This window comes from Motacilla alba, chromosome 11 (assembly GCF_015832195.1).
Source record: "Motacilla alba alba isolate MOTALB_02 chromosome 11, Motacilla_alba_V1.0_pri, whole genome shotgun sequence".
Classification (NCBI taxonomy): Eukaryota; Metazoa; Chordata; class Aves; order Passeriformes; family Motacillidae; genus Motacilla; species Motacilla alba.
The window spans coordinates 14,534,490-14,761,466 of NC_052026.1; the positions used below are offsets into that span (position 1 = coordinate 14,534,490).

Sequence of the window (226,977 nt, forward strand, 5' to 3'; positions counted from 1 at the left end):
CAATTTTGCTGTCACTGTCTCAACAACATGGCCATTATCAGTTTGGAGCTTGCTACTGAACCATCAGGGTGTGTAAAGAAATTTTTCTGGGCACAAGATCTCTGTTATTGCTCTGCACTGCAAATTCACATCCCATTTACCTTTTCAGCCATATCCAGGACTTTTAGCATTACTGGTTCTAAGCTTGCTTGGAGTTTGGTAATATTTGACTTGCTGGATTCTGTCAAAATCAGGAGGCTCTTGGTGGAAGTAAAACCCAGGATGAGAATGAAAGTTGCTGTATTTCCAAAATGTAACAACAGAGATGCCAGAAGGTGGCAAAACCTATTTCTGCTGCCTCCTGAGACTGCTAACCAAAGCCTGTGCACTTCAAGAGCCCAGCCCTGACTCCTAAGAACACAAGTCCTTTAAAGACCCTGAAAAAATAGTGAGGATTGAGGAGCAGACTTCAAAATCTTAGCAGAAGAAAGGCTGCATGGAAGCACAGTTGCACAGAGCCTAGAGCATTTCTCAGGAAAAGGAAATAAAATTCAACCAAAACTGATTTAAAGCAGCTCATCTTTTAATTGGTCCAGACACAATTTTTCTGGTTGTACACAAGTTCCTGTGCTCCTCTATGAAGGGATGAGCTCTACAAACTTTTCTCAAGAAAATTAAGAAGCAAATGACTCGGGAAGCCAAAGTCAAGCTGTACAATTACATATCCCTAAAAAGTGGGGAGAGAACAGAAAATATTATTTTAGTTCTTGCCACAATCCCAAAAGGGCTTTGAGAGCTGGGTAGTTCTCAACGCTGCTTACCTTTCTGGTAATGATCTCAGGATTTATGATATCAAAGAGATGGAGCCTTCTGCTGTTCATCAGGGAAGTCAGAGCTGATCCAATACCTGTGGAATCAGCAAACCCATCCAGTTACAGGGATGTCCATCCCGACTTGCTGCCTGTTGCCAAAAGCTAATTGTGCCTCGATGTCCCGTGGCCTTCAGCCTGACAGAAAACTCACTTTTCCTTTCCCCCAGCCATTTACATGGGGCTCCTCATTCCCCAGGTGTATCCAGCAGAAATTTCAAACGGATTTCAACAGAATTTCAAACCACAAATGTGGTTCCCCCCACTTCCCAGTTATCAGTGTCATTGATGTATTGTTTTTCAGTGCTCAGGTTTAGGAGTTCTGATGTTAGACAATTTATGGAGCAGGCTGGCACTTCCCCAAATGAAAACTTACTTGAAGTTACTTCTGGAATGCCAGCAACTAAGATCATGTTCTGCAGGAAGCTTTGTATGGATGGGTCCTCCTGAAAACCAGAAAATTCATACAAAAATGCTTTAAAAGACATTGTTTAGCCTCAAATGGCTTAGAGAATACTTTTTTTAGGACTTACCCCACTTGGATCAGCTGTGCATTTAAACACTTTAATCTCTACACTGAAAGGAAGGGGGAAAAGGGGGAAGAAAGGTCACCAGGTGCTGCAGAGCTTTTCTTTTTGTGCTATTTTTAAACACAGGCCAAAAAAGGCAACTCTCAAGTGACCATAGTACCAACCTGGAGTCCACAGGCTGCAGAATGAGCTTCTTCTCTGCATAGGTAGCTTGGATGGTGGCTGTGATTTCCTGCAGAGAAGAACAGCAGGGTTTAGGCACAGCCTTATAGCAAGGAGCTGCACTGGGATATTTTTGGGTTGTTTTCTAGGAGCCAGAGTTCAACATCCTTTTGGCTTTACCTCCAGGTATTGCTGGAGAAGGGCAGCACTTTCCTTCTCCACTTGCATGCAATAAACTCCCCCCTCATGCCCCCAGCCTCAGTCTCTGGAGCTGCAGGCTGGCTCCTCCACTGGAATTTGCTACTGTGCAAATCCTGCACAAGGATGGAAATGGCTTTGTAGGGTGTTTGTTTCCCAGTGACATCCATCTCAACATCTGACTGGATGTAGAGAGAAACAGCCTCAGGGTAGCCAGGGCTGCCACAGGTAGTCAATGCAATGTGAACAAAATTCAAAAAGGAAAGCAATCTCTGAATTCTGGCCACTTAGGCTCATTGTCTTGCTGTTGTCTGCATGTAAACATTCATTTAAGAGGAACATTTTGTGATGTTGATGAACCAGGCTTTCAGCAGTCCAGGAGCTCATCCTAGGAGCCACAATTTTGGGGTCACCTCTAGTCCAGTGCTTCTGCAATCCTTGAAATGTATTTCAAGATACCATTTGGGGCATAAGAAACAGCCATGCATATTTCCTCTAACACCTTGCTAACATGGGATACTTGCTGAGAGAATTATTCTCAGCTGTGCTTTAACCTTTAAAATTGAGTGTGCCCAACCTCAGGCAAGGATTTGGGCTGGTTTTGTGTCTGTCTCAGCCCACAGCTACAAGACTGGACAAACACATTGCTTTCCTGTGATGTTAACCATGACAGGGAAGCTGTTGGCATTTCTTTTCTCTGCTTCCTTAGATTCACTATGAAGCAGTTTGGGGTGAAACAAAGTGTAATCAGGACCCTTTTCATAGAGAAAAAGGTTCTGTTTTGAGCTTCACATTCTTGAGAGCTTCATGTCCATTTCTGACACAGCTATACTCTTAGTGGGGGCCTGAGCTAGAATTTGGGTACGAGGAGAGTTCAAAATAAATACATTCCCACGGTGCCTTCATTATCTCCTAAAATATCTCAGTGACATTATCCTGTGTCAGATAAATATTGATGGGGGCTCCTCAGAGCTTCCTGCTGCTTTGACCACCTTGCACACTGAGAGCGGGCTGGCCTAGCTGAGGAGGCATTGAGCCAACATGGTCACTGTCATCATTTCCAGCCTCAGAGGTCTAAGGAACACATGGGAGTGTTAAAAGAAACTGATTTGCCTTCTCCACCTGCCGTGGGTTAGCCACCCGCCCTTCCCAAAGGGCTCCCTGCCACTGCTGTCCCTGCACACCAGGGATGGTCCTGACTTGGGATAGAGCCTGTCCCGAGGGCTTCACAGCCAGGAGGTGCCAGAACTGACCTTCTCCATGTACAGGGCCACCAGGGGTTCTTCTCCTGCCAGAAGGATGCTGACCTCCACTGCTACCAAGGACCTCACCACTGCTCCTTCAGGCTGAAAGGAAATCTGGGGCTGGGTGAGACTCCACACCTTGGCCACTGAGTCATTGTAGGAGGTGCCTTGAAAAATCTGGTCAAGTAAGGAGCAAAAGATGGTCAAGTAAGGAGCAGGCTTTTTCCATACCAATTTCATGCCAACTTGTCACACAGCTGCATTCCTTTTACTGTCCCCAGTTCTTCCTTCTGTTCACCCAATCCCAGTAACTCAGCCAGGTTTCAGGGAAACTGTGCCAGCATGGAAGAGAAATGGAGAAGCCAGCATGGAGAAATCCTCCTTGCAAAGCACAGCTGCTTCTCCCTCAGCCCCTCTTTTTCTCCATCTGGCCCACCCAAGACTCAGATTGCCAAGGGAAGGACCCAAGTTGTTACAATGCAACAGAATCCGTTTGAAATTTCCTCATTTGGCATGCAATGCTCTGAATAGGACGATCAGTTACCCTCTGCACTGCCTTCCTCTGCACTTCTGAGTCTTCCATCTCAAACAGCTCCTTCAGAAACAAACCAGAAACAGATTGTGAACAAACAAAAGGTTGTGGTTGCTCCTGGTGCAGGCTGGACAGGCCAGAGCACTGAGGTGGGGGCTGTGCCCAGGGCAGGACATGGCTGAGCTCCCCCAGCTCCCACCCTTTTTTCCATCCCAGTGATCCCCCAGAAAATCACATCCCTCTACAATTCAGCAGGCAAGTTTCCTATCAGCTGCTGTTACCCCTCCAAGGAATAACTCTGCCCTCTTGATGAGAGGGCACCAATTCCAGGATCACACGAAGTGACTGGCTGTAGATTTCTGCCTTCTGCAGAAACCAGCTCTCACCAGAACACAGTATTTAGTGAATTTTTCACTTTCTCCCCAAAATATGGTGTATGGGGTAGGGAGGGTGCCCCTCTGGGAATGACCTGCAGTTTCTCCCCTCTGAGGTTCAGCACCAGCTGCCCATCCAGGAAGGCTGCAGCAGCCAGGGAGCTGAGGCTGTGCTCGGACAGCCAGAAGTAGAGCATTCGGGACTCGGTCAGCAGCGACGGCGAGAAAACCGAGTCACTGAGCATGCTGGAGTTGTTCTTGTACAGGACAGTGCCCTGGAAAGGAAAACAAGTGTGTGTGTTGGCCACGGCAAGCAGCAGGGAGACAGGAGAAAAGGCCAACACCTGCATTTCCATGGCAAGGCAAAGGCCCGGCTGGACACAGCAGGGAGCAGGTTGGCAGCAGCCCCAGCAGGGCACAGCCCCACAGAAGCAGCCCCTCTGAGCCCTCCAGAGCACACCATGGCCACAAAACCTTTGGAGTCTGAGCAGCCTGGGTTACTTCACCTTGTGGTGGGACTCGATGTATGTTGCTTTTATGACAGGATCTGATGCGAGGGAGATATCAACAGCGATGTCCTTGTCCCGGACAAAACTGGCTGCGGGAAAAACACAGGAACCTCACACCAGAAACAGGACCTTGAGCAGGGCTTGTGACAGTCACTTCTAGGGCTGGGAGCAGGTGGTGACAGGGATGTTATGAAAGAACACAGGGGTGGGACAAGGGTTCCCACTCCTTTGGATGCTAGTGCTGATCCTGCTACAGCTCCCTGACTCTGTTTCTTCCCTGGGAAACTGGGATAATTATGCTCAGTTTTACACTGCACTCCTTTTCCCTGATATTTGGGAGTGGGAAATCTCCAGATGGTGTACAGCCTCATGCTTAATACTGCAGTACATGCTCCTGTTCTAGCTAACATTGGTCCTGCAGCATCCTGCACAGATGACCATTACATACTGAAGAGAAAATTCTTTATCAATTGATATGTCTTTGAATCTATGTAATCATGCTAAAAGATCAACCTGATGCAGAAAAATACAAACATAACATTACTAAGGCTTATTTTGCTGCTATCTGAGGGCTTGGGATCCCATACACATTTTTGATGGATGTGGCTACCACTCAAACATTAAAAGCTGTGCATAAAAGAGAAAGCAGAAAAAACAAGAATATTTACCTGCTAAATCAATTATAAAATTTGTCAGTGTCTGAGCAACAGTATTTATTTCCTTGCACACCTGCACGAGGAAAAGAGGGGGGAAAAATTAGGATTTTCCATTATAGAGCAGAGCTGAGCCTCACTGATGTCTAGGGGCCGTTGGTCAGAGTCCCTAGACAGCCTCAGGGTCAGCAACAGCTCTCACTTTGCCCAAGCTGCTTTTTTATTGTGGATTCAATTTATTTGTCTTATTTTTCATGACCACTAACATGTCACTGCCACTGTCTTGTGGGCAAGAAAAGTGTGTGGCATACACAGAGCTTTCCTCAGTCCACAGGCTGACCTTACCTCCCTCTTGAGGACAAGCTTCAGAGTGAAGGAGATGAAATCCGTGAAGAGCTGCTTCAGCCAGCCAGGTCTGTGCAAGACAGGGAGCACAGTGAGGTCTGCACATTTGGGTGGGGGGCATTCGGGGACAGCAGGGGGACAATAAATCTCAATTTTGAAAGGGGTCGGACTCACTGCTTGTCTCCTTGGAGGTGAAGTGTGAGTTTGTGGAAAGTCAGGTAGCAGTCTGAAGCATCAGGAGCCACTTGGTCCTTTTGGCACACTGCATGGGATGAAAGGAAAAAGAAAAAAAACCCAAAAACTGATTATTTACTCAGAGGAGAAGGAAGAGTGTACTTTGCAGACACTGCAGGCCTGGAGCAGGGCATCACTGCAGAGGGCCAGCCAGGGCTCCCCACATCTCCCAGGGGATGCTTCCAAAAATTCCAGACCCTGCCAGGTTGGGGCAGGTGGGGCTACCTTGCACCTGGATGATTTCTGCTCACAGCTCCAGCTGAGCTGGTCTACCAGGCACCTTTCTTCATCTGGATACCTGCCAGCTGCCCTAGCTCCTGCCAGCAGAGACTCAGCTGTCCCTAACATGACCCAGGAGAACCTGGACAGTACATGCAACCCACAAACCAGAGTGGGGAGGGAATTCAGACATATTGCAAAATGTTTGGGTATTGCAGCATACTTACTCAGATTGATATTTAGCTGGAGATCAATGGAAGACTCAATTTCAAAATCAACTGAATGAAAAAGTTGCAGGCTGTAATGGCAGAAGAGGGGGTGTTTAGGAACCTGAGCCAGGAGCAGCTTCTCCCTGACAGATGTGGATTTTATAACACCTCTCACACCTGTCCTTGCACTGCAGTGGGCCAACCCCCAGCACACCCCAGCCCATCTCAGACACTCTGGCTTTAAATCATTGCAAATCAAGTGCCTTAGTGGCACTTTGGAGCCTTAACCCCCCCTTTTTATCCACTCAGAATTTACAGAGCAATGAAGCAGAGAGACTCAGTCAACTCCTGTGCTTTGGCCACCTGGTCTCGTCATGCAAGGCGAGACAGAAAAGTAGAAAGCAAGATGGGGCTGAGGAGCACTGCAGGAGTATAAAATCCTGTCTCAGGCACTCATCAATGCAGCCATGGCCACAGAGACTCAGGAGAGCAGCCCCGCTTGTGCTTTGCCACGGGCCAGTGCCAGGGGCTGCAGCGGGGCTGGGAGATCAGCAATGGGGCTGGGATTGGGGCTCAGCAATGGGGCTGGGAGGGGGCTCAGCAATGGGGCTGGGAGGGGAGATCAGCAATGGGGCTGGGATTGGGGCTCAGCAGCGGGGCTGGGAGGGGAGATCAGCAATGGGGCTGGGAGAGGTGGCTCAGCAGCGGGGCTGGGAGAGGGGCTCAGCAATGGGGCTGGGAGGGGAGATCAGCAATGGGGCTGGGAGGGGGGATCAGCAATGGGGCTGGGAGGGGGGCTCAGCAATGGGGCTGGGAGAGGGGCTCAGCAATGGGGCTGGGAGGGGAGATCAGCAATGGGGCTGGGAGAGGTGGCTCAGCAGTGGGACTGGGAGGGGGGCTCAGCAATGGGGCTGGGAGAGGGGCTCAGCAGCGGGGCTGGGAGGGGGGCTCAGCAATGGGGCTGGGAGAGGTGGCTCAGCAGTGGGGCTGGGAGGGGGGCTCAGCAGCGGGGCTGGGAGAGGGGCTCAGCAATGGGGCTGGGAGAGGGGCTCAGCAGCGGGGCTCAGGGGGGGGGAGAGGGGCTCAGCAGCGGGGCTGGGAAGGGGGAGATCAGCAATGGGGCTGGGAGGGGGGCTCAGCAGCGGGGCTGGGAGGGGGGATCAGCAATGGGACTGGGAGAGGTGGCTCAGCAGCGGGGCTGGGAGAGGGGCTCAGCAGCGAAGCCGGGAGAGGGGCTCAGCAGCGGGGCTGGGAGAGGGGCTCAGCAATGGGGCTGGGAGAGGGGCTCAGCAGCGGGGCTGGGAGAGGGGCTCAGCAGCGGGGCTGGGAGGGGAGATCAGCAGCGGGGCTGGGAGGGGAGATCAGCAGCGGGGCTGGGAAGGGGGAGATCAGCAATGGGGCTGGGAGGGGGGCTCAGCGGCTCCAGCCCCAGTACTCACAACCAGGCCCCGGCGTAGCCGTAGGTCAGGGTCCCTTTGAACAAGGCTGTCACGTTTCTAATGAAGATGTGGATGGCATTGTCCTCCTTGAGCTCCACCTCACTCCTCTCGATGGACAAATCATTGACCTGGATGCTACAAACAACAGAAACTGAGCTTGTCCCCAGGCCAAAACTGTTTGCTGGGATTGGGCAGGACAGGTTTGTTCCTGAGGAATGGGATCTCTGAGGGACCTGTGCCAGTGCCAGACTCTCAGATTTGCAAATCCCAGGGCCATGTACAAGGACAGTGACACTGATGCTTGTGCTTCAGCCTTGATGCACTGCGCAATATTTGGATACAAGGTTTTGGAATGATTTAAACAGGAAACATGGAACAATGCTGTTGTATTTTCTGGGACCCCCGTCAAAGGGAGGAAATGATGAATCTGACTCCATGTTCTTAGAAGGCTAATTTATTATTTTTTGATCTATATTATATTAAAGAATACTATACTAAACTATACTAAAGAATAGAGAAAGGATACAGACAGAAGGCCAAAAGATACTAATGAAAACTCATTACTCCTTCCAGATTCCTGACACAGCTTGGCCCTGATTGGCCATTAAGTAAAAACAATTCATGTGAAACCAATGAAAAAAGCACCAGGTGGATAAAAAATCTCCAAACACATTCCAAGGCAGCAAAACACAGGAGAAGCAAAACACATAATTATTGTTTTCATTTTTCTCTGAGGCTTCTCAGCTTCCCAGGAGAAAATCCTGGGCGAAGGGATTTTTCCAGAAAATATGACGGTGACACAATACAACCCTGTTTTGTTGCAGTGCTCTGTGCAGCCGTGGTCACGGCAGGAAGTCTGTTCTGTGAGTACACCACTGGATTTGTGGTCCCCAAATAAAAGTGAGTAACACAGCAACACCCAGCCTGGTTTGTCACAAAGCACAGCCAAGTGACATCCTGCTGATAGAGGTGGCTCTGGCAGCCCTGGATGGGTCCCCTCTGCCTCTCAGTGTGCCTTGGGCACCATCTCTCATCAGTGGCCACAGGTGCCCCAGCCGACAGGGACATGACTCCCCATCCCCATTGTCAGAAATGAGCTCTACACGCTGCCTTCCCACTCAACTGGAAAAATAAATAACTCTTAAATAACACATTAGCAGCCTAAACCTTAACATGCAAATTGTCTGCGAGGCTTAGATCCAAAACCGTGTCTGCCCCAGCCCACACCTTTGCTTTCACCAGGAACTGCTGGATCAAAGCTCCCACCAAGGCCAGTGCCTGGTGCCCCGTGTGCCCATCCCTCCCCTGGCACAGACACACAGATACTCACTCGCTGAGCCCATAGGCCACCCGGCCCAGGAGGCGCATGGACCTTTCCCCGGTGATGTTTGGGAACTGGGCGTTTCTGAAGGCGGCTTGGATGACCTGGGCTGTTTCCCGGTTCACTGTCGGTGGAGGAAAAGGGCAGAGACATCAAACTGCAAGCTGCAAAGCCAGATCCACACTCTGGATCAAAGCACTACAGAAGGCTTTTATCCGAGGCGTTTGCGTTGGATTCAGGAAGCGCTAGAAGTAGTTTCAGAGTAAATTTAAAAAATTAAAAATCCCAACAATTGATGGCAGCAGGGGACAACAGCGTGCGTGGCTTGACAGCCACCAGTGGGAGCTGTCCCAGGGAGTCATTTCCAGCTTTCACACACCGCAGGAGCAGATTTTGAAAAGGGCAAGGCTGTGCTTATCCTTGCACCACACAAGCTGTTGACTTTACCCCAGTGCTTTGCTTTGTTTCTGCTTACTTGTATTGCAGTCAGCTCTTCTTTCTACAGAGAAAAAATTCTGAAGAAGTTTCTGTGCCCATTTTCCTAATGTTACACAGCCCATTCCAGCCTCAGCCTCGGGCAGATGCTTTTACAGGACTTTTTCCTGCCAGAAATACCCTTTGTTGGTTCAGCCCAGCATGAATACATCTTTCTCTGCACGTGCCACTGTCATATGGGACAGGACAGAGATGTTCCCACCTTCCACAGAAGAGTTAAGTTCTTCCCCCGCCTGCAAAGCTCCCAAATCCTTCCAAATAAGCCCACAGCAGGCAAGAACCTGTTTCCCCCCTTCTGCATACCAACCCCAAGAGATGAGATTGCAATGAGAGAAATCAAGCACACGTTCGTTTAAGCTCTTTCCTCTTGCCAAGTCCCAACAGGAGCAGCGCTAAATCCTTGGGCTGAGGAGAGGGCATGAGAACAATTTTCAAGCTCCTTTGCCTGCTCATGCTTTAACCCGTGCTCCAGGCAGGTGTTTCACAAGAGACAGAGAAGCAAGAAACCCCCTCACTTGGCTGATCTGTCCCAGATTTCTGGCAGAGCTGGGGCAAGCCAGCCCCAAGGAGCAGGCACTTACACAGCAATGCCGCCGGCTTGGTCATCCTGCAGACGATCCCTGTGCCTCTGTAGGGAAAGGGCCCAAACTCGCAGGCTGCTGCTGCGTGGACAAGCCCTAGCAAGATGCTGAAGGTCCCCAGCATCATCCTGCCAGCCCAGCACATCCTCAGCCAGAGCAGAGAGAGCTGATGAGACCAAGTGATTCTTGACGGAGGCAGAGGCTGCTTTCATACCCCCAGCAGAGCCCACTCGAAGCAGGACATGACCTGCTTCCTCCACTTATCAAAACTCATCACACATTTCCTAATCTTCCTATAGTTTCCTTAACAGCAGTCATGTTGCACGCTGCCTTCCTCCCTCAGCAGGAGTTTGGGCTGCAGGGCTTGGCGCTCCTGCCAAGACTGCTTTAACTCAGGACATGGACACACCAGGGGGGTGGAAAAAGCTGGAGGGGGATGGAGAGTGGAGAAGGATAAAGTGAAGGGAGCAGCCTCACATGCTGCCTCAAGCCACTTCATCATTTTTTCTTCATGCAGAAATGTTCCTTATTTTATATTCCTGCAGTAATTCCCCAGCAAAGCCATGTTTGAAAGGTGCCTGCATCATTCACTGCTCCTCCTTCCACTGATTTTATACACACTGAGGGGAAACTGAGGCACACTCCTGGGATGGGGGTGTTTCCTGCTCCCACTGGGTGAACCCACAGCTCCTGGAAAGCTCCATGACCACAGGACTGGGATGCTTTTTGCCTCTTGTCTGGGTTTGTGAACAGCCTGATTTGCCCCCATCCCTCTAAGGCAGAGCTTTGCCCGCACCCAGACTCTCAGCTGCTCTTTGGGGAACATCAGAGAGCCAGGTTCACATCCACGCCTGCCCTGCGTGCCACTGTGCCCCTGCACCTCTGCTGTGCTGCTGGGGCCCCTCCCAACCCCAAAACAACCCCCAGGCACTAAAAAGAACAGGATTATTTCAGAAAGGAGGCTCACAGCAGCTCCCCTGAACCTTTTTGCCAGAAGAGGCTGAGGGAGAAGGGCAGGTGAGAAGCTGGCAGTGCCGCAGGGGCAGCCTCACTGCCCTGAGCGAGGCGAGGTGCCAGCCTCCCTCCTGTCCCTGGCAGATGCCTCATCCTCCCTGGGCAGGGTGAGCACATTTCCTGCGGGGTCCCTGCTGTCCAGCAGCCCCCACCCTGCCGTGCTGTTTTCTTCCTGAGTTGAGAAAGTGAACGGCCTCGGGTACCCCGCAGGAGGCACTCCCGGTCACTGACCCCGAGGCGAGCCGAGCATCTGCAGCTTCCTGCAGGCTTCTCCAGGAGAGCAGCGTGGTGGCCATGGACAGACTGCCTGCTGCCAGCCCAAAGGGCTTTGTAAATGAACAGCTACCTGTTGGAAACACAACGTGCAAAGGCAGCAGGTGCTCGAGCAGCAGAGCTCCCACATGGCATCATCTCAGCTGCCGCAGCATCCCCGCTGCCCTGGCCAGGAGAGCTCTTCCCAGGGCAGCTGCACAGAGCCTGGGCATGTTACAAAAAGATTGGAATTCAAGAGGATTTAACCATCTAACAGCTCTATTTTCTGTCGTCTCACCTCGTTTAAGGGGTTTAAGGGATGTGGGCACAGTGGCCAAGGCGCGGCATAAAGGGAATCCCGCAGGCCCCAGGAGGCCACAACCAGGCCTTTGCCCAGGGCAGCAACTCACATCAGCATGGAGGAAAGGGAAAACTGGCGCTTTGACACAGAGATATTTGTCACCAGGGTAGATAAAGGCACAAAGTTCAAGACCCCAGCCCCATTGTGCTGGTTGTGGTAGATCCAGTGCATTGCCAGCCCCCTCAGGGGCCAGCTCCCCTGCAGAGTCTGCTGTCAGCAGGCAAGCAGAGCTCAGAGAAAAGGTGAACAGGGAACTGCTGGGCATTGACCTCCTGTGGGAACAGGAAGGCTGGAGACTTTCTGCCTACAATAGCAAAAGCGTGTGGAACACAGAGATGCTGTGAGCATCCTTGTCCTGGAGTAACCAGGCAGAGGCCAGGGCAGCAGGGACACCGCAGCCCACCCTCCTCCCAGTGCAAGGTCAGGCTAGGACAAGTCAGGTCAGATTTAAAAGCCTAAGGAAAAGTTAATTTTGGCTAGCAGGAGGCAGGGCAGGCTTTAAACCCCAAAGAAAAGTTAAACATCCAAGCTGCAAAGGGGACGCTGGAAGATGTTTTGATAAATATTTGCTGTGTAAGGCTTTATCTGAAGGCCATGCACGCACACATGCACTCACCACCTTGCTGTGGACTGTCCTGTAACTGGGGTTGTTTTTCCCCACATTGTCCAGGGCAGAGGTACATCACAGTGCCATTAATCTTTGTGCTGCATTGACCAAAACAGTTGGTGTTACCCTGCAGATGCTTCCTGAGAGCCTTCCAGGTACACCGGCTGCACCAGTCAGCAGGATGGGCCCCAGCAGCACTGCCAGGACCCACACCACAGCTCAGCCCTGGGATGGCAGCAGGGTCAGCACAAAGACCACTGCTCCCATCTGTCCTAGGTGTTTATAAAATTGAGACAAATAACATTCAAATAAGATTTGTTTTATGAAATAGTTAAATCAATTAAAGGTACGCAATATTTGAATACAGATTTGGGATGCCAAATGAAATTGGTATTACCCGAGTTACTCTCAAAATTTTAGAAAGCAAGAGTAACCTGGAATCCACCATCACACAATAAAGTGAGGGCTCTCAGCCTCAAAGAGTGTCCACGGGTGATGTCCTGACCACAGGGAGGGTTCCCCCACTGCAACTCCAAATTCTCCTGAAGCCAACTCCATTCCTTCTCTTCTGTACCAGTATCATCCATAACAACCTCTAAAAAGGAAAAATAAGCTGGCACATACAGGTGATCCTAAGTCAGCCCAGGCTTTTCATAGCTGAGGGTGCCTAGGGCAGCTGCGTTGGAGCTGGAAGTGCAGCCAGCTGTATTTCTGTGGCACTGGCAACTCCAGGCTGAAAGAGCAGCAAATACAACTTTCAGTGCTGCTGTAAGAAACTGGGGAGGTTCTTCTGCAGCACAGGCCACTGAGCAGACATAAGACATGGGACCAGCATTTCCCAGGATTCGTCCAACCCTCCCAGGCAGGCAGCTGAACACGAGCTCACTGCAGGTTTGTGAGGAACTGTCACACCAGAATTGGCTCACCCCCATGATATCACTCCACTTGAAATTCCCACCTCACTGAACACCAGCAGGCATTTCAAGAGCTATTCTTGTGCGGCAGAAGGGCTGGAGGGAGGTGATGAAGATGCAGTTGGCAGGTTTGGTAGCACAGTGGGGGAGTGCTGGGATGGCCTCTGAGGAGACTCAGTTTGTGTGCACTGCTTTGCAAATGCCACCAGACCCACAGCTTGAAACGGATCACAGGACAAAGAGCAGAGGGAGGCTGTGACACTCAGCTGGGCACGTGCACAGCTGTTGGGATGCCCCTGGCTGCTGACAACAGGGACAGCAGGCAAGTCAGTGCATATATGAAACAGCTCTTCAGAGAAAAGGGGAACCACACAAACAAACACACCACCAGCACCAGCTTATCTGCCCAGCAGCAGCCTCATCCTGATGAGTTTTATGTTCCCAGAGCTGAGGACAGGATCACATCCAGAGTGACAAAGAGGACTTGAGTGGCTCCCCAAGTAAGCAGCCTGTTAGGAGTTCCCACAACAAGAACAAAGGTGTCTGAGAAAAACAGACGGGACATTTTTCTCCAACTCGTTTCTCAGTGGGGACAGAGAACTGCTCTCAGCTAGCAGCAGCTGCCAGAGCGTATCAGGGGACACAGCAGCAGAGGAACTGGCTTTATCCTGCTGCTCACTTTGCCACCCTGTGGACTTTCACTGCCAGAGCCTGCCTGCTCTCGGGAGCCCTACACAATGCTTGCTGAACAGGTCGGGTGCTGAAGCTCACATGCAGAGCAGCTAAACCAGCAGCAGAATCAGAGCTTGAAGTGTGAGCCAAGGCAAACCCAGCCTCCTAAACCCACAAGCCTCAAGGCCCCTTCTGGTCTCTCAGCTTCTGTCCCAGCAGAGGGGACAGCCTTGCTCTGGAAGATTCAAGGCTTGTGTTTGCCTCATGTCTAAGCTGGATTCCCTCATTTTCAGGGCCATGCCCACTGGCACCCAGAGCTGGCATCCAGGCTCCATGCCCTTCCTTGCCCTCCCTCCTCACATTCCTCAGTTTACACTGACATCTCTCCAAGCTGAGCTGCCTCAGGCCCTCTCATGCCTCAGTTGTCTCTGCTTGCTCCCAGGGTCTGAGGCAACCAGAGGCATCCACTGGTCAGGGCTCAGTGACAGGGTCAGGGCCACCCCGAACTCCCAACTCCACATAACACCAGTCTGGCTCAGTCAGAAGTGCTTGCAACCCTCAGCCAGGCACTGTTCCCCAGTGCTCCTGCCTGGGTGCACACCACTGACAGCTGCCTTTGCAGGATTACACAGGATTTACTTCCACATTTTGTGTCCTCTGCTGCAGTCACAGCCCCCCCTCCACCCCAATGCATTTCACAGAACCATTAAGGAAATCTCCTCTAAGGTCCAGGACTCTCACTGCATCTCTGCAGTGGCATTAGCTACATTTCATTCATTTTTCAACTAGGTTTAAATCCATCTGGCCTGCTCCTGGGAACAGCAAAAGCTGCAGGACAAAACAGATGTTTTGCTGTCTCAAATAAATTTTCAGACTAGAGATTTCACAAGTAATCCAGCATTATGTGCTCATTGTCTTACCCATACCAAACCAGTTTATTTCTGGCTGCCAGGAACTGCCCTCTCCTGCTCAAACTGAGCACAGGCACAGCTCAGTTAATTTAGGCACTTTGCCAAGACACCTGAGGGATGGTTTGCTACACCTTGAGGGAGAAAAACCCACGAACCACAAAGCACCCTTGATGTGGAGCACACCCAGTGCAGCAGCTCAGGTGAGAGCTGCAGTTGTGTCTAGGGTGGGGGAATGGCTGTCATCCACCCTGTGCCTACCACAGGGACAGGGACACAGACTGTGAGGGTGCAGAAGCCCGGGATGCCTTTTTTGGGGGGAGTGCAATTCCCAGAGCAGCACCAGACCACTATCCAGGGAAGAAAGAGAGAGCACCTCCTCCAGGAACATCCTCAAAGGCTTATGCAGGATATATCTGGGGCAACAAAACTGACTTCCTCTCAAATGATTTTGTTTTAAATACTTTAAAATTATTTTACCACTGTCCCACCCATCCTCCAAGTCTCCAGCAAACTGAAGATAATACGGCAGAAAAACAAGCCTGGAAAAGAATTTGTTCAAATCCAAACCAGCACCAGGATTAAGTGGCTACGACAGGGAACACCAGCAAACCATGTCTAACATTAGTCTGATCTGACATGGCAAGATCAAGCATTACCTGCTACAGCTGCTGGTCCCAACTGATGTGTGCTGGCCCTGCCAATGCTCCTCAAATTGTCCTGCCAAGTGCAGGCAGCAGAGGAGAAGAGTGACAAGTCCCAGGAGTGGCAGCTGTTCCTAGAGAGCACATTCCAAGCCAAGTTAAACCCTGAGCCAAGGCTGTGTTGCAACTCCACCGTCAGTCTCAGGCAGGGTTCAAGGAGCCCAGCTTCCCAAATACCAACAGAATTACCCATTCCAAGATGTCCATGGCCTTTTTGTTACCAGCTTTCCATAAGCAAACAAACTCCAAACTATTCAAGGCACTTTACCCGCTGAAGAACACAGCTGGGCAAGGAACTGAGTTAAGCACTTTTTCTCCTCATATCCCACTCCCTCATCATGACATTTCAATAAAAAACAGGCAAGAACACACCCTGTGCTTTAGAGGATATATACAAATGTGGATATAAATGCCTGCAAATTTTATTGCAATAACAGCCCTTAACCATATCAGAAATTAAAGGGAACACAATGAAATAATACAAGAGGAGTTGCACTGGAGTGAGAATGCAAAGTTGAATACAGCAATTAGACTGCTTTAACTCTGCATCCAAAAGCAGTGAAGAAGTTTACATTTTGCCTAAGTTTTTGCTAAATATATTTATACCTGAACACACTCACTCTTCCCCCATCATCTGGCAGCAGGGCAGAGGGGAAGGAGGAATTAAATCTTGAATTTAAACTGAATTCAGCAACATGAAATTTAGTCTGCAACTCCACTGAGGTAACTGCTCATCCACATGACCATTTTACAGTCCTCCACTTTGTCCAACAAGGAGATTGCACAATACATTCTTCACAGGGAAATATTTACAAAGAGAATTTAAAATATTGAAGCAATTTAACAATAGATCTTTCCTAAAAATCTGCTAATGCATATCTAGCAATTTTTGTTTGAGATCCTACACTCAGTGTAATTAAAACAGCATTTGAAACATTCCAACAGGAATCACATTGCACAGAAGAAGCAATTTGCTTCCCTAACATTTCTGCACACCCGCTCAGAGCCTGTGCCTTTAGTGCACAAGTCCACAATGCCAAGCCTCTACATAGGTACCTAATAAATGCTATGGAACAAAGTTCTTTGGAATGAGGACAAGCATCTCAGTCCCTGGGCTGTAATGATGTAAGGCTTCTTGCAGCTTTATTTGCTGGGTCAGTGAAAGCCAGAGGAAGTGCCATCCCTTTCCACGCCTGGTCTGGAGTTGGTGTCTGGCTCTCTCAGGTGTCCACTGCAGTTTCAGACAAGCAGATTGGTGACAAATCAGTTACGGGTCAGTCCAGGCCCTTCCGGAAGGAGGGAGGCAAAGAAAGTCTTGAAAAATACCCAGACCGTGCTCACGAGTGAAGGGCTGGCCTGCTGCAGCTCTTGGAAAGCCTGACCCTCGTCAGGAGGTGCCTCAGACTCATTTGTTCTGCCTCCACCTTCCCCCTGTCAAAAGAAAGGATGTTTGATAAAGAAGAATTTCAGAAACACATTAGAAAGATCTGACATCAAACTGTGTTTTTGTCACCAAAATGTCACTGTTTGAATATAAAATTTTTCAAGTAGCCCCAGATACAAAGTCAAAAGCCCAATCTGCACATGGACACTACTGGTTAACTCACACTGGTGTCCAGAAACACTGTCCAGGACAGCCATCAAGCACCAGATCAGGTGAATTATGTATTTACAGCTAATTAACTTTAACTGACATCAGAACTGTCAGCGTGAAATGAAAGACTCAAACTGCTTACAGACACAAATCCTACAGAGGTGTAGCCTGAACCCTGCCCTCAGTTACACCCTGTGACAGACCACTTCTCACTACAACTTCCTAAAGGACAGAAGCAGCTAAAAGATGACCAAAGTATTTCAGGGTGAAGGTTAACTAAGGAATTTACTACACCAATGGAGGACTCAGGTGGCAATTATTCTCCCACACTGTCTTACAGATGTTTCAAGAAAAGACTTTTTTCTACTACACAATTATTAAACCAAAAGCAAAACTTCCCAGGGTTTCATGGTTTAAAAATATAGCAAGGCAATACCTGAAAATTATTGTTCTGGTCCTGGTTTAGAGCAGCTTGAGGAGGAACGTTGCCTGGGAAGGGCTGAACTGGTCTTCGCCTAAATGGGAACCGTCCAGCATGGTGCCTGGGGAAGGCAACAAATTAATTAATTAATTAATGCTGTTTCAACATTACTCATCCTGTTACACAACAGCTGCACATCTGACTGCTCAGAGCTGCTGGCAACCACCAACAGTAGAATTTAAGGAACTTCAGTGGAACAATTAACCTTCAACTCTCCAAGTCTACATAGATGTTTGAAAAGCTGCTCCACTTTTAACTCCTAGACCTACAATTCAGACACCTACATCACTTGTTCCAGAGGTAATCAAAGAATTTAAGAGGACAGATTATTTTTCTCAGCTAAGACATCCCAGGCATAGCAGCTGAGGGTCCATTATCTCTGTGTTTTTATCCTAATTATATTCCCCCACACAGAGAGGTTTCAAAGGCAGTTCAGGACACTCCACTCAGTTCAGCTTGGTCTGCTCTCCAGAGGGGCAACACAGCAGAAGAACTGCATGGATGCATGACTGCACAGCAAGTGTGAGACCCTCTTCCCAGACTTTAACCACTAATTTCCCAACAATAAACTGTAATTTTCTACACTGAACCTAGAGGTTTGTCTGCTCTATGCTGCTGAGTTGCTGGAGCTTTACAACAGGGGCTACTTTGGTTTCAAGTAGTTTTCTAAAATAGAAAGACAGCCACACCAGAAACTGCAAAATCCAAGTGAGATCAGCCACATTCTTAATTTAATCCAGACATGAGCTTATCATTTTTCTAAATACTGTGTTATACCAGGATATAGAGGAGTGGTTTGCCCTTTCCAGATCCAAGAGTCCTATGAAGCCCAACCATCAGGAAGCTGAGCTTCCTGAGCACAGAACTCAGTACTTCAGTGGAACCCTTCTGAACAGCAAATACTAACACCACACACTTACAGATACATCAGAACAGTGCCACCCATGACGAGGAGGAGTCTGCTGATGCTGGAGTAGAAATAGACCATGTTGACAAAAACATATAACAGTGTTGCTGAGTAGAGCCAGTCCAACCAGTCTCGATTGCCACCCTCCTCATCTTCCTCCACGAGGGGCCCCCCTTGGGCATTCATCCTCAAGTTCTGGTCAGCCACTGCATTAACCTGAGCAGCAACATTCTGGTTTCCAGGCTGGTTTTGGGCAGGAAACGGGTCTGGGAGAGGAGCTGGAGGTGTCACTGGTATCTCCTGAGAATGCCGTGCATGGGATGGGTCAGCAGATGCAGCAGTAGAAGCCAAGCTGGAACCAGAGAACAAAGGCAGAATGAGGCTTAGCCAAATCCTCTCACTCCACACAGGCCCTGTGGGTGAAAATCTGTCCATCTTTAGCAACAGGGTCAGATCACATGCAAGTAGAAAGCATTAAGTTTGGAGGCTACAGAAGCATTATAAACTAGTTTTAGTTCTACCCATAACAATTGTATAGACTTCAACAAATCAAACCAGGCACCCTCCCCTTTATCAACAGTAATGGCAATACTTCACAAAAACAATTCAGAGCAATCTGCAGGTAGTCTAAAAGCCTTCTGCAAGCCTCAGCTTGCCTATCACTGATGTCCAGTCAATGCTGTGTGCACTTTGAGCAGTCAAAAAAAAAAAAGAACAAAGGCTCCTCAGCAGGATCAGATTTACTCCAGAAACACCTGCCCTCCCAGTGAAGAGTCAGACAATGGGCAAGATCCAGAACCACTGGCCAGAGCAGCAGCAGAGAAGCACAGCTAGGGGTACACTCCCACAACATTCAGCACAAGTTATGATGAAAAAGTCTCCAAGCACCATCAAAAGAGGAACAATTGCCAGGAGCTCTCAAACTTTCTTGCATTACAGTTTCTACTTCCTACTGGCAGCTTGAATAGTGCACTTACTATTGCATGTAATACTGTCTTGCATAAATCTGCTGGAACCAGGACATCTGAAGCATGCTGTAGGTTGTGTAAGCAGAGAAGCCAGGAGCCACACTCTGGAAGGGATGCTGAGCTGTTTCCAGCCTTGGTCAAAATTTGAACACATTCATTAGCAAACACTGGACTAACAGCAAAAGCAATTTATTACAGAACAATGTAAATAGCTTCTGCCATTTTGTGCACCCAAATACAGAATTTATTCCACCTTCTAGACACCTCTTTACCCATATGAACAAAAGAAAGACTTTTCATCCTAATTAACAGAGCAGTGCATTTTTCTTTAGATGCCACATCCTTGAAGTGCTCAAGGCCAGGTTGGACAGAGCAACCTGATCTAGTGGAAGGTGTCCCTCATGGCAGAGGGGTGGACTAGATGGCCTTTAAAGGTCCCTTCCAATCCAAATTTATTGCATGTCCACTAAAGCTTTTATATAAAGCCTCATCATATGTAGCCCATGTTCTATGGACTTATGGCAGGATATGTGGCAGCCAACACAAACATACCATCTTAAAAATGTACATAAAATTATATTTACCCATTTCTGGCTTCTGCTGAAGAGTGGACACCTGAAGAGCTCCTTGACCTTCCACCACTGGAGGAAGACACATTTGATTCCTGCCTGGCCTCTGATGGTAACTTGGGCTGATCAGCTTTAACCTACAGACAGCAGGGCAGCCCGTGAGGTTTACTCAGGACACCACACACATTTTGTGCAAAAAGGCTGCACCCCACAATGTATGCCCTCATTTTAACACCTATTCCTGCACAGCACCTCTCAGTGCTGCCCCTGCCCTTGGGCACCACACCACAAGCACCTCTATCAGTATTTTAAGACCTCCTGGAACCAAATGACTGGGATGCAAAACTGATTTGATGCTACTCTTTCCTTTCACAATATCTACACTGTATTTGTTACTTCTTATGCACACATTCAGTGTCCATCTGGCTATAAAAATATAAAATACAAAAAACACTTTGGCTTTTTCCTATGGAAAAATTTGTACTGCTTGCACCAACTGCTGTACACAATTCAAGAGCTATCCTGTGCTGATGTATCTGACACCCAGCCAAAGCTGGCTCCCATCTAGCAACCAGCAGACATGGGTAGGGTTAGCTCACAGTGCCTTTAATGGGCAGCTGGAACACACCTCTAGAAACCTTTGCCCAGCCACTTTAAAGAAAGCATGGGTTTTGGCCATTTGTACTTGAGACCAGTGCATACTGAGCTCAAGCACTAAGGCTGAGCCTGCAGAGAGGAAGCCAAAGATGAGTCATTAATGGGAGCAGTTAAAGTGTCTGCAGTTCTCAGCCTTCTTCCCTTCCCACACAGATCACAACCACTTCCCTCCACTTCTGACCACAAGCTCAGTTTGTCCAAGCATGCCCGGGACACAGCAAATCATAATCTAGTAAATAAAACTGAATCTACCAGAAGGCAGCACATCACAACTAGATCTTTCTTAACAGATACCATGAGAATCTTTACTGATGAACTGTAGAGGCAATTTTTTTACTCAGCTTAATCCAAATACATTCTCACATTCCCAAACAAATTATCACAAAGTAATACTGCTGTTGCACTAATAGGGAAAACCTGCAGTAAAAGGGAACTTTAAAATGGTCATCAAACACTTCTTATTTTCAGTTACAAGCCCAAGTTTCAGAGTTAAGTTTAATTACCTCTGATTTGGTTCCTTGCATATTTGCAGGAGTCTTGAAGTTGTATACCAAATGAAGAGCATGCAGCTCCCCATGCTGAAATATAAGGGACGATCCGTTAAAAAAATCCCTCCTCTGGATATATTTCAGCACATCATAAAAGATACTTCTTTATACCTTTGGCAACAATTCTCCCAGACAGTGGTGATCAAGCAGCAGCTTCCCAGAATAAATCAGCTTTTGGTCCTCTTCAGGCTTTGAAGAAAGAAAACAAGGAATAGGATTACTTGCTCTGCCAAGCATTAACCAGCACAGCTTACAGCTGGTGGAGAAAGGCAGGGAGCTTGGAGCATCCCACATACTATGGTGCACATCTAAATTCAGCTGAAGTTATGAGAACAACTGAATGCCCAAATGGGATATTATCGAGGGGTAAACCTGCATAAGAATCCAAAGTCCCTTGGGCAAAGAATTTGGTTATGTGTTGTACCTTTTACAGTCCAAACAAAAACATTTGTATTTCACAAAAACAGAAGTTTGGAGTTCCATTTAATCTGATCAGCACCGGAGGTGGTGTCACGTAAATCTGTTACACCCCATCCAATGGGACCCAGCTGCCCTTCACCAGGAGCGGTCCCAGAGCAGCTGGTGGAACACATGGAGCCTGTTTCTGGCTAATCACCACACTGCCAGGGAAAGCAGGGCAAAGGCACGGGAATCAGGCCTTCCCCCAGGCAGCTAGTGACAGCACAAGGGGAAACAGCCCTAAGTTTGCAGGGCAGTCTCCAGTTGGGTATTATGGAAAATTTCTTCACTGAAGGAACGGCTAAACATTGAAATGGGCTGCCCTGGGAAATGGAACCACTGTCCCTGGAACTCTTGAAAAAATGAGTATAGACGCGCCGTGTCACAGTGTGGCTTAGTAAGCACAGTGGCATTGGGTCGAAGGCTGAACTGGGAGGTGTTTCCCGAGTTCAAGGGCTCTGTGAAGGCCACGGAGCTGCTGCAGCAGCGCTCCCGCCCAGCTCCCGCGGCTCGGGGAGTCACAGTCCCGCACTCCGGCCCCACACGGCGCTGCGCCCCCCGCGCACCGGGAACGGCCCCGGCCACCCGCGGCCCGCCTGGGTGCGGCGCCCGGGCGCGGCTCCGGAGCCAGCGGGCTCTGACATGCCCGCACACCTGCGGGCCGCGCCGTGCCGGCAGGGCGGTTAATGATTAACCGCGGCCGGGCCACGAACGAGCACCAAAATAGCCCAAGCGCGGCTGACGCAACCGGGACCAGGACAGCCCGGGCGGGGGGGCAGGTACGGGTCCCGGAGCCCCGCGAGAGCCCCGCGGCAGCTGCCGCCGCTGCCCCGCGAAGAGCCAGCCAGCCCCCACCACCCACACACCACCCAGGGACCCCCGGCGGGCTGCGGGAAGAGCGGACCGCGCACTCACCGGCGCGTCGGGCAGGAGGCGGCGCAGCTCGGTCTTGAGGCGGCGCACGGTCCAGGCAGGCTGGGCGCTGAGGCGGAGGTCGCGGTGCCGCTGCGCGGGGCTCCGGACCAGCAGCGACAGCGGCTCCTCCATGGCGGGCGCGGGGCGGGCGGGGATTGCGAAAGCCGCTCCGTGACAGCTTTATAGGGGCCCGCCCCGCCGCAGGGCCGCGGTGGCTGCGTCTGATTGGTCGCGATGAGGGAAGGGGCGGGGTCTGACACGTGGGCCAATGGGATGAAGCCTCGCATGCAGGGCCGTGCGAAAACGGAGGCGCTGATTGGATGGTGCCGGGTTAGGGGCGGGGCTATGTCGTCACCACGGCGACCGTGACCCGCCCGCGCCCTGAGGGGCGGAGGCCATGGCCGGGCCGGTGCCGCTGTCCTCCGTCCCTCCCTCCTTCCCTCCACCGCATCACCTGCGGCACCAACGCCGCTCTTAGCGATCCCTTGCTTCGCCTTCCCTCTCCCCTCGCCCGCTGGAGCAGCACCGCCCTGTGGAGCCCCGCACGGACTGCATCCACAGCCTGATCCGGGTGGAACATCCCCTTTTTCCCTGTGGTTATTTCACCCGATAGCCGCTTTGCTGCGGGCTTTGTGGGTACAGGACAAAACCGTATTTCTGCTTGGAGCCAAAAGAAGTGTGAAGAGATGCTGGGGAAACTTAATGATTCATGACATTTTTACTAACAAAAAAAAAAAAAAGGCCATGAAAACGTGGACCCGCAGCTTCTGAGCGCTCCTCCTCTTGCCCATGTCCCTGTGAGAAGCGATCCAGCAATAAAAAGCCCGTGGTAATGATCCTGGCGCACCAGGAGGGGGTTTTCGCGTCCTTCCGAACAAAACTGTAGGAACGTGAGGCGTCGGGTTTATCTCTCGGCACCGGGTATTTACTGTGCGTGTTTCAGGAGCTGCTCAGTGCTCCTTGGCAGCCAGACCTGTTGCCCAAAGGCACGGATGAGTCCGCGGCCAAGACTAGATTTTGCAAGCAGGAAAGCCACCCTGCCGCGGGGATGCATCACCCCGCGGCTCCCCGGGAAGAGCCGAGCCAAAGGACGGCCGTGGGAGCCGAAAACGCAAAATCGAGAAGTGAGCCGCGCCTGGGTCTGGCCGGGTGAAGCCTCCGCAGCTGCCAGGGTACGTCCTTGTGAGGGTGGAGAGTTCCATCGGAGCCCTTTCCCCTCTCGCATCCACATGCCACAGCGAGCCCTGGGGCTGCGCTCCTGCCTGCTCTGTCCTTGCTGTCCCTGGGAGGGGACAAAGCTGGGCTTTGCCTCCCTGACTTCTGCTCCGTGTCCCACCAGCCCAAGGAGACGCTGCCAGAGCTATTTGCTGCTCTTGCTCCATCAGCACAGATCGTGATCCCTCAGCTCGTGCTGACAAGTGGGGAGGGAAAGACAAACAGTGTCCAGGGCCACACTTGCCACTACCAAAGTCAAGGTGACTTTGCTGCTCGCTTGGTTGCAGCCTTTGTTCAGAGCACCCGTGGGTGCAGGGACAGGGTAAGGCTGTGCAGGTGTTGGAATGAAACCAGGATCTGGGACTCTGTGTGTTTTATCTGGAACTCCCTGTGCTGTTGCTGCTCATGGACCAGCTGTGCTGCTGTAGCCACAGCACCAATCTGCCTCGAGCTCAGGCTCCTGTGCTTCTCCTTCATCACAGACAAGAGGCACAGAACTCAACTCAGCTGCTTTCTGCTCATTCCATGCCTGAGCCATTGCTGGGAAAAATGCCTGCTCACTGGACAAACTTACCTGAATCCAGCACTGACCTGGCTTGGAGCAGGGGCTGGAGGAGCAACCTCCTGAGGCACCTGAGTGCTGAACCTCAGCAGCCTCCCTCCGTGTCTGGTGCTGGACCCCTCAGCCACAGCAGCCAAGAACTGGTGGATCTGAAGTCAGTGGACCCATCTGGACATCAGGAAGCACATGCTCCAGTTCCAGAGGCTGATTCAGAGCTCCTGGGACTGAGGCAAAACAAACACTTGCCCCGATACTGTGTGCTTAGCTTAGCTTACTCTGTGGCAGCAGATAAGGGGCCACAGCACAAACCAGAAGGTGTGACCAGCACATCACCCTGCTGTCCTGCTGAACAATTAACTCCAATTTACCAAAATTGGAGATGAAGGGCTGCAAGCTGCTTTTGTTGCCTGCGTAAATGTTAACTACGGTGTAAATCAGGATTATCTCTGAACTCAACACAATTAACTCTGTTTAAAAAAAAAAACAAACTAAACTGGGGGGGCTGAGCGAGGTATTGCTGATGAGTTTACAGCTCTGTTTGTGGTCAGGCTGGTTTTCATGGCCTGGCAATCTCTTGGCACAGCAGGAACAGCCGGAGGAGAATTTGCCAGCACATGAGGAGATGCCCCACGGTCTCACAGCCTGGCGTGCTCCTTTGCTCGCCCAGGCACAGTGACACAAGGGACGAGCCTGCCAGGAGCCACAGAGCAGCTAACACAGGCCTGCTGCTGTGGGGATGCTGGGGTGTGATGTAATTTTGTCCTGACCAAAAGTTGCTCCCTGGGCCAGGATAGGGCAAGGATCAAAGGGCAGCAGAATGCAGCCAAGCCAAGCTGATTGTCTGGGCTTGGTTCGATATGTTTATTCTGTTGGAAGCACTGTGCTCATTGGGTGTCTGGCTTTAAAAACTGTTTCGTGGTGCTGCTGTCATGGCCCCTTTGGCTCCAAAATTCCTGAGAGTCCGTGAGCAAGAGTCTAGTTTTGTTCAGACTCTGGGCTGGAGACCCTGGTGCTGGAAGGAGGGAGCTCAGAGTGTGCTCTGGCATCGCTGGCAGAGCTGCACTGCACTGGGGTCTGCAGGGAAGGGGTTCTCTGGCTGTCCCTGAGTGTTTCTGTGCCCGAGCAGAGCCAGTTCTGCCAGACACATCCCACGGGCATCACCTGTGGACACAGCCTGGCAGCACCGAGAAGATGTGCTCTGGCTGCACATCCTGGCAGCCTGGTGCTGGCACGAGCATGGCGAGGCTTTGCCTCACACCCGGTGAACTTGATCAGCTTCCCTCCCCTCGCTCAGCTGTTCCACTGCTCAGTAAAGCAAATGATCCCCAAAACAATGAACCTTCCTGGCCCACGCTGCTCTGGGGCAGCATGAAACTTCCCTGCCAGACAAGGGAGAAAAGCCAGAATGAACCAGGAGGTGGGGAATGAGGGGCACAGCTGGAAAACGTCCCCTGCTACCAGGGTTGCCTCTGCCAAACCGGTGGCACGGGAGGCCCGCTGCCAGCATGGGGAAATGCTGGGATATTCCCGGGCGGGGCCGAGGCTTCCACCGGTGACACTCACGGGGATTCCGTGCGGATGCCGGCCTCGTGCCGGAGCTCGGTGTCCCCGGAGAGGGGCCGCTGTTGGGTTTGATGTGTCGCTGATGAGGTTGCCGACAGCGATGAGATGCCCGAGGTTACCGGCGCGGTGCCCGGTGCCGTGCCGGCGCGGCGGCGGCCCGACGGGGAGCGGAGCCGTGCTCGGGTAGACGGGGCCGACGTGGAGGGGGTTGGGATGGAGACGCGGTTGGGGACAGGGATGAGGACAGGGAAGAGGACAGGGATGAGGATGGGGGTCCTGCCGCCCTCCCGTCCCCACCCCCGTTTCCACGGCGACGTTGTCAGCCGCCGCCCGGCCACGCCCCGCGCCCCGCCTGGGCCAATGGCGCGGCGGCGCCCGGCCTGCCCGCCGGTGACGTCATGGCCGGTGAAAATCCCCCGTGGCCGCGGGAGCGGCGGTGGCGGCGCGGCCCCGCGGCCCGGCCCGGCCCGCACCATGGCCAAGCACCACCGCACGCCGGCGCGCTCCGCCGAGCCCGTCATCGAGGTCAAGAGCAAGGTAAGCGCCCGCCGGGGACGGGGCCGCCGATGCCGATGCCGATGCCCGTGCCGGTTCCGCCGGGTCACGACCGAGCGCGTCGCCCCCGCGTCGGGCAGCACACGTGGGGTGGCACCGCTCACCGGGGAGCGGCGCGGGAGCCGGGCCGGGCGGGCTGTCCGCTCCCCGCGCTGCGGCGGCGCTGCCCGCAGCCTCCCCGAGCGCAGCCCGGCCCGGCGGCCGCGGCGTCCCGCCACCGTGGGCTCTGCCGGGCCGCGGGCTCGCTCGGCGCGGCCGTGGGAACGCCGCGGCGGAGCGCTCGCCGGATGCGCAGGGCGCCGGTGCGCCGTTCCGGCAGCCCCGGTGTGCGGCGTGGCCCCGCCGGTGCGGGTGTGCGGGGCGTGCGGTCACCCCGGGGACACACCTCGCCCAGATGTGCACTGAGCCAGATGTGCGTGCTCGCCGAGGCACGCTCATCCCCGGCCGTGCCATCACCCAGATGTGCGCCCCCAGCAAGGGACGAGCCCCTGTCTCGCATCCAGATGTGCACATCTGCATGACTGTGCGCTCGCCCAGCTGTGGTCTCCCGCAGACGTGTCTGCTCATCCAGATATGTGCTCACCTGGCACACCCTTGCCCAGATGTGTGCGGTCACCCAGATATGCACCATTGTCCACCTGTGCCCATCCACCCGTCCCTGTGCTCACCCAGATGCGTGCACTCCCCTTCTGCACCCTTATCCAGCTGTGCACTCGCCCAGCTGTGTCACTGCCTTCTCGGGACCCCCGGCAGGGTGCGGGGTGCCCTCCTTCCCAGGACGTGGTGGCCACCGCCTGTCCCGACAGCTGGGGTGTGACCCCCGCGGGCAGCGCGATCCTCGCAGCGCTCCTCAGCCTGTTCTTAATTGGCTTCCCGTTCGTCGTGACGGAAGGAGGCATTAATTAGCGCTGTTGCTCACCAGGTGCTACGGCAGCGCCCGTGTCGCAGGGAAGGGCCTCCCGGCAGCAAGGAGTCTGCCACGGCTGGTGGTACGGCCAGAGGGTCCTTCCTCTGCCGCGGGGCCATCTTTTTGCCCCGTCACTTCAGTGTTCGGGCAGAAAAACAGGAGGCTTTCCTCCTTTTACTTTGTTTTTGGGACGGGCTCCTCCTGACTGGCTCTGCCTGCCCTGGGGCAGCTCTGTGTGGTGCCCTGCCTGCATCAGTCCTGCCGACCGGGCCAACCCTGCCCAGAGTCACCCTCTTCCTCCTCTTCCTCATCCTCCTCTGCAGTTCGACGCTGAATTTCGCCGCTTTGCCATGAAGCGCTCCGGCGCCGGCAGCTTCCAGGACTTCTACCAGCTGCTGCAGACAGTGCACCAGATCCCGCGGGTGGATGTGCTCCTGGGCTACACAGACATCCACGGCGACCTCCTGCCCATCAACAATGACGACAACTACCACAAAGCCCTGTCCTCTGCCAACCCCCTCCTCAGGGTCATCATCCAGAAGAAGGGTAAGAGGGGCACTGGATGTGTCCTCCTGTCAAGAGAGATGAGCCACAACCCGCAGTACTGCTGGTTCCACTGGACTGTGCCAGCAGGGCCTGGCTGGTCGCATACCCTCCAGCCACTGCTTTGGTGGATGGATGTGGAGATGGTGGCACTGGGAGGCTGCCAGAACCCTGCCAGGGCTGTGGCAACCACACGGGCTCTCCCTGGCAGCCAAGGGCACCTGCCTCAGCCCAGCCCCATGCGACCTGGTGAGCAAAGGCAGATCCTTGCAATTCCCCCCTTTGAAGTCGTGTTTTCCAGCCAAACTTGCGTGGGCTCCCAGATAACACCCGTGTTGCTCCCGTGAGTGCTGCGCCAGCAGCCCCATCCAGCTTCCTGCCCTGAGGAGGCAACAGACATCATTTTGGCAGAGCTGTCAGGGTGTCAGCTGCTGCTGGATTTCTGGTGCTGGGAAGAGGCTTGGTGCCTCCCTGGCAGACCAGGGGTTTGCTCTTACCTTAGTGGCATATTCCCAGGGAGCCACTTCTTTGACCAGGTACACCTGATAGCATCCTGATAGCAGCGTCCTGGTGAGGTGTTCTGCCTTGCAGGGAAAACAAAAGCCCATCCCCTTGCACTCAGTTTAGTAGCACCGAGGTTTTCTCTTTCACAGCACCATCAGTCAGCAGTTCACAGAGCCAGAGCCTGACCCAGAGCCACAGGGTCAGCACAGCATCCAGACTGAGTCTGTGTTTCCAGCTCATGTTAGCAGTATGAAGTCTCTGGGCGAGAGGTGATGCCGGTGGCCAGCCCTGGCTGCTGTGTCAGTTGTCCTGGGCTTTTGCATCAGGGTGCTGTGGGATGCCCTGGACATGTGTTTCCCCTGTGGCCACGTGGTGTGGAGGCTGGCAGCAGTGATCCCGGCTGCTGGAGCTCGTGGTGCACTCAGGAGCTGTCACTGCCAGTGCCAAACCATCCCCTGTTCCTGGCCCAATGCTTGGACCCAGGCTGTGACATGGAGAGCCAGTGCAGGGGTGGGTGTGCCAAGGCTGCAGTGGGACCATCACTCCTGCTCCCAGGAAACCATCCTCCAGCACCCTGTGGGCTGCTGGAAAAGCCTGTGAGGGCCCACTGCTGACTGTGCCAAGGCAGTGTGGAGAGGGAGCAGGCAGAGCCTGCCTCCATGGGCAGCATGATAAGGAAGATGAGCAGGCAGCACCAGGGAGCCCCAGCACCCAGCTGTGCCCGCGGGAGAGGGGCCGCAGGGCTGGCAGCACCACAGGGAGTTGAGCAGAGAGGCCAGGAGCAAGTCCTGGGTGAATCACAACTAATTTAAAATGGATCCAGGTCATCCCGAGGCTGGGCTGTCGTTGAACCGGTCTGGGTCGCTGAGGAATGTGGCTGCAGAGCCTCTCACCCGCCGGGTGCAGGGAGCTGTGCACACACACAGGTGTGCTCCTGTCAGTGGGCTCTGCAGCAGCCAGTCCTGCCACAGCAGGGCAAAAAGCAAAGGCTGCAGCTGGGCTCCCCTCTGTGCCGTCACCCCGTTGGGTGAAGCCATCATTGCAGGGCAGCCTGGCTGGGACAACGGTGCTGACCCTCCTTGGCTGGACCAAAGCTCATGGGAAGGGCAGGGGAAAGTGTGGGACATTGCCAGGGCCACCATGGGGCTCATCCTTGGCGTGCTGGACCTGCCTGGCCCAGCCACTCTGTGCCCCTTGGAGAGGAGCTGTGAGCTGAAATAGCTGTGGGAAAGCCTCCGCCACCCTTCCCCGAGCTAAAAATACGCCAAGGCTGTGTGTGCAGGGAGATATTTATAAATCAGGAGCCCTGGCAGGCTGGCTTGGCTAGGGAGAAATCCCATGTCCCCTGGGCTTGGGGACATCCCTAGCAGCCCTGCAGCTGGAGCAGGGTCCAGATGCTGGTGGGGGACACTGTGTGGAATGTGCTGACCATGGAGCATCCAGATCTGGGCTCCCCCATGGAAAGAGATGGGGAAAAACCAGAGACGAACCAGGGGCAACTCTTCAGCACCTGGTGGATGAGGCCAAGAGTGATGGGTTGGAGCGGGGCCCCACAGAGCAGCCCCAGGCCACGGTCCAGAAGGAGGGAGTCAAACCCTGTATGAAGGTGCCTGATGGTGCAATAAGAGACATGGGTACAGATCACAGTCTGGGATATTCAGGTGCTCTGAGGATGCTGCAGCCCTGGGATGAATTTCCAGGAGGCGGGGAGTCTCTGTCCTTGAGAATGGCAGAGTTCTGCAGGACACGGTGGTGGCTATCACCAACCCATGCCAGCGACAGCCCTGCTCTGGTGGGACAGAGGACTCTAGTGCTGTCTCCTGGGGTTGGACTCGCCCTAAGGGAGTTGGTTGCCACCACAGCACACTTACATGGGGGGATCCTCTCTCCCCAAACCCAAACTGGGGCATGGCTGCAGCTCCCAGGCCATCAGGGCTGGCAGCTCTAGTGTTAAACTGCAGAGTTTGGCTTAAAGTGTGATTAAGGCTGAATCACTGCCTCGATCCCACTAATCCTGGCCTGTGTGCCTGTGTACGCTGGGTAATCCCAGGAGATGGGCCCCAGCGGAGACAGGCTGCAGGGAAAGCCAGGCTGATGATCTGGGGAGGAAAAGCCGGTGAGACCTGTGAGCAGGGCCCTTCTGCTGACCGCTGCCCCAGCACCTGGGGCCAAGGCCACATGCTCACGTCCCCAGCAGCTGCAGTGCCTGACCCGTGTCCTCCCTCGCTCCCTACAGCAGAGTCTGACGCCAGCGTCTTCGCCTCCAACTCCTTGCAGCGGAAGAAGAAAGGGCTGCTGCGCCCAGCACACTACCGGGCCAAGCCTCACCTCCTCATCGGGATGCCCCAGGACTTCCGCCAGATCTCCTCCATCATCGACGTGGACATCCTGCCCGAGACGCACCGGCGCGTGCGGCTCCACAAGCACGGCTCCGACAAACCGCTGGGCTTCTACATCCGCGACGGCGTCAGCGTGCGCGTGGCCCCGCAGGGCGTCGAGAAGGTGCCCGGCATCTTCATCTCCCGCCTGGTGAAGGGCGGCTTGGCCGAGAGCACGGGGCTGCTGGCGGTGAGCGACGAGATCCTGGAGGTGAACGGCATCGACGTGGCCGGCAAGTCCCTGGACCAAGTGACGGACATGATGGTGGCCAACAGCCACAACCTGATCATCACTGTCAAGCCGGCCAACCAGCGCAACAACGTCATCCGCAGCAGCAAGGCCTCGGGCAGCTCCGGCATGTCCACGGACAGCACCCCCAGCCAGCAGACCCCCAGCCCGGCCTCGCAGTACCTGAGCAACTACAGCACGGCCGAGAGCGACGAGGAGGGCGACCTCGTCATCGAGAGCGACAGCGCCTCCCACTACATCCCCGGGGGCTGCCCCAACGGGGGCCCCGCCGACGGACCCCTCCGGCGGAGCCTGTCCCCGCACAGCTCGCGGGGCTCCCTGCAGTCCCTCGGCAGCCACGACGGCAGCCCTGGCAGGGGCAGCGGACGGGAGGATGGCACCCTCCTCACCCTATAGCCACGGGGGCCTGTGCCACTCGGTGGCCGGCCGGGTTTCCGCTGATCTGGGCTGGACGTGGACACCGGGGCGATGACGTAGCCAGCGGGCAGGGGTGGAGAGGGGCTGCCCACTGCCTTCTCCCACCCCCTGTGACCCCGGGAGCCCCACTGTGGGACCCACTCAATCTGGGCACTGCCCCTCTGAGCGCCCTTGCCTCCTCTTCCAAGCAAGCGGGGGTTTTTAATTGTTTTATTGAAATATGCATCATTAATATATTGCAATGGACAGTAAAACTTTTTCTAGAAAGCACCATGCTTGTCCCTGGTTCATGTCACTGCAGGGAGGAGGGGGACAGCGGGTGGGTACCCCAGCCCTGTGCACGGAAGGCAGTGCCTGGAGGCTGTGGCCTTGACCTTTGCTGCTGTGCTGGGTGACCCCACTGAGACTCATTGTGCCTGTTCCAGGACACATGTCCAGGCTGTTTTGGGCAGCCACCTGGCCTGATGCAGTCAGCCTTGCTTGGTCCCCCCATTCCCACCTTGTCCCCGCTGCAGGGCCCTCACTAATGCAGGGGACACCTGGTCTGGCAGCAGCACTTGGCTGTCACTCAGCCCTGCGAACGCTGCTGGGGATAGTGCAGCCCCATGCTCCTTCTTCAGCCCCAAGCTTAGGGCAGGGCGGGTCCACACCTGCCCCTGCTGCTCTGCTGGGGCTCCCAGCACCCTGAGTCTCTCTCCCAAGAGTGCCAAGCTAATGTGGGTCTCACTGCTGCCAAGGGCTTGTGGTGGGACTGGCAAAGAGGAAGACCCGCAGCTCTCAGGGTCTGAAAAGCCAGCACCAGCTCTTTGTTCAGAGCCTCAGGCCGGGCAGGCTGGGAGTGCAGCAAGGGCTGAGGACACTCATGGCACGCAGCCAGGGCCCAGACAGACCGGAGAGCAGATCTGGCAGCAGGGCTGGTTAGCCCAGGCTGGATTTGGGCAGGGAGGTGCCCAGGGGCTGTGCCCATGGCCCCCAGTCACTCTCATCCAGCCGGCTCAGCCTGGCTGTGGGGTTTGCCCTGAGGTGGCCCCAGGAGCACATGAGGTGATTTTCCAGTTGGCATCTCACCTCCTCCAGCCCTCCAGTGCCAAAATATTCCCCACTCCTTGGCAGCAGCGTCAGCCCTGACATCCCAGGGCACTGCAGTGTGCCAGGTGGCACAGGCAGGGCTAGGATACTCCACAATATCCCCACCCCACAAAATCTTGCCCAGGATGGAGCAACTCCTGCAAAAAGGCAGCTGCTTGGGAGATCCACACACAGTATCCCCACCCTGTGTAGCAAATGGAGACGGAGCAACGGCACAAGCTGCAAGAAGGGAAAACCTGATGTGATTTCAGGGAAAAATGTTCCCCTTGAGGCCAGCACTGTCTGGAGACAGAGCCCCAGCAAGGTGAGGGGGGCAAGCCCACAGGCAGGGCTAGGATACTCCACAATATCCCCACCCCACAAAATCCTGCCCAGGATGGAGCAACTCCTGCAAAAAGGCAGCTGCTTGGGAGATCCACACACAGTATCCCCACCCTGTGTAGCAAATGGAGATGGAGCAACGGCACAAGCTGCAAGAAGGGAAAACTTGATGTGATTTCAGGGAAAAATGTTCCCCTTGAGGCCAGCACTGTCTGGAGACAGAGCCCCAGCAAGGTGAGGGGGGCAAGCCCCTCCTTGGAGAGTCTCCTAATTCAGTTGGATATGGCTCCAAGCTGTGGCACCATGCCTCTGCTGAGCAGGAGATGCACCGAGCCCTCCAGCCAAGATCCCTGCAAAGGTCTGCACAGGCTCCTGCATGGCATCTGAAGGTAAGGCAGCAGTGAGCTCACCTACGTGACAGCACCTTCCAGCCCTGTCCTGCCAGCCTGTGGATGGAGACCCAGCAGGATTTTGCACATTCTCCAGTCCATGTCCCACCACCACATCCCAGCACCCAGCCCTGTGAAAGCCACGGCTCATCCCCTGCCTGCACTGAGGGTTTCTGCTGCCCACACCATTCCTCGGGCCCTGCTGGGCCCACTGGGAGCTGCAAACACACTGCAAGATGGAAACGATGATTTATTGGAGTATCTCCTGCCCCACAGACAATAAAGACTTCTCCAGACATCTGACCAGACCCTCCTGACAGCTCAGCCCTTCCCTGGGGAGAAAACACTGAAGCTCTGTGCCTCTTTCTTGTCCCCAAGCTGTCCCCTGAGCTCTCAGGTGCTCAGGATGAGCCATGACCATGGTCCAACTCAGGAGAAAGAGAATGACAAGGAATACCACAGGCTGCAGCACAAGAGACCTCCTACCAGTTTCTAGAAGTAGGAAAAAAAGGGAAAATAAGAGGTGATGCCACAGATCCAGAGCAGAGAGCTGATCTGTGAGAAGTCAAGCAGCAGAGACAACTGTTCTCCAGACCACTGAGCAGGGCCTTTATTAGGGCATCTCCCTCCCTTTTCTGTGGACAAGACACAGCACTGAAAGGTGAGCAAGAGATGCCAGCTGCATACTGGACACTGTTATCAGCACCTGCATGGGCCCAGGGTCCGGAATTTGGCTTCCTCTCCTTCCCTCCCAAAACGCGATGTCCATTCCTGCCCAGCAGCAAGGGATGTTCAGGCAGAGCAGCACAGCACACGTGGCCCCACCAGCTCAGGAGTCCAACTTGATGAAGACTTTCGGCCTTGAGAAAATTTTGATTGCCTCGTCTACCTGGGAGAGCTTCCTCTCGAGCTCTACCCGCCTCTTCTGCATCCTGAGGCTGTCTCCACGCATTGGCAGCAGAACCAGGTCCTTTATCAGCTGCTCCTGGCCTGTAAAAAGAGAAAAAAAAAAAGGTGTGTTAAGTTGAAAAGCAAAGAAATCCACCCTTTTTCTAGTGCTATGGACACAATGGCAGCACTGGAACAAGGACCTAGAATCCTTCTATTTAAACCTCAGCTGGATGAAGACCTGATGGACCTGCTCCAGCTTTGAGAACCAAGGATTGGACTAGAGACTTCTGAAGGTCCCTTCCAGCCAAAATATTTCTAAGATTTTAGGAGCAATAGCAACCTTGACATCAAGTCCACTGGACAAGTGTGCTCCAGAGAGCCAGCCCTGTAACCTGCAGGACACTGATTCCTCTTCCCATGCACACAGCTCACACCCTGCCTATATATGCCTTAATCCAGGCAACTCTCCAAGTGGCAGGAATGTGTCCCTGTGTCTCTTCTCCCTTATCCTGCCTAGGATTGTTTGTTTTTCTGAGCTGGATTCGCTGGTTTTTCCCCTCTTACTCTGTTTCAGGTTGCTGAGGGTCTCGAGGCGCTGGCCCTCGGGCATCATGGTGTGCCCGGGCGGCGTGTCGGGGTCCGGCAGGTTGCGCAGCCGCTCCTCCGTCTGCTTGCGCCACAGCTCCTTCCTCTCCAGCAGGCTGCAGGCAAAGGAGAGCAGGTGTCAGCACATCTGGCACAGGCACAGGCCAGGAATGTGCCCTTCAACCCCCCCCAGGTTCCATGTCACTGGCTGAGCACCCCAGGGAGCCACATGCTGGCACACACCCTCATGGTGGGGGATCCACCGTGTTTAAACCACATATGTGGACCAGCAAATGTGCTCCACAGGCACAAAGGACTGCTGGGAGAGAGGCACTCAGGCCAACACGTGCTCCTTGGAGACAAGGGCTGCTGCTCCTCGCTTCTGGCTCACTGAGTCCTTGCCAAACCATCTGTGGGTCAATGGCAGAATGAAGTCAGACAGCAGCTCACGGCCAGGGATGCTGGCAGAGGACAGCACAGCCAAAGGACTGGCACCACAGTCAGTCCTAGGACAGGGTCTGTTTTTCATGCAGAACCTCAAAATGCACAGCACTAGTTGGATGTTCCTCAGAACCCAGGCCCAAGGCAGGATGAACACTTGTGAGGCAGAGCGAGCTCTCTGCCTCTCCAAAACCAGACCTCTTCATGCCAAAGCTACATCATGGAACAAAGCTTACAAAGGAGCTGGAGCACATTTCTCCAGGCACACAGAGCTTCCCCACATCAGCATCACTGTACAACAGCAAGCAAGGGAGGATAAGACAAAACTCCCTCTGAGCCCTGCCCCACACTGGGTATGGGATGCTAGTTAAGCCAGGAAAGCAGGAGGGACAGCGTTTACTCCCCAGTCACAGAAAATGGCACTGCTGCACATTGCAAGAGCACCTCTGTGCCCAGCCCATCTCTCTAGGCACAAGCCAGGGGGTGCATTAAGGCTGTTACAGTCTCGTGGAGCAGAGAGGGGCACACATACTACTGGGGGACGTGTCCCTTCTGCTTGGCGTTGTACTCCTCCTGCTGCCGGTGCCTGTGCTGCAGCAGCTCGGCCAGCGCCTGCAGGGACTGCGAGCGGCGCAGCGGGGCCCGCTTGGCGCTGCAGGCGTTGTGCCTGATGAAGTCAACGCTCCTGCCCTCCACCTGCATCTGCAAAAAGAGACAGAGAGGCATCAGGGGCAGGGTAGGCACATGCACACAGCCAGCTGTCACTGTCCACACGAGGGAAAAAGCAAAAATGCGCCACGCGAGAGACTGGATTGTATGACAGCAGGACAGGCAGACCCTCGGCACAGCCCGTCTCCGGGTGCAGCCACACACAGGCAGGAGCTGTGGCCATGGTTTGGGAAGGCAGGCACCTAAAGCCAAGCCTAATCCTGGCCTCTTTAAGGTCCCCAAGATGACTGCATGCCTTAAAAGCCAGAAGGACAGAAAAACCCAGGCTTGACGTAGTCCCCATGGAGCCTACTGCTGCATTTTGAGGGCAGAGGAAAAACAGATTGGGAGCTCACCAGGCCAAGAAATGCAACAGAACCCCTGGCAGAGCAGGAACTTTGCTTATCCTTGGGGCACTTCCCCAGAGACAGCACCTCCACCACAGCTCCTCTGCTGGACAAAACAGTGGAGAAGGTGGCTGTGTTTGCATTTAAGATTTCCCTGGTCTTCCTCCTTTGTAGATCATGTCCTGTTTAATTAAGTCATTCATGGCATTTAGGAACCAACAAACTGACAATCTCACGATTGCCAAGGGAAAAGGACATGAGTCATGGAGCTGTTTAGGACCTCCCAAACAGACTACTTGAAAGGTTTAACTACAAATGCTGATTTAACTCTCCTTACTAAAACACACACTCATTTCCCAATTTTTTATCTAACATCCAGAAGCCACAGTTCCTTTGATTACAGTGGGAACAGCCTTCAAAACCCCATGACCTCCTGCAAAGCCCTTGGATTTGAGCAGATTTGGGATTGCTGGCACGAGGAGGTGGAATTTTCACAGGGAACTTCATGATCTCCTTGACTATGAGTGAGGATGAAGCTAGAATTAACAGTCCCTGAATATCCATCTCACCACCCCAGTAACCAGGACCCTGCTCCTTCCCTTCAGCCAGGAACAGTATTTACAGATCTCCCTACTCATGCAGCACATCTGACCCAACCCTTTAGAAGAATGGGTTTTCCATGCCAGAAATGCCTGGGATGGATGCAGTTAGTGTGTAACTCACCTTGCTTTCAGCACCCTGTGCCTCTGGAGCCTCTGTGTCTGCTCCTGCTTTTGCTCTGACAGGCCTTGGGGACAGTGGTCTGCAGGGCTTGATCCCAGAGCCACAGCGGGAATACGCCCTCAGGAAATTCACAGCCTCAGGATTGGGAGGTGGGGAGGTCTCCTGGGAAAGGCGAGAAAAGATCCACCAGTGGAGGGAGGCTGGGGCAAAGAAAAACCCTCTCAACCAAGTTTGGGTGGTGAACCACGAGCTCAGCCACAGGTTTCCAGCAGGCACACGGCAGCACGCGCTTTCTGCCGTGGCCTGGCAGAAGTTCTTGGGGGAAGATAATCTGCAATCAGCCAGCAAAGGCCGACAAACAGCAACAGATCCAGACCTGGCCACTGAATGAACGGCTAAGAAACAAGGGGGGAACTCTGCAGAAGCAAACTTGGATCAAGCAGGTAGGCACGAGGCTGCCTGCTGAGGTGCTGTTCTCAAGTGCTGCTCTGCTCAGCACCTCAAATCTGTGCTTCTATCACTCTAGAAAGAAAAAGGAGCAGAGAGTGAAGGAGTCTGGTGGAATTGCATCTGAGGGGCATCTTCAAAGGCTGTGGCACAGGCTGACAGGACTTGATGTCCAGCAGGTGGTCTAGGACTATCTCAGGCAGTCTTGTTGCAAACAAACCCTGAAAACTGAAAGTTGACACCGTGGCAAGTGGGTGACCTCATGAAAAATGCAGCTGGGGCACTGCTCTGCCTCTGGGAGTGATGGGAAGTGCACAGAGCCACCCCCAGATCTTCACAAATACCCAAGGTCTCAGCTGAACTGCAGCTCCCTGGGGAAGATTTCCTCTTGCCTGGCCCATTTAGCTGGGCAGAGCTGCAGACAGATGGGGGGACTGGGCAGCCACATTGCTGGGTTTGGTGTGAGGAGAAGGATGTGGGATGCCCTCAGCACTGCCCAGACTGTTCATGCTCCAAAGATGATCAGCCTTGTTCCAACAAGAGATCTGGATCTCTCTGGTAAGTTAATGAGAATTGCCTTCACCTAGCACAGCTGGCTCGAAGCTGATTGAGTCTGTGACCTCGGGAGCACAGAGCACAGCTTGCCCCATCTTCCTCCACGGGAGCACTGGGACTGCCAGAACCCTTTCCAGGACAACTGCTACAGCTAACAGCCTCAGGGACAGGTGACAGAGAAAAAACTCTGCATGAGTCATCAAGATCCAGCAGAATCAACTGAAACTCTGAGCAGCAGCACAGAAGATGGAGATCCTTCACAGGGAACACCTCAGCTCCAGGAGAGCCACAGCAACAGTTAAAGCACCATGAGTCAGTGCCAGGGCCTCTCTGGAGGAACACACAGAGCACAAGTAACACACCACGCAGAACCTGCCTGCGCAGAGACCACCCCCTTTCCCCAAAACAAAGGAAGAAATGAGCTCAATCTTCCTCTAACCCAGAGGATTTGTCAAACAAGAGTGTGGGCTTGTGTTCTTGAAGCACTCGTGGGTTTGCTCCCATGTATGGAAGGGTCACAGATACCAAAGAGGTTGGTGACACAGCAGGAAAAAGGGACAGAGCAGTTGGAACCACTGGCTTGGGAATCATCTTGCCAATTTTTACAGTTGTTACCAGTACACATAATTTTAAGCATCAAAAGCTGGCCACAGATGAAAAGGAAGCAATGTAGAGACGAGGAGGAAGTTAAAGGCTCCAACTCAGCACCCTCACAGGCTGTGCTGATCTATGAGGCCTCAACCCTGACTGCCTGGAGATGTCTGTGTGCCCCCCAGAGCAGTGGCTATTCACCAGGACAATCACTTGGGGAAGAATGCACGGAACACACTGCCCATTGTGTATCCACAGGGTGGGAATGGATGGACTGAGGCTCAGTGCAGCCTGCTGATCTTACCTCTGGGTAAAACATCACAGCCTTTTGGCACAAGCCCCAGAGAAGTGCTGCCCCAAATATGGGGAAGCTGAAAAGCCAGATGGGAGCATCCCCTGGCAGAAAATACAGCTATGAGGGGGAAGCAGGACAGGGATTATGGCAGCAGTCACTGTCTGGACCAAAACCACAGCCCCACTGCCACATCTGCCCATTGTGCTTCAGCAGTGAGATGCCTCCAGAACTCCCCTGTCTCCATCATCCCACTGCTCCCCAAGCCTGGAGAGTTCAAGAGCTCCTCCACAGATACCAACCTGCAGTTTGGCCTTCACCTTTGACTCCACATTTTCGTATTTCTGGGATTTCCAGAGAGCTTTCACAGGCTTGGGCTGGCTGCGCTCTTGGGCTCGCTCCTTCTCTTTGCACTTCCTCTGAATCTCCTTTATCCGCCTCACATTTTCCTTCTCGTAGTCCTTGGCCTCTTTCCCTGCTCAGCAAGGGGAGACAAACCTTCACCTCCCAGACACTGCCACAGGATGCAGCCACAGATCCCTCCCAAAGCTGGTCCAACAGCCAAGAGAACCAGCAAGTCCTTCCCTCTCCTGCCCCTGCCAGATGCACGCTCCCAGACTGACTCTTCTGCCAGAGGATGCCACCGTGCCCAGATGAGCATCAGAACAGGTCTGTGCACACTGCTGGTGTTCACAGACTCCCTTGTTCTCCTCTTGTCCCAGTGTGGATGATGCCAGACAAGCCATGCCAGCACCCTCTCAAGAGCAAGGTCAATTCCCAGCTCAGCTCACATGGTGTTTCTGAAGTAGACAGGGCTGCAGAGCCTTGAACCTGCCCTGTTCCTGGTTATAGGGTCAGCCATTGTCCCACATTGACACAACCAAGATTATGCATTAGGGGTTTGTTTTATTTTGTTTTTGAATCAAAACTTATCCTTCCTTGGGCTCCCCAAGGCAGGGAACATCTCAGCTGACATAACCAGATGCTCATCACCCTTGGGCATAGCAGTTGTGGCATCTACCACACTGGCACCAGCTCAGGGCAATGCCAGCACATGAAATAAATTAAAATGACACACAGGGCTCAACCTTATCTCCTTCCTGGACCTCTGAATGTATTCTGGGTGACATCCTTGCCCTGGAGAAGGGAACATCTTCTGCAAACATGTTCTCACATCCACATACACAGGCACCCTTCCCAAATCCTGCCTGGCCTCACCAACCAGGAACTCAGCATGTTAAACATCCTCAATCCATCAAGGTTTTGTTTGATTTGTATAGAAGTTTTACTACAAAGAAGTCCAAATTTTTGCATCTTTTTTCAAGTCCCTCTTCCCATTCTAAACCTGAGACTGGAGCCAAAACATCACTGGCTCCAGCACAGGTGACTCCACTGCCAGGCCAAAAGCTGCAGATGGGGTGACCAGCCCTGTGAAGCTCAAGCTCTCCTGGGAATCCACCCCAAATGCTTCATCCCTGGCCCCAAAGGCAGCTGAAGCCAGCAGTGATTTGGTTGTACTTACTCTTAGCTGGCATCCCCCCATCAAGGGAGATCCCCTCGAGCTGCAGCAGGAGGCTGAGTGTCCCTTGCTGTCCCCTCTCCAGGAAGTCCTTTCCACTGGGGCGGATGCGAGGGGCTGGCTGGGGCTGGCGGGCACTGCCCAAAGCCAGGTAGGGGTTGGCAACTGTGTCCAGAGGGCTGGAGGTTAAATACAGCTTCTGGGCATTTCCTTCCAGCCTCCCTCGAGCTGCAGGGAAAGAAAAAGGAGAACCTTGTCAGGAAATGATCTTACCTCAGCTTTCTGCACCCACAGCCCACAAACAATGTGATGACCCCCTCTTCACCTCTGCCTAAGCCTTTCCCATCTTTCAGCCAGCTGTACAGACTACTTTAGGATCACCATCAGAAGCACCTTCACCAGTGTGAATAGAGACTGTCGAGGACACCAAGGGATAAGGACAGCAGGCTGTGTCATGCCAAAGCACAAACTAAAACCTGTACCAAGCATCAAGGACTCACCTGAGAGGGGGCGTTTGTAATACTCTGGAAAGAGCCCTGGGTCTGGAGGAATGGGTCCGGAAATCCTGGATGGCCCTTCACACATCCTGCCACACGTTGCTCTGCCTCTGCCACAGAAACCAACCACCAGAACAGAAATGAACAGGGCTCACTGAGCCACTGAAAAGCTACACTTACATATATATATATATATATATATATGTATGTATAGTGGAATTTCTGACTTGCATTTGACACCTCACCACCAGCTCTAGAGATAGAGATGTCCTGCAGGTACAAACTACCCCAAATTAGACTCTATGCAGGTGAAGGGTCCAGCAGCCCTGTCCTTACTGTGGGTCAGTGTTTTAACCAGTGCTGAAAATGCCCACAGTTGCTGTAATATTGGTACCTTCAGGACAAAAAATCCTTTGTGGCTTTGATCTCCCATATGGAAACATTGAATGCAGACACAGAAGGAGTGAACAGGAAACCCGAGGTAGCTGGGCAACATCTGACAGCTTTTAGCCTGAGATTTGAATTATCCTGAACCCTGGGCTCCCTCTGAATGGCTCCTGTGGTCCAAACACAATTTGTCCAGAGGAAGCTGAAGCCCCTGCCCCACGTGGCCATATCCTCCCTGAGGTCACACCTGTGCTGTCACCACCCCTGAGCAGGCTGGGGCTGACCCGCAGAAGGACAAACACTTTACAAAATGACAAAACATTTCCCTCCAGGACCATGTGGGGCAGAGACTGGATTTCTGGGGAAGAGCCCAGATGGCTTCTCAGGTCTTGGGGAGAAGAGAAGAACATGTTTTTCATTTCTGAAGTACTTTCCAAAGCAGCACAGAGCCACAAGTCCCTGCCGTGGCCCAAACAGGTCCCTGTTGCTTCTCTTCCCTTCTCTCCAAGACAGAAGCACAGATCCTTCTACCAGGAAGGGACAGGAGCAGCCAGCATCAATTTCCCTGCACTGTTCACCAGGATCTCCTGGATAGCATTTTTGTGCCTACAACAAACCCGCTCAGAGCAGGAGCATGCAGGATGCCACACAGCAGGCACAGACTGCTGATGAGCTCTCAGCAGATGCCACAGGAGCCTGATCAGAGTCACACCACAATTTTGACAGGCGCCAGGGCAGCTTGGCTGGAGTCACTGCTGTAAGAGCTGGGGCTACAACCTGCACTCCCTGACTCCTGAGGCAGTAATTTAAACATTTCTGAGACAACTCCAAGGGAAGAACCCCTTTCAGGATCCTCAGCATGCCAGCACTGACGGGACGCAGCATCTGCAGTTTAATTTATAAACCAATAAAGGATCAGTGCAAGGCTGAGTGAATCTGACTCATAGCAACTAATGCACTGCAGTCTTCCTAGCTAAATCACCCCTGTTGACATGAGACCCATTAGCAAAATGCTGTTATTCATCTCCTGGACACAACAGCAGAGGCAATGCAAGCAGTGCTGACTGCTGCACACCAGCATGCATGTGCAGCCTCTACCCAGCTGCTCTGGAAAAGCTATTTCTGAAAAGCAGGCACAGACTCTCAGCCAGAGATAAAAGGATGCTGGCTTGGTATTATTTAATCTCCTTGATAATGGATCAACTAAGCCAGAACGGCCTCTATTATTCTAGAGGAAAAAATAAAAAAGAAAGCGTTCACCATGAGATCACTCCAGAACAGCTACTGGCTTTGAAATGCACATCTGATCTTGATCGGAACTCGAGCCCCAGCCCAGTGATTTACATGTAAAATGACAGGCTGAAATCAAGACCTGTAACAGAGCAGACAATTATTGCGGGGGACTGAGGAGGAAAGGCAAGCTGAGGGGAGGCGGGGGATGGAAGGCTCATTTTATACCTTCACATCCCAGCTGCACCCTGCCCTGCTGCAGGGAATTTGCAAATGACACCCACTCCCTGATTTGCAAGTGACATCACCTCTGGCATGGGATCTTGCAAGATCAGACAACCTCATTACAACAGGGAGCATCTTGCCTATGTAGGGACCTACAGGGACACAAGCCCCCAGCAGCAGTGCCCCAGCCAGACTTCCAGGAATACACCTCCCCAGCTGCTGCTCTGCTCCTGCTGACCACGGGCCCAGCTGGGGGACACGAGTGAGAGCCCCTCATGGCTCACTCCTGCCAAGAGGGACTGTATGACCTCTGCTGTCATTCCCACCTGCTTCATTTCTTGGGACAGCTTCGCAGCACCTCCAGTCCTGTGCTGAGCCAATTGCACTCACTGCCCCTGCACCAAACAAGTCACTTCTTTCACTGGGTTTGTTTTCTGCCCATGCAACCTTTTGTCCAAAAGGAACATGACTTTTACATCCACAGGGGGATCAGAGAAGCACTGGAGCAAGCACCAGGGAAACCCAGCAGGAGCACATAGTTATGAACACAGAGGAGAGGGATGAGGGGACAGGGTCAGCCCTCTTGGGGGCTTTCCTGCACCCAGGAGAGCATCTGCTTTACCACATCAGCAACCTAAACATCAACAGCGCAGTACCCGACCTGCTGCCACCAGACACACACCATTTATGCATTCACAGGCTGGGAGATTCAGGCACACTCCACAGAAGCAGGCTGAATAAGTCCAGGCAAACAGATGCATGTGTGCCACTCCTCTCTGCTCCTGTCCCCGAGCAGCCTGCAGACTCCCTAGGGAAGAGTCACAGCTCCCAGCCGCCCTGCACAGCCACGGGAGGCACAGAGCAGTTGCTGGAGTAACCCAGTAACTTCAACACTGCTCACTCAGCCCAGTGTGCTGCTCCCTTCTCCACCAGAACATGGCTTTATGCGGGCCTAGGAGCCCAGCAATGCAAGCTCCAGTTCTCTCTCTCCCAGGGTGTCTGCAAGTTTAACAACCATTAACTGGACTCTGTGCCCTTTGCTGCAGCTTGATGAAGTGATAAAAATGCTACTTATCCCCCTGGTAAGCTGAGCCCTTTCAGAGCCTGTAAGAACCACAGCTTCCTTTTGTGGCTTGTTTTTGGTATAGTAGTTAAGGTAACTGCAAAACATGGGAACACACAAGCCTCAGGCAGGTGCATTTCACAGCCTTGAACCCTCGGCATCTGACTTTGAAGCATTCCCTCATTTTCACAGATGACATTTTCACTGTGCCTGGGTCCCTGGCCAGGAAGCTGCTACCACACACAGAGCTGATGCCAGCCCAGCTTCTTGCCTTCATGAGCCAATCTCTGCAAAAAGCATGGGAAAAAACATCCCACGGTTGTGATAAGCTGTGATAAGCAGAGCAAGTCATCTGCAGCAAATCAAAGGGCTAATCTCCGTGCAGCTGGTCTTGCATGTTTGATTCCTTCCTCAACAGTTTTAGCTGAAATGGAAAGTCACATCAGGATAACTTCCACGCCCGAGGGCTGCACCAAAACAGCACCAATGGATCTGCGACCATTCCTCCTAAAAAGCTGGGAGTCAGGACCAGGGGTCAGTGTGCTGTGAACCTACCCAGTGATTTGTGTCCTTGCCTAAGCCTTCTCCTTGCTGACTGCTATGGGAGAGATTAATATTCTCCTTTTAATATCATTCCCCACGTGAGTTTCCCCAGGTCTCACCAGCTCTTCCCCATCTGCCAGTCTCAAAGACCCATTTCTCCTTTTGTCTCTCTGAAAACAGAGGGACAGGTACAGCCAGGTGTGATACTGGCATTTGCATTTCTGGGAGCTGGTGTCTACCAACAGCTCTTTAGGGATAAAGCCAGCTTGGACAGTCTGCCCCGGGAGTCAGAAGCACTTCCTGCAGCGGCTGGGGCAGGAGCTGAACGAGGGCCGTGCTCGGCTCTGGGAGGTGGGTATGACTGCTGTGGGAATTACAGAGCTGCAGCCCAGTCCCCTCTCTGCAGGGAAGCACAGACGAGAGCACGGAGGCCCCACGGAATCCCATCAACGCGTGGGATTCCTCTCGGACGCAAGGACGAGCCCCGTGCCGAGGCCGGAGCTGGTGTGGCAGCCGCACCTCTCCGGCCGGGCTGGCTCGGGAGAGCGGCAGCGGCGCTGCCTGGGGACACGTGCTGAGACCGGGCACCGCGCCGAGCGACCGCGGACACCGCCGGCACCGGACACCGCCGGGGACCCTCCTGGCTCCCTTCGCCGGGGCTCGGGAGTCCCGGGGCTCCGGGGGCCCGCAGTCTGCCCCCGCGGGCGCTGCCCCAGCCCCGGGCCCGGCGCTTCCCGGCCCGGCTCCCCGCCGTCCCCGGCCTGCGCCGCCCCAGAGCCTCGGCGGGCGGCCCCGGGCCGGGCAGGGCCCGGTGCGGCTACCCCGAGAGGACTCACCGAGGGAGGCCGCGGAGAAGCGCTCTCCGCCGGGCCGGGCTGGGCTGGGCCCACCCGCCGGCAGCCGAGGGCCCGGCCCGGCCCCGCCGCTCCCCGGCAACCGCGGCTTCCGCCGGCATGGGCGGGCCCGGCCCCGAGGGCCCCGGCGCTGCTCCCTCGGCACCGCCGGCCGGGCTCGGGCGGCCGCAGCACACGGGGGACACCGAGCCCCCGGCCGGCCCCGGTCCCGAACGCACAACAGCTGCATTAAACACACGGGGACCGCACGGGGCAATCCAGGCTCCAGGGCTGGAACCCGCTTCGCCCAAACGGGCGCTCCTGGGGTCACCGTCCTGCTCTGGCCCATTTCACCTCTCCGCACCATTCTGCCGTCGTGTCCCTTTCTCACGCAGCAGTCTTGGCTCCCTCCTTCCTGTACTGGGATCATCCGGAGATGTTTTGTGCTTCTTTCTTCTCATAGAGAAGGAGCTGCACTTTAGATTTGTTCTGCCCAATACAAACTTAGTAATGTCAAACTTAGTAGACAAAGGCACAAAGGAAAGTTCTCAGTTCCAGGACAGCTTCAAAACAGACCCCGAAACTGGCATGAAAACAGTCAGGGCTCTTCTATCTGAATGAAGGTGGGACTGCCAGGTGAGCTCAGGACACATTGTCTCATCCATTTTACACAGCACACAAGCTCCACCGGCATTAGATGCTCACACCTATGGCAGGATCATTGAGCACAACTCCTGGCCACGCACAGGACAACCCCAAGAATCCCATCCTGTGCCTTCCAGAGCATTCTCCAAACTCTTCTTGAACTCTGGCAAGCTTAGGCCATGACCACTTCCCTGGAGAGACTGTTCCAATGCCCAACCACCTTCTGGGTGAGGAACCTTTTTCTAATATCCAGTCTAACCATGCACTTTCTTCACACAGCTCACAGTAGAGATGAGAATGTGCAGAGCACAAGAGCAGCCATGCTTTAAAACAGCACAGCAGTAGACTTGTTTCTGTCAGAGTCTGGAAAGTAAATATCCAAAGGCAAATACCTAATTTACACACCGAGCAAAGAAAGTGGTCCCATCAATACTGCAGGGATTTTGCTTCTTACTTGGTGTCTTCTGGTAACTTCTACAAGAAGTGAGAAAGGACTCACCAGATACTGAGTCCCAGCTCTGAGACTCCTGTTTACTTTTATTAAGATGGTTTTAGCTTGACCAAATCAAACACAAGCACACAGCTGCATAGAGAATTCCCTCAACAAACACAACTTTTTATTTCTGTAAAAAACATGATACTTTTCAGGAAGATCCAGCTTATGGAACAGCATCGTGCATGTTAATATACATAAATACACAGGGTTACAATTTAGTGGGAAATACATTTAAAAAAAAAGCTTTCAAGTACACAAAACAAATGTAGTAAAATTAGACTATCCTTTCCAGATACCTGCCTCAGAGAGAAACATTTCTCAAAAGGAATGAACTTCCACCCCATCATCTGCCAAGAAATCTCTCCACTGGACACCAGCTGCAGGAGAACATGAAGATGGGCTGGCCCAGAGGGTTAATAGCCAGTGTTTGAGATCAAGAGCACATTTACCCATGGCAGTTCAGTCTCTGTTCTCTCAACGATCAGGATGTGTGTAGTGTGACAGTTACCCAGCCAGCACATTAAGAGAGCTGCAAGAGGTAGGAAATACCTCCTTCCTTCCACTTTCAGGTCCCTGAAAGGTTCATGCTGTACAACTTTGTTACCCACGACACTGTGGCAATCCCGTGACCCAGGGAGGCATTTATTTAGTAACAGTCACAGAAATGAGAACGTGGCCCCACAGGCACGGCACTGGTGCTGCCAGGCAGTAAACACAACTGACATAAGCACAGAGCTTATGGAAAAACAGCTGCTGGATGCAGGCAGCCTCTTGAGTAGAAGGAATAATGTCTACAGATATGGAAGAATAGCTCAATGCATCACAGACTTCCTGAATATTTTCCTGCCAAGACACCAACAACAGAGAATTATAGTATCATTTAAAAAAAACATCAGTTTGAATGAATTTGAAAGACATTCACCACATACAGGAAGCCAAAAGGCTGATCTTTATGTTACTAACTTTAATCCGTTCCTTCTACTTTTTGTCCTATAGGAGTTCAGAGACTTGTTACATCACTGAACTCTTTATAAAATTTTACAAACTGAGGATTAAAACATAAATCAGTCTCCAAGAGAGAGGAAAAAGGCATCTGAACAACAGATACTCCCTGATCTTGTTCTACATGTTCTCATGGTTAAATCAGCAGCCTGTGCAACAGGGGTTGTGTCCCATTTCCAAGCCATGCAATGGCAGAGATCCTACAATTCACTTCAGCTACTGCAAGTGCAAAGGGCAATTCAAGTTTTCCTACCAGTCTCCAAGACAAAAATTAAATGTTTGCAAAAAACAGAAACATTTAAAACTCTTCAAACAATTTAAACCAGAACTGTTCCTATGAGAACATATTTTACATGTTTAAAAAAATCAAGAAACTCAGGCTATTAAATAAGAATCTACATATCTTAAAAACTGGGCTTTTTTACATTACAGCCAGAAGTAGTATTTTCCAAGGTAGGAATGTTCATAAGTTATTTCTTTGAAGTGCCTCACAGAGGTTTTGGTTGGCATCTGGTTCCTCAGTCATCACCTCCACAGTCTCCCACTCACCTGACCTACTGGATTTCTTGATGGCCTCTACCACACTCTGCATGTACAGGCCATCTTCAAAAGAGGCTGCCATGGACACAGGTACCTGATCCCACGTCCGACGGTCTTCCTGGTCTTGGAAAGACTGCCTCAGGGCTTGCACCATGTACACCATTCCTTTCAGGTAGAGCAGTGGGATGTCCTTGAAGCCCTTATCCAAAAGGCCCTTGTTGACAGGCAGAGAGTCCGTGAAGAGCAGCTCTTCCTGGAGCGCGGTGTTCTTCTGCCCGTACAAGTCTGTCCCACGAGCTATGAGGCGGCCAGCGGAGCCCACAATCATGACCTCGTGGATGAAGGACCCGGGCATGTTGAAGTTGAGAGTCACAGTGCAACAGACGCCGTCCCTCATGAGCATCTGGAAAACGCAGAAGTCATCGCTGGTGACGTGGCGGATCCCGCTGATGGCCGTGTTCTGCTTCACAAAAGTCTTGAGCAAACCGTGGACCTTCTCGGCTCTCCTGCTGGTGAGGTGAGTCAGGAGGTCGATGATGTAGGTGCCCATGGTGTGCAGGCCACCCCCTCCCATGAGCTCGTCACAGATCCAGTTGTACTGGTGGCTGAGCAGGCTGCCCCCGTAGACTCGCACGTCGCAGATGATGACTTTGCCCACGTAGTGCTCCTCGATCAGCTGCTTCATCTTCACAAAGGCGGGCAGGAAACGCAGCACGTTGCCAACGATGCTCATCAGCTTGGGGTAATACCTGGCAGCTGTGACCATCCTGAAGGCATCCACAGAGGTAGCAGCTTTCTCACACAGCACGTTCTTCCCTATTCCTGCAGCACAAATGAAAAAAAATTACAACATTTAGCACGCTTGAGCAAAACATGCCCAGATGCCCCAAAGGTTGTCAAGAAGGGGTGTTTTTAAGAGTTGGGCTTTCGTGCTGCAATTTCTAAGATAAAGATCTGGGAACTAAAATAGGAATGCCAAGTCCAGCAAGACTCAATGCTGTTTCCAAGATGCTCCAGTTGCAGAGCTGACAAACTCTCACAGAGGGAGGCTCCAAATAAAGAGAGTATTTTTACATAATGAAAGATAAATGTCCAAATGGCATCAAAACAAGACACAATATGAGTGCTATAGTTAAAAAAAATTATTTGAATACTTATATAGTCAGAGGAGATTAAAAAAAAAGCCATGTACCCTGCAGGGAAGAGGTGGGGGAAGGGGAGATTTGATTTTCACTTTGTATTTCACCATCACTATACAATTTTATTTTTTAAAATGAATACAAATGGGACATATAATTTACTTATCTATAAAAATGTATATATATATAAAAGACATACATACAGATTCTGTGTACAGAACACAAGAATTAGAAATAATGTTTTGGTAAGTGGACTGTTTTAAAACAACAACCCTTTCTAATTAGAAAGCAAGTAATTTTGGTCTGCCCATACAGCCTGTCTGTACAATCAGACAAAAGGTGGCTGAGTCACACGGACAAGAGCTGCACCCCCAAGCTGACCCACTGCACTGTTATTGCTCCTGATGCACTTTACATTGTACTCAGCCTAAATCAATGGGGCAGTCAATAATCCTCTTTTTTCCCCCTAACTGTAAAGCATAAATTAAGTAATACAAAAGAGCATGACAGTACAAGTTTTAACCAGTTCTTACATTTCTGGTATCCCCATTCTCATGGCAGGGCTTTACTTTTTACTGTTTTTCCCTGTTTTACATCTGATCTGATCAAATACTTATCTAAACACTTTTCAGTAATAACCATACTATTCCTAACATGGTTTTTACAGACTCTAACTGGGGATGCCAGACCTGAAGGTCAGTCACGGCACACCTCAGTTTCTGCCCAAGAATTGCAGGAATCACTGCCCACGGCGCTGGGCGCCTCTGTGAGTGCAGGAGCAGACTGTGCTCCCTGCTTTCATGGACTCCCAGGGAGAAGGTACCAGCACAGGCACCTCAGTCGGTCTCTGGCACAGGGGAAGGCACATCCCCCACCGCGGCTCCCGCTCTCCGTGCTCCCCCTCCCGGCTGCACCCAGCCAGCCCTCCAGGAGCCCTCCGAGCGAGCCAGGGGCCAGCGTGTTCCCGTGACACAGCTCAGCCAGGGGACAGCTGCAGGAGACTCCGAACCTCTGCTTCTAATAGACACAACTGAAATCCAGGCAGAAAATGGGAAGACTGCAAGTGAGAAATCCCCTGTATTGATACGAGTCTACAGCAGCTTTACTGAACAAAGGGCCGGGTCAAACTCCCAGTGGACACGCTGGCTCTCCGTTTGTAACCCCCACTTCAGGGACCATTTCTGACTCCCCTGTCCCCAGTCCTGCTGCCAAGGCACGGCACTACACTCAGGTCAGTACTTTTCAGGGCTAGCTGAAGCACCTGGAGAGGCATCTAGAGCTGCCTCAGTCCAGTTTACCTGCCTTGTTTAAACGGTGCTTGTCTCCAGCAGGTTACAGTAAAGCACCACCAGGGAAAGCAAAGGGATGCTCACAGCATCCCCAGCAGATCTGCACCCTCAAAGCTTGCAGAAAACCAAAGTGACTCTCGCTCCGTGGGAACAGCTCTGCAGCCAGGGCTGTGCTGGTGCTGCTCCCCTGCTGCCCAGCCCCGGCTCCCTGCTGAGGGGACTGAGAGCAGGGACAGCAGAGCCTGGGGACAGCCCTGTCACACCGGGCTCTCCCTGCTCTGCTGACCAGCCTCGCCCTCGCTCAGTGCTGTGCCTGTTGTGGCAGCCCAGGCCGAGCCACTTGAGGAGCTAAAAGTGGCTGATGCCTTTTTTTGGGATGGCAGCCAGTGCAGCACACCGACAGCTCAGCACAGCCCACTGTGCAGTGCCAGAGTGCCAGGATGAGACCTGGGAACACAGAACAGCTCTGGGATAATCCTGCTGTTGCCTTCAGTGGAACATCCCTCCAGCTGTCCCCGAGCTCACAGAGATGGCCATGAAGCAAGGACAAGGGCCAAGTCAGAGATGTCTACAAGGTCCCTTACCAAGGTAATGGCCATGCCTTTTGTTTTTCAAGGCAGTGCAGCTTACATCCCTGGGATTGTTACTACTGTTTTGGTAATGAATAACCTGAACTTTGTACCATATTGTTTTCCTAAACCACAGCTGCAAAATTTTCAGTTGGGGCCCTCACCAGCCAGGAGACATGAGAGCATGGATGGGTGCATTTAACTGTGGGACATGAACCACAACACAGACATTTGGTGAAATTTATTTGGTTCCCCTGAGATCAAAAGAAGCACAAATTTAAAGAGAGCTTCTTGCTTTGCCTGCTGTGGAGATAAACCATAAGATTACACTGATTTTAATATGAACTATCCCCTGGGCTTTGATCTGTTCTGTCTGGTTCATGAACTCAAACCAGTGTCACTGCTTTGTCCCCAGGCTTGTTCATGGATGCCTGTCAGCAAGAAACTTAGGCAAGGAAACTGCACCACCTAGAAAAACTCAGCTTTTTTCTCCTCTTTACCAAATGGAAACACGGGTTTTTTAAAAAGTAGAAAAATGTACAAAAATAAGTGATAAAAATGTCCCCACTTTAAACAAACCAAGCCGAACAAAACACAACACACAAGACCATTATTACTGCACCACTTCTGACATTTCCCAAAGCCCAGTCTCTTGGCAAGTAAACACCAATCTTTTATAAACAATTAACAGCAAGTAATTCTCTGATTATAACCACCACTGTACCAATCTCAACTTCCAAAACAATAGGATGCTGCCATCTTTGGCCCTCCCCTGGTTCTGTGTTCCTTCAGAACATTCAGGCACAGGAAACCACCCAACACTGGCTTTAAATAAGTCATGATATACCGGGCAGCAGACCTGCAAATACCACTGCAATGAAGCTGGAGAGCTGAAAGGCCAGGTCAGCACCACACTGCTCTGGGATGTCTGCATCAGTTTACAGACCAGAACATCTCAGGACACAGGAAGTGACTGTTACCCTTTCCTGCTTTTCCCTTTCCTGCTTCCTCCATCCATCTCAATGGCTTTTTCAGCCTTCCACTTCCTAAACTTGCATTCAAGCATCCATACAACCTCTGTATTTCTGCACCAGCTTTAACTCCCTTTCCTCCTCTGGATAATGTCATCTTATGGGTTCCCAGCCTTCAATGAAGGAATCCCAATCCCTTTTAGTTAACAATCCATCAGAGAATGGTGAATCCTCTCCTTTTTAGCCCACTTGATCATCAAGAGCCACAAGACCTAGTGTTTTAAAGCACTAACAAGTGCTTTAAAGAGCTTTTAGCATATTTGAAGAGATAAATTCTAACTTACAGTCCAAATATTTAAAAATCAGAATACCTTAAAATTCAAAGGACAGTACTCTAACAAGGTAAACAAACAAATCTAACAGTATAAGAAAGAAAAGGAAAAAAAAGCCTGAAATCTCTCTCTGCATATCTAAGAGGCATTGCAAATGTTTGTGCAGGGACTTGTTTACTTCCAAAAGAAATTACTGTAGAGAAAAGAGGCACAACAAACCACCCTGGCTCACACGGTCTGAGATCACCTGTCCTAAAATTAACTCGTGTATCTCCTGTAAACACAGTAAAAATATCACCCTTGTTATTTACAGAATTGCACGCAAACTGACACCCACGCTGGGCTACAGGAGAGGACATTAACACTACAAAGTCACACACGGGGGAATTAAGAAATGTCAGGATGCCTGGGCAGTTGGCTCCCATCTCCCTGCCCAACCAGTCTGGGGTGTCATCCCTTCTTTCTCATCTAGCTGGATTCCTCCTGCTGTCCCCAGCATCTGCCCTCCTGAGTCAGGTAGAAGGATTCCTGCACCTGGAAACACATCAGCCTGCTATGAACATGGATGTGCCAAGAGTAGTCCAGGTAATGGCCAGGGTCACAGCTACAACAGCATTTCTTAGCTCCTAATTCACAAGATTCTACTGAGTGCCTACAAATATTTTTTCAAAGGCTTTCAACTTCCAAGCTTGATTTGACTTGTGGAGAAAGCATAAAGCAGAGCTGATCAACGTTCCCCTTCCAGGCAAACCTCAGTTTCCTAGTACATGGGAATATTTAAAAGGAATTAAACAATTTGGTTTGGGTTTTTTTTGTTGCTCTGGGTTTTTTTTAATGGGCATAAAGCCATTTACTCTCTCATTATTATCTCTGATACTCTGATACTCTGACTTTTATTACAAACTCCCTACTATAACTTCAGCCTGACCCAAGCAAAATATTTTAGCCCAATTGGTTCAAGCAGATTTATAAGCAATTATTAACAGTATTTTTACAAAAAAAAAAAAAAAAACAAAACAAAAAAACCAAACAACAACAACAAAAAAAAAAAAAAAAAAAAAAAAAAAAAAAACACACCAAAAAAACCAAAAAAAAAAAACAAAACACAAAAACAACCCCAAAACCAAAAAACCAAAAAAAAAAAAACAAAACCCCAAAACCCAAAAAACTCAGGTAACCCTTCTAACAAATGCCCACACAAAATTTTTAGAACTGCATTTGCCCATTGGTGCAACCAGAACTGTGCTGGGCTAACAGCTTCCAATCTCAATCTGCCATCAAGCTACAGATTTTTGGTCCAACTCCAAGGATAAAAAGGTACCTAGAGCCTTCACAGCAATCTGCCGAGTCAGTGGTGGAGGGATGTTGATGCAAACCAAATCTACGTCCTGATGCAGCAAGACATCGTCAGTGCGACTCGTGTAGAAGGAGATGTTCATTTCCTCTGCCAGCTGCTTGGCCTCCTCTTCAGTCTTCCCCCAAAGAGCTTCAATGGAGAAGCCTTCTGCCCTCAGCAAGGGTACCAGGACCCGGGCAGCACTACCAGTTCCAAACACACCCACTCCAGGGAGCATTTTCATTCTTCATTCATTCATTCATTCATTCATTAGGGTCTACACACAGGCCTTCAATAAAATGTTCGGCTCCTCAGCTCGGTGTTCCATCCACAGCTCCTGAAATGTGGAAAGGTACAAGTCATTATCAGGAAAAGGCACACTGTGGGATCAAACACACCTACCCTGAATGCCACCTTCTGTCCTTTTTATGGCTTTCAACGTTCTCAAACATCCTAATGACAAAAACCAAAATCCCCAAAAGGTGCAATCTATAGAGATGCAATATTAAGGGACAAAGCTAACAAACCTATTGCAGAAGAATGGTAAGAAAGGAGCTTGACAGAGTCATCTCCTCAGCTTCAAAACTCAGCACATGGGGACAGAAACACACACAAGAATGCAGGATAAACCAGACACAAAGAGGCACAAACTGGGAATGACAGGAAGCACCAAGAGGACAGGACATGGAGTCTGTCACACCAGCAGTAAAAGCAGTGCTGCTCTATTTGTGATGATGTAAGCTCCTAAATGAGATAAAGGTTTGTGAGATGAGGTAATATCTTTCATTAGAGCAATTGAAATAGCTGGAAATAATAGACATGCTTTGGGACACATAAATCTTTCTTCCAAATTAAATACACAAACTGAAAACAACTACTTGGATCTTAACAATTTTATGGCAAATAGATAAGTCAGTCTAGAGAAGATTTAGAAAATATGTCCTGTGGGGAAAGCCTGGATTCAGTGAGCTTGTTTTGCCTGGGGAGGAGAAGCCTACAAGGAGAGAGAATGCCAGTGTTTAAATACACAGAAATCTGCCTGCTGAAAGGAAAAGGGCGCTCCTCTGTGTCCACTGCGGGTAGTTAAAAGCTTCACTCAGGACAGTTAAAAATATCTCCTTCTGCCAACGCCACTTAATCTCCAGGAATGCGGAGTTTGCACAGAATTATTACACTCCCTACACACAAACTATTGGTCAAGTCACACTCCTTTTGTTCTTCCACATATTTCCTGGTAAATCAATTGCTTCAATCCCTACCTGCCAGTCTGCCTTAGCACAGCTGCTGAGCACACCTGGCCAAACTGCCTTCAGCACTCGCTTTAGCACCAACTGCAAGGAGAGATGTCAGGAGTCTCCTCAATCTCTGACACCACAGAAACCTACAGAACACAGCTTTTGTTCTGTGCCTTTCTGAATTCTCATCTACTACACCCACTTGACCTTTCTTGAATTTTTTTTTGAGAGAAAAACATGACAAATTCAGTTTTCATTAGAAGCTTACAATGAAAAAGCAAAAAGACCATATTTAAAAAGAGAACTGGTACCAGCAGCAGATAACACCTCTGGAAAAGACACCTATAAGCAGCAAGAATCGTGGCCTGTTTCAGGAACATTGTCACCCATCTCCCCATCCCAAGATACTCACATTAAGTTACAACACATGAAGCAAACCCTGACACAGCGCTGGGCAGCACCAGCACAGAAGTGGAACCACTCCCAGTGCAGGTGCTTTGTTTGCAGTCAGCATCTCATTAGTCTAGGGGTGCCTGCACTGCCCAGCTTGTGTAATTAAACTGAACCCTGACTGAATTCCTAGGTATTTCTGTAGTACAGACACTAAACTAGAAAACAGAAATGCTTGAGAATATTTATCTTGCAAAATGCACAAATGTTTACAGATGCTATAAAACAACTTATGAAATATTTACTTAATTAATTCAGTATGTTTTTCCTCATTCTGTGTGATGCAGCATTTGCAGTGATACTGTCACTGTCTTTCTTTATACAGATGAACAAAGTTCATTGGCATAAACTCCTTTTTATCCAACATTTAGCAGAACACTCAAGGCAGTGACAAACATCAAAAGGATCTTGAAAATATTTACTTGTCTACATAAAAGGGTGGGACTCTGGGATACTGGCAAGGAGGATGGCTTCTATCCAGGCTTACTTTATATAAATCACCCAAACAAAACAAAACAAAAAACCAAAAAAAACCCCAAACCTTGCAACTGGATGGAGAGCAGGCATAACTACTGAAGTCCTCACAAATGTGATTAGCAGTTGATGGTGTGGAAGAGTTAAAAATTCTTACAGCAGAAAGAACATCTTTGTTTGAAAGGACACAAAGTGAGGTGGAACAGAGACCAGGTGAGTGTGTGCCTGCTTGCACAGATCACACGGATGTGTCTGACTGACACAACACCACCACGGCTCAGAAAAGGCTGAATTCATTGAAAATGCTCTAGGAGAACACCACAGGATGTGCAACAGGAGGCTCCTGCTACTCAGATAAGCTGATTTCTGTAACAATCACTCAGTTTAAGTGCTACTCTTCCCTGTTTTCCATCTAGCTGCCTCTTAAAAAAATCTCAGTCAGGTGGAATTTATCTTAAACTCACTTATCCCAAAAGATAGCATGTTTCTACATTGGTGACACTAGGAGCTACTGGCACAAACCTACAGAATCTAGTGATTAGCTACCGTGCACTAGTTCCTGGTGCTACAAGAACTTCAGGTCACCAGCACCACCACAAAGCAAGAAGTGGCCAGCCCAGCCTCAGCAAAGACTTCCAGTGCGACCTCTCTGCGTATGGAGACACAGCTTGCATGGTCAAAGGGCCCACAGGGCTGGAGACCCCAAACATTGCAGCCACCAGGCTCCGCAGAGTGACCCTGAGCAGAGGACAAGCTTCTCTTCCCTCCCCTGAGAGCCACCTGCAGTCTCCTCTCCCCCAGCAGACTTTCAGCAGCTGGGAAGTGCTGGTTTGGCAGGGCAGGCACAGCAGGGTGGATGTGGGCACTGAAGGGCAGCAAAAAGCCAATCCTTACACAGGACAAATGACAGAGCACGTGGAGCACAGCAGAACTGAGCTGAGGGGGCTTTTAGAAAGGGGTACACGGGGGTACTGCAGCCTTCACACACACACACACACACACACACACTGCTGACACACTCCAGGGCTGGCAGGAGAGGGATTCCAGCCCAGGCCACCCTGAGGAAACAGCCTAAACCCTCCATGTCAGGAAAAGGCCGCTGCTGAAGAGAGGCAGCTGTAATTAACAGCTTGGGAAGAAGGAACAGGGATCTCAGCAGAACAGCACCGTGCTGCCACAGAAGTCCCCAGAGCACCATCATCTGGAGCTCTGCGTGCACATCTGGTACTTTTCCTCTAAGCAGGGGAGAGCAGAACTGGAAGTGCTGCAGAGGTGATCAAAAGCACCAAAATCTACTGAAAAGGAAGACCTAAGCAAGGAAAGATTCCGCAGTTTGGAAGAAACATCACAAGTAATAAAGTCAAGAGTGGCTCAGGATGGAGAAAACTGAAATGTTCACTGTCCTTCACCACATAAGAGCACATTGAATGGAGCTCAGGGAATGCAGGATCAAAATAATCTGAAGAAGGTGGTTCCTTGCATCAGACTTTTTTAAGTTGTGAAGTGCCCTTTCCAGGAGACAGTGACAGTAAATGTCATTTACAGGGAGTGAAAAGAGAGACTCTTGTCTGTCCACTGAGGCTCACTGAATGCACAGAAGTCACATCTAGCACTGAACTGAAAACTAGAGAAAACTGGTTTTGGCAGAGCATGGGAACAGCTCTGAGAAAGAAATGCCTGAAACTGGTACCAACACCAGCTTAGAATTAGGTACAAGTTCTACATGTTTACTTTAGAACCCACCAAGCCTCAAACCTTCAAACAAGCCTTAGCAAATTAGTTACAAAAATTAAAATCCTAGTGCATCAACCTCTCCAGCAGTCAAATATTGGAATGAACACTCCAAGGAAAACCCTCCCCTAGAAAACACAAAATACAGAGCTTTAATGGGCAACTGAAACCAGACTGCAACAGGTATCTTGCATGTCAGAAGATAAAAATCAATCTCTTTTTAACAGAGATGAAATAATCAATCCTGCAGCATCATTCTGACTTAAATTTTCCAATAGAAGCTCTTAAGAGCTCTGCCATTCCTTTTTTGGTGGCCACAAAACACCTTCATTTTTGCTGAATTTCACAGTGAGTTTGAAGTCCCATCCTGGTCATAGAAAGGAGCTTTTTGACTCTTTTGGTACACATAGCAACAAGAAGTTTGTGGCCCAGTGCAATGAAAAACCTGATGGTTCCTACAGGATCCCATTCTATTCCATGCTGAAGCAGTCTGGGAGCTCCAAAGGCAGAAGTCTCAAAAACTAGATAGTATAGTCAAGGATCACAGGGCCCAGAAACTGTTGTGGGCCATTACAGCTAGCCAAAGGTAGTGAAAACAACAGCCCATGTTGAGAAAGGTGCTGGCCAGGGTAGCACTGGCTCTGCGTAAAGAGAAAGCTTTTCACATGTCTCCAACTTATCCTAAAAAGTTCCTTTGGGATTCCAAGAAAGATGAGGCACATGGTGGAGGAGCACACCAGCAAGCACTTCTGCCCTCCGGCACGAGTATGCTTGAGGCTGTGTATGGAACGGTTCACGTGTTGATGTCAAAAACGACGTGCTTTCTTTACTAACCGTGCTTTCGACTCAGTGCCAGCGGGTCGTGCGATAACCCACGAGTCCACAGCCTGAAGGAACTCCCACCACACCTGGAGACAAGCCCAGCAGAGCGCTCCGTCCTTCCTGCTCCGCACGTACAGCGGCAAAGGCCCCGTGCCAGGCACGGCACTTCCCGCAGGTGCCGCCCGAGGCCGAAGGTGGCAGCGAGGACCGTGAAGAGACAGCAGCAGCGGGAACACCCTGGGAACCAAGCCGGCCTTCGTGCACAGCCCGCGGCACGGCCACGGCAGCCCCGGGGATGCGGCCGGCACGGCCCCGATGCTCGGCGCTGTCCGGGGCAGCGGGCTCGGGCAGCGGCTCCCCGTGTGCGGGCTCCTCACAGGGCTGGACGGGACAGAGCTCACCTGGCCTCGCCTCACCTCTGCAACAGGGCAGGGCTCACCTCGCCTCACCTCAGCACGCCTCCCCCCTTCACCTCACCTCACCGGCCCGCACGGAGTTGGTACCCCCGGCCCCTCCCCAGCCGCTCCCGGCCCCGCGCCCTCTGGCAGGAGCGCGCTCCCCTCGCCGCCCGGCGGGCCCGGGACAGCGGAGGAGCCCGGGGGGCTCGAGGAGTCCGAGCCGCCCTCACCTGTGCCCGGCCGGGCTGCCGGGCTCGTCCCGCCGGGCGCATCCTCGGGCCGGGCGCGCTCCCGAGGCGGCCGCGCGCTCCCGGGGCGGCGGCCCTGCCCGGGCCGCGCATGCGCGACAACCCCGCGCCGCACCGCCTCTCCGCCGGCCAGCGGCCCCAACATGGCGGCACCCAGGGGGCTTCACGCGCCGCGTGAGGGACGGCCAATCCAGCGGCAGGAGATGGACGGAGAGGCGGGACTCACGGTGACGGACAGAGACAACAGCCAATGGGAGAGCAGCGCCATGGGCTGCGGTGAGGCGCTCTAGGCTGTGCCTCGAGCCGGTCTGACGGGCGGCCGCCGCCCCGCGGTGCTGTGCCTCAGGGGCCCGGGACACCGCCAGTGTCCGCTCCACCTCCCGCTCGGTGGCACCAGCTCCAGCTGCTCTGACGCTGGCTCTTCTGTGCCCAGCTCCATGGGGGCTCAGGGGCCTCAGATGGGTGTGCTGCCCCCGACCCCCGTCAGCCCCACGGTGCTGTGAGGATCGGGCCGAGGGCAGGATCGGTTTTGGCCGCCCTGCGGAGGGCAGAGCACCACGACGCCCAAGGAAGAGCTCTGTAAAGCCACCGCGGGCCGGTTGAAAACAGCGCTTCTCGCAGCGCTCCTCATCCTCCCCAGCAGCTGGGAGAGGAAGACCTTGGTGGCACCTTCTGTATTTCCCTCATGACCTTCAAGGGAGTGGGGAGCTCCTGAGGAACGCTGCAGCCTCCCTGTTGCTGTGGGCATTGTGTAGTGCCTGGTGTAGCTGCTGCTGACACGGGGCACCCTGTTATTAACAGCAGTATTGTCATTTCCTGCTCTCTTTTCTCCTTGGCAGAGAGCACCATGGAATGTGGCTGTGGAGCTGGAAGGGGCTCTGGTAGGAGAGCACCTCTGTGGAGTCAGCAGAAAGCAAGACATTAACCTTTAGTTCCACCAGCACCACAGCTGGGAACAGGGGGAAGGCACGTCCTGCTGGAGAAGGTCTTGGCTTCATCAGTGCCAGGAAACGTGAGAACCAGAATAGAAATAAAAAGGAAGGAAGCAAACAAGTACACATCATTATGCAGTTGTGAAATCAGAGGAGATGAAGATTCAAATGCAGAGAGGAACTGAACATCAGAAAGAGCATGGGAAGAAATACTGAGGTCCAGAGGGCAGAGCAAGAGGGATACAGAACCTCTCACTTGTCATTCTTGTGGATCTTGTACCATCTTATCAGCAAATATCATGCTGGTGTTGCTGTTTCCTCATGTGGGCTGGTGTACAGATGAGACCTCAGCTTCAGCCAGGAAGTTCCACTGGCTGGTGGAGCAGAGCTCCAGTGAACGCCCTTTCTTCTGGAGACACGTGTGGCTGGGCTGTGTGTGCCCAGCATGGTGTGGAGGGCGGTTATTGTGGATGCTGATAGAAACTGAAGGGGAGGAAATGGCAGATGGGAGGAGGTTTTGCTCCGAGTATGGAGAGGAAGAGCGGTGGCAGGCAGTGGGGAGCAGCAGAGATTGCACCCACAGAGGCTGGGGGGACCGAGGGGCCTGCACCTGCTGACTGCAGCCCTTGTCCCTTTGGTGTCAAGGGTGACACAAGCTGGTCTGGTGGATGTTCATGTCCCTTACGCCAGAGGTGGCAGGGAAATACAGGGAAGTGGCAATGAAGTGACAGGAGCTGGGATCTAGGTCCTCATGCCCAGAGCGGGGCAGGGCTCTGCAGGACCATGCACATCCCACAACCAGAGCACTCTGATCAAGCCCATCCCTATGTCAGACCGGCAGTCCCTGGAGGCTGGCAGGGTGTGTGTGTCCCCACCTGGGCTCAGCAGGAGCATCCCCATCCCCAGATGGGTGTGGACATCACCCCCCGCCCTGACAGCAGCACTGCTTCCTCCAGGGGCTCCATTCCCTGGTGCAGAACACAACAGGCTTGGGTGGCATGGGGCGTGTTGCTGTGGGAAACTGGGGAAGCGGCAGGGAGCTGCTGGGCCGGGCCTCAGTGGGAAATGCCCTCAGCAGCTCCCGGGGCATTGCTCGGGTCTCAGGGCCGAGAGTATGTGGTCAGGGTGAAACCAGAGGAGGAATCAGAGAACAGAGGAGATAAGAACTGGGCTGAGGCAAGAGAAGGGGAAGAGAGAGGAAGCCTGTGAGCACAGAGGAAACTGCCTGGGCCAGTGGTGCAGGGGTGAGGTCCCAGCAGGGCTTCAGCTGCCCTTGGCTGAGCAGTCACCCCGCAGTGCAGGGAGAGACGGAGACTCCGGGCCGATCCCTCCAGGCAGCAGCACGGTCACCATGAGGCTGTTGGGAAGCGTGGAGCCCTGGCTGGCCAACACCTTTCTGCCCCTGCTGCTCCTCACCTGGCTGCCAGTTGGTGAGTCCCCCAGTGCCCTTGTGTCTGTTTTGAAGTCTTCCCTCTTTGCTTATTGCTGCAGAAGGTGTGGAAAGTGCCTGCTGCTCCTTTTACCTCCCCTCTCGCATCATTTAGCCCCTCTTCTGCAGCAGCACCTTGCCGTGTGCCTTGCAGTGGGGCCTCCCTTGCAGCTGTGCTTGCACAGGCTGTGAGCGCCAGGGGCTTTGAACCAGCTTTGCCTTCAGCAGCAGGGAGAGAAAACATTTGAGGGGGAAGGAAACAGAAATGCTTATAAGCCTGATTATTGCAGAGCGGGGTCAGCTTCACAGGGAGATGTGGATATTCCTTAAGACAAAACCAGCCCTCCTACAGGGTTTTTTCCAGCAGGACTTGCTTACCAGATTTCAGCTACAGCTGATGTGTTGGGAGGGTTAGGTCTCATCTTGCAGTGTCTGCCCCAGGCAGGTTTGAGCAGCACTGCCAGGGAGGTGAAGTGGTTTAATGTCACCTGAAATGATGGAAAACGGCAGAGAGGCTGTGGAGAAGAAAAATAATCTGGCCCAGCTCATCTTTGCCAATGTGAACAAAGCAAATGCAGGAACGTACACATGCAGGGTGGAGAACACAAAGAACACGTCCAAGGGCAGATGTTCTGAACTGAGCAAGGGTGGTAAGAGACAGACGTCCACTAACACCCCTTGGAGTGGAAAGAAAGGACTGAAAAGAGGTGAGAGAGGGAGGACTCGGCTGAGAACATGTGAAGCGACTTCAGCTCAGAGGGTGATTCTGAAACACTCCAGAGTGAGCATTATGGGGTGGGATGAAGCCAGAGAGGCTGCAGGGAATCTATTTATTGTATTTTCTTTACTTCTCCAGGGCCGACCATTCTCCACTGCCAATCCCCCAGTCCCACCTCATGCTCCATGAAATGGTGGAGCCTGAGGCACTTCCTGCTTGGGTGCCTATGTCACTGGTGGAGGAGGTGCCTTCCCCCTGATCCTCACATTTTCAATCCTTCCTAAGGCACAGAGAAGTTTGTGCACTGCCCAGCATCCAATGGCACAAGTCAACATGCAGCAATTCAGTGTTGAGTGCTTAGCATGGTTAGAATGCTTAGAATCATCAGCAGCCAGATTTGGAAAAGATCATCAGCTGCTGCAGAAAAGGATGGTCACTTGATTGTGTCTTTCATGAGTGACATGTGGAACATGACCCTGTAAGATCATCATTATTTCAGCTATCAGTTTTGGTTTTGTTTCCTCCAGGAACAGCCAGTGAGATGGTAAAGCCAGTCACCACTGTGCAGCTCAAGATTGGTTTGGAGAATCTCACAGTGCAGGTGAAGTGGTACGATCCTGAATGTTTGGAGAGGGAGAATCAAACCAACACTGTGTTTCTGGGAGAAAACTCTATGAATTCCACCAGCTCAAACCTGTGTACAGCCCACACAGGCATCTGTGTGTCTGGGGTCTTCATCACAACACCAAACTCGACAGACGCTGGAAATCAAACCAACACCGAGTTTCTGGGTGGAAGCTGTATGAATTCCACCAGCTCAAGCCTGTGTACAGCCTGCACAGGCATCTTTGTGTGTAGGGTCTTCATCACAAGACCAAACTCAACAGACACTGGAAACAGCACACAAGCAACAGATCTCCGTAAGTGGCAGTGGGTCTGTTTGTATGGGGAACAGGAGTGGGCAGAGAAGGATGCTACCTCCAGCACTCCTCTGGTTCTTCCATGTGTTGTTTCCCCTGAAAGCATCCCGAGAACTGGTTGGAGGAGCCAACCCAGCACAGCAGCTTTTGGCAGATTCATCCCACCATGGGATGGGGGTACAGAGTTGGGGGGACAGACCATGGAGCTGCTGGGCTGTTGGTTCCTAGGAAGGACCTGCCATATTCTCCAGCTGCAGCACATGAGCCAAATAGTGACATGACTGGGGCTGAGGTGGCAGGAGAGGGACAGCCAGGACTGTGGGGTCAAGGCTCCTGCTCCAAAGCAGAGCAGGGTGCAGGGTGTCTCTGCCTCTGGACAGTCTCTCACTTGTGTTTCTGCCTTTCAGGCTGTGGCTGTGCAGGATCTCAGACTGATGTCACAGGGAAGATCTGGACAGGTGTGTCCCCTCAGTCACCCGGCTGCAAGAGTGGAGGGCAGGAGGGGTCCTCAGGGAAAAAGAGGGAGGAGCAATAAGGGAGAAAAGAGCCAGATGTTTTCCCATGAGTGGGCAGGACCCATTGCCAAACTGGGGTAGGCACCAGTGGATCAGAGGCTGTGATGCTGGGAAGGGGCTCTGATGCTCCAATTACCTCCTGGATGAGTTTGGAGACCATTCCCCACTGGATTTTGTCAGCACCCTGAAACTGTAGAGGGTTCAGGGTCTGGAAGCCCAAGTCTGGGAAGAAACTGGCCGTGCCATGAAGGAGGCAATGGCAGCAGGTGTCCCTGCACGGGGGATGGTGGCTCACGAGTGCCTCTGTGATGTTGTGTGTGCAGGACTCAACCTCCTCCTGTGCATCCTCCTGGGCTTGGCAGTCGGGACGCTCCTTTACATGCCAGTCATTGGCTTCCTGCTGTGGCAGTGCAGAAGGAACAGAACAGGTTGGCATTTCTTCCTCAAGTGCTGGTCTGGACAAAGTCAGGCTTGGGAGATGTCCATCTTTGACATCCTACTGTTCTTGCTTGCTTTGTGTTCCCTTCACAAGACCTCCTGAACAAGCTGTCCCAGTGTGGTGAGAAGGTTCACCCCCCTCCTTTCCTTCTGGCCAGTTGCTGGCGGGTGTCTGGTTATGGCACAATCTGTTGTGTGATTGAAACAGGTCTTGCATATCCAGAAGTGTCCATCTCAGACCTCTTCTTCAGCCCCTCCAAGGGCTTTTAAGCCCTTGCTAACCCCTGCAGCCCTTTGACCATCTTCAGAGCCAAAGAGCTGCAGTGCTTCATCCTCTCCCACAACAAAAGCAGGACCAATGCAGATGTTTGCTTCATTCTTTCATTATCTTCTTAATTTAAAATAATGATAATTTGTCACTATTTTAACTACTATTTAAACTAGGTTTCCTTTTTCAGGAGAACTCATGAGCAGGGAAGTGGCAGAGGGGAATCAGGTCAGTATGGTAAGCCGGGGGGGGGCTTTCCACGTATCACTTCCTCCTCCTGTCAAAAAAAGCATTGTTGAATACCACTTAAAGGATTTCATAGTAAAATCAGCTTTGCTTTCTGAAAACATGGTCCTAAACACTTATTAATTCCTATTAAATAAGGGCTTATGAATGTTTGAGTAGGTGGCACTTCTGTAATGCTTGGGCAGCACAAAGAGTTGTGCCAGTGGAAATACATTAGCAGGGGAGACACAGAAAGAAAAGCCAAGGCTCTACTCATTGCTGTCTCCCTGCAGGCAGCCCCGGTGACAGGGACTGAGGATCTGACCTATGCCAACCTGAATTTTGAAAAGAAGGGGACAGGATCTGCCTCCTCCAATGTCATTTACACTGAGATCAAGCCACTGCAACAGAAGCAGAGTGATGGGGATGGCAGTGCTGCCTGCACAGAGGTGAATGTCTCCCCCAAGGAAGAGGGCAAGTGAGGGAGGTGAGCAGCTTATTGTCCACCTGTTGGGGTCGTCCTCCTCAAAAACTAGGTGTTAGCTCCTACAGCAGTGCAGTCTTGGGGACCAAAGACACCTATTACCCTCGAGTGGCCGCAGAACCCTGCTTTATGTTCCCCTGGAAGAAGCCATGTCTTACAGTGAGGACAGGGCTCTTGAGCCCGTTTTCCCCTTGCCTTCTGCAGCTCCAAGCACTGCCAAGCCTCAGCACCTATTTTCACTGTCTCCAGTTGCTGACAGGCTCCTCTAGCTGCTCGTTCCATGTTCAGGAATGACAGTGTACACTGTGTGGCCAGCATGGTGTTCAGGAACAGCTTGGTCCTGGGTGTGCTGGGTGGCACGTGCTGGCCATGAGAAGTCCTGGAGCAATATTGTGGATTTTCTCTGGAGCAGGCTCCTGCTGTGATGTGGGTTGACCTTTCTTTCATTCACTCACTTGAAACACAAGGGGCAAGGATGGAAAAGCATTGCTTGGGTGCTGCTGCAGCGATGCACATGGATTTGCTTTGTTCTGGGAATCTAGGCGTTTTTGCTGGTTTGGCGGTGAATACCCTTCTTGTGGGCAGAGCACTCTCTTTTGTGCCCTCTTTTATTGATAATGTTGTGTTTATTGTGAGTTTTTCAGTAAAATTATCATTCCTACATGTGGTCTTGCCTGGTGTTTCCTCTGCTGTTGGAAGAGGAGCAGCTTGAGTGGAGTTAATTTTCTCACTGGGTTTGAATACAGCACACAGCTCTAGTGATTTAATGTTACAGCCACAACAGATGCTGAGGTTCAGAGATGACCCCAAAAAGATAGTCCAGATCTTCTGGGTTATTCTCAGAGCATATGATCCAACTTGGGCAGATGTCCAACCATTAACCAACCCACCTCAACAGCTTCTCTGCCAGGCATGACATCATCAGCACCTGCGTGACCAGGTTCCATTCAATGCCCCATCAACATCCCTGCCACCAGTGACATGAACACCTGCACAAGCTTGGCAGTGATGGGGTAACTGTTGCATTCAAACATCTTTTTTCTGACCTAAAAGGATCCCCTGATTCTCTACAGCCAGGCTGGGTGGCCCTCGGGGTGGACCAGCACAGCCCTTCTCTTGTGTCTATAGCATGAAATTACTTATATTGTTATTTTAAGGAGAAAAGGGTTTTAAAAAACCTTCAACTAAGAGGGACAGATTGCTTATGAATTCAAGAAGAGCTGAGCCAGACATCTGAGACTGGTACTAACAACCTTGGTAGCCACTTATTATTTGCTGAGGGAAGGGGGGGAAGTTTCAGAGGAGGCAGATATAGCTGCAGAGTTCTTCAGAATCCCACTGGTCAAAATAGAAGGCCATGAGGAAAACCACAAAGGATATGAGCAGAATGACATGCTCGCTAAATTGCAAAGAGGCAAAATTGGAAAGCTGAGGTGCAAATCAAATTAAGAGTAACAAGGGCTGCCAGAGACTCTGCATTTGCTTAACTGCCTTAAAAAGAAGTGGAGGGAAAAACATGGCTCATTGCTTCACCAGGAAAGAGTTATTGATCAATGAAATGGAGGAAGCTGGGACATTCATAGTGCTGCATTTGCATCCTCCTTTATGGCCCAGGTTAGTGGGGAATCAGATCTGGGATGGCATTTTTAACAGGGAACCAGGCAAGAAGCCATGAAATAGCCTTGGAGCAGTAGCAGCAGTGAACAAGAGGCAGGGAAAAGCAGCCAGGGCTGCTGGAGGAACTAGCTGAGGCAACCTCTCCAGTGCGGGCAGGAAGGGTGGGGGCAATCCTTGCCCATTGGCTATTTTTAAAAAGGTGAAGCAGCTACTATGGCCAGAGCTGAGCCTCCAAATTTCACTTCTCAGAAAGATGCTATCACAAGCAGTTGAGCAACTGGGTGAAGGTAAAGCAATAATAAACACAATGCTCTCCTTGTCCCAAGCTCCTCATGGAGAGGGCCCCTCGTCCCTGTGTGCACCCAAGGCAGGTGGGTCAAACATCCACAATGGGTTTTCATGCCAGGAGCACAGAGTGTGTCCTTGCTGCCCCCCAAGCTCTGCTGGCCATAAAAAGGAAGGCTGACTCATGCAGAGAAACAAAAGTGGTGCTTCTCCCAGTTTGGGCAAGAGGAAAGTGGAGTTGAGGGTAAGGGCTGCCTTTATCAGGGACCTCCTAAAGAGATCTGATCTTCTGCCACCAGTGAGACTGAGAAAAGGCAATATAACCCCCAAAGGCTGTAAGTGTGCAGAGGCTTTTGCCCATTTCCTTCTAGGATCATCACTAGCTAGGAGCAACAAGTTGGTTGGACAGGTGGTTTATCACACAAATCCTGTCTCCTTGGGAGCTGTTCTCACTGATGACAGAAATAGGGACTGGGCAGGAGTGAAAGAGGGGTCTGGGAAAGCTGTGCTCTGGAAGGAAAGGGCTTCAATCCCACCAGTGACAGCCTTGGGCAGTGCAAGTGTGATTCCAAGAGCAGCATCTGAGCAGTCAGAAAGGTGTTTCTTAAATTTTCCTTAACATCTGTGGTTTCCATCTGTGGAATACCACATATTCAAGTCAAGTTTTCAGAAGAACAATTTATGGAGAATGCAACCTAACATTTGAACAGTTTAAGAAATCACTGGGAGGCTGAGCAGAAGGAGACACACTTAGAATACCACTAATACCAGCCTTAAAACAAAGGCTTTACTATTGGTCACTTTTATTTTAAGAACAGAACAGCCTTTCATCCCAGCCCTCTCCATGGGTTTAGTAACTCAGGTAGCACACAAGAAGTCACATCCTGTAGAGCAAGAGCTCCAAACAAAGCAGTCCCCACTGAGACACTGAATGTGGGCTTTCCTCCTCCCCCTCCCTGGGTGAGAAGCAAGCCCAGCACAAAATGTGAACAGCACCCTGATCCCACACCTGCAGGATGCTTCACTAGTAGTAGCTACACAAATAAATACTATCTCATGGAGAGGGAGCCGAGGACCACCACAGATCATCTAGAAATTAAGTTATTGCTATGTTCTTATGTATTTGACACTGCAGGTAACTCACTTGGGTAACCACCAAGAGAGGTGACAGTCTCAGATTGCCCTTGTGTTATCAGCTCATGTTGGACTGAAAGCTGTGGGGAGACAAGACAGATCTTGTTTCATCAGCTCCCTGCCTCAATGGCAGGAGTTCTTGGTGGGACTGAATCTTTGTCATTTTGCTGAAAACAGCTGGGGGAAGGGGCTCCCAATGCACTTGGAAATTCATCATGCCTGCCAGCCTTTCCCATGCACACTGCTAAGAGTACATACTGCTGAGGGTACTCCCTGCTCCCGACTTGCCACAGGAGCTGCTGAACCATCTCCACATAAGGGGCTGCAGGTTGAAATTTCAAAAAGAGCAGGAGCCCATCATCCCAGGAGCTGACCCAGAGTTGCTGATTCACCAGGGAAAATCAGGACTAATTAGAGCTGCAGGACATGGGCATGGGAAATGCCACAGGCACACAAGGACAACCTGATGACACGTGACTGTACTTCCCTCTGCTGGTGGGACACCCTGTGACGGCCAGCGTCCACGATCGAGTCAGCTCAGCCAAAACAAGGTGTAACATGAAGTCTAATACGTGACTTGTCACCAGAGGATCAGGTAGCCCAAGGCTGATGACAAATGGTGAGCTCACAGCAGTGTCAGTGCCCACAGTGTCCCTCCCCATATGGAGTACTGGCTGGAGAGCATGAGTTTGAGAGGATGAGGAGGGCTGCAGGAAGAACCTCAGAGTGATGGAAAAGCAGCAGAGTCCTTGGCAGGACATGTCTTTGTTAGGCATCGTGCAGCTGGTTCTCTGGCAGGAGAATCTTCTCCCCAGGCTTGAAGGCAGGCATCCCCAGGTAAGGGCAGCTGGCACAGCGGAATGCATCCCCCAGGTAGCACTGCCAAGGGAAAGAAAAGCACTGTCTGTAATCAGGTGCCACTTTCACATCTCTTCCCCTGTGATATGGTTTCTCCAGGTCAAGAGATGTCATGCTCCTCAGCATCTATGATCACAGAAACTGCTCCCCTTCTATCCCCTTCTCAACACATCTGGTTAGTGTGGATGGCAGAGCTGTGCAGGCTCACACAGAAATGAGTCTCCACCCCACGTGGTGTGCCCAGGCTGGGGAAGCCCCCTGAGCTCCCACAAGGCAATCCTCCCGGGGCAGGTCCCTGGTTAGGCCATGAGCAGAGAATGAAAGGGTCACTGCTCACTCTGATTGTCCCAGGGAGTCAGAACAGACAGCATGTGCTGGTACAGAGCACATGGGCACAGGGCAAAGGCTGAAGCTCTGCAGAAGCTGCACAGGCAGTGTGCAGTGATCCAGCTCAGGCTGCAGTGACTAGGGAACACAATCCTTACACAGAGATCATACACTGCAAATCACAGTATAAAGACAAAAATTACTAATTACATTTCCACAGGCAGATTTAGGCTGTGAGCCCTTCTTCTCCTGTTCCAGTTCTTCAGCCAGGCCACATGTGCTGTAGAAAAACAAAGAAGTCACCTGCATCTTTCTGCTTAAAGGTCACGAGTCATCAACACTTGTGCCAGCCCTACTCACATGCAACAGCCCTCCCTCTGTCACGCGACACAGCTGACTCTGGACTCACGCTCCTCACTTTGCTCTTCAACACCACGGTTTGTATAACAAGTGTTGAAACACCCTCAAGTTTAAACTGAGTGGGAAATGACACTGCAGCACTTGCTATATGTGCTGTTTCTCCTTAGAATGTGAGAAACCAGGGTTTTAGGCAAGCTGCACAAGCTGTGCAGGTACCTCCAAGGTGGCTGTTGATAATATACACCATCGTGATAATTTGTAGCAGTCACAGGTCAATTCTCAATGCATTTGGATTTACATTCCAATAATTAAGAAAGAACACGAACTAAGAGAGTTAGGCTCTGAGGTGCAGCAAATTGCCTACAATCTTTTCTAAATCCCTCCAACTCTTAAGAGTTTACTGCTGCAGTGGAAAGGCTCACTGATACATGAATTCCAGCACTGACCAGTTCTTGCAGGCTTTCTTTTTGCCCTTTTCTTTGCAGGATGGAGCTCTGAGGGACGACGGGTCGGGCTTTTTCAAATCCTCTGAATCCAACAACTCATCAGAGTCCAAAAGATCCTAAAAACACGCCATGGGAGACAAAATGCAGGAAATGGACTTTTGAGTAGGGAATGACACTGGTGAGTTACATTCAAAGAGATGGTACTATCTGTACACTGACATTAAAGTGCTGCAGGTCTGCCCTCTTATCCCTGTCTCCTCTCTGCCCTCAGCACATCACTGAGCTCTCCAGACCCCAAGAAGGAGATGAGCTATTTTGCCCTAGGGAGGTTTTTCTACCTCTGAAGTTGTAAAGCTTCCTAAGAGGCGTAGCTGAAAGTACTTACAATAGGAAAGAATGGGGAGAGAGGAGGAACAGCAAAGCCTCACAAAGAAAACCACTTACCATCTCTTCATCATTCATATCATTGGCAGACAGTGTCCACAGCTTGGCAGCAGCTGGGTCCACAGGGGGTTTTGCTGGAGCCAAAACAAAGGAAGAAATAGTAGTTATTCCAGCCTTTGCCCCATCTACTCAAAAAAATAAGAGTTCAAGCAACTTTGGAAAGCCCCATTTCATAGCTTTTTACTGTAGCACTCCCTACTTGGGAACTGTCTATCTGTTGCAAGTGATGCCCCGTGAGAGCCACCAAATCCAGGTATTCAGCATGCCCCACTCCTTACCAGGACCAGGTGTCTTAGCAAAGGAAAGTTTGAGCTGACTTGAGGATCCCACTTCGAAATTGGGCTTCCTGCCTTCTATCTGAATAATGAGAAGGTCATTGCCTTGGTAACCCAGATGTTCTCCAACAGACTGGGCCTCCTCTGGGGTCAGTGCTTCCTTTTGCAGCTGCCAAGAAAGATTTTAGGTTAACCTTATGCAGAACCCTTTATTTTAACACCAAGCCCAGCATTTCAGTGAACAGACAGCCAGTATTTTCAATCCTAAAGGAAACCACTATGCTGACAGTAACTAAAGTTTGTGCCAGGCAGTGGCCATGCACATTTACAGCAAACCAGGGTAGCTAAAAACCTCATCACCCAACAAATCACCAGGTAACTGCCAGGGCATTTCTGGAAATGGTAAACACATCCCTACCTCCTTCACTTCCACCAACCCAGAGAGAGTCAGAGTTGTGAGGAGCTTGGCTGCTGTCTTGATTTTGCCATTGTTTCCTGCAAGACACAAAAGCAGAGAGTAGGAGGAGGCAAGAACAAGAATACAGCTCACTGAGAAACCTCAAAGAGCAAGAACTTTAGAGGGAAGTACTGGAGCAAAACTTCTGCACCAAAATCAGGCCTTTTCTAGTCAACAGAACAAACCGGAAAAAGCAGCAGCAGCTTGTTCATTAGAATAACAGTGTGGGGTCACAAAGCCCACACTGAATATATTCTATATATGCCAGAACATTTCTTAATCCAATCAATACCCATCGAAAAAAGATTTTAAAAATCCCCAAACCCCAAACAAACTCCCTCACAAACATTTTTTACCTATTAAAGTAAACTACTCATGAAGTTTCCAAAACATGGACTCCTAAATGAACACACTACATTAAGAAATCATCTTGTATTTGCCTTCTCATGGCTCCTCCAGCTGTCCCATGGCAGGTGCTCTGGCTTTTTTCCTAAAACTCAGTCCAAAGACTTTTAACCTTTCCTGGATAACTATTTCTCAATGGACTTCTGAGGCAATCTCTTCAGCATCTGTCACCTGTTTTTAAAACCACTTCAGAAGCTCCTCAGAAACACAACATCTGCAACTACTTTACACTGCACTCTGAGGAGAAAACAGTGGTCACTGAAGCTTTTCAATGTAGTTTAGGAACGAGCCTATCCAGCATTTTTGATAGGAGAGTGACTGCAAACATCTCTGATGGATACCAGCATAAGCACAGGATAAAAACCTTGTGATTTGAGTTAGTGTGTCAGGAGAATGAAAATCTCTCAATGTTGATTTGGGTTCCTGTCCTTTCTACTTCAGCCTAATCCTCATGAGAAATGCTATGTTGCCATGGAAGCGAGATTCTCTCACCTGACTCTGTAACCACTGGTTCTTTCAGGAGGACACGGCCCCCTGGCTTAAGTATCCGAGCTACTTCTGCCAGGAGCTCCACACTGTGCTGTGCTGTGCTGCCCGGTACCATGCCAGAGAGGATTACATCGAAACTGGACTCCCTGTGAGCCGCTGGAAGAGAGAGCAGGACGGTACAATTCAACACGAACACACACAGCTAAAACACCAGATCCACCTCCCTCGTGCCTGAGTACAACAGCAGAGCTAATCAAAGACACCCATCTGAGAAGCACAGCCAGGGTGCATCACCTCCCCTGCTGTACTGCCCAGGTAAGAGTCAGCAGCAGGTGCTGCCAATGTTCTGAGTGCTGACTCCCAAAGTGGGAACGTGTCGGTTCACACAGCAGCAGAACCCTCTCCCTGTTACGGTAGCAGTGAAAAATTAGGCTCATTCTTACACTGAGGCAGCTGGTTAACATTTTCCACAGAGACACGATTATCAGCTCCCACCAGTGCCTGGACTTTATCCACCAAATCCTTCAGGGCTTCAACGGGTGAGGAGCTGTCCCAGATGATGGCCACGCGCTGGCCTGGAGCCACTCCGTACTCCCCCATGTCAGCAGCAGCAAACCTGGCAGGGCTGGGGGACAGAGAGGAAGGGTAAGTGCCAAACACAGCATGAACCTCTGTGGACTGTGACTTAATCAGCTCAGTTGTTTTAATAAATGGGGGTAATTTTCTGGAAATGGGCAACACAAAGTTCCCACAAACTGAGTGTTAGCAGGACATGAAGAAAGAGCTACACTTCAGGGCATAATTCAGCTTCTCTCCAGGTCACTGCTGGGAGAATACAAGCCATGCTTTAAAGAAACCAATGAAATAACAAAAAAATGTACCTGCTTTCCTTAAAAATCTGAATAAGACAAACACAGGATTTCTGGATTTCCTGAGCAGTGACAGCTATTTGACATTAAACACTGCCTTGTCTCTCCTACTCCAAACACAGCCTAGCAGAGTTTACTTATGCAGTACAGGAGAAGAAAAAAAGTAACTTTCAGCATTCCAGATTGAGGCTCTTCCCACCGTTATGATTGGTGGCACTGGGTGAGCAAATTACAGGGAGGGCGGAGTGGAACAGAATGTGCAGTGACAGTTTTGAGAAAGCTGTCCCCACTGATATTTTATATGAGATTGTACTCCTTGTATGGCAATAGTATCCCTCATCACCTGTTCTCATAGCAGCACCAGCTACTGAACCCCATGACCTCCCCTCTTTCCTCTACCCAACACAAACCTGTTTTCTTCCTAATTTAACACAACCACAGAGAACAGAGAGCACTGCTGACCAGAACAGTTGCCCAGTGTACCTTCAGTTAGCTGGAAATGACACACGTATTTCTGGAGGCACAGTTGTAAGCGAGGTCTGTACCAGGAATTGCTACAGCACACATCCCGGGCAATGCCCTACTGCCACCACATTGTCACTAAAGCCCAGCTCATGGATATGCTGCACCAAATTTAACTGCAGTGAGCTGGGGAGTGGATTTTGACCCACAGTTCCTCCAGCTCTGTGCGTTGTGAACTCCCCCTCCCTCCTGGAAACTGCCAACAAGTTCAGAATGGGACAATCTGTGCCTTTTCTGAGCTACTGTGGTAGGAATTTACACTAAAACAACCACAATGCCAACCCAGCAGGGAATATACACCTTGCATGTATACTACAGGTTGTAACATCTCATTTTGCATGTGTGACACAAGCTAAGCAGCTACAGCAGGCAGTAACATTTGTAATCACACATACTAATCCCATTAAAAAGTCACCTTTCCCAAGAAGAAGGCTGAAAATCTCAAAAGACACCTAAGCTGCTACGCTAAGGTGGGAAAGATAAACCCGAAGCCACAGCTTCCTCTCTGAACAGCAGGTTATGACCTTGCAAGATCAGTCAGAGCCCAAACTGCATCAACAGCAACTCCACCTCCCTGAGATGCGGCGAGGAGGCCGCGGAGGAGGGGCCCTTATCTCCATGTCACACACATTTAACAGTCCCTGAGGAACAGGGCAAGGAAAGGCGTTAAACAATAGCACAGGTTCCACTTCAGTAGATTAGAAAGCTGGTGGGGTGGAATGGGATCTTGACAGCCCTTTCCAACCCAAACCATTCCAGGGCTGTAAACTGCAGCGTCCTGACGCAGCACAGCCAGCTTCCAGCGGGCCGGGAGCGCTCCGGCTTCCAGCGGCCCGGGACGCTCCAGCTCTCCCAGCGGCCCGGGAAATGCTCCGGCGGCCCGGGACGCTCCGGCTGTCCAGCGGCCCGGGAAATGCTCCAGCGGCCCGGGACGCTCCGGCTGTCCAGCGGCCCGGGACGCTGCAGCGGCGCAAGGCTGCGGGCCCTACAGCGGGTGCGCATTTTAAGCGCAGGGGGAACGGGCGCAATAAACCTCTCGGTCACCGAGCAGGGACGGTTCAGCGGCAGCAAGGATAGGAGACGTGAGGAAATTTCCCGAAGGAACCACTTAAACACACACGCGCACAGCCAGCACCCCCTCCCAGCGCTTCAGACGAGGTCTCAGGAAAGGTTTTTAAGGGGAAAAGGGGGAGCGCCAGCCCCGTCCCGCCGCTCACCTCCCGTGCCCCGGCCCGCTCGGCTCCGCTCGCTCGTCCCGGCCTGACGCCGTCACCGTGACGTCATCGCGCTCTGCCCGCTTCCAAGATGGCGGCGGCGGGCGGGCTGCGGCGCGCGGGCTGGCGGCTGTGGCGGGGCCGCGCGGGTGAGGGGCGGGGGGGGCGCGCCCGGGACGCGGGCGGGGAGGGGGGAGCGCGGAGCGCGTGCCCGTGCGCGCCCCCGTGCGCGCCCCCGTGCGCGCGCCGCGGCGATCGGGGCGGGGCGGGGCGGGGCAAGGTGAGGTGAAGGGCACGAGGGGCGTGAGGGAAGCGGGGCGGGCGCCGGGCGGGCGGGTTTGAAGGAGGGGTTGTTCGGTGGTGGTTTGCGTTAGAAGCGTGGGCCGGGAAACCCAATTTATTAAAAAAAAAACCAAACCCATATCAAAAAACCAGCAGCTAAATTAAAAGTTCCCGCAGAGTGTCGTTGAGTAATCACTCGGTGATTAGCGTGTGGTGTCTGTCAGGGCTCTTCGGCTCCCGAGTCGGACTTGCCTTATATTCCCTGCTCGGAGTTCAGCACCTTCCTCCCAGCTCCTTAATCGGGGACTAAAATGGGCAGAGGGCACGTTTGGGTGCCTGGTTTCCAGTCCAAGATTAGGAAACAATTTGCAATATGTGCCATTTGTACTGCTCTTTCCCTCACAGAACATTTTTGCTGTATTCACATAGACGTGAGCTCAGCTGAGAGCGGCACTTAACAGAAGTTAAAAAAGGACACTATGAATTTGTGTTCTTTTCAGCTGCATTCACCACAACTCTCTCCACCTTGATTTTCCCTGCTTCCTGGTGTGGGAAGGAGACGCTGACTCTTGATTTCCCTTGCAGTGGTCAGGTGCCAGCAATACCCACCGCTCCGTGCTCTCCAGGCCTCGGCCGCGCTGAGGGGAGCCTCCGATGAGCACAAGAAGGAGCCATGGGCATCTTCCTCTCAGCAGCACTTTGATTCACCTCCAGCTGGTCACCAGCCTGAACAGAAACCTCACCCCAGGTAACTCACAGCTCCTTCTAGCGCTGTCCCACCGACACAGGGATCGGAGGGCTTTTGCTTTCCTGAACCCCACATCTGAAGCTGGCAGACAATGAGATCCAGAGTTAAGGAGCCCTAGACTGCAGCAGCTGGAGAGCTGGTTTGCTGTGACTTGCAAAGTCAAATTTGTGCAAATTCCACAGTAGAAACAATATGGGGCTTGCTTTCAAGAGGGAAACTCTCTTGTCTGCAAAGCTCTAGTCTTTGCTTCTGGATTTTTGTGTGAATCTAAAAAACCAGGACCCATATGTTGTCCATATGCGCATAGTATAAAGCCCATGCTGGAAAAGGTTATAGTTTAGTTTCCTGTAAAGGAGGGGAGTTTGGAGCTGATTGGTCTCCATCTCCATTGAGCCCTCCTTCCCTTATTTTTCTCTTCTCTCTCAGCAAAGGTTCGTTAAGAATTGTTTTTCTGGACAGGGAAGGATTTTATTGGAGGAGGCCAGATTGATACTAAGCAGGTCTCAAAATGTGCCTGGTGTCAGCGAGTGAGTGGCAGAGCCCAGGGTTCTGCTGTTTGGTGGTGACACTCCCCTCACTGTAACAATACCTTCTCATAGTTACACTGGCCAGGGCGGCCAGGAGTCTGAGGACTATGAGAGCGAGGAGCAGCTGCAGCATCGAATCCTCACAGCGGCGCTGGAGTTTGTGCCTGAACATGGCTGGACTGCAGAGGCCATTGCAGAGGGAGCCAAGGTATGTGGGGAGAGAAGCAACAAACCAGTTGAAAACTGGATGGAGCTGAAGTGCAGAGACAGCCAGGCCTGCATGCTTCCCCCACATACTCTTGGGCGATGCACCCTAGTCAGCAAATGCTACTGGGCAGGAATGAAACCCAGCTGCTACAGGATAACCCCTTCAGAGTTAGACTAGGGCACAATGTAGAGGAGTGAATCCTAAAGAGAGAACATGCCTAGGAAGTACTTTTTAATGAAGTGTTGCTTTGTTTAAATTCACATAATGTCTTTCACAAAATAAATACAACTTTTTTTCTAGCTGGATTCTGCTTAGCAGTGTTCTGACCTGGTCTGTGCTTCTCTCTTCTTCCCTGCAGACCTTGGGCCTTTCTGTTGCTGCAGCAGGGCTGTTTCACAGTGATGGCAGCGAGCTGATCCTGCACTTTGTGTCTGAGTGCAACACCAAACTGTCCGAGCTGCTGAAGAAGGAGCAGAAACTAGTGCAGCTGGGTGAAGCAGAGTGAGTACGGGTGTGAACAAATATCTTCCTTTGCAGATTTTGGGAGCTGGGTGGACAGAGAGGCCACCTGGAACACAGATACTTTAGGTTAAAAGTATAATTTACCCAAATAAAACCATCTTCCCAGATAGAGACTAGGAGCAAAGGCATGAAGGATATATAATACTTTGCTTGTCTATTGCTCAGCCAGGTGGAGATTGATCTTAGAAGATCAGAATTGAGTTTAACTTGGATATTCTTAATTTTTTTTCCTTACTCAGGAAGAAGCCCACAGATGAATTCCTGAGAGATGCTGTGGAAGCCAGACTGAGGATGCTGATTCCATATATTGAGAAATGGCCCCAGGTATAAAAGTAATATCAACATTGTCTCTTTTGTGTGCGTGTACTTTAAACACCCTGTGACTTTCAACACAGTCTCTCCACCAGATTAGTTCAAGGTAGTAAATGAAGCCCTGCCTGCTTTCAAGTGATTAGTAGCCTTCAAGAGGAGAGCAGCCTTGGAAGGAGGCAGTTAAAGGTGACCTTAGAGCAACTGTTTCTCGCAGTTCTGGAAAGGCAGAGCTCTCTGTTGTTCACTCCACCCATCTGGCATCCCTGTGTCTCTGCTCAGTCCTGTTTGCAGGGTCACTGCGAGTCAGGCTCCGTGCAGTTGTTGTGGCTGCACCAGGATCACCTCACACCTGGAAATGCAGAACTGCTTTGCTGCAGGGAACTGTCCTTCGAGTGTAGAACTGAACTGAGAGGGCTCTGTGCTTCTAAATTCACATTTAACTCTCAAGCCATTCTTCCCGCGGGGAGAAGGGAGTTGAATTGTGGCTACAGTGACAAGCAAAGAGTTCCTAATCTTGGGCTGCAAAGATTGCTGCAAGGTCAGCCTCTGTCCAGAGCCACTGCTGGCCTCTGGGCAGCTGAATCCTGCACCCCATGCACAGAGAGAGAGTACAGGCTTCATGTTCTTCTTTCAGATTAGCATAATTTGCCTTGTGAAGGATGTGGGTGGTTTGTGTCTCTCCTGGCACTGTGTGATTACGTTCAAAGGCTGCAGGATCCCAGCAGGGCCATTATGGCTGGCGCTGTTCTGCCCTTGGTTGCAGCTCTGAGTTCAAAGTCAAATTCAGAGGAATGAGAGATGTGACTCCCTGCCCACAGGGGCTCAGCACTCTGTGAGTCAGCTCAGGCTCTGATGTTTCCATGCCAGAGAGGCAGCTCAGGAGAGACAGCACAGTGATGTTTGAACTGAGCAGGGATCTTTCGGGCCAGTACAGGCTGAGGCCTGAACTTACTGTACCACTTACTGAGCCACACTGTGTGCTCCCTGCTGCTTGGAAAGACTGCAGAGAGCTGGAAGGACTTGTCACTGGGAGCTGGAGGCAAGTCAGCAGCAACAGGGAAAAGATAACAGGGCAGAGCACTGTTGGTCTCCTTTGGTGTTACATCCTTCTCTCTTTGGCTCCCATTTCTCTTGTGTGTTTCCTTTGCAGGCCCTGAGTGTCTTGTTGCTCCCACGTAACATCCCTTCCAGCCTCAACCTCCTCACCAGCATGATTGATGATATCTGGCACTACGCTGGGGACCAGTCCACAGATGTGAGTCCTTGTGCTTTGGGGACAAGCTGCTTCTACCCCTCAGCACTTTGTCAAAACCACGGGTTCAAACAGGAGTGGGGCTGAGTCCCTCTGCAGATGGCCCCTTTGTTGAGTGAAGAAAGCATTTCAGAGGCACCCAAGGGTCCTTATAAACTACAGAATCATTTCTAAAGAGACTTAAGAGCCACTGAGACTGAATGCAAATTACTGCCAATGGGATTAGTGCAAATTAAAAGGACTTGCTTTCCTAGGCTCTTAAGTGCTCTTCTTTTTTCTTTTTTGAAGACACAGACAAAGTTGTTGAGATTTTGAGACTGAGAAGTTGATCCAGTTTTCAGTGAGTGAGCAGTGTGTCTGTCAAACAGCTCTCTTCTACCAGCAATAGCATTTACAGACTTGACTTGAAAACCTTTAAAGAACCTACCTAAAAATACCAGTAGCTTATTAAAGCTTTCATCTTTCTGGCAGGAAATAAAAGAAAATTATAACCTTAATTATAGCAATTAATAAATTACTTTAATTCTTATAGATGTAGGGTGAGATGGAAAAAGCTAAATGAACCATTTTAACAAACTACTTTAATAAGCTTCTTTTATCTGTGTATAAAAGAGAAGCTACTGCAGTGAAAAATAAATAAGACAGCAGAAAAATTAAAGGAATAAACCAGAAGACAACTGAAAGAACTCAATTGCTTCAGGAACTGAAAGTCCCTTATGTGTTATGCAAGTCAAATCAGCGTGTTGGAGCCAGTGTCTGCACTGAGCTGTTCCGAAAGTCTCACTGATGCAGGGATTAGGAGAGGTTCTAAAGTTGTGTTTTGTTTGCACCTCCTGACTGGTTGCATGAGTTTTCCAGGAAAACTGTGATGCTGAGCCTGCTCCCTCTTCCCCAGTAATGGGGTTTAAAGTCGCTCACAGCAGATCCCTCTTCCCAACACCAGGAGCCAGGCAGAGAATTCTCATGCCTCAGAGACCCCTTCAAGTGGGTTTTTAGGAGCAGGAAGAGAACAGAAAATTTTGTCTGAGGCCCTGAGAGATCCAGCTGCAAATGGCAAATTCCTCTATATGGGGAGGTGTCACTGTCATATTTTCTGGAAAAATCCCCTTGCCCAGGATTTCTCTCCTGGGAAGCTGAGAAGCCTCAGAGAAAAAGGAAAACAATATTATCTCATTGGCTTCTCCCTTGTTTTGCTGCTTTGGAATGTGGTTTGGAGATTGCTTATCCAACAGGTGGTGGTCTCATTGGTTTCATGTGAATTGTTTTTACTTAATGGCCAGTCAGTGCCAAGCTGTGCTGGACTCTGAAGAGAGAGTCACGAGTTTTCATTAGTATCTTTTGGCCTTCTGTGTGTATCCTTTCTCTATTCTTTAGTATAGTTTAGTATAGTATTCTTTAATATAACATAGATCATAAAATAATAAGTTAGCCTTCTAAGAACATGGAGTCAGATTCATCATTCCTCCCAGTGATAGGAGACTCAGAAAATACAACAGGGAGGAACGTGCAGTGGGTGTGGGGTTTTCCCTTGCTGTTCTCTCACTCTGGATGCGCACTCAGGTCACAGCTTTCTGTCTCCCTGTGCCCTGCAGTTTAACTGGTACACTCGGCGGGCAGTGCTCACTGCCATCTACAACACCACGGAGCTGGTGATGATGCAGGACTCGTCCCCTGGCTTCGAGGACACCTGGCGCTTCCTGGAAAACAGAGTGGCTGATGCCATGACCATGAGCAATACAGCCAGCCAGGTAAGCTTAGGGACAGGTGTGCATGCAGCACATCCCTTCTCCACGAGGGTATATGCAGGCACACCTGGCTTTTCCATCATGCACGTCTGCTGAGAGACCCCCTCGTTGCTGTCAGTGCAAAACCGATAAATGATTACGTGGATTTTAGTGAACTGACATGTAGGTGCCCTCTTTGTCAGACTGTCCCAGGAAACCCCTTCCACGTGCCCTGTCTGTGGCTGTCACTTGTCTGCAGTGCTGTCAGCACCTTTCTGTAGCAGACACGTGTTTGTTGTGCGTTCCCTCTGTGTTTGGGGGCCACGAGTGCAACTGCAGGAAGCAAAAGGTGGTGTTCTCCTTGTGTCTCCCAGGTACAATCCACTGGAGAAGCTGTTGTCCAGGGCCTGATGGGAGCTGCAGTTACTGTAAGTAATGCTGGAACCAGCAGGGCTGTGAGAGCAGAATTGCTTCTCAATGTCAGCATGTGTTTTCCTCCCAAATCTACAGGACAGCGTGGAAAAACTGTCATCTTTCATAACTGAGATTTATTTAAGGGTGATTTCCTTGGTAGTTTGAGGTTAGTTCACTGTTTGTGGTGACAGAACTTGAATAGAGTGTAAGGAAATTAAGTCTGAAGCTGCAGGGTGAGCTGTAGGGATGAGAGACAGTGATCAGAATAAATACAACTGTTCTCCATTGCTTGTCACCAGATCTCTCCCTGTGCCAGGCCCTGTGCTGGAAATCTTGACAGAGGGTCAGTGGCCCCAGGGGTACTTGGGAGGTGGCACCTGTCCCTGAGCCACAGCAGGGTGACTTCCTCAAGCTCTTTCATTTGACTTCAGTGTCCTTCCAAGAATTCATTCATTCTTGGTAGTGTCCTGGACTGCTGTCTGTCCATGCAGAGGGAACTGCACTTCCTCTGGGATACAAAACAACCCTTTGTGTTACCCGGAGTGACTTTTGAAGGGCTTCGGGGCCTCCCTGTGATTCTATTTTTGGACGACTCCCAATTTATTTAGCAACAAAGTGATTTTCTTGTTATGGGACAAATAGGCTGGAACATAAATTAGGCATTATTTTTATTGATGAAGCACTTGTCAAGAATTTCTCCCACCTCCTTCCCCTGCAGTTGTGGTGGAATTTAGTGTCTCTCGGGCTCTCTCCTCTCTAATACCTGCGTGTGCCAAAAGGATCCTCCCCTAGAGAAGTCCGGGCTCTGTTTTACATCCACGCGGTGCCCTCGGGTCCGGGATATCTCCCAGTGCCGATGTTTGGTCTGTCCCTGCAGCAGATCCAGTGCCCAGATAAAGCTGGGTGCGTTCTGAAGGGGGGTGGGCTGTGGTCGGATGGCTTTAGGGCAGAATCATCCCAATTCGGGACTGATAGGGGAGCACATTCCGAGCCTCCCACGTGCAGGGTGTCCGGGCTGTATTCCCGTACAGTGCTGAGCTCTGCGGGTCTCTGCAAAATGGATGAGCGAGCCTAATGGCCCAAAAGCACAAATTCACTGCCGAGGTCTGAGTGGCCGCAGAAGTAAACCCAAGCTGAACCCTGCTGGCCGGGAGGGCGGCTCCGCTCCGAGGGATGGCCGGAGGCGGCTCCGGTTTGGTTCTTGCCCGTCCCCAGAGAGGCTTCTCGGCCCCGCATCTCTGCTCGTAGCACACCGGCCTCCCCTCGGCACCTGCTCCGGCCCGGGACAGGGGCACTAAACCTCGTTCTCCCTGTGCCCACAGATCAAGAACCTGGCGGGGCTGAACCAGCGCCGGTGAGGCGGCAGCGGCGGCGAGCACCGGAGCGGCCGCGCCCGGCCCTTCCCCGGCACCAATAAAGTCGTACTCAGCCTGGCACGGACTCTTTTTGCGGGCGCACCGGGGCCGGGGGGAGCGGGGCGGGGACGGACCGGGCGGGAGCGGGGCCGGGAGCGGGGCCGGGAGCGGGGCCGAGAGCGGGGCCGGGAGCGGGGCCGAGAGCGGGGCCGGGAGCGGGGCGGGGCAGCCATGCCGTACGCCAACCAGCCCACCGTGCGCATCACCGAGCTGACGGACGAGAACGTCAAGTTCATCATCGAGAACACGGACCTGGCGTGAGCACCGCCGCGGCGCCGGGGCGGGCGGGCCCGGGGGTGAAGCGGCCGCGGGAGGCCCCGGGGGCGGCCCCATGGACCCGGCTTCCCCGCGGGCGCCGCCGCTGCGGCCGGGCAGGGTGTCTGAGGCAAAGCCCCGCAGCAGCCTCGGCCCGGTCTGTGCGGGCCTGCAGCCCCACGCTCCCTCATGCCCAACCACGGGTGTTTCCCTCCCTCAGGGTGGCGAACTCCATTCGAAGAGTGTTCATCGCTGAAGTCCCCATCATAGGTGAGGCCTTCGCTTGTCTGTGGTCGCAGTCCCTTTGGCTCCCATCACTTTCCCTCTGTGTTCTCCCACACCTCCTCTGTGCTTTTGGCTCTCCTTACCTGTGTTCAGCCATTACTGTGCCCTGCAGATGCTGCCCCAGTGTCTCCGCAGTCTCTGTAATGTTTTCTGTGCCCTCACAAGCTGGTTTTCCCCACATGAGTGTTCCTCAGTTTGTGACTTTCTCTCCTCTGCAGCCATTGACTGGGTCCAGATAGATGCCAACTCCTCCGTGCTCCACGATGAGTTCATTGCACACAGGCTGGGTGAGTGCTGGGGGGGGGGAGGAAGATGAAGGTGTGTTCTGTGCAAAATCAGGGTTAGGGCTCTTGTGGTCTGACTCAGACCTTCCTCTGATTTCCCGCTTCTCACAGGTCTCATCCCGCTCACCAGCGACGACATTGTGGATAAGATGCAATATTCCAGAGTGAGTCGAGCAAAATGCTGCAGGGAGTCATTTTGGGGGTGGTGGGTGTTGGATCTGATGGGAAGCTCTGGCCGTTTCTGCACAAGGAACCCGTGTGTGTGTGTGTGTGTGCAGGACTGCACGTGCGATGAGTTCTGCCCCGAGTGCTCCGTGGAGTTCACGCTGGATGTTCGCTGCAACGAGGACCAGACTCGGCACGTGACATCTCGGGACCTGATCTCCAACAACCCCCGCGTCATCCCGGTCAGTGCCACCCGCCCTGCACTCACAGAGGGCACAGGATTCACAGAATTCACAGCATTGACAGCATTCACTGAATCACAGAATGACAGGGTTGGAAGAGACCTTCAAGAGCACCAAATCCAACCAGCCCCAACACCTCAACTAAACTGGCACCCGGTGCCACATCCAGGCTTTTTTTAAACACATCCAGGGATGGTGACTCCACCACCTCCCTGGGCAGGCCATTCCAGAACTTTATCACTCTTTCCATGAAAAACTTTTTCCTAATATCCAACCTGTATTTCCCTTGATGTAGTTTGTGATTGTGTTCTCTGGTTCTGTCAGTGCTGCCTGGAGAAAGAGCCCGACCCCACCTGACCACAGCCACCTTTCAGGAAGTTGTAGAGAGTGATAAGGTCACCCCTGAGTCTCCTTTTCTCCAGGCTGAGCACCCCCAGCTCCCTCAGTCGTTCCTCACAGGGTTTGTGTTCCCAGCCTCTCACCAGCCTCGCTGCCTCCTCTGGATGTGCTCAAGTGTCTCGATGTCCTTCCCAAACTGAGGGGCCAGAGCTGGGCACAGCACTCTGGGTGTGGCCTCACCAGTGCTGAGAACAGGGGAAGGATGACCTCCCTGCTCCTCCTGAGGCAGATGGCAAGCACAGGGAATGTAGACACCCTGACCACACTTCATGTTGCCTAAAGCTCCACTTAAACCCTAGTGGTAGAGCAAAGCAGGAGTATCTGCAGGAGCAGTGTGTGTGCCAGTGCCCTTCTTGTCTCTGCTGTGCTGTCCTTCACTTGGGTCTGACGGGCTGCAAAGCAGTGTGGGCTCATCCTGCACCCCTCATCCCAACCTCCTCGGCTGCCCTGAGGCCTCTGGCTTGCTGGCTCTTGACTCTCAGCATGGCAGAGTGTGAGGAGCCTGGGCCAGGCCAGTGCTGCCAAACTCCTGTGCAGTCATCTTGGGGAGGGTTGGTGGTGCCAAAGTGGGACAGAGGCAAAGGGACTCACAGAGAATGTTCTAGTACACTGTTGAGGTGGATCCAGATGTCACCACAGCCTGGGCTGCTCCTGCTGCCTGGTGACAGTGTGTGCCTGGGTAAAGCCCAGCTGGAGCCTGCTGTCTGTTACTTGCCTTTGGCTGAGGTGCTCTGAGTGCTGTGTGTCATCCATAGCAGCTGTGGGAGTGACTGTAGGAACCAAGCAGATGTGCTGTGCCAGAGCATTCCTCCAAGCTGAACTTGTCCCTAATTTGCTTGGTTTTGTTTGGCTGCTGCAGGTGACATCTCGGAGCAGAGACAACGACCCCAATGACTACGTGGAGCAGGATGGTGAGTGGTGGGTCGCTGGGAACAAGAACTGTAGGAAGAAATTCCCTTTTCTCTCAGGTTCTTTGAACTCATTCTTCCTTTACTAGCTGTGCAACTGTAAGGCAGCTGTAAATATGACACTTCTGAGCAGCTGGTGTCACTGCAGGAGTGCGGTAGCATTTTGTCTTGATGCCACTCAGATTGTCCCAGAACTGAAGAGGGTGTTTCTGTCTCTCCTTGTGAGAGCTTAGAGACAGCAAGGAGGTGAAGTGGTGTGTTGTTGGCTGTTCCTTGGGGGCCTGTGCAGCTCCTTTTTACTTAGCTGCTCTTGGGACACAGCTGAGCCCCGCTAAAATTCCAAGCAAACCCTGGATGCTGGTGACATCTTCCTGGGCACCAAAAACCTGCCTTTGCAGAGTGTGATCCAGCGCGCTGATTTCTGCTGTGCCTCTGCAGACATCCTGATCGTGAAGCTGCGCAAGGGGCAGGAGCTGCGGCTGCGGGCCTATGCCAAGAAGGGCTTTGGCAAGGAGCACGCCAAGTGGAACCCCACGGCCGGCGTGGCCTTCGAGTACGACCCCGACAACGCCCTGAGGCACACGGTGTACCCCAAACCCGAGGAGTGGTATGTCCTGCTGGCTGTCTGCAGGGTCTGGGAAGGGTTTTCCAGCAGGCCACAACTTACCTTTCAGCCCTGGGGATAATTTGGCTCAGTAAGTGGTGGGGAGCATGCCTGCCACATCCCCTTGTGCAGACTCTGCTCCTAGGGTTGGGTAGCAAGGCCAGTCACTTGTTGGCAGCTGCATGGAAGGTGGACTGGTTTGTGGTCATCTTTTGTCCTCCCTCACATACTATCACTGCTGGTTTGCCTCGCTTTCATGCCCTTTTTCACCACTTCTTGCTGATTTTTTCTTCCCTGTGCAAGTGTTTTGTAGGTCGGAATAAGGTCTGAGGAAGGAACAGATCCATGTGAGATGAAAGAAGTTGCTATGAGGGCAAAGAGTGGAAGGTTGGGTTGCAAGACTGATTTTTCAGCTTGGCTTGAGGAAGCCCAGTATGGCTGTGATTTAACCCATACCTCTCCTCGCTCCTGAAGCCTGAGCTCTGGCAGGGTTTCCCTCTCTGGCCCTTTCCTCTCCTCTGAAATACCATTCTGCACAAGTTGCACACAGCTTCTCATCCAAAAGTGACATGATTTTACTTTTGGAAAGCTGCTGCCCTGCTTTGGCCTGGGTGAGGAATTTATCCAGCATCACTTTTCATGAATGCTGCTCACCTGAGCTGCCCTTGGCTCTGTATCCCAGTGATCAGCTAGCAGACATCCTGTCACCGAGCACTCCGGAGCCAGCAGCGTGGTGAGGAACCTGGTGCTTTGGGCAGGGCAGGCTGAGAGCAGGGACTGGGCAGGGTGGAGGATGTTCTGCTGTAAACACTGATCAGTGGCAGGCTCACAAACCTGGTGTGGCATACAACAGACAGGGCACCAGGAAACAATTTTTTGAGAAGTGCTAGGCAAAATATATGTAAAAGTTGGAAAAATCCCAAAAGAGGATTGATATTGGAGCTGCCAGTTCTTGACGATATGTCTGTCTTCTCAAGTTCATCTGCCTCCCTGTGAAGACAATACAGAGACAAAGCCTTCTGCTGTGCAAGGCTAGCTATGATTTTTGGTTTAGTTCTTTGTGCTAGTTGCTTTTTGAGGCTGTTGGCAGAGCCCTGGCATGCAGCTGAACTCTCCAAACAGCTCTCAGGGTCATGCAAACCTCTGCACTGTTTGGATCATGGGTGGTTCTGCAAGTAACAAGAAATCCCACCTTCATTAACACAGGCAGAGGGTTTGTTTGAGAAATACAGATTTATTTCAGGCAGCTGATTACAGGGTGCTGGGATCAGTGTTTCTGGGCATCTCTGGGGCAGAGGAAGGCCAGCAGGAGACCTTGGTGGGTACAGGATTTTCTGTGCTGGCTTCTCAGACAGCTCAAGGCTTTGCGTTTCCTTACATGGATTAAGGGGTTCCACACAGTCTCTCTGGTGTGGTGCTCTATAAACCAAGGGATGCAGCAGGTAGAAAGATGTGTTTGCCCAACTGATGCACAAGTATTGCAGTGATGTTGGTAGAGGAGTGGAGGTGCAGGACATCAGGATGGAGCTCGCTGATGCAGGTGGTGTCTGTTGTACAGGAGATTTTTTTCCTGCTGGGTCCAAGCCAGCTGTGCCTCACAGACTTGAGTGCTGGAATACTCCAGTGCTTTCCTGGCCCAGTGGGAAGTAGAAAAAAAAAAGATAACCCAAGGTCCATTACTCCATAAAAGCATCCAGGCTCCATAAACACAGTCCCTTCAGGAATCAACATCCCTTCACTGTAAGCACCTGCCAGATTGTACCAGTCTAGGTGGATGGAGCCACTGCGCAGGGCTCGCTGAGTTTGGGCAGAGCAGGGCTGATCCCCTTCTTCCACTGCTTCTGGATGGCTCTGTGGCATTAATGAGGAGCCAGAAAGTGCAGTGTGTGACTGAGCTTTTTTCTGTGACTTGGTGTTTGATGACCACCCTGTTGTGTGCTGCACGTGGGCCCCAGTGCTCACTCACTGGGGCCAAACTGAGTGCCTGGGCTCTGTGGGGCCAGGCTGGAGCAGGGGCTCTGTGTAACCTCTGCTGCTCTCTGATTCCAGGCCCAAGAGTGAGTACTCAGAGATCGACGACGAGGATGCTCAGGCTCCCTACGACCCCAACGGGAAGCCAGAGAGGTGGGGAGCTGAATGCAGTGCTGCAGCTGGAAGATGGGGTGACTGGCCGGGTGCATCTTATGGGCTCTCATTAATAAAGAGTGTCTACACTGTGCTGAAATTGCCAGCCCAGGGAGCTGACATTCCCTGAAAAGCAGGGCAGGAGTTGGCATTGAGTGGTGATACACCTAGATGTGGCAGGTTTTCCCCTCAGGGAGATACTAGACAGTTCTCCTGAGTTCATGTTGCCAGGGAGGGCGGTGCACATTCAGTGATGTGTGAGGCCTGCGGGGGAAATACCCTGGCTTAAGGTGTTCATTCACCTGTGTGTGTCTCATGCTCTGATTGCTGGTGTTACTTGCACTGCAAAAGTGCCTCAGCCAGCCTTAGTCCCTGGCTTGGGGCTGCTGGCTTGCAGGTCACTGTGCTGAACAGAAATCAATCTCACAAGTGCTCTTGCAGCCCATGAAATAGTGAGTGTTGGTGTGAGGATTGCAGAGGGGCAGCACTGGCTGCTGCCTGCTTGGGAGGTGAATGATGATGATGATGGTTGGGATTCCAGGCAGATCTCCCTGCTGTGGGTGTGTATGGGGTGGAATGATGTGCAGTCTGGGTTTGCACCTCCTTGCTGAGGTGGTGGTGACTTAACCCCTGCCTTGCAACCTCAGGTTTTATTACAACGTGGAGTCCTGCGGCTCTCTGCGCCCTGAGACCATCGTCCTGTCTGCGCTGTCCGGCCTCAAGAAGAAACTGAGCGACCTCCAGACACAGCTGAGCCACGAGATCCAGAGCGATGTCCTCACCATCAACTGAGGTGGCCCTTGCAAGAGAGTACTGTGAGCTGTGAGTGATGCCTGGCTGAGATCTGGGGAGAGCCTTTTACCTCCCCATCATCTCCCTCTGCCTTTCCTGGCCCAGGACTTGGTTGGTGACGCCTCTTCCCTGGCCCTCCTTCCCAGGAAAAGCCATTGTGATGCATAGGGTAAAACAGGAAGGGAATCAGTCAGTGAGCATCTTAGCTGGGACAGGCTTTATCTCCAAATGATCCCAGATTTTGGTTCTGATGTTGGATTTTGGCCATGTGGTGTTTGGGATTGGGAAGTGTGTACCTTTGTTACACAACCCTACCTTATTTACATGTCCATTCTTTACTGTACTGAATAAAGCCTTACCCCCAAATTTTTCTGTTATCCCTGAAAGCTCATTCAAAGCTGCTGGAGGAGATGTCACATCATTTACTTCTCTCCAACAGACATTAACTTAATGAGATCTGCTTTGGAGGGAGCCTTGCTGGCTGATGCTGATTGCTGCTTGTGACATTATCTCCTGAGGAGAGCAGCACCCTCCTGCAGGCAGCCCGTGGTTCATTGATCCAGGGCTGTGTGTAAAGCAGATGTTTGAGGCCAGGGTGGGCGAGAGCTGCAGAAGGCAGCGCTGCAGGAGAGCCCAGCTGGGCCAGGCAGGCAAAGCTGTACTTACAGAATCCTCTGGAACAGACTCTACCCCTGTGCTGTATAACCCTTTCCTGAGGAGCTGGGTGGCACATGAGCTGTCAGTAATGGCCCCTGGCTGATACCTTTCTTTGTGCCCAGAGCTCCCAGTGTGGGCTGGGCTGGAGTTTGGTGCAGGTCCCATGCTCTGAATCCCCTGACAGTGGCTGAAAGCAATGGCCTTTGTCACCTCTCCCTTTCCCCTCCATCACTGCCCAGCATGACTTGGGATGAGCTTCTTGGTGACACTTTCCTGGAGAGACCTGCAGCTCCTGTACCATGGGGCTGGGAGGGAGGGAAAGGCCTGTGTGCCCCTGTGCTCATCCTGGATGGATGGGGATGGTTCAGGGGTAGTGCTAGGGTCACACTGAGCTGGGGAGAGCAGCCCATGTCAGCATTGCCTTCCCCTCCAGGCAAAAGCTGCTGCAGCCAGGCTGCTGCTTCCATTCCCTTGCCACGGCAGAGCTGGCTGCAGCATGGCTCCCCGTGTCCCCATCCCTGGAGGGATCACTGTGCTGGCTGGCATGGCTGTCTTACCTTGAGGCCAGTGCTGCCAGGCAGTCGTGGCATTGATAGCTTACCTGGCACAGCTCTGGGAGAGCTGGGAGATGGTGTGCTTTGAAACTGCTTCACCCGGGGACTTGGAGCCACCACTGGCCTGGCACATCCCCAGAGCCACGGGCTGCTGGAGGTGAGGGGTGACAGTGGGGTGCTGACATCCTGTTCCACTCAGGGTTGTTTGATGGAGGGTGGCAACTCCCTTTACCCTTCTTCCTATCCAAGGGGTTTTAGGGCTTCACTTGAAATGTCTTGGCCATGGCTGGAGGCAGAACAAAGCCCTGAGCCAAGCATGCTGCCAGGAACCTCAGGAAATCTCCCCCCATCAGCATTTTTCTCTCTGGCAGGCACTACTCCCACTCGCGCTTCCCGAGCGCGCTTGGATGGAACAGACAAACAGGAAGGGTGGATGTGGATAAGGGTTGTTTATTCATTGAGCAACTCCTTAAAAAACAGAAAACCCAAACATTTTTGGTAACAAATGTTAAATCTTTTCCAGATGAGGTGTGTAGCCAGGAAAAGAGGGCAAGTTCCACCTCTCACCCCAGGGAGGACACACTGCTGGGCAGTGCTAGGGTCCAGAGCCCCTCTGTGCACAGCCATGCTGCAAGGAGTAGCCTTTCCCTGTCCCCATGTCCCCTCAGCCACAAGCTACACCACCCTGAAACACAGTATTTACAGACCACAGATTCCCACATCACAACACTCCCTGTGCCCAACACGTGGACCTGGAGCTTTAAAGGGCAGAAATAAAACCACCAAGCATCCAACCTAGACGGAAAGAAGACTCCAAAGAAACACCAAGGTTTGCACGGCAATAAAAAGATAGCCCTTCTAAAGGAGGTCAATAAATAGGAGAACTAGAAAAAATCAATTGCTTTTTAAGTTCAGCACAAAAAGCCCAGTTCCACCCCCAGTGGGTGAGGAGGAAGTGAGGGCTGTGGGAATGCACAGAGGAATGTGGCTCTCTCCCCATCAGCATGGGTTTCTCTGCCCTGGGGCTTCTCATATCCACAAAGCTGCCCCTTGAGAGACAGATGCTACTGGCCAAAACCAGTCCCATGGTTGCCCACCAGCAGATAAACCAGGGGCATGGCAGGGGGACACAGCTGTGGGAGGAGTAAGGGGTGTTGGGGTGGGAGAAGCCAGGGAGCTCGGCTCTGCCTGGCCGCTCACCCTAGCCAACCCCCCTGGAAGGAAAACCAGTTTCTCCTGAGACATATCAATTCTACAGCGAGCGTTTAAATAGCTTGAAGAAGTGCAAAAATCAGCTCAGGGATGGCAGGATGTCCTCAGAAGCACCCTGCTCTTCATGGAGGGTGGGACCCTGCACCATCAGCCTGACAGCTGCATCCTCCGACGCTGCTCCATGGCCATGGCAGAGTGATGCTCCAGCCTTCCTGCCATGCAGAAAACTCCAAATTTCTTGACCCCCCACCCCCTTCACCTCCCAGTTGGATCCCTAAGAGTCAAAAACCTCTGGGCATCTGCCCAAGGGCTCTTCAGCAGCCACCACATTTGCATTCATGTGAGAAGGAAATATCTCTTACAATACGGGTATTCAATATATATTTGAAGTCAGTTGAGGCTGAGCCAGCCATCGCCTCCACTAACGCCAGACCAGGGCGTGAGCCAGTGCCTGCTTCCTAAGGTCTTGGCACCGAGCTGCCCCTGCTCGGTCTCCTGCAGATTCTGAGGGGTCACTGCCCGCGTCCTCGCCACCCCTTGGAGAAGAAAAAGGGGACCCCTGCCACAGTCCCCCCACACCAGCTCATGGGGACGATGTGGGCTCCCTGTCTTCAGGCTTGTCGCTTTTGGAGGACTTTGGCTTCAGCAAGAAGAACCTGTTGAGGAGGTCGGTGTCCGAGCTGGCCTGGGCACCTGCATAGGCCTCCCCTGGGGACAAAACAGAGGGTGGGCTCACCTGGTGGGGAAAGCTCCGGGGACTGGAGGAGCAGCATCTCCTCGGTGTGGGGTGGGGACACTCACCAGCATAGCTGGAGGACTCGGCCATGTTCTGGGAGCCAGTGATGTGGTGCCAGTAGGCGCTGCGGGGCAGCATGGTCGTGGGCGTGCAGGGGTAGGAGAAGTGCTCAGTGCCCTTGTTCAGCAGCTGCAGTGGATGGGGGGGAGGAGGGTGATACAGGGCCCCCAGAGTCTCCCCCAGCTGTGTCCCCCCTCAGCACGGGCTGGAGCTCACCCTGAAGTTCTTCTCCATCTCCAGCAGGACCCTCTTGTGCTGCTCAGCGATGGCCAATGTGGCGCTGTGCACACGCTGGTAGATCTGCTCACCCTCCTGCGTCTGGAAGGTGTAGAGACCTTCTCCCGCATCACACATCCTGCGGGGACAGGGCACAGGCTGTCCCCAAGGTCTTCAAGCCAAGGGACGATGAACAAAACCCCCCCAGATGACAGCTGGCGCAGCTTCCCATGCTGTTAGAGCTGTGTCTGTGCCCCCTTCACGGTGCTGATCTGGGACTAGAGCCAGCTCCAAGCCCAGAACCGTGGGCTCACTGTACAGCCCACGGCCGTCACCCCAGCCTCAGGCCTGCCTGCGGTGATGCCAGCAGTGCCACTGCCTGCGGCACCCGGCCGGAGGAAGGCACAGAGCTGCGATCCCTGTCCCGGCAAGGGTGACATCTCACCGTCCGGCCTCGAAGGTGAAGCGGGTGGCGTCGCGGCCGTAGCGGCGCAGGGAGCAGAGGGGCCAGGAGACCAGCTTCAGCCGGGGGTTGTGCGTGTCCCAGAGGTAGATGTTTTCGTGGGTGATCTGCAGCTTGCACTCGCCATAGACGTCCAGGTTGGGGCAGGGGAGGAGGAACACGTTGAACCGGTCTGGAAAGGGGAAAAAAAAAATAGAAAATAAAATAATCGGCGGGGGGTGCAGCAAGGCGGGGCCCCGGGCGAGCACTCCCCGCCGCGCTCACCCGTCTGCTCGCACTGCACGCCGGGCGCCAGCAGGTCGGGCTCCCCCAGGCTGATGTCGTTCAGGCGGGCGCCCAGGCACTCCACCGACAGCGTCTTGTACCACTCCTCCGCCTCCAGCTCTGCAAGGCACCACGGCAGCCCCTGGGCGACCCTGGCCACGCCGGGGTGCCGCACCCAGCACCCTCAGCCCGGCTCCCCTGGGCGCTGCCCCGTACCTGAGTCGCAGGTGAAGGTCCGGGCGGAGTCGTCGGTAAAAACGATGGCCACCGCCTGTCTCTTGGTCTCCTTGGGCAGCCGCGTGATGCACTTGACATTGCTGATCTCGGTGACCTGCAGAGGAGATGGGGGGGTCACCGAGGGCTGCTCCCAGACCCTGACACCTGCAGCACCCGGACCCAGCCGCGTCCCCCTCGGGAGAGCACGGGGTGACGGCCACCCAGCGAGTTTAGGCAAGGGTCCCCGAGCAGCGGGCAGCACCCCGGCAGCCCTGCAGCGCACCCCCTCACCTTGGGGCACCCCCGCAGGCACGCCGACTTCTCATCCGGGTACTTCTCCAGGCGCTGGGGCCCTTTGCTGGAGGATTTGCGGAAGACCAGCCAGCAGCGGCGGTAGATCTGCCGGACAGAGAGACAGCGCGGCGGCTGCTGGGGGCAGCTGGGGCTCCCTGTCCCCACCGCATCCCCCTGGCCTCGTCCCCAGGACCCGTGCTTGGTTCTGTTCACCCTGCTGGCCTGGGGACGCGAGGGGATGCTGGGCTATGCCGGAGCTGCCATCATCTGCCCCCACCCCCCGCCAGTGCTAATTACAGAGCTCAATTAATGAACACAGACAAAGCTCCCAAGGGGACCGCTGTTCTGGCATTTCCCCGTCCCCTCTCCTACATCCCCTGCCTCTGAAGGTGGTGGGGCCACAGTCCCCAGGCATGTCCCCCTCCCCTGGATCCCGCTCCCTCTTTGTTCTCCCTAATTAGCATGAAATTACCCAGCATGCTCGTTGCTGCGGCTCCAAACCATGGAGATGGGCGACCAAACCCCCTGACCCCCCACCTATGGGTGCTGCACTCCCACACCACCCTAATTTGCACCCAGCAGCTCCAATCCCTCCCGGTGTGGGGCATCCCCGATGCCAAACTGTGTGTGGGGGAAACTGAGGCACGGGGGGAAGGGAAGGTTCACGGTTATACCCCAAACCCTGGCTGACCTGGGACAGGTGACCAGGTATCACTCGGTGCAGGATTCGGCCGATGCAGATGCTGGACCCCTGGGGTTGCTGGGTGATTTGGGTACCAACAAGTGGCCTGTCCCTGCCATCCCCACTCCTCTGCCACCACAGCCCCCAAAAGGCTGCTTATTCAACCCCAAAACAGGGGCACAGGAAGCCGCAAGAGGGACCTGTCCATGTCACCTCACTGGGAAAGTAGCACCCCAAATCCATGGATGTTCCTCCCCACATCTCCCCATGCTCCAGAATCCCCACTCACCCCCAGCTTCTTGCTCTTCATCCTCACATAGCCCTGCTTGATGATGTCGTTAAAATTCGTCGCCATGGCGATGGCTCGATAGGGTAGGGGATATTTTGGGAGGGGGGGGCTGCCTTCACCTTCGCCCCCCCCTCTCCATCCTCTTCCTCCCTACCCCTCCGGTCTCACCACCGGCCCAGCTTGGTGCTAGCAGTGTCCCCCATGCTGGCTGGAAAAGAGAAATGACAGATCGACGGGTGACATCTTCCTCGTCCTCCTCCCCCTCCTCCTTGTCGTCCTCCTCCTCCTCCTTCTCCTCCTCCTCCTCCTCCTCCTCTTCCTCCTCCCTTCGCTGCCTGAACCATCCGAGTGGAACAGTCCGGTGTTAACCCCTGCCAGCACGGGGGAGCCAGGGTGGCACAGACAAGCGGTCAGTCCCCTGCCGCCAGCTCCAACATGTGTCCGAGGGGACACCCGCACCACGCCTCGCCCGCAGGTCTCCATCACCTCTCGCACTCCCCCTCCCTTCCTCCCTCGCTTGGGCAGCAACATGGCCCCGGCCCTTGGGCACGGGTTGGGTCCATGGGAACGGCCAGGCCGGCTCTGGTCTGGGGTGTTTCGGCCGGCACCGGGGGCCAGAGGGACCCCGGCTGCCAGCCTCGCAGCGCCGGTGTCCCCCAGCCTCTCTCCAGCCCTCCCATGAGCCCGCCTCGCTCAGCCTGGTCCCTGCTGCTTCCCCCAGCCCCCAGCGCGGGACCGGGTGGGGACCGGGTTCCTTTCCCAGGTGGAGAAGTCCCAGGTAGGAGGCAGTAACCCAGGAAACAGAACAGTGCCATCCCCGGGGATGCTCCTCCATGCCGGCGACACCCGGGTCCCCAAAGCCCAGCACCCCGGGGAATCCGGCGGGGACAGCGCCTTGGGGACCGCCCGCTGCCCGAGAGCGGCCGGGGCAGCGCTCCCTGAGAGGGGAACATCCCCATTCCCCCAGCCCCATCACCCACCCCACGCACACCAACACCCCCCGGGGACTCAGAGCGGCTGGGGGGCCCCTCCTGCCCCCTGCCCCCGAGCTGTCACCGCGGCACCCGCACACCCGGCGCCCCCCGAGCCCCGATCACCCAGCACACCCCGCTCTCCCACCGGGACGTCCCTCCGGGCGTTGTCACCTCCCGGCCGTTTGCCCACGACAAGGGGGATTGCCAGCCCAAACCTCGGTCAAGCCCCGTCCGGTGCCACCCGTTCCCCGCCGGTCCCCCCGCCTTACCCGGCTGCCGGTGCGAGCGGACCCGCCGGAGCCTCCGCGTCCTGCGAGCCCCGGCGCCGCTCGGCCCCGCCCGGCCCGGCCCGGCCCCGCCCCGGGACCCTCCCTCCACCGCCGGGACCCTCCCTCCACCCCCGGGCTGCCCAACCAGAGCCACAACCGGCCGCCCTGCAAAGAGGATTCCATCACCGGGCTTCAGAGGGAACACCCCGCAGCGGCGGCGGGCGGCGGCGGCCTCTGCTCCGTCCCTCGGCTCAGGTGTCGCCGCATCCCCGCTCTGTGCCCCCCAAACTGGCTTCCAGCCTCTCGCTAGAACTGCCCCCAGGCACCCCCACCCCCGCGGCCGCACTTGTTGGGCTATAAAAACATGAAAAATCGCTGGAAATAAAAGGGCATTAAAAAACCCCCACGAGCGGCAAAGAGCTGCGCTTTTAGCCAATCAATTAAAAGGCAGAGCGAGGGGATTAGCTCACCAAAATATTAATTTTTAATAAGGTTGTGTCTGAGCGCCTCCAAAGCCCCCAAGGCCCTGCGCTGGGGGGCTGGGCTGAAGGGGCTGTGCTGGGGTGAGCAGCACCCCCAGGTGAGCACCTCTGCACCCCTGGGTCACCTGTGCACCTCCCCAGGGTGAGCACCTCTGGGTGAACACCTTTCACTGCACAGGCCCAGGGACAGGCTTTACCCCCACACTGGGCTGCTCTCCAGGCATGGGGACAGGGACGCCAGTGGGTGACATCCAGGCCTGTGTGTCAGGAAATGCCAATTCTCCCTGATGGGTCCCCTCCCCACCCTCGCTCCTGTGTGGGGACAGACCAGCAGCTCACACCACCACCAGAGCCTGGGCCCGTCTGGGCTCTGTATTTATAATAAAAAATCATATACAAATACATACATATATATAATATATATAAAAAGAAGTGGGCAGTTTGTGGCTGCCAAGCTTGGTGCCTCTCTTGGCCTGCACCTCCTCCTCCTCCTCCTCCTCCTGGGCTGCTCAGTGATGCTGGCTTTAGTGGCCACATCAGTGTTCTAGGAGATGCCAGGGGCTGAAGGGCCATCCAGTACTGTCCAAGAAGCAGTGGGTTTTGGAGCACCCCTGTGGAAATTTCTCCCCACCGCTCCGTGCCTCAGTTTCCCGATCTATACAAGGATCATGGCACAGCTGGGCCCTGTGGCGACATGCACTTGAATGCAGAGGACTGATGTGGCACGTCCTGCGCTGGTGGCACTGGCCCTGGGCTCTAGGGCACCTGTATCTGCAGGTCCTCATCCTCGTCGGGGTCACTGGTGCCGTCCCCGGCGTCGTCGGGGCCGAAGCGGGCGCTGCGCATCTTGCCGAACAGCGGGGCACTCTGCTGGCGCCGCAGCCTGCCGGGGACAGCTGCTGGGCTGGGGGCGGCAGCACACGGCCCTGGGGGGGCCCTGAAGCCGAGCCCATTCCCCTGCACCCCTGCAGCATGACTGCACCCCAGGGAGATTCCTCCCTGCAGCCCTCACTGAGCTCGGAGCGCAGCATGAGCCCCCGCAGCCTGGGGCCAGCCTGGAACTGGGAGCTGTGGATGGTGCCCGGCACAAGCGGGGCACAGGCTGAACCCCTCCGTGGCTGGACATCCCTGTGCCGGGCAGCACAGACCCAGACAGGACTGCAGAGCAGGGAGGGGTCATCCCCCTAAACTGAGGAACCCTCAAAAACCCCAGGAGTCCCCATTCCCAGGAGCCTGTGGTTGTTTTAGCCCTTTACTTGCCCTTGTGTGAAAATTCATCAAGGAAATTTTATGAATCGAATTTGAAATCCAAAGGCCAAGGATCCAGTGAGATCCAACCAGTCCACCACACTTTACTGGAAAGCATGAATTATTTAGGGTTGATTGCACAGGGAGTCTGGGGGGGGCGATGAATCCTCCATTATGCTTCTATGATTTAATGCAGATGTCCCAATAAAATAAAGGATGATTATAAACACCCCCCCCCCAGCGCCTCTCGGAGCCACGGCATCGATCCCACAGCCATTTCAGCTCTTTACTGCTGGAGAGGCAAAGCAGGGCTGGGGAAAGTTTTACAGGCAAGAAAACTCAGCTCCCACCTCCCCAAACCAGTGTGGGATCCTAGCAGCCTGCCCTGGCCATGGGTACTAGTGGGTGCAACCCCAAGCAGCATAAAACTGGGCTGTGCTGGTCTCTGGGCAGCCTTGTGCTGGTTTAACTGGGAGGGGAATGCCCCCCAGCTCAAGGTGGGGTGAGCACTGCTCAGAGGACGGCTGTGCCCCTTCCCAGGATGTCGGAGGCACCCGGGCCTTGCTTAGCCCCAGGTTCAACCAGGCAGAGAGATGGGGGCAAGGAGAACATCATCCCATCCCGGCTGGTCCCCATGTGGCTCACCCAGCCCCTGCTCACCGTGACTGCAGATGCTCCAGCTGCACCTGGAAGCTCTCGCTCTGCTCCGTCTGCTCGTCCAGCGACCGCTGCAGCTTCCGCGTCTGGTTGTGGGCCTCATCCAGCTGTGGGATGGGATGGGATGGGGTGGGATGGGATGGGATGGGATGGGATGGGATGGGATGGGATGGGATGGGATGGGATGGGATGGGATGGGATGGGATGGGATGGGATGGGGTGGGATGGGATGGGGTGGGATGGGATGGGATGGGATGGGATGGGATGGGATGGGATGGGATGGGATGGGATGGGATGGGATGGGATGGGATGGGATGGTGCTGTTAGAAGCTGTGTAGGGAGCAGAACAGCTCCCTGGCCTCCTCCACCAGCATGAGCTTTCCCACCTCATCCTCAGCTTGGGCCAGCTCCTTCTTCAGTTCCTCCACCCTCAGGCGCAGCTTCTTCACCTCTCCCTCGTGCTGCTCCACGCGGCGGTTGGCATGGGCCAGCTCGGCCATCTTCTCCTGGTACTGCTTCTTCAGCTTGGTGTGGATGTGCTTCAGGTCGGCCAGCTCCTGTGGTGGGCATGGGGAGGGGGCTGAGCATGGGACAGCCACCCCCACCACCGGGTGTCCCCTCCTCCCTCCCCAGGGATCTCTCCCATTGCCCCACCCCAGGACCCAGGAGCTGATGGGGTCACCACCATCCCTTGAAAGGTGATGGCAAAATTTAGGCTTGAGGGAATCCTTGGGGAGGCTGAGCCCCACAACAGTCACCCAGGGATGCAGTGGGGGGGGACACCACCCCTGTGGCACCTTGTTCTTCTCGAAGAGCTCAGCCTGGATGGTTTTGAGGTCGGTGTCCAGGGCACTGGCCGTCTGGCGCCGCTTGCGAGCCAGCACCTCCTCCAGGTCCTCGATCTGTGCCCGCAGCTTCTTGTTCTCCCGCTCCAGGTTGAGCTTCTCCGTCTCCAGCCGCTCGCGCCGGCCCCACTCAGCCGCATTCTCTGCCTGCAGCCTCTCCATCTGGGACACGGCACGGGGTGGCTGGGGGGCAGCAGGACCCCCCTCTCTGCCCCCTTTGTCCCCATGCTGGGGTTTGGCCTCACCTCTGCACGCAGTTCAGCCAGTTTCTTGTCCATGCTGGAGCGAGCACCCAGCTCATCCTCCAGGTCCTCGGAGATGCGCCCCAGCTCGTCCTGGTGAATCTCCTTCAGGATGTTGAGCTGTGGGGGGACATGGCACCAAAGGGGGCTGTGAACGCCCACCTTCCACCTGAGCCCTGCCCACACACATCCACCCAACCTCTACGGATGGACCCACTGCATCAGTAGCACTAATGAAGATCCCTTAACAAGCAACCTGGAGTTGGGGAAGTGGCTGTGGGCCACCATGTCCATCAGGATGTGCCACCCTGTGAGGGACAGGCCACCTCCTGGGGCAGCTCTGCTCCCCAGGCACCTCACTCACCTGCTTCATCACCTCCTGCTTGTTCTTGTTGAGCTCCTCGTACTTGATCTTCCACTGGCTGAGCTCACCCTCCAGCTTCTCGATGTTCTTGCTGAGCGCCAGCTTGTCCCTGGGGAGAGGCAATGACAGTGACAGACCGCAGGACCCCATGGGACGTGCCATGCCAGTGGGGACCAGGCTGGTATCAGCTGGCACCCCGCAAGGGTGATGCCCCAAGCACTCACTCCCGCTCCTTGAGCAGCACTTTTTGGGACTCATCCAGCCGGAGCTTCAGGGCGGTGACTTTGGTGGCGTCCTCCTCCACGACGCTGACGTCCTCCCAGAGCAGGCGGCTCCGCTCCTGGCGGCTGAAGGAGGCCCGGGGGCCCCGCTGCTCCCAGCTCTCGTCCTGCTTGCTCGTCAAGATGTTTTCCATCAGCTCCAGCTCCTGTGGCGCCGTGGGTGGCCCAGCACAGGGGACAGGGTGAGAGGGCTTCCCAGCCCCTACAGCACCCAGCCCTCACCCCAAAACCAAGGGCACCTCTCCCTCCATCCCCCGGGGATCCCCTAAGGCTGAGGAAGAGGGACTTGCCCTCCCAGGGGAACTCCCATATGTCACCACACTCTGCTGCTGGCTCCCTGCCATGCTGGAAATTTCGTATAAAAAATTTAAAACCAGTTTATGACACCCATCTCACCCAGGACTGCCACATGGGTGACCTTCTACCAGGTGCTCTGAGCACACAGTAAATGAGCTCCAGGGGGTTCCAGGGGACAGGAAGTCCCTGGGGACCAAGTGTGGAGCCAGTGGGGGATGCTCACATTAGTCTCAGATTTGTCACTTGGCAGCTGTGCTGTCAGGTGGACTGAACTGTCACAGCATGGCACCTTGAGCAGTGACTTCTGTGCTGTGACAGAGCTAACAGCAGCAGAGGAGGGATGGCTGCAGCAGCTGGCATAATCCCTGCGGTGGCTCTGGTGTGGCTCCCCCTTTCCTCCTCCTCCTTCCTTCAGCAAAAACCCCTGCCAGAAGCCCATAGGGACACTCTGGCAATCAAGCTGTGGCTGGGAGATGCCACCAGCACTGCCAATGCCACCATCCCCTGTACTGGCACAGTGATTTTTGCCAAGTGCCTCCAAAGGGAAAGCCCAAGAAAGGGACTGCTGCCAGTGCCAAGGTGATCTTACTGCATGGGGCTGTGATGGCTCTGGATCTCCTCCTGACACTGCTCTGAGGAGTCTGAGCCCAAAATGCTGCTTGGAGGGGTCTGACACCCCCCCATACTAATCTAAGAGAGGCCTGACCACCCTGTACTGCTCTGAGAGGGGTCGGGCCCTCCCCATCCTGCCCCAAGAGCAGTCCCCCCACACTGTCCATCTTTACAGGACAGGCAGCGCTGGTTTGGGGGTGCACATGGCCAGCAGACAAGGACGAGGAGCTCCCTTGTTCCCCTGCTCACCGGGGCAGCCCCGCACGCCCACCTTGGCTTTTTGGGGCACCTCAGCCCCCACATCCCGCACAGGCTCCTGCTCAGGGCCGGCGTCCCCCTCTGCTCCGTCGTCGGGCGGGCTGCCGCCGCTGCCTTGTGCCGGTGCTTGCGCCGGTGGCCGCGGCGGCGCCGGGCGCTCGTCGGCCGCTCTCGGTCGCGGTCGCGGCGCAGGCTGGCCAGCTCCTTGGTGAGGGCCTCCAGCCGGTGCCGCAGCTGCCGCACCTCCTCCCGAGCCCGGTTGCGCTCGGCTCGCACCTTGCTCCACTTCTCACGCCAGTTGGCCGTGCAGTCCGACCACCAGCGCATCGTCTTCTCCATCTGCGCCGCCCGCGCCCGGCGCCTCCTCCAGCTCCCGCAGCCGCAGCTCCTCCCGCCCTTCCCAGTCCCTTCCAGCAGCGCCGGCGGGGCCCGGGCGAGGGCGTCCCGCTGGGGGGGGACGGGGAGGGCTCGGGGGCCAGCAGGGCCAGCAGCGAGCCCCCCGGCAGCGGCGGGGAGCCGGCCAGGCGAGAGGTCCCGCTTTGGCTCATGGCGGGGCTCCCCTAGGGCATGGCCGTCACCGTCCTGCACCCGGGGACCTGCGGGAGACACGAGGGGTCAGGTGGCTGGAGGGAAGGGGTGGCGGGGGCATGGTCCCTGGTTTTGGGGCGCGGCACACTGAGTGGCGAGATCCCTGGGATGGACCCTAGCCAGGTCCTCAGTGAGGGCTCCGGCAATGTCCCCAGCCAGGTCCCCGGCTGGCAGCCAGGCGACAGCGCCAGCCACATCCCCAGAGAAGACACCAGTGAAGTCCTCAATGAGGAGCACAGCCCTCAGCCACTGGCATCTGGTCTCAGCTTGGCTCTGCAGGCACCTCTGGCAGCCTACCACAATGAAGGGAAGACATCTACATGCTATTGGCATGATGTCATCCTCATGAGGTCATCTGATGACATCATCATCCGTGAGCCTCCAAGACCATCGCTGGTGCTGGAGTTGGGGTACTCAGCTGCACCCCAGCAGCTCCAGCGAGGGTTACGGCCCGGATCCGGCGCCAGCAAAGCAGGAACAGCTCCGGAAGGAGAGCCCGAGCTGCTGGATTGGCGTGGCGCGGCAGCAGGACGTGTGTCCCGGCAGCTGGATGTGCTCTCCGATGATGCCGCAACAAAGGGCCGGTGCTGAGTGTCCCCATCCCGGCATGGACCTCACATCCCGGCATGGACCTCACACCCGGTGCGGCCAGGCAGGCAAACCGCCCCAGGAAACCTCAATGGGAGGCTGCTGCGCGTCCTAATGGGATAAGTACAGGGTCCAGCCGCGGCTGCCCGCAGCCCCGGCAGGTTTCTAGGACGGTGCAGCCCAGACCTGCTACCAAATCCGGCTGGGCTGGGAAAACCAGTGCTGGAGCAGCGGGAACAGAGGCCGATGGCAGTTCTGTGATTTGCATGGGAGAAAGAACTAAATTCGCTGGTGATATTTGCTGAAATGGTGAAGTTTTGCTAAAGCTCAGCAGCAAGCCCAGGCCCGTGCTCTCTCGGCTGCTCCAGGAGGAATCCCAGGCATTGGCAGGACGCGGCACAAGCAGCGCCCACGGGAGCACAGACGGTGCACAAGCACCCACGCACAACCCAGGGAATGCATGCCGAGAACCGGCAACCATGCAGCACCCACGGGGAGCACGAGTGGACCCAGGGCACCCCTGGAACATCCACGGGGAGCACGAGTGGACCCAGGGCACCCCTGGAACATGCACGGGGAGCACGAGTGGACCCAGGGCACCCCTGGAACATCCACGGGGAGCACGAGTGGACCCAGGGCACCCCTGGAACATCCACGGGGAGCACGAGTGGACCCAGGGCACCCCTGGAACATGCACGGGGAGCACGAGTGGACCCAGGGCACCCCTGGAACATCCACGGGGAGCACGTGTGGAGCACGAACATCCATGGGACGCCCGCGGGAAGCACGCGAGGCTCACGGACACCCCCGGAACACCCGCGGGAAGCACGCGTGGGTCACCGGCACGGGCGGATCGCGCCCCCTCCCCGCGGGCTCCCGGCGGGGCGGCCCCCGCGCCTCCGCATTGGCGCCGGGCTCCGTCACTCACCGCCGCGGCCCGGGCGGCGGGAGCCCCGCATTCCTCCGCTCCGGCGGAATTCCTCCCGCTGCGGCCGGGAGGCACCCGCTCGGCCCGGCCCCGCCCGGTTCGCCGCGGCCCCCGCCCGCCCCGCCGCGGCCCGGCCCGGCCCGGCCCCTCCCCCCGCCAAAGTTTCTCGCAAGTTTCCCGGTGCCGCCGCCCGCCCGCCGGCCCGGCTCAGCCCAGCCCAGCCCAACCCGGCCCATCCGGCTCAGCCCAACCCGGCCCAACCCGGCCCATCCCGGCTCAGCCCAACCCGGCCCATCCCGGCCCATCCCGGCCCATCCCGGCCCGGCCCGGTCCCTCACCCGGCGGTGGCGGCGGCGGCGGTGCGGGCGGCCCGCGCGGGCCGGGGCGCTGCGGCCGAGTCTCCTCCTCCTCCTCCTCGCCCTCCTCCTCCTCCCCCCGCCGCCGCTCCCGCCCCCGCCCGCGCCCGGGGGCCGGTCCCGGGCCGCGCTGCGTGTCCTGCCCCGTGGCACGGGCGGGGGCCGCACGCCTGGGGTGCCGTGCTCGGGAGCTGCCCTCGGTTCCCCGCACGCCGGGCCCGGCGGCTCGGGCAGCGTGCTCTCGCTCGGCTGGGGAGCCTGGCCGCGGCTGCTGGGCTGCGCACACGTGTCTGCCCCAGGGCGCGGGGGCCCGGCTCGGGACGCTTCGGGGACGCGGGGCCCCCCGGGTGAGCGGTGGCCGCGCAGTGTCTGTATCCCCCACATAAACCCGTGCTGGCTCCCTCCTGGCCAAGCGGCAAAACCCCAAACCACCATTTTGCCCCTGTCTCTTTCCCTTTGCTGGACGCCTTTCAGACAAAAAAAAAAAAAATTTAAAAAAAAATTGGGAAATCCTAGCGGCCAAGAGGGTTTGTGTTCCACGGGACGTGGAATCGATGCCATGGGACACCAACAACTTTTTATCCCCCAGGATCGAGCGAGTCAGGGAAAACCAAATCAAATTAAAGCAAAACTTCTTTCCAAGATCGGATTTTTTTCCAGCTGGAAACAACCCCAAAAAGCTGGAGGCGCGGGATGCTTTCCTCTCCTACGCCCCTATCCCAGCGTCTTGTGCCAGGGGGACCGGCGCCGTCTCTTGCAGCCGGCGAAGCGATTTTGCAGGCGGTTTGGCCAGAGCTGCGGGTGCGTGGTTGCGGCTTTAACCCGCTCCCGGCACTAAAACCGGCACAGTTTTTTCCAAACGTGTCTTTACTGTTTGCTTGGACATGCGTGTCTTGGTGACACCAGCAGGCTCGAGGATGCATTGCAGCATCCTGGGATTTGTGGGGTTTACCCTTGCAAAAATCCAACTTCCTTGGTCTGGGGCGTGTCACTGGAAGATGTGGCCGGTGACCCACTTCTGTGGTCCAAGCATCATTTTCCTGACGCCCTTCTCCTCTAGTTCGGGGTTTCCAGCCTGGCCATGGCCAGCAGGCGCCCTCAAATCTGTTCCCAGGGAGCCCCCATTTGGGACAGGCCAGACTGAAGCAGATGGTTGCCCTACGTCATGAAATGAGACCGGGCAATGTGGCACGAGTGGCTGCAGGCGCTGGGCAAGCACAGCGTGGCACTGCTGCCCCACAATGAGCACTGCTGTGGCTGAGTCATCCCTGCACATGGCCACATCCCTGCAGTTGGACCCAGCAGCCAAGATGAAGCACAAAATGAAGCCTTTTGGCGCAAACCTAATCATTTTGGGTAAAAAAAGACCTTTGTTTCCTCAGCTGGGCCAGCTGGCATTGCTGGAGGGCTGTGCTGTGGTCACTGGAGGTGTCAGGGAGTGTGCTGGCTCCATCCTGGCAAGGGCATCAAACTGTGGTGTCACAGGATCAGACTGTCTTGAGTTCAAAGGGACACATAAAAAGCACTACGTCCAACTCCCTGCTCCTTACAGCAGACAGCCAGAAAATGAACTGCATGACGAAGAACATCATCCAGACACTCTTTAACTCTGGCAGGCTTGATGCCATGACCTCTTCTCTGGGGAGCCTGTCCCTGTATCTGACCACCTTCTCAGTGAAAAGCCTTTTCCTAATGTCCAAACTAAACTTCCCCTGCAGCAACTTCATTCCATCTCCTGTGTCCTTTCACAGAGTGGAGATCAGCACCCCGTGCGCCCCAGGAATCCCTGGCCCGCCGCCTTTCCCAGGCAGGCTGGGCACAGCACGGACTGCAGACACAGCGAGGATGCCAGGCACAGCTTGCACCGCGGGCATCCCGGACAGTTTGAGCCCCCCGACATTCTGGGCACAGCATCGGGGCTAAAAGCCGAATCTCTGGGTGGTGGGAGCTGCTGCGGGGGGGCTGCAGCTCGGGGCGCCTGGGTGCTGTGCCTCCTGGGGGCCGCAGGTGCCCCCCTGCCCGTGGTGTCTCTGTCAGTGACCAGCACTGCCCGCTGCTCTCTCCAGCAGCGCGTTTGGATTCCCCGCGTGGGTCTCCTCCGCTGCCGGGTGAGCTGGACGCCTCTGGCCGGGTCTGCTCCGCTCCGGCACCCGCCGTGCGGCTGGTGCAGGTCCCACTAGATGGCACAAGGGTCGCAGGAATGGTCCCACATCGGGAATACGCACGGCCGGGGACGGCCGGCGGCGGTGAGCGCTGCCCAAGTGTCCCCTGACTAACGGGAGGGGACCTCTGAGCCCCCTTGAGGAGCTGCCACTGCGCATCTCACAGGGCACGGTCAAAAGCGGGAGATCTCCGGCTACATTCCTCAAATCCGTTTGGTGCCAGCACGGCTGCAGGCTGGCAGGAGCGGCTGTAAGGCTGTGGCATCCCAAAACCACCCCGACCCTGGGTTTTCAGCCACGACAGCGTCACACTAGAAGCCCTTCCTCTCGCCCCAAATCCAGCGCAGGGGTGGAGGCCACCTGCAGCCCTGGGGCGGCGGGAAAATGGGTGAGCAGGGCTTTGTCTTGGCACCAGGCAGAGGAGTTTGGGTGGAGGAGAGGATGGGAAGTGAGTAAGTGAGCTGATACTCGGCTTTCCTCCCTCTGTCACTGCGGGAGGCAGAGCCAAGCAGAGCTCCTCAAGGTGAACAAACACTTTCGGAGTTGAAGCAATCCAGCCTGTGGAAATAAATAGCCAAGACAAATTGCAGGAAGTCAATCCATCAGTTGGGGGCAGCGAGTCGGTCCTGAGCCCGTGGTGCATCCACTTATACCGGTCATCACCTGGGAACGTTACTGGGGTTTTTCCTCTCCTGGTGCCTGAGGTTTTGGAGCTGGACATCCCATTCTGCCCGCTGAATGCAGACCAGCATCGCAGCATGGCAAATCCGCCTGTGGTGACATCAGGGTCCCCACCCCCCCACGCTTGTTCCTGCAGGGTGAGCGAGCCAGGGAGGTGCCATTAGCTGGCGCTGCCCGTTTCTGGCCCGGTGGCAGGGGACCGAGCACCACCGGACACGCTGCCCATCTCTGCCGAGTGACGTTTCCCTTTCTGGCTCCTTCCCGCTTCTGGACAGCGAAGGAAGCCTCTGGCTGTTCTTTGTTCCAGGCACAAAGGGCAGCCAGCGTTCCCGTCAGTGCCGCTGGCATCCCGGACAAAGGCCCGTCCCGCGGGGGCTCTGTGTCCCCTGGCCGCAGCCCGCCGGGCCCCGCGGTGCCCCCGCTCTCGTGTGATGAGCTGTGCATGGCTCACCGCTCCGCCGGTGACTTCAGCTACTCGCTACGAGCCTGCGGGTTTGGTCAAGTGCCAAGCGCCCGACTTTCCCCCATGAGCCCCACCGTGGGAGAGTCACAGAGCTCTTTCCGTGCCGTTCTCCCCATCTCCAGATTTCGGGGTTTGTGGTGTGAGTCACTCTGGCTGCCGTACATCCACCTTGATCCGGTGGCGCTGGGAAAACAATCACTCGGTGATTGCCTCCCGGCAGCGGGAACACTGCATCCCTGGGTGGTCCCCAGGGAGCCAAACCTGGGGACTGCTGGGACATGCTGGCTCTTGGGTAGCTGAGCCCACTGCTGGTGCCCAGGGGTCACCCTTTCCCCACCCTGCCACAGGAGGAGCAGGGTTGAAACACTCCCCAGGCCCCCGGGGAGCAGGGCTTGGGATCGAGCCTCCCACCCCCACAGTGCCACGGTGCCGGGGCTGGCTCCATCCATCCAGCACCTGGGCATGGGCAGGAGGGGCCCGGCCCCTGTAATTCTCAGGGAGAAATGGTGCCATTTACCTTTCTGGGCACCTTATCTGGCAGGAGCCGGGGCCAGGCTGCTGGAGGGGGTGTGCCATCCTTTCCTCCCCAGCAGAGGAGGGTTGGTGGCACCACGGTGCCTTCAGGCTCCAGAGCCAGCCTCGGCTCCAGGAGCAAGGCTGTGGAGTTACAGCAAATGCTACAGATTTTGGGGAAACGAGCAGCCAGGAAATCCATGTGGGAAATGGAAGGTTTGGAGAAGACCTTGGCTCCATTTTGGGATCTGCTTTTGGGACTTGTCTGCTGGGGAGCTGATGAGCCCAGTTACTGCATCCCGCGGGAGCATCCTCACCTGGTGCTCCTGCAGACACCCCCGGGGACCAATTTTCCCCCAGACTTCCCTGACACCACCGGGGGTTTATTTGCAAAGCCGAGCCTAAACAAATAATCCGGGTTTGTTGCTGTGCCCACGGGTTCGGGTTTTACTGCCCTGGCACCTGTTGTGTCGCTGTTATCGCTGAGGGAGAAATCCCGGCGTGGGGTGGGGCGAACCCACCTCCCCACCGGATGTTTTTCCGGGAGGAAGGCGGAGGAGATGGAGCAGCAGCAAGGGGGGAGCACGAACACCCGCAGCCGCTCAAAGGTAACAGGCACTCCCCTAATGAGGCACACCACCCTCCGAGACTCCCCAGGCTGTCCCGGCATTGCTCACCAGATTTGGATGAGAGATCTAGGGGCATCCCCTCCCACCAGCCCCCTTCTGCTTCCTCATCCTCACCCTCCTCCGTCCACCGGAGCTGGGCTGAGCCCTGCTTATGGTGGCACTTTGCTGGGGGGCCCCAAGAGGCTTTGAGGGGGTCTGGGCACCCTGGCACCGCTGGGCAGTGGGGCTGGCACAGCCCCCGGCTGCAGTCGGCGCCAGGGCTCCCCTGCCCACGCTCATCTCCCTCGTTTGGCAGCAGCCCGGTGCGACGTGCCCTCTCCTGCCGGAGTCTGCCCATCCCCTCGCCCCGCCGCCGCGATCCGCTGGCACGCTCCCTCCCTCCCGCCCGCCGCCGGAGCCTCGAGGAGCTTTTAGGAAGATTTAGGGCTTTTAGAGGATTTTGGAAGTCTTAGGGTTCTTTTGTGGCTTTTAGAGCTTTTAGGAAATTGAAAGGGTTTTGGGAACTTTAGGGCTTTTTGGAAACTTTTGGGGCTTTTAGAAACTTTTAGGAGGTTTAGAAACTCTAAGGGCTTTTAGTAATTTTAGGGGTTTTAGGAACTTCAAGGATATTCAGGAACTTTTAGGGCTTATGGGATTTTAGGGCATTTAGGATGTTGTAGGGTTTTTGGGACATTTTAGGGCTTTAGGAGCTTTCAGAGCTTTCAGGATCTTTCAGGAACTTTAAGCATATTTAGGCGCTTTAATGGATTTAGGAGCTCTTAGGACTCTTAAGAAGTTGTAGGGCATTCATAGGAATTCCCCAGTTAAAGCAATAAACCCTTATCAGGCCGAGTCCAAGGGCAAATGTCCCTTCCAAGAGACAACACAAGGATTTCCTCCCTCTTCGTGCTCAGGCAGAGTCTTTGAAGGTCTGTCGACTCACAGATAATCCCGACAACACCAGCAAGTGCAGGCGTTGACCTAAAAATAACTCCCGATAGCATCGACAAAAGACTCTTTGTTCCACGAACAGCAGCAAAAATTCCTTTCCTCGCTATTCCGAGGGGTCTGCACCTAGTTCCCCTCTCCAGGAGAGCCCAAGCCTGGGTTAGCAGAGCTATTCCCGGGAGGTGGATTTATGGGTTTCCCCAAGGAGCCGGTCGGGATGACCCGCGGTGGGAGGCTCGGCTCTCCGCGGCGCTCCCGCGGCTCTGGCTGCTCTGAGCGTGCGTTCCGGAGCTCGCCCCGCTCCCCGAGGCGTGGGGACGGCCGCACTTCAAAGGAGCTCTGTTAGCCACGCTCCGGCCGCTTTAGCCACGGTCCGGCCATGTGAGCTGCTTCCCATGGGAGCCTCGTCCCGTGGCAGCCAGGGAAATTCGGGCTCGGAGCTGGAAATTCAACCAGGCAGTGGGGCGATGCAAAAGCGCGGGTTGTCCCCTGCTCCAGGGATCCCAACGCAGCCGCGGCACCTTGCTGGCACGATCCTTGTGGATCAAGGTCCATCACCTTTCCTGCTGGAGAGGGAAGTTGTTTCCACCCTTCCCCCTGCAGAAAGAAAAGTCTCTTTCAAACCATTGAAAATATCTGCAAGAGCAACTATTTACCCAGGGCACTTCCCGGAGCTCTCCCCCCGCCCCGCTCCCTCCGTCTGGGCTTTGTCCAGCCCGGCTGTTTCCCGGGGCGCACACAAAGGGCTGGGTGCAGCTTGGCAGCTTTACCCGCTCCAACAGCGCTGCCTCGGCGCTTCCAGCGCAGCTCCCACGGAGGGTTAGTGCGCCCATCTCCAGCCTTGGGGCGCGGGGTGAGGGCGCTGCGGTCGCATCCAGGCTCTACACCGCACATCCCGGCCCACCTGCTCCAGGGGAGCGCTGCGTATCCCTCTCCTATCCCTCTCCTGCGATCTGGGCTCCTTGCCCGGCTCCTTTCCTCCCTCGCACCCTGCGGGGAGCGGGACAGGGGTCACCGGGACGCTCCGTCCCGGCTGCTTTCCTATTAATTGTTATTTTTTAATCCCGTTGGCAGTCAGGCGTGCAGCCTGCTGGCTCCGCCGCTGGACGCCCGCCAGCCCGCAGCTGAAGGGCGACGGGACACGGCACGCCCGGCTGCCCGGCGGAGCTGCGCCAGCCCACGCCGGTGCCGGTGCCGGTGCCGGTGCCGGTGCCGGTGCCCCCCGGTGCTCCCGGCCCGGGGCTCGCTGGGCAGGTGCCGTGACCGAGGGCAGCGGCCCCGCAGCCCCCGCAGCGATCTCGGAGGGTCTCGCCGGGGGAACGGGGTGGGGCCGCTGGTCCCGGGATAGTGCTCTGAGCCGAGCCGGGCTGCGAGGTGCTGAGCCGGGTCGAGCTGAACCGGGCCGAGCAGAACCGGGCAGGTGCCGTGACCGACGGCGGTGACCCCGCGGCTCCCGCAGGGATCGCGGGGGTCTCGGAGGGGTCGGCGCGGGGGGAACAGTCCCGGTACCGCCCCGCTGAGTCACCGCCCGCCGGGGGGACGGGGCGGGGCGCAGCTCCCGGGGCACGGCGCTGAGCCAGCCGGGCTGCGAGGTGCGCAGTGCCGCTGAGCCGAGCCGAGCCGAGCCGTGCCGAGCCGTGCCAGCCCAGCGGAGCCCAGCGGAGCCGGGCGGTGCCGGGCCGAGCCCGCCCCGACTCCAGGTATGGGGGCAGCGGGGAGCGGCTGAGCCGCGGACGAGGGAGGATCGCGGAGCCCGGGGTCCGCCGTGGGGGTCCCGGAGCCGCGTCCAGGGGCGTGTGCCCGGCACCGGGGGCCGAGGGGATGCTGCGGCACTCCGGGCGCGGGCAGAGCGGCGGGACGGGAGGGAACGGGGCGGGAGCCAGCCGGGGCTGGGGCAGCCCGGCGGGGCTGGGGGCTCCGCGCGGACGGGGACACCGGGCAGCGCCCCGGCTCGCTCGGGCAGGGAGCAGCCTGGATGGAGCGGAGGGGTCTCCATGGGGCCCTGAGCGGCTCCCCGGTCCGGCTGCGGGGCTCAGCGGTGTGTTTGATGTGCCCGGCTGGGCAGGGCCCGGGACTCTGCTCGCGGCCATGGTGCCGGTTGTCTGCGAAACCAGCCTTCATCCCCGCTCCATGGGACTCGCACTCCCCTGCCCCGGAGCCAGGCTGGATTCCTGGGCCATGGAGCCACGAAGCCACTCAGCTGCCCGGCAGCGGCTGCTCCGGGCTGCTGCCAGCGGCAGGGCTGAGCTGCACCAAACCCCGCCGGTGTGTGGCCATTGCTTCCCACTTTATGGGAACCACCAGCACACCTCATTCCTTCCTTTCCTCCCTCCCGGCGGAGGGTGCAGCATCCCGTGGGATCGCTGGCATGTCTCAACAGGATGATCTCCCTTCCCTAAAATGCCTTTTGGGAGGATTCCTCCTGCAACATCCCAGTTTGCTGCTGCCGGTCCTGGCATGTCGGTGCGGGATATGGGATGTAGGATGCTTGGGGTGGTCTCTACCTGCTGCCTGTGCTGCCCCTCCAGAGAGACCAGCAAAACTCAGTGAGACCAGCTGGAGAATTGAAATGAAGTCTCCTGGAATAACCTCCTGGCAGCAAGTCCGAATGGCTGTTGGGGAGGGAAGGCAGCCAAAGCTCATTTCATGGTCTGAGGGCTGCAATAACCCCCCCACCCCCATCCCACCCTCCTCACAAGCTCCACCACCAGTGGGGAGCCAGGAGTGTTTCGGAGATGGGTGGGGGGCAAATCCTTTGAGCCCGGGACTGCAGCCACGGTGGGGTTTGCCGTGTCCCTTGCTGGGTTCACAGCTCCCATGCAAATTAAGCCAAGGCCTGAAAATGCTGCATACTTGGTTGCAGTCCAGCTCTTAATCCTGCGGCCTGGGGGCTGCTATTTGCAGAGGAACAGGTTTGCAAGCAACTGTGTGTTGGCTGGACGGGGATCCCTGGGGCTGGCCGTGCCTGCACCTTGCGGTGGCACCCGTGGGTGCAGGGGCAGAGCCGTGTGGTTTACAGACAGCAGGCTGGGTCCCTCCCAGCGTGCCAGTGTCTGCACGGGACCAGCTGGGCACAGCCTGCCGGCGCCTGTTTTCAGGAGCTCTTGGACTCACCAGCTCCTTTCCCATCAGCTCGCCCGACAGCTGGGGTTTGGCAGGAATCTGGGAGGCCCACAGTCTGTTACCTGGCTCCTTGGGTGCTGCAGACTTTGCCCTCAGTACAGCAACAGGCTGTAGCAAGGCTCCAGCACCTTGCTTTCTGTGCCAAATACCTGGGAACCTGATTTGGGGTGGTCCTGGGCTGCTTTGCACTGCTCTGCACCTCCCTTCCCTGGCACCTGCAGCACAGGCAGGCGACAAGGACCTTGTTCATGTGAAGGAGGATAAGACCCGGGAGTGGACAGGGTGTTTTGGGAGCCATTTGAAACCCAAGGGAGTGGACAGGGTGTTTTGGGAGCCATTGGAAACCCAAGGGAGTGGTTTGGAAGAGGGTTGTGCCGGAGGAGAAACAGGGCTGCTCTCAAAGAAGACTGTGGTGGGAGTGTGTGGCGGGGACAACTGTCTGTTCCCCTGTGGCCAGAGATGTCTTTGCACTGTGCTGTTACTGTGTCACGTCAGCCTCAGCCCAGGGCAGGTGTACCTGGTCCTTTGCAGAGTGTGGTGTGGCTGCTGCTGAAGCCACAAGGCTTCGCGTGCCGCCGAGCGAGTGCCGTGTTGCCCTGTCATGGGAGGAAGTGCTGGGTTCGTTCACTGTGATTCTTCTGTTTGTGGTGTTTTTTAGGAAATGGAAATTTTTAAAAAAAATTTTTGAAGTTTTTTAAATTCTAAGAAATTTAGAATTTAGAAATTCTAGCTCTAAGAAAATTCCAGCTCTAAGAAAAACGCTCCATCTCAGGAGCCCCAGGCACTGGCAGGCGCCTGTGCCAGCCTCTCCTTGGTTCTCCCCAGGCCTTTGTGAGGAGGGATGGCTGCCAGGGGCTGGCAAAGAACAGATCTGGCAGGGAGTTGTGCCGTTCCCGTGGGAATCACCATCAGATCTGATTTCATCCTGTTGGCAAGACTCATCTTGAAGGTGCTGGGTGTTCTGTGCAGTGCCACGGCCTGGGAAAAGGTGAAGCACCCCATGGCACAGCTTGCCACCGCCAGGCTGCTGGCACAGTGCAGCTGCCCCTCGACTCCTCGGGCACTAGCCAAGCCCCCCAGTGCCGGGAATCACATGCCAATGCCATGAATCACATGCCAATGCCATGAATAACGTGTGGCTGGCCCTGTGGGCACGCACCACTGCCCAAGCACAAGGGCACTTTGTGAAGCACTCAGATGCTGACACTGGGGCATCCCTTTGCAGGGGGACCCCCATGGGGTCCTCACATCCTTGGACAGCTCCAGACCCAGGGCACATTGTTTTTGGTCCCTACGACGAGGGGCTGGTTGTGCAAAGCTGTTTTGCATCTCCAGGAGCCCATCCTGGCTTGCCTCTCTGTGCCACAGTTTCCTCACCGTGCTGCTGAGTAACCCACTGTGGTGACGAGCTTCAGACTCATTCACATCTCCAGGAACAGAGTGTCACTCTCCTAACGGAGCTGGAAGGAAAACAGATAAAAGCTCCTGGATCTCCCTGCTTCCGGTGTTTGTTTGAGTCATCAGAGCATCTTCCCTTCTCCTTGGGAAAAACGTCATGTCCAAAAGCCACGTGCCACCTCCAAAAACCTAAATACCAGCTGAAATACCTGCTCAAGTCACCCAGAAGGCAGTAAGGCGGTAGTAAACACCTTTTGTCTGTGGGGTTTTAAGTCTTCCCGCCCCCATTCACCTGAGGTTTAGAGACCTCAGTATAATGCTTTGGCTTTTCTTTCCAAGGCCAGTATGTTAATGGTGATGGGAGGATAAGAACTGGTGCCCAGGAATAAGCCTCCCTCTCTGCTGACAAGAGAGCCTGCTCCAAGCTGTGCAGCCCTGGCAGAGTGTCTGCCACCTCTTTGAACATCATCTGGTTGATTTTGAGGCCAAGCCAGGAGTTTTTCCCCACTGCCATGCGGGTATGGGAAGATGACGAGGCAGGAGTCAGCCCTGACGAGAACTCAGCACATCCTTTGCTACCTTTGCTGTGCTCGTTGCCAGCGTGGATGGAAGCCGTGGTTTCTCACCGTGAAACCATTTTCAGGGGATTTTCTCTTGCTATTGTTCAGCTCAGGAAGCAGCAATCAGAGCCGGGCCAGCGGGACCATACAGGGCTCGGAGGGGAAATGCCGGCTCCCCCACCCTCTTTCCCACAGGGATTTCTGGTCCCAGTTGAGTAACGGCTGAAAGGGGCTGATCCTCCCCTCCAACCTTCCCAATAAAACCTTAAAGATGTCAGCACAGTGGGACGGGCTGAAGCTCATTAGGATTCAGCATTCCCCATCCAGAGGCGATGCTTTATGGGCCTGCCAGCTCTGTGCTGCCTCAGCATGGTTGGCATTCACGTGAAGCTCCCTTGCTTTTAAGTGATCCAGGTGTTTTCCATCACCCACAGCATTTTGCCACCCCAGCTCTGTGTTTTTTTGATATATATGTGAGATTCCTAAGTGTACAGCAAGGCACTGGGGTGCCAGCCTCATCCAAATCCATTTACTCCTGCCAAGTCACGCCTGTGCCATATCCCTCCAGTTCACACTGGGAGGCCTCGTTAGTGTCACTTAGTTACGGCCGTGGCAGCGGGTTAATTAACAACCCGAAGCCCCCGCTGATGATGATGCATTGCCACAAGAAATGGGGAAGGACAGGGAGAGGGCTGTACCCCCGTGCAGGATCTGTGCTGGCTGGAGAAACTTCCAGAAAAGCCTGTGCTGGTGGGAGAAATCTGCTAATGAGTTATTAAGCATCTGATGACTCTTGAGCATCTGGGAGAGCTGTAAGCCTTTGCAGGTGATGCTGGTTGGTGCCCCAGCACAAACCACAGCAAACAAAACCGTTTTGACTGCTTGGGGGGTTTTGGGGGGGTGTTTGAGAGCGGTGCAGGAGTGGGGTGCAGCAGTGGCCACCGGCGCTGGCTTCACTTTGGGCATTGACAAGTGTTGGGCTTGGCCCGCTGCTCCAGCAGCTCCCACCCACGCTGGGGGGGCTTCTGCAGGTTGCCAGACCCTGGCAGGGTGTGTCCCATGGTTGAAGTGACAGCAGGGTGAGCAGGAGGTGACACTTGGTGCATCCCAGCAGAGCTGGAGGTGCAGTTTGTGGCCTGAAGCAGGCAGAAAGCACATCGAGAAAGGCTGCATGTGTGAAGGGAGTGGCTGGATGAGTGCAGGCGTGTGGCAGCACTTCAGGGTGCTCAGCGCTGGCCTGGGCGTAGGTCACAGAAGCCCTTCCTCGTGCAAAGACAAAGAAAAGGGTGGTGGAGCAGAGTCCCAGATGAAGGGCTGGGCAAAGGGGCTGTGCAGGATGTGGCCCAGCTGGCTGTGGGCAGCAGATTTGGGCAGCCATGGTTGCTGTGCTGGCGTTGCCAGGATGTGCCTGGGAGAGCCTGTTTCTGCAGGCTGAAATGATGGAGTGGTTTGCAATGTGCCCAGCTCCTCAGCTAATCTGCAGGAGCTGAAAACATCCAAGAAAATAATTTCAGGGCTGGCGAATTAGGAAACCACAGTTTCCTTCTGTTCCTATCATTTTTGATAACAAGTCAGGGTGTTAACTGAGATGTGGAGCTGAGAGGGGAAGAGGGGACCCCTCCTATGTGGATTCTTTGGTTGGAGTGGTGGGGCACCCTCTCCATGCTAAAAGCTCAGGGGCTTCCAGCCTCTGCCATCCTTCCAGCCCACAGCCAGCTTGGATGGCCAGTGGTCCTGGCTCCTCCTGGAGGCTGTGACACCAGCTGGTGTCCCACCTGCACAGCCTTTGCTCTCCCTCATGGCATGGGGGATACTCAAAAACTCACGTGGCCCCTTCCCTTTGTACCCTTTCAGGCTCTGCTGCACCTTGAAGGCCAAGCCAAGGTAGAGAGCTGCCCGGGATGAAGGTCCTCTTCCTGCTCCTTCTCTCCCTCCTCCAAGGTAGACTGTCCTGCCTTGGGATGGTGAGCTGGGTTTGGGCTGCTGGGAGTAACTGGCAGCCCCAAAACGTGGGCTGTGGGGCACCATGAGATGTGTGCAACCAAGGCTTCCACAGAAGTCAAACATCTCACAGGATGATGTGCCTCTGGTGGGTCTCGGGCAGAATGTGTCCTTTCCAGGGAAAGGAGGTGGCCTCCATCCATCCATCCCTCCTGGGAATGGACAGATCCTCTTTCAGTGTCTGCTGATGTGGGTGGTGGCACATGGGAGAGGGTGTCCCTGAAAGACAGGAGGTCCTGTTGCCCAAAGGGCTCTGGCAGACCCTTGCAGCATGGCTGTGACACTGGGGACGTGACTGGTGTCACTCAGCCTGTAGGACGGGGTTGTGATAACTGGGGTGGAGAGCCTGGCGTGCCACGTGTGACAGCTGCTGCAGGGCTGTGGTGTTTGCAGGGCTGGCTGTCCCTGCAGCTGATCTGCTGTCTCTGTGTGCTTGCACAACGCAGGGGGGGGAGCCAATGCCCACAGGGAAGAGGATTTTCGCTTCTGTGGGGACCGAAACCAGACCCAGGAGAGCTCTGCCATCTACGAGCACGGCCCTGCCACCATCTCCATCGAGAACACGGCCCAGGCACTGATAATAAAAAGGCCCTTTTTGCCCAGCAGGAGAAACTCTTACTACAAGTACAGGTTGCCCCCCACCTTGGGCAGGTACCGCTTCTGCATCTACTGGTTTGAGTCCAACAGGACCCTGCAGCTGGTGTATGGGAAGCAGACCATCCCCCTGGGTGGGGACACATCCAGGAGCATCCCCTGGGGACAGGAGACTCAGAAGAGTGAAAGAACCAGAGCCTTCATCTTCAATGTGTCTTATATCATAAAGGGCGGGAAGAACACCTCCCTGGATGCTAATGCTACATACTTCTTCCCTGGTAAATGCAATTTAATGTTATTTTAATGAAATTCAAGGGTTGTTTTATCCCCAGCCTGTTCCCTAGTCATCATCAGAGCACTGGTTGTTTCCCAGTGTGTGGTTTAGCCTGGTGATATGAAGATAGCTGAAGGGTGATTGAAGGGGATGTAGGTTTTCTTGAAGCAGCCCAAAGACAGGCCTGGTACCCAGCATCCCTAAAGGTGGAGATTTTCAAAATGCTGCCCAAAATCCCAGAAAATTGAGGTCTTTGCAGTGGTTTCTCAGGGTCCAGTCTCCACCATGAGGTCCCCATGGCCTCAGTGGGAACTGAGTTGTGGGTGGCAGGAAAGCCCTGGGGGTTGGAGTCACTATCAGCTTTCCTGGCTTGGGATCACCTTGAAGCCCTCTGCTTTCTGTTCCCACCAGGGCACCGCCAGTTAGTTTGGGGCATAAGGAAGCCAAAGCTGCCCATGCATTTCATGGCATTTCCTTTCCCCCAGCCTCTCCAGAGAGCATGCCTGTCTGGGAGCAGGATGTGGAGGAGCAGCTCGCTGCCCTGGACAGCCTCATTGCCCAGCCCCTGGCAGCAGCCCCGGGGGCCACGGAACAGCAGAGGCTCCGGCGGTGAGTTCCCAGCTCAGCCCATTGCTGCTGCTGCCAAGGCATGCCCGCTGCACCCAGCTCACTGTGCCCCTTCCCCAACAGCAAACTTGGGGAGCTGGAGGAGATGCTGGCCAAGGTGGAGCTGGAAGGGCAGAACCAGACCTTTGGGGAGGCCACGGTGCACGCGACCGTCCTGAGGGTCCAGCCCAGCCGGGCTCCTCAGCACCTGACCTTTCCTTCCCAGAGAGAGGTGGGTCCTGGAAAGTCTGCCCTAGTGCTCTTGGCCCATCATGCTCTCTCTACACCACTTTCCTGATGAGTCTTTCTTTGCAGGAGAGTGGGGAGGTCCAGGGATTCACAGTGGCCCTGCCAAGCAGCCTGTTCATGATGGTGACGGAGCGGGAGGAGGTGGTGGAGCACAGGGTGCTCGTCATGGACATCAGCAGGCAGACCATGTTCCAGGTAATGCCCATGTGAGTGGCAGGCTGGGTGTCCCATGGTACTGGCCTGCAGGGGGGCCAGCAGACCAGGGTGCTGCTGCTGCTCACAGGGAGAAAGTGCTTCAAAGATGAGCTAAAAGCTTGATGGGTAAAGGCACGGGACCTTCTTCTTGGGCACTGTCCTCTGCTTCACACCTGGCAGCTCTCCCTTCCCACACTGCCACTGCCTCCTCTTCTCCAACAGGATGAAAACAGCAGCCACGTCCTGGGTGACAAGGTGGTCAGCATCTCCCTGGTGGACACAGTGGTGGCCAACCTCTCCGACCCAGTGGTCCTCACTTTCTTCCATGACCAGCTGCCGGTAGGTGGGGAAACAGCCTCATAGAACCTGATCCCACCAGGAATGGAGGGGGAAGGAGGGCTCAGACCCTGCCAGCTTAGAGTGGGGTCGCAATCCAGCAGGTCCGTGCCCATGGCCTGCTTGTGCAGGGTCTGCTGTGTCTTCTGGGGCAGTATCACAATCATGGCTTGACTGTGTGCACTGGTGCTGGCACTGCCTTCCCCTCTCCAGGAGATGCCTCATGGCAGATGTGTCGTATCCAGCACGGTCACCAGGGCTGGGGCACGCTGTGTTAGCAGGCCCTTGGCTCATTCATGGCTCTGCCAGGTGCCTGCTCAAAGCTGAACCCTTTGTTTGGAAAAGAGGATCTGGAAGGAGGTACCTGCTCCATCAGTTGTTTACAGAGTGGCTCTGCCTGGAGCCCACTGCCATTCTAGGAGGAGTCTGGTTTATCCAAGTCACAGTTTGTCTCCTGAGACCATCTTGTCTCCTGCCCCGTGTTGTGCCCTATCAAAAGTGCTGGGCAGGCAACAGACCCACAGCTGCATCCTGACCAGGGCCTGTGGTTTTGTCGTTGCAGAGGAACGTGACCCCACTGTGCGTCTTCTGGCAGGAGGACACCTCTGGTGAGTGCCCCTGGGAGTGAAGTCAGGCCCTTTTTGCAAGGTACCACAGCCCCACCAGCAGGGTGAAGGTTGCTCTGCACCTCCCTTCCTTGCTCCATTTCCGTAAGCCATTCCCACAGGGCTGATGTCATTTTTTTCCCTCCAGAGCTAACCTAAGAGCCTTCCCCTTCCCTAGGGATGGCTCCTGTGCTGAAGGGGCTATTTTGAGTATGTGTGCTTGGCCCGGGACAAGCTGGGACCCCCCGCTCTTGTTCTTCCCCTTTCCATGGACAGCTTGCCCTGAAGATGCTTTAGGCCATGGCAGATGTTCCTGCTGCTCACCATGCTCTCCCTTTCTCTTGCGCAGCCAGTTCTGGGAGCTGGGACAGCTATGGGTGTACCACAGTGACAGGGAGCAGCCAGACAGAGTGCAGGTGCAACCACCTCACCTACTTTGCTGTGCTCATGGTGGGTAGCACCTTCCCTCAGATCCCTCACTTAATTCCCAGTGGTGCTCTTCCTCACCATCTCTCTTTCCTCCTCCTCCTCAGGTTTCCTCTCCAGAGATCACCTCTGTGCACAGGAATTACCTGAGTATCATAACCGATGTTGGCTGCCTGATCTCGGCTTTGGCATCCGTTTGCACCATTTTCTTCCTCTACTTCAGGTACAGTCTGATGGTTCACCCCACGCTCCCTGTCTGCATCCTGTCCCTGGCCATGAACCCCTGGGTGGGCACAAGCTCTCCAAGCAGTTGGTGGCCTGGATAGAAGCATCATGAAGGAGCCTTGTTTGAAGAAAGCAGAGTTCTCCTGTCCAGGATCCACCCTCTCTGCCAGGCCTCCTGCAGGGTGCTCAGAAATACCAGCTCAGAAATACCAGCTCTTTTCAATGCAGGGATGCTCAGAAATACCAACTCTTTTCAATGATTTTGGAGAATCTTCTTGATTGTTATGGATGCAGCAAGCAGAAGTCTGCAAAGATCTTTTCAAGGACCTGGAGGAGAACATGAGTGTCTTCTCCTGAGTCATGTCACTGGTCCTAAGTGGATGATTCAGACCTGAAATCTTAGAATCATAGAAATATAGAATGGTTTGGGTTGGAAGGGACTGAAAGATCATTCATTTCCAAGCCCCCTGCCCTGGGCAGGGACACATTCCACTACACCAGGTTGCTCAGAACTCCATGCAACTTGGCCTTGAACAATTCCAGGGATGGGGCATCCACAACTTCTCTGGGCAACCTGGGCCGGGGCCTCACCACCCTCACAGGGAAGAATTTCTTCTGAATATCTAAACTAAACCTGCCCTCAGACTGAAGCCATTCCCCCTTGTCCTGCCAATCCATGCCCTTGTCCAAAGTCCTTTTCCAGCTCTCTTTAGGCACTGGAAAGTGCTTTAAGGTCTCCCTGGAGCTTTCTCCAGGCTGCACAAGCCAAACTCACTCAGCCTGCCTCCACAGGAAAAGTGCTTCAGCCCTTTGAGCACTTCAATGCAGGGTCAGCTGCAGGGGCTGGATTTGCACGTGGGATGGGTGGTCTCTCAGTGGGGTCGGTCTCTCAGTCCCTGGCACTGCCAAAGAGTCTCCTTGCTCTTCTGCTGGGGCAAGGTGCCCTGTGCAGGGCTGTGGGGTGTTGTGGGCACCACTGGTGCTGGCCAGGCACGGTGGCGAGTTCTGCTCCCTTTGATTCTCCAGAAGCAAACAGCGAGACCAGATCACGAGCATGCACATCCACATGAACCTGCTGGCTGCCATCTTCCTCCTGGACGTCACCTTCCTCATATCTGAGCACTTGGCTGCCAGCAACAGCGAGGCCATCTGCAGAGCCGGGGGGCTGTTTCTGCACTTCTCACTCCTGAGCTGCCTCACCTGGATGGGCATTGAGGGCTACAACCTCTACCGGCTTGTGATCGAAGTCTTCAACGCCTACCACGACCACTTCCTCCTCAAGCTCTGCCTGGTTGGCTGGGGTGAGCTTGGGGGAGGCAGAGGCACCCTGAGGGTGGAGGGGCACTCGGGTAGGACTTTCCCACTGGATGCAATGCCTGGATGGGGACGGAGACACAGCTGTGAGGGAGCAGATGTCTGTCAAGAACCTTGGTGGAGGAGGAGACTTGAAGGCTGAGAGCAGAAGCTGGTGCTAAAGCAAGGGTGGGTCATCCTGGGGGGTCACCCAGCCAGGAACATCTGTGAGAGCCACTACTGGGGATCTTTAAATAGCAATAGGATTCTTTCTTTCTGGAAGAAAACCTCCAGGGCAGCCCAGGGCTGGATGCAGGAAGCGCCCGTGCTTCTCTGCCATGCTCTGGGCTGAGGTCATGGCAGGGAGATCTTGTGATCCTTTATGGCCAAAGCTCCACATCCCTGGGAGGTGCCCAGCCGGGGTCAGCGCTGCACTGCTCCCTCCCAGCCTGGGGCTGATGCCACGTGCCTTTGCTGTGTGTCCCACCCCTGGTTTCCCTTTGGGAGGGAGGATGTTTGCCTGTGCTCTGTGCAGGGAGAAAGGGCCAACAAGTCCTTCCAGAAGGTCCAAAGGCCAGGGAGTAGGGCAGCCACTTCACTCTGCTCTTTCCACCCAGGGCTGCCTTTCTTCTGCGTGATGACAATCCTGCTGGCTAGCTGGACGAACTACGGCCCCGTCTCCATTCCCATCTCCGAATCCATTGACGGCAGAACCACCAACGCTACCATGTAAGTCATGGCCTGTGGGTTACCTGGGCTCTGGTCGTAGGTAAAGTCAGCTGGCTAAACCTTCACCATGGCCTGGGGCTTTTCTGGGCTTTTGTGCCCTCCCTGGGTGCTGGGCTGGCACCACACTTCTGTGCTTCTCCCAGCCCCTCCTCATGACCCCGTGGGAGGACACAGTGTAACCCTCTGCCCTTTCTTCTCCCTCCAGGTGCTGGATCACGAGCCCACTGATCCATAACTCCGTGAACCTGGGTTTCTTCAGCCTGGTGTTCCTCTTTAACTCGGTCATGCTGGGGGCCATGGTACGGGAGATCCTCCGGCAGAACAAAAATGGTCACAAGCTCAAGCACGTCCTGGCCCTCTTTGGGCTGAGCATCCTGCTGGGCATCCCCTGGGCACTGATCTTCTTCTCCTTCACCTCCGGTGTGTTCTCCCTTGTCTCCCTCTACATCTTCACCATCATCAACTCCCTCCAAGGTGAGCCTGTGACTCTGGGCTCCTCTAAAGAGCACCAGGATTTTCACGGGGTGTTGGTGGGGTGGTGACGGTGTGCAGGATGAGCTCTGGCCGGCTGGGTGGCTCGCTCTCAGCTGTGGTTTGTCCCTCAAGGGGGGCTCACCCATGCTTCCTCTCCCCTCTGCCAGGTTTCCTCATCTTCCTCTGGTACTGGACCATGGTGCTGCAGGCGAGGAAGTCCCCTGACTCTCAGAGCAGCTCTGACAGTGCCAAGCTGCAGCCCAGCAGCAGCTGAGCCCCGTGGTGCCTGTGCCGTGCCAGAGCTCCTCATGCCAAGGACGGCCACAAGAAAGGACCACACCATCTGCATTTGCCCTGTAGCACCACAAGGAACCCAGGGACCCACAGTGGGGCCAGCCACCCCCCTCTCTGCTGGCTCCTCCTCAATTGTCTCATCCTGACTGGCTTGGCACCCTTGGGGCAAGAGGGAGGGAAGGAGGGAGGGAGGGATGCTTACTTGGGCAGTGGGGGCTGTAAAAAGTGGAAGGGGCAGGGACAAGGTCCCCAGTGCCTTTGGATGTCCTCCCACATCCTGAGGCCAGGAGTGGTGGGTGGGAAAGGCTCAGTTTTCAGCCCTTGCTGATGGTCACCATGAGGGTCCTTCCCCAGGGAAGACAGAATGACTCTGCCCCTGCCGCACTCTCAGGCAGCTGAAATAATCTATTTTTGTTATTTTGGTGAATGTCTATTTTTGGGTGATGTAGGAGTTCAGTGAGCATGCCTGCACACCAGATTTGTGCCCATTAAAGTGTTTTTCTCAGAGTGTGGCTCACTGGGGTCTCTGCTTGGTGCGTTGGTGGGCTCTCCGATGGGATCCATCTCTCATCTGGGTTGTCCCATTTCTGGGGCAGGACCCAGCATTTCACCCTGTAGGATCCTGCTGAGGACAGTGGGACTGATAATGGTGCTCCTGGCAGAGCACTGGCTGCCTGGTGCCATTGGGGTTGGGGTTATGGAGGGAGGTGCCATGGCTTGGGAAGTCTCCAGGGACTGTCACTCCCCAGCAGAAAGGGAAGCTGGTGGAGGACAAGGATCGGAAGAGGGAGACACCAAAGGATGGGAATCATCCCCTCAGTGGCTGTGGGGCCAGGCAGAATCTGGCTGTCCTGGCTGTGCCTCTTGCAAACACAGCACCCCATTTCCCAGCCCACCATCCCCCTTCCAGCCGGTTGCGGATCATCCCCCTCCACCCAGCTGGGGCAGGGGCCCCTTGCCAGGAAGGGCATGTTCCATCCTGGAGGCTTGTGGTGGTGCCCAGTTTAGCATGAGGATGCTCCAGCATTTTCTGGGCTGGTTAGGGCTATCAGCCCCTCGGCAGGAGTGTGGGGAGAAAGGGAAGGCAAGAAGCCCTGGCTGGTCACGGGAAGGAGCCCGCGGAAAGGCTGCGGCTCTGGCAGTTGGTGCCGTTGCTGTGAGCTGGGATAGGAGGTCACTGGCCAGCCCACAGGAAAGCGTGAGGAGTTCCCATAAGGGAAATGAGGAACGGCTCTTGCCTCAGAAGTGGCCACAAGCCCTGGGGGAACCTGGGGAGGAGCAGAGCTGCTGGGACAAGGGGAGCAGAGTGTGGTGGGATGGCCAGGGGCAGCCAGCAGACCCCACGAAGTGGCATGAACTTGTTCCTGGGCACTGTCCTGCTGCTCCTGCTGCTGCCGGGTGAGTGGCGTCCTTAGCACAGGGGGTGCATGGGCTTTGTGGGAATCTTTTCCCATGGGAAGGTGTTCACCAAAAGACCAAGTGGGGATTTCATCTTGAAACGTGGACAGGCCAGAGGGGAGCATCCCCACTGGGATGTGGAGACGTGAGCAGAGTTGGGGGCTTCGTTGCTGGGGGCTTTTTTAAAACTTGGGATCAGCAGTCCAGGGTCTCCTTTGTGAGCCCCTCTGGCAGGATGGACACAGTGGTTTTGCCCTCACCAGCTCCCATTGCTGTCCAGGTGTTTTTGAAGCCCTCGTAACTGCAGGACTGTTCCTTTAAAACCTGGCGGCTGCCAGATTCTCCTGCCTTCTCCCATTTCCCTCTGGACAGAGGAAGGGCTGACCCTAGATTTTGGTGTTTCCCCCCCCTTTCTCGATATCCCCCTCTTCCAGATGTTGCCAAAGGACAGGACAGCTGTTCCGGTGAGTGTCCCCTCCCATTCCTCCCCTTGCTCCCAGTGCCCAGCCAGTGCTGTGGTGCCCAGTGGTCACCTGCTCCCCCCTCCGCAGAGCTGCCTCGGGGTGATGAGCACCATGAGTGCTGCAGCGTGGTGGTGGAGCAGCAGAGCCCGGGCAGCAGCACCCGCACGCTCCACCTGTCCCGGCACTGCCCGGAGCTCTGGCGCTCGGGGAGCCGCGCCTGTGCCTGCCTGAGGGAGCGCTGGCTCAGGTAGGGCAGGGTTTGTGGGCTCAGTGACAGGGTTTGTGGGCTCAGTCCCCGCGTCCCCCTGTCCCACAGCCCCCTGGTCCCACAGGCTGCTGCAGCAGGGGCGGCAGAGTTGGCTGGCTGGGCTCAAGACGCTGCTCCTCAACGTCAGCAGGGCTGTCACCCGTGATGTCCTCGTCACCTTCTCCCCCACAGAGGTGAGGTCTCCCCTCCCTCTCCCTTGCTTGGAAGGTCCCACACGTTCCAAGCATCCCTCAGCCCCTGCCCCAGGGCGTGGTGTGCCCTGCTGTGCTCTTCCTCTTCCCTGTGGGGTTGCATCACGGGCCCACATCAACTTCAACATCCCTTGGCAAGGAGTCACGTCAAGTGGTGCTTGGGAGGAAGGAGCCCTCCCCAAGGAGCCATCCCAGCAGACCAGGTGGTCAGGGGGAGTGTGAGGTAGGAAAGGAGGAGAGACAGGTGTGACCTTGTGACTCCTGCCCACCCAGAGGCTCTCCCAGGCTCTGGATGTCCCAGAGGACCATGCGTGGGTGATGGTGGGTAGAGAATCTGCTGGGTCTCACTCCCAGCTCTGCCCCCATAGATGCTGGGTGCTGGGAATGAGGTTCTTCCCTTCTGCCCTCAGGGCTCCTGCTGATGTTGCCGAGCAAACCCACCTGGGCAGGGCTGAATTCGTGCCTGCAGCAAGATTGGTGGGTTCTGAAAGGAGATGTGACCCGCAGCAACAACCTCTCACTGTTCTCTGCTGCAGGGCCCCAGCAGGCTGAACACCACAGAGGAAGGGAAGGCAGGTAAAATCCACCTCCCCAGGGAGATATTCCGGTCCCTGAGCAGCCAAACAGTGCGTGTGGTGGTGACAGTCCTCAATATCCAGCAGCTTGGCATGTTCAAGGTACAGGCTGGCATTGCCAGCATCCTTCCTGCTGCCCCCAGCCCCTGCTACCCACCAGCTCAGCTCTTGCAGCGTTTCCCCCCCTCAGGAAGTCAACCAGACAGCGCAGGTCTTGGACAACACCGTGGTGGGCATCACGGTGGGAGAGAGCAGCATCTCGGGGCTGCGGCACCCCGTGCAGCTCACGTTCGCCCACAGGGAGCTGCCCCAAGTAAGTCAGCCCTGTGTGCCCTTGCCCTCCCCTCCAGTGTCCCTCCCCGGGGCAGGGGCTGATGCTGCTGTCCCCCGCCGCAGGGCGTCACCCCGCGATGCGTCTTCTGGGACGCCCGCAAAGGTACGCGCTGCTCGGGCAGGTGTGGGGCGGGCACGGGGGCTGTGCCAGCGCTCACTGCCGCTCCCCCGGGCCTGTTGCAGGGCAGGCAGGAGGCTGGCGCAGCAGTGGATGTGTCACGCAGCCCGGGGACGAGGGGACGGTCTGCTCCTGTGACCATCTCACCTTCTTCACCCTCCTCCTGGTGACGATCCCACTTCCTGCAGCTCCTGCTCGTGCCCTGGCAGTGCTGCCTGCCCAATTCTGTGGCCCCTTGGGTGTCATGAGCAGCCACACAGGGACAATTATAGCTGTGCTCAGGCAAGGCAAGGTCCCAAAACCGAGCCCAGCCCCAGCTCAGGAGGGCAGCAGCAGGTCAGCTGAGCAGGGCAGGCTGGAAAAGGCCCCAGTTTGGTGCAGGCTCTGGCAGAACAAGGCTTGAGGTCCCAGATCCTGGTGGAGACTCCCAGTGGGGTGCCCACGGTGGTCCACTTCACCCACACCTCACCCCACCTCAGAGCATCTCCTCTGAGCCACCACTGCCCTGCTTCCCTGGAGATTTTCTGGGGGCTGGTATGGGGTCTCTGCAGCAGCCCACTGGGGCTACCAGCCCCATGGCTCTGGTACTGCAGTCAGGTTTTCTGGCTGATCCAGTGCCTGTCTAACCCAACATCTGCATGTTTGGCAGAACCCAGCTCTGGATGGCTCCACAGCAAAAGCTTTGATGGCTGTTGCCACCGCTGGCTGTGGGGTAGCCGTGGCGTTCTCCATCTTCACCATGGCCTTCTGCATCTTTGTCAGGTGGGATGAGCCAGCAGCTCCACGGGGGCTTGTCAGGCTGGGAGAGACGTGAGGCAGCGCCAGTGCCTCTGCATGGCCATGCTGCGCCGCAGCACGGGGCCCTGCTCACCTGTGGCCTTTCCTGGTCCCCGTGGGGACACGCAGGTGCAGGTTCAGGTTTGAGCAGACCGTGCGCACCAACCTGGGGCTGCACGTGAACCTCGTGGGCAGCCTGTTCCTCCTCAACCTGGCCTTCCTGCTCAACAGTGGGCTCTCTGGCAGGACCCACCCAAGGGCCTGTGGGGTCCTGGGGGGGCTCACCCACTACTGCCTGCTCTGCTGCTTCACCTGGATGGCGCTGGAGGGCTGTCAGCTCTACCTGCTCTTTGTCAAGGTCCTGGGCACCTACATCCACCACTACCTGGCAAAGCTGTGCCTGCTTGGCTGGGGTGAGCAGCCTGGATGAGAGATGGGGGGTGAGAGGGGCAGTGGGAGGTTTGGATGGGATACTGGGGAAAATTTCTTCACTGAAAGGGTGGTTAGGTACTGGAACAGGGTGCCCTGGGCATGGTGGAGTTACCATCCCTGGAAGTGTTCAAAAGATGTGTGGATGTGGCACTTGGGGACATGGTTTAGTGGTGAATGTGGCAGTGCTGAGTTAATGGCTGGACTTGATGATCTTAGAGGTCTTTTCCAACCTAAACAATTCTGTGATTGTGTCTCCCTTCTTCCAGGCTTCCCTGTTCTTGTGGTGGGAGTGGCAGGAGCTATTGGCAGCTATGGAGAATACAGCATCCAGACCATGGACCACCAGGTCATAGCCCACCTGTGCGTGTGCCACTGCCCACAGGGCTCAGGCGGCCCTTTGGCACCGGGAGGGGCAGCTCAGTCCTGCCAGGAGTGCAGTGGTCAGGGATTGCACCCATCTGCTTTGGCTTTGCACCATGCTTCCGCTTCCTCAATTGTGATTGCAACACATCAGCCACCCCCAGCTCTCATGCTGAGCCTCCTCAGTCACACCTGCAGCCCTCCAGGTCATGGAGGGATGTCCAAGGCCCAGGCTTGTCCAGGCTCCCTCCCAGCTGAGCAACACGAGGGCAGTGGATACCCACCACTGTCCCCCTGCTTCACCCTGGCCTTGGAAAATCCCACCAGGGGAAGGTCCCATGGGTGCTGCTGAGGCTTGCAGAACTGCTGGAGGCACCACAGTTGTCTCTTTTCAGGTGCTGGATCACTTCCAAACATCTTCTGGTCCACTACATCACCAACTGTGGCTACTTCGGCCTCATCTTCCTCTTCAACATGGCTGTCTTCGGGGTGGTGACCCAGAAGAGCTGCAGCTTGCAGGGCACTGGGGCAGTGCAGGGACACCGCAAGCCCTGGAAGGTGGCTCTGGTGGCAGCAGGGCTCTTCTGCCTGCTGGGAGCCACTTGGGCCCTGGCATTCCTCACCTATGGCGTCTCCTCTGCAGCTGTGGTCTACATCTTCACCATCCTCAACTCTCTCCAAGGTCAGCACTCGCTCTGAGCTGGGTTCCCTGGGCTTGGGTGGGGAGATGGAGGAGGCAGAAGCCAGCCTGGCTGTGGGTTGGGATCCCAAGGCACCAGTGTCTTCCCAGCACTGTCATACCCTTCCTTTTGTCAGGGCACACCAAGCAGCAGGTCCCAACCACCAGCACGGAGCTGCTCATGGCTCCCAAATTACACCCTCTCCACCCGCGGTGGTTTTTCTCCAAGAAAGACATTCCTTGGCAGAGGACTAGGGACATTATCCACTCCCAGCCAAATGGTTCATGTGAAGGAGGGGGGGAGGCAGGAGTGAGCTGAGGGAATCCCCTGGAAGTGGAAGGAAAGTGCCATCAGCATCCTGACAAGATGCTTCCCATTGTCTCCTGCTGCTGCTGAGTGTTTGTCTTCCTTTCCCTGCAGGAATCTTCATATTCATCTGGTTGGTCGTCCTCTACTACCCAAAGACAAAGGAGACCACTGGTTCCCTCTCCTACATCATCAGACATGACAAGACCACCACAGCCTCCCAGGACTAGCTCCTGGCTGGAGCAGCTCCTGGCTGGACCTCTCTCCCTGCCTGCACCTGCACTCACTGAGAGCGATCCTGGCAGATGCACCTTCCTCACAGAGGGAGAGATCAGCTAACAATGCCTCAGTTTACCCTTCAGTGGGCAGGATCCACCTCAGCAGGGCTCTTTGCTTTGTCCCTTTCATTCCTGGTGGGCTGCCATGGGCAAGGAGCTCCAGAGATGATGCTTCAGCAAAGTCCTTCCAGGCTGCAGCTCCATGGTCTTGAGGTGGCCCTGATCTCATTCCCCAGGGGACAAGGAGGAAGCCCACAAAGCACCTGCCTTCAGCCATGATGGAGCCATCACCCTCTTTGCTGGAGGTGGCTTTTGGTGCTGAACCAGCCCAGCAGTGAGTTTCCTGCCTCTGGAGGGAGAGGATTGACTTGCTGCAGCCCAGATGTGGGAGGTTTGCATCGGGGAATCGGCAAAAAGAAGATAAAACCTATAAGCTTGTTAGCAAAAGATCTTCTTGCTCTCTGGCAGAGATCTGCTGTGTGTCCTTCCTGCCAAACAGCCTCTGGGGCCAGCAGCAATTCCCTCATGGACATGGTGCTCTGGCCAAAATGCACATACAGCTGCCTTGCAGGGCAACTGCTGTCTTCTACTGATCTGTGTTTTGGTATTAAATCCCTGCCAGCTGTCTGAGCACTGAGAATTTAGTTTTTAATGCCTACGTTATTGTTTGTTATTTGCTTTACACTAGGGATGTATCAATGGGAAAAGTCTTGCTGGCAATTTGCCATGAATGAAAAGAGAAATGTTAAGAATGAAGGGAGAAATCACTATGGATGGGTGCACACACACACACACACACGTGTGCATGCACAAAGGAGCCCTTTCTCTGCTAACGCTGCATTTGTGTGGCACAGAACTATGCAAGGACCAGCTTGGGTAGGACAGGTATTTATGGTGGGGTACTTCCATCTCCCCACATGCCAGGGTGACTCTGTGGGGAAGAGGGAAGCAGGAGGAAGGGCTCTCCCATCCCTGGGTACATACTCTGGGTTCAGAGACCATGGGCCCGCAGGGGAGAAGGTCCAAGAGATGCTACAGGGAACAGAAACACTGTCATGCACCTCATCCTTCAAGCACTGTTTGCATCCAGCCATTACCCCCTTCCCCAAAACACCCAAAAAGACACAGCAAGAGCCTCTCTGCTCCTGTCATGTTTATTGGGAAACAGCTGTTTCCTAAACCATTCGCCGCCCCACGCTGACGGCCGCAGCAGCCACAGTGAGCACGGCGAGCACACACAGCAGAATGAGGGCCCTGGAGAGCCATGGGCTGGGTCCTGCCAAAGAGCAGAGAGACTGGTTGTGCATCTGGGTCCCCTGAGCCAGCTCTGAGCCCTGGTGAGGCATCTCCTGACTGGGGATAGATTCAGGGAGGTCATCTCCTGTGACAGGCAGGAGCCACAGGAGCTGGGGGTACTCTGGGATCCTGAGGGCACTAACAGGACTTGGTCACCTCAAATGGCCTCCACCCACCCCTGCTGCCTACAGCTCAGCGTGCATGCCTGCTCTGAGCCATGCCATAGGTGGGCTTGCCCCCAGCCCTGCTTCTGGACTGCTGCTTGGATCTCCTGGACTGACCTCCGTGCCCAGGAGGACACACATACCCACTGGGTCCTGCTGGTCACTGCTGGAATGGTGGATCTCTGCTCCTGAGGAAGGAGCAGCCAGCAGGAGGATGGGCCCGTAGGAGACAATCCTGTTGTAGTCATCTGCCAGTGCCCGCCTGCTCCTCCAGTGCCTGGGGCATTGCTGTCAATGAAGCCAAAGGAAGGGCGATGGGAGGGCAGGGGAGGGCACCCTGCACCTGGGCCATCCTATAGACCTCCCTTCCTTTCCCAGGGAAGAAGGAAAGGAGGTCTCTAGTGGGTTCAGGCCCCTGTACCTTTGGTGCTCAGGGCTCCTGGTTCTGGAGGTGTTTGGGTGAGGCACCCAAAATGAGAGCAGAGCCCCTTCTCCAAGCAGAGCCAGTGAAGGGAGGTGCCACACCCACCCAGGGCACAGTGCAGCCCAGCAAGGGAGCTCACCTTGGCACAGGGCTCTGGGCTACCAGGAACACAGAGCTGCACACGGCAGTGCAGGAACACCTCAGGGTAACCAACAAACTGAAACATCTGGAAGCTGAACTTGGCAGTAGTGCTCTCTCCAATGGCATTCAGATATGTCACTGTCTCGTCATGGGGACACCTGGGACAAGGGGACTGGATCAGTGGGTGGCAAACGAGGTGGAGCATCCCAGCCTTGGATAACACATCCCACAGGGAACGGGTGCAGCCCACAGGCTTAACTGAACAGGCCTATTTCTGTCTAGTCCTTGACACACTGTGGTGCAAGGAGGCTGGATGTGCTGGGGACTCTCCCCTCACCCCTGCTCAATGAGCTTGTGCTGCGTGTCCTGGTGCGGATCCGTGCTCGGCGTGGCCCAGCAGTCCAAAACGCTCAGCAGGAAGTACTTGAGCTGGTGCTGCCCTTCCATCTTCAGCAGGACATAGAGTGTGTCCGTGAGGGGGACAGCCACACTTGGCAGGTGATAAGGCTCGAGGTAGGAGGGGGACTTGTAGAGTCTCATGCTGACGTTGAAGTGCCCTTCTCTGACCACAAGCTGTACCAGCCTGAGAGGAGAGGACAGGATGAGAGCCCACAAACAGAACACAGAGGTGGGAAGGACACTGCGCAGGTGAAGCCACGAGTGTCTGACATTGCTCTCAGAGCTCTCTAGGGCTCCCCAGGGCCTTTGCAAGTTGTCTCACTGAATCCACTTCTCTCCAAGCTCAAAGACACCATGTCAGCAGCCAGGTGAAATGAGACACTCACTTGTCAACAGCAGTGAGAGCGAAGGGCAGCCTCACAACCTGCTCGTAGGCGTAGATGCAGGAGAAGTGCACCTCCAGCTGAAAACTGCGGGAGATCATGGCCCTGCTGGCCTCCTGCTCCGACTCGATGACGTTGGAGTACGACACATGGGAGCTGTTTTGCTGGAACAACACAGAAATAAAGATCATGACTGAAGCCACACACAGAGCTGCAAGTTCAGAAGGCACAACTCAGCTGCAGCTGCTCCAGGCCTGGATATCTGCTGGGCTTTCAGGCTCTGTCTGGGGGCTGCTGGCACAGGAGTCAGGACAGTGGGCACAGATGAGCACAGGGATCTTCTGTGCAATGCAGAGCTCGAGCACCCTGTCTGCTCCCTTCCTGCTCCATGAAGCCAGTCAGGGACCAATGGGACAGGGTTGCAGATTTCACAGGATGTCTCCAGAAAGCTGAGGGCTTTTACCAGCGCACAATGAGACTTCCAAGCTCTCCTAAACAAGACAAAATGTGCTGCCAGCAGGGGTTTGGCAGAGCCAGAAGAGCTTTCTGACATCCTCAGGGAAGACTTTCAAAGGGAAGGAGAACTTTTCAGCACCCAGATATAAAAGCAAAGGTTATGGGGTTGCCCTTTGCTGTCCCACCTCACCATGTCTCTCCTCTCCTGGCTTTGGAGCTATGGATCCTCACCTGGATTTCTGATCCACAGGCAGTGTGGTTTTCACCTGTGAGAATGGCTGCAAAAAACAGCTCACCCTCTTCTTCCCTCTCTGAGACCTTGCATGCCTGGTTCTTCAAGTGGACAAGCTCCAGAGGGATTTTCAAGAGCTCAAACACCTCCTTCCTCACCATCATCTTCATGCGCTCTTCCTCACAAGCCAGCTTCAGTACCACATCTGGGGGAAAAAGTCATCTGCAATAGCAATAAGGGAGAGGCCTGAGGGAGCCCTAGGCCAGCTGGAGGGTGGCACAGTCCCACTGAGCTCAGCAGCCTCTCGTCCCAGCCTTGGTGCAGGCTGTAGGGCTCTTCAGAGACACTGGGCAGAAGACAGGCTGGTCCCTTTCGAGGGCTGTCCACACAGCCCCCACAGTGTGTCTAGGGCACCAGAGGGACAGGGACCTTCTCCTTCAGAGGAAGAAGACAGAGTTTTTGGCCAGTGTCTGGGAGAGGCTTCACTGTATCTGTGCCAGGGCATATGTGCTTGTTCTGAAACTGTGAGGCAGCTGTGCCCTGCAGCATGCCCTGCTACACCATGGCACAGCCAAGGAATTCAGACTTTTGGAGAAGAAGAAAATGGCCTGTGGCTGGGTCTTGTACCAGCACATAGCCAGGATATGGTTGTAGTGGTGCAGAATGCACCTGAACCAGGAGCTGGGATGTGCTCCAGGGGTGGAGAGCAATGGTAACACCAGTGCACTGTGCCCACCTCCCTTCCCTCTGCTGCCCATGGACAGACTGGGGAGGGCTCACCAGCATTCCCAGCCCTACCTTGGCAGAATTCCCCTGTGAAGCCTGGCTTGCAGCTGCAAACTGGTCTGTCCACAGCCACCTGGCACTGGCCCTGGTGCTGGCACGGGTTTGGCAGGCAGGCATCTGGGCTCCTCTTGACACGGAGGGCAACCCCTGGCCTCAGGCCATGGGTGCTGGCCAGCTCACCTGCAGCAAAGGAAAGGCAAGAAAGATGAAATGCAGCAAGAATATCTCCCTGATGAGAGATTTGAGAACTCACCCCACAGCAGGAAGCTCTGCACAGCTCTCAAGGGCTGAGATCCTTGCCTGGAGCCAGAGCAGACGCATTTGAGGAAGAACCTGGTGCCCCAGCTTGCTGGGAGGCTGTGAGACCTCCTCAGCCTGGCTGTAATCTGGACCAGAGCTAAGGGGCCTGTCACTGTCACCAGGGAGCATGGTGGCACATTGCAGCACCATGGGTTACACACCCTCCATGGCTGGGGTGGACAGCCTGCAGTTTCTGCCTATTTTGCTGGCTCCTGGACCCCAGCTCCTGCCTCTCTGAGCCCTATTCTATTGTCCCTCTTTAGCAGCCTTCAGCAGCGTGCTGAATGAGGAACTTGAACACAGGTCAGGTGAAGGTTTGACCTTTCCTTTCCATACTACCCATCCATGATCCAGCAGGAACAGAGCACAGGGAGACTCACTCTTGTTGCCTTCACAGCCAGACAGGCAGAGCACAGAGAGCAGCAGCAAACATCTCACAATCCTTTCCTGGAAAAACAAGCAGGCTCTGGATAACTCGGATTTGTTATCATGCTCACTGGAGATGTCTGCAGTCATTCAGAAAGGCTGAACCCTCAAGTATGGGTGCAATAATTTCTGTACTGTATTCCCCAGGTTCCATGGCCCAAAGTAATTTCCCACCCCAAAGGTCCAGATCAGCCTTCCCCCATCAGGCTAACACAAGGGTCAAACACTATCCTGAATTTAGGTGGCTATTCCAGAAAGGAGGTGGGAGAAGCCAGCCCTGGGACCCACAGGGATGTGCTGACAGTGATAAAGCCACATTTCAGTGGCAATTTGAGTAAAGCTGCACAGATGGGACATCAGTCTTGGCTCCCCAAAGAGGGAGGATTCACCCTCTTCCCGCTACAGCTCTTTTGAAGATTTAGGATTTGCAAATGGATCCTCACTGTTCCAGGAAGTAATAACTATAACAAGGAGACAACGGGATAATAAAACAAACCCAAAGCTTTGATCACTACTAAAATTACTAAAATTAGTGTCAAAAAGACAATCTCTTCTGTTGGTACAGATAATGTATTTCTTAAGGGAAATTATTGGCGCAGTGCTGGATCAGCCCTGGGCACCAGACACTCCTTATCAGAGATGTGGATGCAAGTCAGCCAGGACTGGTGGCTGGGCAATGCTCTAAGTGGCCTGGGAGCAGTGCCAAAATCCCCTCACACAGCTCATCCATACTTCCTCCACTGCCCCAGAGCAGCTGGACAGGAAGAGTTAACGCCCTGTCTGCTCCTAGCTCGCTGCAGCCATCCTGAGAGATGCCACCACCTTGTTCTCCCCCTGCTCACCATTGCCAGGCTGCTCTCCGCTCCTCCATCCACCGCTGCCCGGGCTCCTTCCCCTCGGGGCTGGGTCGGCACACCGGGGTTGCTCCGTGCCTCCCGCTGGGTGCCTTATATCGCCTTCCGACAGCTCATCCCTCTCCCCCACGCAAACACGCAGCCTTTGGGATTGCACAAGATCTGCTTAGCATCCCTCGGAGGCCGGGGAGGAAAGGACTCTGAAAGTCCATCCTCCGGCACGGATGGCCGTGCCCATGAGCCGACAGCTTGTGGATGCTGACCCGATTCACGGCCCTGAGAGGGTCCCAAACAGGGAGGATCAGCAAAACCCTCTGGAATCTGGGGTCTGGGCATCCAGCTGGTTTTGTGGTGCGTGTTTTTGATGCAGCAATAACAACAGATACCACAGCAGCACAGGCCAAGGCCAGATAACTTTGGGTGCTGAGTACAGGCAGTTTTGGAACCACAACATATATTTGCCTTATCTTTTTTTTTTTTTTTTAAATTGACTTCTGACATTTAAGAACTGCTGAGAAGTACTGGTGAGAGAGGGAGAGTCCTACCCCACTTTGCTTCATATCCAGATGTGAAATGCACCCGCAATGACTGAGTCCAGTTCCTGCCCCTGCACAGGACCATCCCAGCAGTCCCACCCTGTGCCTCTCAGAGCACTGTCCAAATGTTCTTTGAACTCTGGCAAGCTTGGAGGCTGTGGCCATTTCCCTGGGGAGCCTCTTCCAGTGCCCAAACACTCTTTGGGGGAAGAACCTTTTCCTAATATCCAACCTAAACCTCTGCCCTCAATACAGGTTCATGCCATTTGGGCTACAATAACCAGCTGCAAACCACATTAATTACTCAAAATGATGCTTCTTGATGTATTTTGACTGCAGTCTGTGCACCTCAAAGCTTTAATTGCTAGGGTTCCCTTAACAGAGTGCCTAATGTGAACATCCGTCCATCAATCCATATTTTTTCTTAACCATAACAACAACCCAGAAAAAAAAGTGTTTAGCATCTGACCCTGCTTACGGTCTAATGAACTGTCAATTAAAATTAAAAAGGAAATAAAGGGAAAAAAGAGGAAAATGAAAATATAAAAAGGAAAAGGAAAAAAGAGAAAGAAAATGAAAAAGGAAAAGGAAATGGAAAAGGAGAAGAAAAAGAAAAGAAAAAGAAAAAAAGAACAAGGTGTCTTGCCATCCCTTGGTGCCAGCTTTTGGATAAGATAAGTTCCTCTGCAACAAAGGATGACTGCGGGTGGCTTTTATTTTAAGAGAGCCAAACTCGTGAGTTTTGGAGCAGGTCTCGGAGGGCGACGGCTCAGCGGTGGTGGCGGGCAGGGGCCGGCCGCTGTCCCCTGCTTTGCCCCGCGTTGTCCCTTCCCCCAGCGGGCCCGGGTGAGGGCCCGGGGCTGGGGCAGCGCAGGGGGTCCCGGGGAGCCCCGGGGGCTGAGGCGGGAGGTCTGGGGGGACCTCGGGGGTGTCCCGGCCGGGCCGGGCCGCGGGGGAGCCGCAGGCCCAGTCCCGGTTGCCTCAGGCCCCGTCCCCGGCGCCGCGGGCGTTGCCATGGTGCGCGCTCCGGAGCCGCGCGGGGCCGGAGCGGCCGCGCTGCCCTTGGAGCCGCGGTGAGGGGGCGGCCGGGCGGGGCAGGGCCGCGGGCGGTGCGGGGCCCCCGGGCAAGGTCTGCGCCTCCCTGTGCCCGCTGTGCGCCCCGCTCGGGGTCAGCCTGACCGCAGGGACGGCGCACAAACACCGCCCGCGCCGACGGCGATAGTCGGCGGGCAGCGCCCTTGGGGGCTGCCGGCTCCGCAGAGCGGCCCGCTCCCTCCAAGGCCCCTGCGCGGCCGCGGGCTGGGGCACGGCCGGTGCCCAGCGATTGACGGAGCCGGCAGGAGGGAGGACACGGGGCGCGCGGGCTGAATGTGGGGACGTGCTCTGCCCTACCGAACAGGCTCTACCTGCTCCGCCCGCTTAGGGCGTCCACGAACATTGGACTGCTTGTCCCAGCCCAAACTCAGTGCTCTCCCTCGCTGGCTGCCTCATGTACCTAAGCACTGCGGCCACTATGGGAATGCTTCTCTGTTCCTGTGTGGCTGAGTCCCACCCCTGAATTCACCCTGGTGTGTGCATTCCTGTAGTGCCAGGCAGAATGGAAGCCCTGGAGGAGAAGGAGGAAGCGGAGCAAACACCAGAAGATGCGATCTCTTTGAATATCAGTGATTTTCTCGATGACCTGGAGGCAGATATAGCTGTGGAGGAAGCCTCTGTCATAAGCGATGAATTGTAAGTCTCTGCCCATGGCTGGGATAAGCAGAGATGTTCCCTTTGGGCCCCAAAGGGTGATTGCACACTTGTGGATGGCACATGTGGTCCCCTTGCATGGTGATGGGAGTTTCTTGTGCCTGATGAGTTTGTCCAAGAGTGTGGGTGTGCAAGTAAGACGAGGTAACTCATTTGATTGTACATCCATTCACCACTGTAAAAAGATCCCCCAGACTCTGGGTGTATGTCAGTTTGCCATTGCTCCAGAGATGTTTGGCTATGTTAATATCATACCTTGGATATTGCCCCCATTGTTTACCTGTGAAACAGGGAAGCCCTGCCATGTTTGATATCAGATCATCCTACCTGTATTGCTCCTGGCTTATTACTTGTGTCTCTCTGCCTCCCCTTGCCACGCAAGTTTTGACTGGAGCTCCATTGACACATCCCACTTACCATCTTCGTACAAGACAAATTCCCAGCAGGAAAAGGAGCTGCTGCAGCTCGCTGACCATTTCTTCCAGCAGTACTCTCACCTGTGCCCTGACCGCAAGCCGCTCTTCCTCCACCCGCTCAACGAGTGTGGTGTGCAGGTATGGGGTGAGGGGGGCTGGGCCACAGCACAGCGAGCACTTGGCTTCCATAGTGCCAAGTGCTGTGAAAAAACAGCAGCCCCTCCTGGCTAAAGAGAATGTGAACCTGCTGGCTGAATCCACAGCCCCTGATCGAGCACACAGAACCCCAGGAACACCCTGGCTGTCCAAATCCATGAGCCATATAAATATTGGTGTTGCCATGTGGGCTGCAGTGTGACGCTTAGGAAACAGGAAAGACCACAGAAACATAAAGGGAAGGGAAAGAGATACATGAACTAGATAAGGCTCAGGCTCAGCCACAGATAGGGATCCAGAGTTAGGTCTTACTCTGAACTTCACCCAAGTTACTGGGAAGGAGTAAATTTAGAAGTTTGTGGTCTGGTTTTGTTTTCTCTGGGCCCAAGCTGTACAACTGTTGTGTAGTTCTGGACCTGATGTTTCCCCCTGCCCCAGGCACCTGGAATTGCTACTTTGTACCAGCTTTCCCCAAAATTTGTTGTATCATTAACATGCAAGGCAGAAAAAATGCTGGAGGATGTAAAAGCCAGAAAAGACAGTAGCTATTTGACTTGCTTGAAAAAGAAGAGAAGAACTGGCTCACATCTGGAAAGTGTCTGAGATGAGGTTGAAGTTTCAGCCACAGCCAAGCAGGCAGCCTCCCAGCCCCATGAAATTTCCATCTTGGAACTGGAGAGAAGGGATATTGATGCTGTTGATATGCTGTAGAAAGATCCTGAATTTGATCTGCAACATCCAGGGGCGGCTGTGGAGAGGAGACTCTGCCAGGGGCCTCTTGGCTAACCAAACTCCTTTTGTTGCTCTACAGAAGTTTGTGAGCACAACAGTGAGGCCAACCCTGCTGCCTTACCCAGACATGTACTACTGGTCAGGCTGTGCCAGCTTTGTCTGTGACTACCTCATCATGGAGCCCCTCAAGTGCCCAATCACACCGGTAAGAAAGGGGCTGCAGCCCCAACACAGACGTAACAGAGGTGACAGAAGGGCCTTTCAGCAGGACACAGTGGGGAAGTCCCAGTGGCTGGGATCACAAAGGTCTTTGGCACTTCCAGCATCCCTTCACTATTTAGGCAGCCCCCTGATTTTCCTAGACCCTGTGCATTCTGTTGGACCCACAGTCCCAGAGCATGTGCAGTGTGGTACCTTTTAAGTAATTAAACACCATTTCTTCAAGACCAGACCCTGCCTTCAGCCCGCCCAGATGAGCAGCTGGAGCACTGTGGGAGGCAGTGGCTGACAAGCCTCCCCTCTGAAAACCTTGGAACACAGGAGCACATAAACCCTAGGGGATGATACTTGACCTCAGTGACCTGTTCTTAGGCACTTTTTGACATTTCTGTTCCCATATCTGGGGATATTTTGGGATGGCTGAAGGGAGATTTCTAGGTTAGTAAAAAGGGATGATGCCAGAGCTGGGGCAAGTTCTTGATGAGAATCAGCTAAGAGAACACACTCCTTGCTAGCAAGGACTGCAGAGTGACCTAAACAATCTACACCAGCCACAGGCTGTCCCAAGAGCCCCAGGGTCTCTAGAGGAGCTCTGGCACTTTGTGACTACACAGAAGGTATCTCCATTTAGCAGGTGGAGACTGCCTTGATCACCTTAAGTGATGTGTGAGAACTGAGTGGGATTAGAACCTCTCTGTATGCAGCATGTGTGTAGTGATACTTTTTATTTCTCACCAGTGAGGGCCAGAAGGAAGTATGTTTCCTCCTGTGAACTATAATTTAGCTTATGGGTGTTTTCCTTGGAAGACCTGTAGACAGAACAGCAGGAGATAGAGGGAAATCCCATTCCAGGATTGTGATTAGCGTTGGGTTTTCAGCAGTTTGATGAGTTTGTCATGTCCTTCCCTTCCTGTGGTTAAATTTGTCACCAGATTTGAGGCCAGAGTTTCCCCAGATCACTTTGGAGGGGAGTTTTAGAGTCAGTGGCTTTTAAAGAAATGTTACATAACAGATTCCCATAGGGTGCAGAGAGCCCAGGGATGTGGGGAATGCCTCTCTCCCCTGCTCTCTGCCTGGTGCAAGTTTCAGCTCCACAAGATAAGCACTGTGGATGTGATCTCTCTCCTTCAAGCCCAGCTCTCTCTATTCCCCAACCACCATTCTGAAGTACCAGCGAGGGAACTGCTTTGACTTCACTGTGCTGCTGTGCTCCCTGCTGGTGGGAGCTGGCTACGATGCCTACTGTGTACATGGATATGCCACCCTCGAGATGTGCTCCCTGGACCAGACCCAGGAGCTGTGCCCACGGCTCAGGAAGCCCCCAGAGGTGAGATCTGCAGTGAGTGGGCAGAGAGGAGTCCAGCACGCATGCTCAGCCTGTTCATGTCCAGCGAGCTCCAGAGCTGAGCTAGGGGGAACAGCTGGGTTTCAGTCTGTACCCACCAAAGGAATCTTTTGAGTGATTTTCTGCAGCTCCTTACCAGGCCTATTCGGCTTCACTCAATTTCTGCTCACCAGGTGCAATATTGCAAACTGCCAAGTGCTGGGAAGTGGGGGATACCTGTAAACCATACATTTACTTCCCTCTCTTGATCTCTGCTGGATTTCACAGTAATACCCTGCTTTTACAGGTACCAGAAGAGGAGGATCCCAACAAGTATAGGATTATCTACCCTTTAGAGCCACAGAGCCAGTTTGAGCTTCAGCAGAAGGCCAAGAAGGAGGAAGAAACTGAATCCACACAAGAGGAGAAAAGAGAAGAGGAGGTGGTCGTGGTGAGTTAGCCAAGGTCCACCTTCCTGTGAGCTCCAGGAAGAAGAGCTGAGACACAGGTAATGGCTGGCCAAAGAGAGGAGCTCACACCCTCATCTGTGAAGTATGACATGACCTTGATCATGGCCATGAGTACTTGGCCTCCAGGAGCACAGTGTGTGCTGGCACAGGAACATGTGCTGGGTATGTACCTCACTCTTACAGAGCAGTAAGAGCCTGGAGTTCTTTAGAAGTAGGCAGAGGAAAGGACAAGATTGCCCTTGGGCTGGAATAAAGTGTCAGTAAAATGGCAATAATTATTGCTCTATCCTCTGCTACAGGAGGTGGAAAAGCCCAAGAGAGACCCTTTGCATGGCTTACGGGTGCACGCCTGGGTTCTGGTTCTCTCTGGGAAGAGGAAGGTTCCTGAGACCTTCTTCATCAACCCCTTCACGGGAAACCACCACAGCACCACGGATGAGTGCTTCCTTGGGATTGAGAGCATCTGGAACCACAGGAACTACTGGGTGAACATGCAGGACTGCCGCAGAGGCTGCAAGGTGGGGAGCCCTTAGCACCCTGCCTGGGCACGTGAGGGACAGCTGGGCTCACCTGAGTTCTGGGGAAGTTCAGGACCAGTAGTGGTCCAGTTTCCACTTAACCATTCCTTGTGTTGGTTTTGGTCATGTTGCACTGATTACACAGACTGTGGAACTACTCCAGGTTATCCCAGACTCTGAGCTAGCAAATACAGATCACATCTGTTAAATCCCTACAGTGCAAGAGTTTCAGCTTCTAAGGCTGGCTAGGCACTCCTTCTCTCAAACAACAACTTTTGAGGCAGAGGATGTTTTGGGTCTGTCAGGCATAGCTCAAGGAAGGTAAAATCTTGATTCAGCTCTTACCACACCTCAGCTACCCCCCAGCAGACACAAAGTCTGGGAGGTGAGGGTCTGAGTTAGATCAGCTTGCCCTTGGGGCCATGCTTGCCCAGAGGAAGGAGGCAGAAGCATTTCCAGCCATTTCCTCTCATCTGAGGAAGAGGCACCACGAGGAAGGGGTTCTGCAACCTCTAGGCACAGGGACAGTCTTTGGGGTCCCACCAGCCAGCCAAGGGTTTGAGGAGCTCACCTCCCTGTGAGGTCCAGATCTCTAGAGTTCCTAAATCTCTGACACCCAGGCAGGTCCAGAGCACCACAACATATTGATGCAGTGGTCAAATTTAGTGTCAGGCCCTTGACAATGCCCTGTAGTTAAAAGAGTTTTTCCTGTATGCCTTAGGATCTCAGCTTTGACTTGAGTGATTCTTTCTGCTGGGAAATTATGTTTTCAGAGAGCAACGAGGCCTCTCAGTTGCCCACAGAGTCACCCAAGAACGACACAGATGACATGGTGAGTGACCCAAGTGATGCTCTTGAGCACTGGGGACCCTGTATGGAACCAGTGTGTCCATAGTGAATATCTGTCTGCCTGCTGCCCTCTCCAGGTCACATCTCTTCTACTCTGGCCAGGTTTAGATTCCTTCTCAAGCTAGGAGAGTTCTGATGCTTTCTGAAGCAGGACTCCAAGTGGTACTTTAGGTGTCATAAGTGGCTAGGGATCTCTGTAAGCCTCCAGTACATTGGCCTTTGGGGTGAAATAATTTTAAAAAATAAAATCCAGAATGAGATTTTTGTGGACATTCTTTCTGTGCTGGTCACCTTCCCCTCCTGGCTGCAAGGTGAACCTGCCAACCAAATGCAGAAATAATGTGTGTCCTCTAAAATAGAAAAAATGCCATGTACTAGAAGCACAGAATGTTGATGTGTTGGGAGAAGACAGCATGATAAAACAGACATTGCACCCACACAGCAGGACAGAGGAATGCAAATAATAATTCCCTCCTGCTTTTACTCTCTCAGCCTGTACCCATAACCAGGGAACAAAGAGTCCTCCAGGGTCTACATAAAATAATTTGATGATTGCCACATTCATTCCTGCCTGCATGAGCAGTAGCCAGGAGAAGATAATTTCATCAGGCTCGAGTAGGGATGGGCTGTTGTAGCTGTGCCATGGTGCTCACCAGAACACAGCCTCACATATGCTGAGCTCTCATCACTGCAGTTCACCAGGACCAAAATGCCTCCTGGCACAGTAAGAGATGATGCCAAAAGCACAAATCTCTGCTTCTGTTTCAGCAGAAAAAGGAGGAAATAGGCATGAGCTTTGAGATGCCCCTATCATGGGTAGCCCAAATTAAGGTATCTTGCAGAGGTAGGTGTTTTTCTTTTGCTTTTAGCTTGCCCCAGCTGACCTTTCAGTGGGTTTGGGACATTTGTCTGTCTCACTGGGTTCTCCCTTCAGGGTGGTCAAACAGTGACAGTGAAGCACAATAGATGAGGGCCACAACACCTGCTGGTTCAGGTGGCTGTCCTCAGTGCTGCACTGTCTCATCCCCCACAGACACACACCCCACACTGTGTTTTCCTGCCAGCTGGGAATTTTGCCTGGGATGGTCTTTCTCTTACTGCTATGCACAAGGAACTGCTCCTGCATTATCAAATACCTGTTTGGAGAGAGAAAAGAGTTATTATACCATTATAACATTAAAGGACAACAGGCAGGATCTGAACAGCTTTATTGCCAGCAGAACATCATAAATAAATGCATAATGTCCCTTAGACCATGGTTTTTTTCCTCTCCTAAATTATTTTTTTCTTGGGCTGAGTACAGGGGATTCAATTTGTCTGACATCTCTCTTGCCCACTGCAGAATATGAGAATCCCTTTCCCCGGGGGAAGAAGGTGATCCTGTACGAGAAAGCAAAGCAGGAGAAATGGGCGGCGTATGCAAATGGAGACGGGCTGGTGGAACGCCTCACCGTCTACGCAGACTCAGACCGTAAGAGGGATGAATGAGCACGCTGCACCCACTGAGCAAACAGCCTGGGCCATGCTGATGGAAAGGGGGAGGTGGTCCCCTTTCTGCCACAGTCTCTCTTGTGCTTTCTCATTTTCCTTTCAGCTTTGTGGGGGAATCATTTACTTTATCCTCAAACTCTTCATCATGCTTAGTCTGTGGAGCCCCTGAACTTTCCAGCATTGCTAGGGGTTTTCACAAGAGTTTGAATCTGTTTTATACACCAGTGAAACTGTTCAGTGTCACAGGCCAGCTGCTTGGATTTTCAGTCTTCAGAGAAGTGGAAGGCTGGCTGGATTTGATCCAATAGTGTCACTATCTTCATTTCCTCACTGGTGTCAAAAGGGCCATAGAAAGGGGCAGCTACAGCCTGAGGATATCTCTGTAGTTGAAAACATTATTTTTAACAGCTGATTAGAGAAACCATGTAGATTCCTAACTGGACATACAGTGTCCTGCCCTCAGCCTTCTTGGATAGTGTGATGCTCCAATCTCCTGACACCATCATTAAATTTTTGGGATGGAATTTCTCTTATCTATGCATTGCCATGTTCTACTCCTGAGCTCATTACTCTAGTTGTGGTTGATGGAGAGGAAGAGACTCTTTCAGGGTATAATTCATCTACTCAAATGTAGATCAGGATTCACATACAAAATTCCCCTGTGCACAGGGGCGGTTCCAGTGGTTGTACTGTGTCCACTGGGGCTGTATCAGGAGCACAGGGTGCTGGCACAGACACTGAGAGCCCATCAGAATTTTGCCACCTCCAACAGGGTGACCTAAGGCTGCAAAATGACTTGTCTCCTGCCAGGTACTGAAGAACTGGAGGTGAAGGAATGGTTCAAACACCGAGAAGATCTGCTGTATTTTAGAGAAGTGAATAAACAAACACAGCTGATCACAGACCATTTCAGGCCAGGACACCCCCTCCTTCTTAAAGGTATTCCAGCTCATCTGGGCAGCCAATGCAGCTGATGGGATTTCACTTGACTCCCTTCTAGCAGTGGCAAAAGCCCATTGCTGAAAGGCAGGGGGGACAGGATACTTGTGGGATAAATTGCCTAGATAAATAAAATGGTCTCCAGTGAAGAGTAGAGAATTGGGTTGGTGGCTTGCAGTCCTGGGCAGTGCTCCCCCACATATATAGTTTTCTGTGTGTTAGAAAAATACATAGTTGTCATGTGCATCAGGGTGATGCATTTCTACTTTTATCAGCAGAATGGATAGAAGCTGAAACTTTCTCTTTAGGATTATTTGTTCTCTCAGTGTTGTGCAGCTGGGGATAAGTCCTGCATCAGATCTGCTGCTAAGCTGAAGAAAATGAGACCTCCCCTGGCCATGCTTGTGTTCAGTGTATTACAGTTGCTAACTCTGAAAATGTGTGTGATTTGTCCATAGCTCACTCCTACACATCACTGGAACCTGAGACTGGGCACACAGTGGAGTTTTACCACACGGCACGAGTTGATGGCCTCTGGAAACGTCTTGAAACTGCTACTGAGATGACAGAGTACTTCGTGGGGCGGGAGGACTTCCTGCACATGCGGCACATTGAGTTTGGCGAGAGAGAGCAGGAAATGGAGAAGGCTGGCGTCACAGCTGAGGCTAACGCCCGGCCTATAGTGGTATGGCCAAGGCAGGAACAGAAAAATGTGTCACCGTGATATTTAAACTATGCAAAACATGCTGCCTGGGGCTTCAGTTCATTTTCAGTGGGCATGGCTGAGGTAAAACTCCAGATGAGACATCCAAGCGTTGTTCAGCTGCTGTGTCTCACAGTTGCTTCCCTGACAGAAAGCTACAGTGTGAGCAGTTGTCAGGAACTGTATTGAGCAGCTAGAATTAAACTAGAAAACTAAGGCTTGGAAATTGTGTGTCAGAGGAAAGAAAAAAAAAAAGACTATGATTTCAGAACAAAATTTTCACAAGATTCAAAATTAGTAAAAGGATTTTGTGTGCTGAGCCCAAACTAATATAATTTTAGGTTCCTGATGAATTGTCCCATCACTCTGATTTGTTACAGGCAGGCAATCTAACTCTTCCTCTTGTCAGGTCTGAACAGAAGGAGGAGGAAATCTGACATCTTGCAGTATGTATGGCTCAGACACTTCACCTGCCAAGACAGAGCCATGCAGTGGCCTGTCTTTGGACCAGCACCAAACATGCTACCTTTTCCTCCTGTGTTAGAAAATGTAGGAAACTTTGCTTTTCTCCAAAATACCTTGCAGGTCCCTCAGGCAGGGATGCATCCCAAGCTAACTTGGAGTTTGGAAAGCATACTCTGCTCCACAAATAGGAAACTTCTGTATTGCTTTAAGCAGCTTTGTGGTTGGGTTTTTTTAAGACATAGGCAAGAACAGTAGGACCATTGGCTGAGAGATGCAAGTCCAGGCAGAAAAGCACAATTTTTATCTTGGGGTTTTACCCAAATGTGTAAATTTGCCAGTTTTGTGTTGTCTGACTTGCTTCTGTATCTTTTTTTTCCCGCTCTCCATTAGCAAATCAAGGAGTATTTCCACAGAAATCCAGAAAAGCCTGCTGATGAAGATGTAGAGGAACGTGTCTTTATGGTCATAGACGATGTCATGCAGCTGACATACCACCTTGAGCTTCATGACACCATTGCCTCAAAGGTGGTTTTCTGCAGAGTAATAGGGAGGGAGAAGAGAGAAGATGAAATCTTCCTGAGCAGAGAAAACACTGTCAAATACCAGGTATGAAGATCACAAGACACAAAGGTGAAATGTCAGTGAAAGAACTACAGACATGACATATTCCACACTGCCCCTCTACTCCACCTGCACAGCTCCAGGCTGACCACACCAACAGCCCAGGAGATGCACTGCCATGCTGGGAGTGACTGGGAGTGCAGGACATAATGTGACATGGCAGGCCTGCTCTGCCCATGCCTGAGGTCATCTTCTCAGATTTGGTCATCAGGCAGACTCCACATCCCCTGGAATCCTGCAAAATGTAGCTTCAGCAGCTGTTGGACTCAGTTCTGGAGAGTCATGGCAGGGAAGCTGAAATGTCCTCTGTTGTTCCTTCTTCAAAAAGAGCAAGAACAGAGCAGCAAAGGCAAACACTCTTTGTTCTGGTTGTGTTTCTGCTGTGGACTTCTTGGGTCCTACCATTGCTTAAATAGCCGAGTGTTTACTCCGCAGATGCAGAGCAAGATGCTGAGGCTTAATACATTGCAGAGAGATAGATAGATAGATAGATAGATAGATAGATAGATAGATAGATAGATAACCTTAAATAAAGATATTCCAAAAGAAGTGGAGTGCTGCCATTAAGCCAAATGATCTCATCAGGGGTGAGGGGTCACCCCACTAACAGCATCAGTGTGTCTGTAACCAGAGGCAGAAGCCTGCCAGTAAATTCTGCAGTGATGCTGTACAATTACACTTCAGAAAACCAAACAGATTACAAAGTAGGGTTTTTTTTAATGTTATAGGGCTTTTAAAATTTCTGTTTCCCACTGGGAAGAATACAGAATACCATTGCTGGAATCCCATTTTTTCATCTCTATTTCTATGCATTCCTATTCATCTCATTTCATTCCAACTGTAAAACAGCAGCATCAGCAAAGTGCAGGATGTGCCATCTGGTTCACATTACTGATGGATTCTAAATCAAAATGCAGTCTGATAAACCCATGCTGACCATGGGTTTGATGTTTCAGTGATGGAAATGAGTGCTGCTTTATTGGCTGGATCGTGCCAGTTTCTGCCAGCAGAGTAGCTGATCTGTGCACCCAGGCAGTGCTGCTTTTCTCACTGACTGATCTGCTTCCAGCCCTGGTCCCCAGAGAAACACAAGAACATGCGCCATCTCTACAACTTGCTGTGGGAGCTGAGAGCAGAACAGAAGGATCTGAAGCAACAAGTCCGGGACTCTGAAGCAGAGGTAACAGGGAGGTGGCCACAGTGTCAGAGCTGAGCAGGTGTAGAAATAGTTTCAGCTGACTGAAAGCCTCCTCAGCATAAACTGTGATAAAAGTAGGACAAAGCTGGTGTCCATGCTGAACTATTATGCTTGCTACTCAGGCATTGTTCAGTGAAGATGTACCTGTGATATATTTATGGAGAGTCACACACTCTCCTGCTCCTGCTCTTAGTCTTCCTTCCCTGTGAGGAAATGTTTCAGAGAACAAATGACAAAATATGAATTGGGGCATCTGGAAGCCTACCTGCCATTTGCCGAGGAACGAGGCCAAAAAGAAAGGATATTGTGTGTAATGCTATCTCTAGGTGCTAGGCATTGCCAGGAAACCCTATCCAAAATACTGAAGTGACTTGCTGCATGAGCAGCTGTAGGGAAATACTTCATAAAACACTTTGCTCGTTCTGCTGGTCACACTGACTGGTGTAACAGATCCGTGTTCTTTGTAATTACTTCATGATAAATATAATCATTCTAGCAGATGGAGGCACAGCTATTGGATTTCTTGTAATGGTTTTTTGAGGAACAGAAATCCCTGATGGAGCTGCAGAGGGAATGCTCAACTTCATTAGCTCAGAATATTAGTAGTAATTAAGAACAACTTTGCAAAAATCACATTTTTTCCTCAGAAATTTGAAACTATTTCACTGTGACCTCATGAACTACCTTGCCAAATTTCTCAGTCTTGATATATCAACAGACAAAATATTCCCATTGCTTGTGCTGCATATCCTATATAAGACAAAGCTGTCAGGGCCATTTCTAAAGCAGTGCCAAAACTGTGATTCCAGAAAAGCTTTATCAGTTAATATCAGTAATTACATTTAAGAATTTCATACACAGTAGCAATTTAAAATCAGACTATGAGTTTGATCTAGCAGGACGTAGACATATTTGCACAGATCTGTATTTAATCTCATTCTACAATTCTTGTATGCAGCATCTGCTCTGTTAGCAGGTCAGGCTTGTAAAGGTACAGTCACTTTGTGGCAAAGCTGAGGGGTCTTTCTTCTGATTTCTTGGAAGATGTTAAATATTTTGATGGTCCGTGAGGATGAAGAAGCCAATATTAAATTGACAGTTTCAAAGTACAGCACTGCAAAGAGAGAAGAACAGCATGAAGCCACGGTAGGTAAACTTCATTAATGTCAGCATTCAATACATGCCCTCAGAGAAATCCAGAGTCAGCTTTTTCTCTGTCAGGAATTATCTCTGAAGAGCTTTTAATATCATTAAAATATATTGGGACAAATCACAGTATGGTGTAAGTCAGCACAGTTTCAACTGCTTTCCCAGGGAAATATAACATGGTCGTGCTATGGTCACCTCCTGACTTTCTGGAAAAACTTGCACCACTGAGAAAGATTACTGTGTTTTGTTTAGTTAATAAAGAAAACAATTAAGAATGATTAGTTGCTAATAGGGATTATGGGGGGAGTATTTGAAAAGAGCCATAAATATGCCTTATATATACAGATACATGTATTTTTATTTGTAATTAGCATGTGAGATCAAAGAACAAAATAGCCCCAGGGTTAAATTTAGTCCTTATCCCAATCACAGATGATTTAGTTCTCCAGGGCTTCTTGACTCTAGTGAGGCAAAACAGTTGGATTTGCTGCCTCTTCCTGCTCCACATTTTGATTCACCTTGTTTTCTTCTTCTCATGAGACTTCATCTCAAACTTTTTGCCCCAGCTCAAAAATAAGTCAGCTCCAGTTTGTGGTTTCCTTCCTCTCAGCTCTGTGCATTGGGTTGTGCCTTTGCTCCTCGCTTTCCTCTCCATTTCCCTGACTTCTGGTTGCTTGTTCCCTCACAGGTGCTGGAAGAGGAGCAGAAGAGCTCCCAGAGTTCCTTGGAGAAGGAGAGTCAGCACACTGGAGGGGAGGATGAATCCGTCGCCCACCACACTGCAACCAACTCCACGATGTGAAGTGGAGCCTGTGCAGGGACTGGGAATGACTGCCTGAGCAGGGCATGTTCACAAGTCAGCCCCCTGGCAACTTGGCACTGAAGCTACTCTGTGAAATGCTTTAATCCGTGTCCCACTGCAGCTTCCCTCTGATTTCCCCCTTCTTGTGCTAAGGGAAAGCAGCTGGCACAACAGAAAACCATTCTCCTGAAGAGGTGCTGCTCCAGAATCCTCACCTGGCTGGGCACCTTGGGCATGGCTGATTTCTTCATCCCTTTTCTGGAGCTGCCTGCAGTAAACTTTTCACTATGATCAGATTTGCAGAGATTTTAATGAATTTGCACCATTCTGCAAATTCACCTGCACCTTTTCCCTGTTTTTTCCTAAGGCCCATCTGCTGTTACATCAGTTGTCTCCTCATGAAACTCCATCATGTTTGAGACTCGAGTCTGAATGAGACCTTAGCCCTAGGATCCACTTCAGAAAGGGAGACAGACCATGCACATTCTTTCAGGGCTTTTCTCTTCCAAACCTGCTCCAAAGCTGCTGGCAGCAGGAGCAGGAATTTTTGGGAACACTGATTCTTTTCCAACATAATATTTTAACGAATTTATAAGTCAGTTTTTCATAAGCAAAGGTTTTGAACTGGTGAGTTCACAAATGTAACATTTCTTTGACCTGATCTAGAGCCCTGTAATGACAAAACATTGCCCTATATAACACTGTGGATATGAACTCATCTGTGTTAATTCAATAACAGAGAAGACACCAGAATAAATTAATTTTAAAATCCCTTTACAGGCATTAGGGACACAGCAGCTGCTGAACCATCAGCAAATGCATATTATAGAATCACAGAATATTACAGGGTTGGAATGGCCCTTAAAGATCATGTAGCACCAAGCCCCCTGGCCAAGGGATTTCCTCGTAGTCCTCCAAGGCCACCTGTCCTCGTTTCCACTTCCTGAAGGTTTCTTTTTCCTTTCTGAGAAAAAAAGTCTTCTTTTCTACAGTCGTATTTTTTTTTCTCTGTTGCTCAGCAGCTTCTTATCCATCCACGAAGGCCTCCTGGCATTCTTGCCCGATTTCCCTCTTGTCGGCATGCATCGCTCCTGAGCTTGAAGGATGTGGTCCTTGAAATTCCGCCTTCATTCTTAGGTGATTATCAAGGAATAGCGTCAAGTTAATTGGATTTTTCTTTGCTGACGGAGTAATTGGTTTCAAAGACTCCGACAAACACGCACAAGCGGCGCGACCGCCCCTCAGCCGGCGGGAGAGTCACAGAAACCTCGCAAGAGTCCCGCTCCCGCAGGGGCTGTGCCCGAGAACCGCCTAACAGGGCGCACCGGCCGCAGCCCAGGGGCAGACGGCCTCAACCATCGGCGGGCCGTGAGCTGAGAGTACCGGGACAGTCCCCGGCCGCCCTCACGGAAGCTCCGGAGCGGCCGCAGAGCGGGAGCAGCCCGGCCCCCGCCCCTCAGGGCGGCCCCGCAAAATGGCGGCCCCCATCCAGAGCGCCGCCTCCTCATTGGCCGCCCCTGCGGGGCTCCGCCAAGAAGCCGCTCTGCGAGTGGCGGCCGCGCTGCCGTCGCCATGGCAACCACCCCGCCCTCGCTTCCTATTGGCCGAGCGGCGCGCGGAGCCCGGGCAACCGCCCGGCGCGGCGCGGGGTTGTTGTGAGGGGCCGGTTGCGGGGCGGAGGCGGGCAGGGGGTCCCGGTCCGGTACCGCCGGGCCCCTCCGCCGCCAGCGTCCAGGCGATCGCCCGAGCCCCGACCAGCGCACCCGTCCCGTGATGTTCGTCAGCGGTGAGGCCTCGTCCCCCGCCGCGCCGCCTCTCAGGAGAGTCTCGCCGTGACCGTGTTTGAGTGCCCGCAGGACGGCCGGGGCAGCCCCGGTGCACGGCCTGGCCGTAGGACGCGCTAGCGGAGCGGAGCCTCGGCGGGAGGAGGAAAGCGCTGCCCGCCCGAGAGGCGCCGCGCTGAGCCATGGCCGTGGCCGTCACCACGAAGACGGCATGGAAGCTGCGTGAGTGCCGGGCGGGGGAGCCGCCCCGGCTGGGAGCGGGGAGGGGTGGGAGCCGCCTCATCCCTGCCCCGGAGACGGTGCCCCTGCCCTCTTTCTGCATTGCTGAGTGGAATTTTTAACTCCGGGAAGTCCTGTTGGAAAACATAGCGGCACAATGAATAGCGTGGCCTTGTCAGTGCTATTTTCAGAGGGTCACTGTCTGTATTTTTTCCGGATAGTTGCTGCAGCGCTAGGCTCAGTGCCTGTCTAACCCCACATGACTCTACGGTAGTACAAGAACAGCCGGGGCAGTGAGGGATGGGCACCTGTCGAGGGGCAGCCCTGGATGTACAGAGAGACTGTGGAATGAGAGGCTGGAGAGCAGTCCCACAAAAAGGAATGTGGGAGTCCTGGTCGATGTCAAGTTGAAAATGAGTCACCAGGGTGCCCTGGTAGCCCAAAGGGCCAGCTGTGCCCCGGGGTGCACCGAGGAAGGTGATGGTCCCACTCTGCTCTGTGCTGGTGCAGCCTCACCTCGGGTCCTGGGGGCAGATTCGGGCACCACAGTTTAAGAAGGATAGAAAGCTTTTGGAGAGCATCCAAAGAAGGACTGTGAATATGGTGAAGGGTCTAGAGGGGAAGGCATGCAAAGGAGTGATTGGGATCTCTTGGCTTGTTCAGCCTGGAGAAGAGGAGGCTGAGGGCAGAGCTTATCATGAGCTGCAGCTTCTTCATGAGTGCATTGGAGGGACAGCTCTGATCTCTGCTGTCTGTGACCAGTGAAAGGACCTGAGCGAGCCTCTGGAGCTGTGCCAGGGAATGTTTAGGTTGAATATTAGGAAAAGGTTCTTCACCTTCTCAGGAGCAGGCTCCCCAGGGAGGTGCTTACTGCACCAAGCCTGCGTTTGGCCAACACTCTCAGGAAAAGGGGGGATTGTCCTGTGTAGGATAAGCAGGAGTCGGACTTGATCCTCGTGGGTCCCTTCCAACTCAGAATATTCTGTCATTCAACGAAAACTGCTCTTGAGAGCCAGGTTTTGATGGGACATCCCCTCAGTATCAGGGAGAAGGCCTCAAACTTAGCCTCTTTGGGGTTGTCTTTCATTGGTGCTCACTTGTTACAGAAGGTTCACTGAGCTCTCTGCTGCAGGAGAAATGAGGTGATCTTTGCAGGGCCTGTGTGTCCCACACTCTTGAAATTGCTTTGCAAGAGACAGTAAGAATCTGCTGGTTTCATGTCCATTGTTCTTCCTCTGAAGGAGCAGTAGACAGTTGCTGACTATCAATTTCTGTCATGTCACTGATGAGTTATTTTACTGAGGAATGCTCAGAAGCAATAGGATGTGATCAGTTGCTTTGGTCAGTGAGTGGGCTCTGGAAACTGGCTGTCAGAAATAGTGTCCTTGGCTGGTAACACATGAAGTCATCTGAGATTACTGACTTAGGATTTGTATCTTTCTGAGCAGAAAGCCAGTTTGCTGTTATCTTCCCATCCCTGAAACTCCAGTTGCAGGAAGAGCTGAAAGTCTGTCCATCTCCATTTTCCAGAGGTGTGCAGAGGTTCTTGATCTTCATTTTTGCTGGGTGCTGCCCCATCTTAGCACCCTCTTTAGAGGGAAAAGCATTCTGAGTGTTAGGGCTGTTTCAGCAATGCTAATTAGGAGTTGAGTGTTACTGGGCTGGTAGGTGATAGCTGGTGACAAGAACTCCATTAAATAAAAAAATTGTGGGTTTAAGGGACCTGTGGGAGAGCAAATGAACCTCTCTGCCCAAGGCAGACATCAGTTTATCACCTGGCTTTCAGGAACAGAGGGTTGGATGCTTCCACAATGACTTTTAAACTTACAGTATATTATTAAGAATGAAATCAAGACAGGAAGAAGTGGAGCTGCTGACACACTCATTTCAGCAGCAATGCTCAGCATCTGTCTTTGCAATTTTAACTACTGAGTTGGTCTGGTAATGCTAATTGTACTTTTGGTTACCTTATAGTCTGTGTATCCATACAGGCTTTGTTTTAGCAGTTTCATGTGGAAGTTTGGTCTTTCGACACAATGCAGTTGTATTTTCAGATTTGCCCTTCACATGTAATTTATGGTCCAGTCACCTTTGTAATTGGAAAGGTGTTTCTCCAGCCCAAGTGAAAGTTGCGCAGTTTTGCTTTCAGAAAAACACTCCTGAGAGTTTGAGATCAAAGTACCTGTAATTATTATTGCAGCCATCTGAAATCCTTTTGGATTAGTGTTGCGTGTAAAATGATCACATTGCTCCTCCCAGCCAAACAATCTGAATGAAAGCTGCATTGATTCTACCTAGCCTTTTTTATAGTTTCATAACTATTAGGCATGCAAATCCTGTGATGTTTCAAAGAAGAGAACAGTTAGATGAAGATATTGGTAAATGCATCTGCCAAAAGCCCCTGCCAAAATTCTGAATGAATTTAAAATTCCACTGTGAGATGTGTAAGCAAATATGCTAATTTTGCTTCTTTTTTGACCCAAATTGGTTTCTTTATGATGAGGTTTCCATAGAGTTCTGTTGTTGCAGTGTCAGAGCATCCCCCTGAGCTCCCAGTTTTTTAGCAGTCATTTAGCATCAATCAGATTTGTTATTTTCTGCCCATTTGGATGGATATTCACCCTCCTTTGTCACAGCTGCATGCCCTGCAGTGCTCAGTTTTGCTGTGTTCCCTAGTGGGGATGTAGCAGAGTCTCTGCCAAAGCTCAGGGAAGGGAGCTCCACCTCTCCCCACTGCTGAGTCTGGCTTTTTTCTGGGTAAGGTAACAAACTGTGCTGCTGCTCCTCTGCCAGTTCCTCTCGGGTTGGACTGTCTGCTGCTGTCTAGAACAGGATTAGAGGGCCTTTCACTAGGTGACTCTGGCTGCTGTGCATTACTGCAGGTGAAGTGCTTTGCTGCACTTGAGCAAATCTTTAAAAGCTCCTGAGCTGCTGCAAGTGAGAGAAGGTGCTTTTTGTGAGCCATGTGAGCACTGGAGTTGTGAAACTTTGGTCAGCGAATGTTTTAGTGCAGCAGGAAGAGCCAAGAAGGACTGTTCAAAGCAAGATAATAGTGTGACTTCTTATCTGAACAGTGGGCTGCTGCAGCTCGTCCAGTGGAAACTGGAAAGTGTTTCTGGAGAAAGAATTTTTTTTTTTAGACCTTTTGGAGGGATGGGATGAAAATTTTTATAACTGATCTGTAATAAGTGTTGGCTTTGTTTTGTGCAGAAGAGATCATGGCCCACAGCAGCAATGTATCCTCAGTGGTCCTGGGAAAAGGTTCGGGACGGATGCTGGCCACTGGAGGAGACGACTGCCGGGTCAACATATGGTCAGTTAGCAAGCCCAACTGCATCATGGTAAGAACAGGCCTGTTTTCAGCTTTTGGGCGGTGGGAATATTAATTCTGAGGTTTGGAGGGTAGAGAATGAGGGGAAAGATTGTTGGGGTGGAGCCTGTGGGACTTTTGAATAGGGTTTGCCAACACAAAGCTGTGTAACCAGATTTTAGCTAAAGATAGAGACAGAACTGGGTGCCTGGTGAGACCACTGCTCTGGAGACGTTGTGGGAATGCTTGAGCTGTACCAGTGCTTACTCACATAATAAATACTGTGCTTTATTATATTACCAGGCTACAAATAATTAAAGGAAGAGTTTTGTATGAGAAGAGCTAGTTTTATAGTGCAGGCTGCAGGGGCCAGTTTTATACCCTGGGGTTTGCAGTCACAGCAGCATGCATTCCCCCCTGTGCCCTAATTGTCACCACGATGGTTGCCACAATAGTTTGCTGTAGGCTGGTGAGGAGTAACTCTGGTTGCAGTGTGGTAGCAAGGGTAGGGTTACCCCAGCAGTGATCACTGAAGAGCACCATAAATATATATTTAACAGATATCTATCCTGCATCACTTTGAGTGGGTGTTGTATAAAACCAACTTTCGCACATCTCTTGTCATTTGTTTAATTAACAACACAATAATGTTGTGGTATCAAAGGCGTCGCTCTCACAGTGTGAGCCTCGTGAGAAAAAAATCAGGAAAGGCAGGTCAAAAAGGCTGAAAGGAGAATTTGTCCACTTTATTTTTCCGTTCATTAAATGTGTGAATGATCACCTTTAGCAGGGCTGTGCTTTTTGCACAGTGCAGTTAATCAGTGTCTTTTCAGGCCCTTGGTGGTGGCATGACTCCAGTTTGAAACTGGACTATTGCCTTACTCGAGAAGAAGGTTGAAGGACTAACTCTGTACCTTTCTGTGGTGGCAGAGCTGCACCTCTCCTGTGCTGCCTGGAACCACAGATGCTGAGAGCTGCTATTTCTGAGAGGCAGGGACTGACTGGAGCTGCTTGTGCTATTCTTGTATATCAAAAGAATCTTGATTTTTGGGGTTGTCCTCTGAAGTTCATTTTTAGTGTTTATATTATAATGATTATGGATGTTTGTGTTGGAAAAGAGGGAGAAGAGGAACTTTTCAAGTAACATTGGGACTTGGTTTAAGTGTGAGCTCTAGTTCTCAGTAATGGCAGTTGCTACTGTGGATTTTGTAAAGGATTTCAATTGCACATGGATTCCTAAGAAAGCTCCATCAGAGCAGGCAGCTTCCAACTGGCATTCCCAGCCTCTGTACGTGTGTGGGAGGCACAGAGCTAGTGTAGCTATTTAAAAAGACATTTGAGGATGGACTAAAGCAGAGAATACTGCTTATTTGGCAAGCAGAAAGTCTGCAATGGTGGGATTTGTTTTCTAGAGCCAGTTTTAAATATTCTTGTGTTTTACTAAAATACAGGCCTTTTCAAAACACTGATGTAATTTATAAGCTTTCAGGTGCTGAAGGATGAAAGGAACTTCATGTGAATTACTGCCTTATGCCTCAAGTCAGTACTTCAGTGTTAGCACCACGCTGTCACTGTGACATCCATTGCTGGCAGCAACCTATGGCTCGGTGCTTGTGTGAAGGTTTCAAAGTAGCCCTGCTTTTGCTCTTGCTTTGGTTTTGTAACTGGTTCATGACACTTACATGACCCATTTAGAACAAAGACGGTGCCATTGTGCTACCACAGCATAATTTTTATGATGTAAGAATGTGTCAGCCTTGTCTGAACATCCGCACCTAATGTTTAACTACCTGTGTCTCTGTTGATGCATCCTTTAAAACTTAGTCATTGTGCCCCAGAAAGTTACTCCAAAGATAATGTGGGAATACAGGTGTGCTGTGCTGGGTGCAGTGATGGGCTTAAGAGTGCTCTGCCACCCTGGTGGCTGCTGAGGAAAAAGGACTGTGGCACAGCCAGGTGGTGCCAGCTCATGGCAAAAGAGTTACCCCTGAGTATGAGCAGTGCCATGGTTCCTAAGGCTCCTGTGTTCCTACAGGGCTGTGCCAGCAGCTGTTGACTGCCACTGGTGGTTTTCTTTGCAGAGCTTGACAGGCCACACAACCCCCATCGAGAGCCTACAAGTCAACCCAAATGAGAAGCTCATAGTTGCAGGGTCCCGGTCAGGGTCCATTCGAGTTTGGGACCTGGAAGCTGCCAAAGGTATGTGCCCATGAGTTTTTGCTCCTGGTCATGCACACTTTTTGGGGCATCCTTGTGTTTAATGTCTATACTGACCCAGAAGGTTCCTGATTTAAGAAGGAACAGGAGCCTGGTATTGCTTTCTTCTTCATCTGCATCTCTTTTTTGTCCTTCTACTGCGGGATAGAGGTGTGTATTCATGCTTGAGCAGAAATTTGGATGTGTTTTGGGGACACTGATCTGAGGAACTAGTTTCTATGGTTTTGACCTGACTGTGTCAAAATCTGTATTCCAGATCAGTTTCCATGCACGTATAGATAGCTAGGCATACAGAATTTGCATTCAGAGTCTCAACTTTGAATTGTTAATCTTAATAAAAGGATCCCAAACCAGATTGGAAGTTTTAAGTTTATTAGGTTCTGCATAAAAGCAGGATTCCCCTGCTTGTTGACTTCTTGTTCTTAGGTTCTAACTTTTCTTTTTTCCTCTAGAAATTTTTCTGCTCTCCTGCTCTTGCATGGCCACATAAATAGACAAAGACCTAATTTTTAATAAACTGTAAAAGCTATGAACTCATCAAGCTCTGATTCTTTAAAGGCCACTGTTGAGTCATGCTTTATTTATTGCATTATCCTCAAATCCTAGAATGAATTTGCAAAGGTGTCATACATCACTTGAGTGCATTCCAGCAGGAATACCAGAAAATGACTGAGTATTTCTTATAGGTTACTACTTGTTCATAGAAGGAATGTGTAATGAAAATAGACTTACACTGGCTGAGCTAAGGAGGCAAACCACAGGCAGCATCAATAATGGAAAGCACTGATGTCATTCAGACAGTTAGAATCAGCTCAGTTATGGAATCGTTTGGCTCTGCCCGTGGGGAGTAGCTGATCTGGCTGCATTTATTAGAAGACCTATGAGCCAGTGTCTGTGCAAATGGCCACCCCCAGCTCTGGCTCAAGAGCTAATTTCTGCCAGGGGAATCATCAGCTTGTTCCACATGACGGATGAGGGACAGGGATTGCCCTTGTTGTTATCTGAGCAGTTTTTCTTAGAGTTGAGTTCTGCATTTGTCACTGCTTGCCGAGATACGATGTACCAGTTCTACTGGTCCTTGCTGGTTTCCAGAATTACAGGGGTGTTACTTGATGACTTGCTGAAACACTGATCGTTTCTTTGTCTCCTGCTCCCTAAGCATCCATTTCCTGTCTTTATGGTGATTCTTGCAAGGGGCAATTGAAGGGCTCCAGGTGAATATTGGAACCTAAGAGGTGGTGCCTGGATGGGGTGCCAAGGCTGTTTCACTTCACTTCCCAGCCAAAACTGTTCCTTCTCCGGCCCATTTTGCTGTCTGTGTAACAGATGGAAAGATGCACTGCCTGCCAGCTGCCTCACATTCAGAATGGAGATCCTTGGAGTTCTGTCTGTAGTTTCCATACCTAAGGACAGGACTGTCATTAAGTTCATTGATCACGGGCTTTCTAGTGCTGTTTCTTTGCATTGCCAGGGTAAACTCAGAGGCATTTCCACAAAATAATGGTGGGGGTAGTATGGCTACACTTCTGCATGGTGTCTGGTGGAAATGAACTATTAAATGTTTTTCCCCTATTCCTTCTCTCTGCTCTGCCTCTCCTTTTCCCAGTTCTTCGTACCCTACCAGGTCACAAAGCAAATATCTGCAGCCTTCATTTCCATCCTTTTGGAAGCTTTGTGGCATCTGGCTCTTTGGACACCAACATTAAGGTAAAACCCAGCTTCCACCAGAGATTTCTCTCTTTACTTGCAGTGTCTTTGTTTTGAAGAGTGCCAGAACATGTTTTGTGTCAAGCTGTTGGTGGATGCAGCGCATCATCATTTCCGTGTGTGGGCAGGTGTGTTTGTGAGTGCTTGTGAAATCCGTGTGTGTATTTTCACAGCCAGCTCATGAGTGTGACTCCTCTGGTGTGGAATGTGGCTCTGAGTAAGGTGCCAGCCAAGACCTGGTGTCAGCAAGCACAGATGTCCTGGTTGCTATGGGTTGTATCTGCTTCCTCAGACTGTGTTTGACCGTCAGAACTGAGCTGCTGTAGCAGGAGATACCTTCCAGGAGTGATTCTCACTTGGGGACTTAGAAAATACTCCTAAGGCCTACAGGGGTTCAGCAGCCCATTCATTCTGCAGTAGCTGTTAGCTTGGTGACACAGACATCCCTTGTTCTGGCAGGACCCTTGAGCTCCCAACATACTGCTCTAAACATACTATTCGTTTGCTTTTCTTCCTTGTAGCTCTGGGATGTAAGAAGAAAAGGCTGTATCTTCACATTCAAGGTAAAATATTTCATTAGGTTTGGCAAAGAGGGGAGAAATACTTATTTTGAGGACTTGTGAGCAAATCTAAACGTGATTATGTGCAATGAACTTCCTGGTTTTCCAGCATGAAAATAAGATCTGCAGGATTTATGAAGTGGCCTGGCAAACCTCAGCAGGCCTCTGCAATCTGTATGGGAATATGAAATAGATATTATAGGATATCAGTGGGTATCATGTGCTGTAGTGTAGATGGCTTCAGTGGGGGATGGAGAGCATCCGTGAGGGTTTCTTTGTATTCTTAATGGTATTACCACTGCACTGAGATGGTTCTGTTCTTGGGACCTTTTTCTATCTGAAGAACTTGTATATTAATTTCATGTAGAAACGAGAGACTAAGTGCCACAGCACTTCTATCTGACCATATGTAAATCTGTAATTTAGAACTGATTCTTATTAGTGAAGCCAGATCTGTATTTACCATACTTAAACTGATGTCATAAGTGACTAGGTGACAGAGATTACACACATTTAGTGTGGTTGTGTGTGGTGTCTTGAGTACAGTGTTGTGTTCTGCAAGCTGTGAGCTCTGTAAAACACTTGATTGGTTTTGGGTTATTATATTGTATAGGATTGAAAGACAAAAGCCAGACTGTTGTTTGTTTTCCTCATTTCAGGGTCACACAGAAGCAGTTCGGTGTCTCCGCTTCAGCCCTGATGGGAAATGGGTGGCCTCTGCTGCTGATGATCACACTGTAAAGGTAATTTATTGTGACACCTTCCTTATGTGCTTGTGGCACATGGAAATGCTGGGATTGTCTTTTTACCAGGCATTACCAGCATTCACTCATAAATACCCTTAGTTCATTTGGCAACTGGCTGAGCCCTGTGCGTTTGCAGAGATTGGTTTTCTTGTGGGGATGGCCCACAACACCCATGGAAGAGCTGCCTGGGTTGAAATGCCCTTATCCAGCAGACACATTGGGAGAGACTGTGCACAGAAAAATCAATGTTTTGATGCAGTAGAGTTGTGATATTTGAATGTTGGCCTTGTAGAATGAGTTGTCCGCAGCACATTGCTTCACCAGACTAATTTCTGGCTCTGTTTGTGTTGTACACATTACATGTGATTATCAGTCTGAAAATTGCTGTCAGGACTGAGCAGAGCAAGAGGAGGAGTTCAGGAAAGTATTGACTGAAGCAGTGACTTCAGTTGTTTCACATGGAGTATGGAGGAATGGAGATGAAGGACTGATTTTATTTTCAGTTTCACATGAGATTAACTGATCAGTTATTTCATTGCATTTTCAAGTGGAGAGCAGAGCACAGGAAGAAGGAATTGCTAAGGGATTCAGAGCTTTTGGATTTTTGTTTGTTCACTTTTGAGATACAGTCTGTGGGGACAGATGGAACTGCTATATTTTGTCTCAGTCTCTAAATATAAACCAGAAACTTCGAGGGGACAAGTTACATGGAAAATAAAAGATAATGCAAAAACAAAAAACAACAAAAACACCCCACCAAAACAAAGCCTTAAATGATTTGGATGGTACTCTTTCCCTGATTATTGCCTTCTTTGACAGACATGGGTCTGTTCTTGGAGGGGGCTAGTGTTACAAGGTTACCAGTACAAGGAAATCCCAGGTGTATTGGAAATCTCTGACATTAAATCTCTTCAAGAGTCTCTGTTCTTTCCTCCTTTCAGCTGTGGGATCTGACTGCTGGGAAGTTGATGTTTGAGTTTACAGGACACACCGGTCCAGTAAACGTTGTTGAATTCCATCCCAATGAATACCTTTTGGCTTCTGGCAGCTCTGACAGGTACATAAGGGGAAGGAGAAAGAAGGGAAATGTATATGTCTGTTCCATTTCCTGATGCCCTTCCTTGTAAGAGGAATGTCAAGAGGAATGTCACTCAATTCAAACCTGCCATTGCTAGAGCCATGCATGTAGACAGCAGGACATGACATCTGTGATAAGCAGAACATGGAGATCTTCCCTTCTCATCCAAAATTGATGGCACCTTCTGCCACACTAGAAACCAATGTGTAACCCCAAGCCTCTTGCAAATCCAGCTGACATCCTGTGTGGACAGCAGGCAGCCCTGCTCAGCTGGCAGGGTGTTCTCTTAGCTCTGGGCTGGCTCTAAATGCCTGCCCGTGTCTAGAGCCTCTGAGTGTCTCTGTCTGGATTCTTGGATCTTAGCTAGACCAGCCTTCTGTGTAGGGTCACTGTATGTGCACAACAGCAAAAGTCATTCTGACTGTTAGTGTTTTGTTTAAAATCTGGATCCTACTGTGATTTTTAGAGCGACGAGCAATGAATTTTGTTGTGTTGTGTGTACAGGACTGTTCGGTTCTGGGACTTGGAGAAGTTTCAAGTTGTGAGCTGTATTGAAGAGGAGGCCACTCCTGTCAGGTACATTAAATTCCTACTGAAATGTGCTAGGCAGAGACTAAAGGTGGGGTGAAGGGGGGGTCTCAGAGAGAAACTTTACTGAGGAGAAGTTTGGGCTGCTGGAGATATTCCACAGGCCCACCGGGTTGCACAGGTGAACACCACATTGCAAAGGTTCATTGTTAGAACTGAAGGTGTTCAGTGTAGTCAGAGATCCGCAGGGACTGAGCAAGGTGGGAATGCTGTGCCTGATTCTCCTCCTGCCTTCCTCCCAGGTGTGTGCTCTTCAACCCTGACGGCTGCTGCTTGTACAGCGGCTTCCAGGATTCGCTGCGTGTGTACGGCTGGGAGCCAGAGCGCTGTTTTGATGTGGTCTTGGTGAACTGGGGAAAAGTAGCTGACTTGTCTATCAGCAACAACCAGCTGGTAAGCCACTGCTCCTGAGGCAGGGATAGGCAGCTGTGAAACACAAGATAAAATCCTGCTGCCTCCTTGCAGGCCTTCAGACCTGTAAGCTTGTGTCAGGGCTTGCAGCATGCCCAAAGGCTGTGTGCCTTGTGCTCCACTTTGTGTCTCTGGCTTCTGGAGGAAAGAGCTGGAGCTTAGTTTGACTAGTATTTAGAAGCTGTGCTTGGCAAAAGTTTTATCCAAGCCTTTCAAGGTTGCTGGCAACATCAGGTTGAAAAATCCACAGCACTGAACTGAGCAGTCCTCCAGGACAGTTGCTCAGGGGCACTCCATTGTGCCTTTTCTCTGAAGGGCTGGTGTGCACCCCACTCCTTGGTGAATTATCTTGATCTTTTGCCTCTGCAGATAGGAGTTTCCTTTGCACAAAGCACAGTCTCTTCCTTCGTTGTGGATCTCAGCAGAGTCCCAAAGTCAGATTCTATTCCTCATGGGTTGATCAGGGACGACCAGCCTCTTGTGCCACCTACCCCCACAGGGTCCTCCCTTCGCCGCATCTATGACAGGCCCTCAACGAGCTGCAGCAAGCCACAGAGGTGAGGCGGTCTGCTGGCTTGTTGAGTTTCCAGATTTTAAGGAAGTGTCCCAGGCACTCAGTGTTCTCTCTCTCTCTCTCTCTCTGACAATATGACATCCCCTGACAACAACTCTTTTTCCACAGCAGAGTGAAGCACAACTCTGAGAGTGAGAGGCACAGTCCTAGCAGTGAAGATGACCGGGATGAGAAGGAATCAAAGGCTGAGATCCAGAACCAGGAGGATTACAAAGAGATCTTCCAGCCCAAGAATGCAATCTGTCAGTACCAGGGTTTATAGTGCTTTTGAGTAGTGTTTGGGTTTGAGATCAGGGCACTAGACTGATTTGATAGAACTGACCTTTGGCTTACTGGAACAGAGGCTTCACCTGTGACTGGAGAGTTTAGAAAGCTTTTCTTTAATATTCTGCGCTTGGACACTGATGCACAGATCATGTTGGTGAATGGCTTAAAGAAGGCACCTTTTCTAGGTTACAGTGATGTCTGTTTGAAGCCTGGTTCAGAATGCAGAGCTTCATTGTAAATGTGCTGCCTTCCTGTTCTTATGAGAGTGTTAAGGGAATTTTATTAGCTTAGAATTTTGATAGGTATAAGATCAGCAGTCTTCTTTAAAGAAGGAAAGGCAAAATGTTTTGTTAAAGCAAAGACTTGTTGTTTAGGAAGCATTGTGCAGTGTCTGTTATCTCATTTTTATGCAAATGATAAAAATGAGATACTCTTTCTGAGGGATTCATTGCATTATTTGTATTTACATATATAAATCAATAACAGGAGGTGGATTTTTCCTAATATCATTTGTTGTGACAGTGCCTTGTCTCTTGGTTCACACCTCTACAGCAGCAGTGAACCACAGGGGTCAGTTTTGTCCCTTCTGTCCATGAAGGCTGAAAGCTTTTAGCTAAACTCAACAATAGTATCAAGGTCCAACAGGGGTAATCTGCTTGTTGTATCACTGATTACCTCATGTGTGGAGTTGTTGGAGATTTCTCTGCTCCAAGGTTGACTTAGCATTTATCTGTAGCCTTGGATGCTCCTTCATTTGTTTATTATTTAAATCTTTTTCTGTAGGCCGAACTCCTCCTCGAAATGAGCCCTTTCCTGCCCCTCCTGAGGATGGTGAGTATGGAAATCACCCCTTGGTGGGGATGGGGTTAATGGCCTTCAAAAGAGGGAGGGCTGCCTGAAGGCAGAAATTACTCCTTGTAGTATAGCTAAACAGAACCTTTGCTCTCAACTCTTGAAAGTAACACTCAGTTTCTGCTTTCCCACTTCTCTCCCTCTTGGTAGAGCCAGGAACTGCAAAGGAAGCAGTGAAGCCCAGCCAAGCTGCGGATGTCCAGACCTCGCTGCCAAAGCAGGAGCTGGTACGTTCTGTGTGCTCTGTGAATCGCTGCTCCTGCTCCCTCTGCGAGCCATGGGCAGAGCTGGAGAATTTGTGATTCCTGCTCAGGCTGATTCCTTCACTGCAGGACAGTAAAAGTGCCGCTCCAGGCTTTGTGCTGCCAAGTGTCTTGCCTTAGCAGTGAAACCAAGGCCAAGCCTTCGACAGGCTCTGTTGTTTTAGTTTGCTGCTTGTGCTTGCAGTGGTGCTTCTCCTTGCATCTAAAAAGTGGGGCACTCAGAGAATCAAGTGCCAGGTTTCTACAAATGCTTGAACAGAGGCAGTTTTGTTGCCAAAAGTACAAGCAGCTGATGGACCAGTATTCATTTTACTGGCTTCTTTAGAATTCTCTCTTAGCCTTCAGGCTGGCCACAGCCCATTGCCCTAATTTCAGATAACAATAACATCACTTGGCACTTCTGCTGGGGCATCTCCATGTTCTTTACAAACCTTAATTATATCGTGGTGTGTACCTGAGAGACACTTTATTGCCTCTTAAATTATGCTAGCAAACTGCAGACTGCTTCTGTGTTAGGGCCCTGCTGTGAGAAGAAAGCAGGTCAGAAATAAAGGTCATCAGACTAGGGCCAAAGTGTTCCTGCTAGAGCTTTTATCCCCATTTCTCCTGCAGCCTGATCCAGTCCAGAGGCCACTGATTGCCTCAACTTCTTTGAGCAGAACAGAGCCATCAGTGATTCCTGCAGCCAGGAATGAGCCCATTGGTCTGAAGGCCTCTGACTTTCTCCCAGTAAGTGTCACTGGACGATATTTTCCAGCCAATGTCTGTGTTGGGTGGTATCAGAAAGGGGGTGCCCCATTGTGATAGGTATGAATACAGCAGAGTTGAGCCCTGCTCATGAAGAACCTGTGACCAAAGCAGAGAGCAAGGGGTGACACAGTCACTATTCCATGTACCAGACACTGGTTCATTTAAAAAAAACTGGTGTCTGCCATTATGTGTACAGAATAATTTCACGGGAATCTCTGCCTCTGGCATCTTGGAGGCTTCTTGGTCTCTCTTGGAGAGGGTATTTCTTGTCCTAAAAAGGGGGAAAGACCAGAGCATCCTGATGATCCCAAACTCTAAATGTGAATAAAGGAAGTAGTGGTTCTGTCATGGCCTGGGCAAGAAGCAAATGAGAGTCTAATGAATTATGTAAAATTTTTCCTTTGTAATAAAACTTGCAGTTCCCAGACAAGTGTTTCACATAAAAAAAATGGGTTTGTGTGAAAACATTTCTTCATTAAAACATACTGGTTTTGAAAACTTACTTTGAGTTCACCTTTTTTGAGAGCTTTTCCAAAGGTTTAAACACGTTTGTGATTAATGTAGTAGAAAAAGCAGGAAATTAGTAACTGAAATCAGAACAAATTGAGCATTTCCATTTCAAAAGGTTTTTACAACCATCTACAAGGAAGTCAGTATTCACTGACAATCTCTGCTCCAAAATTGGCTCTCACCTAGGCCAGGGAATGCTCCCACCCTTCTCTGTTAGTACCATCCTGCTCTGTTAGTGCTGTCTGTACTTGCAGGCTGTGAAGAACCAAAGCCAGACGGAGCTGGTGGATGAGGAGGCCATGTCCCAGATCAGGAAAGGCCACGAGACCATGTGTGTGGTGCTCACCAGCCGCCACAAGAACCTGGACGCCGTGCGGGCGGTGTGGAGCACCAGTGACATCAAGGCAAGCATGTGGAGATACCTGAGCAGCTCTCTGGGCTTCTCTGGGGCTGATTGTGCCTCATACAGAACACATGGTCTCACAGCTTTTGTCCCCAGGGATGCACCACAGAGTGCTGCAGCTGAATGGTCACAAAGAAACTCACATGGAGAAAACTTTCCCATGAGAGAGTTCTCCTCCCTGGCCAACTTCATGTTTCCTCTACCTTGTTTTGGAAAAGCAGCACTAGATAGTAATTTGCATTAGCCTAACCAGTTTGATCTCTGCAATAGATGACTTTTTCTTCCCCTTCTCTCTCAGAACTCTCTGGACTCTGCAGTGGCAATCAATGATCTGTCTGTTGTCGTGGATCTCTTGAATATTGTCAACCAAAAAGCGTGAGTCATGGCTGGGGTCAGCCCCTGGGATGTGTAAGAGCTGCCTGGTTGGGGGTTTGGAGCTCTGCCTTGTACCTGCCCCATGTCCAGTGGGCCATGGCAGCATGAGATTCATGTGCTTGTAATCACATCTTCAGGCCTGCAGTGACAGTAACTGCTGGAGTTATTTGGGGCCAAGGAAAATCAAACTCTTGGGGTTTCATAAAGTGATTCTGCTGAGAGTCAAAGAAATATGTCCTAACCTGCCACTTTCTCTCACGAGGGGGAGTCAGTGAACTTGCTCTGTGAACTTGAGTGTGTCTGTCTGGGCATTGGAAGTCTTATTTGTGTCAGCTTGTTTTTGTAAAGCCTCGGTCTCCAGTCTCAGGATATGTCCTTTTCTTTTCAGGTCTCTTTGGAAGCTGGATTTGTGTACTATAGTCCTGCCACAGATAGAAAAACTACTCCAAAGTAAATATGAAAGGTGAGGCCTCAAGAACATGGTGTGCTTGAGGGACAGGTTATAGGTAGTGATAGGGGAGCTGCGCTGGGTATTTTGTACCTGAAGGAAAATCCTGAGAAATCTCTGCAGTCTCATGCTGATATGACGCCTGAAAAAGAATGGTGGAGTTGCCAGGTGCGTGTGGGAAAAGATACAGAAAGTATGCATGGGCAGGAAGAGCAGGATAGTGGGATTTGTCATAGATGTTTTGGTTTCAGACAGCTCTGGCAGCCAGAAGGGGTCATGTAAAACAAATGGGCTTTGCACACTGCTGGGAGTGAAGCTGTCAGCTTGGGGCAAGGAATGAAGTCCTGCAACAGCCCTGGGGACTCATCTTCAGGGGGAAAAATTGTAGCCTGTCTTAGGATAGAGTTTCTACTCTTCCTTTCTTTTGAGAGAGAGGTTTCTGCCAGGTTCCCTTGGCAGGACATCTCTGCCCTTGAGCAGAGAGGTCCCCCTTGGGTGGAGTATGTGCCAGGACCTTTAGAACAGGCTTGCTTTGTGAAAGCTGTGGAGCTCAGTTGTATTGTTGGTACTTGGCTGTTGCTCTCTTTCCTTGGATACAGGTGGTGGAGTGGAGTTGTTTGAGGGCTGTGTGCTGGGGGGTCAAGACTGACATTCAAGTGGGACCCAATTCTCTGTTTTTCAGTTATGTGCAGACTGGCTGCACATCCTTGAAACTCATTCTCCAGAGATTCCTGCCACTCATCACAGACATCCTTGCTGCACCACCTTCTGTTGGAGTGGACATCAGCAGAGAGGAAAGGTGAGGCACACGCTTCTACTTGCTCCCTCCTGGGACCAGCCTTTCTCTTGGGTGAGCTTTGCCCCTGCCATCAGGGCTCTAATACCAGACTGGACATGCCTTCCCTTTGTCTGCAAACACCAATCCCTCATGCTCAGAGGAAAAGGACTGTCTTTGCCTTTGTGCATTGAGTCACACCTAAACAAAGTATGGGGAGTAAAACCATCTGTGGCTTTCTCCTCTGCCTCACAGGAAACATGATTTGGTAGCCAGGCCCTGGATTTTGAGTTCATTCAGAGGATAGCTCCTCTCTGGGAATTAGCTTTTGGAAAACAGCACCTCTTTTTTCCCTGGACTGTACTGCCAAAGGGGGAAGAGGGCTGAAAGAGCCCTTATGTGGATGCCGTTCTCCTGTCTCATCAGGACGTGGGCTGAATGCCTGGTGTTTTTGCAGAGCTGTGCTCATATTTCAGCCTCTTCCAGGCCATTTTCAGGGCTTTTCTCTCCTGCTTGAGTTGCCTCTCTGGCACTGCAGGAACTGCCACACCTCAGGCAACTAGGGATTCATGCTGTGTCTGCTGTCATTTTTTTCCAGGCTTCACAAATGCAAGTTGTGCTACAAGCAGCTGAAAAACATCAGCAACGTTGTCAAGAACAAGTCTGGGCTCAGCGGCCGCCATGGTAGTGCCTTTCGGGAACTGCTTCTCCTCATGGCTGTCCTGGACTAAAAACCACCACCTCCTCATGTACAAATACAGGTGGCCAAGCTTCCCCTGCTCGTGGTCTGGCTGGATTTCAGATCTCTCCGTGTGTCCGTCCTTTCCCCCTGCCCCTCTCCAGCATGGTAGGGAAGTGGAGTCTGCCTGGCTGGTCGCCCACCCAGCCCTGGTGCCTTAGGGGCTGGATGGAGGACCCGAGAGGAGAGACGTGTGTGCTGTGTGAGGGGCCTGGCGGGTGGAGGGCCCCCACAGAGCCCTGTAGGGAAGCTGCTTCATTTCAGCTCTTCATCTCAGCATCAAGCTCTGGGCTGCTCTGTGTGCTGGCCTGTCCCTGCAGGAGGGCTCTGAGCCTGCTGTCACCCCTCCTTCCCGCTTGTGCTGTCGGTTCTTGTTGCCTGGCCCTGTGGGCCGGGGCCCCGCTCTCGCTGTGCAGCTGCTGAGGACTGCAGCCACCGCCCCACAAACGCCTGCTGTGGGGTGGATGCCCTTTCCATACAGAAGGGACTTCAACTGCCATGGGGACCAGCCCCTTTGGGGGACCAGCCCCTTGGCTTCATCTGACATGGGCAAGGACGCTGTGCCACTGTGCTGGTGCATCTCAAGGACCTGAACCAAGAGACTTTCTCTTGGCTTCTCAGACATCCCTGCTGGCACCCAGGGCTGTAGAGGATCAGTATCTTCAGGCTGTCCTTGGATCTGAGGTCTACCTGGACTTGTTAAAACATGTGACTTAAACAGGACTCATCGTATGTGCTTGCCTTTGGGGGTGAGGATTTGGAAGGGTGGAGAAATAGAGGGACATGGACTGAGTTATGTCTTTCTGCATCCACTGGACCATTCTTAGAGGTTTGTTTTTGGTTTTTTTCCCCCCAATAAATGTCTGTCAGAACCTTTCTGTCCCTCTTTCTTCTTTCCTCTGGGGAAAGAGGTTCCTCTTGGTGCTTTCCCTGCTCTTCCCAGCCTTTCTCCCATTTTATACACCGGAGCCTGTTCTCCAGGAATCTGTAACTTATAATGAATTTTATTAAAATATTTGTAATTTTTTTTAAAAGTTGTGTTAAATGCCTGAATCTCTTGAAGTGCTCTTCACCTTGGCATGGCTCCTGGCTGGGAGTGCCCAGGAAAAGCAGGGCTCTGTTCCCTGCCTGTCCCAGAGGAAGCTGACCATTCTCACCCTTCCTGCTGGGAGGCCCTGGTGAACAACAGGAGAGCCAGCGCTTGCCAGGTGGCTTGTGAAAATCCCGGGGGCAGTTTCACTCTGCTGGGTCGTTCCCAGCCCAAGGAGCAGTGTCATCATTTAGGGCTCATCCTTCTCCCTGGCTGCACACACTCCCTCCCCTGGCTCTCCAGTGGATCCGGGTGGAGTGGCAATGAGCTCTGAGCCAGGGAGCACGTTCACGTTTGGAAGGCTGCTCTGAGGAGGTGGAGTGGGGCCATCAGGAAAGCTAAAGCCAGTCCCCACATTGCTGGTGTTTCATCCAAGCAAGTCTTGGGAACAAAGGGGAGTGCCTGCTCTGCTCTGTGGCTCTGGAGGAGGTGGCTCCGAAAGTGGCTTGTACAGCAAGAGGCCCTGGCACTGAGCCACTGCAGGACTGACGGTGAGTGCTGCCTGCTTCGAGCGCCAGGACACTCACGGGGGGTGTGTCCTCCTGCTCTGCAGCTGCTTCCTGCTTTATCTGGTGATAAGCCCATGCCTGGACCCCCATGAGGTGTGAAAAGGCTCTGCCAGCCACCAGCCAATTGTTGGGATGTGAGGTGGGGCAGGACAAGGTGGAGCAGGACATGGGCACATTGAGACTCACTTTGGATTTAACCACTGCTCTCCCACTAATTGCAGGAGCCTGATAGCTGCAAAATGGGGTGGGGACTGTGCTGCCAGGCTGGCCCTGGGGGCAGCTGAAGGGGAAGGATATGATAGGTTTTTCCAGCCCCATGGGAGATGCTGGGAGGAGGGAAGAAGCACCCACCCCTCCTCAAGCAGGGTTCAAGAACAGCTCAGCGCAGGAGGACTGGCTTTAAGAGTTTATTTAAAATAAGTTTTGTTACAAAACAGGGTATTTTTTAATTATTAAAATACATAGAAACATCTAATCTTACAAAAGGCTAAATTTAATTTTCCCTTTTTTGTTTTTAAATAGAATACGCCGTGGAAGCGCGAGAGGAGAGGGCTGTGGTGGAAAGAGCCATCAGTGCATCCAGCAGGGGCTTGCAGCAGGAGGAAATGTACCCACAGGTGGGTCTTGAGAGGTCCAAGGGCAGTGTCATCCCCTCCCATGCCCCTGCCAACCGCCATCCCCATACATAAGCCAAGGGGCTTTTGGACTGGAGGTTTGGGGTCTTTTTGTTTGTTTTCCACTAGTTTTCCATTCCAAGACCATGTAAACAGGTATAAATATTTCAAACACTTTCATCTCGACCACACTGTGATCTCTCTTGACAAGACAACTGGTAAATAACTTTACAATAGCTTCATTTGAGACTGCTCCATGCCCCCTGGTGCCAGCTGCCACAGGCAGCCAGCGTGGGGCCCTGGCAGCACTGGCACCACGAGGAACAGCAGCTCGGCTCATGCACAGCACCGGGGGCCTTCATGCAACAACAGGGCTTGAGGAACTGACAGGGAAGGGAACTGCTGGGATTTCTTAACTTGGAGGAAGCGCTGCTCTGAAAGACAGTGGGCAGCTGCCCAGATGCAGTCTTGCAGGAGCTGTGGCCAGGATGGACCTGTGGCAGTAGCAGAGGCAGGGCCAGAGACTGGTCTGGCTCTGTGCACCCCGTCCAGCCAGATCTCATTGTAAAAGCAAAGCTGGAGAGATGGAGGGAGCACCCAGCAGCTCCCTGCTCTGGCTAAAAACATCTGTCCAGCAAAAATAAACTCACAGAGCTGAGCATCTGAGGGGGCAGATCTCTGCCCAGCACCACCGTCCCCTACCCTGAGAGGGGGGGATGGCTGCTGGGCGACCCTGACCCCATGCTGCTCATGGTAAGAGGTGCCATCACCCTCTGTGGTCATGGGTCCTGATGGCCAAGGGGACAGCACCACAGCCTCCATGTCTTCTAGCAGCCGTCTCTGTGTCACTGTGAGGGGCTGGGTCCTGCAGCAGGGTGGATGCCATGGCTGGCACTCATCACAGGGGGATTGGCCTCAGCTTCCCTGAGGGGAGAGATGCATGGGTTACAGCAGGCAGGGGCACAGCCACCAGTGCCCCAGCCCTGTCTGGTGGCAGTGTAGCAGGAGCTGGTACCACAAGCATTCCCAGGAACATCCCTGCACAGTCCAGCAGCCCTGCCCTGCGTGGGGAGCGGGGTGAAAGCAGAGCCCTCCACCAGCACCGGCCGCAGGCACTCACCTGGCAGCCACGGCTGCCCCTAAGTCAGGCTGAAATCGAAGGGGAAAGAGGTTCAGCCTGCTGGCATTGCCCTTTCCTTGCCCACCCCGAGCCATCAGCGGTGCCTTTGAACCAGGGCACTCTTGGAAGTGCTAACCATGGCTAATTAGCTATTAACTAATGAGCTGACTACAGAGCTGCTCACTCCCCACTGCAGGCCTTGCCATGGGCTGTTGGCTGGAGCCTCCTGGGACAGAGGGACCCTGTCTGGGCTCTCAAGCTGTCCCACCACCCACCTGAGGTCTGGAGCTTCCTGCGGATGGAGGCAGAGCGACTGGAGAGCTGCCCCGGGCTGGGGGATGCATGGCCCCGGCCAGGTGGTGCTGCAGGACCCGGCGAGTCACCCTGGGAGGAGAGGGGACACAGCCCCAGGGTCAGGCCAGGCCCCAGAGAGGGGAATGGGGGCAGATAGATCATGCCTGGGTAGTGGTGTCCAAATGTTCTCAGGGTGTACCATGGGGCTGCTGCAATACAGGGCTTGGAACAGCCAAGGTGGCAGCATTGGCTGGACACTGCAGTTTGGGGATAACCTGCATCCCACCAGGTGATTGTCCCCAACTGGGGCGGCTCTAGGGGAACATGCAACTGCTCTGAGGACCACATGTGGGGGCAAAACAGGGGCAATCCCTGGGGTGAGGGCGAAGAGGAAGGGCACCAGCAGTGTCTTGAGTACCTCCAGGTGCTCCTGGCTGGGCCAGGAGCCCAGCTCAGCCTTGCGGGAGACAGGACCCAGCTCCACAGAGCGAACCCTCTCGGCAAACTTCAGGGAGCACAGCGTCTCGCTGGTGTTCTTCTCGGCAGGGGAGACCTGTGCTCAGGGAGGAGCAGGCACAAAGTCACCCTGGCAGCTGCCTGTGCACCCGGGGGCTCCCCCCTAGAAACCCTGCTGCTGCTGGCCGGTGAGATGCTATTATTAACCTGCCCCTCCCAGGCTAGCCCCGTCCATCCGTGCCTGAGCCAGTGTCTGAGCCAGCTGGATTCCCTGTCACCAACTGCCCCAGTGCGAGGAGCAGCCGGGAATAGCCGTGGCAGGTGCAGGGGCTCAGGCAGCCCCCCCAGGGCTCAGTGTGGGTGCCAGCAGCTGGGAGTGGGGGGTCACAGGGCAGGGGTGGAGAAGCTACCAGAGCTTAAAATCCTCCTAGAAAAAGAGGGGATGGGGAGACGACAATAAATGAAGAGATTGTATAATCTGCTGCCCATAGGGATAGCATCCCTGTGCAGGCAGGGAGGGCAGGATTGTGGACCTCCAAGTTAATTCCCCATTCCTTGGCCTTGTCTAGGGTGCAGAGACAGGGAGAGAGCTGCTACTGGCACCACGATGGCAGACTGCTCACCCATGGGTGAGCCCCGTCCCTTGATTCCAGCCTCCCTCCCACCTGCCTCAGCACTGGGGCGAGAAGGGGCTCAGAAATCAGTGACTGGCTGTGGGGATACAGGCACCGGGTGCCCAGCCCCTACCTGCACCATCATGAGGGTCTTGCTGTCACCGCTGAGCGAGTCCTGCAGCAGGTAGGTCAGCTTGGAGTTGCGGAAGGGCACGTGGCCCTGCCGGGAGCGCAGGGCGTAGATGACATCGCCCAGGGCCGACAGGGACTTGTTGATGTGCTGCGCCTCGCGGAGCCGGCTGCCCTCCGCGCCCGACCGCCCGACCCGCTCCGAGCCTGCCAGGTCCACCAGGTTCAGCTTCCCTGAGGACACACAGCCAAACCCCACCGCTGGCATCAGTGCCCAGCCCTACACACCCCCGGGATGCCACAGCCCCGGTGCCTCGGTGAGGGTTGGCTGCGTGACACCCACCTGTGGTGCGGAGCCCCGTGCTGCGGTCGAGGCCGCGGACGGTGACGATGAGGAGGGCGTGGGAGCGAGAGCTGTGCTCGTTCAGGTTGGTGCACTCTGTCACCCGCTTGATGTGGCCAAACTCGAAGACCTGAGGGAGCCCGGGGAGTTGAGGGGGTGAGGCCAACCAGCCTCAGTCCCACCACAAGTCCCCTGTGATCCAGGGATGGCCGGGGATGTAACCTGAGCATCAGCCCCCCACGGGGTGCCTGGCCCAGCAGGGTAATGACCGCTGTCAGGTCTCAGCCTGGGTGAGAGGGAGGTGACAGGCAGGGCACTGCGGTGACAGCCGCACCCCACTAATCCCTCAGGAACTCTCTGGGCCCCACGCTTTTATTTTTAACCCCCTGTGGCTCATCCCATGGGACAGTGACCGTCACATCACACCCAGGGACCTATTTTGGTCTTGGTTACTCCCCATGGCTTCAGAAATGCTCCCAAATCCAGGAGTCACGCACCAAAGACCCCTCCCCAGTTCACTGCACCCCTGCTGCCACCCTCCTGTGCCCGCTGCCCCCATCTCCCCACACCTTATTGATGTCCTCCACGCTCTGCACCCTGAACTCGGTGAGTCCGGGCACGTAGAGCTGCCCACTGCCATCAGGGCACAGCTTGATCTCCAGCTTCTCCTGCGGCTCCTTCCCCAGCAAGTCCCTGGGCAAAGGGGCACTCGTTATCATTCCCTTCCCAAGGGAGTGCTGCCATCCATTCCACGGCTCAGGGCTGTGTGCCAACACTGCCAGAGCAGCCATCTCTTCCCAGGAAAGCTGCACATCCTATTTATAGACCTCAACTCTCTTGGCTCCCATGTGCCTCCTCTCACCCAGCTCGGACCCCGCTCCCATCCCTGCTCTGGGTTATTCTCACGGAGGAGAGCCCAGGCTCCTCCCCTCCTGTGGCTGGACCAGGAAGGAAAATATTTCTCATGCTTTCAGCTCCCAGTTACAAATTCCTAAACATAGTGTCTGTGGGCAGGGAAAGGGGGAGAAGGGGATGCCCCCACTGCTGCATCAGGGCCAGAGAATGGGAGTGATGGTACAGCTGGGAGCCTGGGTGAGCACGATGGAGCTCATGGGAAGGGCAGCGTGCACCAAATAAATTAAAAATAAATCCTTGCAGGGCCAAATGCAGTGCCAAGAGCCCTGAGACAAGCTGTGTGGCCTAGGAAGGGGTGGAGGGATGTGGGGGAGAGCAGCATGGGGTAATGTCCAAAAAAGCTTCTTCCCCCTCCCCATACCTGAGTGCCTCGTTGTAGATCTCAGCAGCACTGACAGTGATGGTGTAGTCCCAGTCGGCCGCTTTGCCCCGCACCTCGGAGAAGAGGAGCTGCAGGGCCCGCTGGTTGATCCCTGGGTTTGCTGCCGTCCCCTGAAGGATTGAGGTGACAAACGGGGAAGAAACACCCTTTGGCATTTTATTCTGTACTTTTTCTGAGCAGAAGCAAAGCTCAGGGGGATGTTGTGGAGCAGCAGTGACCATCACAGGTGCACACCAGGTCTGAGATGGCCACCAGTCTGGCTGACGGAGACTGGGCACTGCAGGGTGGGAAATCGAGGAAGAAGATGGAAACAAAGCCAAGCAAACTCACCTCCATCGTGTAGGTTTTTCCTGCCCCTGTCTGCCCATAGGCAAAGATGCAGACATTGTAGCCATCAATGCAGGAGGTGACCAGGGCTTGAACCTCCTGAAACACCTGGAGGAGACAGGGGAGAGTGAGGAGAAGGTGGCTGCCTCCCCCTCTCACACCAGCAGTGGACTGTAGCACCCACCTCCTCCTGGGATGCTTGTGGGGGGAAGACTTTATCCAGCTCGAAGGACACTTGCTTCCCCTTGTGCAGGAGGTGCAGGACAGCGTCATCGTCAGCATCAAAGGTCACAGCGTTGGCTGCCTCGGGACCGTCCCCGTCCTCTTTTGTGATGGGGCGGACTCGCCCGAAAACACGGATATTTCCTTGGAGGAGAGAAACAGGGAGTCAGCCATCAAACACGGGGTGGGCTGAAGCATCCTGCAGCCAACCAGCCACCTTATGGGGATACTCCTGTGTCCCTCCTGTCCCACCTCAGGGACACCACATGCCGCACACCTTTGAGCCGCACCAGCTCGTTGTGACACTTCTTGCGGAGCTGCAGCTCCCGCCGGTACTTGCGCAGCAGCTCCCGGTTGGTGCTGTGCACCTCCTCGATGGCCTGGCTGATCTGGGGACAGTGGAGACCAGAGGCTCAGCGAGCTCCCAGCACTTCCACCCCGCACGGAGGGGTGCTGGGTGGTGGTCCCTGGCGGGCTCACCTCAGCCCTGGCGCTGCGCAGGGTCTCCTGGAGAAGCAGGGGGAAGTCGCGGACCTGACGCTTCAGGCTGTTGTAGTCGTGGGTGAGGGTGCGCAGCGCCGGCTGCAGCGTCAGCAGGTTGGTCCGGACACCTGCAGCCACGAGGCACGGTGAGGGGCAGACGATGACACCCCAACACCAGTCAGGCAACCCTGCCAGCCCCCTGCACTCTCCTCACCTGCCAGGTTCTCATGCACTGCCTTCATCTCCACCTGGGCACGGGAAAATGCCTCTTCAATGGCGTGGTTCTTCTCCTCCTCCATTGCCTGCATCTCCTCCAGCATCTGCCCATGGGCTCGCTCCAGCTCAGCCTCGTACATCATGATCTGGGAGAGGAGCAAGTGGGGGATGACACTGAGTGAGCACCCACCTGCTGCCACACCATGTCACCTGGCAAGCACCAGGCAGGCAGAGAATGTGGGGAGAGTCACACTCAGACCTGAGCTCGGAGCTGAGCCTCCGTCTTCTGGGAGTTCTGCAGCTGCTGCTCCATCTCCTTCAGCACCTGCTTCTGCATCCCCACCTGTTCCTGCAGGTACTGGTTTCGGGACTGGGTCTCGCACAGGGCTTGTTTTACCTTGGCTGACTCCACCTCCACCGTCTTGATGATGTACTGCAGGGGAAAGCACCCACAGATGGGGTGTACTGGGGAAACAGCACCTGAAGGGCCTGGGATGGAGCTGTTGCTGGCCCAGGGGGAGATAATTTAGGAAATCATGGTGCTGTGCTGATGTGATCAGGGTAGAGAGACAGGTGGCACTTGCAGGACACCTATCAGGCACTGTAAGGCATCCAGCCCAACCAGGAAAAATGGAGAGCTCACCTTAATCTGCTGGGGCTGGGACTTGAGGCTGGCGATGGTCTCCTGGCTGTCCCGCAGCCGCCGGCTGAGCCGCTCCTCCTCCTCGGCTCTCTCAGCCAGGGAGTCCTTGAGCCGCAGCTCCACCTCAGCCAAGCGGTTCGTCTTCTGCTGCACCTCCAGGTCCAGCTCCACCAGCTTGGCCCGCGCCTCCTCTGCTTCCCGCTGCAGCTGGGACAGCTGCTCCTGCAGCTCAGCGTTCTCCTGGCAAAGGACAGGACAGCCAGGCCCACGTCACCCATAGGTGCCCATCACCCTGCCACCACCACTGCCACCACCGGCGGCTCACCTGCAGGTGGGGGCAGTCCCGGCACGGTGCCTGCTGCTGCCGCTGCAGCTCCCGCAGCTCCCCCTCCAACGCTTTCATCTCCTGCCGCAGGCGCTCGTTCTCGGCCGCCAGCAGGTCCCGGTGCTTCTCTGCATCCGTGCCACCCTGCGCCGGGAGCGGATGGGAGAGGACATGGAATCTCCACGCACCTCAGGGGCCCCAGCCCTCACAGATCCCCCAGCCCACTGCATGAAGCAGCCCCCAGTGTGCCATTCCCAGGGAGTCCCTGCCTGCCCTTTGGGAGTCACAGCCTGCTGCATTGATGAGCCTCCTGCTGCCCCCAGGGAGCCCCAGCCCACAGAGGGGCTTTCACTTCCCACCACAGGGTGACAGCCCCAGGGTCACCAGTGCCACATTGCTTTGGAGATAAAATCCCACACTTTTGTTCCTTAGTGTCTCTTAGCCTGCACGGTCCAAACTGTGACCCTGGGGAGGTTTAATCCATCTCTGCCCACCCCGTGTTCCCTCTTCCTCCTAAGCTCCAGCATCCCTCAGGGCAGTCCCATCCCAGTGCAGCTCACCAGCTCCGAGCGCAGCCGGCTGATCTCCTGTGCCTGCTCCAGGAGCTTTGCCTTCAGAGTTTCCACCTGTCAACACAGACCAGGTTAACCACGAGGCATCTCAACAGCTTTTGGAGGAGACCCCGCGGTGCCGCCCCAGCCACCAACGTCCAGTCTGGCTCACACTTTTGTTATGCTTTAATTTTCCACCTGGCTCTGAGCGCCTGATTCACATGAGCAGATTTAAATGAGCATTAATGAAAGCTTTGCTTTGACCTTGTTCAACCATGGGTATAATTTGTCCATGTTGAGCACTAGCAGAAACCATTATTTAAAAAAATAAAAAGGCATCATCTTTGGAGAAGGGAGAAAACAAACCCATCCATAACTGTGTTTGAAGAGCCAGAAGTGTCTTGTCCTGCCCTCACAACCAGCTGTGCTCTACCTTCTCTATTTTTCTTTCTAGGAAAGTTATCTTGGTACAAGGAGGGAGCAAGAGCTCTCCAAGAAGGCCACATGTCTGAGTCCCATGGGATGATGCTCTCCATCAACCCCCATCTGGCCATCTGCCCATCTCATGGGACCAGGCTGCCCTCCCTGCAAAACCAGGTGGATCTCAATAACCCTCAATCTTCTTTTTTGCAGAGACCAGTGAGGCTCTCCCAAAATCTGCGGTTATTGGAATAAACAGCAGCAGTGAATGCTTGGTGAAGCCAGCACTCTCATGGGCTGTGTCATAGTGGGGTTTACCCACCTGCTCTGTCCCTCACTTGACCACCATCCCCCAGATCCCAGCCTAGCTCCCAGTTTTCCCACTCCAGAAAGCCACCAAAGCCCTCTCTGTGACACGCCTGGATATTGCCCCATCCCAATAACCAACAAGCAACTGGCTCTCCATGGACCATAATTTAGGAACTGCTGATTAATAACCAATGCAGATGTGCTGACATGGGGCTGTAATTATTCTGGTAAATTATTCAGCCACGCCCTTGCAGAGATGGCACCAGAGTGGGCAGCCCCTCCGTGTGCCCTGTATTTGGCACAGCTGGGAGCTGGAGCACCCCAGCTACAGGTGGGGAAGGGCAGCTGCTCCCAGCCAGGATCGGGATCCCCCTCCTTCCACAGCAAATCTCCCTGGCTCTGGCTGGGGGCCGAGCGAGCGCCCAGCGCCTGAGTGGGAAAACCCCATTTCCATATCCACTGAGGGAGATTATTAAGCTATTTTTATAAGTATTTTTAAGGGAAGGGAGGTACTGAGAAGAAAAGAGTCGCGGCTTGTTCCGGGAAAGCCGCCAGCCCGATCAGTCGGCGCACACGCCGCAGCCTGCCCACCATTCCCTGTGCCGCGGCGCCCAAAAACGTCAAGGTTCCTCCTTCCCCTACCTGCTCGGGCATCTCCAGCTGCATCCTGCTCTCTGGACGTGACAGGGACTCCTTGGCAGCTGGATCTGGCTTGAGCCGTGGCCCGGCCATCCCAGAGCTTGGGAAGTTTGGGCCAGCTCTTCGCTCCGGCCGGCGCCGGCTGCGCTTGCTGCCGAACTGGCGAGCGCACGGCCAGATCCCGCTGCGCTCACGCTTGTGTCATGCAGAGCATGCCAACCAAATGCAGGACAATTACCTCCTCCTTTTTGACACCCGTGGAACAAGCAGAACCTGACTGTAACAGCTTCCACAACAGCCACATGCAAATCTCTTTACGAGCAGCCAAAATTTCCATGTCCCTGAGACGACCCAAGTACTCGTGCTGAGGATGTGCCTGCATCAGTGCAGGAGGTGGTTTTGGGGGGGGCGTGTCACAGTGGCCAAAACCTGTCCCTTCTGTGCCTTCACATTCACTTTCCACCGGCTGAAAGTCACTAAAATTAAGCTGCTAGGTCAGTCTAACACACTGACCCCGTGGCAGGATCCTGTCCTGAGTGGATGGATGACTGGTGCAGAGCTGCATCCTGATGCCCAAAGCCCTCCTGGCCACATCATGGCCACAGAGCCACACACCCTTGTCAGCACTACTGCAGTGTCACTGGGGACTGCAAGCATCCCAAGGAAGGCACAGCCAAAGCTGGTGCTCAGGAGCACCCAGCGAAGAAGGTGCTCAGTGATGGAGATCCTACACTCCTTCCAAGTGCAGCCATCACTAACTGCCACAGAGCTCCAGCCAAGGCACAGTCTGAGGCAGAAGACCTTGACGAACCCACCTGTGTCACTCTGTCCCCACCATACCTGGCCTTGCAGCTGGAGAGAGAGGGAGAGCTCGTTGTTCTCCTGGGCAGCGAGCTTCTCCTGCAGCTCCAGCAGCTCCTCCTGCAGCCGCAGCTTCTCCTTCTGCAGATGTGCCATGGAGGCCATCACCTCCTGGATCACGGGGAAGGGCCGGGCCGTGGACAGGCTGGCGCGTTTCCCACCGCAGAGCCTCCCTCCTGCAGCGTGAGCAAAGATGGAGCTGCTTAGGACACAGCCAGCTCGCTGGGGAGCAGAATGCCAGCCGTGGGGAGTCCCCAGGGGCCGAGCTGCAGATGGGAATGCAGGAAACTGGACTTGCACAAGTCCCAGAGAGGCAGCGACATGTCAGAGGTGCATCCCGAGCGCCAAGGTGCTCACCAGAGCAGGCCTGGCTAACGGTGGGGTCCAGCTGGGTGGGAGCCAGAGGGATCTGCCAATGCCAGCAGAGCATCCCAGGCCACAACACAGAGCACCTGCCCACACCAGTGCAGCATGACCCAGCCCCATCACACACTGAAATGCTGCTGCCTCACTCAGATAACAACTGCCCTCAGCACGACGCTGATTCACCCCGGCATCCTTTCTTCTGAATGAGCAGGTGCCCGTGGAAAAGCAGTGTGTGATCATGTCATTAAAGTCTGCGTCATTACACACAAACATAATGGAAGCAAAACTTAAATTATACAGGTACCCTGAATGGCCATACTGCCTAATCCTTGTGCGTTTGGCTTTCTAACCTTCCTAGTATTATTTTAAACATCACTTTCTGCATGTTAATAGAGCCACCAGTGCTGACAGAAGCCAACCTGGCCGTACATCAGAGCCTACCAAATGACCCGGTAGTTCCCAAAAAGCAATGAGCTGGCGTGACTCATTCCCAGTGTGGGATGAGGCGGCAGCGCTGACGGTCAGGATCCCGGCTGCCCGGCGCCCTTCCCTGCCTGCCGTGGATTTCAGCTGCTGCCACCAGAAACCTGAGGTTTCACAGGCAGGAGCTGCCGCTGGGATTCACTGTGCTGCCTGCAGGAAGATGCTGCCTGCTTCATGGGAAACGTCCTGGGTGGAAAAAGACAGACTTTTTTGTCTGTGAGTCAGATTTTCTATCCCTAAATGGAGTTAAGGAGGCAGCGTAACCCTCAAAAAGATGAAACTCTGGGACCAAACCACAACTCTGCTGCTGACTGCACGCCATGGGACTTATCCAGCAGCGGTTCCAGAAGTGATCAACAGGTTTTGTCTTCCTGCCATGGGCTGGACACCCCAAAACAGCACTGTCAGGCGCTGGCTTGTCTTTCTTTCCATGCTGAAAGCTCAGCCCAGCTCAGGCAGAGAGCACCATGGTCTTCTCTTTAAAATCAACACACAAAGAACCCAAACAAAAAACAAAAATCCCGCCCTGAAGTCTCCAAAGTTGTCAGGAATGCCAGCTTTCACCCCGGGGAGTGTGCAGGAGTAAGACAAAATTCCAGGAAGCACCAGGCTCCTGTGGACACAGTGCATGTCTGCACACATCATTCACACTAACCCTGGGCTGAGACCCAAGGCAGAGCCAGGTTGAGAGCTGCAACACTCAGCAGCAAGTCAAACTGCCAGGCAGGACAATCCCCCACAGATCATGAGTTCCTCCACACTCCAGCACCTTCTTCCTGTGACAGCATCCATGGGAGAGGAGATGCCAACAGCTCTGTGTTACATCTGTCCCTGGGCAGATGTGCTGGTGGCCATGTGTGGTCTGAGTGCGGCAGGCAGGGTGCAAAGTGATCCTCCTGCTTTCCAAAATGGAGAAATTTGCAAAATTCAAAAAGCCATTTGGAAAGACACCTGTTCCTCAGCTCTGCCCTGTTACCACTGCCAATCAGACCCTGACCCCCTTTCTCCTGCATCTCTGCCCCTTCCCAGCTACTTCCCCTTCCCTTCCCACCTCAGGAGCTGCTCTGGGATGCAGCTGGGGACCAGGCTAGCAGCAATTCCCGAGATGTGCCCTGACAAGCTCACACAATTCAATCCTGATGGAAAAAGACAGGAAACTATGGGACTTTGGGATTTCCCGATCCTGGCACAGCCACGCATGCTGCAAGCGTTTCCACACACGTTACATTTTCCTTAGGAAGGAGGAAACAGCAGCGGGTTCATCGGAGCTCACCTGCTCTGTTCATCCAGCTCAATAATTCATCAGTCCCTGTCAGCAGCCAGCAGCTGGCTGGTGTTGGATTCCTCCTGTGACCTGTTCCCACAGGGAGCACAGCCACACATCTACGTGCACCCCAAAAGAGGAGAGGTTTCCTCGATACCCACTGCAGATACCAAGCCCTCATCCCATCCCATCCCCTGAGCACCCGGCACTGCATCCCTGCTCTGCCCTTACCTGCTTTCTCCAGGTTCATGGTGGAGGCTGCCTGCACGGCCGCGGCAGCCGCTGCCTCTCGGGGGGCTGCAGGCGGCTCCTCCGTGGCCGGTGCCGGGGCCCGGGGCCGCGGCTCCTCCCGCCGCTTGCACGTCGTGTCCCGCAGGGCCTGTGGCAGAAACAGGGCAGGGAGAGGAGACGGTGACCGCCCGCACCGCGCTGGACACGCTGCCAGCAGCTGGCACTTCCCAGGGCTGGCCAGGAGGAGCCAGCAGGGCGGGAAGTGCAGAAGACAGAGCAGCGGAGCTTGGGGAAACCCTCCCTCCAAGGGAGTTCTGTGTTGGGAAGCTGCCACAATGAACTTATCATGTTTTTAGTTCTCCACATAAAAAACTTTGCTCAGCTTGGCCACACAGCTGTACTGAATATTTCCTATTTTTCTCCCTATGGCCTTAAAGAGAAAGAGACTCTGACTTGGAGGCACGGCTCATGCCCTGTGGGATGGAGCTCCAAAAAAATCAGAAGAAATCTGAAAGGAGCTTTCATAAGCTGCTATAAAAGGGGATGATCAGCCAAGCTCACCCTGCTCAATAATGCCTTTGCTCACCCTGCTCAATAGTGCCTTTTCTTTCCTAAATCTTATCTCAGGGCCTGTGGCATCACCCCACAGGCCAGTGATGCTGGGGAAACCTCACTCCAGCAGAGGGGCAAATACTGGGTACGTGCCAGTAATTTGGGAGTAATTTGGAAGGAGGTGGCAGCATCCTCCTGGAGAAGCCGCGTGTCTGCGGTGCCTCGGCATCTGAGACTCCAGAGGGTTTTGCCGAAGGGAATTCATCGAGGCTGGTGTGTGATAAGGTGTTTTCCTTCTTTTCAAATAAGGGGAATTTGAATGATTTGCCTGAAGCCTGGAATGAACTCGTGGCAGCTACACCAGTACGTGGTGTCCCGACACTGTCCCTGGTCGTGGCACCCTTCCACCTCCTTCTCCTCCATCCCACTGGCAAACACCACCTCACGGCACTGCATTTTCTTATCACACCTCTGCCTTGAGCTCTCCTGCCAGCATGACCCAGGAGTGACCCAGAAAATGCTATTGTGTTGTGAGCACTGCTCCCCATTGATGCCTTTTCACTCCCCAGAGATGCTTTTCCCTCCCCACCCAGGCAGCAGCTCTGCTCCAGGCACACGCTGCTGGGTCCAGACACAACCTGGTTGTGCAGAGGGAGGGAACCAGTTGGCTCCCACCTGGATGGTCCAGATGGGTGCAGGGCATCCTCCCCATCACCCTAAAGCTGCTCCCCCCGCACATGGCTCAATGTTCCTCACCTGGAGCGCCCGGCAGAGCCCACGGGGGTTGGCAGTGTCCGGCCAGCTCACGCTGAGGATTTTATGGTGAAGCAGCGCTGGCAGCAGAGGAGCCCGGGGAGAGGCGCCTGCTCCGCCCCCAGCGCCGAGCCCGTCCTGCCCACGGCCTGAGAAGGAGCAAAGAGCATCGCTGGGTCCACTGGAGCCCAGCACAGACGCAGCCTTGGGCCAGCCCAGCAAACCCACCTCCTCCTCCTCCTCCCTGCTGCCGCCACCACACCGGTGTGGCAGAGACAGCGCATGACTTTTATTAAAAATGTTAATTATGTTAATTAGAAAAATTAGCCCTCCGGGGGGCGGAGACTGCTTGCCAATGACTAGTAATGAGAATTCAGAGTGTAGCTTCCGTCTGGCCTCGGCAGGACCAGATCTGTGCCCCCACCAGGGATATGCCAAGCTCTACCCCTCGCCAAGCTGCTCCACTTCCTGCGATCCTATCTCGGAAAAGCTGCCAAAGCCAGCTTGCATCACCAAAACCAGACAGACGGACCCTGACGGCGTCACCTCCCTCCACTGCCCCCAAATATTTCCTTCATTTGTCAGGCAGCCAAACCTGAAAGCAGCCAGGGCAGCACTTCCCTGTCCTGCTGAGCCACACAGAAGGAAACAGCAACTCAAGGAGCCTTCTGCCCTGGCTGTGTCCTCCTCTGCCACAGGAAAAGCAGCTGGCAAGGGCTACATCCCACTGCTCGGGGACCCTGTGCCCCCCCACCTGTCTGCCACAAGCACTGCCACCATTGCAGGTGGCCAAATCTCTTCTCCAGCTGGCAGGGAAAAATTCAATTGCTCACAAATCAAACCTCAATAATGCAGCCTTTTCCCCCCTAAAACCACACAGAGGAAGTTGGGCTGAAGTTGGAACCAATGTCCAGAGAGAGATGTGCCCTTATGAAGTTAGTCCATCACTCTGGGCTTCTTCCCAGCCTCTAATTATCCATGACATTTTGCACACGCCATGAAAATTGAGCGTTTCCAAAGTGCTGGATAACAGGCGATGAGCTCCCCATCCCGGCACGGGCAGCAGCAGCCGTTGAGCAGAGAAAGAGCTGAAAACCCTGGTTTTGGAGGCTTTGGAGCCAACCAGCATTTGGCTGGACTGGCCCGAGCGCCAGAGAAGAAGCTGTGCCCAGAGAAGCGGCTGCCAGCACAGAGGGATGGCAAATGCTGAAGCCAAAAGCAAAAGAAGCTCAGACAGGGGGGTTCAGCCTCCCCCTTTGCCAAGCCCCATTCAGCACCACTGGTGAGGGAGGTGGGAAGGGCTGTTTCCCAGCAGGCGGCTGCAGGTTGGGGCAGGCAGCTGCCCGCCTGCCTGCAAAGCAGCTCAGCCTCCACAGAGCAAACTCCAGCTAAACTCACCCATGGGGTCCATGCGCCAGGGAGGGACAAGGAGCCTCTCCAAGGAGCCAAGGCTGGGAAGAGGCAAAGGGCCCACATTCACCCTGGCACGCAGATCACTCTGTTTTCTATCTTACATGTTAAATTTTAACCTTTTCCCTAAGATTCCCGCTCAGAAGGGCCAGGGGGGAGGTGGAGGCAGCCCTCTCATCTCACCAGCAGGCTGCCCAGAGCTTTGTGCCTGCTTCTGAGTCCCCATTTCTCAAATCTTGACCTTCATCCGGAAAGAAATGTGAAAAATGCAGGCTGGCCTGTTCCCAGCCTCTCCTTCCCCAGTGAGCAGGGTGTGAGTGCAGCAGGCTGAGCCCCAAAGGGCAAGGATAAGCCACCGCGCTGTACTCACCGTCCGGGGCAAGGTCCTTGGTCTTCCAGGCAGCTCCGGAGGGCCCGGATCCCAGATGCCAGGCGGTGCGGGATGTGATCATGGCACGGGGGTCCCGAGCACAGCAGCACCTCTGCGGAGAAGCGCAAGGACGGACATCTCAGCGTCCAGCTGTAAATCCCAGTGGGACGTTCTGGAGCAAAACACGACGGTAACACCGCCTCCGACTCCCGAAACCCGCAGGAAGTTGCATCAATCCCGTTTTTTGCTCCCGAAAAGGCGACAGCCCCGGGCTCCCTCCGTGCTCCCAGCGGATGTGACATAAACGGTGTCTGTAATTAATTTACTCATTCCTGAAGCCTCTCCAGGCCCCTCCTAACCTCGGGCTGGGGCTGACTTTAGGGAGTTGGGAACTCCGGGACCACGGGCAGCCCTGCAGCCGGGCGGCACCGCACCCACCGCATCTCGGCGCGCACAATGCCCTGCACTGCACCGCCCGCTCCGCTCCGCGCTCGCCGCTCCGCACGGCACCGCCCGCTCCGCCCCGCTCCGCGCTCGCCGCTCCTCACCGGGGCCGCTTCGGCGGGGAACAGGACGCGGAGCGCCCAGCCCACCGTGGGGTCCCTTGTTCTCCCGACCGGCGGCTCCGGGCGGGCGGGACCCGCAGCGGGGCGGTCCCGGTGCCAGCGAGCAGGAGGCGCAGCCCGCTCCCCGCAGCCCCGGTGCCGGTCCCGGTGCCGGTGCAGGAGGCGCAGCCCGCTCCCCGGTGCCGGTCCCGGTGCCGGTGCCGGTGCAGGAGGCGCAGTCCGCTCCCCGGTGCCGGTCCCGGTGCCGGTGGCGCCGCCCGCCGCGGGTAACGGGGAGCCGCGCTCTCGCCGCGCCCCGGGCGCTCCGTGCCAGCGCTCCCAGCCCGCAGACAAAGGGAGCCCCGGTCCTGCCCGCTCCTGCCCGGCTCCCCGGTGCCGGCGGTGCCGGTGCCGCCCCGCGGGGCCACTCACCGGGCGCGGGGCGGCGGCAGCAGCAGCGGGGCACCCGGCACAGCCCCGGCCCGTCCCCGCCTTCCCGGGCACTTCGGTAACGGAAGCGCCGAGCTCCGCCCCGCACTCGTTGCCACGGAAACTCGTGAAAGCCCCGACGGGCGGCGGAGGCGGGGCTCCCCTTCCCGCACCGGGCAGCGGCGGCGGCGGCGGGAGCGCGGGGCTCCGGAGCGGCGGCCCGGCCCGGCCCGGCCGGCTGCGGTGGGCTCCCGGTGCATCCCCGGGGCACCCCGGCCCCTCTGGCCGGAACCCTGGAAGCACAGGGCAGCCCCGGTGCTCCCCGTGCCCTTCCCGGGACGGCCTGCCCTCACCGTGCTCCCCTGATTGTCCCTTGCTATGGCGCTGGGGTCTCCCGGTGTGTCCCGGGCACTCCCCGTGTGTCCCGGGCACTCCCCGTGTGTCTCTGCCATTCCCACCCCAAGCCCGGTGATTTTCAGGGAGTCCCAGTGTAACAGCATCCCACCTGTGCACCTCTCCTGGCATCACTCGTCACAGGGACCCTGGGGGACCGTGGGGGCGGTGGTGCTGATGACCTACACACCCAGGACCCACCTACCCAAACTATGCCCTCCTCACATTCTGCCACATCCCCACGGCTCCCAAACATCCACTGGCAGCAGTGCCAGCTGGCACCTCAGGCTCATTGGGCTCAGGGACACAGATATCACATGAAAAACAACCTTTTTCTAACCCAGAGGCACGGAGAAAACAGTCTCACATGCCAAGACCTCTACAAAAGCCCTGGTGTCAGAAAGGCAACAGAAAATCCTGCTTTAAATATAATATATATGCATTTTTAGGGTGTGATTTGTATCTGCCTCCCTGTATTGCACACACAGCCCTCACAGTAATGGCTGGTTTGGGTGACACAAGTCACTCATGACTTGTTCACAGTAATGAGCTGGCAGTACTGGATATTCCCCATAGCAAAGCTGAACTTGGCATCCTTGCTGGTGGCAGCGAGTGCCCCGTGCCACTGGCTCACATCCGCCTGATGCAGGCTGTGTCCCACGTGGGTCTGGGGATGCGGGAGTGGCTGTCCCTTGGGAAAGGAGGGTTTGATGCCAGCCCTGTGCTGTGCTCCCCTCAGACCCCCTGTCCTCCACCTCCGATCTCGCCACACTCAGTCCCAGCCTTTTGCTCCCTCCTGACCAGGTTTGGAGCAGGATTCAGCCTTGTCCTTTCATCCTGGCCTGTCCCTCTTGGACATCCTCAGAGACCCCCCAGGAGACACTGCTCCACTCCCTGTCACCAGCCAGCCAGGTGGTGAGGGGTGATAGGGAGTCACGGGTGTGGGGGGACAAGCTGCTCTAGCCACTCACCCCAGAGAAAGGGGCTGCGAAGGGTCACCTCCATGTGCCCATGCTCCTGGCACAGAAACTTGCCCCTGAGAAGCCAATGCCATCCTGGCCTGGCAGCTGCCTCCAGCTCTGCCCTGCGTTTGCCATTCCCCTGCAGCCAGTGGAAACCTCCCAGCCTCCCCTGCCTTCATCAGAGCTGTATTGGCATTCCCAGCATGGGTCCCGGCATGGATGGATAGAGGTGTGTGTGCCTATAGACACACATCCATATGTACATACATTTATATAAAGGCCCTAAGCAGTGTCTAATTTGCATGAGTAACCCATTATCTGTGCAGCTCCTGAGGCTGGTTTGGGGATAATATTGACACACAGAAAGCTACTTTCCCCTTTCTGATAGCAACTGTAAAGCCATAGCATCGCTGACTTCATTTATGAGCTGTAAAGAGTAAAATAAATGTTTATGCAATTTACTTTAACTGGTAAGTAATTTCCTGGCTTTTGAATGCTTCAGGTTTTTAATGGTATTGCAATTATGCAAAGCACACAAGTTGTATCAATTACATCAAGTAAGTCTACATTAAGCAGGCACACGCATGAATTCCCCAGTTTAGAAGAATAACTCAATGAATAAGCATGGAGCAAAATCTGAGACGCAGGAAGGGCTCTGTGCCAAGAGCCCTATTCAAACAGTCACCTGTGAGCACTACAGAACCCACCCCTCCCAGCTGCTGGGCTGCTTTTGGCAAGGGCAGCGTGGCTCTCGGCAGGCCAGCACAGCAGGAACAGGCTCTCCAGGGATCCAGAAGTGGGGTTACTCTGGCTGCACGCTGCTGGCCAGCTACCAGCTCCCTTTCCCTGCACTGGAAACCACCTTGTTTGGCTCAAGGGAGCACTGTGGATGCCCACTTGCTGCTGGACATGCTGGGGGGCCGCGGGCAGGGGCCACACATGGCAGCCTGCGCAGGCAGCAGATACCCTGCTCACGCCCTCCTCTCTGCAGGGACTCACCCACACTGGCTGGGATAATCTCAGCCTGGTCCCCCAGCGGTGCTCCCATCCTCCTTTTCTTGGCTGTCACGTCTCCGTGACCTGAGCGAGCACCGGCTGACGACATCGCCGGAGGTATTTTTAGAAATGCCGCTTTGCAGGCAGGCAGAGGAACGGCAACGAGGAGCGGGGCTGGCCGCCAGCAGCACCTCCTGCCAGCACCCAGCAGGTAGCAGGAAGGCTCGACACATCCATGACCATCTAAAACATCTGCCCTGCGTGGACAGCACCAGCACCCCGCCCGGGGACAGTGACCTTGGCTCGGGTTTAGCTCAGCTTTCAGCCCAGCCTGTGCTGCAGCTGAAAAGCATCGCTGCCCTGGCGTGGTGAAGTCAGGCAGGTTAATTTGCCTTTTACTTGGATGAAGGGAAGCTCCAGCGATCGAAACACATCACCGAGTGGGGCCCTTTGTATTGGGTGTTTGTTCTGCCCTGAGCAAATATTTAACCTACATCTGTAAGACTGCTAAAAAATCCCCTGAATGCCAGAAAAAATGTAACTCCTCCCACTCTCCCTCGGAGCAACCTGATAACCTGGTCTAGGAATGCAGGCGGGAGTACACCTGATACCTGAAACCTATTGTCTGTTGGGATGCTCCCTGTAGAAAATTCCCACCAGAAGCATCAGACAGCGTGAGAACGTGTCCCCAGAGCACAATTAATTATGAACCAGCTCATTATTCTAATTCTGCTCCTCCTTGAGGAGGTGAGGGGATTTCTCAGCTTTGCTGAGGCATGGCTTGCCAAGCCGACATGAAATGCTGACATGAAATGCTTTGCAAAGCAGGAACGAGCCCCCTGCATTCCTACATTCCTGCATTGCCATTTCACACAATGACAGGAGTTTTAATTAAGTCTTAGCATGCTCCTGAGAAATTTAATACTGATTTTAAAGTTCCCTAGTTGCATTAATGCAGCCCCGAGGCTCTGATCCTTGTGATAGGGTTGTGTGGAACTGGGTGGAGAGCAGGAGCTGGGCAGGGGTGTTTCAAGGATCTCTGCCAAAATCCAACTCACTGGGATGCCGCTTTGGCTGGTGGTGGTGTCTGTGCAGCTCAGCACCCTGGCCAAGCCCCTCGAGCCAGCTGGGCTGTGTTTGGGCAGCCCAGGGCAGCCCAGAGCCTGTCCACAGCCAAGATCTGGCCGCTCCAGCTGGGAGCTGCTGCATGCCTGGCTCAGTTCTGCCTGTGTCCCCCATGCAAATCTCCTCTGTAGCAAGCAAATGGCAAAAGCAACACCTTTTTCAACCTGCTGCATTCAGGCAGACAAAACCTCTGCTGTGCTGGCAGCCAGGGCAGTGCCATGTGAGATTTAGCAGCCGTTGGGTGGGTGACTCTTCCACCCTTCCAAATTTCTTATCTCGGACTTCAGTGCACACCATCTAACCAAACCTCAGCCTCCTTCTCCCTTTCACCTACCTTTTATCTTTGTCATATTTTTCAGCTGGCTTCAGGAACAACTTGGGTTTGGCTTTAATGCCTGTGCCTTGCCTAAGCAAAACAGCACTGGGCTCATCCTGTGCCTCTCTGGCTGCTGGAGAACGGGGAGCTGCTCTGTGGGAGGACTGCAGCTCACCTCCTAAGTCATTAATGTTGCATGGCATTAATCAACACAGGCTCCTGCTTATAAAGCACTTCTTAGAAACAAGGCTAAGAATAAGCACGAGGTGTCCTTGCTGAGGCTAAACCCTCTCTGCTGGCTGGGGGATGCCCCTGCTGGTTGGAGCAGACCCAGGGAGGGGGCAGCTTGACACCAAGTGAATTCCATTCAGGCTATTTCACCCAGCAAACAAAAATTCAGGCTGTTCTGGAAAGATGGCTGCATGCCAGGAGGAGATCCTGGTCCTCCTGTTCTGGAAGGAGCCCACCAGCACTCCCCCAGCCAGTGCTTACAGGCATCCTTGGGACCCTCCACTTGGGACCTTGGGTGCTTTCTGCAATTCTTTCTGACTAAATGTCTGAAAATAGAAGCTGCAGGTGGACAATTGGAACCTTTTAAGAATTTTACTACTTCTGGTGCTCATTTTCTCCTTGAAGCCAAGCCCCCACAATGCCACTGAGCCTGTTACCCTGGCCGGGTGACCCTGGTGACAAGGTGTGCAAAGGCAGGTTTCCCTCTGCACAGTCAGAAAGGAGGGGAGCCATCTCTTTAAGAAATAGATTCGGTTCTCAGCAGACCCATTTATTTTTAGTGCCCTCCAAAGTGTGCTTGTCTTTGGAGAAGGAACGAAGCAAACACAGTAATTCTGAATAATTTAGGGAACAGAGTTTGGGGCTGTAGTAAATGGCTGTGCTATGCTGGGGCAGGGCTGGAGGAATGCAGGGCTCACCAATAACATCCAGCTGATGAGGGCATGGGCAGGGGTAAATCAGTGAGAGCCTCTGCAGGGAATAGGGAAATATCCCTGTGGCCGTAAAGCAGATGCAGCCATGCAGAGGAGAACAACGTGATGAGCGATGGGCTCAGCTGCATCCTGGCTGCATCGCGAGAGCTGCGCCCAACAAAGGGATGAATATGCAAACGAGGTGGGATCTTCACCGATGGAATTAAACAGCTTTCCCGCTAACCGGCTTTGCCTGCTCGATATCCAGCTGCCCGCAAAATCCCACTGGGAGTCCATCCTGGCACGGGCTGGCCCCTCAGGTCCTTGTCTCGCTCCTTCCTGTGCCCCAGGAATGCTCAGCAGGCAGGGTCTCAGGGCTGGGTGTGCGGGATGCTGCCCCCACGCTGCTCTGCAGCTCTGGCACCAGGGGGATGGAAACAGGATCCTCCCTGGGTCACCCACACCCGCTGTGGACAATGGATATCCCAGTGCTCACTCCGCACTGCTGGGAGCCCCGCAGCAGCAGTGGGACATCAGCAGAGAGCCTTCACCACAGCCTGGGCCCAGCCCTGCCCAGGTGTATTGCTAAATCCATTTCCATCCAGCCCCCACTTCCCTGGCACCAGGGGGATGCTCCCACTGCCTCCACTTGCTGCTGGGTGATCTCTTCCCCACTTTTATCTACACTGAGCGGCAGCATTCCAGCCCACCCCATGCTATCACAGCTTCCCACTCACCAAGGAAAAAGGCTGAGGTCTTTCTAGTTTAACTTACTGTAGGATATTTCATGGTAATTTAATTATTATGGACTTAACTGGGGCCAGAATTTATTTTTTTTTAATCCTAAAGTGCAATTGAGATGGTGAAGAAAACTGCGCTCAGTTAAGAGTGAGTCACCGAAGAGACCCATGAATCTACCTGCCAAAATTTTACAGGAAAAACTATGTTTTCTTGTTAACACAAAAATAGATGCATAACTACCACAGCCCCTCATCCTGTTTCAAAACAAAAGCAAAATTTCTTGTTCCTGTGTTGGTGCTTCAAAGATTCCTTCTCAGCAGACTGTAGAATTACAAGCTGCACACACAGTGCTGGGGTCTGTCCTCAAAGCAGGCTTGACACCCAGTAAGGGTCTTCTGCTTCCTGGCTGAGCCAGGAACTGGGGAAGACAAGCAAAGGAAACATTGAATTCCAGCCTCCTGCTATGGTTTGGGGAAGAGGGAGCAGCACAGCACTGTGCAAGGCTATTTTAGAACAGAAAAGTTTTACATCTACGCCCAATGAATATTAAAGAGCCACACGCTCCAGCTCTGCTGCCTGCGCCCGGCGCCGCGTGAGCTGATTTAATTCCTCTTTATGGAGAGCAGCAGACCCACACCCAGATTTTCATGCATGTGCCTTAGAGGTGAACGGGATGTGAAGGGTGAACCCGAGTCTTCTCTGCCAGGGGATCCCTTCAGCAATCACTCACAACTGGAAAAACAAGGAGGCATTAAGGAAAAGCTGGCAGCGCAGGCAGGGTTTCTGCAGACTGAGGTGGAATAGCTGCCAGCTTGCTGGGAACTCCAGGTGAACCTTCCCGGGCTTCCACATCTCTTCGCAGATCCAAGAGAGGTGTCAGGTGAAACAACGAGGGTGAGATGGAGAAGGAAATGGTACTCAAGGTGGGAGCAAGGCATGGCCAGGGCACTCAGTATCCCAGCTGAGGTGGGACCAGGGCTCTCTGGGGCTCAGGCATCTCTATTTGTTTATCTTCACCTTTAACCCACCAGACAAAATGTGCAGCTGAATTAACCCCCTAGGAAGCAACAGCAAAATAAACACAGAGCCTCTGTGCAAACATCCAGGGATGTTTCATGAAAACAACTCCAATGCAAAGGCATTGTGCTGCTTTTCATCCCCAGCCTCTGATTTTGACACAGACTATGCCCTGCCTGCCCCCAGCCCCCACCACTGCACTCACCTGTGGAGCTAACCAGGCCAACCCTGGTCCTGGGCACTTTTTCTGGAAGCATCCTCCTCCGCAGGTGAGTCTCCTCATGGTGCCCATGGGTGTGCAGAAGCCCTCGAGGCTGCGGCGCTCACGCTGCGCGCCGTGGGCAGGGATGCTCTCCACAGCCTGCATCCTGCTCCTCCTGCTGCTCCCCCAGCTCCAGCCCTGCACCGACAGTCCTGCCAGCACCCACAGAGTGTGCATGGCTCAGCACGGCCTGGGAAGGGGTGCTGAGCTCTGGGGATGGTCCCTGGGAGCCCCTTCCAGCCCCTCTCAGGCACCAGGAGTGAGCCGGGCTGGCCGATGCTGGCAGCAGCTGCCTGGGGTGGGATCCTTCCCCGTGCTTTTCCACACGTGGTGCCACAGGGCTGGCACACCAGCATTGAAAAATCGTTGTCCTTTCATCAGAGGCTTTGCTGACTCTGTCTCAGCCTCAGGGGTCCCTGAGTGCAGCCCCCCTGCAGTTCTCCTCTTCCCTGGCTATGGACCAGTAAATGCTGCTGTGAAGAGGGTCCCTAGGGGTGCCTGGTCCCAGAAGGGTCCCGGTGCTGGTGCAGATGGGGTGGTGGCACTCCCCAGGGATGCTCCCCTCACTCCAGCCTCCCCAGCAAGCCAAGGCAGAGGATGGCTTCTGCACCCAGCATTGCCTTCCCCACTGAGTTTCTCAGCCCATCTCTCGTGGCTCTATCCCACCCGTGGCCAGAGACAGAGACAGCACTGTGCCCTCTGCTCCTGTCTGCCCGTGCATTAAGAGAATGAGAGCTGATTAAAGTCCATCCCCTCCTGAGCACCATTGGTCCCAGCAAATTGCTGACACCACTGATCTGGGGGCAGTGGCAGGCAGGTGGACTTCCCTCTGCCCACAGACACCCAGTTTTAGATGGGTTTGGGGCTGCTTTTGGATCTGGGCATTTCCTATGGCCACAATAAGTGCTTTAACTGCAGAAAATGAATGTGTTAATTTGATTTTCTTTTTTCTATTGTCTGTGAAGAGGCTGGTTCAGGCAGTGCCTCTCCTTGCAGCCCTGCTCCTACGTTGCACAAGGATGCCAAGGTGGGATGGGAAGGAGCTTCTGTGTGCCCACAGCAACTGGAAGGCCCCTGTAGCACCAAAAAGTCTCCTGTTTCTCCAGGCAGGCCAGCTGGAAAGCCCAATTTCCCTCCCATTAATCTCCACCTGCCAGCACTTTCTAGAAGGCAGTTAAGAACATTGAAACTGGGGAGATTTGCAAAATAAACAGCGATCAAACGCAAAGCCCTGGGTTCCTGCTCCGAGGGTGTCTGCCAAGACACACAGATCGTATCGGGCTAATTTACAAAAGGAAAACCGCCCTAATTAGTGTTCAGGAAAGCACTTTAATGAGAAGAGCATTAGTGCAAAAAGCAAGAGTGCCAAGAGGTCAAGCTGTTCCTAATGCCAGAAAAACAGGAAATAGGGCATAGCTGATCTCTGCCCACCCAAGCCGCAGCTCCATTTCTCATTTTTTTAGTAATATCTCAGGCTATTAGTGAGGAATTTAAAAAACCCGGAGCGTAAAGCCCCGTGGCAGGGCAGAACCTCCATCAGGCTCCGATCATCGCGGTGCCAGGTGTGCAGAGGGCTCCCGGCTGCCACCTCCTCTCCTTTTGGGGCAGAATGCAGGGTTTATGGGGTTTCCCCCGGGAAGGGAAGAGCAGAAGCCCTGTCAATGCCACCTCCCCATCCTTTTTGGGGCAGGTTTATGGGGTTTCCCCTGTGACGGGAAGAGCAGAAGCCCTGTCAATGCCACCTCCCCATCCTTTTTGGGGCAGATTTTTTGGGGTTTCCCCCGTGAAGGGACGAGCAGAAGCCCTGTCGCTGCCACAGCCTCCTGTCGGCTGTGCCGGTGGCCAGTAACCATGGCAGCGGAGGGGTTTGCACGTGATATCGGCATTTCTGCAGCACAAAAGAGCCTCTTATCTGGAATGAGTAACTGGTCTGGCTGCTCTTCATTCCTCCGCTTATTGCCGAGGCAGAGCATCGCGGGGCATGTGATGCTCACCATGGGGCAAATTCGGACCATCCGCGTGAAGTTCACCTGGGACACGTCCAGATCATCCACAGGGAGAGGCGCTGCGGCTCCGGGATGCCCTGGATGCTCCCCCAGCCCCCAGGAGCTGTCCCGCTGCGGGGGGCAGAGCCAGCCCTCCCCACCGCTGCTGGCAGATAGAGCTGGGGAGGAAGCAGCGATCGTCCTGCCAAGCTCAGGTTTGCAAAATGAGCATCTGCAAACCGTGTGAAGCCATCCGGGCCGCGTTGTCCCCAGGAAGTCACAGCCCAGAGCTGGCAGGGGTGCTCGCTGGCATCCCCACAACCTGATTTATCTCACTTCTCCAGTCGTTTACATTTCTTCTCAAATTTCTTCCAGTTTATCCAAGAAAACAGTTTTGAGTCTTTAACTGTTCCACTTCCAGCTCTTCTCATGCATCAAGGGATTTGTAAAAGCAGAGAAAATTGCATGAAAGGAAGAAGGTTTCTAGGTTTCAATTCTTTAGATGATCGGACCCAGGCCACTGATACTGCACAGATCCCCCTTAGACATTCACCCTAGGGCACGGACCAAGGTGGGCAAGTTTCATCCCAAAACCAGAACAGGCAAACGAGGAAAGAATGAGAAAGGGAAAGGTCATTGAGCCTGAGCTCAGCCTAAGCTGCTGCTAACAAGAGCTGTCGTGGGCATCCACTGGTTGTGAACCTCTGTGTGGACACTTTCCAAAAGGTGGTCTGGTGTTTTTTCAGGGTGTTAATTCCAGTGGGACCATTACTGCACTTAAAAGGAGCTGTGTGCTCAGAGCAGAGAAAACCAGACTTGTATGAGCTCCATTTTAGGGGAAGGCAAAAGGGATTCAGACAGATTTATAGGCAAGTGTCACTCAAAGCAGAGCTACACAAAGGAAAAAATATATATAGACAGAAAAAGTGGGTTATAGACTGTTCCCAAACTAGGAGTGTGTCCTGCTGGTTAAGGTCTGCAGGTTTCAAGGTTGAAGTGCTTAATTTTATTTCAAGCTTTCTAATTAAACACCATTTAACTGGGCTTTCCATTTATCCTGCAATTTCTTTCTGGACCTGAGTCTAATCCCCAAACCTGCTTATTTGCTTTTACTTTCGTTACAACCTTATCAGTGATTAACCTGCAATTGCACTTAATCTTTTTAAAAGATTTCTCTGGCTATAAATACAGAGAAGCTACCTGCCCTGTTTCTGTCCAGGGGAAAACAACTTCCTCCACTGTCAGATGTCTGTGGTGGGTTGTACTATTCCATCTGTCAGCTGATTTTCCTAATGGCAGACATTTGTCTTCTCTAACTTCCTACAGAACACTGAATGAGTATCAGTTCTCTGGAAGACACAGGCCACAAGGAATATGAATACACCCCCGGTATAAGGAAAAAAAAAATCAATATATAAAAATATAAGCAGTATATGTAAAGCCTCCAGTAAAGATGCTGCTGGTGACAGTGAGGCAAAACCTTCCCCATTCCTACAGCTCCATAGACAAGCTCTGCTTCTTCTTCCAGCACTTCTCTACTCCACTTATTTCACTAAAAAGCAGCAACAGCTAAAATATCACTGCAAGAAGACCTGGTTTCTATGGCAATCAGCAGCTGCCTGTCAAGATTCCCCAAGTACTGCATTAATATAAGAGAGGATCTCAAACCAGATCGACCCAAGACTTAAGGACATCAAGAGGAATGAGGAAAAGCTAATAAGAAATGCAGTGAAGGTACATGGAGAGTTACCAAATCCATCAGGAATGTTCCAAGGGCAGTGGAAGGAACACTGAGTGATGATTGCCCTCTGCAAGATATTTCTTGGAACCAGTGCAAAGGAAGCCCATTGCAAATACAGCAAAACTGGTAAATGAATGGATTTTGAAAGTTCAGCAGAAGAAATCCAAGCCATGGCAACCCCCAAACCAAGAGGCACTCAAGTCTCTGTCCTCTGTCAGCTCTGAGCAGTCCTGCAGAGCAAACAGACCTGAGCTCAACTCCCCAGCCCAGCCTGCAAGTCTAGCCCTACCTTGACCTTAATTATTACCTGGAGAGTAATCTCTCCAAAGAACTAAAGCCATAAACAGATCACAGAGAAGGGTAATTTCAGATCTCCCCATGGTTCCAGAATTACCAGTTGTGTATCCATCACCACCTCATGCTGCCTGTTGAAAACTAAGATCTTCAAGCAATCTTTGCTATTTAAGAAAGTTTTTTTTTCCCCTCCTATTGGTGATTAAAGGCAAATTACAATTCTACTACCAGTATTATGGGACCTCTGAGCTTCTCAATTATTTATTGGGAAATCTGAACTGCATGTGAGGATTTTCTGGCTCTGTCAGTGCATGAGTGAGCAAGAAGTCAAAAACCAGCTGGAATGTTGAAATAAATCCACACCAAATAAATGGGAATCTACATGGTGTTTATTGTAGATACAGTGAATTATGAGAGCAATTATAGCCCACTATTTATTTAAAGGCTTTTTCTAAAGAATATTAAATCACAGAAGTAAACCAGAGCCCCAGTTTGATTTTTGCACATTTCCTGGTTTGATTATATAAATATTTAAAGAGTGCAAAAAAACCCCAACTTTGCACTCCCTACCAAAATCTTCCACCTGGCAGGAAACCACTTGCAAATGACTGAGGATAAGAAATATTCAGGGAGGTTTGGTGAGTGCAGGCTCTCCCCTGCAATGTGATGGCTTCAGACTCTCCTGAAGTACAGTGGAGCTCATTAAATTTGTTTAGAAAGAAAGCAAGACATTATTAACTAATTCTAACGCCTATTCTGGCTTTATTTTTTTGCCACAGAAACCCATACATTTTGCAAGAGAGAGGGGGAAAAAGCAACAAAAGGTGATCCCAAAGGAGGTGAAGGTCAGCCCTGGGCTGCTGATGGGAAGAGGGATCACCCAGGGGGTGACACCAGCACTGCCACCCTTCTCTGTGCCACAGCCAGACCTGTGGAACCTGCAGCACTGCTCACTGCATTTGCTGAACACCTGGGAAGTCCCTTGGCCACAGTGACAGGGCTGCTCCCTGCAGCAAAACCTGCCCCAGCTCCTCCTCCAGAGGATGGAAAGTGGCTCCTCTCGATGGGGCCAGTGGTGCTGTGGGAACTCGGACAGCCAAAACTTGGGGAGGATCTGCAAACCTCATCCAGCACCACCCCATGCACTGCTTCTCACCTCCTCTCAGCTCACCAGCAGCTCACTCTGCTGGGTGCTGGCTTTGAGGAGGGTGAGGAAGGAGCTGGTGGTGCTGGAAGAGGATGGGACACCTTGAGCCATCAGCTGGCTGCTGACCAGATGTCCAGATGTTTGCCTGCCCCTCCAGCACCCGGTCCCAGCACTGCTGGGAGAGTGGCTTCATGACTTCAGTGACGAGCTGTACCAGAGTGGCTTCTGTCTCTGTGGGAAATGTGGCCAAGAGCCAGTCTGGAGTGGCTGAAGAAGCCAGTCTGAAGCCAGTCTGGAGTGGCTGAAGGGCTGGAAATTGCCTGCTGGAAGTGTGGATGTCACTGAGGTCCAGCAATGAGTGCAGGGAAGCACCTGCATGCTCATGCACACTTGTTGGCACATTACAGGCTCTGAGCTGACTCTGAAACACTGTCTGGGACAGGAGAGCATTTACTGCACTTCTCTTTCCCCTCCCAGCTGGGAGCCAACTCAGCGTCTCCCTTCCCGCTCTCTGTTTATCCCTCCCCGCAGTGGCAGCACAGAAAAATCCCAAGGCTGGAAAAAAACTCCAGGAACATCTCATCCAAGGTTCTCTATCCTTGAAAGATGCTCATCAAATCTCCTCACAAGAGCCCCAGTAATGGAGGGTCCACCACCTTCCCAGGGTGGACAGCTGGCAAGAATTCTTCCCAGTGGCAAAGCCAAGGTGGTCTTGGCACCACGAGGGAGCCCTCAAGCATCCTGCAGTCTGTGCACTTGGGGACAGAGCTTGGCATTCTCATGACAGCTTGATTTGTGAGCAAATCAAGCTTGGCCTGTGAGCATAGTCCACATCCTTTTCAGATGAATCACTCCCCACTGCTGCTGTCAACCTTGAGCCCAACAGAGAAACCTTGTTGTTTTTTTTCCCTTGGTTGTTTCTAGCCAAGTGGTGACTCAGCTGTCAGAGGTGAATAACTCTTCATGCTTTGTCTGCACACTCATTAACCATCCAGAGCCATAAAAAGCAATTTTTCCATAGCTCTCCCTCCACAAGGCCAGATTTCAAAGCAAGAGGGCTGACCTGAGATTTAGTGGGAAATTCATAAAGGTGCTCAATAGATCTGCAGAGCAGAGAAACCTTAAATGGTTCTGGGTCAAATGGCAGAGGGTTTTATCAGCAGTGATTGAGGGTCTGGGCAGAAGAGAGAGGCAGATCCTACCCACAGCACATAGCAAAACCTACAGCCACCGCATGGAAATCATTAACAACAAAAATCTGCTAGCCCAGGCATTTGCCTGACTCCTACGCCTGCCCCGGGACCTGCTGCTGTTTCATTGCTCTTCTTTTTTTTCATCTTTCTCTGAAATCTCAGCAGCAAGGATTTCCTCATCTTCTTTTGCTGTGGAAATCACACGAATGGTGACTGAATGATCAGGAGATTCTGAGAATATTTCTTCTCCCAGGCGGGTCTGTGCTCTGTGGGATGCGACAGGAGATCTCTGGTGCACTGGTGATTTTGGTGGGGTTGGGCTGACACTGGAACCCTGCAATAAAAAGTTTAAAAAAAGGCAAAAGCAACCTTAGCAGATCCTTGCCCACTATCCCTAACATGGAAAAGCTGGACAGGAGTTCTGTGGTTCCACCACAGGATCCCTGCACTGGGATGCCAGCTTGATGCCAGAGATGCTCCCTGCAAGAGGGGCTGCTGGATTATCTCCCGCATGTCTTGAGAAGCACACAGAGAGGAGCACAACAGAGCTCTCTCACATCTGCACTAACTCTTGGTTTGCTGCTGAAGCCTCTGGAGGGGCTGGTCTTGGCCAAACCTGGCGCCAGTGCTGCTGTGAGGGAGCAGTGCCAGCCTGCCCTGTCCTCCTTGGGAGAGGAGCCTGTCCCAGGGATGTGCCAAGGAGAGGGATGTCAGCAGGGTGCTGCTCACCCGCGAGTGGGGTTAGCTCCCAGCACATGCACCCTTCAGCCCTGGGCTTCTTTTCCCTCTTTCAGAGCCCTCAGTGCCACTGCTCACTGCTGCTGTTAACTGGTCATGGATTAATGTTAAACACCACATTGTTCGAAGCTTCCCGTGCCTCTGAAGGACTGCAGAAATGCAGCTATGCCTGGCATCAGCCTGGTGTTTACCCAGCCTCAAGGTCACTGCGCTCCCTATCAGCTCCTCTCTCCCCTCCCTGTGCACATCCAGATGTGATAAGCGTGCCTGGTTCCACGCTGAGGAGAGTAACAGCGGGGTCTGCACCGAGACAAAACTTCCCTCACGAGTTTAGCCAGGACAGTTGGAAGAAAAAAAAGGGGGAAAAAAAGGACAGGGCCATTTTCCTTTTCAGCTGCTCATGGCAAAAAGCAAGGGGTTCCTGCAGGGGTGGCAGGATGGCATTGCAGGCTGTGGGCACCTCTGTCCCGGCCACCTGGGGAAAGACTGGAACACCAGCTGGGCTGTGGGTGCCAGTACATTGATTAATTGATTCATACATTGATTAATTATTAATCAAAATTATTAATTATGATTAACTATCCTGTCTCTGCAGGATAGAAGAGCCATTCATTCATCTGTGGCTACAGCCTAGCTAGAAATTAGACTCAGGCTTAGCACAGGTAGGCAAAAATTCAATGTATTTCCCTTGTACTGCAAAACAAACCCCTGTGGGACACTGGCACTCCCCCAAAGACCTGTGCAAGATGCTGGCTCACCCCTTCCTGTCTGCCCACGCTTTGACAGACCCCAACATCCTGAGCTCGGTCCTTGAAGGCACCTTGAGCGCTCCAGGGCTGGTGGGGAGAGCACTTTCGGCACCTAAGGAGGCAAAGCCGGGTGGCCACGCTGCCCGTGCTGACCTGCGCCTCCTGCATCTCCTGCATCGCCTGCGCCTCCTGCATCGCCTGCAGCTCCTGCAGCTCCTGCAGCTCCTTCAGCCTCCAGCGGAGCCGCCCCAGGGGCCCCTTGCCCCCCATCCTCCCCGAGGCAGCCAGGGCAGCCCTGAACAGCTTCGGGGTGTCAGCTTTCGGGGGGATGACCAGGGCATCTCCGGGGCCTCCCTTCTCGTCTTTGGGTTTGTTGTTGCTTCTCAGCATTTTCCTGCAGCACGGAAAGGGAGAGGCGGTGTCAGCCCGGGAGCATCTTCTATCAGCTGGATTTTATAACGCAGAGAAACCAGGCGCTAAAAGCACAAGGAGCTTTGCGTGCCTTCAGGAGGACAGAACAACAAACCTGAGCGACGCTAAAAACTAAACCCAACCTTTGCATGGATTTTTAAGCGAAGGCACTTTGGCCATGCTGCTCGGCAGGGGGATTTGGCAGCGCCGGGGGCCGGGTGCCCTCTGCCGAGGCTCCGCGGCTCAGCCCGGCCCGGAGCGCTCCGGCAGCGCAGCAGCGCCGGCTCGGCAGCTACAGGAGCCTTCCCCGGGCTCCACACCGACACAAAACCGCCCGGAGACTGCCGAGCCCAGGCTCTGCCGCTTTGAAACCCCCGCAGGTTAGAAAGCAGCAGCCCAGCACGCACTTGGCTTTCTTACGCAGCAGCTTCTGAGACTCCGGGTAATGCACCAAAATCTCGTTCAAGTCTTTCTTCTCCAAAATGAAAAGGTTGGCGAAGCCGTGGGCCACGACGTTTGCTGTGCGGCGATTTCCCCCTCCTGCTGCCAGCAGGCTGGGAGAGACAATGCAAGACATCAACACCTCTGTTCACAGGCTCAGAACCGCAAATCTCCTTCACGCGTCTGCACCTCTCTCTTTCAGGGGTCTCAGAGTTTCATTTTCACTCCTGATGGAATTTATCGCGCAGTTTTTAAAGAATGATAAAGGGGAACCTTGCATGGAGTACTAAATCAAATATTATTTGCGGGTTTGAAGAGTTAAATATTGCATTTTACACCAGTCGAGTGCCTGCTGGGCTGTGGGGAGGCAGCAGCATTGCTGTGTTACCAACTGGTGCAGGGCTTTTCATTCCCATGAAAGGGCTGCATTAATGACTGGGAGACTGTGTTTGTGAAACACCTTTTCTGATCAATTTTCCCATTCCTCCATCCATATTCCTCTGTTTACCACCACCAGCTCCCCAGGCAGAAGAAAACACAATGAAAAAGCAGCAGGAAAGCTGTGATTTGTGTCTCAGCTGTTGCCCAGCGTTCATGGCTCTCAGTCACAAAGATTAATTGGGATGCTGCTGATCCTTGCACTGCCCACCCTGCTCACCCACAAGCTGTATTTCCCCAGCTCCCTGACAATGATTTCTCACCTGATTTCCCCAAAGACAGAGCCAGCTTTCAGAGTCACCAGCACGGATTTGCCGTCGGGTCCCCCCAGCACCTGCACTTGTCCCGCCTGGATGATGTACATCTCACGGCCTATTTCTCCCTGCAGGGAAGGGGGAGCAGGCTGGGATGCCCAGAAACAGGGAGACCTCAGGGATGCCCTAAGCAGCATCTTGCCGGAAATCCCCATGACCTCTCCAAGCTCCCAAAATGTCTTGATGGTGCTCACTCCTGAGCATTCTCATCTCAGCATCCCAAAGACCCCAGCCAGCTTTCCCCTGCTCCCCTGCTGTTCAGAGCTGCAGCAGAGGAGGTCCGTGTTTGTACAAGGCCAGCTGCCACCGAGGGTGGTTTTGCTCCAAATTCCCTCCCTGCGAGGTGGCTCAGCAGGGTGATGGGCCAGGCCTGGCTCTCCCTGCTGCCCTGCACGGCCTGGCTGTGACTCCCAAGCATCCCCTTACCTTCTTGCACACGTAGTCGTTGGGCAGGTAGACCACTGATCTGAGCCGCTTCAGCATGTCAAAGATCATCTGTCTGTCACAGCCCTGAGCCCAAACAGAGCCAAAACATGCCAGCCTTAGTCTGTGCTGGTGAGACAGGCCATGCCAGCCAGGGCTGTGCTGCAGAGTACCTGGAAAAGGGCCACTTTGCTCACGATGTTGTAGTTCACATCGATGGCGATGTCCAGCCTCATCTTGTCTGGCAGCTGCACCAGCAGCTCTGACTCATCTGTGAGACAGAGCAGAAAAGTGGCTGCTCCCAGCACTTGATTTGGGAGTGTGTCCTTCATGTGGCAGTGGGGAAGCAGCCCACATTGTCGTGGCAGAGGGCAGGAGCCAGCTCACACAGAAAGGTCTCCAGTCTTTGCCCACCCAGCAACCTGCAGGTCTAAATCTGAGGTGTGGTGGAAAATCACCCTTTGCATTCTCCCTGCCCTGATGGCCCTCAGAAACAGACCACCGAGCCCAAACCAGCATTTTTCCTGTCCAGGAGGGTGGGCACAGAGGTCCTGGTCCTGCCTGATGGCTCACTGGTAGGGAGAGCTGGTGGCTTTGCTGCTGGACACACTCTGGCCAGCGATGGACAGTCACTGTCCTCTCTCCAGGGCACATGGGACACTGGACTCAGCGTGCTGTGAGTGATGCCAAGTCACCAAAGTGCTGTGACCCAGTGGCAGTCTGTAAACTCCATAGGTGGGCGAACAAGCCCCTATGCTGAGGAGTAAAATAAGCCACCCTCCACCCCCAAACTGTAGCGCTGTTTGACAGCGACATTTCAGCTCTGCAGAGCAAGCACACGAGATACAACATGAGATTCAAGTGCTCACCATTGGAGTGGCTGGATCTCACCTAGCATGCCTTGGGAGTGCCACGTGTACTCGTACCACGTCTTCACCCTGTTCTGAACTGCTCTGGGGATCCTGTAGAAGTTCATGTATTTGATGGTGCTGTCCATGCAGCTCCGATAGTACGTCTGTCCTGCAGTAGCAGCACCAACCACGTCTCTCATCTGAAAGGAAGAGGTGGAGGAGAACTTTAAGTTGCTGTCTCTTATCCATCAGGAGGTTCAGCATGTAAGCCAAGCCCTAACAGCATCTGCCAAATCCTTTTTCTTGCACCAAAGCTGAGCAGGTATTCCCTTTGTCTTTGTCTTCCCATGGGGAAAACAAACCCAGAGAAGCAAACCTATGGATCAAGTCCACCAAAACAACCCCCACCCGAGGCTGCAAATCCCCCCTAACTCCAACTCACCTGCCCTATCATGACAGAGAAAGCAAAGACCCCTGTGAAGTAGTTCAGCAGCTGGAAGACGATCTCAAAGAGTGTCTTGGGGTCTGGCAGGCCCCCGATGGTGATGAGGGTTTTCACTGCCCAGTAGTAACAGCGGATGTAGCTGGGAGGAAAGGAGGAGAGGAGGACAGGAGAGGAGGAGAAGAGGAGGCAACTCTGAAGGCATTTCTCTTTCATCCCTCAGCACCAAGTTCATGGCCTCTGGCCATGGCAAGCCAGAGCCTGCTGAGAGTAATTATGGATGACAAAAGGAAAAACTGAACGGCTCCAGACTCCCCACCACACCTACAGGTGCTTCTGGAGATGCTACAGGAGCAGGGGAACCAATGGTCCCTCCAGGAACCTCCACCTGGGAGGCTCAGCTCTGGTTACTCCTGTTTTCTGCTCCTCTGCCATAAACCAACAACATATATTCAGCCACATTTACACTTTTAGAAATCATCAGGAGGAAAAAACATGTTTGTGAGCAAATTGCTGGCATGGGATTTAGGAGAAGCCAAGTGAATTCCTGATTCCCTGGTCTTGGGCATTCCCTTGGGTGTTTTTTTCTTGCCTGAAGATGGACACAGATTTGTATATCATACAAAATAACTCTCTAGCAGCAGCATTAACACAGGTGTGGGCATTCAGCTTGTGAGACAAGGACTCTGCCAGTGGCATCAACCACTGACAGCACAGGGGACATTTAACACAGGTATTGCCATGGTGAGGGGAAGGGCTGGCCACTGTCCCCATCTCACACCTGGCTGGTCCGAGGGACAGGGGCACAGGGACACACGGTGTCCCTCCTCCATCCCAACCTGGCCACAGTAACACAGACAGAAGCAGGAGTCATGCTTTGAACGTCTCCTGGTTGACCAGGGAGCATTCCTTTGTTTCCCAGCACCAGGATCCCACTTCTTCAGCCCCTTCAACCTGCAGCTGCTTTCCACCTCTGCCCAGCTGCAGCCTCATCTTGCAGCACTGTGCATTACTGCACATCCCATCCCTGCTGTCCTTGTCATTCTCCCTGGCTCCACATCTTCTCCTGGCACTCCCAACCCTTTGCTTCAGGGGTTTTTGTGAATCCAGCTGCACCCCAACACCTCCCTTATTGCTCCAGCTCATCGAGCAGGCTGTGCTGTGTGAGACCCCCAGCCCAGGCCTGTACCTGTTTCCTTCCCCATCATAGACCCAGGTGGTGGAGCCCAGTCCTTCGTAGGCTGAGGCCCAGTAGTAGAGGCAGGAGTTCACATGCAGGCTGTACAGCAAGTAGGCAGTGGTGCGAATCACTCTGCAGAAAAACCCAGGAGAGAGCAGGAAGGGAGGTGATGTCTGCTAGGGAAGATGCCAGGCTCCCCCCTGGGATCAGTAGGAGCCTTGAAGTGGTGACCATACAGGTGACAGAGCACCCCAACCCTGCTGCTGGCTCCTGCAGCTCCAGAAGTGCCAGAAAAAGCAGTTTATCTGCTGATGGCTCTCCTTCTGCCAGCACCCCTGTCCCTGTGGGTTGGAGAGAGGTGATCCTACCCGTGTAGGCTTTGGGAGCCTGATGTGCCACCACATCAGCCAAAGTCCATGTCAGCCAGCCCAGGCACAGCAGGGAAAGAAATCAGGGGCCCAGAACAAGTGGAGAATGAAGGGAGCATTCCTCCCCAGCAGCAAACAGCAATTCCATGCTCCCTCCCTGCCCCCATGGCCCTCACCTGTAGATGTATGCCTTGGTCAGGATGGCCTCCAGGCGGTTGTTGAACTCGAAGAAGGCCATGTACTGGGAGGAGAAGGAGAGCTGCATGTTCCATGTTCCCCTGGGAGAATCACCTCCCCATAAAACCCCCCTGCCCCTCGTTTCCCTCCTGCAGCCCCTCTGCAGCGTGGATGGCCACAGGCAGATTTGCCTCCATCCTTAAGTGCCCTTCTAGGAGAGTCGTTTAGGATTGAAATGAAGTGTTTGACCAACAGCCCTGCAAAGCCTTTGGGACAAAACTTCCCTCCATTTTATAATCCTCCTGTCATCTTTGATGAGTCTGAGCAGCCACAGCTCCCCCCAAACCAGCAGAGGACCCCTCTGTGCCCACGGCAGCTGCTGTTCTGGCGTGGTGAGCCCTGCCTCACCTTCAGACAGCGAGGGAAGCGCAGCAGGGGGTTCACTCCCACTTTGAAGTAGAAGAAATCCAGGGGCAGCAGGCACAGCACATCCATCTGAAATCCACACAGGGAGAAAGCTCTGTGGGGACCTGCAGGAGCCCTGGGGTGGGGCTGAACCCCCAGGGCAGATGAAAGATTCAGATGAATAAAAAAATGTTGACAAACCTTGAAGCGCTGGGATCGCAGGTAGTTCTCTTTCATGGCCTTTTTGTCAGTCTGGGGGGGAACAGGAAGGAGAGAGAGAGAGAGGAATAATGATTGTTGCTTAGAGAAAGGAAAGCTAGGGCCAGTGTGGTCATGCCTGGCTTTCCTCCTCTGCACCACAGCAGGGAAGATGCTCCCTTTGTGCCTGGAAAGGGGAGAAGAGCAAGCAGAGAAGTTCTGGCTGTATGCCATCTTCCCATCCTACCTTGGGACATCCTGTGTTGATTTTGCATCCCAGGAAAAGCACATCACAGTGCCAGCACCACAAAATCAGCATTTGCAGGGGAAAGTGCCTGTCTGAGCATCTGCATGGGCATGGCAAGGCTGCGCCCTCAAGGTGTGATTTTTCAGTTTGTTTAATTGAATATGGAAATGAAATCAAAAACTTCCCTTATCTCAGGGGAGTGATCTGTGTGTTCAGATTGCAATTGCTAACACATCCTGCCTGGTGTGCTCCTGAAGATTAACCCCAGAGTGTGTTACACCCATGCCCAAGGTTGGCAACACATGGCTGTGCCGGGGCCAGTCAATGAGCACCTCACCAGGGGCAGAACCACCCATGGAGAGCACCCTGCAGGCATCCCGACCCAGCACCAGGAACCACAGGCCACGCAGTACTGGAGAGGATGGGACTGATGTTACAGGGGAAATGGTGTGTTTGGCAGACAGAAAGACTGCTGGCTTATCCAGTCAGTGTCAGGAGAGATGCTCGTGGTCTCTGGGAGTGGACAGAGCCCTGATGGCCGTGGCCATGGTGAGAGAGCTCAGTTCAGAGTCCAGCAGCTCCCGTGTGCCTCAGGGTGATGGGGTGGGAGGTGCCCAGCTGGTCCCCAGGGCCCTGGCACTCACGATGATGTCTCCCCCCTGCACGAACTGCAGCCGGGTCTGAAAGATGACGATGTCCAGCAGATAAATGAGGTCACAGAGGTAATCCACCAGCAGCCAGTAGTGGATGTTTGCTGGAGTCTGGTAGGGGAAAGCCCAGCGGACAGGGATCAGCCAGCAGTTCCAGTTCCAGGCCATGACGACGAAGAACAGCCACAGCACGTACATCAGATCTGCACACAGGGAACAGCACCGCCATCAGCTGGAAACACATCCCTCCTCTGTGGCAATCCTCTACACACAGGGGTTTCCATCCCCTGACCTGCCCTCAGCACAACAGGAAAACCTGCAGGAAGTCTCTTGGTGACAGTGTTTGATTGCAGCTGGCTCTAGCTCAGAGCGAACACCCCTGGTCACAGAACACACTACATTTTATCAGAAAGCTCTTCTAACTTTGCTCATTCAGCTATATTTGCTTTTGCTCTGCTCCCACAACTGCACCTTCCCTGTTTTTCTTTTTCCTCTCCAGCCATGCTGAACTGGTGGCTGGCTGCCTGAGCCCAGAGGCTTCCAAAGGACTGAGGCATATGAAAGACTAAGGAAAGAGCTGGGCTTCTGTGGGGTGGCCACAAGGCAGTGGAATCTTCTTTTGTGATTTTAATTTTTGGGGGGGTATCCACACCACAGGGAAAGCAGAATGCCCAGTCCTGCTCCTGACACCCACAGCTGGAAGTATTTAGGAAAGCCTGTGCCTTGCAGAGAAATTTCAAAGTCTGTGCTTTAGTGAAAAAACAAAGTTGCTTCTTGCTTAATTTTCCTCCTCCCTCATCACCCTCTGTCCCCCAGTCCCACCAGTGTGCCCCCAGCCCAGGCTGTGCTCCGTCACTCACTGGTGAGGGGGTCAATGCTGCTGGGGAACTGGTAGCTTTTCAGGTGGTCCAGCCAGGGCCGGCGCTTGAACGTGCAGCACAGCATCTCACAGTAGTGGTCATCCCCCAGAGGTTTGTCCCCCTCCGGCTCCCCTCCTGGGGCAGGCACCGCTGCTGCTGCAGGTGCTGGCTTGGTGGGAGCTGGGGGAAGCCACACAGTTATTTCAAAGGGCAGAAAAATCTTCTTACTGCAGTTTTTTTTAAGGTCTTTAAAATGTTAATAAAAACAGCTGCCTCCCAGAAACCAGAGCGTGCAGGGGGACCCACCAAGGAAACACTCCCAGCCCCACCTGAACTCACACGCCACAGGGCTCTCATCATCTGAGGTGACATCAGAGTCAATCAGCTTCTCCTTCACCTTCTCAGTCCTCTCTTTGAAGAGCCTCACCAGCTCCTGGAGCCGGGTGTTGATGCTGGCACTGCTCAGGCTCGAGGCCGAGCCGATGCGCTCGGGCAGGCTGTGGGGACACCAGAGGGCATTGCATGCAGGTAGGAAAGGCAGGGCAGGTTCACGGGGTCACAGAAACCTAGAATGACTTGGGTTAGAAGGGAAAGGAAAGGCCAGGGCAGGCTCATGGGATCATAGAAACCTGGAATGGTTTGGGTTAGAAGGGACCTTAAAGCTCATCTCATTCCAACCTCTCTGCTGTGGGCAGGGACACCTTCCACTAGACCAGGTTGGTCCCAGCCCCATCCAACCTGGCCTTGAGCCATGGCCCAGTCATGACCCATTCTTTAACCTACAGCATCTGAATTAGGATTTACCTGTGTTTGTTTGGGTACCGTGTAGTGAGAAGAACACAAAGTGGCACGGCTCCCTCTCCTAACGGATATTTGGGATGTCTGCTATTTCCACCCAAGCCCCAGGCTGTGAACTCCAGGCTGTGAACCCCTGGCTGATCTGGAGCCCCTGGGCCCATTTCTCACCTTTCCCTCTGCTCCTCATCCCAGGCCAGCCCTCGGCTGGGGGATTGGCTCACCAGCCCCTTGTCCAGAGCATCCTCTAGGAGCAGTTGCTTCCTCCTGCAGACACAAACACAGACACCAAGGCTTGGCTCCTCTCCCTCCTCCCCCTCCTCCTCCTCCCAGTTGTGACCTGTTTTCCATTCCCCCTTCTCCTACCAGGGTCAGTTTCCCCTAATTTTTGACATGGCCTGGAGTAGTTGGCAGTGAGCCCCCCTGCTCCTTTCCTGCTAGAGCCCTGCTTCTCCCTGAGCACCATCCAGCCCTTGGCTCCAGGAACATGCAGCCACCTGGCCCATTTTGCAGCTCAATTTGTGTACCTGGCAAGATGCACGGAGGGCAGGCATCATGCTGTGCTTGCCCCCAGTGCCACAGCTCCACATCAGTGCACTCCAAGGGGCAGGCAAGGAAAGTGCAGTGCCAGCATACCCAGAGCTTGTGTCCTAACACAGCTGGGGGCTCCCTTTGGCACAGATGGGTTTCTCAGGTGACTTCCTTACGTGTGGGCACGAAAGGTGTCAGAAGGAGAGCTGAATACGAAGATGGCAGTCCCAGCAATAATCTAGACTGGTTTGCAAGCCTGCAGCCAAGCCCAGAACTTCAGCTGCGATGAAGAAATTGTCTCCAGCCACCACAACTGCTGATCCCACTGGCCATGGCACAAAAGGTCTCAGTGCTGTGTGTGGAGCAGGAGAAGGCAGGATGCTGAGGGAGGTCATCCTGCCATCACAAATCTCCCAAAGAAATGGGAGTCAAATGGGATTCAAATGCTGTGAACCCCTCACCTGCAGCCTGGCTGGCTCCAGCTGGGTCCTGCTGGGAGGTGGAGCAGGTGAACAAGACTGACGAGCCTTCATTTCCCAAGAGCCCAGTGGAGAGGTGGAGAAAAACCACAAACCCCCCCTTTCAAAGCACTCTTAAATGTGGATGGAGGGGTTCCCAAAACACCACTTTGGAGAAACAGTCGTGCCAAAGTCCATACTGGTGTTGGGACAGCATCCGCTGCCTCTCAGCAGTTTCCAGCTGTGCTTCCCCTGCCTCTGTCCCGCCAGGGCACCACACTGGCCTGTCCTCACCCCTGAGCAAGCCCAGACGGCAGCCCTGGCAGCCCCTTGCTCTGTCAGGGGCACCTGCAGCAGACACAGACCCTCCGTGAGCTGGAAGGTGTCACAGCCTGACCCTTGCTCAGGCTCTGGTGCCCTCAGAATGCTGCAGGCAGAGTCCCTGGAGCATGTGGGATGCCCAGGGTCCCTGCCCATGTGGCATCAGCCAGGGTGTCCTGGGAGTGTCTGCAGGAGCTGGTTTGCAGGCTCCAGTCAGGTGTGGGGCTCATTTGCAATGAGTCTTTTATGACTCTGTCTAAGCATTGTTCCCTCCAATCCTTCACATGAGGAGCCACGTAGGAAATAACTCCAACCTGTGGCCAGTAGAAGGGATTTAGAATAACTGGGTGGCTGCTCAGTGCAGAGTTATGCCTTCTTCCTCTGGAAACACCAGCAGGACGTGAGCATTTTCCTTCTGGCTCACAATAATTAATTTTCATTTCTTTATGTGGGAGACCAGGAGTTCCTTGCTTTTAAAAATATCGAGTGTTGTTTTGAGACACTCCCTGGAGACCCAGCAGAAGGGTTTATGTGCTCACACGTGTAACTGCAAATATGTTAAATGCTGTCAGTATTTTCACTGCAGGTATTTTACACAAGGCCTTGGCTCTGCTGTCCCAGTATAAATAGCTGTTCAACAGACTGGATTGTGGACATTTTTGCCATTTTTTTTTGCTCCTCCAGGAGCAAAAACTAAAAGATCCAAACTATTAAGTGACAATGACTACAGCACCTGGTTTACAGCACAGAAAAAAGTCCCACTTTAGCTTTCCTTTTGAATCCTCTGCAAGAGTGAGCCTCAAAAAAACCCAGTGCCACCACAGGAAAAAATCCATCAGCTTCCTCCAGCCTAAATGTTAAAGCTCAGTTTTACTCCTCCCACTCTCTAAGCATAGAATTAGAGAGGATGAATGATCTGGAAGGGACCTTAAAAGACCATTTAGTTCAGGAAGGGACACCTTCCAACTAGACCAGGTAGCTCCAAGCCCCATCCAACCTGGCCTTGAACACTTTGTGGGATGGGGCTTCCACCACCCCTCTGAAAGCTCAAACCCAGGTGGGACATGCTGCAGACCCTTGCAGCAAAAATACAAGAAGAAAATTGATTATTTTTAAGATGCAGGCTCATATCCAGCCCATCGACTCTTTGTGGTCTGAATTTGGGAACAAGACAGGTGGACAACAGACAACTGGGATTTGACCATGGCCTGGGGATCAAGCCCATCTCCGGGAGGGCACACAGACAGGGCTGTCCCTGACCATAAAAGCTTTCAACAGAATGTAATTTAAAAATGCAAACAAGAGGCAAGGCTTTCACCATCTCCTCTGCTGTGCACAGGGATGACACCCACTGCATACACAGCACTGTCCAAATCTGCTGGCAGTGAGCATCTCCACATGGCTGCACAGGTGTTCCTGGGCTGGCAGTCTCAGGGGGAGCCAGGGCTGCTGGGCAGAGCCATACCTGGGGGATGCTGTGCCTGGGGGATGCTGTCCCTGGGGGATTCTGTACCTGGAGGATGCTGTGCCTGGGGGATGCTGTCCCTGGGGGATTCTGTACCTGGAGGATGCTGTGCCTGGGGGATGCTGTCCCTGGGGGATTCTGTACCTGGAGGATGCTGTCCCTGGGGGATTCTGTACCTGGGGGATGCTGTGCCTGGGGGATGCTGTCCCTGGGGGATTCTGTACCTGGGGGATGCTGTCCTTGGGGGATGCTGTCCCTGGGGGATGCTGCCCGTGGGGGATGCTGTCCCCAGCAGAGCTGTACCTGGGGGATGCTGTCCCTGGGGGATGCTGTCCCTGGAGGATGCTGTCCCTGGAGGATGCTGTCCCCAGCAGAGCCGTACCTGGAGGATGCTGTACCTGGAGGATGCTGTCCCTGGGGGATGCTGTCCCTGGGGGATGCTGTCCCTGGGGGATTCTGTACCTGGGGGATGCTGTCCCTGGGGATGCTGTCCCTGGGGGATGCTGTCCCCAGCAGAGCCGTACCTGGGGGATGCTGTCCCTGGGGATGCTGTCCCTGGAGATGCTGTCCCTGGGGATGCTGTCCCCAGCAGAGCCGTACCTGGGGGATGCTGTACCTGGAGGATGCTGTCCCTGGGGGATGCTGTCCCTGGGGGATTCTGTACCTGGGGGATGCTGTCCCTGGGGGATGCTGTCCCTGGGGATGCTGTCCCCAGCAGAGCCGTACCTGGGGGATGCTGTGCCTGGGGGATTCTGTCCCTGGGGGATGCTGTGCCTGGGGGATGCTGCCGTCCCCAGCAGAGCCGTACCTGGGGGATGCAGCGCCGGGCACCGCCAGCAGGTTGGGAGCGCCGGCAGCAGGCGGCTCTCCATAGGTGCCATGGATCTCCACAGCACAGCCTGGGCTGTCCACATCCTGGATCTCCACGGTGGGGGAGTGACCTGCTCCGTGGAGAAGGACAATAATGGCAGGTGAGGGGGGCACAGGGCCCCCCTGCAGCCAGGTCAGCTCACAGACCCCAGAGCTGCCCCCAGGCCCTGCAGCGTGTGGGAAGGACTCTCCTCTCTCCTTTCCCTTCTTGCCTGGCTCTCCTTTCTCCTAAACATTTGGACCACTTCTTTATTTTTTTTCCCCCCCAGTATTTAACAGTCTAAGAGCTGCCATCTGCTGCCCTTCTGCTTGCCCAGCTTGCAGTGATTGCAGCTACTCCATCTGAGGGTTGGGTTCCTGGGGTTTGGAAAACCATGGAGATTAGGATTCCCAGCTGCAGGTGCTATGCAGGAGCCCAGGATTTCCAGGAGCAAACCTGCCTTCCAGGGTGTAGAGATTCCCCTGGTTCTTCTGAGTGTAAACACATGGATTGTGACAGCTCTGAACCACAGAGTGTTTGCTTTTCATGCAGAATAAGGCACTATTTAAGTAAGCATTTATGGCTTCTTTCTTCTGCAGAGGTAATAACTGCTTCCTGCCACAGGCAAGGTCAGAAGCAGGAAGGTTGGATGTTTGCAGTGGGTGAAGAAAGATGCCAGTTGTCCAAAGGAGAAATGGCACTGGGGGCTACCTTGGCCAGACCCCACAGTCACTTGGCTGTGAAGTGTCATGTCTGTCTTAGCTAATTACCAAAATAAAATTAATTCCTGCAGGAGTTCTTCACTGGGAGGTTTTCACACATCTGAGAGACCCCATGCACCTCCTCCCGCTTCACACTGATGGGAAGATAGTGGATCAGAGTGTGGCTTGGTTAAATGCCTGGAAAAAGGCCTGTTCGGGTTGCAAAGTTAAAATCTTGTTGCATGTAAGGAAAAGCAGCAGAATTCGGCTTGCCGGTGAAGAACAAAGCAAAGCAAAGCTGCAGAACAGGCAGAAAGCCATGAACAGCAAACCTCCACCTTCCTCTCCTCTCAGCATGAGCAGGCTGCACAAATGCTGGAGAGAAAACTGTGTGGTGATATTGCACCCTCTGCCTGCAGGTCCTTCAGGAGAGCTTTCCTGAGCAGCTCTAAACACACAGCATTTGCAAACACTCTCTAGGCTTGGCTAACAAGGCACATAGTGATGAGGCAGAAGCAGACAAACACGAGGACTTTGTTCCCCAGCCTCTGTGCTGCAACGTGAAGCATGCTTTTATTTTTTTTTTAATTCTTCCCCCCCCCCCCCACCCCAGAAAGCAACAAAGAAAGCAGCTGCTCCAGGAATCCCCCCCTGCGCCCCTCTAGCTACACAAGGCATCAAAGCCAACATCTCTAATACCTAGTGGGGATTGCTCCTCAGTGCAAAAACTGGGGTTGACAACTCCAGCCCTTGTCTTGCTGGTGACAAGGCCAGGGCTGAGGGTGGCAGCGGGGGCTCGGTAGCTGGGGACATTGGGGAGCTGCTCTAGAGCCCCGTGGCCAGCAGGGGAGGGGACCCTGCCAGCCCGGGGCTTCTCATGCACCAGCCGGTCTAGCTCGACGTCCTGGCCCCGCCTGGCCATGCTGCTAGCAGCCTGCGGGGAGCCTCAAGCAAAGGACAAGGCATCTGCAGCTGCAACAGAACACAGAGAGGTTTGAGAAGGGGGGGATGTGTCGCGGCAGGGATGTGGGCTGACCGGGGTTTGGGGCTGCCTGCTGCTCACAGGGGCTGGTGGCAGTGCTGGGCATGCTAGCAGGTGTTTTTCATGGGGTCATGGAAGGCTGAGGGTTGGAAGGGACCTTAATGCTCATGTCCCACGGGCAGGGACATTTCCTGCTACTCCAGGTTGCTCAATGCCTTATCCAGCCTGGCTTTGAGTACTGCCAAGGGTTAGGACATCCACCACCCCCCCAGACAACATGTTCCCATATCTCACCACCCTCACTGGGAAGAATTTCTTCCTAAAAATCTAACCTAATTTCCCCCTCTTTCAATTTGTACCCATTACTCCTTGTCCTATCACTACAGTTCCTGACAAATCAGCATTTTCTAGCTTCATTGCCCCTCTGCAAGGGCTGCATGCAGGGAATCTCGGGGGTGAGGGCAAGCCATTCCCTGTGCAGCTTCCTGATGCCAGTGGAGTTCTGCCAGGATGTGCCTTTGCTCAGTCAGGCTGCAATGGGAACTCAACACTTAATTTTCATGGCCAACAATTGCTTCTTAAAATGTTATATTAAAATGTGTGTTATGCCACTGGTTATTCCCCAAAGGGAGAAAAGTGGTAGAGAAAATACTTTTTATCCCTGAACATCCTCCAGCTGAAGGAGAAACTCTTAATTCACATCAGGGATTGCTGAATCAACAGGACTAAGCATTGTACATTCAGAGCTAGCTCCAGACAATGCCAATATTGCCATTGTGCTGTGCCCACAGGGTGTTTTACCCCAGTGAACAGCCCTGACTGCCCCTGCAGAGAAGTCAGCTCCCTGCTCCCTGCCAGCAGGAAAGGAGAAGCTGGATTCTCCTCCCAGCAGGCACTGCATCCCCTGCTTCTCTTCACCCCAGTTTGGCGTCATACTGCTGCAGCTTGTACCTTCAGCATCAGTTTTGGCAGCTTCAGCTGTCTCCTCTTCCACCTTCAAAATGAAAAAAAAAAGCCATTTTAAGGAGAAAAAACCCATTCTGTCAGTAAAAGAGCAGACTTTGCAGCTTGACCGGCTGCCCCACCTGCCTCCTACTCGCCACACTCTCAGCTTGTTCAGCGCCCGCTCTGGAGGGTGAGAGGAGCCTTCCCTCCATCCACAGCCACTTCTGCTGGCCCAGCTTCAGGGCTGGGGACACCCTGGCGGGCAGCATGTCCTGTGCCCAGCCCTGCCTGCTCCTCCCAGGGCACTGCATCCCCTCGGGGAAGCTCTGAGCCCCAGCCCTTGCAGGGCAGCAGGAGCTCACTGCAGGGAGCCCGGGCAGGGAGCGGTGCCGTACCTGCACGAGGGCACCTTGGAGGTGACTTATCTCAGCTTCCTCCAGCTGCTCAGCCCTGAGGGCCTCCTGGGCAAGGCAGGCTTCATCCACACCCTCATCAGCAGGGGGACAAGGAGGCTGCAGCAGGGGTCTGGAAGGGAGAGAAAAAATACTGCCTGGGAGACCAGGTGAGAGGTGCAGAAATACAACAGGGCATTGCATGGGCATCAGCAAAAGCTGCAGAGGCAGAGAGATCCAGGCAGAATGTTTCTCCTCCTGCGGATCATTTCTCATGTAATTAAAATGGGCCAAATAAAAAGCCAAAACCTAATTTCCAGGCAAGGCTTTCCCACAAGCACCATTCAAATCCCACGTTTGCCTGTGCAAGACACCACCAGGACACATCATTCTCATTTTCCTTCCTGAGCAAGCACAGGCCTCAGCTCCACTGTTCTGACAAAGGGGCTCTCTAGACTGATTTTACTGCTTCAATATAACTTCATAACTGAAATAAAAGCACCTCAAATGCTGCTCTGTGCATTTACCCCTTGATTTGCTCTTTCCTGGCAAGAAATGCGAAGCAGGGATTTGGGATAACGAGAATTTTAAGACAGCTAAATGCAAGAAAATATTTGTTTTGTCATTTTTAATAAATTCCCCCTTTCATATTTAAAATTATTCTCTCTTCAAATGTGATCACAAATCTTTCCATCCTAAGCTGGAAAACCTGTTGGTCTCTCTCTCTTTTCCCAATAAACAAACACATTGAAGGATGGAGTAGCATCTCATTCACACCACAACTGAAGCTCAAGTTTCTACAGTGAAGCCCCAGGAACAGATTTTGATGAAATACCAACATATGGGTTTGACAGTGAGTAATCATGTGTTTTCAGCTTCTTCCTGAAAATCTAGCTACTTTAGAGGAATTAACACAGGATAATATTGTAGTGCTAGGTAACAAATTCCTAAATGTTTATCTCATGTGAAATCAGAGCAAACTACTAATCTGAGCAGAAAGATGTCTCCCAATACCATCCAGACTAAAGTCACCACCTTCCACAAGAACTCAGCTATTTTCTACAGCAGGAAAAAATGTAAAATTGTACCTACTTGTATGAAGCAGCATTTGCAGACACAACACACAATCCTGTCTTTACATTCAGCTCTGTAACACTCAAAATAATCCCGAGTGCCCTGCATTACTGGACATGGTTTAAACAGCAGGGCCCATCTCCCGGAGCTGGCTGCTCCCGCCTCCCGAAGGCGCAGGAGGGGCTGCGGTTGCTACGGGCGGCCGCGATGGAGATGGAGCCCGTGTCACCAGGAGACGCTCCTGTCACCAGGTGCCGCGTCAGCAGCGAGCCCTGGGGTGAGCCGCTTTGCCAAAGCATCCCTCCCGCACGCCATCCCTCCCGCACACCATCCCTCCCGCACACCATCCCTCCCGCACACTATCCCTCCAGCATGCCATCCCTCCATCCCTCCAGCATGCCATCCCTCCATCCCTCCCGCATGCCATCCCTCCCCAGCACTCCCATCCCTCCCCAGCACTCCCATCCCTGCCCAGCACTCCCATCCCTCCCTCCTGCCATCCCTGCCCAGCACACCGCTCCCTGCCCAGCCGCCTGCCAGGCCGGGAGCTCTGCTCTGCCGTGGGTGTTTCAGCCTCTCCAGCTGGTGAACGCACTTGAAACAAAAGCTGCAATCACGCTCGTTTCCAACAAAGCCCTAAAGGCAACGGGAGCCACTCACTCTGCACTCTTCTCCTGCTCCTCCTCTTTCTTATCTTCCTCTTTCCTCTTCTCCTCTTTCTTCTTCTCCTTCTCTTTTTTCCTCTCCTTCTCTTTTTTCCTCTTCTCCTCCTTCCTCTTCTCCTCTTTCTTCTTCACCTCCTCCTTCTTCCTCTTCTCCTCTTTCTTCTTCACCTCCTCCTTCCTCTCCTCTTCCTCTTTCTTCCTGTCCTCCTCCTCTATCTTCCTCTCCTCTTCCTCCTTTTTCCTGTTCTCCTCCTCTTTCTTCCTCTCCTCTTCCTCCTTTTTCCTGTTCTCCTCCTCTTTCTTCCTCTCCTCTTCCTCCTTTTTCCTGTTCTCCTCCTCTTTCTTCCTCTCCTCTTCCTCTTTCTTCCTCTTCTCTTCCTCTTTTTTCCTCTCCTCCTCCTCTTGATTCATCTCCTCCTCCTCTTCCTCCTTTTTCCTGTCCTCTTCCTCCTTTTCCCTCTCTTCTTCCTCTTTTTTCCTGTCCTCCCCCTCTTGCTTTATCTCCTCCTCCTCTTGCTTTCTCTCCTCTTCTTCATTTTTCCTGTCCTCTTCCTCTTTCTTCCTCTCCTCTTCCTCTTTTTTCCTGTCCTCCTCTTCCTTCCTCTCCTCTTCCTCCTTTTTCCTGTCCTCTTCCTCTTTCTTCCTCTCTTCTTCCTCCTCTTTCCTGTCCTCCTCCTCTTGTTTCATCTCTTCTTTCCTTTCCTCCTCCTCCTCCTCTTGCTTCATCTCCTCTTCCTCTCTTTTCCTCTCCTCCTCCTCTTTCTTTTTTTCCTCTTCCTCTTTCTTCCTCTCCTCCTCCTCCTCCTTTTCCTCATCCCCCTTGGTAGTGTTTGGGGAGCACAAACACGGTCTGGAAAAGAGAAGCTCATGAGCTGAAGCCCCGCGGTGCGTGCGAGGCTCCCCCAGGAGCTCTCTGTGTTTTGTGGCCGAGCTCTGCAGAGCCGGGGCGGCCCAGGGCTGTGCTTGTGCTGAGCAAAGCTGAGCACTGCCCCGTGGGACGGGGACTGTAGTGCCCACCTGGGTGTGCTGGGCTCAGGGAGCATTTTGGGGGCTCAGAAACCCTCAGTGAGCAGGCATGGAGCCCTCTTATCCCCCTGCTGCACTGCTGGCTCTGAACACACTGCCCAGCCCTTGGGCAGACCCCAGCAGGGGTTTCTGTGGCAGAAGCAAGGGTGAATTCTACAGAGACAGCTTCCATCTCGGAATGGCATTCCAGCTGCACGCTCTGCTGGGAACAAGGCCCAAGGCCTCTTGCCCTGGGGATAAATTCTACTCACAGGAGCCTAAGCAGAGCCTCCCTCACCTGCCCTCTGCACGGCACTGTGACTCTGTGACATGGGACTCATCGCTCCCATGGCTCTGCCACTGCCTGCCCCAACCAAAACTGAGACTCCAGAAGAAAAACACATTTGATCAAGCACCTTTTGGGTCCTGCTGGGGGATGCCTCCCTTTTTGGAAACACACCTCGGCTGCCAGCTCCACCACCAGCATTTACAAGGATGGATGCTCAGGGACAGACTTGTCCCCTCCCATGGCCACCACACCGGTGGCTGGAGAACACACAGAGCTGGCCATCAACAGCATCTCCCTTCCCCTACCTGGATTCTTCTTCCTGAGGTTCCTCCTGTATGGTGGGAAGGGAATGAGCATCTGCCTGCAGCTCAGCCTCGTGAGCCCAGGCTGTCATCTCTTCGTTAATCTGGCCATCATCGATCTCTTCCACAATGAGATGGGTTTCCTCCTGCTCCCCAGGGGCTACGTGAACTGAAACAGGAATGGGGAAAGGGAGGTGATGGAGGGACAGCAGCCCATTCTCCAGAGGCCAGGGCAGGTGCCAGGTTTGCTGTGCTCGGTGGGGCAGTGCTGAAGCAGCTCTCAGCCTGCCCAGAGCTGGGCAGCCCTGCTGCCCCTGTGTGGATATTCTCAGTTCAGTCGAAGAAAGAACAGAGACAATTTCTCCCAGGCTGAGCCTGGGAATCTTAGAGGAAAAGAATTAAAACAGTTATTATCTCTCTTTCTGTAACCATTGTTTACAGTTATGGTTCTCCACAGTGTGCTGTTCAATAGTGTGAGATGTTTCTGCTTTGAGACCAAACAAGGATCACCTTGGCAAGTCACATTGTAAAAGAATCACTACTTTCATTAGAGGGGCCTTCTGATCCACCTGAAGACTGGAATCTTTCTTTCTGTCCTGATTCAACAGCGTCACCCCTGAGCTGGGCAGCCCAGGTGCCTTGGGCCCCTTTGCCAGAAGGAAGAAAATTCACCATTTTCTGCCAAGCACAGCCAAAACCCCAAAAAAGCCTTGAGCAACCTGGTCTAGTGGAAAATGTCCCTGCACAGCAGAGGGGGTGGAACTGGTTTAGCTTTAAGGGACCTTCCAACCCAAACCATGCTGTGAAAGCTATAATCCTCTGCACACAGATGAGTGCTGGCTGCCCTGCACATGTAGCCTCCTCCACCAGCAGTGTCCTGGCCCACCTCCAGGCCATGTTTTGTCCCTCCTTGCAATCTGGAAAAGCCCAAAGCCTTTCCCCTTTGTGAATTTCTGTCCTAGCACAGCCCAAGGGCCCTGGGTCTGCAAGACCCAAACCAGAGTCCAAAGCCTTTCCCCTTTGTGAATTTCTGTCCTAGCACAGCCCAAGGGCCCTGGGTCTGCAAGACCCAACCCAGAGCCCACATCACAGCACTCGAGCACCATGTCCTGCCTGCTCTGAGCACTCTCCCAGGCATGGAACATCCCACAGCACTTCCCAGCATCACTGGGGCAAAACCCACAGCAGGTTACTGGGGGCTGTAGGCAGCTGCAGAGTGAGGAGTCTGACCCATGAGGAGCCCTCTCCATGTCCCAGGGTACCCATCCTACCCCGTCAGGCTCGCACCAGAGAAACAGGAGGAAGAAGCACATCCGCTCGCTGTAAAACCAGTTTATTTTGAGGTCTGCCTGACAGCAAAACTTACATTTCCACAGCAAAGCTAATAGGAAACGTGCAAACTGAACTACAGAAAGGCAGGAAACCCATGCAGTGTGATATCTGTGGCTTATTTGCCCACCCCATGGTGTCCACAATGCCTTCGGCCCATTCCCTCTGGATCTCCATTAATTAAAACACGGGGCAGCAATCAGGGAAATGGCTTTTAAAGCACACCATGGCTTTTGGATACATTATATGAAAATGTGGTAAATACTAAAACTGTGTCCTGGTACAAGCAAGAATCATTATAAACACAGGGGGTGGATCTCAAGGGGTCTCCTGGCTCACAACTCATTGTTAGAGTTGCCTGGATGGTCCTAAAGAAATGCAAGAGTGAGAGATCTTAACCTGGCCTGTCAATACATCAGGAGGCTTATTCAAAATATGGAAAAAGGCTTTTTACCAAGGTCTGTAAGGACAAGGGGCAACAGTTTTAAACTGAAAGAGGGGATATTAATGTTGGACATAAGGAAGGAACAGTGTGCTGTGGTTGCCCCCTCCTGGAAGTGTTCAAGGCCAGGTTGGACAAGGCCTGGAGCAACCTTGTCTAATGGACAATGTCCCTGCCCAGGACAGGGAAGTTGGACCAGATCATCTTCAAAGGTCACCCACAACTCAAACCAGCCTGCTGCTCCAAGATCTGTATCCAAAACCTGGCTCCCACCCCCTGAGCCCAGTGTGCCTGCACTGGCCATGCCTGCCTGCAACCTCTGGGCTGGAGACAGCCCCTGGAATCCCCTCCCTGCTAGGACATTCCTGCTGCTGCAATTAGTGCTGCATCCATGGAGCTGAGAGCTTCAGGAGGGAGCAGCCATAGCTGGGGGTAAGGAGAGTTTGGGGTAAGTTCTCTTAGAAGAAGAGCCCGGGCAAATATGTTTAACCATTAACTCCAACCTATTCACCTAGAGATTAACCTCACCCACCTGATTTGCTGCTGCAAATCAGAGCCCTTTCCACTTGCTGGGAGGAAACAGTTACGGAAGAAAAGCAACAAGGAGCTGACAAGAGCTTCAAGAGGTTTATAACATTACACCTCAGAGGCAGAAACTGACTCAAAGAAGCCTGGAGATTTCAGCTGGGGGTCTGGGGGTGAATATTCAGATGTTGTGGGGGCATTGAGAGGGCCAGGAGCGCTGTGAGGCTGCAGCAAGAGGCTTTCTGCCACCGAGGTGTCCTGAGTGATGCTTTTCTACCATCCTGTAAATTATAGCTCCCACCTCACAGACACCATCCTGCAAAACCAGTAGCTCCAATTCCCAGAGCAAAGAGGGAGCCAAGTGGGACAGCCCTGGGACTGGGTCCCTGTGCCAGCCTTGGGTCCCCACTGCCCCAGCTGGGAAGGAGCTAGACACCGTTAGCAGATTGCCCTTTGCTTTTCCTCCCCAGCTGTGCTTTCTCCTCAGGTTGGTCTCTTTTGGGTGTGGGAAGGGCTGCTTTGCCACGGTCTTCGTTTTCCGTTTGTTTCAGAGGCGCTAAGCCCCTTTGCCCCCTGAAACAAAAGGAGAAGGAAAACATTAATGAGTGTGCTGGCAGTTTGGTGCCAGGGCAGATCTCTTGTTTGACTCAATCATTCCCTTCCTTGGGCAGGTTAAGTGACCTGGAGATGCCTCAAGGCACCAAAGCTAGCTGGGCACCAGGGCTGTGCTCGCCCAGCACACGCTGGGCATCCCTGGCTTTGCCTCTTTCCGAGGTCCACAGCAGCACACAGGCCTCCAATTTGTACAAACACACGGAGAAATGCCTTCCCCCAGGATTTCCCTCTCTCAGGTTCTGCCAAGGGGCTGTTGGCCTGCGGGAGCAACTTCCCAGCATATCCCCAGGGGTGTGCATTTTCCATGTGCCTCAACTGTCCCTCAATCTGTAGCTCTCACAGCCCAACCAGCCACTCCTTTCAAGGGACAGCACTTGCACAGGGGTGTGTAGCCCTGCCCAGACCATTCACAGGGGCAGCTGTGGCTCTGCACTCTGTCCAGCATCCCCCAAAGCAGCTGCAGTGGGGAGCCAAGCCCCCCTGCCTGCAGAGCTGGTGCTTGACCCCCTCCACAGGCACACAGCAGTGTGAACCCTGCAGGTTTTCCCACAACCATGCAGATTCCATTCTAAGACATCTAATCCCAGCATTTTGTTTTCCTGGGGTACCTTTCTAGACATCTCACACTCGGTTTGGCAAACACCAAAGGAGAGAAAGAAAGCAGCAGGTTTGGATTACCTTGTAATTCTTTGATCAAATCCCTCCAGCTCCAGCACAGCTCAGGACAGACCTTGATATTAGCACTAACCTCAAACCCCAGGACCTGAGGGTGTGGGATGCTGCACTTAGAGACTCCTTTAGCCTGAGTTTTACCAAGCCCACAACACAGCTCAGCAACAGCTCCCTCTTCTCAAGTGTCAACAACCTCCCATGGCTTCCCTGGGGGATTCCAGGGGCTCCTGACCTGGCACCCAGGGGACGCCAGGGGATAAAAGTTGCCAGTGCTCCCTCTTCCCAGTAACCCAAGCCAATAACAAGTTTGGCAGTGAAACCAGCATGAAGAATGGAGCCATCACTTACTTTGTTCCACAGGACTCGAGGTTGCTGTGGTCACTCCCTGTCAAGAGAAGGGAACCATGAGACACCGCTCGTTTTCAGTAACCCTTAATTTTTACCCTCAATGCCCTGTTTTCAGTACAGGTGGCCCTTTTACCCTAAATACCCAATTTTTGTGGCAAGTTGGATGGTTTGGCCATGGGCATGAGCATCCTCACTCTCAATGGTACAGAGCAGGAGCACTTAAGTGAGTTTGCCTGGGGGCCAGGGAAGGAAAGGAGAGCTATGTAAATCTGCTGCTGCTTCTCCTCAGAGCTGAGACCACACCTGCATGAGATGCCAGAGCCTGGACACCAGCCAGTGCTGCACAGAAAGGCAAGGGAACAGTAAAGAAAGCACATGCTACAGGATCTCCTGCTGCTTAGAAGCCAAACACTGGCTTTCATCAGCTAAGCAGGTCATGGGGACTTGTTCTCTTGACAGAACTTGGTGACAGCCCAAACCACAGCAGGTCCCAGCACTGATCTAGGGGCATCTGCAGGGCAGGGGACATCCTGCTCGTCAGGGATGTGGTATTTGCATGCTCCTTCCCTGTCCATCAGACAGCCTACCTGTGTGTCCTGCTTCTCCCTGGTCACCGGCTGCGGCATCACCTTCTCCAGCCCCTGGACAAACCAGCTGAACATCCTGGAGACAAGAAACCCCTGCTAGAACTGGCAGCCAGAGCCTTTGCTCCGGCATTAGCCGTCCCCGTGGCCACCGGAGCCGGGCAGAAGGTGCCACCGTGGTTACCTGGCGCCATCCACAGCCCCGGGCTGGGGGCTCAGGGCGGCCCCCGGCTGCGGCTGGCCCTGGGCTGCTGCTGCCTGCGCTGCCGCCGGGACGCTGGATTTTGACTTCGCCTGGGTTTTAGTCCCTTCTGTGCCTGCTCAGGTTTATTCGAAAGAAGGAGGATTGGCAACGGAGCTGTCATAAATCGTTGGGAAGTGCCTCCCGCAGAGGGACGGGCTTCGGGGGCTTCCCTGGCAGCCGGCCTGGGCCGAGGACACGGGCAACGGGGACAGAAGCTGGGTAGGGGCTGTGCCGCGATGGCAGGACCTGTGTCCCCACCTCTGGGACCCGTGTCCCCACCCCTCTCGGCACAGAGGGAATCCTGGCTATGGAGACGAGGGAAGCCCAGTTCAGCCCAGTCCAGCCCGGCCCGACCCAGCCCGGCCCGGCCCGGCCCAGCCCAGCCCGGCCCAGCCCGGCCCAGCCCGGCCCGGCCCAGCCCGGCCCAGCCCGGCCCAGCCCGGTCCAGCCCGGCCCGACCCAGCCCAGCCCGGCCCAGCCCAGCCCGGCCCGGCCCGGCCCGGCCCGGCCGAGGGACGCGGGTGGGATCGCTCACCTTCCACCGCACCTTCGCTCCTTTCCTTGGGCTCTGTCTGCAGAGGGACAGAAGGACGGATGGACGTGGCAAAGCACTGCCTGCGGCCTCAGGCCATCCCAGGTGGACATGTCCCCAGCGCAGGAGCAGCCACATGCTCAGCCCCACATGCTCAGCCCCACACACCCGCCCTGGTTTCAGCCCCACTGCCGTGACAACAAGCAGCTAACCCGGACACCAGCGCGGCTGACACCAGCCCGGCAGTCCCAAAGGAAGGGTCCCCCCTGCACCAGGGTGGAGGAACACCGCGACAGCACCCAGAGGTCTCTTTTTGCTCTGCGGAATTCCCTTGGGTTTTCCTCCCCAGGGTCCCAGCTGCGGTGCGCAGGAGGATGAAGGCAGGGAGCTCGCCCCACTCTCACCTCTGTCCGGCAGCCCCCGCTCTTCCCCAGCTAGGCAGCGCTCACCTCCGGCTTTTTCATCCCCTCTGGCTGCGGCAAAATCCTCTCGAAGCCCTGTGACAGCCAGCTGAGCACCCGTTTTCCTGCCCTGCGGGGAGAGCGCCGCGCTCGGGGAGCTCATCCTGCGCCCCCTGCCCTCCCGCATCCCCCCAGCCTGGCTGGGCACCCACCACTCCTCCGGGACGCTCTCCGGCTCGTCCTCGGAGACGTCCTCCTCGGCATCGAAGGGAGTTATCTCTGCAAGAGAGCACTGCTGTGGGCATGGGGAATCTGCACTGCTGGGAGCTTCAGGTGCCCCCATGAGCCACCTCAAGGGGACAAAAGTGCTGGCGTCACCAGCCAGGGAGGTGGGATGTGGGAGTCCCAGGATGCTGCAAACTACAAACTTCCAGCTCTCCTTACCCAGACCATCGTCATCCTCATCCCCAAGGACTTGGACCTCTGTCTGAAAAGCCAAACATATTGTCTGAAAACCTGGCAGCCCGAGAGAGGGACCACTCCACTGAGTGGGGAGGGAAACCTGCCCCTTCCCCAGGGATGGATGGAAGTAAAAGCCCATGTAGGGCAGGTTTAGTGCTCCCAGTTAGCACCAGGAGAGTGATAAGAAGGAAAAAAGAAGAAAAGGTAAAAAGAGGCACAAGCTGAAATATACCAAACCATTTCCCAGATCTGTCTCCTACCTCATCAGCAATGTCAATGCTTGTCTCAAAGCTCTTCCCGAGTGCCTGCAGCCCTGGGGCTGGGGCTGGGACTGGCTGGGGAATCACCTTCTCCAGCCCATGGGAGATCCAGGAGAGCACACTGCTCCCCACACTGCCAGGGAAAGGTGTGAGTCAAGCTGGGAATGCCATCCAAGGCATCCAGCCCCCAACAAAAAGCAAAATCCCAAGCAAATCATGCTGCACAAAGGGCGCAGGAGCCGTACCTGTCAAACACAGAACTCGAGTCCTCAGAAACCACAAAGGTCACTTTCTTTTCTGTTTCTTCAATAGCAGCAGGGGAAAATAAGGCAAGCTCCTATCACCACTCTGGCAGCTCCCAGGAGGCCAGGCAGGAGTGGGACAGGAGGGTAAAGGAACACTGATGTGCAGCCTGAGCCAGTGTGGGGCTTACCTTCAGTGCGTGCCCTCTCAGCAGCATCTGTGGGGCCACTGGCCTTTCCTGTTGGTGCCTTCAGGACAAAAGGCAGGAGGTGTCAGAAAATGAGGCACAGGGGACACTGTCCCGGTTCAAAGGTGGCTGCAAACCCCAGGGACTCCCCATCCTCCTGCTGCTTCCCAGCAGCTCAGAGTAGGAATGCATCCCGGCCCCCTTCCCTCCTGGGGGTGCTGCAGTGCTGGGGGTGGATGCAGAGGCAGCAGGCACCTCTCACCGTGCTCATGGTGTCCCTATCACCCCCAGGCTGGCTCCCTGCTCACCTTGGCTGGCTGCAGCTCCCTCACAGGGGTCTCCTCTGTCACATGGGGCACCGGGGGCTGGGGCACCACGCGGTCAATCCAGCCCATCATCCCGCTGGCTGCGGGCAGTGCCCAGGGGTCTCCAGCTGGCAGGAGCCCAGCAGCAGGGGTGCACACTGCCCAGGGAACACCAGCTGCACCAGCTGCTCACTGGGCTGGCTCTTGAGCAGCTCAAGAAGGTCCTTGGTGTCCTTCCTTTTCCAGGTCCTGCTGGGGAAACACGGCACTGCAGCACAGCCAGAGCAAACCCCTTATCCCTCACTGCTTTTGTGAGCAAAATAAACACTCTATTTTATTCTCACCATCTCAGTTAAACTTGCTTTTCCCAAAGGCAGCTCCTCAGTTAGATGTTCTATTTTCACACCTGTCCTGACTAGGAAGCCATTGCAGATAGATCACAGAAGCTGTGATGCTCTGCTCAGGGTGCTCTACTCTCCCCATCATTTTTCATTTGAGGGAAGCTGAACAGTAATTTGAACAGAATTTCTTATGAGGAAGTTCATGTCACAACACACATATTCCCTCTTTCTGCCCCTACAAAACAACGCCTCTCCACCACCTTCCAGCCACAGCCCAGGGACGTGGTGGCTGCTGGGGCAGGAACCTGCTGGGGGCTGTGGCAAGGGCAGCAAAGGCATCCAGCACTGGCTGCTGTGATGTTGATAGGGCAGGTAAAAGTGAGGTGTTGCAGAGCAGGGATTCAGCTGTCTAAGTTTTGGCTGCTTGGTCTTTTTGGAACCTTTCCTTCCCTTTGTGAAGCAGCTCCAGGCTGGGATACAGAGCCAAGTGATGCTGCACATTCCCCTTCTCAGGTACTGAACAAGAGCTGGGGGCTCTCATCCAGCTCAGACTGGGGGTGTCACTTGCTGTTGCCCCTCTGAAGGGCTGTGCTCTGCCCAAAATGCCCCTCTAAAGATACCCCACTCTGCCCAAAATGAAGGGCTCAGGAGCACCTCAGACAGCCCCCAGGTGACATCTGTGAAGGACAAAAGGAAGCAGATCCCTGAGCTCCTTCCAGCCCGGCCAGGAGACTGCACAGGAGTTTCAATCCCAGTTCCACACGCAGCAGGTAGAGGCTGGAAGCTGCTCAGCACTGGGCTCTTTGAATTAACCCCTCATGCAGCTTTCAGGCATGCAGGACATCTTCAGCTCCCTTGAGATGCCTCACTGGGGGCTCTCCAAAGCCTGGCTCCTTAAGTCTAGGCTGGGGTTTGCAGGAAGGGTGATGTGTGCCCTCAACCCTTTGCTTGCCTGCACCTCCATGCACTCTCCCAGAGACCCCCACACCCCACAGCTGGACAGAGCGGCTGTACAACACCTCCTGAGGCCTGACAGCCAGAAACCAATTAAATTACCTTGTATCGCTCACTGGGTACAAGAGATCAAGGAGCTGTGAAATCCCTGGGAACAGCAAGGAAAAGCTGCCAGTGCCTGCAGCAGAGGCATTTCCACCCATGCTTTGGCACTCTCACAGGACCCAAAGAAGCCCAGGGTCCATGTACACAACTGAGCCCAAACGATCCTGGAGAAAGCCCCCTGAGGATGTAGTGAGCCCCCCTTGTCAGCCAAGGGCTCCTGACATGAGCCCATGAGCTTGTGCAGCTGCAAAAGCCTGGACCATATCCCTGTCCTTGGTCTGAGAAAGAAAGTGGAGGACAGAGGCTGTTCCTCTGCAAGATCTGAACAAGAAATGGGCAGAAACATTTGTGGGTCCCCACAAAACTAGCTGCTGAAAGAAACAGCAATAAGTAGGCAGGATTTGCCTTCAATGACATTAAAGAGTTGGCAGCCTTATGCACCCTGCTGCATTGCAGGCACCCAGCGGTGCCACCACCTGTTCTGGCAGCTCCTTTTGCCAGCCAGCAAAAGCCCTCAGTCTCATTTCTAAGAGCAAGAAGGGCACAGACCCACAGCCTCACTTGGAGCAGGGAGCACCGTGGCCTTTCCTTCTCCTCCAGCAGCTGATCAAACCTCCACATCACCCATCCCTCCCAGCATCACTCCCGACGGACCAGCCCAGCTCATCCCCCGGCTGTTTCGGATCACCAAACCCCCCTGTGATGGGAGAGGTGGCCCTGCCAAGCTCCCAGCCGCGTCCCTCGCCCCCATCGCTGCCACTTACCCCCGCGGGCTCAGCGCTGCCTCCCTGGGAAGCCACCCTGGGACGCGTGGGCTCCCTTGGCCCCTGCAGCTCGCCAGTGCCTCCCCAGCCCACCCCAATCGGCTCAGGGCTCTGCGAGGATTAGCCCTGTGCTGCTGCAAATGGGATTACTGGCACCCAGCTGTCCTGAGTGCCCCGGCTTCCTGCAGCCTGCCTGGCTTTGGTGCAGGGTGCTGCAAAAAAAAACCCCAAAATCAAACAGGTCTGAGCACCCTCAAAATCCCTGGTGCCACCAAAGCTACCCCAGGCACTCACCGGCAGCGCCGTGGGGAAGGCAGGCGTCTCACCCATGCACAGGGGGTGCAGGGATGTGCACAGGAGCAGCAGTGGAGCTGCTTGAACCCCGTGGGGTGACACAGGGTGATGTGCCAAGGGTGCTCCACCCACAGCTCTGCCCCAGCTCCAGAGCAACCACAGCAAATCTGTGCTGGGTTGGGCTAAGCTTCCCCTTGCTGAGCCTGCCAATTGCTGCTTGATCCGTTTACCTCCAGCCCTGAACGACTGCCAGCCTTTCCCACTGCCCCTAATCTTGGCCACAATGACACCCTGGAATCCAGTGCCAACATGGCTTCTGTGCCCTATGTCCAGCCTGTTTCTTCACGCCCAGAGCTCCCTGGAGCAGCGCCGGAGCTCCCTGACCTGCTTCCTCCTCCCCTGGCTCCAAGGGTGTCTCCATCCTGGTGGGCAACACCTACCCATCATGCCTGGCCCCAGCAGCTCTGTGTCAGGCTCCTCTCTTGCTGTCACAGGATGAGGGATGCAAAGCAAACCCTCAGGAAAAGCTTGAACAGTTGAATGTGGGGCTGGGATCCCAGAGCACAACATGCAGCAGCTTCTGCCCCCCTAACAGCTGCTCCCTTCTGGCAGGAAGAGACTCCTGCCTGCTCCTGGC

At 53.7% G+C, this 226,977-nt stretch overlaps 18 protein-coding genes and 1 long non-coding RNA gene across 36 annotated transcripts; 8 read left to right on the forward strand and 11 right to left on the reverse strand.

Annotated features, from left to right (window-relative positions):
• Positions 1-541: 541 nt before the first annotated feature.
• LOC119705791 (cholesteryl ester transfer protein) lies at positions 542-10,377 on the reverse strand. Its single transcript, XM_038148567.1, has 16 exons — positions 9,894-10,377; positions 8,827-8,941; positions 7,497-7,631; positions 6,076-6,146; positions 5,570-5,657; positions 5,396-5,465; positions 5,066-5,126; positions 4,395-4,486; positions 3,984-4,163; positions 3,527-3,577; positions 2,992-3,159; positions 1,543-1,610; positions 1,382-1,424; positions 1,225-1,294; positions 801-886; positions 542-706 (listed from the first exon to the last, which is right to left on the reverse strand). Exons 1-16 carry the CDS (start codon positions 10,036-10,038, stop codon positions 632-634), a joined length of 1,518 nt encoding a protein of 505 aa, XP_038004495.1. The 5' UTR covers positions 10,039-10,377; the 3' UTR covers positions 542-631.
• Positions 10,378-15,701: 5,324 nt separating this feature from the next.
• On the reverse strand, positions 15,702-22,600 carry HERPUD1 (homocysteine inducible ER protein with ubiquitin like domain 1). The gene is made up of 8 exons (XM_038148195.1): positions 22,424-22,600; positions 21,161-21,238; positions 21,005-21,079; positions 19,860-19,981; positions 19,285-19,407; positions 18,321-18,659; positions 17,356-17,461; positions 15,702-16,756 (listed from the first exon to the last, which is right to left on the reverse strand). The coding sequence occupies exons 1-8, from the start codon at positions 22,553-22,555 to the stop codon at positions 16,589-16,591; spliced, it is 1,143 nt and encodes a 380-aa protein (XP_038004123.1). The 5' UTR covers positions 22,556-22,600; the 3' UTR covers positions 15,702-16,588.
• Positions 22,601-22,724: 124 nt separating this feature from the next.
• Positions 22,725-33,206, forward strand: PARD6A (par-6 family cell polarity regulator alpha). 2 transcript variants are annotated; one of them, XM_038148193.1, is made up of 4 exons: positions 22,725-26,300; positions 27,549-27,771; positions 30,509-32,710; positions 32,962-33,206. In XM_038148193.1, the coding sequence occupies exons 1-3, from the start codon at positions 25,869-25,871 to the stop codon at positions 31,294-31,296; spliced, it is 1,443 nt and encodes a 480-aa protein (XP_038004121.1). In that variant the 5' UTR covers positions 22,725-25,868; the 3' UTR covers positions 31,297-32,710; positions 32,962-33,206. The 2 variants fall into 2 exon arrangements, with proteins under 2 accessions (XP_038004121.1, XP_038004122.1); XM_038148194.1 differs by having other exon boundaries at positions 30,512-32,710.
• A 140-nt stretch (positions 33,207-33,346) lies between these two features.
• Positions 33,347-45,375, reverse strand: ENKD1 (enkurin domain containing 1). 3 transcript variants are annotated; one of them, XM_038148191.1, is made up of 9 exons: positions 44,997-45,101; positions 42,360-42,471; positions 40,716-40,822; positions 40,219-40,443; positions 38,999-39,171; positions 36,812-36,973; positions 35,566-35,735; positions 34,572-34,708; positions 33,347-34,106 (listed from the first exon to the last, which is right to left on the reverse strand). In XM_038148191.1, exons 3-9 carry the CDS (start codon positions 40,798-40,800, stop codon positions 33,946-33,948), a joined length of 1,113 nt encoding a protein of 370 aa, XP_038004119.1. In that variant the 5' UTR covers positions 40,801-40,822; positions 42,360-42,471; positions 44,997-45,101; the 3' UTR covers positions 33,347-33,945. The 3 variants fall into 3 exon arrangements, with proteins under 3 accessions (XP_038004119.1, XP_038004118.1, XP_038004117.1); XM_038148190.1 differs by lacking the exon at positions 42,360-42,471 and having other exon boundaries at positions 44,997-45,151; XM_038148189.1 differs by lacking the exons at positions 40,716-40,822; positions 42,360-42,471 and having other exon boundaries at positions 44,997-45,375.
• Positions 45,376-46,233: 858 nt separating this feature from the next.
• Positions 46,234-58,793, reverse strand: GFOD2 (glucose-fructose oxidoreductase domain containing 2). 2 transcript variants are annotated; one of them, XM_038148412.1, is made up of 4 exons: positions 58,653-58,793; positions 53,840-58,261; positions 53,298-53,649; positions 46,234-48,498 (listed from the first exon to the last, which is right to left on the reverse strand). In XM_038148412.1, exons 3-4 carry the CDS (start codon positions 53,554-53,556, stop codon positions 47,600-47,602), a joined length of 1,158 nt encoding a protein of 385 aa, XP_038004340.1. In that variant the 5' UTR covers positions 53,557-53,649; positions 53,840-58,261; positions 58,653-58,793; the 3' UTR covers positions 46,234-47,599. The 2 variants fall into 2 exon arrangements, with proteins under 2 accessions (XP_038004340.1, XP_038004339.1); XM_038148411.1 differs by lacking the exon at positions 53,840-58,261 and having other exon boundaries at positions 58,653-58,788.
• Positions 58,794-60,591: 1,798 nt separating this feature from the next.
• On the forward strand, positions 60,592-65,262 carry LOC119705570. Of its 3 annotated transcripts, none has more exons than XM_038148155.1 (6): positions 60,592-61,032; positions 62,256-62,669; positions 63,077-63,127; positions 63,508-63,612; positions 64,081-64,127; positions 64,409-65,262. In XM_038148155.1, exons 1-6 carry the CDS (start codon positions 60,954-60,956, stop codon positions 64,595-64,597), a joined length of 885 nt encoding a protein of 294 aa, XP_038004083.1. In that variant the 5' UTR covers positions 60,592-60,953; the 3' UTR covers positions 64,598-65,262. The 3 variants fall into 3 exon arrangements, with proteins under 3 accessions (XP_038004083.1, XP_038004084.1, XP_038004085.1); XM_038148156.1 differs by having other exon boundaries at positions 60,595-61,032; positions 64,081-64,118; XM_038148157.1 differs by having other exon boundaries at positions 60,597-61,032; positions 62,277-62,669.
• A 1,995-nt stretch (positions 65,263-67,257) lies between these two features.
• CIAPIN1 (cytokine induced apoptosis inhibitor 1) lies at positions 67,258-74,435 on the reverse strand. The gene is made up of 9 exons (XM_038148154.1): positions 74,305-74,435; positions 72,140-72,321; positions 71,700-71,852; positions 70,764-70,840; positions 70,349-70,514; positions 70,071-70,144; positions 69,627-69,742; positions 69,031-69,100; positions 67,258-68,514 (listed from the first exon to the last, which is right to left on the reverse strand). Exons 2-9 carry the CDS (start codon positions 72,294-72,296, stop codon positions 68,404-68,406), a joined length of 924 nt encoding a protein of 307 aa, XP_038004082.1. The 5' UTR covers positions 72,297-72,321; positions 74,305-74,435; the 3' UTR covers positions 67,258-68,403.
• On the forward strand, positions 74,317-81,723 carry COQ9 (coenzyme Q9). Its single transcript, XM_038148153.1, has 9 exons — positions 74,317-74,450; positions 75,169-75,331; positions 75,931-76,066; positions 76,425-76,567; positions 76,828-76,912; positions 78,051-78,155; positions 79,745-79,900; positions 80,251-80,304; positions 81,613-81,723. The coding sequence occupies exons 1-9, from the start codon at positions 74,393-74,395 to the stop codon at positions 81,646-81,648; spliced, it is 936 nt and encodes a 311-aa protein (XP_038004081.1). The 5' UTR covers positions 74,317-74,392; the 3' UTR covers positions 81,649-81,723.
• Positions 81,724-81,754: 31 nt separating this feature from the next.
• On the forward strand, positions 81,755-88,129 carry POLR2C (RNA polymerase II subunit C). Its single transcript, XM_038148158.1, has 9 exons — positions 81,755-81,962; positions 82,181-82,230; positions 82,464-82,532; positions 82,641-82,693; positions 82,808-82,936; positions 84,195-84,246; positions 84,682-84,850; positions 86,897-86,971; positions 87,619-88,129. Exons 1-9 carry the CDS (start codon positions 81,877-81,879, stop codon positions 87,761-87,763), a joined length of 828 nt encoding a protein of 275 aa, XP_038004086.1. The 5' UTR covers positions 81,755-81,876; the 3' UTR covers positions 87,764-88,129.
• Positions 88,130-89,410: 1,281 nt separating this feature from the next.
• On the reverse strand, positions 89,411-94,737 carry DOK4 (docking protein 4). The gene is made up of 9 exons (XM_038148152.1): positions 94,650-94,737; positions 93,407-93,614; positions 92,433-92,540; positions 92,142-92,256; positions 91,926-92,045; positions 91,644-91,833; positions 91,199-91,337; positions 90,988-91,111; positions 89,411-90,894 (listed from the first exon to the last, which is right to left on the reverse strand). The coding sequence occupies exons 2-9, from the start codon at positions 93,470-93,472 to the stop codon at positions 90,770-90,772; spliced, it is 987 nt and encodes a 328-aa protein (XP_038004080.1). The 5' UTR covers positions 93,473-93,614; positions 94,650-94,737; the 3' UTR covers positions 89,411-90,769.
• A 741-nt stretch (positions 94,738-95,478) lies between these two features.
• CCDC102A (coiled-coil domain containing 102A) lies at positions 95,479-102,439 on the reverse strand. The gene is given in 12 exon segments (XM_038148552.1): positions 95,479-96,014; positions 97,040-97,143; positions 97,423-97,593; positions 97,834-98,043; positions 98,127-98,243; positions 98,488-98,596; positions 98,712-98,914; positions 99,949-100,026; positions 100,029-100,292; positions 100,294-100,363; positions 100,365-100,531; positions 102,378-102,439. Coding segments are annotated over 11 exon segments (1,572 nt in total). The 5' UTR covers positions 100,484-100,531; positions 102,378-102,439; the 3' UTR covers positions 95,479-95,887.
• Positions 102,440-106,800: 4,361 nt separating this feature from the next.
• Positions 106,801-121,659, forward strand: LOC119705672 (adhesion G-protein coupled receptor G1-like). Of its 2 annotated transcripts, none has more exons than XM_038148390.1 (14): positions 106,801-106,822; positions 114,706-114,792; positions 115,299-115,724; positions 116,206-116,329; positions 116,411-116,558; positions 116,642-116,770; positions 116,993-117,109; positions 117,669-117,714; positions 118,061-118,161; positions 118,245-118,360; positions 119,389-119,663; positions 120,273-120,384; positions 120,590-120,858; positions 121,026-121,659. In XM_038148390.1, exons 2-14 carry the CDS (start codon positions 114,753-114,755, stop codon positions 121,130-121,132), a joined length of 2,010 nt encoding a protein of 669 aa, XP_038004318.1. In that variant the 5' UTR covers positions 106,801-106,822; positions 114,706-114,752; the 3' UTR covers positions 121,133-121,659. The 2 variants fall into 2 exon arrangements, with proteins under 2 accessions (XP_038004318.1, XP_038004317.1); XM_038148389.1 differs by lacking the exon at positions 106,801-106,822 and adding an exon at positions 108,976-109,470.
• Positions 107,611-108,977, reverse strand: LOC119705675. Its single transcript, XR_005258294.1, has 2 exons — positions 108,541-108,977; positions 107,611-108,367 (listed from the first exon to the last, which is right to left on the reverse strand). It is a non-coding gene; the product is annotated as an uncharacterized LOC119705675 (long non-coding RNA).
• Positions 121,660-121,790: 131 nt separating the features above from the next.
• On the forward strand, positions 121,791-127,963 carry ADGRG3 (adhesion G protein-coupled receptor G3). 4 transcript variants are annotated; one of them, XM_038148391.1, is made up of 13 exons: positions 121,791-122,550; positions 122,985-123,014; positions 123,102-123,261; positions 123,347-123,455; positions 124,010-124,150; positions 124,239-124,361; positions 124,445-124,484; positions 124,565-124,665; positions 125,149-125,261; positions 125,406-125,689; positions 125,975-126,068; positions 126,464-126,750; positions 127,169-127,963. In XM_038148391.1, exons 1-13 carry the CDS (start codon positions 122,373-122,375, stop codon positions 127,282-127,284), a joined length of 1,776 nt encoding a protein of 591 aa, XP_038004319.1. In that variant the 5' UTR covers positions 121,791-122,372; the 3' UTR covers positions 127,285-127,963. The 4 variants fall into 4 exon arrangements, with proteins under 4 accessions (XP_038004319.1, XP_038004320.1, XP_038004321.1 ...); XM_038148392.1 differs by having other exon boundaries at positions 125,975-126,054; XM_038148393.1 differs by having other exon boundaries at positions 124,565-124,623.
• Positions 127,964-128,507: 544 nt separating this feature from the next.
• On the reverse strand, positions 128,508-132,429 carry LOC119705767 (uromodulin-like). The gene is made up of 8 exons (XM_038148539.1): positions 132,294-132,429; positions 131,626-131,793; positions 130,827-131,032; positions 130,143-130,303; positions 129,695-129,940; positions 129,356-129,515; positions 128,936-129,080; positions 128,508-128,608 (listed from the first exon to the last, which is right to left on the reverse strand). The coding sequence occupies exons 1-8, from the start codon at positions 132,427-132,429 to the stop codon at positions 128,508-128,510; spliced, it is 1,323 nt and encodes a 440-aa protein (XP_038004467.1).
• Positions 132,430-134,738: 2,309 nt separating this feature from the next.
• DRC7 (dynein regulatory complex subunit 7) lies at positions 134,739-147,856 on the forward strand. Its single transcript, XM_038148086.1, has 16 exons — positions 134,739-134,802; positions 135,316-135,460; positions 135,861-136,032; positions 136,862-136,987; positions 138,134-138,328; positions 138,633-138,776; positions 139,095-139,313; positions 140,035-140,145; positions 140,931-141,006; positions 141,505-141,633; positions 142,464-142,592; positions 143,051-143,277; positions 144,151-144,366; positions 145,451-145,561; positions 146,624-146,725; positions 147,417-147,856. The coding sequence occupies exons 2-16, from the start codon at positions 135,327-135,329 to the stop codon at positions 147,528-147,530; spliced, it is 2,205 nt and encodes a 734-aa protein (XP_038004014.1). The 5' UTR covers positions 134,739-134,802; positions 135,316-135,326; the 3' UTR covers positions 147,531-147,856.
• Positions 147,857-149,110: 1,254 nt separating this feature from the next.
• KATNB1 (katanin regulatory subunit B1) lies at positions 149,111-167,151 on the forward strand. Of its 2 annotated transcripts, none has more exons than XM_038148097.1 (19): positions 149,111-149,536; positions 152,744-152,874; positions 154,925-155,042; positions 156,667-156,767; positions 157,289-157,330; positions 157,987-158,070; positions 159,015-159,130; positions 159,656-159,727; positions 159,982-160,132; positions 160,520-160,707; positions 160,836-160,966; positions 161,775-161,822; positions 161,994-162,070; positions 162,719-162,835; positions 163,621-163,770; positions 164,068-164,144; positions 164,533-164,607; positions 165,275-165,391; positions 165,966-167,151. In XM_038148097.1, the coding sequence occupies exons 1-19, from the start codon at positions 149,497-149,499 to the stop codon at positions 166,096-166,098; spliced, it is 1,968 nt and encodes a 655-aa protein (XP_038004025.1). In that variant the 5' UTR covers positions 149,111-149,496; the 3' UTR covers positions 166,099-167,151. The 2 variants fall into 2 exon arrangements, with proteins under 2 accessions (XP_038004025.1, XP_038004024.1); XM_038148096.1 differs by having other exon boundaries at positions 149,112-149,536; positions 160,833-160,966; positions 165,966-167,149.
• Positions 167,152-168,077: 926 nt separating this feature from the next.
• Positions 168,078-191,405, reverse strand: KIFC3 (kinesin family member C3). 7 transcript variants are annotated; one of them, XM_038148090.1, is made up of 22 exons: positions 183,975-184,549; positions 182,998-183,109; positions 181,221-181,366; positions 179,913-180,060; positions 177,548-177,744; positions 175,349-175,414; positions 174,789-174,932; positions 174,464-174,703; positions 174,080-174,253; positions 173,819-173,966; positions 173,602-173,732; positions 173,399-173,510; positions 173,084-173,265; positions 172,903-173,007; positions 172,552-172,682; positions 171,845-171,968; positions 171,276-171,405; positions 170,937-171,166; positions 170,152-170,286; positions 169,715-169,823; positions 169,440-169,468; positions 168,078-169,243 (listed from the first exon to the last, which is right to left on the reverse strand). In XM_038148090.1, exons 1-21 carry the CDS (start codon positions 184,494-184,496, stop codon positions 169,464-169,466), a joined length of 3,291 nt encoding a protein of 1,096 aa, XP_038004018.1. In that variant the 5' UTR covers positions 184,497-184,549; the 3' UTR covers positions 168,078-169,243; positions 169,440-169,463. The 7 variants fall into 7 exon arrangements, with proteins under 7 accessions (XP_038004018.1, XP_038004017.1, XP_038004023.1 ...); XM_038148089.1 differs by lacking the exon at positions 169,440-169,468 and having other exon boundaries at positions 183,975-184,548; XM_038148091.1 differs by lacking the exons at positions 169,440-169,468; positions 183,975-184,549 and adding an exon at positions 190,650-191,405 and having other exon boundaries at positions 169,218-169,243.
• Positions 191,406-195,457: 4,052 nt separating this feature from the next.
• On the reverse strand, positions 195,458-226,466 carry CNGB1 (cyclic nucleotide gated channel subunit beta 1). Its single transcript, XM_038148540.1, has 37 exons — positions 226,341-226,466; positions 226,047-226,258; positions 223,886-224,131; positions 223,581-223,638; positions 223,393-223,450; positions 223,148-223,280; positions 222,870-222,912; positions 222,638-222,704; positions 222,474-222,555; positions 222,028-222,064; positions 221,433-221,565; positions 221,252-221,327; positions 220,665-220,701; positions 219,033-219,073; positions 216,737-217,113; positions 215,828-215,987; positions 215,133-215,185; positions 213,402-213,531; positions 213,013-213,055; positions 211,779-212,024; positions 210,337-210,469; positions 206,925-207,020; positions 206,298-206,455; positions 205,959-206,138; positions 205,093-205,301; positions 204,205-204,255; positions 204,007-204,093; positions 203,598-203,662; positions 203,063-203,185; positions 201,874-202,015; positions 201,472-201,631; positions 200,754-200,851; positions 200,584-200,667; positions 200,107-200,225; positions 199,372-199,518; positions 198,707-198,947; positions 195,458-197,400 (listed from the first exon to the last, which is right to left on the reverse strand). Exons 3-37 carry the CDS (start codon positions 223,973-223,975, stop codon positions 197,188-197,190), a joined length of 4,170 nt encoding a protein of 1,389 aa, XP_038004468.1. The 5' UTR covers positions 223,976-224,131; positions 226,047-226,258; positions 226,341-226,466; the 3' UTR covers positions 195,458-197,187.
• Positions 226,467-226,977: the final 511 nt, after the last annotated feature.

Bases quoted from the DNA above. Each gene is read 5' to 3' on its own strand.
- LOC119705791 (XM_038148567.1), bottom strand. From the start codon at position 10,038: ATGTGCTGGGCTGGCAGGATGATGCTGGGGACCTTCAGCATCTTGCTA. The intron at 6,147-7,496 runs GTGAGTACTGGG...CTGCCATTACAG, and splicing joins GGCTACGCCGGGGCCTGGTT to CCTGCAACTTTTTCATTCAG. The intron at 4,487-5,065 runs GTAAATATTCTT...TTTTTCCCGCAG, and splicing joins TTTTATAATTGATTTAGCAG to CCAGTTTTGTCCGGGACAAG.
- HERPUD1 (XM_038148195.1), bottom strand. From the start codon at position 22,555: ATGGAGGAGCCGCTGTCGCTGCTGGTCCGGAGCCCCGCGCAGCGGCAC. The intron at 21,239-22,423 runs GTGAGTGCGCGG...CTTTCTTCAAAG, and splicing joins GCCTCCTGCCCGACGCGCCG to CCTGAAGAGGACCAAAAGCT. The intron at 19,982-21,004 runs GTAATTAAACTT...TGCTGTCTGTAG, and splicing joins TGCAAGGAACCAAATCAGAG to GTTAAAGCTGATCAGCCCAA.
- PARD6A (XM_038148193.1), top strand. From the start codon at position 25,869: ATGCCCGAGGTTACCGGCGCGGTGCCCGGTGCCGTGCCGGCGCGGCGG. The intron at 26,301-27,548 runs GTAAGCGCCCGC...CCTCCTCTGCAG, and splicing joins TCATCGAGGTCAAGAGCAAG to TTCGACGCTGAATTTCGCCG. The intron at 27,772-30,508 runs GTAAGAGGGGCA...CGCTCCCTACAG, and splicing joins GGTCATCATCCAGAAGAAGG to CAGAGTCTGACGCCAGCGTC.
- ENKD1 (XM_038148189.1), bottom strand. From the start codon at position 45,360: ATGGTGCGGAGAGGTGAAATGGGCCAGAGCAGGACGGTGACCCCAGGA. The intron at 36,974-38,998 runs GTTGGTATCTGT...CGCCTTTCCCAG, and splicing joins AGGTGAAGGCCAAACTGCAG to GAGACCTCCCCACCTCCCAA. The intron at 34,107-34,571 runs GTAAGAGGGGAA...CTCTTTTTACAG, and splicing joins CCTCAGCAACCTGAAACAGA to GCCAGGAGCAGCTGATAAAG.
- GFOD2 (XM_038148412.1), bottom strand. From the start codon at position 53,556: ATGAAAATGCTCCCTGGAGTGGGTGTGTTTGGAACTGGTAGTGCTGCC. The intron at 48,499-53,297 runs GTACCTTTTTAT...TTTGTGCTGCAG, and splicing joins GATTGCTGTGAAGGCTCTAG to GAATAGGGAAGAACGTGCTG.
- LOC119705570 (XM_038148155.1), top strand. From the start codon at position 60,954: ATGAGGCTGTTGGGAAGCGTGGAGCCCTGGCTGGCCAACACCTTTCTG. The intron at 63,128-63,507 runs GTGTGTCCCCTC...TTGTGTGTGCAG, and splicing joins CACAGGGAAGATCTGGACAG to GACTCAACCTCCTCCTGTGC. The intron at 64,128-64,408 runs GTAAGCCGGGGG...GTCTCCCTGCAG, and splicing joins AGGGGAATCAGGTCAGTATG to GCAGCCCCGGTGACAGGGAC.
- CIAPIN1 (XM_038148154.1), bottom strand. From the start codon at position 72,296: ATGGGGGAGTACGGAGTGGCTCCAGGCCAGCGCGTGGCCATCATCTGG. The intron at 71,853-72,139 runs GTAAGAATGAGC...TCTCTCTTCCAG, and splicing joins TGTTAACCAGCTGCCTCAGT to CGGCTCACAGGGAGTCCAGT. The intron at 70,841-71,699 runs GTGAGAGAATCT...TGTGTCTTGCAG, and splicing joins ACCAGTGGTTACAGAGTCAG to GAAACAATGGCAAAATCAAG.
- COQ9 (XM_038148153.1), top strand. From the start codon at position 74,393: ATGGCGGCGGCGGGCGGGCTGCGGCGCGCGGGCTGGCGGCTGTGGCGG. The intron at 76,067-76,424 runs GTATGTGGGGAG...TCTTCCCTGCAG, and splicing joins CCATTGCAGAGGGAGCCAAG to ACCTTGGGCCTTTCTGTTGC. The intron at 76,568-76,827 runs GTGAGTACGGGT...TTCCTTACTCAG, and splicing joins GTGCAGCTGGGTGAAGCAGA to GAAGAAGCCCACAGATGAAT.
- POLR2C (XM_038148158.1), top strand. From the start codon at position 81,877: ATGCCGTACGCCAACCAGCCCACCGTGCGCATCACCGAGCTGACGGAC. The intron at 82,694-82,807 runs GTGAGTCGAGCA...GTGTGTGTGCAG, and splicing joins ATAAGATGCAATATTCCAGA to GACTGCACGTGCGATGAGTT. The intron at 86,972-87,618 runs GTGGGGAGCTGA...TTGCAACCTCAG, and splicing joins CCCAACGGGAAGCCAGAGAG to GTTTTATTACAACGTGGAGT.
- DOK4 (XM_038148152.1), bottom strand. From the start codon at position 93,472: ATGGCGACGAATTTTAACGACATCATCAAGCAGGGCTATGTGAGGATG. The intron at 92,046-92,141 runs GTACGGGGCAGC...GGTGCCTTGCAG, and splicing joins GACCTTCACCTGCGACTCAG to AGCTGGAGGCGGAGGAGTGG. The intron at 91,834-91,925 runs GTGAGCGCGGCG...TCCCCTTTCCAG, and splicing joins CGTGCAGTGCGAGCAGACGG to ACCGGTTCAACGTGTTCCTC.
- LOC119705672 (XM_038148390.1), top strand. From the start codon at position 114,753: ATGAAGGTCCTCTTCCTGCTCCTTCTCTCCCTCCTCCAAG. The intron at 117,110-117,668 runs GTAGGTGGGGAA...TTGTCGTTGCAG, and splicing joins TCTTCCATGACCAGCTGCCG to AGGAACGTGACCCCACTGTG. The intron at 117,715-118,060 runs GTGAGTGCCCCT...TCTCTTGCGCAG, and splicing joins CTGGCAGGAGGACACCTCTG to CCAGTTCTGGGAGCTGGGAC.
- ADGRG3 (XM_038148391.1), top strand. From the start codon at position 122,373: ATGAGGAACGGCTCTTGCCTCAGAAGTGGCCACAAGCCCTGGGGGAAC. The intron at 124,362-124,444 runs GTAAGTCAGCCC...CCCCCGCCGCAG, and splicing joins CCCACAGGGAGCTGCCCCAA to GGCGTCACCCCGCGATGCGT. The intron at 126,751-127,168 runs GTCAGCACTCGC...CTTTCCCTGCAG, and splicing joins CATCCTCAACTCTCTCCAAG to GAATCTTCATATTCATCTGG.
- LOC119705767 (XM_038148539.1), bottom strand. From the start codon at position 132,429: ATGACTGCAGACATCTCCAGTGAGCATGATAACAAATCCGAGTTATCC. The intron at 131,794-132,293 runs GTGAGTCTCCCT...CCTTTGCTGCAG, and splicing joins TGGCTGTGAAGGCAACAAGA to GTGAGCTGGCCAGCACCCAT. The intron at 130,304-130,826 runs GTGAGGATCCAT...GTGTTGTTCCAG, and splicing joins CCTGTGGATCAGAAATCCAG to CAAAACAGCTCCCATGTGTC.
- DRC7 (XM_038148086.1), top strand. From the start codon at position 135,327: ATGGAAGCCCTGGAGGAGAAGGAGGAAGCGGAGCAAACACCAGAAGAT. The intron at 136,988-138,133 runs GTAAGAAAGGGG...CTCTCCTTCAAG, and splicing joins TCAAGTGCCCAATCACACCG to CCCAGCTCTCTCTATTCCCC. The intron at 141,634-142,463 runs GTAAGAGGGATG...GTCTCCTGCCAG, and splicing joins CGTCTACGCAGACTCAGACC to GTACTGAAGAACTGGAGGTG.
- KATNB1 (XM_038148096.1), top strand. From the start codon at position 149,497: ATGGCCGTGGCCGTCACCACGAAGACGGCATGGAAGCTGC. The intron at 149,537-152,743 runs GTGAGTGCCGGG...TGTTTTGTGCAG, and splicing joins GAAGACGGCATGGAAGCTGC to AAGAGATCATGGCCCACAGC. The intron at 162,071-162,718 runs GTACGTTCTGTG...TTTCTCCTGCAG, and splicing joins CGCTGCCAAAGCAGGAGCTG to CCTGATCCAGTCCAGAGGCC.
- KIFC3 (XM_038148089.1), bottom strand. From the start codon at position 184,496: ATGCCAGGAGAGGTGCACAGGTGGGATGCTGTTACACTGGGACTCCCT. The intron at 174,933-175,348 runs GTGAGCTGCACT...CTCCCGGCGCAG, and splicing joins GCCGGCTGCGCTCGGAGCTG to GGTGGCACGGATGCAGAGAA. The intron at 174,704-174,788 runs GTGAGCCGCCGG...GTCCTTTGCCAG, and splicing joins GGGACTGCCCCCACCTGCAG to GAGAACGCTGAGCTGCAGGA.
- CNGB1 (XM_038148540.1), bottom strand. From the start codon at position 223,975: ATGATGGGCTGGATTGACCGCGTGGTGCCCCAGCCCCCGGTGCCCCAT. The intron at 200,668-200,753 runs GTACTCTGCAGC...GTTTGGGCTCAG, and splicing joins GCAAAGTGGCCCTTTTCCAG to GGCTGTGACAGACAGATGAT. The intron at 199,519-200,106 runs GTGAGAAATCAT...TGTCTCTCCCAG, and splicing joins TCTGTCTTTGGGGAAATCAG to CCTGCTGGCAGCAGGAGGGG.